At 48.9% G+C, this 288,358-nt stretch overlaps 6 protein-coding genes and 1 long non-coding RNA gene across 8 annotated transcripts; 3 read left to right on the top strand and 4 right to left on the bottom strand.

Moving 5' to 3' along the window:
• Positions 1–2,456: 2,456 nt before the first annotated feature.
• On the bottom strand, positions 2,457–7,532 carry LOC149325208 (uncharacterized). Its single transcript, XM_089564076.1, has 2 exons — positions 6,842–7,532; positions 2,457–4,468 (listed from the first exon to the last, which is right to left on the bottom strand). Exons 1-2 carry the CDS (start codon positions 7,130–7,132, stop codon positions 4,442–4,444), a joined length of 318 nt encoding a protein of 105 aa, XP_089420202.1. The 5' UTR covers positions 7,133–7,532; the 3' UTR covers positions 2,457–4,441.
• A 6,343-nt stretch (positions 7,533–13,875) lies between these two features.
• On the bottom strand, positions 13,876–15,755 carry LOC149325207 (uncharacterized). The gene has a single exon (XM_089563803.1). It carries the CDS (start codon positions 15,581–15,583, stop codon positions 14,225–14,227), a length of 1,359 nt encoding a protein of 452 aa, XP_089419929.1. The 5' UTR covers positions 15,584–15,755; the 3' UTR covers positions 13,876–14,224.
• Positions 15,756–49,646: 33,891 nt separating this feature from the next.
• Positions 49,647–52,782, top strand: LOC149325206 (uncharacterized). Its single transcript, XM_089562744.1, has 2 exons — positions 49,647–50,652; positions 50,747–52,782. The coding sequence occupies exon 2, from the start codon at positions 51,125–51,127 to the stop codon at positions 52,463–52,465; it is 1,341 nt and encodes a 446-aa protein (XP_089418870.1). The 5' UTR covers positions 49,647–50,652; positions 50,747–51,124; the 3' UTR covers positions 52,466–52,782.
• Positions 52,783–90,887: 38,105 nt separating this feature from the next.
• LOC149325205 (uncharacterized) lies at positions 90,888–98,252 on the top strand. Of its 2 annotated transcripts, XM_089562810.1 has the most exons (7): positions 90,888–91,204; positions 91,695–91,805; positions 91,923–91,976; positions 92,159–92,230; positions 92,488–92,559; positions 92,639–92,671; positions 94,174–98,252. In XM_089562810.1, the coding sequence occupies exons 1-7, from the start codon at positions 91,006–91,008 to the stop codon at positions 95,205–95,207; spliced, it is 1,575 nt and encodes a 524-aa protein (XP_089418936.1). In that variant the 5' UTR covers positions 90,888–91,005; the 3' UTR covers positions 95,208–98,252. The 2 variants fall into 2 exon arrangements, with proteins under 2 accessions (XP_089418936.1, XP_089418937.1); XM_089562811.1 differs by lacking the exon at positions 94,174–98,252 and having other exon boundaries at positions 92,639–92,814.
• A 59,290-nt stretch (positions 98,253–157,542) lies between these two features.
• Mitf (transcription factor Mitf) lies at positions 157,543–271,307 on the top strand. The gene is made up of 7 exons (XM_089563800.1): positions 157,543–157,893; positions 183,122–183,353; positions 191,402–191,605; positions 250,208–250,496; positions 252,550–252,625; positions 261,315–261,480; positions 264,351–271,307. The coding sequence occupies exons 1-7, from the start codon at positions 157,745–157,747 to the stop codon at positions 264,744–264,746; spliced, it is 1,512 nt and encodes a 503-aa protein (XP_089419926.1). The 5' UTR covers positions 157,543–157,744; the 3' UTR covers positions 264,747–271,307.
• Positions 180,686–205,875, bottom strand: LOC149325204 (uncharacterized). Its single transcript, XR_016286390.1, has 6 exons — positions 205,753–205,875; positions 205,458–205,601; positions 185,952–186,034; positions 183,198–183,347; positions 181,010–181,255; positions 180,686–180,937 (listed from the first exon to the last, which is right to left on the bottom strand). It is a non-coding gene; the product is annotated as an uncharacterized LOC149325204 (long non-coding RNA).
• LOC149325202 (uncharacterized) lies at positions 270,710–282,319 on the bottom strand. Its single transcript, XM_089563801.1, has 7 exons — positions 281,874–282,319; positions 274,783–274,853; positions 274,493–274,621; positions 273,379–273,465; positions 272,322–272,368; positions 271,976–272,067; positions 270,710–271,038 (listed from the first exon to the last, which is right to left on the bottom strand). Exons 1-6 carry the CDS (start codon positions 282,013–282,015, stop codon positions 272,031–272,033), a joined length of 513 nt encoding a protein of 170 aa, XP_089419927.1. The 5' UTR covers positions 282,016–282,319; the 3' UTR covers positions 270,710–271,038; positions 271,976–272,030.
• Positions 282,320–288,358: the final 6,039 nt, after the last annotated feature.

Raw genomic sequence — 288,358 nt, 5'->3', positions numbered from 1 at the left:
ACAGAAGAGAGGAAATAAATATTACACTACATTTAATCCCGCCAGATTCATCAATATGACGCTGCCAGCTTCCACGCCTCCTTTAGACATATGGAAGATGAAGGTGAAGAACGAAGCATAAAGTGGGTATGCGCCATTATAAAGAGGATGAAGAAGAAGAACAAAGAAGGATGTCTGCCTGTGACGGTCGTTGTGAACGTCCCCGATGGCCCAGCACCAAGGACTTCTGGCCTTGCACTGGTACTCCCTCCTGGAACTGCAGCGGGCCGCCACTCCGTCCGAGGTCTAAGAAGCGTACGACACGCTCGACTTACAGCGGCCACCAGAACAGAACGAGGTCAGCAGAAAGGCGGAGGGCATGGCCCGCTCCGTCTCAGAAGCCGTCGGGCAGCTCTAAGGCACCCACCTCCGGAGATCCTGAGCTCCGCGCTTCACGTCGTCCACTCTTAGAGGCCCATTGTTATGTCAGGCCCTCTCATTTCACGGAGAATGGCGAGCAGCCGTCGTCTCAGCGCACGCATTCCGGTAGCTACTCACCCGCAGCACTCCATGACGAACACCTACGGTCTGATGTCACGCACATGTCATCGGTTGTGTTGGCGAAGTCAAAATTCCGTGGCTACCTACCCTGACTACTCCATGACGGCCATATACCATAGGACCTGGGCCACCAGCCATCCGGCGTGCAGTTACAGCAGCTAACAACCATAGAGCTCAAGTCAGAACTACACCACGACGTTCTCTCGACCTATGTACCGAAACCAGCCATGCCTATGACAACCTGCCTGTCCACTGCCTCCGTGCACCACTATTCGCATTAACACTGTCTGACCATATGATATGAAACCCAAATATCTTCAGCGTACGCCACTTCGTGCCTCTTTGTAGGCTGCGCATGTTAATCCACACCATTCCAGCTAGTCCTCGATGTGTGTCTGCCCTTGGGGAACAGAACTCAAACTGGGGTGAAAGAATGTTTTCCACTGATTGCCCTCAACACAACACCATGGCCGACTGGGATGGTTATCTACAGTCGATGTTCCCCCAATGACTGTCCTAGAGATGTGCGCCCTTTTACATGGGAAATCCAGGCCGTACACTGCTGAAGAGTTTCTCCTCAGGCCACGCCAATATTTTATATAATTTTCCTATTTGTAATCCTTATAAAATGTCTGTTCTACCTTAATGCCACGTTCATATGCTGGTTTGTCGCTCAATTTAGCCAGTAAGTTTCAGTTCAACAATTTTTGTTCAGCAAAAAATCTGTCCAGGTCAAAAGGTTTGCACAAGGGGCCGTGATTAAGCGCGCTTAACATAAACAGCCTTGACCATTTCTTAGCCTGGATAATCGCAGAACATCCTAATACCTTCACTGATCTCGTCTCCAACAATGTTACATTCGATCACCTACTACATTCCCTGGCCAGCAGTTTTGCATTAACATGCACATTTGCACATTTTTCATGCCTAACCGATAAAACTGTTATCCTTTTGACAGCAAAGTTTTTAATCCGCCGACTGAGATTGTCGTATGAGCTGAAGCATATAAAACGGGCACGGCGTATGCTACGTCTCACAGCTTCTTCGGGGTGGAGAGGAAGCTACGAGTGAAAGGCCATTACGAACCATTTTCCAATGCAGTCCCCCCAGTGCCTGAGAATGACATATTTATGACAAACGCTGCCTGGAAGACATTGACATCGCAGTGAAGACAATGGGCGATGTCGGTCCAACATCGGATGAAAGAGGGCTATTGCCAACCACTACACTAGAAAAGACAAGACTAGAATTAAGGAATAACGTTAGCCGTGGACCACAGCCCATTCTGTGATTTTAACGGAGTCTTCCAAAATTCGTGTACAGTCGTGTATACGGCTTCGTATATTTTAGCATGAAGGATCCGAATGTTTTCAGCCGCCAGCGTCAAGCGCATTATAACTAAAGTATGAATATCATCGCCATCTCTCTTTCAAAGGGAGTGGCCATAATGCGAGTAGCTAGTAGTTTTGAGGATACAGCTAGTATCAGCTAGTATTTTTGAGGATTCACTTATACTGGTGAGAGTTTTTACAGCTAACATGAATATTTCTCGGAAAGTCAGGCGAAATCTTATATTAATTTTTTATGACCTGAAAAATAGAAATTTTTGCTATTGCAGTGGTGCACGTTGTGTGGAGCCAGGCAATGACAATGTGGATGTTGCCGAACAGCAACCGGAGTTAAGGAATAGTGAAAATAAATGAATCCTTGACCTTACGCTTTTATTTCTTTTTGTACCTCTCTCCCTCCTTCGGGCATCCGCAGTGAGCTGCAATAAGTGACTGGGGCATTCGCACTGCAACCCGCGCACCGCAGCTCGTGCAGCATGTGTGGCGCCCCCCCCCCCCCCCCCCTCGACGCCGAAAACAATGCAGATTGTTTGGCTACGTTTTCCTGAGAACACGTATGAGGTGCGCTCATAAGCAAGCTTTGCTTTCTCCCTGGCCGAGAGACACCCACGTCGGGTAGGACTATGGATGTGATTGAATTGCTTCTCGCCTGTACAGAAAAGCATTAGGTCAAGAAGCATAGTCTACTATTGTGAAAACATGATTTGGAGACAGGCGAGAGCAGGACACGTTGCGCCTTCTGTATGCTGAGCACTTATATGTGCAGGGCTCCGCGCAAAGCGTAACTAAAGCTCTCTATTAAGATCGACAGAAGGGGTGTTACGGATATGACGGAAGCCTTTACACTGTCCACAGTCGCCTTCCAGGAAGGTGATGCAGATATTCAACACGTGTTGTTAACGCGACGTATTACCAGCTGGTACGATCGCCTGTCCCCGACACGAGCAAGAAGAAATAATATGTAATGGAAGGCGGACACGAGAGAGCGGAATCTTTTGTGACAAAAGCAAGATCGGTCTATTTCATGCAAAGTAAAGAAAGCTACTTCACAGTTCTCCACACATCAAAAATAAGCTTTCTCATTTAATTCTGTGTTCTGAATTGTGACCCACACTGAAAAGATACATCAGAGTCCTCCACACTGCAAAATATTGTACTTTTTCTTTAACTTCTTACTTCTGAATTGCGATCAATAGTGAGTTATTTTTTAGTTTCGGGACACAAAAGCTAAACCTCATGGAAGCTATTGACATGCAGTATTAGCATTCAAAATTATTAATTTATTCTCTCTCATTGTTTTGCGATATTCCAAATATATTTTGCTGTACCATAGTCTAAGATACGAATGGAGAATATTGTTCCTGAAGGTTTCTTCTCCTTACTGACCCACACCGAACGATAGAATACTTCAAACAATGCCGCTTTTACTGCCGCTTGTTCATATACCACGCAGTTTTAAGAACTAAATGTTCTCCTCGAAAGTGCGTGTTTTTCAACCCGAGAAGTTCTACTAAAACAGCTTTCAAGCTAGTAAAAAACGCATAACACAATGCTCATAAAGGGAACAATGTTTTTAGGTCTTTAGACCTTATACCATGCGCAAGAACCTGGTTGTGAAATTTTTCAGTCAGTACCAGCATAAGCTTGGAACATCACCAGTGACCCCTACGTTAAAAAAACGTAGTTTACACTCGGCCGGAATGTTGAAACAGTTTATTTTTGCTAGAAGTGCGGATCTCCAATTCTAATTATCCTCCTTATATATCTTTAGGAGTGATTGACTGCTCTTCGGCTTCTTCGCTATTGCCGTGAATGGCTCTTTCTAAGCGCCTTGTTATCCCAAAAATAGCTCAATCGCAGATAAGGAAGAAAGTGAGGGAAGGTTTACCAGACATATGCCCGGTTGGGTTTATAAAGATAAAGGGAGCCAGACAGAATAAAGAGAGAATAAATATTACGTTGCATTTAATCCCGTCTAATCATCAATACGACTCTGCCAGCTTCCACGCCTCCTTTACCCACTGGAAGAAAATGGAGCAGATCCTCCCGCGTGGGTGTGTCATGTTTACTGGGAAGAAGAAGAAGAAAGAAAAATGTCTGCCTGTGGAGGTTAGGTCTCCCTTTGTCTCTACCCGTTCTGCTCTCGTTTGGTGCGAGCGCCACGGGTTTCTCGTTAAAGCTCCATTTGCGGCTACCTTCATGATTACATCATTGCAACTGGTCGTTTTCCCTGCTAAATCCATATAAAATTCCACCGAATGTCCAAAAAGCGTATTTTAATTGATTCCTGGAACATCTAATTCGTTTATTAATTAAATTTTTAACAATTCATACATATTTTCTAATTTCAAACATTCACTATTTTACTTCGTTTTTTTCCCGCTTTTTTTTTCTCCCCCCCTTGGCATTCACCACCGTATCTTGGCCAATTCCCCCGCGTGGGTATGTGCCATTTTTATATGGTGAAGAAGAAGAAGAAGTCTGCCTGTGACGGTCGTTGTGAACGTCGCCGATGTCCCAGCACCAAGGACTTCTGGCCTTGGACTCGTACTCTACCCTGGAACTGCGGTGGGCCGCCACTGCGTCCGAGGTCAAAAAGGGGTACAAAGCGCTCAACTTACAGCGGCCACCAGAACAGAACGAGGTCAGCAGAAAGGCGGAGGGCATGCCCCGCTCGTTCCCAGAAGCCGTCGGGCAGCGCTAAGGCACCCACCTCCGGAGATCCTCAGTTCCGCGCTTCCCGTCGACCACGCTTCGAAGCGTACTGTTACATCGTGCCCTCTCATCCCGAGGGGAATGGCGAGCAGCCGTCGCCTTCGCACACGCATTCAGGTAGCTACTCACCCGCAGCACTCCATGACGACCACGCACGGTCTGATGCCACACGCACGTCATCGGTTGTGTTGGCGAAGGCAAAGTTCCGTGGTTACCTACCCTCACTACTCCATGAATACCATATACCATAGGACGTGGGCCACCAGGCATCCGGGCATCCGGCGTAGTTATAGTATGTAACAACCATACAGCTCAAGTCAGAACTCCTGCATCACGCCGTTCTCTTCACCTATGTACCGAAACCAGCCATGTCTATGACAACCTGCCTGTCCACTGCCTCCGTGCACCACTTTCCGCATCAATACCGTCTGACCACATGATATAAAACCCGAATATCTTCAGCATACGCCACTTCGTGTCTCTTGTACTGACACCACTCCAGCTGTGTGTGCCCTTGGGGAACAGAACTGTCACCGGGCTGAAAGAGCGTTTTCCCTTGCTTGCCCTCAAGATCACATCGAGGCCGACTGGGACGGTTATCTATAGTTGATGCTCCCACAGCGAATGTTTAGAGAATCCAGGACGTACACCACTGAAGAGTTTGCGACCAACTTCCTCTCACTTTCATGTGGCCATAGCATTACTTTATACAAATTTGGTACCTCTAATCCATATAAAATGTGTGCTCTACCTTATTTCCATTGTTCTATGCTGTTTAGTCACTCAGTTTAGTTAGTAAGGTTTAGTTTTACAATTTTTGTTTAGCAAATAATCTATTCCGGTCAAAAAGTTTGCACAAGGAGTCGTGATTATGCGCGCTTTAAAGAAATACCCTTTAACATTTATTATCCTGCATAATCGTAGAACATCCGAATACCTTCACTGATCTTGTCTTCAAGAATGTTAGATTCAGCCCCCAAATAGAGTCTTTAGAGAGGCAGTTTTCGCATGAACATGCACATATTCCATTGTTAACGGATTAAGCTGAGAAGCTTGTGGAAGTAAAGCGTTCTTTTTCTGCCAACTGAAACTCTCCTGCTTGATGAACAATTTGAAAAAAAAAACACGGCGTATACTACGCCTCACTACGGCTACGTCTCACAGAGGAAGCTACGAGCGAAAGGCCACGGCGGACCACTGGCGGGCGATGGCCTGCGTGCTTCCAAGGAAGCACCATCTGTGGCCGTGCCATCCAGTTGCGGTTTCCTGTGAACGTTCCTTCCCATGGTGAATATGGCACCACAGTGATCGCTGAACGTAACCGGTTAGACGGTGTAGTTATCGCCAATTGCCGCCAGCTCAAGGGAAACGTAAGCTCTATCCAGCCTAGCATGACTACGCCCTTGAAAATGTGTATGATGATGCCTCATTCCTCCCTTTGCAAACTGGGCTACGTCTTGAATTGAATACTTTTCAATGTATTATTTCAAGAAAACAGCACTTTCGCTTTCGGTAACCGCTGAGCCTGATCGGTCATCTGCACTGAGAACACAATTGAAATCCCCCAAAAGAATGACAAGTCCGTTGTATTCGATGTACGCACAAAGTTCCTTTAAAAACAGAAGACGTTCACGCGGTTTTGTAGGCGCATACACACAGATAACTCTAATATTCCTCCCCGTACAACAACAGATCACAGAGTACAAACCTTCCCCTCGTGCAACATACCACTGCTTGTTCCTCGATACCAGCAGAGTTCTTAACAGAACACAGCCCGCTGATGTCCCCACTGCATGACTAGCACGCACGTTATATCGCGGCTTGAACTGCGCAACCAGAGCGTCTGTCGCGCTCTCACTCTCTACCTTTGTTTCTTGTACTGCAAGAATGTCAAGGTCTTTCTCATAGAGCAAACACCTCAGGTGGCATTGTTTATTCCTAGCTGCTAGTCCACGCACGTTTAACGTGCCGCATTTTAAATTTGACGGAAGACAAGCCATGTTGAGAATCTTGAGCACGAAAAGGTACAGGTCCCTTACCAGGCGTACGCCTTACCCCCTGAGAAGGGGCGATTAATCAGCGCTCCTTGCGCTGCGCACGGGAGACGCGGACGAAGACCAAGATTCAGGCACATACCATAGAGAAACATACTTACGTAAGTATGTTTCTCTATGCACATACTTCCCCTTGACCCCGGTGGCTCTGAGCCACTGGCGCTCAAGGCATTGCAACCTGACCTCGCTGGAAGGTCGTGAAGGGGATGATAACACCGTCTTGGCACGCTTAGCCGCACCGAAGGTGTCATCTTGTGATGCCCTTTCATCCTGGACTGGCTCCGCTTCGGCGTTCATGGCAAACGCCTGGTCACTCATCGGCGGCGTCCCAGTCGCGTTGCTCACAGGTCGTTGCCCGTTCGGCGTCTCGCTCGAAGTTTTCATGTTTCCGTCACAGACGCTTCCCTGTTCCCCAGACGCACTCTTCTTCCGACTGTCATCAGGGGCTGTCGTTTCAGCCTCCTCGATGTCCATGATGTCGTCTTTATCGTCACAGTCCTCTGAGGCCGTCCCTATCACATTGGCGTACGTATACGTATGCAGTCCTCACGGACCTGACCAAAGGCTCGGCACTTAGTGCAGCGAGGCGTCTGGCAGTCGCGGCGGATAAGCCCGCGTCTGCGACACCGGAGACAAACAGGCGCCCTACCCGGCACAACCACAAGGACCCCCTAGAATTTGAAAAGATGCGGTAGCTCCTCCACCGTGACTCTTTGTTTAAGCACCATTCGAGCGACACGTGTTGTCGACACCGCTGATTCAACAGTACATTCCTCATGCCGAATTTCCATCACTTCCCCACACTCGCTCAGGGCCTTCCGAAGGGTCTCACTGGGTATGTGAAATGGCACCCATTGAATATTCACCTGGATCTCCTTTCACAATCAGGCTCCCGGCCGCAGTACAGTGTCCTTCGTGATGAGGATTGCTGGTCACTGTCGAAAGTCAATAAAGATGGAAAGACGTTTCGGGAGCGCTACGGCTTTCTTGTTCACTATGAAGCAATCGGCGCACGGATCCGTCCTTTTGTAGCACTCAGTAGCGTTTTTAATGATTTAGCATGCTAAATCATTAAAAACGCTCATCTGGTAAGCGCCAATGCCGCTGACATCCTTAAGGACGCCGGCATCTTCTAATGGTTGACGAAAGTCCTCTATTCGATACGGATGCTTCGAGGTATCACCGTGCAAGAAACACAAACGCATACCTTCGTCAGCCGGCAGTGACGGTAGCAGAAAGCGATAACTAGAGGTCGTCCAGACACCCATTCATCCCGACCAACGAGGGCCATTGCGACACTTCGCCCGGAGAGAGCCATTTCTACGTCCGTCTAGCAGGGCAGCCAGAATCGATAGTTCGGAATGAACAAAGGCGCGTCTAGTGAATACGGTGTCCTCGTTCACTCCCATCTTCCTCCCTTCCCGTTACGGCAAGGTACAGGTGTCCACCGAGATATGCGAGACAGATACATTTCATTTCCTCAAGAAACAATTTGCCGACCAGCAAGGCGTACAGCCGAACGGGTAAATTGGCAAACTGGTTTTTGAGGGAAGGAAATGGCGCAGTATCTGTTTCTCATATCTCGGCGGATACCTCAACCGCTCCGTAAGGGAAAGGAGGAAGGTAGGAGTGAAAGAACAAAGAGAGAAAGACGTGCCGTAGTGGAGGTCTCCGGAATAATTTCGACCACCTGGAGATCTTTAGCGGGCACTGACATCGCACAGCACACGGGCGCCTCTTGCGTTTTGCCTCCATCGAAACGCGGCCGCCGCGGTCGGGTTCGAACCCGGGAACTCCGGCTTGGTGTACGAGTGCCTTACCACTGAGCCACCGCGGCGGGTCACAGCCGAACGGGCGATGGCGTTCTGTGGACTCCCTGGCAGCGTGGCGGAATGGTCACGTGACCAAATATGGCGGCGTCCATGCTCCCGCGCTGTTAAGCGTCTATAAATGCGCGCTTGTCTTATAGACGCGCACTGCATAGCAAAGCGTGAATGCTTTGCTATGCAGTCCTCTAAGGAGAAGTGGCGACGACAGGAAGAAGCGAGGAAGCGACAACGTGCACAAGAGACGCCACAACAGCGTGAAGAACGTCTTGCAAGGCGTCGTGCTAAGGATGCAGCTCGGCGGCAACGTTCTACCTCGCAGAGTGGTTCGTCAAAACCACAAAAAATAAACAAAAAAATTCTCTGTGCTCCTTGGTTTCTGTGGCTGTTGGCTTCTCTGATATTTATAACGAGCCCCTTAATCCCCTGCCCTTGTTTGCTTAATTGTTTAGCGAGGGCCTCGGTTCTGGCAGCCTTGACGCCATAGGAAGCATAAGAGAGTTCTCACACAGCTTCCACCCTCGCCGTTCGATGGCGTTCTACGTCTCACCAGCGGTAACTCAGGACGTTCCACGTCCGCCGCTTACGAACGTGGGTGGCGCTGATGAACACTCTCAAGGTTAGGTTATTTGTAAACATAAATACCCCTGAAAGCAGAACGTTTGACAGCCGTCGCCGTAGCTCAGAGGTAGAGCACCGGACGCGTAATTCGGAGGTCGTGGGTTCGGATCCCACCGGCGGCATGTGGTTGTTTTTTCTTCTGCTTTTCTAATCAATTAGCTTTAAGCGTAAACATATTCAGTAATATTCTTACTTGATCAACACCACAAAAAAATAAATAAAAAAAATCCCCGGTGCTCCTTGGTTTCTGTGGCTGTTGGCTTCTCTCATCCTTTAGTACTCGTTATACCTTTTTCTGTTTCTGTTTCGTCTGTACCTGTTTCTTCTTTTAATTGTAATTGTCGCCTATGTGATGCACCTTAAACCATCGTACACTGCTTTATCGGCTGCAAAGACGCGATATTATTTTGGGGCATTCCACAAAGGACACCGAAGAAAGACTGTTTTGAATTCTCACAGAGTGCATTGCCTAATGGCTTCCTAACGTGACCACAAACCCTTCTGACATAATTTTCTTGCTCGGACTGCACATCCTGTGGAAAAAGTGCACGTTGGACCGGCATGCTTTATCTGCGTCTCCTCCAGCACACATTTCGGCCAGATGGTGCTCCAGTTGAAAGACACTTACGAAGACAGTGACTATCATCCGGACTGGTTCCCATTATTGATGTGTTGTCTTTCCCCGCCACCGTTTTAGTTAAGTGGTGTTCAGAAGTGCATTTTAGTTGTTTGGTGTTGTGCTCCATTCAACTTCTTCGGCTAACCAGCGCTAAGCCACCGCCAATTTTTAAGCATGAAATGCTTTTAGCTCCCGTTGTCGGCAGTGTGGTGACGTCACGCCGAGACCGAGATCCACTCATCCGGGCACTGAATAAAAGGGAAGTTTATTCAACAGTGCAAACAAACAAAACATTGGAAACACACTCATGACCGAGGGCAAAACAAATGTATACAAAGTGGGTGGCCACCCAGAAACACCATGACCTTATTTTAACACACCGTACATATCACAAATTACAGCCTATAGTGCGTAGAACGAACACTGGACAAAGAAGAATCAGCCTCCCGTAGCAACGACGCACGGGGGGGGGGGGGGGGGCAAGGATCTTTCTCAGGGTGATTGGCCCTTTCAAAATTATACACCACCATCCTCGAACAAACCAGCATAGTCGGTAAAGAGAGGGGGGGGGGGGGGGGGGGGGGGTCGGCCCCGCTAATACCGCAGCGCCGGCATAACCAGCCGACCTTCGTGCACGACAAAGAAGCGTGTGTGCCACCGTCGCAGAAACCGCGCCTCCCCATCCGCTGCAAGCCTTTCAGACAGGTATTGCCAGATGAGGAGACGCAGGCTCTGCAACGCGGGGTACATAGCCGTCGCCGGTTGACGCCGGGCTTCGGCCAGACAGCGGCGACGCCACAAAACAAACATAGCGGACATAAACACTAGTTTGCCAAAATAATCCCGTGGTTGCCGGATGCCTGGCCCGGCACGAACTGAAAACATCCGATACACCTGCCACCACATTATACGGGCAACACGGCACTCAAAGAAAGTGTGTCGCGCTGTCTCTCGCGCTCCACATTGCGCGCACTGGGCGTTGGGCACAAGGCCCCATGATAAGAGGCGTTCGCGCGTGGGGAGGACTCTCCATCTCCTCCTCCACTCGCGAACCTGCGGAGGGAGACGACTTGTGCACCACGTGCGCCACTTGCGTACCGCGGTGCGCCGCTGGTCGTCGGCGCCAAGGCGCACGCACGCGATCATCTCGCTCAGCCGAGACGCGGGCGTCTCAGTCAGGTCGACTCCTGGCAAGTCAGTACAAACAGACTGCTTAAAACCAGCAGCCGTTCTATAGAAGCGCAGAGGCCTCTCGGCCTGTGGACCTATATGGCGCTCAGTGGTGAAGTAGCGCCGCACTGTGCTCATCCAATAAAACATGAGTTAACGCCCAAGGTATGCGTCGCTCTCCACCAGCGTGGTTACGAGCTTGGCGCTGAGCGCACGCGCCATGGTGGCTTCACAGGGCAGCCCGAGTCCTCCTCTAGAAGGCGGCAGCTGGCAAAGGCGTCGAGCGACCTGCGCCGGGCCACCGTCCCAGACAGAGGCGCCCACAAGGGACGCGAGCCGACCCGCCGTACGACGCGGCATCACTGCTATGCGGGCCACATAGTGGGCAAAGGCGCACGCGCGGCCCTTGATCACGCTCACCCTGGCCTCCATGGAGAGGCCGAACTGCGCTGCCATCCTTAGCGCGCTCGTCGTGCGCGCAACAACTTCATTCCATGTCCGGGACGACACACCGCTGTGCTCAAAAAGGACTCCTAGCACTCGGACCCCGTCCACGAAAGGAATGGGAACCGGGAGGGGATCGCTGAAGGTCCCAAAACGAAGCGCCCTGCTCTTGCTGGCGTTGAGCTCGGCACCAGACAGCGCCGCGTAAGTAGTAAATACGGCCAGGAAGGCCTCAAAACTCCGGGCGTCTCGGACGAAGATTGAAATATCGTCGGCATAGGCCGAGACGACGATTGTTTCCTGTCCTGTCAATGGAAAGCCGCGGATGCGTTCGTTGGAGGCGACGCTGCGCAGCAGAGGGTCCAAAGACAGGACGAACAGAGCTGGAGAAAGAGGGCATTCCTGGCGCACGCCACGTGTTACGGGGAAAGGAGCGGTGACTGACCCGTTCACCAAGAGTTCGGCCGTGAGGCCCGAGTACAACGATTTGATGCGCTCAATGAAGCTGGCAAACAGCCCAAAGCACCGCAAAACGGAGTATAAGTAGCGATGCTCTACTCTATCAAAGGCCTTAGCTTGGTCTAAGGAAACAAAAACCCCGCTAGTCCCTTTCGCGTGTGCGTATGCGAACCCATCGCGCGTGAGCGTGAGCGACGCAAAGAACGAACGGCCAGGAACAGCGCAAGCCTGGAAGGGGCTAACGAGGTTTGGCAAAAGAAGACGCAAGCGAGCGACGAGAATCGAGGCGACCAGTTTGTAGTCAGTATTGAGCAGGGTTATCGGCCGCCACGCCGCCGGGCATGACGACGTCGTTCCCTGCTTTGGTATCAACACGATTCGGCTCGCACCGAAAGACGGTGGCTTAACTCCTTCCTCGAGGAAGGCGTTCACCAAATGCGTGAGGAAGTCCCCGAGCACATCAAAGAAGGTGTAGTAAAACGCGGAGACTAGACCATCTGGTCCGACTGCGGAGGCGCGATTCATGCCGCTTAAGACTACGTAGACCTCCTCCCGCGTGGCGCGAGCGCAAAGAGCCGATTCCGCGTCGTCGGGCGCGTGGGGAAGGGCGGCGCAAAAGGCGTCTACAGCAGCGTCAAACCCATCCCACTCGCACAGGCCTTGCGACGCAAAGAGATGGGCAAAGTGATCACGGAAGACGTGCTCGATGTCTTGGACCTGCTCGGAAATCGTGCCATCTGGCATAGTTACGCTTCCAATACGGGCCGGTCGGTCGCTCTTGTGGCGGCAGCTGTTCGCGTGAAAGAGGTCAGCGCGTTCCTGCGACGGCATGCGGAGATTCGCTGCGGTACACGAGGCCTGAGACCCCTCTTCCAGGATTCGGTGGTACCGGACGCGAAGAGTGTCCAGGTACTCTCGCATCGCAAAGGTGAGCTCACCCCCTTGCTTCACGATACGCATGCGGCGTAGCACGTCGTTGAGCGCCGCAGTCTTCCGCGCGTGCTTTGCTCTGCCAGCCCGAATGAGAACTTCGCGCCATCGTGTTTTCAGGGCGTCCCAAATCAAGGGACTGAACTCAAAGAGGGCAACAGAGTCCACCAAATCCGCACGGATGTCGCGAATGCTCTGGTCGTCCACCAAGAGTGAGACGTCCATTCTCCAAGTAGAGAAGGTCGCAATTCGGCCCGAAGCGCACCTCAAGGATACCGCGACAGGTAAATGGTCGCTGAGTGCTCGGGCGCCTGGTGGAAATGGCACTACCTCGCAGGATACTAGTTGCGGCACGAGGGCTGGAGGTAGGTACATCCGGTCGATTCGACTGGCGCTACGGCCCCTAGCACGTGTGGCCACGAAAAGGTTCCCGTGCAGTTCGACCCACGCGTCCGTAAGGTGCAGCTGGCGAACCAGTTTGCCTAGCTCTTTGGCGTAATAATTGGACGCACCTTGACCGGGGCCCTGAATGTCACGCCACGAGTCTAGGACGCGATTAAAATCCCCCAGCAGGACATATGACCCGGATTCAAGCAGGTGGGATGTAAGAGAGCGGAAAAACTCGCCTGTCAGAGATGGCGTGACGGGCGCGTATAGGTTTACAAAGCGAGTCCTCCGCCCGTCGAGGAAAATGTCCACCACCAGTACTGGACCATCGTAACCAAAGGTACAATGCGCACCTGCGCGGAAAGCCGGCGTGAGGAAAACAACGCCCACACCGCAAGACCGTGAGTCCGTCAAGGAAAAGAAAGCATCGACATGAAAGCGTGAACGGAAAGAAATAACGTCTGCAGGGGTGCGAAAATTACACTCCTGCAAAAACAAAACATCAATTTGGTACGAACGCGCAAGGTGAAGCACCTCCCGTTGCTTATCGGGAGAGCGAAAACCCTGCGCGTTAAAGGAGGCGAAACGAAAAACAGCCATCATGAAAATAAAGGAAGCAATGTAACAAAAATAAACAACGAAACAAGTAAACATAACAAAACGCTGACGGACTCACAGTACAGTTCTGCGGATAGAGTCTGCGAGTGCGTTGATACACCGGCGCTGGGGGGGGGGGGGGGGGGGGGGGGGGGGGGGGGGGGGGGCGTCGAGGCGCTTGGGAGGCGTCCCGGGTCCCTGCTGGCGTCCTGGCTGGCGGCCCCGCGGTGGCGGGACGACGATGCCAAGCGGTGCTAATGGCTGCGCGGTGGAAAGGTCCAGCCGATGCGCGCGGCTGCGGCAGCAACACACAGTCACACACGCACCAACACCCTCCACCGCGCAAACACCGTCCATCGTTCGCCAAACGCGCCGACGGAGCCAGCGCGCCGAAAAGATAACGGCGCCGTAGAGCGTCGAAAGAACGGCGCTCGGGCGGCCGCCGGGCAGGGAGGGGAGGAGGAAAAGGCCCAGCAGGGCCTGAAGTCCGGCGAGGCGGCGCCATGGCGGAAGCTATTCGTTTCCCTCGACGTCCGTGTGGACGCCGTCGCCGTCGTCGTCTGCCGTCCTCGGTTTCTTCTTCGGCGCCTGGGTGGCCGAAGAGCAGGTCGCGCCGCCGTCCGACGACGGGGAGAGCTGGCGCTTGGGGTCGTCGAGCTCGAGAGCCTTGCGCGCCCCCCGCACCAACTTAGCTGCGCACGGGCCCTGCGGCGGCAGGGCGACCGGGATGTGCGGCGGCTTCGGTCGCGACTCGCTTGAGCCGTCGCTGCTCGGGGCGTCCTTCACGGGTGTCTGCAGGGCGTCACTGGGGGAGGGCGAGCCAGGCGACGCGGTGTCCGTGCCCGTGCCCTCGTGCTGCGCCGCCGTGGGCGCGTCAAACAGCGAAACCTCCAAACTCGGAGGTTCCACAAAAGAGAACTCGCTCTGCGAGTCGTCAGACTCGGACGAGGTCGATTCCGCGACGTCGGAGTTGCCCGTGGACAGCTCCGTCGCTGATTGGCCGGACGAGGTGCCCACCGTCTCCGTGCCCGCCTGGTCGTCATTGGGCTTGGTCGCGGCGTCGTCCCGCACGTCAGCCCCCTCGAAAGGGCTCGCCGCCGCCTCCTGTGCCGCGCCGCTCGAACCGGCGCCAGCCCCCTCAGGTGTCGCCTTCGGCCCGGGTTGCACACAAGGCTCCTGGGAAGGTCTGGCTGCCGCAGCAGCCGCGGCCGCCGCGTAGGACCGCGGCACGACGCAGTCGGAGGACGGGTGGTTGCCTCCGCACCTCTTGCATACCGGCTTGCAGTTGGCGCCGATGTGTCCGTACGCGCCGCACCGGCCGCAGCGCACCGCCTTACACGTAGCGCCGAAGTGGCCTTCGGCGCCGCACCGGGAACAGACGCGTTTCATGCCTCGGTATTCAATCATGGCTCGAACACCGGCCACCGTCAGGAAGTTCGGCGGAGCCCGGGTCATCTCGAGCTTCACCAGGCGCGTCCCGTTCCCGATGCGGTTCCTGGACTGGAAGGCGACCTCGGTGATGGCGCGCACCTTCCCGTACGGTTGGAACGCCGCGGCGAGGTCCTCGTCGCTGACGCACGGTGGGAGACGGAAAACCGTCACGTGCACCACTGGAACCCCCATCTGCTCCAGTGGCACCTCCTTTCCGGCGATGAGCAGCGAGCCCAACGCCACCATTTTCGCTGCCTGCGCCATGGAAGCCACGGCCGCCAGGAAACGTAAACCACCAAGGTGCTGCAAATATGCCAGCCCCCCAACTCCGAGCACCTCCTCGAGCAGGTCGATGAGGCGATCGGCCGGAACAGGTTCCGGCACAGTAAACAAAAAGCATTGCGCCTTTGTGGGGCGCACTGCAGGGCAGGGTCTCTCCATCGCGACGGGGCCCGGGTCACCACGGCAGGAGCGCGGCGCCGGGCAGCTGGACGGCAGGCAGGACCTCCGGGACGCTGGATCCGGGGGCCCGCCTGGACAGGAAAAGCTCGATGATCCGCTGGCTCGACGGGCAGCGTAACGGCATCCGGGCACCGTACGAGACTTAACGAGATTTAACGAGACTCTCTAGGCCCTCCTACGCGACCGGCATGGAAGCGCCGGTTGGTCTCCAAACGAGTCACAAAAATAACTGCTGCCAGTGCCTTCTCAATGTTTATCAAGATATCAGTCGAGCTGTCGTTTGATAATGCACGGAATTATAATTTTCGATTTCTAATAACGCGCGCAAAAAGCACATACATGCCACAATATTCAAGCATGAAATGCTTTACGGTGCGGTTCGGGTGTCCACCGCGATGACAGAGAATTACTGCTCCATTTCCTCTCCTCAAAAAACGTTGCGTTCAAAGGGCAAATAATAAATTGGTAAATTGGTTTTTGGGGAAAAGAAATGGCGCAGTATCTGTCTCAAATGGCAATGCATCGCGCCGAATGGGTGGTGGCGTTCCTACCTTCCTGTAAGGTGCGGCTCGGGTGTCCACCGAGATGGCAGAGAATTACTGCGTAATTTCCTTTCCTCAAAAAGCGTCGCGTTCAAAGGACGAGGCATCACGCCGAACGGATGGTGGCGTTCCGGGGACTGCCTGGTAGCGCTACAACACGCTGTCGCGTTCCACTCCTAAAGGCGAAGCTTAAGCGTCATTAATTAGCAGTTTATTAGTATTTAGTCATTAATCAGTCATTACACACTAATCAGTAATTTGTCATTACTTCGTCATGAATTATGTGTGACGTAATCCAGTGGTAACATCACCAGTGTCACATACGCAAAGTGGTGCTGAAAACGCTTTCACCTCTACGCACTTCGGACAGTTTCGAACGCGCTGCATATACATTCTTGTCAGGCCTGCATCTCGTCGTGTCTGTGCGCGCTTCGCATTATGCCCGTAAACATTTCATGCTTACTCTACTCTCGGTTACGGGAGAGGCAGAGTTTTTTTTTCTCTCTCTCTCTCACAACGCTGACAAGCATGCACACAGCCGTCAGTCGGGTGGCCATGAACGCTATCCATGAAGAGAAGTTTATTGGACTGATTAAAGGCAAAAATATCTCTGCCTCTCCCGTAACCGAGAGTAGAGTAAGCATGAAATGTTTACGGGCCTAATGTCATCTCGGTGGACACCCGAACCGCACTGTACAGGAAGGGAGGAACGCCACCACCCGTTCAGCGCGATGCCTTGCCATTTGAACGCAAGGTTTTTTGAGGAAAGGAAATGGCGCAGTAATTCTCTGCCATCTCGGTGGACACCCGAACCACACCGTAATGGAAGGGAGGAACGCCACCACCCGTTCGGCGCGATGCCTTGCCCTTTGAACGCAGCGCTTCTCCCCCGGGCCCCTGTGCGCCTGCGCGGCTTTGCTTCGATGCGCGAAGCCCCTAAGAGATCACGTATGACAACGAAGTGTATCGTGGCATTTATGTGCTTTTTGCACGCGTTATTAGAAATCGGAAATTATAATTCCGTGCATTATCAAACGCACAGCGACTGATATCTTGATAAACATTGAGAAGGCACTGGCAGCAGTTATTTTTTTTTACTCCTTTGGAGACCAACCAGCGCTTGCATGCCGGTCGCGTAGGAGGGCTTACAGAGTCTCGTTAAATCTCGCTAAGTCTCGTACGGTGCCCGGATGTTCTCGTTTCAGAGCCCGGATGACTGGAATTCAGTGCCCGGATGACCGGATTTCAGTACCCGGATGACCGGATTTCAGTGCCCGGATGACCGGATTTCAGTGCCCGGATGACTGGATTTCAGTGCCCGGATGAGTAGATTTCAGTGCCCGGATGATGGCTCTCGGTCTCGGCGTGACGTCACCACACTGCCGACAACGGGGGCTAAAAGCATTTCATGCTTAAAAACAACAAGGCAGCGACTAGTGTCGCTCGGTACAAACAAGCTATGAAACAAGAACACGACGGCGACTGCTGTCGCCGTTCACACAAAATCATTCACAGCACAGAATCTTCAAAGGGTCCATAATGTCCAGGCATCGCGGGGGCAAGCACGCTCACTAAATACGATGAACGCGCACCGACACCGCGCACCACACACTCAATACGGCAGGAGCCGCACCGTCACGCGGCCCCCGCTGGCGGCGATGAAGCGGGTGCTCCACCGCCGCAGGAACTCGTCTTCTGGGAGGGTCACATGATCGAAACACGCCTGTTGAAACAGGCGCACCCGAACCCTCTGCAGCATGGGGAACATGGCGCGTTGAGGCCGGCCCTGCAAGGAAGCGACGATTCTCTGGCGCCACAAAACAAAGGCCCCGACACACAGCAAGAGCCGCACAAATGCGTCGCGCGGCCTGGTGTGCGAGTCGAGGCTAACAAAAAACATGCGCGACATCAGCCTCCAAAAAGTGCGCGCTACGACGCACTCAAAAAGCGCGTGTTCGAGGGTCTCTGTCGCACCGCACTGGGGACACCGAGAAGAAAGAGCGATGCCCCACGCGGCGATGCGGACCCCCGTTGGGAGGACTCTCCAGCCTCGCAGCCAGCCGAAGTCGCGGACGTCTGGTGGTACCCAGTGCGACGTCAAGTCTCGCCACCGTACCCGCCTGCTCCGCTCTAGCTGTTCAGGTGTAGCCTCCTGGATGGCAAGGAGCTCGCAAACGCGGGAGGCCTGCGTCTGAGAGACGTCGACCTCGGACAGGGTGGTGGTGAGAGACTCGGCCGTCCGACAGACATACCGGAAGAACGCCGGCTGCCGTTCGGCTGAAGGACCTACGAGTTCACCAAAAAAGAGGCGCCGCGAAGTCCCGAGAAGGTAGGCGAGGAGCCCTCTTCCCGAGTAGTCGGTGGCGTCGACCAGGTCACGGACGCCTCGAACAGCAAGCACGCTGCACATTGTGCGCAGGTTGGGCAGGCTGAACCCGCCCATGCGCGTGGGAAGACGGAGGAGCGCGCGAGCGACGGTCTCCGTTTTTCCCGCCCAGAAAAAACTGCCACAGAGAGTGGCCAAGCGGCGCGTAAAGGTGCGCGGCGGACAAGCGACGCGAGCTATATAATAGAGCGGCGCGCACACCGATGACCTGATGATAAACGCGCGTTCCGACAGCGACAGGCGGAAACGCGCTGCTAATGTCAGGCGTCGCTCAGCGGTCGCTCTCAACTCGGTCCACGAGTCGCGGGCTACCTCCCCCGAGGAGAGGAACACGACTCTGTGGGCAATTCCTCTGCGCGGGGACGCACAGGCAGTCACTCGAGGCAGGACTTCGTACAAACGGTTTATTCTCACATGGCAGGGGGGCCGGTCGTCGTCGTGGCAGCTGGGTCAGGTGGTCCTTTTGGCAGGGCTGGTCCAGGAGCGAGAGACCGCGAGCCTCTCCGGTCTCGCCTTATAAAGGCTTTCTCCCAGCCTCTCTCCCCCCGCCCCACCACTCGGGAAGAAGGGGTCCGAGACTACTCGCGGTGAGCGGCGCGAGATTTGACTTGCCCGCGAGCAGACCCTACATCTCCCCCCCCTCAAACGTCCGTCCCGGGGTCCGCCAGTAGGCGTTCGACGACCTCCGGGTCCGGGTCCATAGAGTCGTCGCAGGGGGGAGGGGTGCTCGCTGGGGGGCCGCTCACCGCTGGCTGGACGGGCTCCTCACGAGCCGCCTGGGGGAGCGAGGCGCCTGGCTCCGCTGGGGGCCCTGCCGGCAGCGCCCTCCAAAGCTCCTCGGCCGCCGGGGACAGCAGGTCTGGGCGGCTGGACTGGAGGATGCGGAGGGCCGCCTCCTCCGGGCTGCCCCTCTGCAGTGGCGCAGCGGGGGAAGGCGCTGCAGCCGCCAAGAGCTTTTCCGCCGCGAAGGGGCTGCGCCTGGTCCCGCCACCTGGACCGCGCGCAGTAAGAGATGGCCGCTCCGTTGGCGACCGTGGTCCAGGTGGCCACGTGCCGCAGGACCCTGGGCCGCTTGGGTTGCGGCTGCTCGGCGGCCGAAGCGTCGGCTGGGTGCTGAGGGGGCCCTGCGCCTGGTCGTCACTGGCGCCCTTGCGTTGGCCTGCACCACTGGGAGGTGCTCTCCAGTGGTTAGGCACGTGGTTTGGCTGGCGGTGGGGGCCACCGCGGCCGTGGAACCTGCGCTACTCGCGCGGCTCCCGCCGCCAGCCGGGTGGCGCGCCTTGATGGCGGCCACCGTTCGACGGTGGTCTGCCTTGCCTTCTGGAGTCCGAGCCACGGGCGTCGGTCCGCTGGAACTTCCTAGAAGACATACTCAGAGGGCGAGAGCACTGCGAGTGATAATTGATCGAGAGACACGGGTGCTACCTGGTCCTCAAGTTGTAGCGTCGGTTGCGAACCGCACCGCTACCTGCTCGTCCTCCCGGGGGTGAGATCGCCGCATCGCGCTGATTTTCCACCGCTTCGCAGCCATCGTCCTTGCGAAGGTGGAAAGCCTTCAAATCAGCGACATGCACTGGGCCGGCGGTTTCGCCGTTTGTCAACAACCGCAACTGGTAGGTGAGCGGCGTAGTCCGTGCTGTAACTTCGTACGGCCCAGCCCACTTGTGCGCTAGCGACGCGGCGAAACCGCGCGCTGCGTTACTAAGTGGGTGCGTTCTCTTGAGTACTAAGTCGCCCGTGTTGAAAACGACGTGACGGCGACCTTTGTTGTACTGATCCGCCTGCTCCATGCGCGCCACATCGAGGTTTTCGCGGGCTGCTCGCTGCGCTGCCTCCAGGCGCTCCCGGAGCCTTGCCGCGTACTGCGAAAGCGGAGGGGGCGCAGGCCCCGCCGCGTCGAGTAGGGCATTCTCTAGCGGAAAAGCGATCTCTCTCCCAAAATTCAAGTAAGCGGGTGTAATACCCACTGACCTGTTCACGGTTGTCCTTGTAGCGAACGCCAGTTCGGACAGCCGCGCGTCCCAATCTATGTGCTGCTCGGTCGTCGCGACCAGCATGCTCTTCAGATTTCGATTCACCCGCTCGGTTATGTTGCTCTGAGCGTGGTAGGGACTCGTTCTCCTGTGGCGGATTTGAAGCGCCCGACAAGAGTCTACAAAGACTTTGCTTGTGAAATACGAAGCATTGTCTGTAATCAGGTCGGAAGGGAAACCGAAACGAGTGAAAGTCTCCAACAGTTTTTCCCAAATTCGTTCCGACACAAGCTTCCTAAGGGGGAAAACCTCAACCCACTTGGAATAGTGGTCCGTTATTACCAGGATGAATTGGTTTCCGCGTGCGGACCGAGGGAGGGGTCCCATGATATCGCACGCGACCACTTGCCACGGGTAGTTGCTAACTACCGCCTTCATCATGCCAGCGGGCTTGCCCGCCCGAGGCTTGGCTACCTGGCATACCGAGCAGGTACGGGCGTATCCCAGCACATCCTTTCTCATGCCTGGCCAGGTCGCGACACGGCATAACTTGTCGTAAGTCTTACTGCCGCTGCCATGGCCTGCCAGCGCTGAGTCATGGAAGTACTGCAGGAACCGCTTCCGCAACCTTCTCGGGACCACGACTCGGAAAGGGGATGCTATCGCCGCTTCCTCGTCAAGTTGGGGAATATAGCGGAGCAGCAAGCCATCATCGCCCAGCAGATACGCGTCGTACTTGCCCTCAGCGTTCCCGGTGCAAGCTGCGCTGCTCGCAAGCTCCTTCAGCACCCGCTGGCAAAGACCGTCTGCTTTCTGGGCCTCGATCAGCTCTTCTCTACTGACCGCTACTCCCCAAGACAGATTTCTTTCTGCCTCGCTCCTAGGCAGGCGAGCGGTCGCCGCCACGAGCTGCTGTGTTTTCCTTCCGTCACAGCACCGTGCGGGACCTTTGTCCGTCTCCTCTCTCTCCAAACAGGGCGCGACACTCCCGTCCGCCCTCTCTTCCTCTCCAACAGCGGTGACGCCGCTTTTTACAAAGCTGGGCTGCGCCTCTGAAGCGCTTCCGCCAGCATTCCATGGTGCGCGCGATAAAGCATCGGCCACCTTGTTCAAGCTGCCCCGGCGGTACTCGATGGCGTACGCGTAACGTTGCAACGTCAGCGCCCATCTCGCGAGTCTGCCTGCGGGGTTCTTGAGCCTCTTTAACCAAGACAATGCCTGATGATCTGTCTGCACGGTGAAGACCGCTCCGTCTAGGTAGATGTCGAACTTGGACAATGCGAACATGATCGCCAGGCATTCCTTTTCGGTCACGGAGTAATTCCGCTCCGCCGATGTGAGCGTGCGACTAGCGAACGCGACAGGGCGCAGTTTGCCCTCGTGTTCCTGCAACAAAACAGCTCCAACACCGTAGTCACTAGCGTCTGTCTGCAAGACAAACTGCTTGTTCAGGTCGGGGAGGCGCAGACTAGCGGTATTCGCTATCGCGCGAGCCAAGGCAACAAATGCGTCACTCTGTTCCTTGCCCCAGACCCACTTCGGGCCTTTACGCAACAGCAGGTTCAGCGGCCTTGCAAGCTCCGAACAGCGCGGGATGAATTGCCTGTAGAACGCAACCATCCCCAAAAATCTCTGCAAGCTTTTCACATCCATGGGGCAAGGGTAGTTCAGAATTGCCTGCAGTTTGTCATCATTCGGTCTCAGTGTGCCATCATCCACGACAAAGCCCAAGAGGTTCACTCTCTTCGATGCCAACTGCACTTTCTTTGATGATGGTTAGACCGGCACGTCTCATTCTATCGAGAACGGAATTCAGGTGAATGAGGTGCTCCTCGAACGACTGTGAGAATATCACAACGTCGTCGAGGTACGCCATGGCGTAGTTGAACCTTGCATCGCCCAGCACGATGTCCATCAGTCGCATGAACGTGCTCGGGGCGTTAGACAAACCAAACGGGAGTCGAGTAAATTCGAAGAGCCCGCGGTGGCAGGTGAATGCGGTTTTCTCAATGTCACCTTCGGCCACCTCAATCTGCAGGTACCCTCTGCTTGCATCTAGGACTGTGAAGAACCTCGCGTTCCCTAACGCGTACATCACAGCCTCGATCGACAGAAAAGGGTACGCAACCGTAGGCGTCAGTGAGTTGAGCTTACGATAATCAACACACAGCCTGACCGATCCATCTTTCTTCGGCGCTAGAACCACTGGGGACGCCCAGGGACTTTGTGAGGGTCTCACCGCACCGGTGTCAATCATCTCGTCAAGGGCACAGTCGAGAAGCTGCCTCTTATGCGCACTTAACGGCCTCGGGTTACACCTGAAAGGGCGCGTATCACCCGTCTGAATCTCGTGCTGAAGCAGGTCGGTTCTGCCCGGTTTCTCCGTGAAGCAATCCGAAAACGGGAGTAAAGTTTCCACGAGCCTTCGGCGCTGACTACTGGGTCCTGAGAAAGACGCAATAATCGCTTCTAACGGGCCACCGTCTCTCAGCGTCTCGAGGGAGCTCACCTGCCTTTCTGTCGCACAGGTGTGGACAACCACCTTTTGTGCAGGACAGCCGGGCAAGGATGCGCTTTCGAAGGGGATGAGGGGGGCGAGCTGGCTGTAACGATAGCCATTCTCCCCCATGTCGAGCACAATGCCTTCGCTCGAGAGAAAATCCCTTCCCAGAATTACTGGTATCGACAAGCCAGGCAGATAGACGAAGCGATGTCTCCGCTTTCTGCCGTCAAAGCGCATAGTAAGACGCACTGCTCCCTTTGCCTTTGCCGCCCCAGCTGCTAAGCTTAACGGGGTTTCGGCCGGTCTGACACGGATGTTACCTATCCGGCAGGCCTCGTACACCTCGTCACCGACCAGTGACAGCGTTGAGCCCGTGTCTACGAGTGCAGAGTAGCATCGACCCGCTAACTGCACTAGCATAAAAGGGCTTGAGCGCGGAACGACTCCCTGAGCTCTACAGGCGAGCGGGACAAAGGCCTCCCCGTCGCCGGCGCGGGAGTTCTTTTCCTGACTAGCGCCTTGACAACCATGAAATTCTCCCGCTGACGGTGAAAGGCCGCTGCCACCAGACATCACCGCCAGCGCCTGGCGTTTCCCTGCATACGCCTAGCTTGGCATTCGCGTGCCACGTGGCCGGGCTGGTTGCAATTCCAGCAAAGCCGGTCATTCACCCGCCGCGTAGACGGAGGACCCCTCGTTCCACGAAGCGGTTGGGGACGGCTCTCCCCTTTCTCCGCGCATTCCTGACGCTCGCTCCGCGCGTGGCCTGTGAGACCGGCACGACGCCGCTGCTCGAATGCGTACGGGTCAAGCGCACGAGGGACAACAGGGGGTTCTGCCTGATTTTCCACGGCCATTACCTCGGCGCGCCGAGCCCTCATCGCGCATTCTCGGCCTCCATCCCATGCGCATCCCGGTTCTAGCGATTCGGCCGGCCTGGGGGGCGGCCGGTAGCGCAGTTCGGCGAGTAAATCCGCCTGCACGGTCTTGGCCTCCTGCGCTAGGGCCTCGAGGTTTGTAAAACTGCGGCCCCGCAGATACGGCTTGAAGCGTGGATGGCACTGCCTGATCACACGCGCAACCTGATCTCGGTCGGTTGCCATCGGATCTGCCCTCTTGTACAGCTCCTGCATTGCGCGTACGTATTCGAGGAGGCTTTCCTCTGGGTGTTGGGTGCGCAACGCGAGCTCATCCAGCATCCGGCGCTCATAATCAGGCGGCAAGAACTCGGCGCGGAAACGATCTTTGAAGTCCGCCATCGACTGGAAAGTCGGCCGGCAGCGCCTCCATCTCGCCGCGCTCTCGACGAGTGCTACAGGCAGGACCTGCCCTAGCACTACGTCATCTGGGGCGCCCAGAGCCGTCTGGTAGTCCTCGAGTTGTTGTAAAAACTCGTGGACTGATTTCGCGTCCGTGTACCCGGAAAAGGAGGGGACCTCCATATTTATCCGCGGGCGCGATGCTGTCGCCGATGCTACCGATGCTGCGGCCTGGTTGACGCCAGCCACCGAACCGAGCTGACGGGCTAATGCGGCAAACATCTCAGTCACCTGCCCCATTACGGCCGCCGCGTCGGCCGTCTCACTACCGGCTGCCCCGCCATCCAAAGCCGTGGCTGAAACATCCTTTCTGGGAGGCATAGTTCGCGCTAACTGTCCGGCCGCACCGGCTAACTGCTCATGGCAACAAGAACATTCACATACACAACAATCTATCTACAAACACGCGGAAATACACAACACAAAACGCCCGAAAACTACATAAATAACACAAAACCCCTAACAAATTTACAACACTACACAAGTCGCTACCCCGCGAACATTCCGCCTGACCCGCTCCTTAACCCTATCGGTCCGGCGTGGCCCCGAACCAAGAGGGCCGGCCACGAGTCTGGCTGCACATCCCAAAATCGGCAGAGAAATCGTCCACAAGGTGTTAATTAAAGCCGCACGCTGGGCGCCATTGTTTGTGGGCAATTCCTCTGCGCGGGGACGCACAGGCAGTCACTCGAGGCAGGACTTCGTACAAACGGTTTATTCTCACATGGCAGGGGGGCCGGTCGTCGTCGTGGCAGCTGGGTCAGGTGGTCCTTTTGGCAGGGCTGGTCCAGGAGCGAGAGACCGCGAGCCTCTCCGGTCTCGCCTTATAAAGGCTTTCTCCCAGCCTCTCTCCCCCCGCCCCACCACTCGGGAAGAAGGGGTCCGAGACTACTCGCGGTGAGCGGCGCGAGATTTGACTTGCCCGCGAGCAGACCCTACAACTCCTAGCACCTTACAAGCCGGCACCCACTCCACCTCGCCCAGCAGGTCCGACGCGAAGGCCCCGAAACGCAGAGCCTTGCTCTTGCCCCTGTTGAGGAGGGCGCCGGACAGCTCGCTGCAACTGTAAAAAAGCCGTACAAACGCTACGAAGCTGTCCGCGTCCCTCAGAAACAAGGACGCGTCGTCAGCGTACGCTGACACCTTCACCTGGCCCTGGCCAGGCAAAGGGAAACCGCGAATCGATGGAGACTCTGCTACGCGACGCAAGAGCGGGTCTAAACATAACACGAAGAGCATAGGTGACAGGGGACAACCCTGGCGAATACCGAGCTCTATCCTGAAACGTGCGGTCAACGCCCCGTTGAAGAGCAAGCAAGCTGTAAGATCGGAGTACAGCCGCTCCAACCGCTCTACGAACTCCGGCGGAAAGCCGAAAGCCCCGAGAACTCCAAAAAGGTATCGGTGCTCGACCCGATCGAAGGCTTTAGCCTGATCGAGAGAGACAAAACAACCCGGAATTCCTGTTCTCGAGGTGAACGTGAACAAGTCACGTGTTAGTGCGAGAGACGAGAACACCGAGCGTCCAGGCACGCTGCAGATCTGCGCAGGGCTTACGAGCACCGATAAAACCTTACTCAACCTTTTAGCCAGCAGTGACGCCACGATCTTGTACTCTGCGTTTAGCAGAGTGATCGGGCGCCACGCCTGCGGGTCAGATCGACACCCGCCGGGCTTCAGGATGAGCACGACACGGCTCTCTCTAAAAGACTCCGGCCTCTCGCCGTCCCTGACGAAGGCGTTCACCATCCGGAGGAGGTGATCCTCCAGGACGGTGTAAAAGCTAGCATAAAAGCTGATGGGAATGCCGTCAGGGCCTGGAGCTGAGGCGGCGTTCATGCCCTTAACGGTGGCGAAGAGCTCTTCCGCGCCTACGGGAGCGCTCAGCTGCGCGCCGAGATCGCTCGGCACCTGCGGTAGCGTAGCGCAGAAACTACGGAGGGAGTCCGTGAAAGAGGCTTCGTCCCGCCTTTCGGCCTCGGAAGCAAACAGCTGCGAAAAGTGACGCGTAAATGCGTCAGAGATAGCCGCGCTGCTGCTCCTGGTACCGTCCGGCAAAACTACCTCCTCCACGCGGGCCTGTCGCTCCTCGTCAAGGCTACCTGCCCGTACTTGGCGTAATACGGTCGGATCGGAAACCGGTCGGCCCTGTACGAGCGCCCTACTTACTGTCCGCGATCACTGACGCAGGAGTGTGTGGTAGCGCGCCTTCAAGATGTTCAAGTAAACGCGCATGACGAAAATAAGCGGCGCGCCGCGCTGCACGGCGCGTATACGAGCGAGGGTGATGTTAATTTCGCCCGTTATTCGCCTACGGAGTTGGCGCCCTTCGGTGATAAGGAGCGCGCGCCATGCCGCTTTTCGCTCGTCCCAGGTAATGCGCGTCGCGTCGCGTCCACCCGGGTTTCCCAGCGCATGTTCAAGGGCTATCACGCTCGACCAATCTGTCAGCAGACATGGGTCCATACGCCACGCTTCCAAACGTGGGGCGCGCTCGCCTATGTCCAGTACTGCTGACAGTGGTCGATGGTCGCTAATGCGCGGTGTACCCGGGGGGAACGCGAGCACATTGCAGGCCACCAATAAACACTCGAGCTCTCGAGGGAACAAGAACTTGTCAATTCTGCTCGCTGAGCTGCCCCGCTCCCAAGTTCCACCAAAACAACCATCGTGAAGCTTAACCCAGGCGTCGGTCAAACCAAACTGAATACAAATATCCCGCAGAGACCGGGCCCCGGCGTAGGGTCGCACCTGGCCTCGACCGCGAACGTCTCGTACGGGATCCAGAACACAGTTAAAATCGCCAACGATAAAGCAAGGGTAACAATCTAACATAAAAGAATCTAGCGAATCAAAGAAGCTAGAAGAGTCGGAGTGGCGGGCTGGCGCGTAAACCATCCAACGCTCTGACGCGCATTCCACCGAAGAAGAAGTCGACCGCGAGGGTGTGGCAGTCCACGCCGTAGGTGCAATGCGCGCCAGAGCGAAGGGAACTATTGACAAAAACGACGCCAACACCGCACGAAACAGAACAGGTTAACGAAAGAAAAGCTTCAACACAAAAACGAGACTTAAAATCAGTGACCTCGCGTGGGCAGCGTAAGTTACACTCTTGCAAAAATAGGATGTCGACGCCCTGTGCGCGGGCGAAGTGCATCACCTCTCTCTGCTTGTCCGGCGATCGAAATCCCTGAACATTCAGGGAGAGGAGATGCACTAACGCCATGATAGTGAGACAGGGTGCCGACGTAGTGGTGACACGTCTAAGTAGCCCCGCCATGAGCGGAGCTGGGTGCGGACTTTTTTGCGTGGGGCGGGGCAGCGCCATCTAAGTTATCATCAGAGCTATCCTGCCTGGCGTGCTTCCGCGCGAGCTTACCCGTGTCCATATCCTCAACGGGGGGGGGGGGGGGGGGGGGGGGGGGCGCGCGCAGGTCAAGTGGCTGGCTCATCGACACTGAAGCGAGCGGTGTTCCGGATGCCGACTCCGACCCGTCGGGGGCGTGCGAGGCGGCCAGGCTGGTGGTTCGTCGCCCGTCCTCCTCCCCGCGCGGCGGTCGACGGGGCGTACGACGGGGCAGGCCCTGGTCGGTCGACGTGGTGAGGGCCGCGCGCTGCTCACAGGTGAGGTCCCCCGTGAGGCGCAGCACAGAGCCGCTGTCGATGGGCCCACCCTCCTCGGTCGAGGAGGTGGAGGACTCGGGGTCCCGGCTCACCTCGTCAGCCGAACCGAAAGGTGCGAGCGACTCGGGAGAGAACGCCCCCGTTGTGTCGGAGACGGTTGGGGACGAGGGCGAGCCGAACGCGAAGAGCTCCAGGGAGCCCTCCGCCTGCGCGCCGGCAGCCGAGGTGGTCGGGCTGCCTGCAGCAGGCACTGCGGCTGGGTCCTCCTCAGGGGTCTCGGCCAGATGGTGTTCGGCCTGGACCTCCTTGGGGGTCTCGACCGGGGTGGTCTCCACCCGGTTCACCTGGGGGCCGTCGGCAGGGCGGTGCGCAGCGGTGGGCTGCTGCTGGTCGTCGGCAGCTCCCTTGGGCAGCTCGGGCCGGGAGGTCGCTGGTTTCCTGGCGGCAGCCGCGTCTGCGTAGGAAAGCGGCCGCAGGCAATCCGCTGCTGCGTGGGGGCTGCCGCATCGCCGGCACGCCGCTTGGCATCCGGCCGTATCGTGGCCAAACGCCTCGCAGCGCGAGCACCGCGGCGTGCTGCACGTCGCGCCAACGTGGCCCTCCTGCCCGCAGCGCGAGCACACTTTCCGCACGCCACGATAATCACACATGGCGCGGTGGCCCAGCACCGAGATGAAGTTCGGCACGGGCTTGCGCATTTCCATGCGCACGAGGCGCTGGCCGTTGCCGACATGCCGCCGGCCCTTGAGAACTGGGTGGCTCACCTCGAGCACTTTCCCGTAGGGGCTGAGTGCCGAGGCGAGCGAGGCGTCACCCGCGAAGAGCGGCAGCCGGAAGACGGTGATGTTGACCACGGCTGGACCCACGCAGGCGACCGGGACAGGGGTGCCGTTGATGTGAAAGGCCCCCTCTGCAATCAGCTTCTGAGCCGCCGCAGCCGAGGCTACGGCGACGCAAAACTTGAAACCCCTTGGTGCTGGAGGGACTCCAGCCCCTTGGGGCCAACGACGGCCTCGATGCCGTCGACAATGTCGTCGGCCGAAGCCTCGGTTTTCACCTCGAAGGTGAAGCAGTGCGCCTTCGGGGGAGGCGCTCGAAAAGTCGGTCCTCCGGGGGGACCGGTTGACGCCATGCTGGAGCCGGGTACGGGACCGGGTTCGGTAGGCGGGACGCTGGTGGGGGGTGGGGAGCCGCGGACAGCACCTCCACCAGGCTCCTGGGACGGCAGGCGGGCGGCAGGAATTCCCGGGCAGCCAGCCGTTAGCCGGGCGCCCGGACGGCGGTCCTCTAGGGGGGCGACGCCTCCTGCTGGGGGCGGGCTGGCGGCGTCCAGGGGTCCGCTTCGCTTCGGGCTGGGTTGTGCGGCTTAACCTACAAGCACGCTACATGCCAGCGAGAACGCGTGCAGGAACGCGATAAACTATTCGCCGCAGCTACAAATGCATCGCATCTGTGAAGAAAATTGCTGCAAGCATTTTGCAAGCAAAACAGAAGGAACGTCCCCGATAGCCGCCCCACGACCGCACCTGTTTATTTCTTCTTGGAGTGTGAAACAGACACAATCAATACCGACGATTTTCTAAGACGTTCCTTAGCTAGGAAAGCATCAGGGCTTTCCTATAGGACCCCCATACATGTGCAAAATGTTGCTTCAGTGAGTAACAAAATTTGTTGCGTCCCAGTTATTCTAACGGCCCGTCCAAGTTATCTCCGAAGTCAGCTGTGCGAACAGCGCAGAAGTTTAATTTGTCACTTATAATAACGTTGGGAAGGCGGACAAACAGGGAACATGGATGCGCTTGCAGAGCTGGGAACGTCACCCAGAGGATAATCCCGGCACATTGAGAGCTTACCCAGTGACTCTAGTCAGAGCTGCCTCCCATCCCTCCTGCGCTTGCTGATTTTTTTTCTATTTTCGCATACTATTTGCCGCAGCCCGCAGTAATTGTCTAGATGACATCAGCGTTGTGCACAACATTGCTGCTGTTGTTATACAGGCGTAAACACAGGCTTCACCAGTGGCTAAGCAGTTGGACGTTGCTCCGCGCGGGATTAACAGCCCAGGGCAGGATGGCAGCATTGGGGGGTCGTGCATGCCATGTGTTTGAGAGCATCCGTCCGTCCGTCCGTCCGTCCGTCCGTCCGTCCGTCCGTCCGTCCGTCCGTCCGTCCGTCCGTCCATCCATCCATCCATCCATCCATCCATCCATCCATCCATCCATCCATCCATCCATCCATCCATCCATCCATCGGCCCTGTTCCGAATTCCTGGTAATGTGCCACCGATGTCTCAGTGGGTGTTGTCATCCCACCGCATGACAACACACAGATGAAATCCAGCAGTTAAAACGAAAAAAAGACTCGGTTAAAGTCGCGTTAATAAACGGAGTTTCCAAAGCTTTCAAACCCCCTGTCCGTCCGCTACGCCCGTGGGTGCCAGTGCAACTGTCCGAACCCCCTTTCGGTGGTGCCTCTGAGGTGTGCGCGCCGTGTTCACTTGCGGTGTCACACCTCCAGTGAGAGGGGGGCGGGGAGGGGGGCTCTACGTAACCGCGATAGAATCTTCGTGCGGCTATTCGTGCCGTCTCGTTGTCTTCAAAAGCGCGCAGCCAGCCGTCTCGCTTGGCCTAAGGACTGAGACCTTAGGCCGAGCAAGACGGCTCATTTGGTACTCCAGTTTTGAGCCGATGCGATAACCTATTCAGGCTCTGGCGGACTAGGTTTGACACATGTGTATGCTGATGATGATGATGATGTCCTCAGGCTGAATGGCACATACCCACCGCGGGGGATTGGCCAGGATGCACAGCGGATACAAACGCACCCATGTACAAGGAGCGGAGTATTTGGATAATTTTTGGATTTGAAGCTCGAATTTGTACAAAGTAAAAAATAAGGAAAAGGAAAAGTAGTGAATTCAAATTCTAGCAGAGTAATTTACCAGAAGAAATTATATAATCGTGAATATAATCGCACACTGGTTTCGGGGCATGTCCCTTGGCGCTTGCCTCTTTGGAGGGGAGAGGCGGAATAGATAGAGGAAGCCCGCGTCGGACGAGGGGAAAAACTTCTACATTAAATGTAGAAGTTTTTTGAACATTAGACGTCATGTGATAGAAAATATTCTTGCTCGAACGGTTTGTAGTTAACATTGCCTTGACTAGATAGCGTCACTGTTTTAGGTTTATTTGATTTTATTTCAATTAGCAGGTCATTTTGCAGGCGAAAATAAGCGCTGCTGTAATATTTGGCTTAAACGACTTGGGAATATTATACCTTGGAGAGTTAGCGGCAGTGGCTGCCATTTTAGAAGGACCTTTCGCCTCCATGTCAAGCAGGTCGCGTTCAACGTTTTCAGAACGCTATACTAAAACTCAATGTGAAAAGTTGCTTGTGGCACGCGAACATAATTTCCCTTCGGTCCGCTATCACGCTAACGCTATACTAAAATTGTCTAATGACTATCAACTGGACTGGTTCCCGTTACAAGGGTCTCCCATCCTCCCAGGTGGTTAGCCGCTCCGGGCCCTTAGGAAGAGGATCCGGCGGGCATTCAAGGAGATTATTAGTAAAAGTAGGCGGGGGTGAGCTGCCTTACTAAGGGGCTCCGGGTTAATTTCAATTAACTGTAGTTGTTTAACGACCACTGAAATCGTATAGCTCGCGAGGACCTTTTGCATTCCGTGGCCACTGAAATGCTCCCTCCGCGGCCGGGTCTCGATGCCGCATCCTCGTGCATAGAACACAAAAGCCATTGAGCCCCCGTGGCGGGCAGAGCGAGTTGCCGCACTCGCGCTAGCGGACGTGCCGTTTTCCGGCGCGAAAGATGATACGGCGCGCGTTCCTCACGCGCCCACACGCCCGCCGCAGCACAGCACTGCGCGGCCTTGCGATAGCGGCCCAGATGCAATCCGCAGCCCGGTCGCCTATCCTTTTCTGGGCCTCCTTCCTTCGGCTGATCAACTGAATCACCTCGCGAGCTTTTCCGCCGGTGATGTGGGGTCGAGCATTTGCGGATGCTGAGCTAATGTCTACGGGGCGAGCGGTGTGTCGATGATACGGTGTCGGAAACACTAGCCGCGCAGGAATTTTACCCCGAGTATTTTGGTGAAACAGCCTTTAGCCTCCTCTACGTGTCCTGATGATTTCAAGATGGAACTATACTTCGGGAAGAGGACTGTAGTTTGCGTACTGTGAAGCTAGAAGCCTACGGCGCCAGTAGCTCATTTCCCCCCTACCCAATAAACTAGTTTGGTTTGTCAAGAAGTTGGAACTGCTGCCTCAACCGGCAACGTGTCGCCGGACGAGTGGACGAAGCGGACGAAGTGCCCTTCGTACTGCTGACCGCATGCGATCATCAACCAACGTGCAATCGTTATTCGTCGTCATCGGGGGGCATCTGACAAGCCCTAACCGGCCATTCCGACGTTTACGAAAGAAACTTAACTCGTACTAATAAACACTGAGCGGGGTTTACTTGCTAAGATATATCTACGGCATCGTGTAAAACTTCGTTCGTTTTATAGTTGTAATAATTATACGGCTACACGACTGAATGAAGTTGGTCTAAGACGGATAAGCAGTGTGACAAAATTTGCCTTCAACATTAAAATTTAAAAAAAAAGAAGAAACTAGTACACGGGAACTGTCTCTGCACACACACCTTGCGATCAGCCAGACCCAAAATGCGCGGACATAGTTACAGCCTTCAATTTCCTGATTCACTAAAGCTTTTAGTGAACTTTTTATACGACTCAATTTACACGCATGTTTACATTGGAACCTGAGTGGCGGTAATATTCAGTCTCTTTTATTTGGTAGAAATCTCGAAGCGGGCCTGTTCCGAAATGCATATCGACCTCGAAATCTCCAACTCAGTTCGCATAAATGCGCACACGTGCAAGACGGTGACAATCGACGCTGAACTCCTCTAGACTCTACCTGTATCGTTTCAACTGCAGACGGTACGAAGCAACAGGTGAAGCTTGTACCTGTTGCTCTTTTGCTTTCGTGTTGCGAAATAAAAAACGCTGTACGCAGCTTCTGCGCCACACAATGGGGAGTTTTGCTGCGCGTATTATTCAGTTGGGTAGCATGCTGTCAAATGCAGATTACGGCCAAGTCTTAAACATTGCCAATGTCAACGGGGCGTAGGACGTGTTTCTTGGCATGCTAAATAAATCATATGATGCAGCATTTCCTGTTGAGAAATGTGCTTAAAATCCGCAAGGCTAGAAAACCTTGTATTACAAGGGAACCTTTGGGAAGAATCAAAGACCGAGACAGACTAATTCAGGAATTTATCAGGACAAAAGGTACCACTGAACTTCCACACTATAAGAAGATTAGAAACAAGCTTAGCACTGCACTAAAGAAAGCCTGCACACAGAACTATGTTAATAAATTCACAGCAGTTTACAGCTGCCTTTAAAAATCTTGGCCTCATGAAACTATCACTTTCGCAAAATGCGCATACTGCCCCAAAAAAACTCGCTATTGATAGTATTATCTATTTATGCTCCACCATAGCTGAAAAATTCAACAGCCATTTTTGACGTCGGGCGTTTCCCGCAGTTGTGAGAGTGTCCACTCTGGATCGTATTTTGATGTTTGGTTGGCAGATTCAATATTTCAGAACCCGACGGCGCCGTTTGAAGTTTAATCCCTCCTTAAATGCATCAAAGACAAGTGTACGAGCGGGTATGATGAAATTTGAGTTCAGACAGTGGAAGCGGTAGCTACCCTTTTAAACTTGCCTCTCTGACATACCTCTTACTGTATCCTGCGGGACAGTTTCTTTCCTGAAGAAATGAAAATTGCCCCCGTCGGCGCGGTGCACAAGGAAGGTGACAAAAATATTTTGGGAAACCCCCGTCCCATATTCGTACTTCCGGTGTTTTCAAAGCTAGCGGAGCACATAATCAACAACAAATTCAGTTATTCAGCAAGGGCGTCATCAAACCCCAGTAACACGGGTTCAAAAAATTCAAATCGGTTCGCTCTGCTTTTTTATCCGTAAAAGGAAAAAAATTTGTCATATTGAAAGCAGACTTTTCACAGTATAGGCATATTCTTAGGTTTCAGGAAGGCCTTCGACTCCGTAAAACGAAATTATTTTCCATAAACTGCAAAGATATGGCGTTCGTGGGCTAAACCAAGCTTGCAAGTGATAAAATATGATGCGCCAGAGGGTTCCGTTCTAGAGCCGTTACTGTTCCTTGAGTACATAATTGATGTTGTAATGATACCGCAGACACCTAACATCATCTTGTACTCATGACTAACCTGTCACGACTGATTAATGACTAGTTAGCCATGACTTGTGATTAGTAATGACTAGTTACGACTTTCATTCAGATGTCACGGACGGACGGACGGACGGACGGACGGACGGACAGAGTCATGGCCGCGAGTATAAGCGCTTAAAGGCTTTCGGCTTAAAAAACACATTCTTGTTTCGAAATAGAGGTAAATGCAGCTCAACCCGCCCCAGTAGGAGGCGTTGACCCGCCTTGTGCTCGTTCGCGGTTGTCGACTGTACTGCCGCTTCTTGCAACACAAAGGTAACAGAACCGCCCCGCCGCGGTGGCTCAGTGGTTACGGCGCTCGGCTGCTGACCCGAAAGACGCGGGTTCGATACCGGCCGCGGCGGCTGAATTTCGATGGAGGCCAAATTCTAGAGGCCCGTGTGCTGTGCGATGTCAGCGCACGCTAAAAGAACCCCAGGTGGTCAAATTTCCGGAGCCCTTCACTACGGCGTCCCTCATAGCCTGAGTCGCTTTGGGACGTTAAACCCCAATAAACCAAAGGTAACAGAACCAACCTATCGCTGTGCGCAACTAGGCAGGAAACGCTTGTGGCGCCCTTGCCCCCTTTATTGCATGCGGTACTGGAAAAATGCTCCCGATATCGGCATTTCTTTGAGTACGGAGTCAGAGTGTGCCGTGATGCCTTCGGCATCCGCTGCGCGGCACGGCTGCCTAAGCGGCTCGGGTTACCGGCGCAGTCGATGGACACACAGCCCCCGGCAAACCCGGCTGCCGCCTCCGCTCGACTTACAACGGCATCCCCGAGAACTGCATACCGACGACAAACGGGGCGTCTGCTTGCGCGCTGCATGGCAGGTGTGTGGTGATGCCCGGCGGCTGAGCGCGGAGGGCAGGCGAGAAAGCGCACATTAGCTGTATGGTAAGGAGTATCGAAATAAAATTTGCTGTACTGGCGCAACTGCCCCCCGGCCGCAGGCTCGTGGTCTCCGTCCTTAGGCCAAGCGAGACAGCTGGCTGCGCGCTTTTGAAGACAACGAGACGGCACGAATGGGCACACGAAGATTCTTTCGCAGTTACGCATACCCGGCGCCTGCTCGCCTCTAACCGCGGTGTCGCGACGAGGAGAGAGCCCCCTTCTCCCTGGAGGTGACACCGCAAGTGAACACGGCGCGCACACCTCCGGGGTACCACTGACGGGGTGTTACGAATATTTACATTGCCACCCTCCGGCGTAGCAGATGGACAGCGGGTTCGAAAGTTTTGGAAACTCCTCTTTATTAGCGCGATTTCAACCGCATTTTTGTTTTGTTGTTTACACTGCTGGATTTCATCTGTGTGTTGTCTTGCGGTGGAATGACAAACGGGAGTTACACATTACCGGGAATTCGGGACAGCGCTCAGTTAGTGCCGCTAAGCAGAGCGGCCTATATAACCTTATGTTATGAAGCTACTCGGCCATTCTTACATCACGGATAGCGTCAGCACGCTATTTTTCATAGATGGATGGATGGATGGACGGACGGACGGATAGATGGATGGATCGATGGATGGATGGATGGACGGACGGACGGACGGACGGACGGACGGACGGACGGATGGATGGATGGATGGATGGATGGATGGATGGATGGATGGATGGACGGACGGACGGATGGATGGATGGATGGACGGACGGACGGACGGACGGACGGACGGACGGACGGACGGACGGACGGACGGACGGATGGATGGATGGATGGATGGATGGATGGATGGATGGATGGATGGTTGGATGGACGGATGGATGGATGGACGGACGGACGGACGGACGGACGGACGGACGGACGGACGGACGGACGGATGGATGGATGGTTGGATGGATGGACGGACGGACGGACGGACGGACGGACGGACGGATGGATGGATGGATGGATGGATGGATGGATGGATGGATGGATGGATGGACGGACGGACGGACGGACGGACGGACGGACGGACGGACGGACGGACGGACGGACGGACGGACGGATGGGTAAGTGGGTGGGCAGGTGGAAGATAGAAGCGACCCCTTAGAAAAGAGTTGGGGGGGGGGGGGCACTTGCCACAGTGCTTGGCTTTTTTAAATTTATATTTTTAACGATCTTAACTGTGTAATAAACTGGTCTATACACCATTTTACGAGGAGCGGGCAAGAGAGGGAGAAATTCTGGGTGGGGGCACTTGACACAGTGCTTGCCTTTTTGTTTAATTCATATTTCTTTAACGATCTTAACTGGGTAGTAAACCTGTCTATACACGATTTTATTAGGAGCGGGCACGGGAGGGAGAAATACTCTCAAACACGTGCACGACGCGACACCCCAGTGCTGCCCTCCTCGTCCGGCTGCTTAGCGACTGGTCAAGCGTGTGTTTGCGCCAGCTTAAGAAAAGCTGCAATGTTTCATGCAACGCTAATGTCCTCTAGACATCAATGTTTTATTACGTGCTGCAGCAATTGTCGACGAAAATAGAAAGGAAGGGAAAACTTTATGCTACTCTAGTGCTTTTTCCTGCGGTTTGGGGGCATCTTCAGAGACGTTTTCTCCTTGGTTATATCCCCAGTGGTATCCTCTGTCGAAGTCGTCCGCCTCTAATCAATGGTCGGTTGCCCTCAGTCCAGGGCTCCGCTGGCCACTGCCGGCCGTTGAGCTCGCTGTACCAAACCTTGTTGGTCTAAAAAAACGCAGCCAGTATACACGCCCACCACGTTATGCGAAGTTAGGCACCCTAGCAAGGGACTCCGTGCGTCTGCGATGTCTCTTTCTTACCACGTTCCCGCCTGCGCCGCGTTACATTGGTAGTGGACGTAGTCGGTGAACAGATAATACTTAAGCAAACAACAATGTTCAGAGCACTTTGGGAATGATATGCATAAATAAACTTACTGTCTATGCTTACACTCGGGCGCGGAACGAAGCATAGTGACTGGGCTACCAAATGGTCTGTGCCTAATTTTCGGAGGCTGGGCTTCTGGATGGTTCAAAAATAACAGCTTTAATCAGTAGCACACGATGTAGAGACTTGTCAAATTTGGTCACAACTAAGCTGTTGTGACCCCCCCCCCCCCCTACGCACACACACACGTATGTTTACGAACATCGGGAGCATGTAGCCACGAGGCCACGTGGAAACGAACAAAAAAACACTTCTTCCTCAGCTGTCCCCTTCGCGTATCCCCCCCCCCGCTCTAAGGGTAACGGTGCGCGCGGAGAAGTATACTTCTCCGCGCGCACCGTTACCCTTAGAGCGGGGGGGGATCTTGGGTAGCGGTCCCCGCAGCACGCAGCGTGGCAAGCTCAGCCAGAAACCAGCTACCAAGTGACAAAGGGGGTGGTCTTTTGGTGCTCACCTTTCGCCGGTGACAAGACAGAATGGGTCGAAGCCAAAGGTTAACAAAGTTGATACAGCAAAGAGACGATACAGAGCAGTTTAAAATCATTAGTAAGAACATTAGGGTTTAAGGTCCCAAAGCGACTCGGGCTATGAGGGATGCCGTAGTGAAGGCCTCCGGAAATTTCGACCACGTGGGGTTCTTGAACGCGCACTGACATCGCACAGTACACGGGCCTCTAAAATTTCTGCTCCAAAGAAATTCAACCGCCGCGGCCGGGATCGAACCTGCGTCTTTCGGGTCAGCAGCCGAGCGCCGTAACCACTGAGCCACCGTGGCGGTAGATAAAATGTGATCTAGAAAACAACGCAACACATACAAAGTAATACGAGAGAGACGCTCCACTACGACGCAAAGCCTTGCATCTAAAGTGCACTAACACAAGAGACAGACAGACAACACAGAACACAATTTGTTCACCGGGCACTGCGACCGTCCGACGACCGGAAGACCACGACGGTGCCGTCCTGAAGACAGGCGCACGCTGCCTCGCTGCTCTGTGGCTTGGCGAGTGGTGCTGGCCCGTGAGTCATACGGGAGCGCTTCTCCGGAGCTTAAACTGCGCCACGGGCTGACAGACAGCGCTACACATACGGTTTCTTCGCGCCAAGACAGGCGTGCACATACACACAGTATCAGTTGTACCGTCTTTGTCAAAAGTAACCAGGCTGCATGGTTTCCTTCTATCTTGTATAGTGGAGCCCTTGCGGCTTTCCTAAACATCAAAAGATGTTGCAAGGTAAGAAGACCCCCAGTCCTTACCTTTAACGACCATTTCAGCTTCAGAGAAGCTGTAAGGGCTCCCCTGCACGAGCTAGAAGCAAACCATGCAGCCTGGTTACTTTTGACAAAGACTGTACAACTGCTCTCTCACCCTCGCGCCGGACGCGCATTGCTATTCGTCAGGTGTGGAGAGCGGCTTCCAGATAATTCGAGTCGCGTCCTTCCCTCCTGACGCCTCCAGCGCGGGAGCGAAGTGGAGAGGCCGCCACACAACACATAAGAGGCTACCCTTTCTTCTTGGACAACCGGGGTTCTGTTATCAAACTTTCTTGAATTGTCGGCGGTGCGCGTGGCCGTGATTCCTTTCGCGCCGCGCCAGCTAGCGAATGCGCGCCAATTTTTTGTGGCATTAGTCCAAAAATGCTAAATGCATTTGCACAGCATGACATGAATGGAAGCGGCGGAAAGAACTTTTTCCCCAGCTGCAAGTGATAAAAAATGCATCGAAGGCAACGAAAGAAGAAACAACACACAACATTCACGGCCCCCACCGCGGTGGCTCAGTGGTTACGGCGCTCGGCTGCTGACCAGAAAGACGCGGGCTCGATCCCGGCCGCGGCGGCCGAATTTCGATGGAGGCGAAATTCTAGAGGCCCGTGTGCTGTGCGATGTCAGTGCACGTTCAAGAACTTCAGGTGGTCGAAATTTCCGGAACCCTTCACTACGGCGTCCCTCATAGCCTGAGTTGTTTCGGGACATTAAACACCAATAAACCAAACAAACCAAACAACATTCACGGGACGCTAAACTCTGCTGGACTAAAAGCACGTCGAAAGCATTGTAATTATACGTTACTCAATCAGACGATGCATACTGTAAGCGTCCCTGACATGCAACAAATGTCTTAAGACTTGAATGGTACCCCTACCCAACTGAGGATGGAATTCTAACATCAGGCTCGGCGATCCGGCCCCTCAGTAAGCAATAATAGCGTTACATTAACCTCTCTGCACACATTTTTTGGTACTTGTGTCATTTTTGCGGTATTTATTTATTAACGACGTTGTAACCAAAGACCAAACGGCTCAAATTCATCATATATGCTGATGACTGCACTATTCTCCTAACAGGTTCTAAGGCAAATTGCTTAGCAAGAAGATGCAATCAAATGCTTGAAAAACGAGACCATTGGTTGAAACCAAACCAGCTTAAGATTAATCCCCAAATATCTGTGGTCATCCTTTTTCGAGCTCGCTGAAATCGAAAACACTTAATTCTGACTATCACAAACATCCTATGTAAAAAACTAGCAGTAGCCATGTACACTCAAATAAAACAGAATGCATCATCGTCCATAGAGAAATATGTTCATAAAGAACGCATGTATAATCTCCGGCATAACATTTACAAAAAAAAGGATTCGTACAAACTACGGAACACAAAAGTTAACATATCAGATTCCTGATATTTTTGAATAAGCACACCATGGTTATGAATATCATTACTGACAGTTCTTCAGCTCAAGCCTTTAAAAAAAAACATTAACACATTTTTTTTAGCACACAATTTTGGCTATTTCCTTTTTTTTCCGGGTTCCAAGTAGACACCAGATGGTTTTTGTCATGTATGCGTTTTATTGTTCCTGCTTGTTTTTTTTTCTCTGCCTATTACTACATGCCACTTGTTTTAGCTGTTTGTTTCCTCGCAGTATGACTTAGCCCTGTATGCTATGCTGTCTTAATGTGTTCCTTTTATGGCGGTGATTACTGATCGAAACTTTGTTCAATGACCTGACTGTAAGTGCTGTTGAGTGATGTATTTGGGAAGGGGGCCGACACTGAGTCAGGCATTAATTTGACTTTAGGGCACGCAATTAAATGCGGCGGATAGGAAACAGAAGTAATTGAGCACTCCACCATTCTTGGCGTTACATTCTCCTCATATTTAAAGTGGGATCTGCACGTTGAAAAAACATCGAAGAAACTTTCATCGGTAACTGGAGCAATATCGCGGACTCGTGCGTTTCTCCCCTCTAAAAAAAAAAACTTCAGATATATCTCACTTTGTTCGTTTCACAAATGAATTATTGCAGTTTTGTATGGCTGACAACAACGAAACAAAATTTCATCAAAATTCTAGTTTTACAGAGAAGGGCTACCCGTCACATATTTTGTCCAGCCTACTTACCTCCTACATTGCATTTGTATGAGATCCATAATATCCTAATTGTATACCACATGTACGAACACCGACTTTTACGCTTATATCACCTCTCTTCCACCAGCTTTCGGTCAATTATAGAAACAACCGGTCATTACAGCATAAACTAGCATCTTAAACACAAAGAAAGAAGGCTAATGTTTGTTTGCTTATTTCCGTACCGATTACAAGTTCCGGTCCTTGAGCCACAATCTCCCGTCCATTTTAAATAAGTATGCACACATCAACTGCCCAACACCGCTTAAACTACTACAGCTTTTCTCCAGTTTGTAATCTCAAAATTTTGATCCAAAATGTTTTCTTGATGTTTGTTTGGAATTCTCTCTTTGAGAAGCCTGTTCATCATTCCATGCAATTTGTGTCTTTCATAAAATTTCTGTCTTCCCTATTATACAGTGTTAATTTTGTTGCACAGCAACATATTTGCATTGTTCAGAGGCCTCGCTTGTACTGCCTTGCAAAGGTTGCCTGAGCCTCGTCAAGCTGTTTGATTTTAGCTTTTAGGCCAGGTAGCCCACGATAATGGCTGGTAAATAAAGTTCAACATCAATATCAGGGAGTACTGGCGGAAGCAGAGTAGGCGAGAATGCGTATTGCTTTGAGTGAACTGGTTTGTACCGCTCGTAGTATGAACAGCCCTATAAGCGAGCGGTAGTAGGTAATGAATTTCAGTTTCATTTTAGTCTGTTCGTGCTTTTCAATTATATCTGTCCTGCGCTTTCCCGTACCCCCAATTTTTGTATTCTGCCAGTATGGGTATTTCATGGTTTTACCTCCTAAGCACTTGATCAGTTTAAAATCATTCGTTAAGAATCTTCACACCTGACTTAATGGCGCTGAAGTGAAGCCTAGAGCGTCTCCTTCATTTCCACAAGAGTTAATCAAAGTTTGCAAATCTTCCTGGCTATCAGCTATAGTACATTATCGTTCGCATGCAATAAACCGGGGAGGCGCTGTTCTACATTTCCACCTCATCGGTACGACAGATTATAATCTATACATTAATTTTTTTTTCAGGTTTATTTCCGTATTTACCATCGAAACGCATGAACCACAGCGGTGATAGAGGACAACCCTGCCTTAATCCTTTGCAGACCTCGACAATCGTCGCACTTCTTATCTTTATTATCTCGGTATACTTCCTGCAGGAAATCAATTATCGAATGACCAATACCTTCATCTTTCAGTATGTTCCACACCCTGTTCACGTTGTCGTATGCACTACTTGTGCACAGGAAAGCTGAATACAGAGGTCTGTTTTCCGCCTTAGCTATTTCTATGCATTGGGTAAGCACTAACAGGCTATCACCGAAGCGCCTACCCCTTCTGAACCCATTCTGAAGTTCTCAGAGTATCCAATAACATTGTATCCATGACTGCATTTTTAATTTCACCGCCTGCATTGCCAGCATGTATATAACAGATGTTATTGTAATCGGTCGGAAGTATTTTATGTTCATCTCATCTTCCTTCCCTTTATAAATTAAATTCATTTTACTCTGTCTCCAGCTGTGCGGAATTTGCTTATTTGTAATGACTGTCTCAAATGCTTTGAAAGCATTACGCGTCCCGTTACGAGAAAATCTGGTGGCGTGTGTGTAAGTGTGTGTACTCCCGGATGGTACAGAAAATCTCAGCGATGGCAAGAAAAATACGGTGTCGTCACCAAGCGGCCATACGACTCACACTGAAAGCCGAGCACTGCCACTTCAGGCAATCATATATAGGTATATTGTATATATTATTGTATATATTATTTTTACTCGAGATATTTCTCATTAGGCACAATGAGAAAGGGAAAGAAAGTTAGAAGAAGGAGTGTCAACAAGCCTCGATTAAAAAGTGGCAAAAGTTCTCGATAAAGAGATTATCACGTGTCCACTTGCGATAGCCGCCTGCAACGTCCCATCGCAGGCCTACCTTTCTTAGGAAGCGTCGTCTCACGGAGGCTACAGCCGGGCAAGTCCACAGCAAGTGTTTCTGGTCACACTGGTCTGGCGCAGCACCACAATGGGGACACTTGTCAGACACTTCTAAATGTTTTTCACGCCACCGATAACCCTGCCAGAATACGACGCACAGATAGATCCACCTCCCGAGTGAGACTACGGGAGAGAGGGTACGAACACGTGGAATTAGAGCACGTGTTCAATGATGCAAAGCCTGTTTCTCGGAAACATGGGACAGGAACGGATCTGGGGGAAGAGGCGAAGATGGCGGGATGTCTGGTGCGTCAAAGGGTGTCATTGTGTCCACATGAATATTGTCACGTAGTGATGACTGAAGTCCGGCAAACAGGAACACAGCGAGAATGTCTTCGAAACAAAACTCTTTATTCGAGCTGACTTGCGCCCGCAAAGAACTGAATCACTCGGCGGCGGCGTAGCAACAAGCGTGCTCGGCGCTCATCGAACCGAATGACCGCCGCTGTCAGCCGTGCTCTTTTTAAAGCTGATAGCGAACCTTCGAGATAAAGCTTTAGAAGTTACTAGAACATTTTGGCGCAAACTAGAATCGGCTCCGTCCGGATGCGATCAATCGAGATAATTCTAGGCGCGTCTTGCGTCACAAACGAAGCGATAAAGCGGCGTGCCGGCAGCCTTGAAGCCTGACCAAATAAACACAACAAACAAACGCTACAAAGATTCGCGGCAATATTATCCGGATCGTGAGCATGGCCGCGAATCCAGTGTGGACAGGGGCATTTTGTGCAAGGTTGGTGAATGGATTGGGTAATTTGGAATGTGCGCCAGACAGCCTAAAGCTGCCTAAGGACGGCAAGGGAGTCAGTGTAAATATGAACAGTATGGAAAGTGGGTACGAGTGAAGGAAATCAATGGCATTGTGTATCGCTTGAAGCTCCAAGGCAAGGGGGGAGCAAGTATCTGCGCTATATGTAGCGTGGGAGTTGAGATGAGGTTGGGAGGGACTGTAAACTGCAGTAACTCCCTACTGTGCTGGGTGTGATGCATCGGAGTATATTATGCAGCCTGAAGGTAGATGCGCGGCTGATATCGGCGTCGATGCAGAGGAGCGATTGCCACTCACCGTTTCTGCTGTTCCAGGTGCTGGTGCTCACCGGCTATCACCTGCCTGTTTCACCGACTTGCCGACCGGTTCCGCAATCTTGCGGCGCTAGCTGGTTTCTGGACGGCTGCGGCTGCTCATCCGATCATCTGTGCGCATGCCTGCCGATTTTGGACACTTTCGACGGTCGGGCCTGGCAACATGCTACATTATCAGCTGACGAGGACACCTACATAAAGCACTCGGATTTCACCGCCCCCTTGGGCCACGGCACTGCTCACGAAATGCCTCGCCACTCACCGTTCCTGCTGTTCCAGGTGCTGGTGCTCACCGGCTATCACCTGCCTGTTTCACCGACTTGCCGACCGGTTCCGCAATCTTGCGGCGCTAGCTGGTTTCTGGACGGCTGCGGCTGCTCATCCGATCATCTGTGCGCACGCCTGCCGATTTTGGACACTTTCGACCGTCGGGCCTGGCAACATGCTACATTATCAGCTGACGAGGACACCTACATAAAGCACTCGGATTTCACCGCCCCCTTGGGCCACGGCACTGCTCACGAAATGCCTCGCCACTCACCGTTCCTGCTGTTCCAGGTTGGTTATTACGAGTGTTCTTGTTACCGTGATGATGATGTCTGTCTTGTAGCAGTGTCGTGGCCACCCCATATTCTGAAACGTTTCCGCTCGGCGGCAGTGTACATTTGGCGCATTTTGGTCCTGGGTGGGGACGTTGAAACAAACCCAGGCCCTATGACGAAGGGCCAAGAGGAAAAGCTCGAACTGGTATATGAAACTGTTCAAAGGCTTGAGATGAACCACACGAATATCCTCGAAAGTGTTAACAAGATTCTTACAATTCATATTGGCTTGCAAAATGAAATGAAGGCTTTAAACGATCGTGTGCATGAACTTGAACTTAAAATCGAGTCTATTCCAGTTCTTCAAAGTGACTTACAGTCTTTAGCTACCCGTGTGCAGGAACTGGAACTTAAAAAACAGTCAGTGCCTAGCACAGTATCTGCCACGAGTTGTACACACGATGTATCCAACATTCAAGTAAAACTTGACGACCTGGAAAATCGTTCCCGCCGGTCTAACATTCTTTTTTATGGTGTTCAGGACACTGATGAGTCTGAAACTTGGGAAGACTCTGAGCGTCTTGTGAACGAATTCTGTTCTAGCAAACTTGGTATCACGTTGTCTTCCTTAGCCCGTGCTCACCGCATAGGCCGTTTTTCTCAGGAAAAAAAGAGACCCATTATTGCAAAGCTGTTCAACGAAAAAGAAGTCGAAACGCTTATGAGTAAGGGCTATAAACTCAAAAATACCGATTTCAGCATTTCGCGAGATTACTCGAAAACGGTTCGTGAGAAACGCAGCCAACTGTGGAAGTACGCCAAATCAGTAAAAAAAGAAGGTGACAAGGTCCGTTTGTCTTTTGATAAACTGCTTATAAATGGTGTCTCGTATTTCTGGGATGATCAAACCAGTAGCGCAGTGCGCGTGTCCCTTGTCTGACGCATCCCTTCCAGTTCTAGTAAAGTGGCTGGCAAACCACCCGGGCGGCCAAACGCGCAGCGTTGCTCCAGTTACGATGTCAGTTTTCTGTACACTAACATAAGGAGTGTTCTTTCTAAAAACGTAGCTCTTTCTTCTTTAATTGATTCATGCTGCTCCTCGGTCATCGCGCTTACCGAGACTTGGTTAAATGACATGGTTCCTGATGATGTCATTTTTGCCTGTGACTCCGAATTCAACATATTTCGTTGTGACCGCATGGGCCGTAGAGGTGGCGGTGTTCTTCTGGCTGTCAATAAAGTGCTCACTGCTGTGCCTATCGAGGTCACGTCGTACATAGAATCGGTATGGGTTCGGTTGAGTTGTGGTCCCACGGTCGCCATCATTGGCGTCATTTACCGCCCTCCGGACATGAATTCTTCATTCGCAAGTCAGTTTTCTAATTTACTAAGCGATCTTACTTGTCGTTTCCCGAATTCAAGCTTACTTTTACTTGGTGACTTTAACTTTCCGGCTATTAACTGGTCGTCTTTAACAGCTCCTGCCAATGATCCCGAAGCTCAGGCTTTCCTCCAGTCCTGTCTCGATTTCTCTTTGCAACAACTTATTTCTGAACCTACGCGTCGTTCCGCCACTACAGCCAATATTCTCGATCTTATCTTGACAAGTGGTCCTTACCTTTGCTCCAACATTGCGCTCTTAGAAGGCCTTTCCGACCATTCCATAATCACGGGTAACCTGAATTTTGTGCCCCATAAAAAGGTAACTCGTACTAAACAAATAAGGTGCTACAACCGAGCAAACTTCGGCGAAATAAACGCTCAGTTGTCAGTCTTTGCTGATCATTTTCTTCACGATTTTTCGTCACGCTCCGTGGAAACGAACTGGAACCTGTTCAGCGTGAAACTTGCTACTCTCATTGACAGATTCATACCCGTCATCAGTATCCCTTGCACTAACACAGCGCCTTGGTTTAATAGGCATCTACGTCGCCTTAATAACAAGAAAAAGCGCCTTTACAGACAAGCCGACATGAACAGACACTCCGAATCTTGGCAACGGTACAAACTATGTGATAAGGAATATCAGTCTGAGTTGATATCTGCACGTAGGCACTTCTTCACACACGATCTACCGGCAATGCTAACAAACAATCCACGGAAGTTCTGGCAGATAATAAACCCCGCTAATCATCCTGACATTACTCTTACTAACGCGGAAGGCAGCAGTGTTCCAGTGGCCGAATGCGCCGAACTTTTCAATAACGCATTCACATCCGTTTTTACCCGTGAAGATCTCCCTCTACCTCCTATTTCTGTCAGCACTTCTAATACATCAATGTCCGAAATATTTATCAGTGAGAGCGGTATCTTATCCTTACTAGGGAAGCTTAAAACAACATCAGCATCAGATCACCTTGGCTTTAATAACAAAATACTCAAAAATTCATCTGATGGTATTCATCGCATCTTGTCCGCTATTTTTTCACAATCTCTATCATCAGGCGTGATTCCGCTGGACTGGCGCCTAGCTAAAGCTGTGCCAATTTTCAAGTCTGGCGATCGTTCCTCACCACTAAATTACCGACCCATTTCATTAACTAGCACAGTTTGCAAACTTCTTGAACACGTAATTCACTCGCAGGTAATTAACTATCTTGAAGAACATAACATTATCTTTAAATATCAACATGGGTTCCGTAAAGACTACTCTTGCGAAACGCAACTTGCCGGATTCATTCAAGACATACATTCATCGATTGATGCTGGCATTCAAGTAGACTCCATATTTCTTGATTTTTCTAAAGCTTTCGACAGAGTACCACACAACCGGTTATTAATGAAACTAGCACTGCTTAATATTAACCCTTTTGTCATTGCATGGGTTAAAGATTTTCTCTTTTCCAGGTCTCAATTTACAACTGTCAATAACCACAATTCGTCTTTCAGCCAAGTACACTCTGGCGTCCCAAAAGGAAGTGTGCTTGGCCCCTTACTTTTCCTAATATTTATCAACGATTTACCGGATTCCATTTCTTCCCATATCAGACTTTTTGCTGATGATTGTGTAATTTATCGCAAAATTTATTCTAACACCGATTGCCAATCCCTTCAATCTGACCTTGATTCAGTAACAGCATGGTGCTCAACCTGGCTTATGCAACTTAATCATTCAAAAACTAAATTGATGTCTTTTACTAACCGAATGTCTCGAATTCAAACAGCATACTCCTTAAATAATACCTCACTCGAGCTAGTCACCACGTATAAGTACTTAGGACTTCACCTTCATTCAGACTTAGCATGGAACCACCATATTAACCTTATGCTTGCATCTGCTAATCGGTCATTAGGTCTCTTAAAACATAACCTAAAGCATGCTCCTCCTCACCTCCGTGCTCATGCCTATATCACTCTAATTCGACCTAAAATTGAATATGCCTCGGCTATTTGGGACCCTTACCAATCTTACCTAATAAATAACATTGAATCATTGCAGAACCGCGCCGTTCGTTTTATTTACTCCGATTATTCACGTAACACCAGCGTCACAGCCTTAAAGAAACGCGCAGGTCTCCAGGATTTATGTCTCCGCCGTAAAATTGCACGACTGTCACTTTTTCATAAACTTTATCATCATCCATCACTTCATAACGACTTTTTTTCTTTGCCTACTTCGATTTTTGACCGCCGCGATCATCCCTTTAAAGTTAGACGTTTCACGTGCAGAAGATTTATCTATGCGCATTCATTCTTACCACGCACAATATCTGACTGGAACACTCTGCCTTCACATATCGCAACCACCACTGATCCTGATAAATATTTTAAACTTATATCTTCAATAACTACTGCTTAACTCTTCGCATACATTGTTATTTTATTTGTTCATGGCTTCCTTTTTTGCAGGGTTTGTTACTAAAAAGATTCATTGTATTAGTGTTCTGTCTGTATAATTTTAATAATGCAGTAATCTTCGTTCTTTGCGGCGCTGCCATTCTTTTGATTCTTTTGCTTACTTATATGTCATGTAAAGTGTCTTATTTGTGCTTTTGTTGTTTGTTTTATATTTGTGGTTTTTCTTTTATTCTGTTCAATTGCCTGTGCCCCCCCCCCCCCCCCTCCTATGTAATACCCTCTCGAGGGCCTTTAGGGGTATTCTGTATAAATAAATAAATAAATAAATAAATAAATAAAGGAAGAGTCTGCAAACGATGAAGTTGAAGAGACATCTTGTGTGCTCTGTTGCCCTCACGCTGGTCGGTGATTTCCCTAAATGTATTAAGTTGAGCGTACTCTGGCCGCAGCGGTTGAATTTCTTTGGAGGAGAAATTCGAGGCCCGTGTACTGTGCGATGTCAGTGCACGTTAGAGAACCCCAGGTGGTCGAAATTTCCGGAGCCCTCCACTACGGCGTCTCTCATAGCCTTAGTCGCTTTGGGACGTTAAACCCCATAAACCAACCAACCTTGCATAATGGGCACTGGGTGTGATACAAGGAAGATAAGTTATGGCACGCATGGCCTCCCGATTGATTCAAGGGAGTCCCACAGTCGACGGGTGAGGCGATGAAATTGGGCCTGCTGCACTATCAGCGGCTGGAGGATAGAGCGCGCGAGCTGACGGGCAGTATCAAAATGCGCTCCACCAGAGCGCATAGCTATGCGTCGAATCAGACCGAGAGTAGCGTGAGCCGATTTACGGGTCGCGTTCAGTCACGGAGTCCCAGTCCCAGATGTATGAAGTAGAATACCTAGAACACGCACACTTTTTTACTTGAGGAATTTGAGAATTATCTACCGTGAAGGTAAAAGGGGCTGCTTTCCGTAAGCCACATCTGCTTCCAATGCGAATGAAACATGATTTACTACACACGATAGGGTCAGACCCAAAGGGGGTAGTCGTGTTGTTAAGGCATCCAGCGCTTGCTGAAGCGCCGACTGCTGCACAGACGCATCTGGATGACAGGACCACAAGGTTATGTCATCAGTATACGCAAGGAAATGTACAGAAAGAATTTTCTGTACGGCTCGGAAAAGAGGTATAAAAGTTACGTTAAATAATGTGGGGGTGAGGACGGAGCCCTGGGGTACACCGCGGTTGGAGGTAAAGTGGCCAAAAGGCTTCCCATGGACACGTACACCGAAGGTTCTGTTTGTTGAAAATGAATGAATTCAGAAGAAAAAGCGATGCGGGAGACCGAGATCTTGAAGGGTGCCAAAACTCGCGGAGTGAAGGACGTTGTCATATGCGTTTGTGATGTCAGTAGCGATAACCGTACGAACAAGGTGGCTACGGGAGAATGGTTAACTACGTCCGCAGCCAAAACAGCAAGACCGTCTTCCGTTCCAGGCTTCCGCCACCAACGCCATCATGGAGGTGCAGGCGCAGGGAGAGGTTCTTAACCCGCACGACCACGACCCAAGGGACTGGACGCACATTCTTAGTGTGCCTGCCCGCTCCAAGGACGTCCCTTCAACAACCAGACGCCAGGAGGCCGCAGCCTCTGCTACCAGTACCCCCAAGTCTCCATGCCTTGAAAAGTCAGCGCACCTGCAAGCAACGCACACAGCTGCGCAGCGTTCGCGGCAGCAGCCACCGCTTCCTGCTGCAGATTACAAGATCGTTTTTAGATCACGAGGCGGGCTGCAGCTGGACCTGCTTCCACCCCGACAACTACGAGAGGCCATCCTCCAAGCGGCGTCCCAGCTTAAGGAGCCAGCGCGTACCCAAATCAGGGTACCCCCGGTCAACAACACCTGCACCGTAAGCACGCCCCTAAATGATGACGCGCTCGCTCTGGTTCGGGTGAACACCACCACACACCAAGGCAAGGAATTCGCCGTCGCACCTTACATAGCCCCGCCGGACGGAGCAGTACGCGGAGTCATCTCCAATGCCTATTGGAATGAGACCCCGTCAGAGCTCCTGCAAGACCTGCTCACCGGCAACCCAGACGCCCTCATCGTGGACGCTCGCCGAATGGGCTCCACGCGTTCCATCTTAATAACTTTCCGGGCTGGACCTGTCCCACGCGCAGTTCTTTATGGAGGAGCCCTCCACAGATGCACACCGTACCGAGGGCATATAGACGCCTGCACGAACTGCCGCGTCCCAGGTCAACGGGCGGATGTGTGCGTCCATCCAAGGTCTCATAAGTGCCCCCGCTGCGGGCAGTCCCATCCAAAAGAAGATGTGCCCTCATACACCCCCAGCTGCATTCTCTGCGGTGGCCCTCATTTGACCGGAACTGGCAACTGCAAGGCACGGGGCCGTAAACTAGCGTCCCCGAGGAACGCACTCTCTCCCCCATCTTCATCGCGGCTTTCCCGCTGCGATCAACGCAGCACAAGCAACGGACGCAGCTCGACGCCTTCCCGGTCATCGTCGAGAACCAGACGGAATGACAGCAACAACTCCTCGCGTCTCACCTGGGCAGACCGCGTTTCTGGCAAGGCTACCCGTCATCCCCCACCACCCCAGTCCTCCTAGGCAGATCCGAGAGACCAGGAACTCAAGGCCTTGCGTGAAGAGGTAAGCCGCCTTTCCTCCCTCCTAAGCACCCCCGCCCCCTCCATGCCCCCTAAACCCGCACCCGCTGTCATTAACTCGACCCCATCATCCACAGACACTTCGAGCACCCCTCCCGCAAAGAAACAACGCACCACAGACTCCACACCCCCTCCCGTGCCCTTAGAAATAGACGCTAAATTAGCAGCACTCGAAGCCAAATTTGACCACAGACTAAAAGAGCTAGACGCACGCCTTGAGGCCAGATTCAATCACCTTGCCGCCACCCTCACCGAAAAACTTGAGCAGCGCATGGACGCTATGCTTACCAAGATGATGGAGCTCTTGGAACATAATCTTAACCATCGCTTCACCCAACTTCAAACCCCCTCCACTCCTCCCATCCGTCCTCCGCAAGCACAAACCACCTTTCCTGAGCCACACATACCAATTGAAACCCGTCTTACTTCCATCATCAATCCCCCCACCATCCAATATGGCGGGGGGGAACACCAATTATCTACCCATTTTAACTTGGAAATGCCGCGGCTTCCGGGCAAAGCGCGCGCCTCTGCAACTTCTCCTTCCCACCATCACATCCATGCCCCACATACTACTTCTACAGGAGACTGCACACCTGGCAACCCTCCCCTGCTACACATCTACACACTCGGATACCACTAACACACCCAGGGCGTCCACACTCATCCACCGCAGCCTCACCTACAAAACTCATCACATCACGTCTGAGACGCCCTGCGTGATCACAGAACTTATACATCACACACATTCACTTCCTTCTATATTTATAGCAAACATATACCACCCCTCGTCCCTGCCGATGGCCCCGCTAGAATCACTTCTGCGAAAGCTACACCATGTAGCAGGGAAACATCCCCTACTCATCGGTGGGGACTTCAACAGTCAGCATACTGACTGGGGATACACAACCACGACACATCGAGGTCGCAGGCTCTGGCTGCTCTTGCAGAACCTCCAACTCACTGTGCACAACACGTTTCAGACGCCTACGCGGATCGGCAACAGTGTCAGCATGGACACCAGTCCTGACCTGACGCTGAGCCGCTGTATCCGCGGCGTTACCTGGAGCAGAACACAACATACACTGGGCAGTGATCATTACATTATACAAATCACTGTTCCGTACAAACCACCCCGTCACGCAAATACAATACACAAACTCATTAACTGGGATGCATTTCGCGCTGCACGCACCGCCCTCCCAGACACTCCCATCGCAGACATCGACGAATGGGTGCAGTCACTCAAGCATGACGTTCACCACAACACGCGAGACATTGAAACTACAACCGAAACACCTACCCTTGACACACGCCTAGCCCACCTCTGGGAGGCCTATCACAGCATCCTAGAACGCTGGAAAGGCAACAAACACAACCGAACGCTTAAGAAGCGGCTGGCCGCGCTGCAGACACAAATCCAACAGCACTCTGAGGAGCTCTGCCGATCCAACTGGGGACAGATATGTGACGGCATCGCCGGAAACCCGTCCAGCAAACGCGCATGGCAACTCCTCCGACACCTCATCGACCCCACGCGCACCAAATCAGCAACACAGCACCACGCGACACTCCTCACACATGAACACATTGACGATCCCGACACCCTTCTAGACACACTTCAAACCATGTACACATCTCCAGGCGGCCCCATTACCTCTACCGCACTACACAGGACAAGCAAATCCAACACTCGACACCGGCATCACGGAGACGGAAGTCAGAGCGGCCCTCCTGACTCTCCGCGCCAACTCCGCACCTGGTGCAGACCAAATCACAAACTCCATGCTCCGTAATCTGGATGACCAATCGATCACCCACATTACGAAATACTTCAACCAGTGCTGGAGGGAGGGTAACCTCCCGCAGTCCTGGCGCCACGCGAAGGTAATATTCATACCTAAACCCAACAAACCACTTACACTTCAAAACCTTCGCCCGATTTCGCTAACCTCATGCCTCGGGAAGCTCCTAGAGCATGTTGTGTTAGCGAGACTCACAAGTGACATGGCGGACAACAATCTTTACCCGCATAGCATGGTAGGATTTCGCCCCCATCTATCCGCACAGGACGCCATGCTGCAACTCTCACACGACATTTTGGACCCGCTTCTTCCGGGTCACACCAAGGCAGTCTTAGCTTTGGATCTCTCCAAAGCTTTTGATCGCATTGAACATCAAGCGATCATATCTCCCTTGGATGTGGGTGTGCGCACGTATGCCTACATTCAAGCATTCCTGACTGACCGCACGGCTGAGATACACTTCGGCCCTCTGTCTTCCCCCTCCTACACGCTTCAGAGTATCGGCACCCCTCAAGGGTCCGTCCTTTCCCCCTTTCTCTTTAACAGTACCCTCATCCCGCTCGCCCGAAAATTGGCCACTATTCCCCACCGGAAGCACACTCTTTATGCCGACGATATCACCCTGTGGACCACTCACGGCAGTGACGGAGACATAGAGAACAACTTACAGGAAGCAGCCATCCTCACCCAAAATTACGCACGGACCATCGGACTGTCTTGCTCCCCAGAGAAGTCCGAACTCTTCCTCATCCGGCCTAAGAACCACCGCTGCCCCCGCTCCCCCATTGCCATTGAACTGAATGGTGACCCGGTACCTGAGGTTGGAACCCTCCGTGTATTGGGCCTGCACATCCAGAACGATGGCAAAAACACCACCACCCTCAAGAAACTCAAGCAGGTTGTAGGCGCGATATCGCACCTCATCCGCAGGGTTTCGGGACGTCATAGAGGCATGAAGGAGCGCGACCTATGTCGCCTCATTCATGCCTTTGTCCTCAGCCGTGTGCTGTACACTACCCCATACTTACAACTATCCAAACATGACATAAACGCTTTGGATGCTTTGATTCGCAAGGCATTCAAGGTAGCACTTCACCTTCCCCTCAACACACCCACAGACAGATTACTAGGCCTGGGCCTCCACAACACGATCAGGGAACTGGTGGAGGCCCACCGACAGGCCCAATACATCAGGCTCACACAAACCTCCACAGGTCGGTATATCCTGGACACCCTCGGAATCAAAATACCGGCCAACGACCCAACCCTCCTCGCCATCCCACGATCCCTTCACCGAGAGCTCCTCATCAGGCCGCTCCCGAGGAATATGCACCCGTCCCACCATGAGCAGCGCCGCAGAGCCCGTGCGAAGGCACTCCATCGAGCGTACGGCCCCCAGCCGGACGCCGTATGGGTGGACGCTGCCTGCACGGGTGATGAAGCGACAGCAGCTGTGGTCGACTCCTCTTTTTCCGCCCTCCTCACACTACCTCTCCCTCCAGGCACCTCCCCAGAAGCTGCAGAGGAAGCCGCCATTGCACTTGCTATCACCCGCACGGAAGCCCGGTACATTTTAAGCGATTCTAAAACAGCGATTCTAAATGTTGCTCGAGGCCGAGTCCATGTCCCTGCTTTTGGCATACTGGGCTCGCCCGATGCACCCCCGCCCCGCGAAGTGGAGCTGATATGGGTGCCCGCGCACTCCGGGAATCCCGGAAACGAGGCCGCCAACCTTTTAGCACGAGGTTCTTTAAACCGGGCTCAGGTGGCCTCTGATCGAGGATTCACAAAGGAGCGCATGCACTCATTCAGTGAGCTGACCCAGGCGCACAGAGCCTTACGCCAGCTCTACCCCCGCCCCACCCCTCCCTAGATAACAAACACGCAACACTCTGGCGCAGACTACAGACACACACACTCCGTTCACCCGTTAACCTAGCCCATTATCATCCCTCCTTCCCCACTCCGGCATGCACTCTACGCCCCGAACCCTTCGCCTCTTCCCTCCACATCATTTCCCTTTGCCCGACGGACCCTCCCCCGCGGGACCTAGAGAACCTCAAGACCTGGGAGGACTGGGAGACCCTGCTGCGCTCGGAGGACCCGGCCGTGCAGACCATCGCCACCGGCCGTGCTGCCAGTGTTATGGACCTTCGGAACATAAACACTTGAGTGTAGTGGGGTCGTGCGGAGACCCTGGTGCGTGCCCCGAATTCCTGTGTAAATAAAGTTTTCTCTCTCTCTCTCTTCCGTTCCAATTGGGGGGTGGAACCCAATTTGAGATTCCGGATAATAATCATTCGATTCCAGCCACCATGAGAAGCTTGCTGATAGTAGGCGTAAATTAAATAGGACGGAGTGCCCAAAGAGAAACTGATGGCTGACCTGATGCACTGAGCATATTGTAGATACCCCCCCACATTCTGACCTCTATGTGGCGCCGGTGTTCCCACCGACATTCGTACCAAAATCGTGCGTAACCTTTTGCCGTACAGCGTTCCGGGTGCTGGCACACGATTTCTTGTTCAATATAGCTTACATGTACTGGTCAAGTTGGAGGCTAGCTTAAAAGAGGGATTTGAACCGACGACATATGCAGCTTCAGTTCTGTGCCTTCCCACACACCTCTAGACTAAAGACGCGGTTGTGTCGTCTGTTTACCGAGATGTGAGACTGTTTCTGCTCCATTTCCTTTCCTCAAAACCAATTTCCGTATCGAAATTCCATATCGCCTTCCTTTCCTTAAAATGATCAGAGTATGAAACTTGGTCAACGCCAACGTTAATGAACACAACGAACGCCGACGGCCTATGGTAAAATTGGTAAATTGGTTTTTGAGGAAAGGAAATGGAGCAGTATCTGTCTCACATATCTCGGCGGACACCTGAACCGCGCCGTAAGGGAACAGAGGAAGGTGGCAGTGAAAGGAGAGAGAGAGAAAGAGGTGCCGTAGTGGAGGTCTCCGGAATAATTTCGACCGCCTGGGGATGTTTAACGTGCACTGACATCGCACTGCACACGGGCGCCTCTTGCGTTTCGCCTCCATCGAAACGCGGCCGCCGCTGTCGGGTTCGATGGCTTCAGCGCCGCGCTTCTGGCACAACGTTGTCAATGCCAACGCATGCAGCGCACACCTGTCACTACCGCCACCTAGCTTAAAGCACGGTTGAGGTATCCACTGTTCCAAGAGGGCAGTTATGCACCTTCCCCCTGGTTCAAGTGTCCACCGTGATGTGGACACCTCGCCCTCACCTCACGCTCTAGAGGCCCGTGTACTGTGCAATGTCAGTGCACGTTAAAGAACCCCAGGTGGTCGAAATTCCTGAGCCCCCCCCCCCCCCTCCACTACGGCGTCTCTCATAGCCTTAGTCGCTTTGGGACGTTAAACCCCATAAACGAAACCAAGCCATCACGCTGCGTATATCCTGGCATAGCAGAGCTAAGCCACTGCCAATTTTATACACACCACGAACCACGCAGATGGCGATGCGCAATCGCTACTGCGCATGAGAGAGGGAGAGGGAGAGAGAGAGGGAGACTGTCCGCGAGGCGATGGACAGCGCGCGGCGGCGGCTCCGGAGGCGGCCCCGGCGCGCCAGCTGTGCGCCGTGTGACGACACCCGTTCCTCGCGCATGCGCAGCTTGGCCTTTCCAGAGCTCCGCGAAATGGCTCGGCGAGTAGCGTAGTGTTGCTTTTGCAACAAAACAATTCCCTGAAGCATAAATTCTCAGAGCTAAACACTTAGTCACGTCCAAGGATCCGTTACAAACGGCGAGCAAATGTTGCAGTGTGTCCATTCATGTAGCAGCTTTGAGGCCCTGTGTCTACATATGTGGGCGCAAAAAAAGTGTGCTCACATATGAGAATTATTGCGTAATTTTTTGCACATCACTTCTGCATGGTACATTGATCACGATTTATGCAAAGAAAATATTTTTTCTTTCAGCAGATTTAATTGGCGCCTGAAGGGGACATTGACAATGCCCAACACGACGGTGATCTCCAATTTTGGTCTCAGCCACCCTCAAAATTTGACCCCCTTACTCTTGAAACGGGAACAGAAAACTGGGCAAGTTGGAATGGATTCGTCTTCAAGCAGCGCGAAACACAGGACGTAGTGGAAGAAAGAAGAGGCGACTCGAGACGACTTGCGCTCGTGTCGTCTCTTTCTTCCACTCCGTCCTGTGTTTCGCGCTGCTTTAAGATACTCCTGAAATTTTTCCCTTGGTCGATTTAGACCAAAATCGATGTCCAGCCTATAATGACCGCGCACAGCACGATGGCGACCTCCAATTTTTGTCCAGACCACCTCCAAAATTTACGCCGGTAGCACATTTGATAAGCCGCATCTCCAACGGACGCGGGGGCTCAAGGAAAGTGACACCAAGCGAATCATGCAGGCGTTGCTACTCAGCCGTGTGACGTTCCACGCACCTTACCAACGACTTAGTCGAAGCGAGCTCAATCGCCTGAATGTCCTCCTGCGATCGGCGGTCAAGGCAGCCCTCAGACTGCCCCCGTACGCCTCACCACACCGCATGTTGAAGCTGGGCTTACACAACACGAATGAAGAGCTGGTGGAAGCCCAAAGGACCGGCCAGCTCACGCGTCTTCGAGACACGAGAATAGGCCGGACCGCTCAACGCCGACTAAGCTACCCGGATACGACCACTCCGTTGCAGCAGAGGTACCACGCCATTCCTCCAACATTCGCAGCTAAGGTCAGAGTCGTGCCCAGTCCCTAAGAACACGCACCCCGAGCTCCACGCCAGTCGTAGGACAGCCAGAGTCAAGGCACTCCTGCGCCATTATGGCTCTGACCACAACGTCCTATATGTAGACGCGACGAAGTACCCGTCCGACATGGACGCTATGGGATTAGTTACAAGCGCCACTGGCTCATTTCAGATCACTGGCTCCGTTCGGGGCATGAACTCGAGCACGATGGCTGAGGAGACCGCCATAACGGTAGCACCCATTTCTATGCGCCACATGACCACACATGACGAACACCTCGCTAGTCCGACATACACAAAAAACCGACTGCCAGGCTGTGCGCCGCGCCCTCGCGAGGAGTGCTTTGTGTTTGCAGGCTGCGCGCGCACTCTCACCAATCCACCCCGATATATTCCCCACCGTGCGCATCGTTTGGATCCCTGGTCACGCGTCCCTTCCCGGCAGCGCTATTCCGTTCTCTTGTAGATACGAGGGGGTACCCAAAAGAAACCGGACTTATTTTTGTTTGAACTTATTTGTTCACATTTTAAGCACAGACCTTTAATATCCTTCAAAGTACTCTCCACTTACAGTAATACGTTTGTCGAATCTTTCATTCTATTTTTCAAAACATTGTTTAAATTCATCTTTTGTGATGTTTGACAGTCCCTCCGTCGTTTTTTTCTTCACCTCAGCAACATCAGCGAAACGCTTTCCATTCACCTGTCTTTTCATTCTACGAAACAAAGAAAGTAGCACGTGGCAAGGTCGGGAGAGTATGAGGGTTGAGGAACAGAGGTCATGCCATTTTTGGTCCGAATTTGTCGTAGAGACAGGGCTGTGTGAGTAGGGGCATTGCCATGGTGGAAAAACCAGTCACCCGTCTGCCACAAATCAGGCCGCTTCCACCGAACACTGTTGCCCAATCTTTTCAAAACATCCAAGCAGAAAGCCTGGTTAACTGTCTGACCCTGCGGAACAAGTTCTGAATGGACGACTCCTCTCACGTTGAAAAAACAAATCAGCATTGTTTCGAGGTTTGGTTTCACCTGACGAGCTTTCTTGAGACGAGGTGAATTTGAAGTTTTCCATTGGCATGACTGTTGCTTTGTTCAGAATTTAATTCAGGAACACTTAAGTTGTCCCCATAGCATCGTCCTTGAACGTCTTTCTGAATATTTCAAGAGTTTCCGTTCCACTTTTTCCGAGAAAAAATCAGAATTTCACCGGCGCACGCTGTTCACGAACATCAGCCATTGCAAAAACGACGCTCACACAAAACAGTCGTCACTCTAAAACTCTGCCTCAACTAGTCTGACCTCCTTCAGCGACGGCACTCGGCTTACTGACTCTGAAATGTTCGTTCTATGCGCTCCTAGCGGCAAAACGCGGTACAACAGAAGCTTTGCCGATTCAAAAAATTATTCCGGTTTCTTTTGGGTACCCCCTCGTACAGAAGAGGGAAGGAAGCGCGATTGGCTGAAGGACCATCATTCCCGGCGCTTTGTCGCATTTGTCAAGAAAACTTGAGAATGTTGCGGATTGTTTTTATAAGTTATGTTTCTTACACGATAAATTTTTTTCTAACCAGTAGATGTTGGAATACAGTCCTCGTTGTCATGACAACGGAGGGACGCCACCGCGGGCGCCTGCTTGCAAATGGCGCCGCTCTGCCTCGAGCTGACGCGCGCCGCTCGGTTGCTTCCTTCTTTGTACTCGGTCTTTTTACTTCGTGAGCTACCAGTGACAAACGGTAAGTGGAGTTCCAGTCTACGCGCGCTCCTTTTCTTTCGCGAGGGGGCAACGGGGCATTGGAAAGGTGCTCAGTGAGATGCACACGACTGAACCTTCCGTTTCGCAGGTTGCTCGCTACCACCACAGGCCATATAAGGAGATAGGTTCGAGAACACAACCCAGCCTGCAGGCAGCACGGTCGCTCAGTGCGCCAAGAGAAGTTTTCAGCTGAGAACAAAAGGCCTGATCCAACAATTATGTAAAGCGCGCAGTACAGCAGCATAGTACTAAGATGAGTCAATTTATTTTATGTAACTTGTGCCATGCCTATGTATGCATCGTGCTGGTTTTGGAAGTAATGAATGAATGAAAAACTTTATTGTACTCCAAGGGTTATTTCTCGCAGCGTAGGTGGAGCCCTCAGTCCAGGGCCCCAGCGGCCTTTGCAGTCTTGCGAGCCCTGTCGATCAGCTTGAGCTGCTCTTCAGGCTTCGAGCTGGACAGCGCAACCTCCCACTGCTCCGGTGTTGGTGTGTTGTTTATCGGCGCTGCCTGCATTTCCTGACAGGCCCATGTAACGTGGTAAAGCGTTGGGTGTTCACCGCACAGCGGGCATTTGTTGTCATATGTGGAAGGATAGATTTTGCCGAGTAAACTCAGATCGGGGTATGTATTAGTCTGCAGTTGTCTCCAGGCAACCGACTGCTCTCTACTAAGGTCTTTGTGGGTAGGAGGGTAGGTCCTACGGAGGGCTCGTTGGTGTTCTGGACGCACGCTGGCTTCGGCAGTGTGATCACTTGGGTGCACAGCATAACCTTCTTGATTGTGCTATGCAAAATTTAGATAAATATAGCGAAATGCTGTAGCAGTTCTGGGCATAGCTAGAAAAAAGTGTGTGGGTAGGGAGGATATGCTAGACATGTATGACAATCAACCTGTATGTATATTGTGTGGCATCTTTCTTGCCGTGCTCTGTGTGGCGTTATAGGAAGTTGCCGCTTAGTCAGGCATGTTAATGTCTTTTTGTCACCTTCCTTGACAACTATTTTGTTGTGAAAATAAAAACGCAACTTTGGCTTGGCGTACGCCTTCTTCACGCGGCACCACTGCTGTATGGTGAAGCCACCCTACCAGGTTATGTCGGCATCATGTCGCAGCGCCCAGAAAATGATTCTGAAATTTTGCAAAAGGTCTCAAGTGCCCATTATTTGTCGCGGCTGCATGTGCGGTGTGGGTGCGCCAGACCCACGACTACCATTGTCCCCACCGGTTCGTAAACATAGGCCCTGACGTTCAATCATAGCTTCAAAAACAAAAATCTGAGTGGGTTGGAAAGATTGCATCCACACCTTTTCAGACTGATATGCTAAAGTTTAATTTATTAGCCCCAAATAAATATGCGCCTGCATGTAGTCGGGCATAACTTAAGAACGCAGCGGCTTTTCCTTGTCAAAGGATCCCCTTCCAGCCAATAGCGTGGGCCCATTCTCATCAATCAATCAATCATTCATTTTATTTCCTTAGAAAAGGAGGAGTACGGGACTAAAAGCTCGAGCAGCTTGACGAGGTCCCGACCCCTTGTTAGTTGACATGACAGCAGGATGACGGCCAGTCTTACACAAAAAAATATCACAAAGCAACGGGTAATACAGAATGAAACAAGACGGCAATCAATCGGAGAAGCAACAAAATGTAATACAGATAAATCAACACACATAAGCAACAGTGGTGAACAAAATTAGGCGAATAGGAAGGCATGGTTTAGCCTTGCAAATGAATAAGTTGACAAAAATGTTTAATGCGACAGTTTCGGTTTGTTGAGGGATCAAAATTTTGTCGGTCTAGTAAGTTTAACAGCGAAGGTAATGTATAAGACAGAGATTGTTCATCATAGGAGGTTCTCGGGGTGTGTACAAACCACATTTCTTTATGTCGGGTCTGACGAATATTTGTGTTTTTTTGGAGTTTTGCCAGATGAATTATGTAATCAATGCCAAACTTTAGAAAACCTTTATAGCACAACATCAACCTGTAATTATAAAAACAAAACACCCTGCATTGTTACCCTGCTAGTGTGACAATGCATGGAGTGGTAGATGACAGATGAGAGAATCCCTTCCCTCCATGGTCGGAGATAGACCCCTCTCTCTATTGTGGCGAGGGGCCATATGAATCAGCCAACACCATTGTCCGGAAGACGGTCCTTTGACGGGGAAAAGCCGCTGCCTTCTTAAGTTGTATCCGACCATATTAACATCCACCTTCATGCAATATGCAGGTGCTTCATCCAAAAGAGAACCTCAGGCAAACCTTTGTGTGTGTTCACATAGGTAAATACTCATCACTTAGGCCGAGTAGTTGTGTCCAAGCGATGTTACGTCTTTTGTGTGCTATTTTGTGCATTCAGTGGTAATATTTGATAGAATTTGAGAAAAGTAGACGTACTGAACTCGGAAAGCGTACTGGATTTCGAAAGGGATACTCAGGAATGAAGCATATGCATGCCATAAGTGAACTTAATGCCACAGAGTGATTGTTTCTTACTTTAACATGCTTGCTTCCTAACCGGGCCTCTTGAGTCACTGACAATTCAAAACATACATGGAACATTTTTTTGGATACCGGAGGACAGTGAACTTTAATCATGCCTATTTGGAACCTGCATGCTCCTTTCACACACTGCATACTGCAAATGCTTTCCTTTGCACAAAAATGCGTGGCAAAATTCTGTGAGTATTCATAATTCAGCATTGCTAAGATTCATTTCTGGACAAGAGAAAATCAGTCATGGAGCTGAAATCTGTGTGAGAAATTTCTCTGAAGCTCTTTTGTGACAAAATTTAAGTGGCTTTCAATTTGGGGATGTGGAGCAGCAGTGATTAAAACATCGCAGGAGAAAACTTTGTTCAAGTAATCACTAGTTGCCATTGTCTTGCACTTGCCAGGCTGTCCCAGAAAATTACTCAACCTTGTCATTCCACTTATCCTTAGGTAACGTTTTCCCTATGCCTTGCCTCTTGCTTAGTCACTCTAATAAAGTACTGGTTAACTAGGGTATCATCTGCGAGGTAGTTTGATTGTCTAGAAGAGCTTGTGATAAGCAAATATTATGAAAAACCGACAAATATATACATATAATGTAACACATGACTAGCACTGACACACAGCTTTAAAACTTTGCAACATGTCCAGAGAAGACCATAGCGGTCGTCGCCAGGCGCGCGCGGAAGCGTTGGCGCGATACTATGGTAACCAACAACATGTGTATTACGTGGACGTTGCCGGCCCACACCACAGGGTGTGGTACACGGCCGCAGTCGTACACAACACAAACACAGTCAACGGGCTCAGTTTCAAAGCCTACAGCGCAACACACGCGGAGGAGATTGCCATTGCTCTGGCTCTCACAAATCCCAAGTCGAAACCCATCATCACCGACTCGTGAGAGGCCTGTCGGAACTACGAGTTGGGCTGGGCTCCCCCGCTTGCCTGGCGCATACTGGAATATAGCTGTCGATCTGAAGATCCAACTCCACGCAACCTGATTTGGGCCCCCGGTCACCAGGGACTCGAGAGAAACGAACAGGCCGATCAGGCCGCCCGCGCACTCTCTCCCCGGGCTATCTCCCTGTCCTTGGAAGGGTACTCCCAATCAGACAATCTGGCCATTACATTCAAACAAATCACCGATTACTACAAGGAGGAGCACCGGCGCTACCCGGCCCCTTGTAAGGGTCTGGATCGCGCTGACGAGCGCCTCCTCATCAAAATTCTTACTAACACTGTACTGTGCCCGGCGGTGCTTAAACATTTCAATACATCCTTTGATGGCGCGTGCCAGTTCTGTGGGGAGGTGGCTGACACCTTCCACATGGTTTGGGCGTGTCAGTCAAACCCATCTATCCCCCCCAACCCCAACCCCACCAGAGAGGACTGGGAGGCGGCCCTGCTCGGCTGTCAGGACCTAAATACCCAAAAGGCCTTGGTTCACCGGACGCGGGCGGCGTTGCTTGCCAATGGGGCCCCGGAATAGGGGCTCCACCTAGTATTGTTAGGGGAAAGGGCCAATAGGGCCTACCCCAATCACCTCTCTGTAAATATTTATTGTATTATAAATGTTTTTCACCACCACCATTGCAGAAAAGAGCTGTCTATACACAGGAATCGTATGAAATATAACGAAAAACCAAAAACGGTGGCTAAAAATTCAGGGGGCACTGTAACTGCCTAAAGTGCGTAGAGGCGAAAGCGTTTTCCGCACCACTCCGACTGCCTCTGTGGCACTGGTGACGTCACTACTGGATGACGTCACACCTAATTAATGATTAATTACTGAATAATGAGATAATACTACTAATGTCTAATTACTGATTTATGACTTCATGCTAATTAACGCCGTGGTGGCTCAGTGGCTATGGTGCTCGGCTGCTGACCCGAAAGACGCGGGTTCGATCCCGGCTGCGGCGGTTCAATTTCTTTGGAGGAGAAATTCGAGGCCCGTGTACTGTGCGATGTCAGTGCACGTTAAAGAACCCCAGGTGGTCGAAATTTCCGGAGCCCTTCACTACGGCGTCTCTCATAGCCTCAGTCGCTTTGGGACGTTAAACCCCATAAACCAACCAACCAACTTCTAATTAACGACGCTTAAGCTTCGCCTTTAGGGGTCGAACGCGACAGCGTGTTGTAGCGCTTCCGTGGAGTCCACGGAACGCCACCATCCGTTCGGCGCGATGCGTTGCCCTTTGAACGCAACGTTTTTTGGGGAAAGGAAATGGCGCAGTAATCCTCTGTCATCTCGGTGGACACCCGCACTGCAGAGAAAAGGAGGAAGTGGGAGTGAAAGAAGCAAAAGAAATAGGGGCCGTAATGACGAAAATGAAAATTGTAATTGAGGAAAGTAAATTACGCAGTAACTGCCTCACATATCTCGGTGGACACCCGAACCGCACCGTAGAGGAAGGGAGGTAGTTGGAGTGAAAGAAGAAAGAGAAAGAGGGGCCGTAATCAAGAAAATGAAAATTGTATTTGAGGAAAGTAAATTCCGCTGTAACTGTCTCCCATATCTCGGTGGACACCCGTCATCCAGGTGCTGGATATTGTGTGTCATCTCGGACACCCAAACCGCACCGTGGAGGAAGGGAGGAAGTGGGAGTGAAAGAACAAAGGGAAAGAGAGTCCGTAATGAAGAAAACGAAAATTGTGTTTGAGGAAAGTAATTTACGCAGTAACTGTTTCACATATCTCGGTGGACACCCGAACCGCACCGTTGGGGATTGATCTTCTTGGGCTATCCGAGTGCGCGCCCGCTTCTGCAGTTTCGTAGAGACTAACCTCTGACACCTCCTCCACTGTCACTGTCTGTCTAGGACGTGAGTCAAAAAACCAGTGAGGTGTACGTCTCCAAAAACAATTTTTACTACAACCATCAACAACTACAAAATTAAAAGAAGCAAAGGTTACATAACATAGATGAACATGCAACAATCAGGCAGAGTTCCCACACGCAGGTGGTTTCTAAGTACAACGTCAAATAGTTCTAATTAGAGTCTTTTGAGTCCATGTAGCAATCGAATGGAGGATAATGAAAACAGTCCAATCGGTACTTAAGGTGGATGAGGAATGTCGCTAGAGGAGACCTCTCCGGGGCCTGCGGTGCGTAGCCGAAGGAGCGTCTCGACTGTCCGGATCGTTGCCGGGATGCGTCGGCCTGGGAGGGCAGCCTCAGAGCGTGTTTCCTTCACCGGCGTCAAAACTCGAGTCCCTTTGTCTCCCCTCGGGGCGGCCGCACGGAGGGGACGCCGTGGCATACCGACCTCCTCGCCCCGCGGGTGCGTTGCGCCCATGCATCTTCGCGGCCGTGGTTTCACACGCACTTGCGGTCCCCAAAGCCGCGCGCCCACGCCGTCTGGTTTTCTTCGGTCTCCGTGTAAACGATTATTGCTTCCGCGCAAACGCGCGCACTTTGCTCCGTCTGCTTCGCTCCTTCCCCGTGGCTACGCCGGTTTCGTCCGCTGCGTGCCACAGTTTCTATCTCCGTTTCCTTTCTTGGCGGGGCGTCTCGCACTCAGCCGTGACAAGTACCCCCCCCCCCCCCCCCACTTAAGAGCTTTCCTACGAAGGAATATTGCTCACTCGCGTAATATGCACAAACACGCTCACACAAAAGTCACAAGAAACCGCACAGTTCACACTGTATGCACACAAAGAACAGCAAAGCACGAACATATATAGATACTTCTTTCCTGCGGATATATATGCATGCTAAACACGCTGAAAGCCAGCCTTAGTTCAGCCTACTAAGGAAGTCTGCTCCCAAGTTTTCCCTCCCTTTTATGTATTCGATATGGAACTCGTACTCCTGAAGTCTTAAGCTCCATCTCATCAATCTTCCGTTCGACCATTTGGTTTTTGTCAAACACTGTAGGGGCTGGTGGTCTGTTTGCACCCTAAAATGCGTTCCATACAGGTACAAATGAAACTTCTTTATTGCCCACACAAGTGCTAAACACTCCTTTTCTACAGTCGAGCAGTTTTGTTCGCATGCACTGAGCTTCTTGCTAGCATAGGCCACAGGGTGAAGTATGCCGTCTTCCTCCTGCATCAGCACTGCGCCTAGGGCTGTCCCTGATGCGTCTGTGCGTAAAACAAATTCTTTGTTTATATTAGGGGCCAGCAAGACGGGCGGTTGCGCCAATGTTTCTTTAAGCTTGTGGAATGCTTCCTGCTGTCGGTAACTCCAGTTTACTGTATTTGGCGCCCCTTTCATTGTCGTCTCCACATGTGGGAGAGCTATGTCTGCATAATGTGGAATGAATTCTCTGTAGAATCCAGTTAATCCCAAAAAGGACTGCACCTGTTTTTTGGTGGTTGGCCTTGGTGCCACCTGGATTTTTTTTCTACGATATCTGGCTTCGTCGCTATCCGCCCCATCCCAATCTTGTGTCCGAGAAAGGATACAGATTCAAATCCGACCTTGCACTTTGTGGGCTTCACCGTCAGGTTCGCCTCACGAAGTCTCTCAAACAGGGTTTCAAGCGTCATCAAATGTTCCTCCCAAGTGTCGCTTTCCCGACTTTTCCTTTGGGTATCGTCCTTTGGAATATGTCACAAGATTTGACATATCGCTTCACGTCGCTTTGGACGCCTGGCCAGTAGAATTCTTCAGTGATTCTGTTTACCATGTTCTTCGCTCCTTGGTGGCCAGCCATAATTGAACCGTGGCCTAGACACATGACAGCTGGTCGCAATTCTTTGGGTATCACTAGCTGCAGCGCTTCTCTTCCTGAGGTGAAATGACAGTTTCTGTACAAAAGGCCGTCTCGTAGGAGAAACTGAAATGTCGTTCGGCATTTCTTTCTTTTTAGAATTTCTCCAACCTTTTTGAAACAGTCCGCCAGTGACGAGTCGTCTCTTTGCCCCTGCGCTACACTCTCGGGAGTCAACTTCGGAATTTCTGCGGCAGGTACCTTCAATTTAGATGTCTTTCCCTGCGCTGCTTTTCCTGCTCTGGTCTGTACAGCTGACGAAATCATCGGTGTTTCGTCCCTTTTTCCTTCCGCGGTCTCCAAGCTGCCATTTCCCTCGTGCGAAACTTCGTTCGCGTGGGTCTTTACAAGTGTTTCCTCTTCACTTCTCTCCCTCAGGCCTGGGTCTTGTTCCTCACTGGGGGTCCAGTCGGCATCTGGGTCGTCAACCTTTCTTACGCCCTTGATATTCCCTAGCACTAAGTCGTACAGCGGTTCGTCTAAGCATTTTGCTACCACAGGTCCCGAATAGTATGGAGTAGAAATGCAAATAATTGCCTCCGGAAGGTAGCGAACCGTGCTGTCCACCAGTAGGACTGACACCAACTGACCGGTAAGCTCCTCCTCTTCAACTAGGCTCCTTCTCACCAGGACAGTATTTGTGCCACTGTCTCTCAAAACGGTGATGCGCTGTCCATGAATTTCGCCCTCGACTACTGGCATCGGCAACTCTCTGACAGCTTTGTGCTTAGCTGTTTTAGTTTCCGGCATCTCCCGCTCGGCCTTTGCGTCCGTCTTACGGGCTTCCTCGGCGCCTGTGTCATCTTGTCTCGGATGCACGATACATGCGGCCTTCTCTTGAGTTCGCAATCTGCATTCTTCTGCTCGATGGCCTATTTTGTTGCAATTTTGGCAGATTAACTGTGTCTGCCCTCTTTTTCCTCCAGACCTACAGTCCACGGCGCGGTGTCCAATACGATTGCACAGGAAACACCTCGGGGGATTCTTGAATGTGCCACTTTGCACTCCTCGCTTTACTGCGTCTGCATCGGAACTTCTGCCGACGTCTTCTTTAACCTTGCTTAGGTTTCTGTGGCCTTGGGCTTCCATGAACTGATCTGCGTACTCTGTCAATTCTTCCACTTTCTTCAACTTCCTCTCTTTCAGAAATACGGCCAACCTTGGGTGACAGCAGGACAAAAGCTGCTCTGCCACCATGAGGTCTTTCACCCCTTCGTACGATTTTTCTACCTCGGCCATTTCCAGCCATCGTTCAAAGTAGTTCGACAATCGATGCGAACTGCTTAGCTGTCTCCGCATCGTTAGGTTTGCTACCTCGAAACCTTTCATGAAAGCCTTCTGCGGTTAAGCGGAACCTCTGCAGAAGTGTCTTCTTCACCTTATCACAGTCTGTCGACTCTGATGCGGGCATTCTCCCAAAAACTGTTAAGGCCTCTCCTACCAAACAAAGGCTCAAGGCTGTTGCCCACTCGCTCTTATCCCATCCTTGTCCGACTGCTATTCTCTCAAAGCGATGCAAATAGGCATCCAAATCGTCACGCTTATCGTCAAAAGGAGCCATAAGCTTTCTCGGACAAACAGCTGTTCGTCGCGGTGCCACAACACCTGACGAAACTCCCGTCGCCTCTGACACAGCTTCCACGCTAGTGTTAGCAAGGCGTAACTTGAGCTCAAGCACTTCTTTCTCCTGTGCCATTCTTTTTTCTTCTAGTTCTGCCATCCGCTTAGCTCTCTCTTCTGCTTCAAGTGCCTGCTTTTGCGCCGACTCCCTTTCCTCTTTGTATCTCGTTTTCTACTCCTCATAAAGAGCCATCGTTTCCTCTTTCGTGAACCCGAGCTTTTCGGCTCTCAACATGAGCTTGTGGAGGTCCATCTCTCTGGTTTTAGCACGAACACAAGCGTGTTGACATTAACGTTACGACAGCATGACAAAAGTGGATCCTGGCAGGCTCGCCATTAATTTTATGTCACTGTCTGTCTGGGACGTGAGTCAAAAAGCCAGTGAGGTGTACTTCTCCAAAAACAATTTTTACTACAACCATCAACAACTACAAAATTAAAAGAAGCAAAGGTTACATAACATAGATGAACATGCAACAATCAGGCAGAGTTCCCACACGCAGGTGGTTTCTAAGTACAACGTCAAATAGTTCTAATTAGAGTCTTTTGAGTCCATGTAGCAATCGAATGGAGGATAATGAAAACAGTCCAATCAGTACTTAAGGTGGATGAGGAATGTCGCTAGAGGAGACCTCTCCGGGGCCTGCGGTGCGTAGCCGAAGGAGCGTCTCGACTGCCCGGATCGTTGCCGGGATGCGTCGGCCTGGGAGGGCAGCCTCAGAGCGTGTTTCCTTCACCGGCGTCAAAACTCGAGTCCCTTTGTCTCCCCTCGGGGCGGCCGCACGGAGGGGACGCCGTGGCATACCGACCTCCTCGCCCCGCGGGTGCGTTGCGCCCATGCATCTTCGCGGCCGTGGTTTCACACGCACTTGCGGTCCCCAAAGCCGCGCGCCCACGCCGTCTGGTTTTCTTCGGTCCCCGTGTAAACGATTATTGCTTCCGCGCAAACGCGCGCACTTTGCTCCGTCTGCTTCGCTCCTTCCCCGTGGCTACGCCGGTTTCGTCCGCTGCGTGCCACAGTTTCTATCTCCGTTTCCTTTCTTGGCGGGGCGTCTCGCACTCAGCCGTGACATCCACCTCCTCCAAATACATAATCACCGACTCACGAGGGGCTTGTCGAAACGTCACGCAAGGGTGGGTTACTCCCCTAGCTTATCGCATTTACCAAAATTGTAGCCGAGACTCGGATCCCGCGCACCGATCTATCGTTTGGGCTCCAGGTCACCAAGGCGTCCACGGAAATGAGGCAGCCGACTCCGCCGCCCGCGCGCTCTCTCTCCGGGCATTTCCCACGGGACCCGACGCCGACCAGGACTTCCATTTCAATCCGATTTACACTTTTAAGGAAATATGCGATTATTACAAATCCACGCAGCAAACTCTTCCCACCCCATGCAAAGGGCTGGGGAAGGTCAACGAGCGGGTACTCGTGCGCCTGCTCACCAACACGATGTTGTGCCCGGCAATTCTACAGCATTTCGATCCTAAATTCGACGGGCGGTGCTCACACTGTGGGGAGGTGTCTGACACCTACCACATGGTGTGGGCCTGCCAGCAGAACCCATCCCTACTCCCTATCCCGAACCCCACCCGAGAGGACTGGGAGGCGACCCTGTCCGGTTGCTGCACCCTCGAGGCCCAAAGGGCCTTAACGCAGCGCGCCCGGGCTGCGGCAAACGCCAATGGTGTGCCTGACTAGGCATCCCACCTAGTGGTTGTAAGGGCGTGACCCTTCAGATCACGACTCCCAACACCTCTCTCTATGATTAAATAAATGTTTTCACCACCACCCACCGCCCGGGCGCGCCCGACTAAGGCTTGTCGGGCCTGTAAGTCGTGGCAGCCGAGCAAGGTCGCCTCCCAGTCCTCCCGGGTTGGGTTGGGGATGGGGGGAATAGCGGGGTTGGAGGGGCAGGCCCACACCATGTGATTGGTGTCAGAAGACACTGCACTACAGTGTGGGCAGCTGCCGCTAAAGGAGGGGTCAAAATGTTTTAGTGCTGCCGGGCAGAGCAATGTATTGGTGAAGAGGCGGAGAAGGAGCCGCTCATCCGCCTTCTTGAGGCCTTCACATGGGCTAGGGTAAAAGTGATGGCTAGTTTTATAGTAGGTTGTGATATCTTTGAATGTATAGACCGGATTAAAATGCGGGCGGCCGCGCTGCTTGTCCTCCCTTGGAAGGGAAGCTCTTTGGAGTACCGCAGTAAATCACCCTCTCTTCCGTTCTTCCCGCTTCGACCTCGCTTCCCCATTGGGTCATTCCGAGTGACGGTTGGGGGGCGTTGTTTCGGCGAGAGGCCCCGAGCGGGAAATGAACGGGGAGATCGCCACCGACTCGGGCAGCAGAAAGGTGCGTAGAGTTTGGCTCCCGGGTGCCTCGGCCTTTGCCGGGGAACCAAGAGCGCGGGTGCTTTGACGTGCGCACCTAGTATGTATGCTTGAGTCCAGGCCCAAACCTCCGGAGTCGTTTAGCCCGCCTGTGCGGCGCCGACGCGCTCCAGATTCGGGAGGGTCTGTTCTGGCTGGTTCTCCGTCATCGCCGCCCACTGCCGGTGACGGCGCGCGATGAGCCACCGACTTGCGACCGGCGTCGTCAAGATGCGCTCCGTGTATACCCCATCCTCCCTCGTGTTGCGTTGCGCGCGATTTAACTCTTTTTTTTGTCTCACTGTCTTACATATCTCTGTGGACACCCATCGAAAGCGTGGCACCTCTGCTGACAGCCTTCTTTCGACAACGATGAGGCATTAAAGGCTTTCGCCTTAATAACAGCGATTATTGGCAGAGCCGACGTGGCGTGCGACCACTCCTGCTGCAGACCCCGGGTGGTCCCTGGGCAGCAGGGTGGACACGCTGCCTATGCAGAGTTCGAAAAAAATTGGCAGAGGCTTAGCTTGGTTAAGCCTAGTGGATTGCGAAAGCAAGACTGCCTGGAGCTGCAGCACATCGTTGCAGCTTCACCTTATACACATCATCCGACATATCGTGGAGTATTCGCTGGGACGACTGCGACGAGCCGAGCCGGAGGGCCGCTTTTCAACAGCTGGCATGACGTCACGTAGAGCGAGCGCCTCCCCCACGGCAGCGGCGCGTATGACGTCACACATAGGTCACGCTAAAGGTCAATGGTGGATTCTACGGGACGACGGCCAAGAGCGGAAACCTCGAGCAGTATTGCTTTCGCAATAATAAAGGGAAACTACCTGAGCAAATGGAAGACGGCCAAGATCATCCTCATACCGAAGCCGGGCAAACCCCCGCCGCGAGACACCCTAAGGCCAATTTTCCTTACGTCGTGCGTAGGCAAATTGATGGACCACGTTGTTCAAACAAAGCTGACTGGCTTCATGAGCAAAAGAACCTGTGGCCACACGAGATGGTCGGTTGCTGGCCAAACCACGCAGGACGGGATGCTGGGACTCAAGCAAGACATCATAGACTGGTGCCCCAAAGACGCAAAAGTAATTTTGGTCCTAGACCTCACCAAAAAGCTTTCGACAATCTTAAACATGAGGCGATCGTCAGGGGGCTGAACGAGCTTGGAGTGGGGAAGAGAAATTACGAATATATAAAGGATTTTCTATCGGGAAGGGATGCCTGTCTGTGATTCAAAAGCTTAGAATCACCCGCGGTTGAGCTAGGAAGCAGGGGCACGCCACAGGGCTCGGTATAATCACCGTTTGTTTTCAACGTGGTAATGACTGGCCTCCCGGGCAGATGAAACGAGGTAGAGGGGATATATTTCAGCATTTACGCGGACGATATTAATCTCTGGGTCAACCGAGGGAGTGATGCACACACGGAAGAGGGGCTACTGGCCGCAACCAACATCAATGTCGAGTATGCAGCCGAAAGGGGACTCGTGTGTTCGCCGCAAAAGTCGGAACTTTTTTTATATAAACTGTAACGCGTCCAGTGTAAAGAACACGGAGATATTAAAATAAAGGTGGCGGACATGCAGGTGTCAAAGGTAAATAAAGTAAGGAATTTGGGTTTAATCATCCAATCCCATGGATACAAGGGGCAGTTCATACCAAGTTAGAGCATTAGGCGATGCAAACTCTATAAGATGAATCGCGGTTAAAGGTAGGGGCCTGAAAGAGAGGAACTTTCTGAGGCTAATACAGGCGTACGTAATTAGTAGAATTGGTTGCGCGACGCCCTACTTAGATATCAAAGCCGGAAAAGGAAGAAAATAGATGTCCGCATTCTGCAATGAATTAAAAAGGCACTAGGGCTACCCATGCGTACCTCGACAAAGCCACTGCTTGGGTTAAGGGTACATAACACGTGGATAGAACTAGTGGAGGCCGTGCGCGCCTCTCTAATCGAGAGACTCAGCACAACGGAAACAGCAGGGTAATCCTATCAAAAGTTGGAAGAAATCCTTCAAGAGGAATCAAAATGAATGTTGCAATCGACAGGGAACGAAGGAACGCTATAGTGGACTTCCCTTTCCCGAAGAATATGCACCCAGAGTGCAACGTAGAACGCAGGGCCAAGAGAGCCGAGGCTCTAGAGCTGAGGTACGGTAACATGGAGACAACGGACGTAGCGCATGTGACGCGGCGGGCGGCTGGACAGGAGCGGCAGTAGCTTCGGTCGTGAACGGCCGAGGGACGCCAGTCTTCGTGGCAGCAACCCGGGGGCGCAACAGACACAGAAGAGCCTGCTGTCGGGCAAGATGGTTTTGCATGATATAAATGAAGTGGGCGGAAAACTTTGACACGGACCGAGAAGGAACACATGCGACGACTGACAATTAAGCGCTACTACCAACTATTTAATAGGGTGTGACACACGGAATATGAAGCAAAAATACGAGCATGCGCAAAGACAGTGGAGGCACACACGTCATACAACCGCGTTTCGATTATGGCAAAAATATGACGTCACACATAGGTCACGCTAAAGGTCAATGGTGGATTCTCCGGGACGACGGCCAAGAGCGGAAACCTCGTGCAGTATTGCTTTCGCAATAAAAGAATTAAGATAAGCACATTCAGCGGTATAAATCTGCAAAGAAGCATCACTCGCGCAGCGATCAGATAGCCTATGTGCTTATCTTTCACATCCAGCGGCAGGAGCGCTGAAAGCAAGGCATGTCATGAACACAAATTTTTCAAGTTTAGCTCCGTCTGCCATTCCTCGCAGCATTTCACCATTTTTTGAACGTTAGAATCTAATTCATTCTGATCTTGATTCGAATTTATTTTACTGTCGCAGTCGTCAGCGTAGAGTCTCAATAGAACAGATATTTTTTTTTTTGTATGTCATTAATAAAGATCAAAAATAAAAGCGGACCTAGAACCCTACCTTGGGATACCCCTAATACGACGGGCAGAATGATAGACTTGTAACCCCCCAAAATTTACATACTGGCCACGGAAAGAAAAAACCGAGGAGAACCATTGTTCTAAAAATTTAGATTTTTAAAAATAAGATTAGGTTATGTAGCAGTTTCGGGTGCGAGACTTTATGAAATGCTTTTGCGAAGTCTAGGTATATAAGGTCCATCTGACCACGTGAATTTATTGTTTCAGCAAGATCGTGAACTGTTTCTATAAGCTGCGTAAAGTACAGAGACCATTCGAAAGACATGTTGAGGACAGTAAAGAAGATTATGCTGGTCCAGGTAGTGCAAGAGAGGTTTGGATATGATGTGTTCAAGTAACTTGGGAGTTCTACTGGTGAAGGAAATTGGTCTCTATAGTAGGATACAACTTAAAAAAAACAACAGCTGCTAACACTGGGCCGCGGTCCGCGGCGTCCTGTATTACTCCGCTGGCTAATCGCAACAGTAAACAAAGTCAGGCTTTTAATCTAGAAGAGTGCGGTGAGGGGCTAGTTGGTACGACACTATGAGAACAAAAAGTAACTGCGCAAAAGGACTTTGGGACGGAGTTGTCAGTCTGCGTTTGTCCCGTGTGGTTCTCTTTCTCTTGTCCCGTCCTTTTGCGCAGTTACTTTTTGTTCTCATAAAGGCTTTTAATGTCTGACTATATCAAACAATCCACGTGTCAGAATTCTAGAACTCGTAATTTTTCTATTGTGATAAGCTTCTTGTTTACGTAACAAGAAATGTTTAAGCAGTGGACTACTTTTTCCGTCGTGGAAGAATTCTGTGCGCGGAGGCTGAATGTGGGCGGAGCTTCACTGCAGACTTAAGTTGTATCCGACTATAGCTGTTAACAGGATTTTTTTCCGCTTTTGTGAACAGGTATGCCTTTCGCTCGCTTCCATGCTGCAGGAAAACAACCGGTACTTATGGATGGCTGAAATATTTTCGTCATATTTAGAAATCCATTTAGCCTACCTGTATAAAAACTAATTTGGGATTCCGTCCTGGCTCGGGCTCTTTTTGATGTCAACATGGAGTAAAGGGTTCAGAACGCCCTGTTCATCAATTTCGAAGTCAGGGATAGGTGGTCTTGGATTTCATCAACAGAAGATGGTAATACACCATTACAATGTGTGAGCACAGATGAGAAATAAGAGATGAAATTTTCAACACGTTCCATGGTCATTCTCTTTCAATGCAGCAAGGTGCGTACTAGATGAAGGATTAACGTAACGCCAAAATTTACCACTGTACTCACGGAGAAACTTCATTAGTGTCACGTTATAAAACCTTTCTCTATAAAGCAGGAACTTCTATTCACTGCTCATGCAGGAAATGAATTCTCTATTTAGGGTCAGCGTTGGTCAAATGTTTTAGGAGAATCCCCCATGGTGGAGTAGATTTGTAATAAGGGAGTAATTACTCACTGACATCCACCCAAGTGCAGCCATACGGCTACAAAGGAAAGCTATACAGCTTTCCGAGAGACTTTGTAGTTAAAGAAAAACTCCTCCTGGTACCGGCTTCGAACCCGGGACCACCACTTCACCGGAGCAGTCGCTCTACCAAGTGAGCTAACCAGGACGGCAAGCTTATGGTAGGGCTAGAGCGAATTGATCAATAACTCGAAGTGGGAACTGTGTTGGTCAAATGTTTTAGGAATGAAGCCGCCTGGCTTTTACGTTTTAGTCTCCGTTTAACATGAGGTGTATCTGTATTGATCCTGAGGACGTCTTTTATTAGTGCGTTTTATTTGTTTCGAAATAAACTGGTTACCGCAAAGTGCTGTAAGTTCAGGAAAGAATTTCCGTAATGGTCTGTACCGGTACCTCAGTCATAACACAGCATGAAATCAGAAAGCGAATATTCAAGACAGTCTATTACTCCAACGTCATCGGCGGCTCTAAATTTAAGGAACGTGGTGAGGGAATGAGTATGCATCATCTAAAGTGACGCGTTTAACGACAAGAGCGCCGTCATGGGATCCGATAATCCGTCGAGTCCTCGTGGACGGATAACCTTAGGCACTCAGACAAAAAGATCAAATGAAGTATGGATGATGTCGTAGGGCATACAGTTAAGAAGTAGGTTATGGATGGCAGCAGCGGCAGCGGGCACAGCACTTGCGCTGTATACCTGACCCATTCACTCTGCACATCGCAGGTTGTTCGTATTCCTGATAGCGAAGCAATACCGTATCACGGAACTATCCGACGGAACGGCGACTGCTTCTGCCCGTGGCCAGCGGTAGCTCTCAACCGTCCTGAGCCGCTGCCACCCGGCAGCTGAAACGCCCATTGGTCCTTGCAGTGGGTGGCATCTTGGACCACCGCTATATAACCGGAAAATCTACCGTCACCGCTTCTTGGCAGCAGCGGCAGCAGGCACAGCACTTGCGCTGTATACCTGACCCATTCACTCTGCACATCGCAGGTTGTTCGTATTCCTGATAGCGAAGCATCACCGTATCACGGAACTATCCGACGGAACGCCGACTGCTTCTGCCCGTGGCCAGCGGTAGCTCTCAACCGTCCTGCGGCGCTGCCACCCGGCAGCTGCAATGCCCATTGGTCCTTGCAGCGGGTGGCATCTTGGACCACCGCTATATAACCGGAAAATCTACCGTCACCGCTTCTTGGCAGCAGCGGCAGCGGGCACAGCACTTGCGCTGTATACCTGACCCATTCACTCTGCACATCGCAGGTTTGTGACCTACTATTTACTCTGTTTTAGTGCACCTTCGCCACTGCTGCTTCTGCCTGATTGTGCTTCCCTGTTACTTTCTGTGCATAGTCTTTAGCAGCTTCCACGCACCACGAACTGTTGACAGTGTTGTGTAAAACTTTCTCACCTGGAATCGAAAGAAACCGAGATCTACCGCCGGTAGAGGCGGAGGAGATTGCAATAGCCATTGCCATTGCACGACCAGACGTGAAACACGTCGTCAGCGATAGCAAAGCGGCGGTTAGGAATTTTAGCAAGGGTAGGGTCAGCAATCGTGCTGCCAAAATTCTGAACGAGTCGTCTCTCGCCGAAAGCGTGACTATAATCTGGACGCCAGCACACGCCGTTCTCGCCGGCAACGAGGCTGCCCACATGCTCGCCCGCTCCTCATTACCTCGGGGTGCTGCGGTCGCCTCCACAACATCATCTAAAAGCAAAGAAAGTATTGGTACGTTTAGGGATGTAATCGAATCAGAAGATGTAATCGGGGATGTAATCGAAGGCAGAAGCAGTCGGCGTTCCGTCGGATAGTTCCGTGATACGGTGATGCTTCGCTATCAGGAATACGAACAACCTGCGATGTGCAGAGTGAATGGGTCCGGCATATCTTCGTCCATTCGTCTATTCGCTGACGACTGTGTGTTATATCGTCGCATTTCCTCTCACGACGACCAGATTATCCTACAAAATGACCTACAAAAAATAGACAATTGGTGTTCCGAATGGTTGATGGAGCTGAACATCACTAAATGCAAATTTATGCAAATTTCACGCAAGCATTCCAATATTACGTATCCTTATTCTCTTCAATCAACTATCCTTTCGCAGGTTGAATCATATAAGTACTTAGGTGTCACAATCAGCAGCAAACTGACGTGGGAAAAACACATCACTCAACTCGTTGCTGATACATCAAAAACACTGGGTTTTTTTAGAAGGTCACTTTCACTGTCTCCGCAATCAATCCGTAAACTAGCATACGAGACTTTCATTCGCACTAAACTTGAGTACGCATCAGCAATTTGGTCTCCTCACCAGGCTTACTTAATTAACACCATTGAATCCATTCAGAATCGTGCGGCACGCTTCATTACTTCAGATTACAATTTTCACCACAGCATTACCGCTATCAAGTCATCCATCGCTATCAGCCCACTAGCCCTTAGACGCAAAGTTTCTCGCTTATGTTTATTACACAAATTATATCACAATTTTCCTAACCTACGCGAGTCCCTTCTAGTCCCTCCTGTGCGCACGTCATCCCGTTTATTCAACTCCATGAGCATCCAACGTTTACACGGATCAACTAATGCCTTTAACAAATCTTTTTTGCCAGCCGCTATTCAAGACTGGAATCGGCTTCCAGAATCGGTTGTCATTGAAAGCGATCCAGAAAGGTTTAAAGAACGTCTGATGTGTTATCTTGCTGTATAAATGGTTTCATTTCCCTTTCGTGACTTTATTTCTCTTTACGCTTTTGTTGTGTGTTTGTTTTCTTGTTTGTTCTTTTTTTAAATTCTTTTTTTCTCCACCAATGTGAGTCATGATGAATGTACTACTCCCCCCCCCCTTATGTAATACCCCCTCCCAGGGGCCTTTAAGGGTCTAATAAATGATGATGATGATGATGATGATGATGATGATGATAATCTAAAGAAAGACCGGAGGATATATCTGCCACCGGATAGATCCCTGAGTAAAAAGGAGTCGTACGACTGGAGAAGACTCCAAGCTCGAAATTTCTGCTCGCCCCTGTGGAGGAGTTGGACGGGTGCCAGAGGGCGGAAGAGGGACGGTGCAGAAACCGAAATTTGTAAATTCTGCGGCCACGTGGCAACATTATATCACATAATTTGGAGATGCGTTCGTGCCCCAGGGCACAACGCGATTAAAACTAGTGATGAATGGGAGACCACGCTGAGAAGCTCCGACTAAAAAACTCAGTGCTTCGCCGTCCGCCTGGCGGTCGAGGCTGAAGACCTCTTCTCCTAGACGGAATCGGATGTCCTCCGGCCGCGATGCGACAGACTGCCTCCCCGGACGCCTGCGTGCGGACCCGGAGGTGGCTGCCGCGCCATATTCGGCGGAAATAAATGTTCTTCCTCCTCCTCTAATATGTCGAAGGCTGCTATTGCAGAGTTAAGGCTTGAATTCGAGGAAAACCTTGCACAGTGCAAACAGGAAATGGAAGATAAAATAGCGGAGCTTAAAGCAACAGTGGAATTCCTCAGTGAAAAGTACGAGGAAAGTAAAACATTGCTGGAGTCTACGCAAGCAGAAAACGAAAAACTGCGAGAATAAAATCAATCCCTGAACGCAAAGCATGAGTGAGGCCTTCGAAACGAAACTGGAAACTGATGAGGACAGGCTGACTCAGTGTGAGCAATACTCCCGAAATTGCAACTTATAGATCAAAGGTGTCCCTGTGCGACAAAGCGAAAATCTTGCAGACATTCTCGGCAAGATTGGCGAAAAGGCCGGAGAGCCAATCGATGCATCAGACATTGAAATTGTGCATCGTGTGCCAGTTGCCAAAAAGTATAGCCATGAAAACATTGTTGTCCAGTTTGTACACCGCAAGAGACGTGACGCAGTCTTGGAAAAGGCTCCTAAAGCAAACATTGTGGGAACTGACCTTGGTCTAGACACTTTTGACACCGTCTGTGTCAACGAGCATCTGTGTCCTCAGCTGAAAAGGCTCCTCGGAAGCGCGGTGGCGCGAAAACGGGAGGTTGGGTGGAAATTTGTTTGGGTTCGAAACGGCCTCATTTTTGCACGAAAAGCTGAAAACTCGTCATTGCTTAAAATTTTCCGTATGTCTGACCTGTCCAAGATCATTTAAACAACTTCCATATGCCACAAAGCGATTTCAGAGTTCAGTCTTATCAGTCATGGAAACATTTCTGCGCGATTATGCTGCCGTGTTTTTGGAATTTTCTTGTTACCCTTGTTATCATGGTCTTATGACGGGAAGGCCACTTCTTGTCCGAAGAGCAGATACAGTTATTACTCCCAAAGTTACATGAGCAAGCTTGTCCGGCAACATCACTCTTTTGCTTCATGAATACCATTCAGCCCATCCTAATCATTCAGGCTTTTACTCAATAAAAGCCATTTTTGGCAACCTGAATACGCCCCCCAAAATTAAACAGAGGATGAAAAGTGTTCGTGTGCCCGATATTCCTGCCACCGCATATCTGTTCTTTCTCGCGGCAACAAAACGTGCATTATTCCTAAGCCCGTCATGATTGAACCACATGACGTTGTGCGTCCCCAGGTAGGGGGGAACTTTCGTTTTTTCCATTGTAATGTACAGTCAGCAAGGAATAAGCACGATGACATATCGCAATTTCTTAATGAATTCTCTTTTAAATTTCAAATTGTAATGTTAACTGAAACTTGGTTTACAACTGAATATGATGTCTTGACCCTACCTGGGTACACTAGCTATTATTTAAATAGGCAAAGCAAACGCGGTGGAGGAGTACTACAACTAGTGGAAGCCGGCTTGCCCGCAAGCTTACTATCAGATTTTTCGATCTCAAATGAAAATTATGAGGCACTGTCTGTCGTTTGTGGCTGCAATATGTTTACAGTTATATACCGCCCACCTTCTGGAAATCTAGATGCCTTTTACCAGTTCCTGGAAAACATTTTCTTTTTTGTCCATAGCAACCAATTGAAACTAGTTATAGGTGGGGACCTAAATATTAATCTCCTTAAACATAGTACGGCATCACAGGATTTCACATTACTCCTTGAGTCACACGACTTCAATAACGTCATTACAGACCCAACACGCATCACAGCAGAATCAGAATCCCTAATAGATATGTTAATCACCCAACGTTACATAGACGATATAAAGGCTGGTGTTATTGCGACAAGTATGTTTCGGACTGCTAATCCTCAGAATAAAAGAAAAGCTATTCTAGAAACGTACACAGTTGAGGACATATCTCCTAATGCGCTTGATGATTTTCGGAATCAAATTTCTTTAACAAACTCGGACGCCATGTTCGAATCTCTCCAAGCAAATGAGGCATATATTTTCCTCGATATTTTCAAACGCGTTTACAGGTATTGCTTCAAAGTTAAAAATGTTAAAAAACCTAAAAAAAGTACGGAAGCCTTGGATTACGGCCGAATGCCTTGCTATGATCCGTAAGAAGACGTCCATGTATGCACAATTCATAAAAAATAGGAACCCAGCAGACCTCGCTAATTTTAAGAAGTACAGAAATTTCGTGACGCGCTTTCTTGGAAATGCAAAACAGGCTTATTTTAACAGCTTACTTGGCAGGGCAAATAATCGCACCGATGAGCTATGGCGCGCTCTAAATACCATCATGAACCGCAGTAAATCAAGAAATGACGATATTCAAGTAACACAAAACGGCAAAACTCTCGAGGGCCTTCAACTCGCAGACGCATTTAACTCCTATTTTTTTAACTTAGTAAAAAGTGGTCATGGTGAACGTGTGACGAGCTACTTGCGCAATCGTAACGAACATACCGCTTTTTTTTATCCAACATCTCAGAATTAAATACGTTCGGTCCTTACATCACTAAGCAATAGCAACACAAGAGATATTGATGGTCTTAGAATTACGCCGATCAAGTTTGTCTTAGACTACATTTTGCCTGTGCTCAATCACATATACAACTTAAGTTTGTCATCAGGTGTATTTCTCGATAGCATGAAACGTGCTAAAGTGACCGTTATTTATAAATCAGGTGATAAAAACGCATTTTCAAACTATCGCCCCATATCGGTCCTTCCCGTTCTCTCAAAACCGCTTGAGAAGTTAGTATTGCTGAGGCTGGACTCATTGTGCAATAAGCATTCAGTAATTTCCCCTTTCCAGTTTGGCTTCCGAAAAGGTATGTCCACAGAGTTAGCCTTACTAATACAAAAAGAAATCATCCTTAAGTCATTTTTTGGATAAGAAATTAATAATGGGCATTTTCATAGATTTCACAAAAGTATTCGACAGCTTAAATCACCAAACGCTGATAGCAAAATTAGAATTTTATGGGTTTCGGGGCATTGCCTTGGAATTTCTCAAATCATATCTTTCAAACAGAAAACAATGCGTTGCTATAAATAACAATTTTTCTTCTCTAATGAACTCGAATGCAGGCGTACGTTCCTCAGGGCAGCATATTGGGCCACAGCTTTTAAACTTGTACATAAATGATATAGAGAATATAACCGAGGAATCATAACTTTTTGTTTATGCCGATGACACAAGTATTTTTGTTCAGTCAGATAATCCCAGTGATTTGTGCAATAACGTAAATTATACACTTCAAAACTTATGCGAATGGAGCAATAGAAATTCTGTGCAGATCAACAGTGCAAAAACCAAAGCTGTGCTATTTACACCCCATCGAAAGCCAATTATCTACAACTTTAACATTCATATCGGCAATAATTCTATTGAAATGGTTTCAGAAGCAAAGACACTTGGAGTGACATTTCATCAGCACTTATCATGGAACTCACAGGTGCAGCATATATTAACCAATATTGCCAAAATATCAGGAGTACTCTGGAGGCTTGGCTATATTTTACCGCTGAAGTTTAATTTATTAATATATAACGCACTGTTCTATGCCCAACTAAATTACTGCGGTCTTGTATTGGGCACAACGTGAAAAGAAAACATAAATAAGATTTTTTCTCTGGAGAAGAAAGCCCTTCGTCACGTAGTCAACGTTCCAAGTAAAAGCCCATTACACAATACCTATTATGAACACAAAATTATATCCTTTCCAACATTATTTCACTATAACCTGTCGATGAGATATAAACATAGCTTAAAAACAAATAACAATGCATTTTTGTCTTTATGTAGTTTAAAAAGCCTTCTTGACAGTGAAAGCGCTCAAAAGGACAAGGACGACAGAAAAGGAAAGACATACAAAGCGCTTACTTTCAACTGATTCTATTTCATGCGAAAAACAACTTTATACTCATAGTTACAAGAACATTACCAACGAGTGATAGCTGGCACGTTCTTTCAGATAACCGGCATGCCCGATGTAAGATAGGAAATCTCTTTATCCGACAACAAAATTGACGGAGCGCTTACGCAATCATCGCCCGCTCGTGCTATCTCAAGAGCCTCCACAAACTCTCTCGTTATTTGACATCTACTTTTAAAAAGTACCTTACACCTGTGAAAATCGGGACGGCAGCCTTCCTTGCTTTTCTTGCTTTTCCATTTGCACTTCAGACAATGGATACTCAAGTGCCCACCTCTTTTGTTTTCCACGTTGTAACTATGCTCTCCTAACCTCTCATTTATGCATCTTCCCGTCTGTCCTATATAACATTTGCCACATGTCAAGGGCACCCTGTACACGACGCCTTCTACGCATCTGACAAATGGCTTTTGGTGCCTGAGTGTGCAAGCAGCCTTTCCCTGGTTTCCAGAAGTGCTTTTCTTGCATAGGGCGCTCAACTTATTCGGGGCTGAAAACAAAACGTTTACATTTACCCTGTTGCCAATTTTTCTCAGGTTATGTGATAGCCTATGCTTATATGGAATAAGAGCCAATTTTCTTTTTTCAGTTGTCTTATCCTGCTCTTGCTGGGTCGTAGTTTTCCTTTTTTTTCTCCTCCTGACCAGTCCTTCGGCCACTGATGCCAGCAAATGAAGCGGATAACCCGCGTCTTGCAACCTTTTTGATTGCAGAAACAGGCTCTCCTCAGTCACATGAGGGCATGACTTTTTATACAGTTTAGAAACCCTAAACGAGCTATGTTTGTTTTGTCTTTGTGAGGGACTATGGTCCCTTTGTATGAATAATCAGTCCAATAAACTTCTCTTCAAAGCTATGTTTCGTTTTATGAGCTTAGAATGCGCAAAAGTGAAAGGCAAAGGCATTTTTCCTTCCCTAGGATGATAACTCCAGCAAGTGTGATTTTCTAAAAACTTTAACCTGATGTCAAGAAATCGTATGCTATTGTTTTCAGGCAGCTCATGTGTGACGACCAGTGGAGATAAACAATCTGAAAAATGATCTAAAATACGTCCCACGGCCTCATCGAGGGGGATATACAAGTGGTGTCTAAAAATATTAAAAAATCGTCAACAAAACGAAAGACCTTTCCATATAAGCATAGGCTATCACATAACCTGAGAAAACTTGGCAACAGGGTAAATGTAAACGTTTTGTTTTCAGCCCCGAATAAGTTGAGCGCCCTATGCAAGAAAAGCACTTCTGGAAACCAGGGAAAGGCTGCTTGCACAATCAGGCACCAAAAGCCATTTGTCAGATGCGTAGAAGGCGTCGTGTACAGGGTGCCCTTGACATGTGGCAAATGTTATATAGGACAGACGGGAAGATGCATAAATGAGAGGTTAGGAGAGCATAGTTACAACGTGGAAAACAAAAGAGGTGGGCACTTGAGTATCCATTGTCTGAAGTGCAAATGGAAAAGCAAGAAAAGCAAGGAAGGCTGCCGTCCCGATTTTCACAGGTGTAAGGTACTTTTTAAAAGTAGATGTCAAATAACGAGAGAGATTGTGGAGGCTCTTGAGATAGCACGAGCGGGCGATGATTGCGTAAGCGCTCCGTCAATTTTGTTGTCGGATAAAGAGATTTCCTATCTTACATCGGGCATGCCGGTTATCTGAAAGAACGTGCCAGCTATCACTCGTTGGTAATGTTCTTGCAACTATGAGTATAAAATTGTTTCTCGCATGAAATAAAATCAGTTGAAAGTAAGCGCTTTGTATGTCTTTCCTTTTCTGTCGTCCTTGTCCTTTTGAGCGCTTTCACTGTCAAGATGGAAAACCAACTCGCCCACTCAATTCCATTATTAAAAAGCCCTCCTGATAGGGGGTATGTATTTAGGAATAAAGGAACATGGCACGTGCCATTCACCAGGCTAACACACGGGCTAGATAGAGTCGACAATCGCCTTCCGAGATTATTGAACAAATTATTAATAAAGGAAATCGACTTGCAAACAGCCACTAAATGCAATATAAAACTTCATTTCATCAACCAGTTTCATGGCGTTTAACAGTGTCAACCATCTTCATAACTAAAACCAGAGCTTTTGTAATGCGTCATTTCATCCCAGAGTACTGTAGTTGTGTCCATTTGTCTTTACTATTTCTTTTTCCCTTATATTCAGGCGAGTTTGGTTATTAACATTGTTATTTTTCAGGTCTGCTATCACGCGAGTGTTTGTTGCATTTTATTGTATTTTTTTATATTGTAACAAGACTGTACTTGAAACATTATTCATCTCCTGCGCGAAAATTACATGTGTTGTAAATTGTTCTCTTTTAAACATTCAACATTTCAGGCATAACTGCTGCACAAACTGCCATGTAAACGGGGTGGGGACCCAGTCACGCTTGCCTCAGAGCAGCTTTTTGTCCCCACTCCCTGCATTTTTACTTGTACTAAAAATGCAAAGTAAAGATTGATTGATTAACCTGAGCTAAATTATGTCAGAAGGCAAGGTCCAGCAACTGTTCCCAGGTAGGCATTTCTCGTGTGCCAGCCATTTTTGAAGGCCAGTCAATCCCGGGTAGACTAAAATCCCCAAGCAACAGAATCTTTCTGTCATGAGGTACATGTAAATTCCTAAAATATCGTAATTTTGCCAGTACATCAACTGCGGAATTTGGGCTCTGTAACAGCCCTTATGAAAACTGTGCGGCTGTCTGCCTTTGTTTTAATCGACAACGCTTCGACGCCATTTATGTCTGGCTGAATAGAAAATGCTGTCATTATTTATTATAATTGCAACTCCCCCACCTCTATCTTCTCGATCTTTTCTTACTATATTATAGTTGGGAGGAGCAACTTCGGCACTGAAATATCCTTATGAAGCCATGTTTTAGTGACTATCAATATTTCAGCTTTGTGTTCTAAGATTGTGGTTTCTAATTCGACCTATTTATTTAGTACATTTCTGGAACTCGGTTTTATTGTTTTAATAATCCTCTGAAATGCTGATGTCCTGTCTTTTCAGTTTGAACCAATTTTTGAAACATTCATTTTCTCATAATGACTACTGGACCATCTTATAGAGAGTCTTCTTACCTAGGCGGTGTATTCACTCAATCGTAGCTATATTCTGTCCCAGCACTGCCTCAAAATTATCATCTTACCTTTCTTAATAATAGTTCAATTCCACTTTCTTCTTCCTGTATTCCTCGTAGAATCAAGTAGTTAGGCCGGAACAGATTTTCCAAGTTATCAGGTTCTTTAAGCAGTGCAGAAATTTCGGTCTCGCAGTCGCTCACAGAAGTTTCAATCCTTCTAAGCCTTATCTGAGCTCCAGCTAATACCGGGAATTTCGTTTCAACGGCTGCCAACCTGATCTGCTCTTGCAACATACCAGCCTCAGATGATGTTTGTTTTTTCTATATTAGACTAATTTTTTCAAAGAAACCTTTTTGAGTTTGAAGAATTTCGTTTAGCATTGTTTCTGTAATGGGTCATGGGTTTTCTTCGGCATCTCCTGAAAGCTCCAGTAATAGGCATGCCATTGAAAAGCAGCCGGTTATATACTTCAGCAGTATGTGTGGACACGGCAGCACAACAATACAAAGGTAGTGACTATAAAATCCGTATCTTTTGTCCCTAACCTGCACATAAGGAGGTACAGTCTTTGTCAAAAGTATACAGCCCAAGGGGTCTGCTCCTGAGCCTTGCAGCGCGGCTTCTCTTGCGCACTGAGGGTCCCTAATCTCCCGAAGGCGGGAGGAACTTAAGTCCTCAATCCTCTCAAGCTTATGGCTGTCAAATGTGCTTAAGAGCCGCGTTACAAGAGTTGGAATCAAACCCATTGGGCTGTATATTTTGACAAAGACTGTACAGGAGGTGTCATAGTCACGAAAAGTTTGCCGTGTCCCCTGAAGTTCGACGATATTGGTCACTGATTTGTACCCGGCGGGCTTGATGACAGGTGGCGGTAACGTGACGCCACTGCGCCCGAGGAAGGTTGCGTACAAGATGTTTTCCACGAGGCGCTGATCAGTCATGCAAGGGGCGTAGTCGGCAGCGTAGATAGTTAATCCAAGATGTTGCCGCTGAATCATCGCTATCATCGAACGAGAATGGTAGCGTCTGTCGTTTTACATAGCCGGTCGTGTGCCCGACACAAGAAGCAGGAACGTTGCGCACACCTGCACATACAGAGGTACACCTGACCAAATCTTTAACTGGCTCGGGTGTTGCATTGCTAAATGCACCTTGTAAAAAGGTTTTTTTCGGCTAGACCGCCGGCATATTCATGCTGTAACTTGACGTGCGAGACGGCGTTTCGTGGTTCCTTTTTGTTCATATAATGTTTGAGTGGAGTACTTGCGTGTTTAAATCAAAGTTATCAGAAATATTCATCGTCTGCCACTACGAAGAGCCGAAACAAGCGGAATACGCAGCAATGGTTCTGGTGGCGCATTTGCGCCTACTCTAGGTAAGCGACTTGTCCGCTACGAAAGGAGTGGTAATTTAGCCAGAGGAGGAGGCCATATGTACCAGAACCATTGCTGCGTATTCTGCTTGTTTCGGCTCTTCGTAGATGCGGACGATTCGGATTTCTAATAATTTTATCTAAGCAGGCAAGTACTGCACTCGAATACCACGTGACACGTGAAAAAAAAACACATCCGGTGGCACCTCACGGGTCAAATTACAGCATGAATATGCTTACGGTTTAGCCAAAAACAACCTTTTACAAGGTTCATTTATCAATGCCACCCTCTAGCCAGTTAAAGATTTGGCCGGGTGTCCATAAGGCGTTATAGTCACGGCAGGGCTGTCATGTCCACTGAAGGAAAAAATTAAGGGAAAAAGTGCTTTCCTCGGGGTTTGTGCAAAAAACGATTGGGTTTCAGTCGACTTAGGAACTCCAGCTTTCACTGTACAAAACTAGACCGCCGAAAATTCAATGCAGTATCCGTTTAAGCGTCTATAAGTGCCACTTTCTTGGTAATGCTGTTCAATTACTCTGCGTTGTTACCTATATCCTTATTGATCAGGAATCCCACACCTAGTTCTAGTCTGTCCACTAATCCACGATAGCATAGTTCCCGCCCACCCTTTAGCACTGTACGCACATGCTTAAAGGGGCTGCGAAACACTGCCTGGGGGAATACCGGCTATACTTCAGGTGGGTTCTTTATGTCACACAGATGCTGACTTAAAAAGAATTACAGGAATCGATGCACAGGAACGGGAGTTATCCAGTGAAGAAATTTCAAAATACAAGCAAACAAAATGCTGCCCTCAACTCGATTTTGGCGGGGCTTCCCACTCCCTATTTCGCTCTCCCAATGACGGCACCTGGCGCAACCAATCAAAACAGCCAGCCAGAGCACGTCGCGGAAGTTTGCACTCCATGGTTGCCTGCTCTCTGTGTGACTGGCAGCGTTGTTTCCATGCCAGAGCGCCCCTGGTGGTGTATTTTTATTTTACTTGCTTTGCAGGGCTTTTATCTAAGACAAACAAATTGTTTTTGTTGATCTAATATAAAACGCAGACAGGTGACAAAATGTGTCTCTATTTATTCACACAATTTGCAGTATATTTACTGTTTGTCCGGTCATCAAGCTCGCGCCAGGTGATGTCATATCCGTTGCTAAAAACCCGCCACTGTTTGGCGACACCATCAGAGCCATGAAGTTGTTTTTGGGAGGACATTAAAATATTAAAAAACGGAATGTACGCGGTATTACCGACGCTAATAGCACCATTATAACTCACTGTATGCAATCAACAGGCAAAGCAGTTAACTAAGATTGTGTTTCTGGACCCCTTTAACACCTGTCCTCCTAGCCCCACTATGCACCATGACATCCCATTGAATACCCGCTAGCTCTTCGAACAGGGCCGCTAGGCTAGCTTCACTGGATAAGGTTCCAGCGTTAAACATTGCCAGGTTCATTTCCAGTGGCGGCTTGTCCGCAGCAAGACATTCTTAGGACGCTGCGCTGTGTCAGAGGTCTGACCGCCAGCCTTGATCAGTTGCTACGTGGCTGTTGGGGACTGACAGCAACAGTTTAAGTTGTGTGTGAGTTCATACAGAAGGTTGTGGATGAGTAATACGCCTTAGGGTGGAAGTATCCTGATCTGGTGAGAGGGCGCGTTGTTGGCTGTGGTCACCGGGATCAGGCTGCACCTCAGGCCTGGTCATTCTATTCCATCACATTTTTGCTTTTTTTTATAAACCACGGTGGCTCAGTGGTCATGGCGCTCGGCTGCTGACCCAAAAGACGCGGGTTCGATCCCGGCCGCTGCGGTCGAATTTTGATGGCGGCGAAATTCTAGAGGTCCGTTTGGTGTGCAATGTCAGTGCATGTTAAAGAACCAGAGGTGGGCGACATTTCCGGAGCCCTTCACTTCGGTGACCCTCATAGCCTGAATCGCTTTGCAACGTTAAACCCCCATGAACCATTCTATTCCTTTCTATCCAGTGGAGAATTGCGGTGGTACTGGGAGTCGAACAGTGACCATCTTGCACTCAAGGCGGATGTTCTACCTCTACGCCATAGCAGCATCACATTCCATTCAGTGTTCCGTGCCAGGTTTCTTTCAGCAGCTTGCTGTCTCGAACCGTCGACGGCTTGTCTTCGCCCGGCTCCTTCAGCCCCTCGCTGACTTGAGCCTCCGACGTCCTCTCGAACCCGACAAGTGATCTTGAAGCTTCTCGACGCAGCACCCCCCCCCCCCCCCCCTTCCCGGAAAACAAAAGGCTCCTACTTGTGCTTTCCCCAGGTGTGAAATGTCCCTTCGGTAGCTTCGCCAACATCAGCTCCCAAGGCTAGAAAAAAACGCATAGTTTTCGGTTACTGGTAACAACGCCCCGTAATTCCAATCAGTTGCAGTAAGCGCCTTGTCCGTCCTCGTTCTTTGTTCGCGCTCTCCACTCTTGCGCCTTGTATCATCGAGTCATGCACCAACTCGCCAAACAGTCGATTCTTCCGAGAAAGAAAAAAATCTCATCCTCTCCCGTAACCGAGAGTAGAGTAAGCATGAAATGTTTACTGGTATAACACATTAGTTGTAGACGGTACTAGTCAAAATCTTGAAATGGGTCCAGTATTCAACACACCACACCACACATACTGTGCACTGGTCCATGTGGACGCAATCGTTTCCTGTGAGTGTCTGGGGAATCTCTTCCGCCCTGCCTCGTCAGCTGTATCCGGTTTCTCTCAGGCTCCATTGCTCGGCTTAAAGGGAAGCTGAAACGGTTTTTTGAGAATTCGAGATTATTCAAGAATTCGAATCTATCAAGATTCTAGATAAAGCCGGCGAAGTATTTTTGCAACAGCATTTAAAATGGTGACATAATCGTCGATTAAAACCGTGACGATGTTTAGGCTTCTCCTCACTACGCTGGAGGAGTGCGGGGAAACTCGGCAGTGACGTCATTGTTGCCGAAATTTCAGATGTCCGCTGGATTCGCCTGCATGCTGCTGTGCGTCGTCAGATGGTGCCAGACAAAGCATCGTGAGCTTCACCCTCGATGGTGTCGGTTTTCTTCCATAGAATAACCGTTTCTTCGCTGGAAACGTAGTACCGTCATACGTGACGTCATTATCGAGGCCTCTGCCCGTCGCTGCCCACTTCAGAGAAGCTTGAACACCGACGGCAACTTTATTCGACAATTACGTCACCATTTCAAATGCTAGAGCAAAATGATTTCGCAGGCTTTACCAGCACGTTTCGCACATTCGGCAGCATTAATCTCATCGAATTCTAAAACCGCTCCAGTTGCCCTTTAAGCAGCTGTGACGGTGGCGGCATTGAAATGCAGGACGATGCAGAAGCGTACGCGGACGCGACGAGACGCAGGCCTGACAAGAATGTATATGCAGCGCGTTCGAATACTTCGCGAGCGTGTATACATCTGCCTGCCAAAGGCGGAAACGTCATGAGCTGAAGGCCCAGCGGCCGGTCTTTTACATGCGTGAGTGTGGGACCGCGGCGCCATCCTTGGGGACGGCGCGGAAGCAGTTTTTTCGCCCAAAGCCCTTCTCGCCCTGGAGCTCCCCTCTTGCTCTAAGCGGCCCTCTCACTTAGAGAGTCTCGTTAAAACTCGTACGGTGCCCGGATGCTCTGTTTCAGCTCCCGGATGAGTGGAATTCAGTGCCCGGATATTGGCTCTCGGTCTCGGCGTGACGTCACCACACTGCCGACAACGAGAGCTAAAAGCATTTCATGCTTAAAAAGGCATTCATTCAACGATCCCTGTAAAAGGCTTGAGGAAGTTCTTAACCTCAGCTTTGGCAAGATTTGCCAGCCTTCAAAGATAGGCACTTCCGTTCAAGGAACAGCCTTTTGGATCACGAAAGGGATGGTGAGAAGGACGCACCAGTCTGCAGATATCGCGACAGCGAAACCGTGCTTGTTTGCAGACAGATACGTGTTTCCAGCAGTGGCTCATGCTGCTGGACGCTGGCGAGCGAAGGTCGGAAAATACACTCTGTGCGACAAGATGTTTTGTTCTCATCACTCTTGATAAACGCCGCAAATCGCATCTGTCTACAGATGCATGCGAGGATAAGAAGCATAAGTGACATACTTGCTGCTGGTTTTCGGAGATGGGTGGATACAGCGTGTATTTTAATTACGAAAACATTAATTTTGGTAAACAGTCTTCATCATCATCATCATCCTTACTACACCCACTGCAGTACTCTCACAGGTAACCAGTCTCGTTGATTAGCGTACTTTGCAAAATTTCTTGGAGTGCGTGTTCCCTTGTAAATGTTGCGATTAATTTTATCCCCACTGATGTGTTCATGCGAAGGGAGGCCCATTCGGCGCAACTATGTTCATGAAAGGAAGTATTAACAGATAACGACAGCCGAAGTGACAGGGCACAGAGAACGCACTGTGTTCGACTGCTGCTTGTTCTGTGCGTCTTTGTTAGCGATTCACATGTTTCTCTAAACAAATGCCCTCAAGTCGCAAATTTAACCTCGATGTCTATTCCAAATGGGCCTTTTTCCAGTCGAGATTACTAGCCTCGCTCCCAGCAGTCCCTAGGCCGCGTCCACCATTTTGGAGGGCAGAGCGTACGCGCGGACGGATAGCACTGCGTTGATCCGTGTGAGCACTGCGTTCCTCAGTCTCCGGCCGAACAATGCCCAACACTTGTGCGGCTGTAGGCTGCACTAACCGTCGCGGGAAGGAAGGTGTGAGGTTTTTTCGCTTTCCTTCGGAGCGCTACTACTCGCAGCGCAGGAAAAGATGGGTCGTCGCTGTGCGTCGGGTTTCCCCCGATGGCTCACCATGGGAGCCGTCAGAACATGACCGCATCTGCAGCGATCATTTCTATACAGGTGCGTAAAAACTTCTTCAGAATGGGTTGCTGCTTTCTAACGCTTCTCGTATTTCCGCGCAGCCAGTTAAAATATCACAGACTGCGTCTGAGTTAGGCTAGGCTACGATATTTTCTCGGCACATACAGGGTGGTCCAAAATATGTGCGAACACGGCTCAGCGTGGCCGCGCTCCGAGGTGAGCATCGAAGCTACGCGGCGCAGGCGCACACAGGGCCCGGAGGCGGTGCTTCGTGTCATCGTCTGCTGCGCGTCGCCGTCTGCGACCACACCAGAAGCACTGACGCGCCGCGGAGCGCGGGCACGCTGAGCCGTGATCGCACATATTTTGGACCACCCTGTACATGACGGCGCTCAAGCGTTGCACTTCGCGCCGAGAAAACGGCGTTTGACGATCCACGCCGATGCTGTATTAGGCTTTTTTGACATTATTCTAGTTTTTGCTTTTCGCGTGTTCTGGACATGTAGCCATAAATGCTGCTTATTTTCAGGGAAGCCAGTGCGATCACTTTCCCACCCAGACTACGTGCCATCCATCTTCACGCATCGGCCTGCTCGTGAAGGCATCCTGCGCAGGCACCAGCGTGCCGCGGAAAGGCGAGGTATTTACACCGTCTGTCCTCAACCGTTTATTACATGCATGCCGGTGCTGTGCACGGTAGCCTGTTTATTGCAGTTGGATAAATTCCCGTCAATCTGACTGCTATCTTATTTGCCAGGCGCTCCTCGACGAGACGAACCAGCGGCGGGTATGATCGCGCACGACGCAGCAGGTAATGAGCTTTTGCTGAATAATATGCACCTCATCAGAAATTGAAAATCACTGTCACATCAAGCCATTTTACTACATATGAACTTATTATAATAAGTCTCCAAACCTTTAGATACTATAGGCACATAAGAAACTAGTTTTGCATTTGTTTTGTACAAATTAATTATGAGCACTGCTTTACAGGTTCCAACAGCACACCACTTGTGAACGGCCAAGGTTCTGATGACGAGTGTGGTATTGATTTGCCACTTCCAGGTAAAAAATTTAGTACAAATGTCACTTTACTGTGATGTAATCATGACCACTTCATACCTGAAAAGCCTAAGAAACATTCTGTAGTTTACATTATTCACTAGTGCTGCAAAATACCCCTAATAGTCAAAACCACATATTTTGAACTAATGTGCACACTTCTGTGTTTCGAACATTAGTGTGCACTTATTCTTTTTGTGGAAACAGCTGGTTCGCATTCTATTCTAGAGCTAACATTGTCTGCACTGTGGACTTTTCAGAAACCTTGGACGTTGCAAATGTCGGGGCAGCACCTGCTTCAGGAGATCATGCTGCCGGGGCTGCAGACCCTTGTAAGACACACTGCGAATGAAGTGGTGCCATGTGATCATCATTTTCAACACCTAATGATTCTTCCTTTTTTCTCTCCAGGCACACATGGCATGCGCTCCGCTGCAGAAATAGGTGAGTTGTTTGTCTTTTCTAGTGGTAAACTTGCAACTCAATATTACACCATGAAACAGTTAGACCTGGTGCAAGACTTCAACTTTTTGGTCATCAGCGGTACCAACTTAACACTGGATGAGATCACAAAAGCAGACTAGGGCCACCTCATAACTATGGACTGTAAATTTCGGCATTTGACTAAAAATCATGACAAATGCCTAAATGTGGCATTATGGAACTTCCTTGCCTTTTTTCGGGTTCTGTGCAGCATACTGCCATTTTGGCTCATTACTGGAAAAAAATCCTGTTGCAAAGTATGAAAAACCATGTTTTCATTTGATGGATCGACCTCTAGTTCAGCTCTGTGTTACAAGATGTGGTTGTGCAGATTGTATTGTACTGATGGAGGTATTCTGGAAGAAGGCTTGTGCAACGGCAGCTGCTAGCAAGAAACAGTTGGGCCGGTAATGTAATTAATATCCGATAGTGTACTCTTTGTAGACTATAAGGACGGCGTATGTCTTTAGCGGAGAAGTTGTTCATAACTGCAGCAATGCCTTACCTGGGCTCACTCATTGCAACTCATGACCTGCTTGGACTCAACTCATTTCGACTCATGACTCCATCTGTGCTCACTCATTCGGGCTCAGTTGCACATTTAAACTAATGGCTCACCCAGGCTCACCTTCACTCATACTCCTATAAGCCCACACATCGGAGAGCTCGGGCGTTTTTACGCCGAACGGCCTGAGTTATGCGCCTAAAATGGCAAAAAAAAGGGGTTAAAAACGCAGTTATGCGATGAGCTCTCAACTGCAGCTAGCCAGTAGGCACGCCCTCCTCAGAGGCCTGCAGTCGCTCGCGGGATGTAAAGATCTAAGGCTGCTGCATGTGTTCGCCAACCAATTAAAAAAACAAGCAAGGGAGAACTAGAGGAACCACTATATAGCAAGCCACAGCTAATATCTGACGAGACCAAGCATGGAGACTAATCACTCATCTTTTAGTAATGTTCTAGGGTGCAGCTGTCACAAAAAATAAATACCATCAAACAGTGAAGTTGCTCTACATCATCTCAACCAAAAGTGCAGTCAGTATTATGAGTGCACAGGAAACTCGTGTTCTACCGGACTGAACAGGACTCGGATCACGATTTGAATGTGAGCCCGAGTGAGTTTGCCGACCTATGCATGTCAATGCATTCATTGTTACTAGTAAGGTTGATTCATTGTTTTTGTTAAAACTATCACAAATAGCTTTTATTATTAGACAATTTATGTGCACAGGTGGCAAAATTAAGCAGTGCTAGCCTGTGCCTCAGTCAGCTTTCATAATATGCCTTGTTTTTTGTCACAGGAAAACTTTACTTCATCATGTGAGCAGAGTACAGCCTTCAATTGTGCACTTACTCTGCACGACTTTTGATATTTATGACATGTGATCTCTCTCCACGAAGGGTTTGTAAGCTGTGGTGTGTTCTCATTGCTAGACGGTGCCTGTTTTCTTTCTTTTTTCCCCAGAGGCTTCGGTGACATTGGTTCACCTTCCCGCAGCTATCGAGGCTGCAGATGTACGCAAAGAACTGGCAGCCACAAAAGCAGCCCTTGCCAAGTCGCAAGGCATGGCTGCATTTTGGGAGCAACAATACAAGTGTGTGAAAGAAAGGCTGCTGACCACTAGTAGACTTCAGCAGCCTAGTGAATGTAAATATTATACAGGGCTGCCTTCATATGAAGTGTTCAAAGGTCTGTACACTGCTCTGAACAGTGCCATGCCTCAGTCATCCAAAGGGCCATCACGCGCACTTGGTAGCATTGATGATTTTTTCATGGTGCTGGTAAGGCTTCGAACAGGGATGCCCGTTAAGGAACTTGCACGTAATTTTGGCATGACCCAGTCTTACGTGAGCAAGACCTTTTCTAAGTGGGTGCTGTTTATGCACAAAGCTTTGCGTGCCATTACCCGTGTGCCATCGCTAGCTGAAGTGCAGCAAAATCTTCCGAAACAATTTTTAAACTTTCGGGACACGCGCATGGTTATTGATGGCACCGAGATCAGGTTGCAGACACCGTCATCAGTGGATGCACAGCGCCAAACTTTCTCGCCCTATAAGCATGGCAACACAGTTAAAGTGCTTGTAGGTGCCACACCAGACGGCTATGTCTGCTTTGTCTCAGATGCTTGGGGGGGGTCAATTTCTGACAGGGATTTAGTTCTAAAAAGCAAACTGCTTGATATTTTCAAACCCGGTGATGCCATTATGATGGACAAAGGATTCAAAATTTTTGACCTTCTGCCTCCCGGGGTAACGGCACATATGCCGCCATTTAATAGGCCCTCATTAGGTCAGATGAACACTGGTGATGTTTCGAAGACCAGAAGCATTGCCAGCGCTCGCGTACACATCGAGCGTGTCATCAGACGCATCAAAGAATTTCATATTTTGGATGGTGGATACCCCATCACAATGACTGACATTATAAATCCAGTACTACAGACATGTGCTTACCTCAGCAATTTCCAATATCCACTAGTGCAGGAACAGGACAGCTGAAGTAGCAGGTGCTATACGAGCGGGTGGTATGAAAGGTTTAATGTATTGACACATGGGCTGTAAGGGACACCGTAGTACAGTGCTTGGAATTTAGGCCACTGGGGGTTCTCTAATATCCACTGACATCGCACAACAGTTGTGGTTTATCATCTAAGCTGTAAGGGGCTCCACAAACCTCATAATCTCATCCACCCGCCTCACTCTGTCACCAACTGCTAAGTGGTGGTGGTGATGGATTTCTACGGCACAAGGTAGTTTTCATTGCACAAGGTGGGGTCAAAGACCCATTTCCCAAGCATTTCATCCCAAAGAAGCCGAGCACCAGGCAGGGGAAAGCTTGTACCCACTGCATCACTAGTGGATAGCTGGCGGCTCGGGGGATCAAACCCTGCACCTCTCGCATGCGAGGCGGATGCTCAAACGACTAGGCCACCGCAGCGGTGCTAAGTCAAACTTCTCTGGAAATCCCATCTGTTACCTTGAGGGACCATCAGCGGTCTTCCCTCGCATAACTGTCCTGATATGACCATTTCTCCATGTGTGTGTTGATCACATTTCACACAGTCAAGAAATTCCAGCCCCCATTGTACATAAATGTAGCATTCGGGTTGGTTTATCAGGTTTAACGTCCCAAAGCGAGTCAGGCTTACCGGTATTGTACAAACAGCATTCAGTGGTAACAACTGCATGAGCACATAGTGTACTGAACCAAAGCATTTCAGATGTGCTTCCTGTACATAGCCAGCACAGGTTGTTTTTCTCTCTACACGTATTATGTACTATAAGGGACATATGTCCCTGTGAAAAAAAGAGTAAGGAAACCAAAGCGGACATCCCTGTTCTTAGCCGGGGGTCAGAGACCTCATTTGGGAAGTTGAAAGTTTCACTCGTATGCCCTTGTGTGTCACAGTGAAATGAGACTGTCAGCAGGCATGGCGCAAGTGTGTCGGTTGCCTTTCATACGGCCGAGAGATTCTTGGGCACATAGATGTTGCATTCAGTGTCATTGCACTATGCGAGAGCACCTTGACAGGCTACAAGTGTTGTGTAAGCAGCATTTAGTGGTTGGCAACTGCTTCAGAGCAGTGTACTGAACTGCAGCACTGGAGACTGGTATATGTACATTGCCAAATCAGGTTATGCTTTTCTGTGTGCGATCCCAGTCAAGCTGTGCATGTTAAAACTGCAGCGCAATTTTTTATGTTGCAACTATGAAAAAGAGCAGTAACATCTCCTTTGCTGCGACAAGGATTAGTATAGTGCAGCCATGTTGGTTTTTGTGAGCACACGCACCATGACCATGCTGCAGGTGGTAGGTCGCAAGGTATTTAGCACAGAGATAAGAAAGGACTGTTGTGGGGCAGGGGCTACCTCGAACCCGGGCTCTATGGGTAGTGTGTTTGAGCCAAGGAAAGAGGGAACTTGAAGTTTGGGAAAATGATAACAAGTGGGTTTAGTGGCACCTTTGGTGAAACTTATTTACATAATTTACAAACAGTCAAAAACTCAGGAGTCCATGCGTCAAGCGACTGAATGAGCCTTGTCACCAGGGCCCAGAGTGTTTATTCTCACTCTGCACGCTCCTTAAATCCCCTAAGGTCTGCCCCTTCACCAGGCGGTGGCCAATGCAATACATGGCACATTTCTTCAAGATGAGAAAAGTTGCAAAGCATGTAGCAAGCAGAGGCACTCGTGCGAATGGGAGAGGAGAAATCACAAGTCCGCAGCTATTTCTTACTGAGGTGCAACAGTCTTGCAAGCAGCACACCGGTGATTCATGCGGGGCCGTGGGCCACAACTGTGGCAAGCTCTGATTCGAGCCGGCTCCTGTTGGACATGGCTAATTGCTTGAAGGCACCGTTCCCTTCTTCCTCTGTCGTTTGTCCATCGTCGGTTGCTGCCCCAGATGTCCTTCTAGCTGGGAACCTGTCAAAGGGAACCCCCCCGCAAAGAGTGGGAAAATCTCCGCAGGCACTTTCAGAGCCAGGCATCCTTTCTTTTTTTCAACGGGGGTCAACTGATGGTCAAACGTGTCGCCAGCAGGGTTGTAACAGGACATAAACTTGTCTTGCTGCCATTTTCTATTGCACACAAATGCAATGATTGTGAGACAGCACTCTGAGCAAGATTACATACCACTACCTGGCAGTAGCATATTGCACTATGAACTCTTCCCTTGATGGCCTGCCAGCACAGTCTTTCTTGGTGTCCTAATTTCCACAATACTTGAGCCTCTACCCCATTAAGAGTCTAGGCGAAGAAGTCCGCTAAAGATGCAGGTTTGATAACTGCTGCTGCGGTCATCGCTTTTTTCCTTTTGCACACTTGACACAGTACAGTGAGATTCTCGTTCTCATTGCTGCAGACTAGTAACGGCCTTCTCAGAAAGTCTCTGCTCCTTGGCTTCAAACAGTGGAGTATGATGGTAGCAGTGAAGCAGCAGCTTCTTGAAGGCATCAGTGGTTCTGCTGTGAGCACGGATGCATTTATTCTACCGTCGAACAACAGTTACAAACAAAGGGCTTGAAATACAGACGGCGGCATCTCCGCTCGCGGCTGAAGGCTCTCTCCCCGACTCGGCACTCCGAGAGGGAACGCACGGAGACAGTCAGGGTTGCCAGGCCACTTATGAGTTTGGCTGTTCCAGGCGGCGAGTGGCTTGCACCTCACATCCCACCCCGCCTGCAAGTCCAAGTCCTCTTGGACAGGAACATTAGTCTACTTTGGCAAAGTCATAGTCAAGCAGTCGCCTGGGTGGTGCACGGTGACGCTGAGGTCGCTGACTCGCTGAACCAGTTGGCTGATCCGGCTCATTGGTCATAAATGGCATTTGCTCGGCATTGTCTTCATCAGGACTCGGGATAGGTTGCACGGCTTCGCATGTGGGTTCCACTAGCACTGGGTCAAAGTACGGAGGGTGGTACAGTTTCATTTGACTTATGTGCACTGTACGCGCATCTGGTGAGGGTGTGGCGGAGTTCGTTATGCGCCGAACGTCGTAGGTGACGGGCGTCCTTTTCCGTGTCACCTGGTAGAGTCCCTTGAACTTTGGCCCGAGCTTTTCAGTTCCGCCAAGTACTGGCTCTTGTCTTCGCACCCAGACAAAGTCTCCGACGTCAAATGAGGCGCTGCGGTGGGTGCGGTCGTAGATTCTCTTGCGGTTCCTTTGAGCTTCCTGAGAGTTACTCGCAGCCTCGCTGCGAAGGTCTGGCAAGTTCATAAGCCTGTCACGAATGTCGGCTGCTTGCGTTGTGCGGACTTTCTGATATGGGAGTTTCGGCAAAAATCCAAACAGAAGCTCGAATGGCGAAAATCCTGTACTTCTGTGGCGGGTTACATTGACAGCGAAAGCTGCTTCATCGAGTTTGGAGACCCACAGTGCCTGATCATTGTTGCACAGTTTTCGGAGGACGGTCACAAGTGTGGCATTGGCACGTTCCACCAGTCCGTTGCTAGCTGCTCTGTAAGCTACTGAGAAGTGTATGTTCACACCATGCATATGCATGAAGTTCTTGAACAGGTGTGATTCAAATGACTTGGCATGGTCACACAAACAATGGTCAGGAGCACCGAACCTGTAAAACACTGAGTGGAGATGTTTCAAGGCATCTTTTGTAGAGGTTGTAGGCACAGCAGTTTCACTGTGGAAGTGTCCCAGTATAGGTGCTGTTGTAAGTGCGGCACGAAGGGCTTCAAAGGCTTGTTGACACTCAACTGTCCACTCGAAGTCAGCCTTTCGGATGACAGCTTGCAGAGGTGCGGCAACTTTCGAGAAGTTCGGGATGAAGCGGCTCTTTTTGTCTTTCTGCGTCACGACAATGGCAGGAAATCCCCAAGGTCTAGATGAAGAACGGATGATGTCATTTTGAAGAAGAGATGCTGTTTGGGCTTCGAGGAACTTGCAATCACTGGCTGTGTAGCGGTATGGTTGCCGTCCATAAGGCTTTGCATCCGGCAGTAAGTTGATCTCGTGCTCGATGCCTTCATACTGGCCAATGTCATCAGGGCTGGTAGCAAGGAGACGTGAGTGGCGGTGCACTATTTTCTTCACTGCTTGCTGCTCTTCGGGCTTGAGTTGGGTCCCGATGATGATATCAGGGAAACTGTTGGGCGTGGATGAACATGGCTCAGAAGGAAATATGCTGCATGAGGCTGGCTTGGCTGGGCTCTTGTAGTCTGCTGGCTTAGTTTGAGACTGGGCTGCCTTATTGAGCTTGCTCCACACTGGCTCGTGTTCGTCTGGTTCAAAATCCACTTGTAGGGGTTCGCTGGTGGTATGCGGTGGGTCAAAGCGAGACAAAGTTGATGTTTTAAGTATCACTGCATTGGACATACGCGGTAACAGTTCCTCTTTGCACAGCACGACAGTGTTTGTAGAGTGTTTGTAGAGTTCCGCTTGAGCAGCATAAAACCAGTCCTCTCCCAGAATAAGGGGAAGGGCATTTCTCTGAAGGACTGCGGCATCTACAATTGCAGAGAGGGGGCCTACGCTGATTCGCAAGAAGACAGATCCCTGAGGCACGACGGAGGCTCCTCCTACGACGAGAAGGGGTGGCTTTGTCCACGGCTCTATGCTGAGGTTTTCAGCTAGGCTGGCAGCGAGGATAGTGACGTTCGAACCACTGTCTGGGAAGGCATTGATCTCTCCAAGGCCCTTGACGTGAGCAGTGATAACCGCACACCTAAGCATGGATCCAAGCAAAGGGTCCTCAGTGCGGCCAACACAAGCTGTTGGCGTTTTAGGGATTGTTTGCGTCTTGTCTCGGGAGGGCTGTCCTTTCTCAGTGCAGTTGCTAGCCAGATGGCCCTTTTCCTTGCAGCTATAACATACTGCTTCGCTTAGGTCTTGCCCTCGTCTGTAGGCAGGTGCACCATACTTGGAAGAGATTGCCTCGTACCGATGTTCTTGGTTAGCAGGTGGCAGGTTGGATATTCTTGAGGGCGGCAGCCTTCCACGGTTTGGTTGCTGGTAGGTGCTATTTATAGGTCGGGAAGGCTGGCGGATGTCTGCAGTGCTCTCGGTCGTAGCTGTAGCACTGGAGGTGATAGGATGCGGCTGTCGACTTGAAATTGGCGCGGATGGCTTTGACAGTCTAGTCATGCGGGAGTGGTCCATGGCATGATCAACTTCTGAAGCGATGCTGACGAAATCCTGGACAGTCTTCGGGCGTTGAACGACGATCGCTGTAGCCACTTGCTCATCACGGATGCCCTGAATTAAATATTCGATGTGTTCTTTGTCACTCAATGAAAGTGGGCACCTTCCAATTATCTTGAGCTTGGCGAGAGTATAGGTAACCAGGCTCTCACCGGGGCTTTGCTCACGCGCACCGACAAGTTCCTGCCACTGTATAAGCGACAGTCGCTCGCCGAACTGCGCTATAAGCGCTTCCTTCCACTCTGACCAAGTTTTTAGCTGGTGGCCAGTGATTTCCTTCCAGTCAGCGGCTGGGCCACGAAGTTTTGAGAGGGCGATGGCTAGCAGGGTAGCGGGTTCCCAAGAGGCAAGCTGTTGGGTGCGCTCGAGATCGTCTATCCATCGGGTTACGGATAACCCTCCGTCGCCACTGAACGTCGGAAGCGTTGATGACAAGTCCGGCAAAGTTGTTACGTGCACTGCTCTCGTAGAGGCTTGTGACAGTGTCAAAGCTAGTTGATTTTGAAGGTAGGCGGTCAAAATCTGCATATTCTGTACGGGGTCGGCGCTGAACACTGGCATAGGTTGGAAAAACTGGTCACCTTGAGTTGGAGCGGGCTGCGTCTCGGTGACTGATACAGTTGTTTCCGGTAGCAGGACTCGTTTTGCGGCAGTGTCAGCAAGGATGCGAGAAATAAGTTCGTCCTTGGAACCAGTATTGTCCAAATTGCGTTGTGATAGTTCATCTCGCAAGAATTGCGCTGTAAAACCAGCGAGGTCCGAGGCGGTGGGTTCCTCCCAGTTTATGAGCGGCACGGCGGCGGCGGCGGTGAGACGGGCGTTGGGCTTTGGCTGCTGGTGCTCGACACACGTTGACTCTGGCTTTCGGTGAAGTGGCTTGCGGCTTCGAATGGGCGGGCTACACCGAGGTTCGGGACGTCGACTGCGCCATATGTGAGCACGGATGCATTTATTCTACCGTCGAACAACAGTTACAAACAAAGGGCTTGAAATACAGACGGCGGCGTCTCCGCTCGCGGCTGAAGGCTCTCTCCCCGACTCGGCACTCCGAGAGGGAACGCACGGAGACAGTCAGGGTTGCCAGGCCACTTATGAGTTTGGCTGTTCCAGGCGGCGAGTGGCTTGCACCTCACACTGCCTTCTTGACTACGTCTCTGGCACTTCCATTTTTCGGCTGCCACGGTGGTTCAGTGGTCATAGCACTCGGCTACTGACCCAAAAAGATGCGAATTCGATCCCGTCCGCTGCGGTCACATTTCGATGGAGACGAAACGCTAGAGTCCTGTGTATTGTGGTCGAAATCCCCGGGTGGCCAAAATTATCCGCAGGCCTCCACTACGGCGCCCCTCATAGCCAGAGTCACTTCAGGACGTTGTTGAGGATTTGCGGGGTCGCAGCAGAGCACCAGAGAGAGATGACCAGCGTGGCAGGCTTCTAGTTCCGAACAGCCCGTGCCAGGCAGAGATGGAGTAGCCACGGCAGGCAAGCAGGCAGCTAGAGGAACAGTGTCCCCACGGGGTCGCTACAAGGTCTGGTAAGTTCAGGTCAGGGGCCGGGAAGAGCCGTCGGCTGGAGTGCGCCGGCTCAGGTGGACGAGCCTGGCTGCTGCGCAAGGAGCGAATGATGCAGGGTGCAGAGCTGACAAAGGATATTAGGGCAATGGAGACCATGGTCGGGCCGACACCAACTGTAGTGCTGCCCGCTGACACAAGTGTCATCGATGTTGGAAAGTTGCAGCTGATGTCGATGGGGATCTGACGCGCCGTGTACACGGTCACAAGCACAGGAGCGGCCGAAACGGCTCCATGGACTGACAGCAGCTGTGGTGGGACCGTCGACACAACGATGACAGCTGTGACGATGCCGGAGGAAATTGCTGGGCTCAATGCCAGGCGCTTGGGTGAAGCGAGAGTGGCAGTCCGGAGCAACTGGCCAGTGCTGATGTGCGTGTGGGCATGGTCTTCTGTGGGTGGCTGTAAGAAGGTTGTGGCAGTGACAGGCCGTGGAGCTGAGACGGCTACATCAGACGGCTGGCTGACAGCAACAGACACAGCTGGTGGATGGACAGTTGCTGCACTACTCGGTGTGGGTAGCTCTGCCATTCGTTGGTGAAGGTGGCTCAAGGCAGGCACCAAAGCAGACGCTTGCTGCGACAGTGTCGAGCTGCCAGGGTCAGACTCCAAGAAGTGGTTGACAGTACTAAGGGCTTGGGGTGGGGCCTCTTGGGCAGGCGGTGTGGCCGCCGGGGTAGTGGGGCTGGTAAGTGGCATATGCTGCGGTAGCGGCAATGTCACTTCGCCTTTAGCACAATTGCTCAGGTCAGTGTCTGACGGCTTTGGCGGAATGAGCGATGAGGCGGCAGGTGAGCTTTTGACTGGCAGCGATGCTACGCAGTAGGTTACAGAAGTTGGCGGAATGGGGCACTCGTCGAGGAAGAGCTCGACTGACGGCGGCACTATTGCAGATGAGAGAAGTTGCTGACCGGGCTGTGTCGTAGACGCTGTATCGTCCTTATGGGAGGCAGTACGGCTGGAGGCACTGAACAGGGTGGCGCAAGGCGCATCTGTCGCTGAGTTCGCTGACGTGGCAAAACACGGTGGGCCAGGCACCTCACCGAGCTGCTGAGGGAATGACTGCGGATTTGGGGCCGTGGAGTCGTCGCACAGTGCTGCTAGCGTGTCCGGAGTAGCAGGATGTGCTGTCGGAAGCGATGCGGCAGCGTCTGGTGCGGTCGGTGCTAAAGAAGCTGGGCCGGAGACGCTGGACTGGAGTGGCGGCGAGGCGCTGCTGAGGCGGGCCGGGTTCTGATGAGGGCTGCGTGGGCGCGAGCGAGGCCGGTCCAGGGACAGAGGCTGGCGGCAGCGAAAACGGGTCAGCTGCTTCGTAGAGCGGCGGCGGAACGTAGTAGGCGCTGAAGTCCGCCAAGACGGCCGCACGCAGCTCATTGTATGGCAGGCAGCCGAAGGCAGAGTAGGTGAGCCGACGCAGGAGGTCGGGCGGGAGGATGTCGCAAAGGACTGCGTGTTTAAACGGCTGGATGGTGATGCCGTTCAGGTACATCGCAGCCTCCAGTTGGGCGAACCACCCGCCGACGCCTGCGGGCCGGAACACTGGGAGCGGCGGGTTGAAACTTGGGTCCTGCCAGTACGCCTTGCTAGGATGCCGCTGGGATAGAAGGCACGGTTCGCCGGGTCACCACTGTTGAGGATTTGCGGGGTCGCAGCGGAGCACCAGAGCAAGATGACCAACGTGGCAGGCTTATAGTTCCGAACAGCCCGTGCCGGGTGTGCGCTCCGAGCATGCGCTGTCATTCATTTTCTTCTATCGCGGGAACACCGATCTCAGCGCATGCGCTTTATAGCGTCGCCGGGCGCTATAACGTTAACCCCATAAACCAAACTTCATTTCTTGGCAGCCGCTGTAGTGGCTTTGGCATTCTGTTGCTGATGTCAAGGTTGGCCCCTGGCTTTGGTGGCTGCATTTCCATGGAGGCGAACTGCAATAATGCCTATCTACCCTGTGATATAAGCGCACAATAAAGAACCCGAGGTGGTCAAGATCTGTAGCACTCCACTACGGCGTCCTTCATTTCCACAATTTGCTTGCCCCGCCATGGTGGATCAGTGGTTACGGCACTCGGCTGCTGTCCCGAAAGACGAGGGTTCGAGCCCAGCCGCAGCAGCTGAATTTCGATGGAGGCGAAATTCCAGAGGCCCGTGTACTGTGCGATGTCGATGCACGTTAGAGGAAGAAGGGCAAAACACCGAGAGGCATTGATTCAGTTTCTCCTGTGAATATTGATTCGGAATCTCTCACCGCCCACCTCCAAGCCCATGAGCCTGATTTGTTGGGGGTATACGTTATGCACAGCCATCAGATGCGCACAATACTCACTGGCAAGCTGCTCAAGACGAAAACTCTATTCATCCCTGCAGTTGCAGAAACAGAAAAACCCCAGGTGGTCGAAATTTCCGGAGCCCTTCACTACGGCGTTCCTCATAGCCTGAGTTGCTTTGGGACCTTAAACCCCAATAAACTATTTCCACAATTTGCAATGTACAGTCGGGGACAAAAGTCTCCGGACCACGTGTTCCTCTAACGAAGCCGGTAGCTCTGCTATCGGACAGCGGCTGGAGACCGCACTTGTGGAGATGAAAGAACAAAAATTTAAGTTTTACCTACACAAGTGTGGTCTCCAGCCGCTGTCCGATAGCAGAGCTATAAGCTTCGTTTGAGGAGCACGTGGTCCGGAGACTTTTGTCCCCGGCTGTATCTTGCTCGGCCTTAGTGAAAAAAGTTTAAGTCACCCTGCGAATGACCATCTTTAACCCCCCACAAAGTTCACTCCTGAAGAACCCTTGCTGGTGCTGACAAAATGGGATGTGACCCACACCAGTTGTGTGCAGTTTGCCTAGGCGCTTCACTCTGCATGTAAGTAGTTCGGGAAGGATGGCCCTCTCATAAAAATAGAGGAGACCTGGCAGCATGTTGTTGCGCCAGAACTCTTCATCAAAGTAAATGCGCTGAATATGAATGTCATGCCCTGGCAGTTTGTGGGCTGTGTATACGACAAAATCGCACCATTCATACTCTGTGATGGCAAGTTGGCCCTGCACCTGGTAGTAGTAGGTGTGGTTTTTCTTAAGTGCTGGTTCACCATTCAGCATCTCGCAAAAGAACTTTCTGTCCTCGCATGCGCCTTCTGCTGTTAGCCCCCTCTTAGAATAGGGGCACTTAACCTCAAGAAGCCCTTCTCCTGTTGGCTCCTTCACTATACCATCCGGTGATGCTGCCAGAAAGGGATGGCACTTGTGCACATGCAGGCCTGTCTGTTGAACATCTACCGTAATGTCCAGCAGCCTGCGTGTTTCGATGTACCTCTGTATAGCCACTGCCTCCATTTCCCTGCCATACCGACGGGGGTCATTTTGGGCCAGAGGCCGTTGTGCAGTATATTGGAAGATATCTTTCAAAATACTGTCCACCTTTCTGCAGTGGATTGCCCGCTTGAAAAATGAGGCTGTAATGCGCCCTTGCCTCTCCTCAAACCACCTGGAGTTCTCTGCCTGCCCAAGTGTCTGACAACAAATGTTGTCTCTGTCCTGAGCAGAGATCGGCGAAATTTTTTTCACTTCTATTCGGAACAGCTCTCTGTTCTCGTCGAGGAGCAGGTCTTCTGTGTCTGCAACTGCAGGGATGAATGGAGAGTTTTCATCTTGAGCAGCTTGGCAGTCAGTATTGTTTGCATCTGATGGCTGTGCATAACGTAGCCACAGCAAATCAGGCTCATGGGTTTGGAGGTGGGCGATGAGAGCTTCTGAATCAATATTCACAGGAGAAACTGAATCAACGCCTCTCGGTGTTTTGCCCTTCTTCCTCTTACCAGTGCGCACCTTCCAAAACGGGATTTCTTGTAGTGGCATGGCTGGTGGGCGGCTGTTTCCTGCACAAAATACGTTTAGGAGAGATTGAGCAACATATGAAATCTTCAATAAATGAATGAGTTACTTCAATTATGGTAGCCTATTATGGTGCCTATATTAAGCTGAACTTTTGATTTCGGTGTGTTCAAAGCATAAAAATGACGTGCTACCAATGTATGTGCAATGCAGCTGAGAAATCTTATCTGTATTACTTATGCTACAGCTTCAATGTTTCACACTGAAGCTAACTGCTCAACTACGGAGGAAGGTTTAAACTATTTGTTACATTGAAATATTGTGCAACTTTCTCATCAGCATTCAGCATCAAGAGGCTGGTCGGGCTGAGATATACTACAGCTATGCTGCCTCAGTGCTTGTTTGTGCGCTGTAATACGGAGAGCAGAACAGTGAAACATAGTCAGTTTTTTGTTTGGTTGTGCAGTGCGGACACAACTGTTCGCTGTTCAGGCTGCCGTACTGAAGAAACAAATGTCACGACATGTTTTCTGTCACTTGGCAATAAAAATCTCACACCTCATTCATTTTGTGATTTCTTGGCTGAAATTCACTCATTGCCATCAATATGAGCATGAAAGACACTTACCTGCATATGGCACAATCCATGCACACTGCTGGTCTGTAGTTGATGGTGTTTTTAAATCCACAACCGCAAACAGCAATGCAGCTATGTGCTGACATGTCTCGCTCAACCTGATTGAGAAGGGAAAGTAACAAAAAAATTGCGTACAATACATGACCCGAAAGTGGCAACTGCACTCGCTGGAGGGAACGTCTTTGCCTGAATATGGATCGGTAAACAGCTTAGAAAATGGGCCAACATAACTGCTCTATTGAGAGATTATTAAATTACACAAGCACGGCGCACACGAGAGTGAAAGCAGAACAAGTTTTATAAGCCGAAGTGATGCATTAAATAGGATTTTGTTTTAGGAGCAGCATGTTCCCTCGCTACGGTGCAAAAGCCAGCTGCTCGCCGGTTGTCGCGCGGCCGGGTGGTATCCCCTTGCGAACATGTTCACATGCGTGCGGGCAGAACAGCTTCAATGTAAAAAGGTGCTCATTTGCGCCTGTACTCGCCAGTTTTCCGCGAGGAGTGAGAGCGTAACGCAGTGGCCTAGCGCAAGCATCGTCGTGCACTGTTACAGTAGTTGAAGGAAAGTACTTACCCTGCGGTACACTCGCAAAAAGCTTGCACGACTTGCAGTGGCTCTCGGCTCAGCATGACCAGCTGCTTGTAGTGCCCGCTCTTCATGGAAGGGAGACAAGTACTTCTGAGGTACACAGCCTCTTCCGCACTCAGCCACTGCACGTGCCTCAGATACTTGTCCTGGAGGAAATTCCAGCCACGGCGCATTTGCCGCTCGCACAACCCGGCGTCCGCAGCCTTGAAATGACGTTGTACGTCTTCTTGGCTGAGCGCGGGCGCATCTCTGAAGTTTGAACTCCAGTTGTTCTCGCTGAAAAGGCTGAAGAAAGTCCTGCACGTAGGTGCCTCCATGCTGCCAGCACGACCACACACGACCACACACGACGCAGCAAAAACTAGTTGGGAAAACGGCGAAGTGGTGTTGGTGTGCAAAGAGTATCGCGCATTTGCAGTGCGGCTTCGTCTATGACGAAAAAAAAATATGCGGAACGCGGCGCGAACTCAAAAACTATTTCGCTAGCTGACAACACACACGCTTGCTTCGTACGCTCAACACACAGAAAGGAAAGGCGTTTCTAGGCTTGCCCCCCAACTCGGTTTGCCAGTGGCGGCCGCTAGAGGGACACCCCACTGGAAAAAGGCCCATTTTTCCCGTGCTCAGCCTCACTTCCAGATCACAGCCGCCGCGGTGGCCCAGTGGTTATGGTTATGGAAGCGAAATTCCAGAGGCCCGTGTATTGTGCGATGCCAGTCCACGATAAAGAACCCCAGGCGGTCGAAATTTCCGGAGCCCTTCACTACGGCGTCCCTCGCAGCTTGAGTCGCTTTGGGACGTTAAACCCCATATCAACAGAACCAAATTTTGAAGTAATGACGCCCGGTTTGGTTCGGATTCAGCTCCGGAGCGACATCCTGTTCCGGTTCAAATCAGTTCAAACGGCTTCAAACGAGTTTAGGAAAAATGAAAAGAAGAATGCGGAGCGTTTCTGGAATCAAATATGTTGATGTCTTGTTTCTTATCTGTGATGCACCAGTATGCAAAAGAATGAAGACCAAATTTATTATGTTATCCAGCAGACACGCACATGTGCATGCACGTTGTCAACGTGTGAAGCGCGATGCGAGCGAGCGCTCTTCCATGTTTTCTGCGTAACGGAAAGGCGAATATTATTTAAAATATGATCAAAAATATCTGAGAAGAACCACATGCATGCACCAGGATAGCTAAGCGGGCGAGTTGGTGATACATTATGCAAAAAACAGCGCGAACAAACGGGCACGAAAGGAAGAATACACAGGAACAAGCGCTGACTCTCAACTAAAGTTTAATCCCAGGAAACACGCTTATAAAAGGAAACAGAAAACAAAAAACACCAAAACCAGAACGCACGTGCTACGAAGTGATATCCAGATATGCAACCTCACAGTCACGCAGGAGCAGGGATGGTTGCTGACACACAGTCTTGCTTTGATTCATTGCAACAGCGCAAAAGACAGGGACACAGATAGAAAAGACACACACAGCGCTGACTTACAACTGAATTTATTCATGGGAAATACATGTATATATACATAAGGCAAGATGCGCGAAGGTGGCAAACTGGTAAAATGCGCCAAAAAAATTGAAAAAAACCTAATGACGTGTCGTGCGCTTTGCCAAGTACGCCCGTTCTTTTTCAGATAGCGCAAGAGAAGGGGTGCTGACGCAAAGGTCACCCAGAGCTGATATCCTCTGGGCCTCAATTATTTCCCTCGTGGTTCGGTCCTTGCTTCTTCTGAAAGTTCGGCACCTATGAAACATGGGTTTACACACTTCCTGATTTTCTTTTGTGCATTCAGAGCAGTGAAGCGGCAGTTTGTGGTCTTTGGAGGTAGCCAAATCATTTTTATGTTCCCTTAATCTGTCGTTGAGGCAACGCCCTGTTTGTCCGACGTATATTTTTCCACAAGATAGCGGAACTTCATAAACTATCCCTTCAGTACAGTCTACATACCTGTTTTGATGGTTTTTCTTGCATGCAACCATTGGCTTTGTCACGGGACAACTCATGCGACTAAGGATGGAGAGCTTACACGGGTCGGAAAAGGCTACGCGAACGTCTGAACGCTGCGCTAGCTTCTTTAAGTTGTGCAAGAATGTATGAGTAAAGGGTGGTTTTTTTTCTTCTTCTCTTGATGTACGGAGAGGTTGTTCCTCCGTTCTTCTTTTTTCCAACGAAGTACTGAGCCAGTAGGAAGACAGGGGACTCTTGTCGAGCACTGATATAGGTTTTATGTACACAGACGACTATTTACAAGGAGTATGCACATGACAGCATCATGTCTCACCAGCCGCCCCGTGGACCCACTCCACGGCTACTCGAGAGCATGGTCTGCGTGCCTGGCTCCGGTCGAGACCAAAATCTCTGTGTCGCGATGGCGGCAGAGCATCGCGCGCCCCCGCGCTCTCTCCCCACGCGAAAAGAAAAAAAGCAAGAAGTTGAATTATTCTTAAGCCGCGAGCAGGAGGAGCCTCGTCACTACATGTGTTTTCGCTCTCTCCCTAAAAGCCCCGGTCTCGGCGCCATACACAGCTTGCAAACGCGGCGACGAACGCCCTCCCGCAACAGGGACCGCGACACCCCCTCGGGGCAGGTAAGATGCCGCTAACCGTTCCCAGATGAGGCTAGCAAATGGGCGCGCAGCCACCGGGCATTGTCCGTACCGCGCCGCGCCGTGTGGCACCGGCCCTGTCAGAGAAGGGATGCCTTCGATAACCGCAAGCGCGCCCTCCGCGAGCCTAACCCTTTGAAGAAAGCCGCGAGGCGCGCGTGCTGCCCTTCCCTCTCCCCACAACAGACCTGTGGGCGATCCGCACTCGGCCACGGAGGATGCTTTCTTCCCGCAGGCCGCGACCGGGTGGAGACCTCTCGTTTACTTTGGTAAAAAAAGAACACGGAAACGGGCTTCCAGTGAAACAGCGAACGCCGTCCAGGCTAACGACCGCGATGCTGTCGCCGCGCCGCGTAGAGCGGCTTTTTCAGTCGTTATTACGGCGCCGGTTAAAATGGAAAGAGGCGATTGAATGGCGCCAACCTTACAGTATGCATATAGGGAATTACTGCCGTTTTTCTTTTCTGCTTCCTTAATGACACTGTGTCGGGGCTATGTTCGCCTTTTTGTTCGTGCTTGAGCAAGGCCTCTGCGACAGATATCTGTAGATGCTTCGGGTAGCCTGCTGACGTTAGCCTGTCAGCGCTGTGTGTGTCTTTTCTATCTGTGTCCCTGTCTTTTGCGGTGTTTTAAAGAATCATGGTTCACCAACTAGCCTGCACGTCCACCCTTGTAGTCTTGCTTTCTTTGCCATATTATACGCCTCGATGATTTCCTTGGTCCTGTTTCCTGTGATTAAACTTTAGTTGAGAATCAGCGCTTGTTCCTGTGTATTGTTCCTTTCGTCCCGGTTTGTTCGCTCTGTGTTTTGCATAATACATGCACCGTCGTTTCCATTTGGCTCATTAAGCAATTAAGCAACAAAGTTTCACAGCGTGGCTCATCATGCACGCAGTACGTTAAAAGAGTTAGACGTGGGGCTAGTTGGATTTGTGACAAATTATATATTTGTAGCGCGACCAGGGCACAAACACACAGAAAGACAAACACGAGCGCTTGTGTTTGTCCTTCTTTCTTTGTGTTTCTGTCCTGGTTGCGCTACAAATATGTATAATTTGACGCAGTACGTGAGGCGCCGACACGCAATGCCGGATTTTAGCGCCTTTCATTCGACTGCTCCCTCCGGCGAAGTCGTAGCATACAAATGCAATATGCAGGTAAACTGTTATCACCGGTACACGCGCTTCCAGGAGAAAAATGTTCAACCAGATGACATGCGTTCGTCAGTATTATGCGTGATGCCCTGCCGACAGCTATCGCCGACCGGAGGTAGGTCAAAATTGCACGGAACATGCCCTGATCGTTTCCACTAGCAATTCACAAGAAGCTATTAACCGACTGAAAATCACGAGTGTCCTGGCCGGAGCAACGTTACTAGACAAGTAATCTAGTAACGCTGGAACGGAGTGCATCGATGCGCACCATTTCTGCCGGCGGGAAGGACGGAAAAATACGCGTGCATCGATCACCCCTGCAACGAAGCTTGGAAATAATGGTTCGTATTTATTCTTGTTGCATCCGCAATTACAGAAGAAAAAAAATGGCTAGTAAATGCGCCAGAATAGAAGTTGAAAGTAGCCAAGAAGTATTCGGAGAGCCCACCTGAAATATGTTCTCAAGTCTGGCTCATAAAATAGTCAGTTTGGAGAAAAGCAGCAGTTTGGCGCAATGGCGAAAAGTAGAGAGGGCACGGCGGGACTATGACGAACGCACCGGTGAGCCCTTTCCTGCTGTTTACACAGGTCACGCTGTGGACAACTATCCTAACTGCGTCAGCGCCCGTCATCCTCAGCAATCAAGATACCTGGATTCTTCATGACAATCGCGGCACCGTGAAAAGTCCGAGCTCTTCCCACGCAACTTCAGCGCCACCACTGACGGCACATAGTGAGCCCCCCAGCGAGCTGAGCTTCAGAGGGCGCGGGAAATCAATGTGTCTTGTACAGTGTTATAGACAGTGCTTCTTTACAAACTGTGTACAATGAAAACCTTTGTAAACTTGAGGACTGGCGTCAAGAGAGTGGCATGCAGATCAATTTTGCGAAAACCGTGTCTATGTAAATAACAAGAAATAAAAAACCCCGTGGTTACAACTATAACATACGGGAACGGTTTATTAATTCTGTTTCAGCTCTTAAATATATAGGGATAACTATTACAGACAGCCTCAAATGGGACACCCCCATTGACAACATTAGCACGAAGGCATTTAATAAGCCTCGTTTTCTTCGCCGAAAATTAAAAGGCGCAACTCCTAGCGTCAAGCTTGACGCATACCACTCTCGTCAGACCAGTTCTCAGAATGGCTCGATAGTATGGGACTCGTACTATAATAAGGACATTGCTAAATTAGAGCGCATTCAGCGTCTTTCTGCCAGGTTTATTATTTCTGATTACCGTGAAACATCTTCGGTCAATTATGCGCTGAGTCAGCTCAACTTGGAACTCCTTAGAGTACGCTGCCAGATCTCCAGGTTGAATTTTTTCGTAAACTGCATAACAATAAATCTGGTTCGTCACGTGGCACCTATATTTTAGCTGCCCCTCAGAGATCCAGTAGACAGAACCTCTCCAGAGCAGTACGCCCATATTTAGCCAGGACAAAACTTTACCACAATTCACACTTTCCTCTCAAAACACATCAGTGCAACTGTCTGCCTCCATTAATTGTGGAATATTAGAATAAAAATATATTGCTGAAATGTTACTGTAACACAAGTATCCCTCTCCTGCTTGGGCATCGCTGCTGCCAGCAGCATTTGTAAATAGATATATAAATAAAAAAATGCAACCCTGAATTCCCTGTTGTTTATTAGATCATGCGTAGGGCTCCTTTCTTCCACGTTTTTTTTTTTCTCGAAGTTCGTGATTCAGAAGACGGGAGCTGTTTCCGAGTTTGAAAACCAGCATAAATCTTACCGGCGCCAACCTATAGGGCAGAAACATGGAGGAGGTTAGCGAAAAAGGGTTCAGTTTAAGGTGAGGACAACTCGGCAGGATAAAGAAAGAAAACTGATAGGTGCAATGCTCCACCTCTGCCGCAAGGCCACCTGAGGACCGGAAATCAGCTGCTTCCTCTAGCCAGCCTTGGTACACTGGAAGAGTGTTCCCCCTCGGGTACGCCCGGTCAGCAGAGGACGAGGCGGCGAGACGCGCTCGTGCGAGTGAAGCAGCAGCGGCGATCGTGGGCAGTGACAGGCCATCTGCACCTGGTGGCGGCAAGTGCCCAGTGGCGAGTCGTCGCCGGAGTCTAAAAGGATTTAAGCTGGTGTCGCGCAGTTCGGTAACCCCCCCTCTGGTGGCGGCTCGGGTCGGAGCTTCATGCGTAAAGGCCGCTGGCTTTATGGTTGTGCTATGGTTGTGCTTTGTGGGTGGCGCCGTGAAGCGGGCTCAGCGAAGTCAAAAAGACTGATGTCTTTGTTCGCACCCAACCTTGGTGGAGACAGCAACAGGGTCGACGGCGCTGATGAGAGCTGCGACGACAAGAGGCGTTGGTTTAACCAGTGACAGTGTGTGTGCGATAGTGATTCCCGACCGTCTCCGAGGCAAAGAAGGAATATTGCCAGGGGGTGCCGCTCCGGGGCTGAACCTCGGAGCCGATTCGTGTCCTTTGTTCTGCAATATTATTTAATCGTGTGTTTTGGGGGCCTTGGGGATCGGACTTTTGGTTCGGATGATGTGAACGAATGAATTTCAACCTGCAACGCTTGTCTGGAAAGCTGCCACGTGCCGACAGATAAAAAGTAACGTATGGACGTATAGCTATAGGTGTAACATTAAGAGAGCGGAAGCGGGCAAAGTGGGTGAGAGAACAAACGCGGGTTAATGACATCCTAGTTGAAATCAAGAGGAAGAAGTGGGCTTGGCCAGGGCATGTAATGCGAAGGCAAGATAACCGCTGGTCCTTTTAAGGGTAACGGACTGGATTCCAAGAGAGGGCAAGCGTGAGCGTGGCAGAAAATTAGGTTGGCAGATAAGATTGGGTTACGAAGGCCGCAGCTGGCAAAGGGCACCGTTAATTTTAAATGCATGAGAGAGGCCTTCGTCCTGCACTGGGCGTAGTCAGGCTGATGATGACGATGATGATGATAAATCTTTTTTCATGGAAACATTTCATAATTCTTTCCTTTTTCAAGGGCGGTGGGGCCGATGGAGGTAACAACTATAGAACTCGTATTCCTAAAAGACATGAACTACTCGTATAATGTTGGGGAGGAGGAATAACCGCAAACTTGACAGGACTGAAGATCGAGAAGAGGACAGGACGAGCGGTATAATAATCCCCTTTCTTGGTATCCTTCTCCTCTATACTTCTCCTCACTATCCTCTCCCTTTCACTTCCGCCCGCTGCAGCTCGGGTGCTTAAGATATATTAGACAGCAGGAGACTCCGCTGCGTGTCTTTTTTTTTTTTTCAAACAAAGGCTTCACGCTGCGAAAATGCCCTTTCCATATATCACAGCTATCGTTTTGGACGCACAGCATTGTTCGAGCAGGTTGTCGACCATGGTATGCGGCTTGAAGCGTTGACGCCTAGAAGACCCGTTTTCAGTGCCCGTGTTCTGCCTGTTCGCTTTAAATAGATACTTTGTCGATATCGATTTATTTCTCTCTGATAGCATAAGGCTCACAGACAGAACGCGAGAGGAAAAGCTGCCAGTCGCAGCTGAAGGGTCCACCTGGCGGTAAAAAAAAAAAAAAAAAACTGGATGGGACACTTAAGCTCTGCCTTAAGGGTATGATGCGATTGAGTAATGGGTTAAATGCCATGCATGCAGAAGGTCATTCTCTACTTTACATGCATAGATCCCTGGGAGTACTCATACCACCTCCTGGTCCAGTGGTGCAGATTTATTTATTTATTTATTTATTTATTTATTTATTTATTTATTTATTTATTTATTTATTTATTTATTTATTTATTTATTTATTTATTTATTTCAGATACTGTCAATCCCATTGGGATTTTTACAGGATGGGCACATAGTAAGGTACAAATAGAATACAAATGGAATGGTATATAATAAAAACACTGTTATTTGCAAGTAATTACATGGGTGTGGAAAAAAAACACATATAACATTAAATAAAACACATAACGAAAGAGCATTTTTCACAGAAAAGGGTGCAATTTTATACATTGTAAGTAATGTGTTCATACAGATGCTGTTATATGCAGTGATACAAGTGGTCTGTTGTACTTGTATAATTATGATTTAATTATCTATTTAATTATCGCGCAACTGTTCTTCTAACAGAGTTACGAATTTCTGCAAAGATGTATTAGTAGTGATAGAGGGGTTCAAACTATTCCATTCTTCTATGGCAAGCGGGAAAAATGAATATCTGAAACAGTCGGTTCGGAATGCGTACTCTCTAAGGGTTAATGGGTGCTTATGCCGTGATGGTCTGGATTCATCTACAGATATATATAACGAAGTATCTATGTTTAATGTGTTATGAACTAATTGGAACAATAATTTTAGTCGTGCTAGTCTGGCGCGTTTCTGTAAAGTAAGAATACATGCTTAATTTAGTAGTTGGGATGGTGAATCACTGGTCCTGTATTTGTTAAAGATAAATCTAATTGCCTTTCTCTGCACTCCTTCTAGTTTGTTAATGAGCTGTTGTGTGTAGGGAAACCAAATCGTGTTTCCATATTCGAGAACTGATCGTATAAATGTGTTATATGCTAACAGTTTAGTCTCCGGTGGCGCTTCTCGAAGCCGTCTTCTAAGGAAGAACAATCGTTTTAAAGCAGATGATACTATACTGTTAATATGTGATTCCCATCTTAGATCATCTGAAATGATTAATCCACGATATTTGTATTCGTGAACTCGGGTGAGCGGTATGTTAATGATGCTGTACACATATTCGGACCTTTGTTTTTTACGGGTTACAGATAAGAAGGCTGTTTTTTTAATGTTCAATTCCATTTGCCATTTGTGACACCATATTACCACTCCATGAAGGGCGCTCTTTAAATCATCGTGGTCATTTATAGAGTTAATTTCGTTGTAAAGGATGCAGTCATCGGCAAAAGGTTTAATTTTAACTTGTATGTTATAGGGCAGATCATTAATGAAGATAAGAAATAAAAGTGGAGCAAGGACGCATCCTTGGGGTACTCCCGACGTAACGAGCGCAGTAGAAGAAATTTCATTGTTAACTACAACATACTGAGATCGGTTAGTTAAGTAGTCCTCGATCCAGTTGATAATAGGGCCGTTACCTAAAGTTGATCTAAGTTTGCTAATTAGTTTTTTATGGCTTACTCTGTCAAACGCCTTAGAGAAATCAAGTGCAATCAAGTCAATTTGCTTTTGGTTATCAATTCTCTGGAATAAATCATGTGTTAGTTCGAGTAATTGGGTGATAGTTGAAAGTCCCCTTCGAAATCCATGTTGAACAGGTGATAAAATGTTCTCTTGCTCAACATAATTGGTGATATGCTTTAGTATAATGTGTTCCAATATTTTTCCTACCGTGCACGTTAGTGATATTGGTCTGTAATTTGAAAGGTCATCTTTGCGTCCTGTTTTGTGTATAGGAATAACTTTCGCTATTTTCCATTCATTAGCTAGACTAGAGGTTGATAAAGATTTATTGAACATTAAATGCAAATATTTCGCGTTGACTTCGTCATATCTTTGCAAAAAAGTGTTTGGAATATTATCAGGACCATTTGCTTTTTTTGTATCTATTGATAAAAGTAGGATGAGCACGCCTGTCTCAGTTATTGTTGGCATGTCTAGCGGTGTTTGATTGCGGTGAATACTCTCCAGTGTGCAGCCATCGTCATCTGGGAACACAGATGTTAAGTGATGCGCCACTGCCCTAGGACGGCAGGTGCTCCCAGCGGTGGGCCTTGTGAGACCCAGGTGGCTCTTCCCAAGCGGCCAGTCATTAATTGAACTGCCACCTGCCACGGTGGGCAGTTTGCTCACTACCCGGTGGGCAGGCTGTGAGGACGCCGCAGGGTCACGTGACCTGGGTGGCCCACCTGCCTCCTAGATTGCTCTCTGGGGACCATTTGCCAGAGCCATTCTCACGATTTATCGCTCGCATCACCGACGCCGACAACGCCGACATCGGATTTTCTGGTGGATGGGGCCTTTAACGAAATCGGATTTCCAACTGGGCCCAGTTTCACTCGTATATAATATCATTGGTTCCAACTGGAACGGTGTTTCAACCGATAATTCAAACGGACTTTCAGTTGCAAAAAGTGCTTTCGAACTAGTTCCAAAGTGGCTCAAATGGAAGACAATTGGTTCCATTTGGAAGGGTTATTCCAAATTGCCAGTCCAAATAATTGGTTTGGTTTGGATTACTGGGGTGTAACGTCCCAAAGCAACTCAGGCTATGGGAGACGGCGTAGTGAAGGGCTCCGGAAATTTCGACCACCTGGGGTTCTTTAACATGCACTGACATCGCACAGTACACGGGCCTCCAGAATTTCTCCTCCATCGAAGTTCAGCTGCCGCGGCCGGGATCGAACCCGCGTCTTTCGTGTCAGCAGCCGAGCGCCGTAACCGCTGAGCCACCGCGGCGGGGCGCCAGTCCAAATGACCTGGCGTTGGACGCACTGGTAGTCCAATTGGTAGGTCACATTCCAGTTGGAGACTCAGTTGTATTACCTTTTGTTTAGGGAGAGCCGAATAGACGATATGCGAAATAGTATCTTGGTTCCGAGTCGTTTGCTGAGCCACATGACCAAAGTTATCGGACAAAAATATTGAAAATTATAAGATACATTTACGGAAATATTGAGGTTGATTGTTCTTCTGGTGTGTAGCAAGACTTTCTTTTAAAGTGTTTTCATCTATCGCACCTAACAGTTAACACTGGCATGGAAAAGAAATGAAGAATAATTTTGATGGCAGCAAAACCATTAATACAAAAAAAAATGCAAGACTGCCGTCGGGTGACCTGCGAATTTATTGATTGTTACAGTTAAACTGCCATTATAGGGGAAAAAAATGCGTTCATGAACAGTTTCCCGCACAAAAATTCTTCTGCCCAGTATTGTTGGGTAATTTTCTATGTGTGCTTTCTTGATACCGGTGAATCTGTCATGAATCTCGAATGCCGAATTCCAAAGGTCAAGTTTCAGCCATGGCGCTGCTTGTACTGCTCATCTTTTGCAACGTGTAGGTCCGCTTTTGTCGCTTAGACAGCGCCAGGATGGTTCTACCGCGTCCACCACTTCGCTCGAAGTTTTCGGCGCAGAAGATGGCAAGAATCGGCTTTGGGAAGTGCGTCGAAAAGTCGAACTTGTTGCCATTGTCGTTTTAATGCACGCATTTAGGCATCGTATATAAGTGAAATGCGCAACAACTTAGACAGGACACAGAAGGAAACACATACAACAGTTCACGAGCGCAACTACCAACTGTTTAATGGGGCGAAACAACAACAGCATATATACAGAAAAGCAGCGCATGCGTAAAGGTAGAGCAGGCACACACATCACAAAGACCGCAATTTTATAAAAACGAATCAAGATATGAAACTTCAGCATCAGAGATCTGCAAGGAAGCATCACTTACGCAGCGATCAGATAGTTTTTTTTAACATGGAAGGCCTCTAAGACAAGCCGGGCTTTTACATTGGTACTCCTGCCTAGAATCTTTGTCATCTCAAATCTTGCCCTACACTTGCAGGAAGAAATGTGCCTTACAAGATTTGAATATTTATCATTATTGTCAACGTTTTTTGCATCCTCCCGTAGCCGGTCATTAATGCAACGGCCAGTTTGGCCTACATAGGAAGAGCCACAAGAAAGGGGCAAGCTGTATACCACTCCTGTGGCGCACTTAACATGGGAAGTGCCATGCCTTTTTCTGCAACCCCTTTCACAAACGCCAGAAATGCGGCAGCAAAGCTTTGATAGCTTGTTGGGGGCTGAGAACACCAAAGGTACATGGTGTCTACCGGCCACTTTCTTCAGGTTATGAGACACCTGGTGCACATAGGGGACCACAACCGGCTTTGAAGCCGAGTAGTGAGGTCTTTTTTGGGCGCCTTTTTGTTTCTGCAGGAGGGTTTCAGCGACGGCAGATATGACCGGACCAGGGAAGCCTACCGCCAAGAAGAGGGAAACCTGATAGTCGAGACTTTCCTGAATACTATGAGGGCACGACTTGTGAAGCGCCGACTCCAAACAAAGAGACGCAATGGCTCTTTTTTACAACCTTAGAGTGTGACGAGTCGTATCTCAGTAGCTCCTGTAAAAACAGCCATTGCGTCTCTCTGTTTGGAGTCGGCGCTTCACAAGTCGTGCCCTCATAGCATTCAGGAAAGTTTCGACTATCAGGTTTCCCTCTTCTTGGCGGTAGGCTTCCCTGGTCCGGTCATATCTGCCGTCGCTGAAACCCTCCTGCAGAAACAAAAAGGCGCCCAAAAAAGACCTCACTACTCGGCTTCAAAGCCGGTTGTGGTACCCTATGTGCACCAGGTGTCTCATAGCCTGAAGAAAGTGGCCGATAGACACCATGTACCTTTGGTGTTCTCAGCCCCCAACAAGCTATCAAAGCTTTGCTGCCGCATTTCTGGCGTTTGTGAAAGGGGTTGCAAAAAAAAAGGCATGGCACTTCCCATGTTAAGTGCGCCACAGGAGTGGTATACAGCTTGCCCCTTCCTTGTGGTTCTTCCTATGTAGGCCAAACTGGCCGTTGCATTAATGACCGGCTACGGGAGCATGCAAAAAACGTTGACAATAATGATAAATATTCAAACCTTGTAAGGCACATTTCTTCCTGCAAGTGTAGGGCAAGATTTGAGATGACAAAGATTCTAGGCAGGAGTACCAATGTAAAAGCCCGGCTTGTCTTAGAGGCCTTCCATGTTAAAAAAAACTATCTGATCGCTGCGTAAGTGATGCTTCCTTGCAGATCTCTGATGCTGAAGTTTCATATCTTGATTCGTTTTTATAAAATTGCGGTCTTTGTGATGTGTGTGCTTTCTCTACCTTTACGCATGCGCTGCTTTTCTGTATATATGCTGTTGTTGTTTCGCCCCATTAAACAGTTGGTAGTCGCGCTCGTGAACTGTTGTATGTGTTTCTTTCTGTGTCCTGTCTAAGTTGTTGCGCATTTCACTTATATACTATGCAGAACCAACTAGCCCGACAACACGCTTTTCTGATTTAGGAATCGGTTCGAGCGTCACTCGCTTTCATGGATCTTTTATGTTCAAGTGGACGATAATTCGCCTGGTAGGATACTGAGCGGTCACTTTGTGCTTGTTGTGCACACATGCGTTGGCGTGGAGCAACTTCTCAGACACTGAAAACTTTTGCGACGCCTGTCTTAGCAGCTGCATGCGCTGCAACATAATAGGACACGATGCCCGGCCAGCTGCGTAATGCACATGCACACAACGTCACGTTTCAGAGTCCGGCGCAGCTGCAGGTTTTTATTTTCGCTAGCTTATTGCGCCATATATTAAACGATGCGGAAAACGATCATGTAGAAGATATTGCACTGCTGGCAGTCGATATTTGCAAGCAAAAAGCAGGCGTATATTTAAGAAGTTACAAGTGAAGACGGAGTTTTTTTCTTTAGATTTCATACTTGTGGTTCCGTACCGACCTTTTCTGTTGCCACAAACATCACTTTGGTCTAGAGAAAGAGCCTGCAGCAGTTTCTGTATGGGCGCTGGCCAATCCCTGTGCGCAATGGTGAAATTCGCATGCTTTGGTGGATTCTCTCTGTTCAAGAGAATCTTTTGTATCCCGATAACATTCCAAATTTACACACCTTTCTTACAGACTGCTGCAAGCTTATCATCACAGAGCTACTACATCTGTTGCATACATTTTGGTGGTCCGAGCAAGCGATGTTATACTACTATGCGCTGAAACAGTTGGGGCGCCATTTATGTTTTAAGTTCGAGCAAAACCGTGTTTGGTGAATACATTTTGAGTTTATATGTTATACAGCCTGAGTATAGTGTTCCTGGTGTGTGATGCGTGGTTGCTTGTTTGGCTTGATTTTCATAAAACTCTGTACAATTAAAATTTCAGTGCCATTGTAAAAACGCTGGCGCAAGGCAGACCACCTCCCTGCATTTCTCACAAGTCAGTTTCTTTTTGTACAAATATCTATCACATTCTTATTGTACACAATTTAATTGAGAGATACATTTAGTGAAGTATTAATTGATGTTAAACAAAACCTTTTTGTCTTTTCTTATTGATATTGCCTGCGAACTGGAAATCATATGAGCGGCAGTAACATCCCGTCCGGGTAACACCGTCGTGGGCGTCTACTGCTGGTCCCTAGACTTCCATGTTTGTTGCTGATCTACTCGGCAGTATCCCGGATATTCGAACTAGATTCCCTAAATCTGACATTTTCTTGTTCGGAGACTCTAATTGCCCTGATTTCGATAGGTCGAACTTACCTTCTCATACCTCTGCCGCCAGTGAGTTCACGCAGTTAACACTACAATTTTCCGGAGCCCTTCACTACGGCGTCTCTCATAGCCTGAGTCGCTTTGGGACGTTAAACCCCAATAAACCAATAAACCAACCAACACTCCAATTTTGTGGTGTCTAACTTGCCGTCACTCCAACACGCGATGATGATGTCAAACTTAATTCTAGCATCTGCTCCAGAGAGGGTCAGCGGTCTATTTTATAATAACGGGTTCAGCGATCATCAGTTTCTTCAGTTATCTAATAATGCCCCTTTTTATTCACTCCACGCTCAATCAAAACAGATCCTATAATCCAGCAAGGCTAACGAAAACTGGACTATGTGTAAAGAAACTATAACGAACCTTATGCGCAATCCCAGTAAGCGATTAACCTTTAGGGTCAACATATCTAAACTTCGGCATAATAATTCACAACGAGCATTAAGAAACAAGGAAAAACGACTTTTCAGAGCCGCGAAGTGATTGCGCACAGATTCTTCGCATGTTGAACATAAAATGCGTGAAATATCACACTGCCACGCCATCCGAAAGACCAAATGAATTTGCATCCCAAGATATTCAACCGCTCATAAAAAATAATCCTGCAATATTCTGGAAAATAATCTCCCCGTCATGCTCGTCTGGCGATATTTAATTGCTTGATCAAAACAGACGTCCAAAATTTTACGAGAGCTTTCTAGCCACGTTTAATGACAAATTTGCATCTGCACTTACTACGGAAGACTATTCCAGCCCGCCTCAACCATAACAACTAAATTACCATTTCATGAGTACAATAGATATACCAATAAAAGCCACAGCATATCTATTTAATTGCCTTAAATTCAACTTCCTGAGGGGCAGACGGAATAAATATGAAAACTCTCAAGCCCACCCTACATCCCTCTTGCATCATTCTCTGCCGTATTTTCAAACAATATTTACCAGATGGCGAAATTTCGTATGATTGGAATATTGTTAAAATAATCCCTGCCTATAAATCTGGTGATAAAAACGCAGTTACTAACTACCGCCCCATATCACTAACAAGTATCCATATCGCGTTCCATCTGGAGAACAACGGTTTCTTTTTCACACGCCAACACAAATTCAGGAATGGGTTTTCCTGCGACACATGACTAATTGGACTTATTAGCAATCCATTCAAGAACAGGGACGAAAACCACCAGACTTACTGCATATTGACTGATTTTTCTACAGCGTTTGATCGTGTCGCCCATTGTCGCCTTATAGCTAAATTATCATCGATTAATTCAGACTTACTATCTCCTGGATTCGAAACTTTATATCATTTCGGAAGCACTTCACGGTGTACAAAAGCTTATTGCTCCTTAGTGACGTCACATCTGGCATTCTTCAGGGAATTGTTTTCGGTCCTTTATTATTTTAAGTCTACAGTAATGAGCTGCCGTTTCATATTATATCACAAGTTCAACTGTTCGCCGATGAATGCATAATTCGTCGTGAATTCCGCTCAACCACTCACCATGTTATGCTTCAGTGGGACCTTGAATGCGTAACTAACTGGTACCCATCACGGCAAATGATCATAATACTGACAAACGTAAAATCACGGCAGTTAACTAGAAGCATTCATATTCGCTATTCAATTATTCCCATATCAGCATTAGACTAATCGGCTGCCGCGGTGGCTCAGTGGTTACGGCGCTCGGCTGCTGACCCGAAAGACGCGGGTTCGATCCCGGGTTCGACGGAGACGCGGAGACTCGGGTTCGACGGAGGCGAAATTCTAGTGGTCCGTGTAGTGTGCGATGTCAGTGCACGTTAGAGAACCCCAGGTAATCGAAACCTCCGGAGCCCTTTATTACGGCGTCCCTCATAGCCTGAGTCGCTTTGAGACTTTAAAACCCCATAAACAATGAACAAACCATTAGGTTAACCCGCACATCTTCTTATAAATGTTTTTGCCTTCATCTGACTTCAGATCTTTCTTCTGGTATTTTCTTCTATCTTCTTGCTTTTGTTATCTGGTCACCGCATCAAGCTTATCTAATTCATTCCCTCGAAGCAATTCGGAACCAAACAGCGCGTTTTATTTCTCACGACTACGACCACCATTCCAATGTAACGAACATCAAGTTATCTTTATCGCTAACAAGTCTACAAACACGCAGGGATATCGCACTTTTTTGCTTACTACAGAAACTAGTATACAGTCATCATGCGTCAACGCTGCCACTTACATGCTCAATGCGCACTTCACGTCGCCTGCATAATAATCTGAGCTTCCAACGTCTATTCGGCCGAACACCCCGCTTTAATTCTTCTACTTTTCCATGTGATATTGGGTAAGTGGTGGAATAGTCTGACGGAGGGCATTGCTACCATACGTGAAACACTAATAGTCAAGAACGAATTGTCCACCTTCCTGCAGTGACCACCTTGACCACCTTCATAGAATGCGTAATGGTCACAGAGTGCTGCAAATTGAGTCCGCGCAGTGTCGCTAACTATTGTATACCGTTTCTTGACGTATCAGTGGGAGATGTTTTTCTTTTAAGTTTTAAAATTACTCGCAATTCCAAAGTGTATAACACTGTCTCAGTTTTGTGCTTTTACCACTTGTACCATATCTTCTCTGCAGAATACTCTAACCCCTCCCCTCACAAAATGTTCCAAATGTGGAGCCTGTGTGGTACTTGAATGAATGAATGAATGAATGAATGAATGAATGAATTAATGAATGAATGAATGAATGAATGAATGAATGAATGAATGAATGAATGAATGAATGAATGAATGAATGAATGAATGAATGAATGAATAAATAAATACCCTCAAGATGCAATTGCTAACTGGTACCTAATAGGTCTAATTTAGTTGGTGAATTCGGGTCCAGTTGGTCAGCCCCAGTTGTAGGGCTAAAAACAATGAAAATAAAAAATTGGCCATGGTTTAGCTGTTTTTCATTTTTTAACAGCGCGAATAGACGACGACGTTTACACACACAACAACACGAGCGCTGACTTTAGCTGTCTTTAGCTGACTTTAGCTGACTGTTTAGCTCTGGTTAAACCTGGTAGAGTAGCGAGAGTCTAGCTTCTTTCAGAGGCGCAGAACTCGATTCATCGTCATCTGTCGTCGTGGATGCACTGTCGTCGGCTAAGCGGGCCCGTCGTCCTTACATCGCTTAGAGAGACGCTTGCGCGCTCTTCCTCGGTCTCCTCGGCTCGGCGCCTCCTCTTGCCTTCGTTCCTACGACGAGCCCTAGCTTCCTCCGAGCAGCTGACCATTTCTACCACAGGCTCCGTATCGTTGTGTATGTCTGACTACACTCCGCGCATGCGCAAAACTGACGAGGCGGGCGGCTAGAATTTCGATGGAGGCTAAATTCTAGAGGCCCTTTGCGATCTGAGTGCACGTTGAAGAACCCCAGGTAGTCGAATTTTCCGGAGCCCTTCTCAACGACGTCCCTCATACTCCGAGTTGCTTTGGGACGTTAAATCCTCATAAGCAAAAAATTCAGGGGGGCACTTTGTTGACCTAAAGTGCGGTGCGGCGGAAGCCTTAGGCGCGGTGTTGCTGCTTGTGTCACTGAATTGTGGTTAAGATATTAATTGAGTACACGAATGTTTGTAACTCTTAAATGCTGGAGACACTGGAGGGAGTTTGGGAGGCATCCGTTTGATTCGACGCTTTTCTGTAAACACTCTCCAGCGTCCTATAGACAAGGAGAACTGCATATGCGTTGGCAGGATGTAGCGTAGTCATTTAATTTCCACATTTCCCACGAAAAGCAGGACGAATTTTATAACCGAACTGTAAAAGAAGAAATATCAAAAATAGAACCCAGTAGAAACATGAGGATTTGGCAGCAGTGGGAGCTCACTAAAGAAACTTTAAAATTAAAAGCAATAGAAAGAGCCACCTGCATACATCATCAGGCGAAACAACAGAAAACGGAGCTGAAGGCACTGCTTCAGAAGATGCTAAAACTGGAATGCCGAGCGCCTGGGAAATGGATAGAAGACATGAGAAAAACCAAACAAAAGCTAGGGCTAATCGAAGAAAAACGTTATCGGGGAGCGCTGGCGAGGGCAAGCGCAGAAGACACAGCTGCAGGGGAAGCGCCAACTAAACGAGCTCTTGGTTTAGGAAAAGCTCGTGCCGAAAGAAACCACACTAAAGCCGGAAACAACTGACCACGTGTTTTTACACGGGTTTATTTTTGGGATGCATTGCAGCGAACCCTAAAGAAAGAATTACCACTTGGCCCGTATGGCAGCCGGTACTTGTCTGTAGAAAATGAGGCTGGGGTACCGTTTGACTTAATAATGCTGATAGGCCTCCACTGTATATGGCGCTCCAGAATGGCAGGCTACCATTGTGACGAAGACACAAGACCTGCCCGGACTTACTTTCGGGAAAGCATGGACTGGTTTCTACTTTCTAGCCATCCAGAGAGCCGCTGCGGAGCCTCCGCAGTGGCTCTCGAGACTAGAGCCGCCGTGCAATTTGCGTGAATTTTAATCTGACGAAGCCAGATTCATGCTGGATTCACGCCCAGACTGCGCATTCCTTCGCACGCGTCTAATAATCTCCTCAGCCACTAGGCCTACCCATGGCCTCCCACGCTTTCTCTATCTCTCTCTCTCCCTCTTGCACGTTCCCTCTTCCTCCTCTCCCCTAAACGTGGAGAGGGAAATTTCCCTCCCTCCTATCAGCTGTCATGCTTGGCAGGTGGATACTGAATTGATTGAAATTAAGCGAAGTCCTCTCCCCTAAACGTGGAGAGGGAAATTTCCCTCCCTCCTATCAGCTGCCATGCTTGGCAGGTGGATACTGAATTGATTGAAATTAAGCGAAATCCTCTCCCCTAAACGTGGAGAGGGAAATTTCCCTCCCTCCTATCAGCTGCCATGCTTGGCAGGTGGATACTGAATTGATTGAAATTAAGCGAAGTCCTCTCCCCTAAACGTGGAGAGGGAAATTTCCCTCCCTCCTATCAGCTGTCATGCTTGGCAGGTGGATACTGAATTGATTGAAATTAAGCGAAGTCCTCTCCCCTAAACGTGGAGAGGGAAATTTCCCTCCCTCCTATCAGCTGCCATGCTTGGCAGGTGGATACGGAATTGATTGAAATTAAGCGAAGTCCTCTCCCCTAAACGTGGAGAGGGAAATTTCCCTCCCTCCTATCAGCTGCCATGCTTGGCAGGTGGATACTGAATTGATTGAAATTAAGCGAAGTCCTCTCCCCTAAACGTGGAGAGGGAAATTTCCCTCCCTCCTATCAGCTGTCATGCTTGGCAGGTGGATACTGAATTGATTGAAATTAAGCGAAGTCCTCTCCCCTAAACGTGGAGAGGGAAACTTCCCTCCCTCCTATCAGCTGCCATGCTTGGCAGGTGGATACTGAATTGATTGAAATTAAGCGAAGTCCTCTCCCCTAAACGTGGAGAGGGAAATTTCCCTCCCTTCTATCAGCTGCCATGCTTGGCAGGTGGATACTGAATTGATTGAAATTAAGCGAAGTAAAAGAAATGAAGTTAACTCTCGAAGTAATTAGAGTCTTACGGCTGACGCTGTACACTCCACTCTGGAATGCAGGGCTATAATGACTAAACCAAAGCTTTCGTTGTAATACTTAGCCCACAAGTCGTTCGCACATCCTCACAAGTATATAAGCTATCACAAAACACTATCGCACAATCTGAACACTCAAAAGTGATCACAAATCTTGGCCGCGCATTGATCAGTGATCTCTGAAAGCGGATACCCACACACCCGCATGCTGCGCGATATCAATGCACGTTAAAGTTATTCCGGCGCAAATGCGTCGCTGGGCCCAGCGGCAACCGCTCTAAACACGCGTATACGCCTATATGGGAGTAAAAAGACATTAGGTTGTCCTCAAGCGCACTCCCTTTTATAAACGGGATTGCGCTAAAGGCCCGTTTACTCCTTTTTTTACACTTCTCTGTTTAGAGTACCTGGTACTTTTCCCCAGAACGTCACGCAGCCCCATTTACATGCACCACCTCCGTCCCAGTGGGGCGTACAGCGCCCCCCCCCCCGCCCCCCTCCCCTCCCTGGTACCACTGTAACGCTTCTGCCGAGCAGCTCGAAATTAATCAGGCGCCTTTTACTATGGTGCCCCGCAGCCCATCTGCAGCATCGGAATGAGTTACACATTCCATAATGCAATAATTACCCGGCACATAACATCATATTGCATGCATGCTGATTGTCTATACGACCTGGTATAAAGAATTCGGTGCGTGGTAATTTGTTTGACACAGTAGATCAGGTCAGACAATTTGTTTAATGTGGTTTCCGCTCATATTGTTACGTGGCGGCCAGCCAAAGAATGAGGCCAAATGACTGACGGCATTGAGATGATTTAATGGCCGCTGGCCTAGCACGCGCGCCACTGCCAGCTTCGTCGTCTTCGTCACACTACCCGGGGCCACCGAGTGATCGTCCCGATCGTTGACAGACGCGCGAAATGGTGATGGTCTTGAGCGGAGGGTTGAACAGTAAGTGGGAAACGATGCAGTGCTGGCCGCCACGATGAGATAGATGAGAGAATGAGTCCCGGTCCATGAAGCTTCCGGGCCGCAGGTTGCCAGGAGCCGATGGCTAAGGCCCGAGGACGCGCCGAACGGCCGGGGCAGGGGAACGGTGTCTTCATGTGTGGGCAGCGTCTCGGGTCTGTGTGGTCGGTAGGTCGGGTCGGTCAGGGCGTCGATCGCTTCCAGTTCGTCGTGTCGGGTGGTCAGGGTGGAGGACGGGGCGGGGGAGCAACGGCGAGGTCATTTCGGGTCTGAAAGGCTGGGGCAAGCCGGACGACTCTGGCTAAGGACTCACGGCCGACGCCCACGGCTGACACTGGACGCCGAAGCCAGGACCAGGATGCCGATGATTACCACCCATTTGTTACATGGCGGCCAGCCGAAGAATGAGGCGCGATGAACGATGAGCAAGAGATGATTTTAATGACCGCTGGCCTAGCGCGAGCGCTCCGTCCCGCGCCACTGCCAGCTTCGTCTTCTTCGTAACAATATTATAAGATTGAATTAATATTTAGGCGACGCGGTGCGGTGATGGCTTTTACCAATAACTATATATTGCGTCGTAACGACTTCCTTTGCAAGGTGACTTTATAACAGTGGAAAAAAATCGTTTGTAGCATAATTTTGGTACTATATTTAATAGCTGCACTGTGTAGATACAGAGTAATTTTAAATGCGACGAGTAGATGAACTTCATGATGTAAAACTGTCCAAAAATATCACCAATGGGCGTATGCCATGGCGAGTACAATTGTAATGAGACGAATCACCATCATTTATTATACCCTTAACTCTTTCCCTGCCGCTCCCAATGACCATCCTCAGCCCGCTAACGATGGATGCGAGCGCCAGTTTCAAAAGCTACCGCGCCGTTCTTGACCATTTTGCGCCGTTTGTCTTGAAGCTAGAAAGCTACAGCTTAATTTTCTCTCGAGGCAGTGGTTTTTATCCGCGTAGCGGCGATTTTTGAACCGCTTATGAAAAAAGCGGAACGTAAAAGTTGAGAATGGCCGCTTCAACCAGCGTGGCTCGCGCCCTGAAACGCGGCAGTTTTCGAGATTCAGCTGCATCCGCGGTTCATTTTGTCGACGAACTAAGTAGCAGTGACCCTGAAGACGTAGCCACATCACCCTAAGCGAATTCTGTTCTTCTAGGTTATTTGAAGAAGTAGCAACTTGCACCGGAGGTGCGCCCCGTCCAAATCGCTGATGAAGGACGACGAATTATGATTAGCGATACTTTATCAGAACACAGAGAGATTAACTGAAGTTTATATACATAACGTACAATATTTACAGCAAGGTAGGGCAATAATGAAACTTGGGTCTGGCTAGCTAGGCATAGCCGAAGATGTATATATAGACCTCAAGGCATAGCTCAGAACAACCGACTGGGCTCCCGCGCTCAGTTTCAAAGGGCAACTGTCCAGGGGTGTGGACATTTTTGAAAAGCAAGCCCACTGCATAGATGAGGCATCGCAGATAACCTCTGCAAGATACTAGAGGCATGCGCGCCCCGAAAAGCTGTAAAAATTGAAACCAAATCCCGTTCGTTCTTTTCTTCGAGAAACAAACGTCCTCATTCTCTGCAGCCTTCGGGTTGACGTCATACTGAAAACTTTCACTAAAGGCACCATTGGTGCGTCGTTCTGATTGACGGGTGAAGGGTGGGCGTAGCCGGTTCAACGCGTGGTCTGCTCGTTGCGCGCAAGCTTTCCGCAGCGCCTTCCGTTTTCGCACACGCCTGCAAGCCAGCATGCAGGGGGAAAAAAAAACTGAGGAGGGAGCGTCCGGCGAAAGCCTTGAAGCCTAGTCATAAAAAGTAAAAATATACTAAAACAGAGAGAGTCGGTTACTTTACTTATACTTTACTCTACTTATACTAATAGCCCTCTTCCAAGACATACCAGCTTCCTTCGCCACTTCTACTATTCCGCCACTTAAAAACATGAACTTAAGCCGCCGCGGTGGCTCAGTGGTTATGGTGCTCGGCTGCTGACCCGAAAGACGCGGGTTCGATCCCGGCCGCGGCGGTTGAATTTCTTTGGAGAAATTCTAGAGGCCCGTATACTGTGCGGTGTCAGTGCACGTTGAAGAACCCCAGGTGGTCGAAATTTCCGGAGCCCTCCACTACGGCGTCTCTCATAGCCTTAGTCGCTTTGGGACGTTAAACCCCATAAACCAAACCAAACCAAAAACGAATACGGCGGATATGCTTATATGCAAGCAAAGAGAGCGTCACTTTAGTTACAGCCCCCCCCCCCCCCCCCCTGAACCTTCGCAGCGTAAGCGGAGCCCTCTATTAGGGAGAAAGGGAAAGAAACAGCAGAGCACGATACTTCCCTTTCGCCACGTGTCGCCTACGCGCTGCCATCGCAGCCGACCTTCTCGTCGTTTCCGTTTTCGTCGTTTCCATGCGTCCTTCCTGGTGGAGGTCCCTCTGCCTACCGCGATAAGCCGCCGCCATCTCGGGCCTCCGTTTTCCCAAAAACCTGCCGTGTCGGTGACCTCTGCCCCGAGGGCGCGGCGGCTGGGAACGGGGTTGCCTCGTTTGTTTCGTTGACAAAACGACCCAAACATCGAACCCCGTCCCCGCGAGTCCACCTCCTTTGTCCTACTCTGGCCTGGCCATTACCTGCTAGAGGCCTGGCCGGCCCAGCCCCGACGCATTCTCTTGGGACCCAAGGACGCCGCCATTCTGCAAGCGAAGCTTGCGCTGAAGCTAAACTGCCGCCGGTGTCCTCGAAGCGACGTCGTCACGTTCGGGAGTTGTTCTGCAGGCCTGCACAAAGGCAATCCATCCGCTATGCTTGTCATTTCAACGGCCATCGCAAATGCTTCCCTGCCGACGGGCTCCCTAGCACCAAAGGGAATTACTGCGACCGTACGCTGGTGCCTGGACAGTCTGTCTGACTAGATGCTGCGTGAGTGCAGTGACCTTTACACCCAACTTTAGTTCAGGGGTGAACTCTCGGGGAGCCAGCCCAGAACATCGGCGGCAGCGCCTCGATAAGTTTCTTATTTGGGCTCGTTTTACTCAAGTCAGCCGTCTTTTGAAAATGGTATGGACGTTACCGACGTTATTTATCGCACTTGTAGGGCTTCCAGATCATTGGGGCCGGACCTAATACCGCCTACGATGCGAACGGTGGTACTAGACCGTAGTGCAATGGCGTGCCCAAATATACGGCCTAAAGTGATTGTTTGTTGGCCGGAAAACTGCACGAGCTAGAAATGTGATTTCTAGGGCCACATTTTTTTACACTCCGAACTTTTTCTAAAGTGTTTTCTTCTTGAAACGAGCATATGTTTCTACATTTTGTTCAAATTTAACTTAGCTTCAAATAAAAGTTGGTAATATGACACAAGAAACTTTAACGAACCACATATTATTCGAAAGGATGTTTAGTTGGCTTCATTTTGAGGTTAAATTTTAAGCTTCATAGTTCTTGGTCCAAAATGAATTAGTGGAAATTCCGAAAATACGGCCATCTTTCCAACAGTAGGAGAAGAGTTAAAGGCCGAAGGAGTGTGTCCCTCGTTACAGGGAAATAATAATATTTGCCTAAATAATCAATGCTTCCCGTACGGTATATGAAAGTGAGAGCGGGCCTGTTGGGGCAGTGCATCAAAACTAATTCCAGCTTTAGCTCATTTACTTCAAGCATTCAGTCCCAAACCGTTACCGGATAAAAGGGCAAAGGCAGATGTTCTCTGCGCTGTCCCCCCATGCGCTGCTCAACAAATACAACATCATTATATTTACACCTTTTGCACAAGACGACGAATAGAAAATGCACATTACGTCGTGACAGCAAGCAACATTTCAACATCCACGATGTGTGAGTGAAAGTTTGGGAAGATATTTGCACCTTTTACATAAGAAGACGAATAGAAAATGCACATTGCATTGAACGTGACAGTAAGCAACATTTCAAGACATTTTTTACAGCTTATTGGAGATCTATCTTACTAAAATATAAATGTCGGAGTTCTGTAGCTTGTTCTTACCAAAGGTGGTCTGAAAAAGTCATTCCTGATTGTTTATTTATTTCTTTCTTTACTTACTGATGCTGTTACTTGTACTTACTGATACTTACTGGTCCGCCTATGCCGGGTTCTAACAGGAGCGGAAACAAACAAGAGAAGAAAAAGCTAGCATAGCGCACTATTGCGCTCCAACATTTTTCAGGCTTTGGCCTAATTGAAACTGGCACCTTTTGTATATGCAGGCTGGTAGAGGACGCAAGTGCGATTTCTCATGAACAAACATAATTCCTGCATATCGGCTATAGCGAAGGCGTATTGCCCTTACAACGGTACAGCACGCTCCGTTTACTTATGTCCTCACCTGTACTTATAAAAAGAAAGCAATACATGCCACTATCAAAGCTCTAGTGAAATCGAATAATGGCGGTAGTCGGTGCACAATGAATTATAAGAATTATCTAACAGACAGACAACGCTGGATACTGTGAAAACAAAACAGGCTTAGAAGTTGTAAAAAACGCGAATATTGTCACGTTGAGTGAGGGCAGTTCAGCGCTCAGGAAGACAGCAGCAAGACCTGCAAAAGAAGCTCTTTATTTGGGCTGACTTGCGCCCGCAAAAGAACTAAACAGCACGGCGGCGGCGTAAGCAACAAACGTGCTCGTCAGTCGTCGAACTAAGAATGCCCGCCGCTCGCGGCATCGCTCAATTTTATTCAGAAGCATGGTGTGTGCATCGGTTCATGTATTGCCCCATTGTTAAGTGACATTTTTTTGTCATATTGTGACAAGCGAATCGCTGCAAGCCTCGACACAGCCCACTCGGCTAAGATTTTTAGATATGTTGACGATTATGCCATTTTCTTAAAAGGAGTATCTCCAGAAGGGGCCATTACAGTAGTGAACGGAATCCTTAAAATCTTCAGTGAGTGTGCCTTTGGGTTGAAATTCACCTATGAGTTGCCATCGCAGGGATGCTTGCAGTTTTTGGACATATGTATTGTCACGAGTGCTAGTGGAACCCAGGTGTGTTGGAGGTACCAGCCTCGCTCAAAAAAAAAAGGTATTTTAAACCACCAGTCAGCTCATTCAAAGCTTATTTAAAGGGGAATAGCAAAAAACTGCCTGCAAAAATGCAGGATAGCTTGCGATTTCAGTTACAACGACTGAGTAGTGCTGGTTTTCCTCGAGAGATGGTCACCTCGGTGATAGAAGCCCTTGCCAAGGAAGCTCGTTGCCCACCGAAGCACAGCCCAAGTGAACAACCGCAACGCCAGAGACTCGTGGCGATGCCATACTTCCACCAGATCTCCCATCGCCTCAAAAAAGTGGCCATGAAATGTGTTGTCCCGGTGGTCTTCACGGCGCCCAAAAAGCTTTCGGGCATGTACAATATGGTGCAGGGAAGGGAAAAAAAGAACGAGTGCCGCACTAAGCACGTAGACAGGTTCATTCCCTGCAAAACGGGGGTGGTGTACAAAATACCCCTCACATGTGGGAATTGCTACATAGGGCAAACTGGACGATGCCTGAATGTCAGACTTCAGGAGCATCGCGCCGCTGTTGAATCATTGGTGGGGGGCGGGGAACTTGCAAAACATTGTCGCCATTGTAGTAATTGCACACCCAGGTTCCGCGACACAATTGTCATAAAAAAATTGACGATCCAGCTTAGCAGGGAAATCTTCGAAGCCTGCTGCATAAAAAAAGAAAATGACCGGTGCATCAGCTCCACTTCAGTCTCTTTATCTAAGAAAGAGCTAAACTATCTAGATGCTAACTTGTGCCACACGCGCCCACGTGCCTGTGTTTGATGGTTTCGGCTGTTTATCAGGTGTGATTACGTTTCCTGTATAAATGTGGTTTTCCTGTAGTAAACTTTAGTTGTAGTTCCGCGTCTTGTCCTATGCTTTCCTCTCTTCGTCCTGCGTCGTTTTGCGCGGTTGCAATATGCACTCCATTGCTCAATTTAAAGCCGGCAACGAAACTTCGAGATAACAGGTCAAGATCATCTACAGTAATCTGGAAACATTTAAATGCAGCTCGGCATGGCTGCGATCAATCGAGATTAGTCCGGTCGCTTCTCGCGTCACGAACAAAAATGATAACGCCCCGTTCCTGCGGCCTTGAGCGCGAACGAACGGACACTACAATAATGCGTGGCAAGACCTTTGATACTTTTTACGGAGGATTGAACGGACTTAATTTGTACAGTAGCTTTAGTGCGGAATTCCGCTAATCAATCGCTCTTGAAAAAGCTATACTTGGAACCATCAATGCGAACAGACGGCGCTGGGATTAACAGAGTGACGTTGGCGTGATGTGTCGTTAGACAAAATTTCGAAGTCGAACATTCGATATTAACCTGATTATGTATAATCAAAAATAGCAGATTGTTGAGCGTATTGGTGCACGGTGCAAGAGAATAGCGGCGCAACAACGGCAGCAGAAGGTAGAGTGTCGTTGTCTTTTTTGTGCTCTCTCAGTTGCTCCGCCGTCCTCTTGCATGTACAGGGGTACTGTTGTAGCCTTTCGTGTTTTGTTCGCGACTCTCGCGTTCGCGCCCCAGTGAACAGAGATAGAAAGCGCAGATATATAGCCGATATTTATTGAATATAGACCTAGCTAGCATCAAGTCGCTGCACCTTCACAATTTTTGATCAATTCTAATGGATTCGCATTAGAAGCCCCGCCAGGAAGAAAAAGGGTCAGGCGTCCGGCGACGTAATGTAGTGCACATTTTCATTTTCCAACTGGCAGGTAGCAAGAGCCGCCTGCCCCGGTTGACAGGTGGGAAAGTGGAGAGCGAAAAATCCCCTTCTGCACTTTTAGGGGAGGGGAGAGATAGAGGCCGGGAGGTGGCTGCTACGGAACGAACTGCGAATGACTCAGTGAATGCGCACGCAACGAATAACTCAGTAGTTGTGTACACTTGTCAACTCTCACGATTGGCAGGTGACGTGCAGTCCAGGAAATCCGCCTCTCCACTTGTAGGGGAGAGGGAGCAGGGGCCGGAAGGTGGCGGTCAATGGAAGAACTACGAATGACTCAGCAAAGACCACAGCTAAGTTGCTGAGCAGTGCGCGGACAAAGTTGAGTAGGGAGCTTTTAATAAGCGAAGAACTGCACAGAAAAGTAAATAAGAATGTATGAAGGTAAGATAAGAAGTAGCAGAGAGGCAGAGCAAAGCAAGGAGAACTAATGCTAATGCATTGTCATCAAATAAAGTTAAATAAATGCCTTTGTAATTTCCTCGTTTATGGGCCCCATAAAATTTTTTTTCCTATTCAATGACCGATTCAAATAATGTTTTGCATGCCAGACATTTTATTTTAGGGATTTCATGATATATATTCAGCCTGAGGATAATGCCTTTCGAGCTTTAGAGCACACAAAATTTATACGGGTGTTCCAGCGAAGGTCCGGGGTGAATATGAGGTCGCAGTACTAAGCTGCTTTGAATTACTTGATTATCAATGCTACAGGAATAACTCATGGTACTTTTTTCTCAGCTATTGACATAAAGACGGTCATTGTCGGGGTTAGGACCATTTGCCACTCATCGCACAATTATTTTTCTTTGCGTAATTTGTGTTTAATCTTACCTGGTCGGGCTGTTTGTTGCTAATGCTATAAATTGTGCAGTCATCGGCGAAAAGTCTGATTTGCATGTCAGTGTTTCGGGAAGATCTTTAATACAAATAAGGAATAAGAGAGGGCCAGCAATACTGCAATGAGGAACCCTTGAGGCTGCGCACGAGAGGATAGATTTGTCTTCCCCCACCCAACATGCTGCGCACCATGGAAATTTGAGATGAACCATACTGTGAGAATCTCGTCCCGAAACGTACGCATAATTTTCGTCAATAATTTTGAATGCGATACTTTATGAAATACTTTGGCAAAGACTGCAAAAATTATCCGTCTGGCCACATGAAGTCTGTTTTTGAATAAAGCATGTACTAATTCAATTAGCGGAGAAGTTGTGGATAACGCTCTCTGGAAACAATGCTCTATTCCAAATAAGAAATATAGTTCTGTAGCTAAGACTGCAGGTGCATTAAAGGCATGCGCTGGAGCTACGTCAACTTCACTGGCATTTTTAAAAATAGATATAAATTTTGCACGCTTACATGCGGCAGGGAAAGAACTTCTACCGATTGATGGGTGTAAAGTGAGAGTAAAGTATTTTGAATTCCATGCTGCATATCGATGTAAAAACCAATTTCGTATGCCATCGGGTCCTGGGCTTTTATTATCCTAATGTTATTTAAGAGCTTCATTACGCCTCGTTCGGTGATTACTACATTAGTTATCGCTGGTATAGCTGGAGAGGACGCGAAATTCGGCGAACAACCCACATCATCACTGGGGTAGACTGAAGAAAATATGTATTAAAGATTTGAGCCGATAACTGGTTGTCCCATCCTTTGACTGATCGGGATTTAACCTACGGGTTAACAACGTCCAAAATTTTTCTGGCTCTTCGTTTTAAAGTCTGCTAGAGTAACATAAAAAACTTCTTTTGAGTCTTTCAATAGATATTAAGGTCTCTGCTCATAAAGGGAATGGTTTCGCTTGATTCAATACTAGGAAAAAACGACAAAGCCTGGAGCTTTCGCTTGAGATTTCTTTTCAGTTCTGTAGTTTCCCTCGTAATACAGAGATTCGCTTTGTTAGTTTAATTATCGAGAGTGAGAACGTACCACTCACTACTTGATGCAACTATTTGGGAGATATAATTCCAGTGCACATCAGGACCACGATTAGCTTCATACAGGTATTTGACTTTATCTAAAAAACATTCGAGCGAGTCTAGAATACCACCATCACCATCAGCAACAATTTTCAAAATCATTTACCGCTTAAGACAATTGAAGGATGTTATTACTATTTTATGGTCAGAAAAACCATTGCAAAGCCGCCGCGGTAGCTCAGTGGTTATGGCGCTCGGCTGCTGACCCGAAAGACGCGGGTTCGATCCCGGCCGTGGCGGTCGAATTTCGATGGAGGCGAAATCCTAGAGGCCCGTGTACTGTGCGATGTCAGTGCACGTTAAAGAACCCCAGGTGGTCGAAATTTCCGGAGCCCTTCACTACGGCGTCCCTCATAGCCTGAGTCACTTTGGGACGTTAAACCCCATGAAATACAAACCAGTGCACCTTTCACATTCCCGCAGGAAGGTCGCCAAGTGAGAGGAAATAAAAGTAAAGTCAAGGACAGGAAGTCTTAGCCTAAATTCTAGTACAGACATTCACAGCTTGTGTTAAATTGGCCCATGAAAGTTCTAGTAGTTGTCCGGCACTAACAATTTTTCTTATACGACGTGAATGCGAAGTCCAGTCGATTCCTGGATGATTGAAGTCTGATAGTAAACTTATGGTGCAATCTGGGTGCAGTTTTAAATTCATTAATGTTTTGAGATATGCGAGCACATGAGAAGAACTGGGAGCCCTGTAAACACCACCAATGTAGACAGAGCAATTATTCAGCATATCCTAATCCACAGTTACAGTATCATTCGGAATGACACGAATAGAGAAGGGTATGCTAATATAAATTAAAGCGGTACACCTTCCCCCTCTAGTGTTTTTATCTTCCCTTACTCTGGTGTAAGCAGGCGGCGTAACGTCAATGTCTGGCGTATCTCAGTGTAAGCAGGTCTCGTTTATAACCATAATACCTTGTTCATGTTCATGCTCTAGAATAATACCTTCTATGTCTGCAGCCTTACTTGTAATGCTTCTCGCATTGATATTTTTCTAATTTAAAACCTGAAGGATCAAAAGGTGATGCATAGTCACTTTTAGTAGAATTAATAAGCTTGTAACTTCCGTTAGTAGCCTCACTGAAAACAACCAGGTTTTTATCAACTTTCAGTTTGTAGAAAATTAACTTCTCTTGAGCCCCTTTCCTTCTTTCCTCTTCCGAAGGATCCCACAAGTTCTTGCAGATTGTGGTAACTATTTTTGAGCAGTCGTCGCTAATAGTAAAATATGTGTCTTTGAGCTTGATATATGCTCAATATCTTTCTTTTATCTCTGTTGTAAGATTATAGGATGGTGTCTACCGGAGCAATTTGTTCCTTGTCTATATTTCAATAGAATTAAGTTTTTATTTTAGTACTTCAGTCAGTCAGTAAATTTTTATTCGCAGCAACTAACTTCCTGCGGGTGGCAGAGACAAAAATCATTTTTGCATGAAGAGTTCCAGCACTTCCAGCAGTTCCAGCACCGCGCTACCAACTGCGAACTGCTGTTCCCTTGCGAGACTGTTGAACATTACTTTTGGTCTTCTGCATATTAATTTTAAGACCCACCGTTCTGCTCTGCCTATCTAACTCATTGATCACGCATTGCAGTTCATCTCCTGAGTGACTTAGCAAGGCAATGTCATCAGCGAATCGCAAATTACGTAAGTATTCTCCATTGACTCTTATCCCCAACTGTTCCCATTTCAGGCCCCGGAATACCTCCTGTAAACAGGCAGTGAATAGCATTGGCGAGATCGTGCCGCCCTGTCAAACACCTTTCCTTATTGGAATTTGATTGCTCACTTTATGGAGGACTATGGTAGCTGCGCTGTTGCTAGATACCTTCCAGTATATACACATAAGGCTCTTCTATAGCCTGATTCCGCAATGCCTGCATGACTGCTGAGGCTTCCACTGAGTCAAATGTTTTGTCGTAATCAATGAAGGCTATATATAGGGGTTGCTTATAGTCTGCGCATTTCTCTATCACCTAGTTGATAGCACGAACATGGTATATTATGGAATATCCTTCACGAAAGTCTGCCTGATTATTGATGATTCTTGATCTGACTCTATTAGCGATTACCTTAGTAAATACCTTGTAGACAATGGACAGTAAATTGATAAATCTGTAATTTTTCAAGTCATTTGCCTCTTTTCTTATGACATAATGCATAGAGCTTACATGTTTTAGTCAAGTTGGAGGCTAGCTTGCGAGAGGATTCGGGCCGATGACATGTGCCTCTTCAGTTGCATGCATGCTTTGAGGCGCGGTTTAGGGGTCCACCGAGATGTCGAGATGTGAGAGCTACTGCGCCCTTTCCTTTCCTCAAAACACATGCTTTCGCATTCCTCCAATTTTTTTCGACCTCGAAGGCCCGGCTAGAACGTTGTATGAAAATCATGAAGCTTCCCTGGCCGCGTGGGATTCGCTTAAACGGGAGGTGCTGAAGGCGTTTACTAGCGTCGTCCACAAGGTAAGAGAGCAGTTCCTTCTTAGGTCGCGCATCCAGCGCCATAATGAGACGGTGCGTGCATACGTCGAAGAAATGAAGCGCCTCTTTCGCTGCGACGACCCTCGCATGCGCGAAGAAAAGCAGGTAGAAATTTTAATGAGGCGCTTTTCGCCGGCCTTGTCCGCAATCTACCACAAACAATCGGGGAGTTTGCCAGTGAGGCATCCACGATTGAGAAAACATTGGAATCGTGAGCCCGTCGGTTGCAACTACTACTCCCAGCCCACACTCCAAGCCACCCAGAAAGCATGATTTCAATAAATCATGTTCGCTTTACCTCGATGATCCATATCGTACGTCTAAACGATTGCACAATCAGCTCAGTTTCATACGGATCTAGAGACACATTATCTTTCAATTTATTGGCATTTCTTCCAGCCATCGAGTTATGGAACGATCTACGAGACAGCATCGCTTCTCTGGCTCATCCAGATTCATTCCATCAGCAGCTCATTACGCATTTCTCGGAAGCCTTCCCTTAACATGTTAACTTGGAACCCAGAGACAGCTTAAGACGGTCCCCGCTGTCAGGTCCCGGGGGCGTCTGCGTGTCGCTAACGTGGCTAAAGATTAGCATATCAAGGGGTGGGAGGGCGCCCGGCGAGGGTCGACGCGCCAGCTCGGAGCGTCAACCTCGGATGTGGGTGACCCGAGCGGTCCCAGTCCATATGCGCAGCGGGCTCACTGCCCTTGTGATTTAAATATTTGCATTGTATAGTATATATTTTGCCGCTACGAAAATATATACGTGCAAGGCAAGCCCTTCGTCGTCATGGGCGCGAACTGCACCTTGCTGAGATGTCAGAGAAGCAACAACCTGAAATACATTCACACAACCTTGGCAGCATTCATGCTATTAGGAAAATTTGGTTTTATGGTTTTATGGAATTTAACGTCGCTATGAGGGACGCCGTAGTGAAGGGCTCCGGAAATTTCGACCACCTGGGGTTCTTTAACGTGCACTCACATCGCACAGTACACGGGCCTCTAGAATTTCGCCCCCATTGAAATTCAGCCGCTGCGGCCGTAATCGAACCCGCGTCTTTCGGGTCAGCAGACGAGCGCCATAACCACTGAGCCACCGCGGCGGCTATCAGGAAAATTGCCGCTTATTAAAGCATTAATACAAATATGCTGCAATGGGGCACATTAAATATGGCGACAGATATGTATGGCTGAACTTTGAGATGATCATCCCCGTCTGTACGGCTTTTATTTAATGACTTAGAGAAATACAATATTCCAATTTCAGCTGAATAGTTGAGAAAAATAGAGCTCGGCCACTCAGCACAAGTGCATTTTTCCCAATTCCTGTCTAGTGCCTCAAGAACAGGATGGTGATCCAGTATTCAAAAAATGATAAATGGTCCTTGAATTTTCCTGCTAGAGAAGCATTACTGTACTCATTACTATTGAATATCGGAGTGCTAGGAATCGTGCTGTTGGGATTTCCTATGAGACTTCTGACTGCACTCCAGATTTTCTTGACGTTATTAATGATTGTATGGTTATGTAGGCGGTTTCGACGTGGACTAGATAATCTCGGTCCTATAACGAATGTACTAGTGGTTTATCGGAAAAAGAATGGTATCCTCGGATAGAGCACCGAAAGAGGATGGGCAAGTGGAAAAATGGTTAAGGTGGGTTAATTAGGCAATTAATTACAGCCAAAAATGTTCAGAAAGTGGGCGGGGCCGGAGCAAAAGTGCCCCAATATTTGAAAACGCCGGAAGTGTGGCACCACGTGACCGGAATTGTGGGCTGAGCAATGCATGGCGACTAGTTTGAAAACGAAGCGTGGCGTGAAGTTTGAAAACTCCGATGGGCAATTGATGGAACTTAATTAAGTAAGATAATTAATTGTGGTATCGATAAGGTATCGATAGGCGATCGATAAGTGATCGATAACTCTTCGACAAGTGATCAACTTCCGGTTTGAGGGTCTACACTTCCGGTCACGAGTCTCAGGTGATGTGAAAAGTGTGGAAGTGTTACGTCGACGTCTTGGTGTGACGTCGTAAGGTGTGACGCCATACTTACGCTTCTTTCCAATGCGAGTGCCGCAGTGATCTCTAACGTTTTGGATATTACAACAAATTTTCTATCATAAAAATCTGTCGCATTTTTTAAAGAAAGGAGTTCAGCATAGCTCAATATTTTTTGTACTCAGATAATTTGCTTTATTCTCTCTAGTGAATGAACGTGTTATATAATTCATACCTTTCCTTGATTGTGATCTTGATGTACAGCTCATGAGTCAACGCTTCCTGAAAGATATTGTTTTGTGAGAGGCTAAAAAGAAAAGGCTTTATCACAGCAGTATTTGATTGTGCAAAAAGATGAAATACAACCAAGTAGGATTTTTTCGTTACAAACATTGTTCTACTGTACAGCTTCTATCACTGCCCTAAAAGCGGTTATAGTGTTTGAATTAAATTTGATAAAAAACAGGACGCTTATGCATGATTACGCTCGTTTTTCTTTTATGCCCGTATAAAAACAAAATATAGGTTAGAAACGTAAAAATACCTGAGAAAACACTGTTTCGGTCATATCTGGAGATATAATATATAGCCACCAGCGTTTTTCTCCGGGCCGTTATTCTCGTTGCTAACTAGATAACATTGGTAGAATTGAATGCTTGACTGACATCAAGCAAATGTGGGCTCTGTGGGCTTGGTACTGTCACATTAATATTGAAGCCACCAACTAGAATTCTAGGCATACATAGAACAGACGCATATTCTAGCTCATTGCTAATGAACTGAAAAAAGCCATTAATGCTTCGCAATGCATTAAACTATAGCGGTTATCTATGCACAACTTTTGCCAATCTATAATTTATGAGAATCGCTTATCTGAGATAATTCATGTACAGCCACACACCAATGATTCTTTTGTAAGATAATGTGAAATTCCCCGTCCTCTCCGGCCGATTAGGTTAACACGTTCAGTCTAATATCCATTAATGTTGACTTATCTGAGATAATTCATGTGCAGCCACACACCAATGATTCTTTTGTAAGATAATGTGAAATTCCCCGTCCTCTCCGGCTGATTAGGTTAACACGTTCAGTCTAATATCCATTAATGTTGACTTATCTGAGATAATTCATGTACAGCCACACACCAATGATTCTTTTGTAAGATAATGTGAAATTCCCCGTCCTCTCCGGCCGATTAGGTTAACACGTTCAGTCTAATATCCATTAATGTTGACTTATCTGAGATAATTCATGTACAGCCACACACCAATGATTCTTTTGTAAGATAATGTGAAATTCCCCGTCCTCTCCGGCCGATTAGGTTAACACGTTCAGTCTAATATCCATTAATGTTGACAATACCATGATCACTTGATAATCACGTCTCCATAAGAGCAATCAGGTTAAATCTTTGACCCAGAGAATCTAAAGCTGAACAATGTTTATTTTTTTCTCCAAGCTTCTAAACTCTAATACTGACTTGAAAAAGAACAATCAGATTAAACTTGTGACCCAGAGAATTTAAAGCTGAATGATGTCTGTTTGTTTTTTTCTCCAAGCTTCTAAATTCTAATACTGACCTGAAAAAATGGACACACTGCATACATGCCCGACAGTTCTGGACGAAAGCCTTTTTTAACGAGAATTACTTTATGAACGCAATTTTTTGTACGATTTCAATATGACAATCAATATATCTACGCTTCTCCCGTCGACGGGCTGGTATATTTTTTTGTTATTACGTTTTTACTATCGCCAGAAGCGTTCCCCATTGATTTTCTATGGAAGTCTTAACTGCTCGTTGTTAGCTATGGAAAAAAATTGTAAGAACGATCTTCTAAAATGGCGGTGCCATTTTGTCAACTGTGTTTTTTACCTGCAATAGTATTCTACACTGCTTCAACACCGCAGATTTCCGTGATCATGCGATTTATTTCGCCAGCACCTTTTCAAAACCTAATACTTCGTCCTGTTTCTAATTACTGCACCATTGGCACTTCTAGCTGTCGAAATGAAACAGGTTTCACACTTCCATTTATTTTTTCTCATCGTCCTTTCCTTTAAATGCAGATTTGGTAACTACCGATCAAGACCCAAAGGATCTTCATACCCAAGGGACAAAAATTCCTGGCATAAAGTCAGGCCAACGTCACATCCCCACCAAAAAATGCCCGGCCCGATCTAGGCAAAAGTTGTCGGACCGAGATATGGGATTGGCATGCACCATACACGGGCCAACGTCGGTACTCCTGCTCTGTCCAAACATTTTGAGGGCACTTAAGCCGGAGTACCCGGGTTCGAACCCGACCGCGGTGGTGGTGGTGAAAATTTTTTAATAAACAAAAGGAGAGTTTGCAGACCAAAAATGGCCCTTTACATAGGTGGAGTCTTTAGTCCGGGACCCCGCTGGTCAAGGCCGCTACTCGCGCCCGTTGGAGCCCTTTGAGACTCCAGCCCCGAGCAGTTGAGCATGGCTGCCTCCCATGCCTCTCGGGAAGGTGAAGGATTGGGGGGAAGGGAAGGATTCTTTTGACAGGCCCAAACCATGTGGAAGGTATCGGATACTTCCCCACAGTGAGGGCAGCGCCCATCAATTTTGGGGTCGAAATGTTTCACTATTGCAGGACACAACAGAGTGTTGGTCTGCAAGCGCCTCAGAGTTCGCTCATCAGCTTTACGTAGGCCCTTAGCCGGGACCGGGAAAAGCCGATGGCGTTCGCAATAGCAGTCCAGAATTTCTCTGAACCGCAGAAGCGGTTGCACAATCTCCGAGCCGGAACAGCTTGGATGAGGTGCCCGGTAGGTAAGCGCTCGGGCAGCCGCGTCCGCAGCCTCATTACCTCTAACGCCCTGATGGCCTGGAGTCCAAACTATGCGTTTGGGCGAAGGGTCCGATTCCCTCACTGCGCGCTTTAATATACTGTAGGCTAAAGGTGAAATCTCGCCAGCCAGGTAGTGTTGACAGGCTCGACGCGAATCTGTCACGATTACCTTCGAATTCAAGTCCGAGGCGGCAAGCGCAATGGCTACTTCCTCGGCCTGTGCTGAATTTCGAGCTCGAAAGGTGAGCCCGTTAACCCGACCGCGGCGGTCGCGTTTCGATGGAGGCGGAATGCTAAAGGCGCCCGTTTTCTGTGCGATGTCAGTGCACGTTAAAGATCCCCGGTGGTCGAAAGTTATTGCGGAGACCTCCTCTACGGCACCTCTGCCTCTCTCTTTCTTCTTTCACTCCCAACCTCCTCCCTTCCCTTACGGCGCGGTTCAGGTGTCCGCCGATATATGTGAGACAGCTATACTGCGCCATTTCCTTTCCTCAAAAGCCAATTTGACCATTTACCTTACGTGGAGAATTGCGAAAGCATGCGTTTTGAGGAAAGGAAAGGGCGCACTAGCTCTCAAATCCTGACATCTCGGTGGACCCCTCAACCGCGCATTAAAGTCCGCAATTAAAGGTGCATGTCAAGTCAAGTTTACTGAATAAAAATAATACAAGCAAAATTATTATTTGAAGTTGGTACTCTATGAGGTCCGATGGTTAAAAAACCGTCAGAGCGACCTCCTAACACAAAATAGGTAGTTTAAACAAATACTAAGACAGAGGTTACTAGTTGCGAAAAACGATAAAAGACAATCATAAAATCGCGTATGTACAAACAAAAGCAAGAAGCATAAACAATAAAAGTGGATCAAAAAACGGAAAAAAAATACATCAGGGTGCACAGATCAGGGTGCTTCAGGGTCCATAATGAGCAACTGAAAAAAGTGTTTAATACGATGCAAAAAAAAAAAAATGAAACTGTTGCGTGATGATTTAACTTCGTGTGGTAAAGCGTTCCATATATACCAGCGAATAATGCAGACAATTTTCCATAATTAGTTTGAACTTTCGGAAGGAGAAGGTTAAGACGCTCAGAAAAGTTAGCTTCATTAGCACTGCAAAAATAGTTGTTGGGGAAAACTTGAAGTCGTAAGTCACGATGGATAATTCGATAAACAATAACTGATAATTTTAATTTATGTAATTTGCTAAGTGGTAGAATACGTAGACAGGAGTAAAGTGGTAAGATTTGGTTTGGTTTATTGCGGTTTAACGTCCCAAAGCGACTCAGGCTATGAGGGACGCCGTAGTGAAGGGATCCGGAAATTTCGACTACCTGGGATTCTTTCATGTGCACTGGCATCGCACAGTACCCGAGCCCCTAGAATTTCGCCTCCATCGAAATTCAGCCGCCGTGGCCGGGATCGAAATTCTCGTCTTTCGGGTCAGCAGCCGAGCGCCATCACCTCTGAGCCGCCGCGGCGGGAAAGTGGTAAGGAATGGCAGCAAAATGGGCTATATGTCATTGATCGAAGTGCTTGATTTTGGAGACGGTTGTTGAAAGGCAAAACTTTGTAATCATGTTCTAACCAGACAGGTTCACAGAGAATGTTGTGAAATGATAGGCCATGACGGCGCTTGTATGGTAATGACGAGCTTACAAGTATTGCAGAGTTACCACTGTTTGCCCGACACTGCTATCGTGTACTGGGAAATGTAGTTTGCAAACCCGCAAAGATCACCGTACTCATTCGATAACCAGGTTTCGGATAAACATATGAAAGAAAACTGATATCCCAACATGAAAAGCAGAGCGACTAGATCGTCATGATGTTTATGAAGGCTACGAATGTTGATTTGAATTAAGGATAATGCATGGGAGAGGTCTTTTAGTAGCATGCTCGTTTTATGGCACGTGTAAGTGTCAGTAGCCATGATGAACGGAAAGACCGTCCAACAAAAGAAAAAAAAAGAACGGTAGCGAAAGCTGCTAGTTGAACTCGTCAAGATCTTCCACGCCGGAAATGCGACAGACAAGGCCCCTCTGCCCCTCAAGCTTTGATGATGCAGCTATCAGTCTGTCGTGTCCGGTCGCTGTGTTGAATGCAGCGAAAGACGCACACGGTACTTTAAGACTTCGTTTATTTAAAGCCGATGAGGGTGCGACCAGCGTCGACCGAGGCAGGAGCCGAACTGGCCGCCCGAAGAAAGGAGGGAGCGGAGAAGCGTCCACGGGAGGGAGTGGCTTCCCAAAACAGGAGGAGGATGCGGGGGCGCACCATGGGGGGGCATCCGGCGACAGCGTGCGACGAGGGGCAAGCGGTCGTTAGGAGGAGGATTGAGTGGTCGTTAGGAGGAGGATGCGAACTGTCGTTAGGAGGAGGACGCGGGGGCGCACACACACAAAAGCAATAAGGGGACACAACACTTCCTTCCCCCTTAGAAAGTTGCCTGGTATCGTGCAGGGGGTCGGCGCTCACGCGTGGAGGCGCGCTGGCTTTGTGCGCTCGGGGGAGAAACACTTGTAGGCTGGCTGTTGTTCGCTGTGTCTCCTGGGTCTGTCCTGGGCGAAGTCTCTTCTTCCGGGAAGAGGTGCCAGGCTATGTGGGAAAATGGTGCACGTGTTCTCTCCGCTGGCGGACAGCTCTCAGACGGCGTCGTAAATCTACGCAGCTGGTTGAGATGTCGGCGTGCTACTGTGCCATGTATGTTGACGAGCCAAGAGCGCAGGCCTATGCGTCTGACAATTGTAGCTTCCTCCCAGCGTGGCTTTTTCAGAAACTGTCGGGCGAGGACGCGCTGCCCCTCATTAAGCGTGCCGCAGCGCGGAATTGCTTTTTCTTCCCGGAACGTCTCTGCCTTTGGCTCGGGGAGGATGGCTGTGAGCTGGGTTCGCATTTCACGCTCGAACATCATTTTCGAGGGGGTCTCGCCTGTTGTGCTCTGAACCGTCGTGTGCTGCTTGAAGAGAAAGCGCGCAAGGCGGCGCTGCAGCGAGCCTGTCTGATCTCTTTCAAGGGCGCGTTTTAGCTCGGCTACGTAGCGCTCGGCTTGTCCGTTTGTCGCTGGGTGGTAGGGGGCCGATGTAACTGATGAGATCCCGTTGTCGCGATAAAACTTGAGGATCTCCGCAGACACAAACGGTGTTCCGTTGTCCGACACTACCTTGCGCGGCAGGCCGAACGTTGCAAATAGTGATCGGAGGTTGTCAATGACTGCTGCCGAAGTCGTCTGTCCCATTTGCCTTATCTCAAGCCACTTTGTGTAGGCATCTACGACCACAAGGAAAGTGCAGCCCTCAATTGGTCCTGCAAAATCAATGTGCAGTGTGTGCCATGGTGTGTCTGGCTTTTCCCATTCTGGGACAGGAGCTTTCGGCGGGGCGCTCCGGCTGCTCTGGCAAGGCTTGCATTCTCGCACCACTGTTTCGATGTCGTTGTCAATGCCAGGCCACCACATGTAGCTTCTGGCACACTTTTTCATTGCAACGATGCCCCGATGTCCGGCGTGGATGAGAGACATAGCTTGTGCGCGTAGTTCTCTCGGCATCACAACTCGGGACCCAAATATGATGCAGCCGCGATGGGTGCTCAACTCGGTAGCTCGCCTGCGGTAAGCGTCGAAGTTGTCCCCTTTGAGTTTATGCACGTTGCCTTGTTGAACAGCTGTGTAAACTAGCCGGAGAGCTGCGCACTTCTGCGTAGATGCTGCAACTGTGCCTGCTGTAAGCGGAGGTTCTGGCAGTGCTTCGAACATCAGAACGTCTCCTGGTGGAAATGGTTCGTCAACAGTTGCGTCTAGTGGCAGACGGCTTAGCGCATCGGCGTTTTGATGTTTACTCCCATTGCGGTAGACCAGAGCGTAGTCGTACGCTGAGAGTTTGATGCACCAACGTGTCATTCGCGGAGACAAAGTTGGTGGCATAGGCCTTTGTGGTCCCAGAATGCCCAATAGCGGTCGGTGATCGGTTATAAAGGTCACCTTCCGGCCGGCAATGTACTGGTGAAAATGTGTCGCCGCGTAGACGATGGCTAGCCCTTCTTTGTCAAGTTGCGCGTAGTTGCGTTCTGCTTGGACAACGTACGTGAGGCGAAGGCGATGGGAGCTTCCCTTCCTTGCTCGTCAGTTTGCGATAGAACCGCGCCGACTCCGTACGGTGATGCGTCGCAAGCCAAAAGCAGAGGCTTCCTTTCGTCGTAGTGGCGGAGGACTGTACATCTTCGAATCAGGTCTTTCAGGGCATCGAATGACTGCTGATGGCGTGGCGACCATGTCCATGTCACATCTTTCCGAAGGAGTTGGTATAAGTCGTTGGCCACGGTAGCTCTTCGTTCCAAGAACCGGTCGTAGAACGTCAAGAGTCCGAGAAAAGCCTGTAGCTCCTGCTTGTTTGTTGGAGCTCGTGCTTCTGTGATCGCTCGCACTTTGTCCTCGGTAGGGTGAATGCCTTCCGCATCAATTCGGTGTCCCAGAAATTGCACCTCTGGCACCGCAAAACAGCACTTCGATTTGCTTATGCACAAATTAGCGTTTGCTAGCCTTTCGAGAACGAGCTCTAGGCGCACTGCATGCTCTTCAGTGGAAGTGCCACTGATGATGACATCGTCAAGGTAGACACAAACTCCTGGGATGCCCTGAAGCACTGTCTCCATGAATTTTTGAAATATGGCCGGGGCTGCAGCTACGCCAAAAGGCAGTCGCTTGACTTTGTACAAGCCTTTCAGTGTGTTAATTGCCAATAATTCAGCAGTTGACTCGCTCACCTTCAGCTGCTGATACGCCTGGGTGAGGTCCAATGTGCTGAAGACTCTTGCGCCACGCAGTACACTGAATACTTCTTCAGGTGTCGGTAGCGGGTAAGAGGACGCTTTAGTCGCAAGATTGACGGTGCTCCGGTAGTCTCCGCAGAGGCGTATGGTTCCGTTCTTCTTGCGAACTACGACAAGTGGTGTGGCCCATTCTGAATGCTGCGTCGGCTCGATGACACCTTGCTGCTCCAGCTTGTCCAACTCTTTTTCAACTGAATCTCGGAGAGCAAACGGCACCGGCCTGGCCTTCAGAAATTTGGGTTGCGCGTTGTCCAACAACTCCAGTGTGACCGGGGGCCCTTCGTTTCCTGGAATCTCTTCCGAGAATACTCTTTCGTATTTCTCTTGCAGTTGCTCAACCATGTTCTGGCTCGGCGTCTGGTGTATGCCGCATATCATCACGCCTAGTGGAGAAAACCAGTTTCTCCCTAGAAGGCTTGATCCTGTGCCCTTCACAACAAGCAGAGGTAGCGTATGGGTCTGGCCGTTGTAGTTAACCTGCACGTTGGCAGAGCCCAATAGTGGCAGATTCTGTCCTGACCACGTTCGCAGGTGCGTGTCGTCTTGTTGCAGGGCGGGTGCGTCAGATGGCCATGAAGTTCGGAACGTGTCCTCACTGATCAGAGTACAGGCTGCGCCGGAGTCCACCTCGAACTTAATCAGCTGGTGATGTACGCTTACTTCTGTAAAAATCTTCGGTCGCGTGCGGAGATTCATGGTGTTCAGGTCGTACAACACAGATGGTGTTGCTGATGTTGTTCCATGGAGATCAGATAGCGGCGTATTCTCTGAGGCGTTGACGCTGTGATTAGGCTGGGAAGGTGACTTTATCTTGGCAAGTCTCCGTTTCGTAATGCATGCTCTTTCGATATGCCCTCGCTTGTGGCAAAAATTACACGTGGCTGACTGGAATCGACATCCCTGGGGGTTGTGTTGGTCGTCACACCGCCAGCAGCGTTGTGCCTTTTTGACCGATTTTACAACAACAGAAGGCTTGCGCACCTGGTTGCTTGTCTGGTGTACCGGCTCGGTGTTCCGGCGAATCCCTCTCTGCTGGTGACCGGCGCTCTCCGCTCGAACGGCGATGTCGTAAGCTTTGCTGAATGTGAGGTCCTTCTCAGCGAACAGGCGCTGCTGCAGTGACTCGTCACTCAGTCCGCACACAAATCTGTCGCGTAACATCACGTCCAAGGGAAGCATGGTGGTGTTAGCAGAAGAAGCTGCGTCTCCCTCCTGCCCGGTAGCTGTTGTCGACAGCGTTCCAAAATTGCAGTCGGCAGCGAGCTTCTTGAGCGCGGCTACGTAGGCGCTCACAGTTTCTCCTCCCAGTTGATCTCGTCGTTGGAAGCGAGCCCGGCTGTAGACCTCGGATGGCCTTGGGTCGTAGTGCTTTTGCAGCGCTTTTACGATGTCGTCGTAAGACACTGCCGCTGGTGTGCTTGGCTGAATAAGGGCGCAGACAGTATCGTAGGTCTGCTCCCCGCACAGCGTCAGCAGGTTGGCCCTCTTCAAGGCTGGGTCTGTGATGTTGTTAGCTTCAAAGTAGAACTGAAGGCGTCCAACCCACGATGACCACGATGAGCCGTTGAATTCTGGTATCTGATTGGGAAACCCTCGCGTAGCCATGGCTTAAGTTGTCAATAGCGTTGCGTAGCGCGGGTCGAATCCACTTTCTCGTCGCCACTGTCGTGTCCGGTCGCTGTGTTGAATGCAGCGAAAGACGCACACGGTACTTTTAGACTTCGTTTATTTAAAGCCGATGAGGGTGCGACCAGCGTCGACCGAGGCAGGAGCCGAACTGGCCGCCCGAAGAAAGGAGGGAGTGGAGAAGCGTCCACGGCAGGGAGTGGCTTCCCAGAACAGGAGGAGGGTGCAGGGGCGCACCGTGGGGGGGCATCCGGCGACAGCGTGCGACGAGGGGCAAGCGGTCGTTAGGAGGAGGATTGAGTGGTCGTTAGGAGGAGGATGCGAACTGTCGTTAGGAGGAGGACGCGGGGGCGCACACACACAAAAGCAATAAGGGGACACAACACAGTCCAAAGAAACTTCCAGCCTATTCCTTTTCCAGGGCGAGTGCCTTCGCAAACAATCGCTTCCTTTCCGGCGTGAGATTATGATTGACGTACACATTGTAGCGGTTTTCCTGTTTGAACCCCAGTGTTTCCGTTGTCAGACTCACTTTTTTTGTGTGGCTTGTGAACTCGGCTTTTCTTTTCATCTGCAGCAGAAGTGCGCGACTATGTTCGTGTCCGTCTTTGCCGGAACTCGGCGCACAACATCAACAACATCCGTACACTTTCCCATTCTTCCTTCCTACAGTCGCAACAACACCTGCTATATCTGTTTCTAAAACCAGCGTCGTCGCTTCGGCGGACTCGGTTTTGCGCCGCGCGTTTTGCGCCTGCTTCCTTCAATCGGTTTCATGATTGTTAATATCTTGGAGGTAGTTCTTATCCTTATTCATAATCGTTCAACCTGTGCTATCATTCACGCTCGCATGAGTTATCAACATGCCTTTTGTAATAGCGACCTCCCTATGACTTGTTGTGCTGTGTTGTAGTGTTGTTATCACTCGTCCACCACCGCATTTGTTTTTTAGTTCACGCACCCTCATGCAGCTCAGCGGCTATAAAAGAGCGCCTGGTTTCCTTTCCTGTTATTAAAGTTGGAAGTTGCGCCTCTTTCCTGTTCTGTGTTTTTTTCCTTCCTGTTTCGTCCTTTTTGGCGTACGACATTCTTTCAAGACAATGTACCAACTAACCCGACAAAAAGTTCTACTACAGCGTCTCCATCATTTCTCCTCTTTGCTGATTGCACGTGGTACCGATTGTGAATCAGCTCGGGTGTGATCCCCATCTAGAGTCCAGTTTTCTTTTCTTATTAAGGCGGAAGCCTTTAATGCCTCATCGTTGTAAGCAGGAGTTCTCGACAGAAATGTCACGCTTTTCAATTGATCGAAATGGTCGCGACGTCACAGTGCGCGAATTTCAAGGGGGCAATTGTACTTTGGCTAGTAACCATGCAACCAATTAAAGGGAGGGTTTGGTGATGCTCAAAGTAAAGTAAATAAATAAATAAAACCGAATAGCAAATTGGTTGAGTTCAGGAATCAAACCAGGGTCTCCGGACTGCGAGACGAGCACGCTAACCCTCCGCCATGCCAGCTCGATGGTTTGGAATGAACAAATGCGCGTATAGTGAATGCGGTGTCTTCGTTCACTCCCATCTTCCTCCCTTCCCGCTATGGCGAGGTTCAGGTGTGCACTGAGATATGCGAGACAGATTGTTGGGCTCGACGCGCCGTCTGCAGCGACGACAGTTGGCGCCAGTGGGACTGGGTTACGTGAATAACGGCCGGTTTCAGCACGCCGAGTGTTTGTGTATTTGTGTACGCGTTTGCTTGCGGTGTCCCGTTCTGGGAAGTGTTTTGGTCGAGCACACGTGCGCCCGCCGGTGGCTCCTTGCCCTCTCCTTCGAGGTCGAGAAACGGCCGTCGCCCCCTCCTTCACGGCCGAGAGAGACCCCTGATAACCTGCTATGTAAATAAAATCGTCTATCTTGTCTGGCAGTAACCGGCTGCATCTTATTCCGCACGTTGCGGTGGCCCTGAGATCTTGTACGGTCCAAACTCACTTGCTTAATAAAGTTTTCCATCCATCCATCCATCTAGAGAAAGGAACAACTTCGGAGACCATCCCGAGGTACGAACCACATTGCACTAACCTATCTCAGATACATTTACTTTCCTCAAAAACTAATTTACCGAAGAGCAAGGCGTAGAGCTGAACGGGCGATGGCGTTCTGTGGACTCCCTGGCAGCGTTGCAAGACGCTGTCACGTTGCGCTCTTAGAGGCGAAGCTTAACGTCTTAACCACACATTAGCATGGGCGTCCGGAAGGGGGGGGGGGGGGGCAAGGGGGGGCGGTTGCCCCCCCTTGGAATTACGGATATTATTTGTGCACTAGTAGAAAACAACTACACAGCTGCCGCCTCCCTCATAACCGGCCATCGGGTGCACCCCCCTGGAAAAAGTTCTGCGGACGCCCTTGCACATCAGTGACACAAGCAGAAACACCGCGCTAAGGCTTCTGCCTCACTGCACTTTAGGTCAACAAAGCGCCCCCCTGAATTTTTTTTGTTCAATTTTCTTTTGATTCTAATGTCTTATGACCGATGATGTCACAGGGGACCAACTTCCGGCGACACATTTTGCGGACACTTCCGTCGTGAGCATAGCCTTCTAATGATTTCGCATTAATTATGATTGCTGAACTTAGTGACTGCCAACCTGCAATCGAATATGGGCTCCAGTCAGCCGCCGCTGGCCCGGCCTTGGGTTTAGGCTTACCTTCATTGTAACAGACATCTGCCCAAAACATCTCATGCAAAATGAGACATCACTGAAGAGTTTACTTTAAAAGAGCTTCGAAAGGGGCTCTAATAAAGATGCTGCATGCCTGGGATTTTGAATGACGCTGGTTCAAGAATATTATCCAGCAAGAATTTTTTCAATGCGCTTTGTAGAAGATGAGTTATATGTAGTTGAAATTTGAATTTCGGTGTCTTCCCGCCTTTCCCTCCCCTCTCGCCACTTTTTGCACGCTGGCAGGTAGGCGCTACTGCTTCGGCCCCACCCCCGGAGGCGGAGCTTCTTGACACGCCCGAATACGCGGCTTATTGGCCTCGGCCATGGCAGCTGCCTGACGTCTGAAAGAATCTAACCAATAGCGATCTCAACTGGTACACGCAGGTGCGAGGGACGGAGGAAGGCGCAAGCATGAAAAGTCGCCGGAAAGGGGTCGTCAACTTTCGCGCGTGATGGGGGTTCTCTGCTGCGTAAGTACACTGTTTGGCTCAGATGTTCATGACAGCACAATGCAGTGATTGAGCGTGTTCATTTGCTCTCCTCGGAAGGTGTTTCACAGCTCCTTTAAGGCGCGAACCTTTAGGTACAGATTTACTTACAGGATATTCAGGATCGTAAAATGCGTTGTCAGACCTGCTGACATGCCTATTTTGTGCCTGCCACGCATGCAAAGATTCGGGGTGGATGTCGCTGATAACAGCTTTATTCTGTGTCCAAAGTTAAATATCTCGGGCACATTTTTGCTCAAAACAGAAAATTCATTCCTGCGTTATATATTGGGCATTCTTCCCTTCGTTTCTGCCGCCCTGACTATCCTGGGCACCCACCGGCCAGTGCTCGATGGCAGCGCTGGCATCTTTGAACGTTCTGATTGGTTTCCATGCAGCCTGCAGATAAGGAGGCAAATGACACTTGTTAGACAGGCACATAGCCATATTCCTAACGCTGATGCCGACTGCAGTGAAAGCCCAACAAAGTGGACGTCACAAGGCCACATTTCTAACAAAACGTCACATTTCTAACAAAATAATAAGTATGGCATAAGTTGAAATCCGGTTGAAATCCTCTCTTAAATCTCGTAGAGGGAAATTGCTGTTGAAGATGATTGTTGTAGGATTCTTGACGTCTTGCAGATTCGTATTGCTCACTCACATTGCAAGAGGACACTTCTGGAGAGGTTAACTTTTTATAACAATCAAAAGCACAAAGGAAGATACAAGCAAGGAGAGAACATATTTACACTTGACTGGCTCACAAGTGACGAAACCAGCCCTTGATCCTGCCGAAACAGCGGGTTTTAAACCCTATGTCCCCGCCCTCGGTGGGAGGAATAACCAATCAGGTACTGTACAAACATCCACCCAATAACTTATTGGGGAAAGGAAAACACAACCAATCAATGATTGGGGAAAGAAGGTAGCTCATCGCGACACCGTACACATATCATATGTACACTTTCCACCATCACGATTTTGCTTTCCTGCTGCGAGCTTCGCGAACACACTCACTTTCCCATGATGCAGATTACTTCAACGTCCGGTTGACCCAAGTTCCAGGAAAGCCACTTCAACTCATCTGTTAAGCATCGTCGCTCCTCATGCCTGCAGCTAGCGTGACAATATGTCAAAGCACGCCGCTGCAGACATGCGACCTAACGTCTCCGTCCATGAGGGGAGTTTGACGTCTCCCGTAATTCCCCGCCATTCGGCGCCCCCCCCCCCCCCCCCCCCCCCCCGTTCTCCCGCTGGGTTGACTGACCCCTTTCTGTGCGGTTGTGCGGAGGGCCCAAGAGAGAACGTAATGGGCATTCCAATATCGCGACCGGATGTGGCAAACAAAATACAGCACCGCGAACTTCACTCTAGGCATAGGTAAAAGCCAGATGTATACGTGAAGAGACAAGGGGGGCACTTTCATTAGCAATATGGATAAGATAATGTTGCCGAAAAGCTCTACACAAATCTGTATAATAGCCAATGTAATCAGAACATTAATTAGACAGTAGCGCACAGCAATGCGGCATCCCGTCAGTAACGAATGAGCAAGTAAAGAAAGCCCTGGAACAATGCAAAGGGGAAAAGCAGCTGGTGAGGATCAGATAACAGCAGATTTGTTGAAGGACGGAGGGGAGATTGTGCTACCAAAACTAGCTACCCTGTATACGCAACGCCTTACCACCTCGAAAGTACGAAAAGATTGGAAGAGCGCTAAAATTATCTTAATTCATAATAAAGGGGACGCCAAGGACTTGAAAAATTGGAGACCGATCAGCTTCCGGTCCGTTGCCTACAGGGTATTTACGAAGATAATCTCTAATAGAGTCAGGGCAACCTTAGGCTTCAATCAATCAAATGATCAGGCAGGCTTTCGTTAAGGATATTCCACAATATTCGCACTACGAATCAGAGAAATGCGCAGAATAGAACCAACCCGTATATATCCTTCATTGATTGCAAGAAAGCATTTGGCTCAGTGGAAACCTCGATCAGCAGTCATGCAAGCATTGGGGTGTAGAAGAGTGTTGTGTGCAAATACTGGAAGATATCTACTGTAACGACTGCACAGCTACCATAGTCATCCATAAAGTCAGCAATAAAATTCCAGCAAGGAAGGGTGTCAGGCAGGAAGGAACGATCTCGCCAATCCTATTCACGGACTGTTTGCAGGAGGTATTCCGAGGCCTGAATTGGGAACACTTGGGGATAAGAGTTAATGGAGAATACCTACGTATACTCAGCGATTACGCGATATTTTCCTAGAGAACGCAGAAAAAATATTCCCTCAGCAATGAGCTGGTAGAGCGTCCGTCATCGTCTTGCTGACACGTTTTGTCACCAGTTGTAATGTATTTTTTTTTTCTGGCTTTCTTGTGTCATAAGCATCTTAGATACACAGAATGCTTTCACGATCCCTATAGGGGGTTAATTCCATAAATACTTGTGCTCTAATGTTCCAGTTTTCCACCATTTTAAGTTTGTACGAAATTTTCAGTGTACATATAAAAAAAATCGCCCTTGCTGTTTCCCGGTGGAAAACTAATGAATTTGCTTTCTAGAGAGCTTGAGCCCTGGCAATATTATTTTGGCCGAAAATATTTGTTTTCAGTCGATGTGATAAATGGCGCCCGAAAGGATTAGGATTAAATTGGGCATACTATCGACTTTGCTCGGGTCAGGTTCCGATTTTAGATGAAAGCCCATGATCTGCTATGATTTGTTTGCGGGACGTATTTCATGTATGAGGCCATTAAATTTCAGCTGACGCATAATGGCTATATTTATATCTTAGGAGTTTTCAACTAGGTGCATCAAATGCACTTTATAAAAATTCGATTCATTCCAGAATATATTTTTTATATCATTAGCGGAAATCGGCATAATTGGAATGGTTCTGCACTTTAGTAATAGGAATATCTGCATTAAGTACAAATTGCAATCAATTTTGATATTTGTGTTTGCGCTGGAAAAGCTTGAAACGGAGAGATTGCAGACATACGTTAATACTGATGCTAATGTATCTTAAAGAGGCATCAGCTGCGTTTCACCGGCACACATACAACGCGCTGTACTGATTAGCACAACGGCATACAATGGCTTGATGAAATTCTCACGTTCCTTCAGGCGTGTATTTCGGTACGTCACACAAATAGAAGCCAGGATCGATCCTGACTTGAAGACTGGAGCCTTGTGAGATTACGCGCAAAAAAACAAGCACTCAAGAGGATCGACAGAAACAAAGGGCTACTATTGAGACCTTTACCTAAAATAACAAATACAGCAAGCGCGTTTACTGCATTTCTTTTCTTCTATAAGTTGCTCCATGCGCTGTAAGGCTGCACGGAATTAAGCTTTAGTTCCCCTCAGGACAAAGACCTTTTCCGTTATATTCATTTATACATCTTGCATCCACCCCCTGCGTACGTAAGAATAAAGTGAAAACCTGCGGGTAACATAGCGCTAGGCTAACGAATGCATAGCGGCTTTAAGTTGACCCTCTGTTGTATTTAAACGTCGTTCGTCAGTACTACCGGAGGACAACAGCTGGAACGAATGTCAACAAGCTGTCTTCGCGAGCTGTTTACACGAGCTCGCAGTGCCTGCAAAGTACGTCGCCACTTGACGTGAGTCAAATTTACTGCCCCGCTCTCTGCGGAATTCGAAGAAATAAAGACAGCCAACGCTGCGACTGGCCGCGTAGTAGTGAGCGTTCTAAAATTAAGATCTTTGCGGAACGGAGCACGCACTCCGCGACGGGGCATCGGCCGCGAAAGCGAAAACGAAATCGCCGCACGCGTGGCGAACCAGCGCTTCCGCACGAACCTGCGTCACAGCTGGCGCCAAGCCGTCGGCGACCGATGGGCTGCTAATATATGGACTAAGAAATAACTAGGGAAGAAACTGCTGCTTGTGCAGCAAGTTTGCCGCGCGATCTGATTGGCTCGTCGCTTTGACTTGAAAGCGACTGGCCTGTCATCTTGCGAGTGACATCGCTACTGTTTCCAAAAATAGTGGGCTTTGTTATATTTTGATGCCAAGTGTTGTTGCTAGAAATGTAAAACTTACTCTAGAATTTGTCGCAAAGTTTTCTGAACAATTTTTTTTCGCAGTCAGTGTTCAATTTATTTGGTTGGTTCTGGTTGTTTCACGCAAGGGTTCGCGTAAAGAGCTACACGCATTGTTCGTTAGATGGCAGCACTAGCAGTTTAATTCCTTGTTTGTCTTGCATCAGACCTTCAATGGAAGGCTCCCCTGCTGTCGCACTAAGCGTTTCAGTGCGCTCAATGCCTCGAGGGGCCGTCCGAAGAAACGTCGCAACAGATGAAGTCCGCCTAGGCGATTAGATTGAACGGTTTCCAGTGGGACCCCGCTTTCGCTTCGATCACTCTTTGGATGGTGGTGCGTTGACTACGAGTGCGTCGCTCATGTCTCAGCTCTCCAAGGAGTCGGGTGTCGACCTGGACTTCGACGAAATAATGGCCTCGTCGCTGACGCTTCGGGACACCCCGCCGTACAGTTTCTACGAGGTGAAGGATCACACCGTCGTGCCTTCGCTGCCTCCTCAGTGCGCGAGGTAAGCACGATAAGCCTAACACACGCGCGCGCGCGCGCATGCTGCCTCGTATTGCAAGCGGGTCCGTCAATCGCGCGGCCGCCAGCCCGGAAAAAGCACGGCGCCGATCGGGGCGCCCGGAGACAGCGGGGCGAACCCTCGGTTGTGCGTGTCACGCTGCGCTTGCTTTTCTCTTTGCGCCCGGGGCAGGGAGAAACCCCGCGACGTCGTCGCCCGCACGTTGCGCAAGCTGCGGCTACGCGTCGTCGCCGCTGGTCTTGTTTTGTTTACGACGCGACTGCCCCGCGCCACTGTTCCGAATGAGCCCGGACACTTCACAGCTGGCCACTGAGCGATCGCTCGCCTGCGGACGCTGCTGCACCGCGCGGTTTCACTTGGGCCGCTCATGCACGGGCGCAGTAGCGGCGGCGGCGCTTTCCGAGTCCGATGAAATGACTCATCCCGTGTTGTGCTGGGAACGTCGCGGCGGCGGCGGCTCACGGTGCGCCATCCCGTTGCGTCCTGTGTTTCAGGCAGGCGCCGCGAGATTGCCGGGTGCAAAACCAAGATAGGGCGTGCGGCGGACGGGGACGGCATGGTTCCGCGTTGCGGTGCCCGCTTTCGTGGGAAATACCCTCCTAGCGGAACATGCCTCATCATGTCGGTTCTAGTTTCGGCTGAAAGCCCGCAGGCGCTTCCTTCGGCGCGTCGCGCGTTCACCAAGGTGGAAGTCTGAGCCCGACGATAAGCGGGCGTCAAGCCCTGCGACAAAGACCATGTTGCCATGCTTCGCACGACCTAGTTTTTTTTTCGACCTTTTGCCAGGAACCACGAAGAACGCGGGGGCAGTGATCTGTCGCTGGCGCGGGCCTTTGCGCCGTCGGCCAGTGACAGGGCACGCACACCGAAGTGACCTCGGTGATTGATGGCATCGAGCTTTTCGTTGTGGGTGTTCGGTGGTCTGTACCATGACATCGTGCTAAGCTTCTGCCGACGACGAAAAACGCACTTGTCGTTGAGTTTCTGGCTTGCAGCAGCACATAGTAGTGCCGTGTCCGCATTAAGCTAAATAGCAGTGAGCGGCGTTTCAGGTTTCAAATAAGCATCAGTCAGACTGGAAAAGTTAACAGGATTTTAACATTGAGTGAATTGAATTTCAAGAGGTATTTCTCATAGGCTTGGTGACTGAAAAAAAGAAAGTCACACTGAGGCTGTGAATTAACATTTCTGTTCTGTCACTGTTATGTGTGGTCATCTTCATATTCGGCATATTTATAAGGAAAACCCTCTGGAGCTCGTTAATAGATGTCCAGTATAGTCTCGGATGCGGTATCTATGGTACATTTGGGGCCTTCCTCTTATCAGTCTGATTCTTTCATCGCACCCCTAGGGAGCATATATGTGCTTTTGTACAAGCAACTACTACTCTGACTAGAGTTACCACAAAATGACCATTGCACAATTTGTTGCAAGGTTAAGAAAGAACCAGTGCTTGTTTGCTGAACGGCACTGGTGTGTCAGCTGGTACCAGAGTCAAAATGGCCCAGACAGCAGTCCCTCAATTCACATGTTACAGTTTCCCTTATAGATTAAGAGGGTTAACTGCTGAGCTAGTGCGTTTTCAGACATAATAAATAATTTTTAGTGCAACTGGGACACAACACAAGAAAGCGCCCGTGTTGTCGTCTTTCTTGTGTTGTATCCCCATTGCGCTAAAAATCATTTATTATGTCCCTTATAGGTGTACTTCACAGAGGTACCAAAAGTGCCCACCACTTCTTAAAACTTATTTGGAAGATGCCATACAGAGCTAGTTCATTTATTTAATGTTTGTTAAGCGAGTTCTGTCAGTTTTATCGGTTAATCTCGATCGTTTGATGCGCAAAGGCTTTTACTTGGCTTGCTGGAGAGGTATTTCTGGAAAACATGTCTGGTCACTGTAGTATCTATCTCTAAAAAGTAATGTCTTGAACTGATGGATTTTGCATGCCTAGTTCGCGCGCACGTGCGTGCGCGCGCACACACACGAAAAGCTTGTTGAGAAGCTTGAGTAGAATTTTTATGTTTGAATGGATATGGAAAAAGTAGGGACAGTGAAGGTGCTGGTGTAAGTCGAGGTGTCAGTATCAACCTTGGATAATAGCATTTGCGTTGAGGCAAACCACTATTGTCAGCCTGCTTTACTTGTGTTTTTAGGTGCCGTGCCATTCTGTTTTGGGAAAGCCATTTACTATGCACATACAAACAGCATCATGTAAAGGAGTAGTCTGTGTTAATGATAGTGTAGTCAGTCCACATAGTTGTAGGGAGCAGTCACTGTAGTGAATAATTTCGTCATGATCACATTGAATATGGCAATTCTAGCCTTTTGTTTTAAACACCAGGAACAAAAAAAAAATGCAGTTTTGGAGAGGCTAAACCCCATAAACCAAACCAAACCTAAAAAATGTGTTTGGCTGCCCACGCTGTAATGGAAGAAAATAATGTGCCACATGATGCAGACGTGAAGTTCCGATTGAACAGGCTGTAGCATCATCCAGTTGAGCAATCACCGTTCTGTCTTTTATAGAACATGTATCTGCTACTCACTGTAACACAAAGTTGAGTGCTTTAAAGGAAGTCTAGCATCTCCACATCGTAACAGCTGTTTCTCTGTTTTCTGCCTCGTAAAATGTCACGCTGGCTTTATACTTTTTAGGTTTGTTGCTTTATGTTGTTTTGTTTTTGTGTAAATACACCACAAAGCTTGTGTAGGACTTTGTATCCTTATTATTATTGTTTCAAAATACTGCAGGCCAGCTTTGGCCCAAGCAGGAGAGGCATGAAAAAACACAAAATCACAACACCATGTGAAAACATTTCATGTGACACACAGCAAAAGAAACTTAAAAGATGAACATAGCAACAACGATGAGAGATACATGCTGAAAAATTGAATGTAGGAGAGTCACTTCCTTTTTAGTGAGTCAAAAATGTTTTTAGCGCCTGTTCCACGTTAGGAGAGTTAAAGATCGATTCAGGGAGTGCGTTTCATTCCGCTGTTGTTTGAGGGAAGAAACTGTGCTTAAATGAGTTTGTTTTAGCAAAATGAGGCTGTAAGGAGTGCTCCGGAGTATGGCGGGTCCTTCGAGCAGTGGAGTGCTTGATGAATGAAGGGGGAGAAATGCTAAGCTTGCCTGAGATAATTTTATGAAGGAAAGAAATGCGGTTAAGTTTTCTGCGCGTACGAAGCAACAGAATGGTATTGTCTTTCATGAGCTGTGAAGCTTAAATGTTGAAAGAAAGGGGAAGACTACTGGTAATAGAGAAGCAGAAAATGTGTAACAAATGTGAATGGCAGATGGATGCAGTTTAGTGAATCTGTATGTCTGTCACTTGTTAGCGACCGTTCCTATGGAGCCTTTTAATTCAGTGGCCGAAATCACCTGTTGAGCTACAACATGCGCAGCACAATAAATACAAGGCACCAGTTGCCTGCCTTCACTTAGTTCACATATTAGTTTATTTATTTATTTATTTATTTTCTCAAAGGTCTCGGTTGAGACATTATATGAGGGAGTGGACGGTATCTGGAAAACAATGGTAAAAAATGTTAAGATGAAAGGTTGGCGATGTTCCGCTTGAATTGTAGTGGGTTGATGATTATGGCAACTTCGGTGGGCAGTTCATTCCAGTCTCGTGCAGTACGCTGAAAAAATGACTGCTGAAATGTCACAGTATGGGCTTGTAGGGGATACACTGCGTTACTGTGGCTGAACCGGGCGATGCGGTGGACTCTTTTTATGTAGGGGTTATCAAGAGGCAAAGAATGGAAAAATTTATGAAAAAGGTTAAGACGTGCTATCTTACGGCGCGACGCTAGGGGGGGGGCAAGTTGATTCGAGCTTTTAATGCTGAGATGCTTGAGTGGTAGGAATAATTTGATAGAATGAATCGTGTTGCGCGGTTCTGAACCAATTCGAGGGCGTTAGTAAGATTATTGTGGTGCGGATCAAAAATAGCGTTAGCATACTCAAGCTTGGGACGCACAAAGGTTTGAAAAGCAAGCTGTTTAATAGGGGGAGGAGCGAGTGAAAGGTTACGGCGTAAATAACCTAGAGCACAATTAGCAGAATTTATTATGTGATTAACATGACAGGCCCAAGTTAGGTCACGCGAGATATGCACACCAAGATATTTGAATGATTCGGATGTTCCAATCTGCAGGTTATTAATATTATAATTAGGCGCTACGTAATTACGACGACGGTGAATGGACATTAACACGGTTTTAGAAATATTTAATGACATGAGCCATGTTTTACACCAGTCCTGTATGCGAATAAGGTCAGTTTGTAATGCGAAATGGTCGGTGGAGTTAGTAATTCCTCAGTAAACGACACAGTCATCGGCAAAGAGTCGGATATGAGAAGAAATGTTACACGGTAGGTCATTAATATATATCAAGAAAAGGAGGAGCCCGAGTACCGTTCCTTGCGGTACCCCCGAGAGCACAGGTGTTAAGGATGAAGAGTGTGAATTGGCATATACGAACTGCTGACGGTTAGATAAAAACCCTCGAATCCAGTTCAGAACACATGGATGAATATTAAGGCGCGATAACTTTAGGTCCCGTGGGGGACCTTATCGAACGCTTTTTCGAAGTCTAAAAACACTGCATCAGTCGGGATATTATGATCAAGGTTTAAATGTAAGTCGTGCAGGAAGAGTGCCAGTTGGGTGTCACAGGAATGATTCTTGCGAAAACCATGCTGGCTTGAGTGAAAAAAATGAACGGACGATAGGAAGTTAGCAATATGCGAGTATAAAACATGCTCCATTATTTTGCAAGAAACGCTTGTTATGGAAATCGGGCGGTAGTTACTCGGCGATGATCGGCTTCCTTTCTTGAAGACTGGGATGACCTTGCCCACCTGCCAGTCACGTGGAATCGAACCGGTGTTCAGGGATTCCTGGAATATGAGCGAATATTCCTGTGAACTATGTTTTACCTCAACGCCATGATAGATTTGTTTACGAATGCAATGCCATGGTAGCAGTTATTCAGTTTATCGGTGTAACTAAAGGTCAAAAACTAAAAAATAGTGAGGGGGTGTAGTTAACAGAGAAAGCCAGCAATGCCAAAGTACAGCGAGCAGGGCTATGAATAGACTTTGCTTTTTTTTTTTTGTGACCATGCTTTATTATAAGTGAGCCATTACTGCTTTAATGTACAATATTCCAGGCGCAAGTGTTCACAGGTCGTACCCGTGATTACAGTTATGCTCAAGTGCTTCTTGGTTGCAGTATGATGAAAAAACTTATCGTTGCCACTCTAGCCACGTTTGTCTACACATTGAAGTGAATTGCAGCAGTCATTCAGGATGGGGTAGTGCGCATTGATATTCTGATAAAAAGAACTGCTCATTGTTTTCAGGATAAGAGCATTACACTCGATGCAGTTTCCGGTGACCGTGCTGTACGAGCACTAAGCGAAATGTGCGGTTCTCATGTGGTCACAAGTAAAGTTTTAGAAAGCTAGCAGCAAATGCGTAGCTTCTGCTGCACAGCCACAGATTGTTTGCCCACATGCCCTTGTCATTTTTCTGCTTGTCTGAGTCATGGTTAATCTTGTTTGAGACAGACTGGCATGGACAGACAGCCTGGTTATCTTGGTTGCAGTTATCAATTTGTGCTGCTTCTGGGCTGCCTCAGTTCAGTTCATTTAGCTGGAGCACTTGGGCTTCACTACTGCAGCCGTCTGTTGTTCTCACTGCCTTAGGCTTCATCATCTTATCCTAGTTGATAAGTGATAAGATGAGTGCCATCTGTTTTGCTGCTTTTTTTTCCTTGCCTGACAGCAGGTGTAAGGCCCGTGTGGAAGTTTAGGGGGCAATGTTTACATGTTAGACGAAAGTTTTGTTCAAGCTTGGAATGTTGATTAGGAAATCTTGAAAATATTTTTCAATACATTTATCTGTGTAAGGGGGAAGAAGGTACGCTTTTCTGCACAATCCTGGCCTTCAAGGTGTTGAAGGAATATTGGCACCACATTTTTGCTTGTATGTTTTCTTCTTTCAAATGGTGCGTTAGGCATCCGTATACGTGGATCACCCGCGATATTTGCTGACGACCGCTAAATAATTTATAATTGAATTTCTTCTTGATGCTGTTTTGGTTTCGATTTCATCACCCCAACAATGGCTGTGATGTGTAGTTTGTCTTTAGGTCAGGTGAGACACGAAAAAAACAGAAATATAACTTCTGATACTTCGTTTATCATTCAAGTTCTTGAAGCAGGCTGCTTTAAGTGTTGTAGTTAATCAAAGCTGCGTATCGGTGTGTATTTCAGTTTTTTTCATGACTCACGTGATATAATTGCAAACTACACATCACAGCCATCGTTCGGCTGATTAAACTGAAACGGCTTGAGAGAAGAAATTCAATTATAAGTTATTTATCGGTCGTAGTCAGACAGCAGGTGGGGATACATTTATTCTAATGTCCAACGCATCATTTGAAAGAAAACACGCATCTAAAATTAGGTACCTATCATTCCTCAACATGCCAGACATACCGCAACTTTATCGGCAGCCCCCTTGAAAGCCCCTTTAATATGCAAGCTAGCTACAAATGGGAAAAGAAGAAGTATTACTACATATTTGGTGATGCAAGACTTGTCATATGATTGTCTTCACACAGCTGACACTAATACCCACCCATTAAGAAAAGCGCCGTCATCATATAACTGTTCGTAACCTGTCATATAGATGCTCAACTAAAAACTTATTGTCCAAGCACAAGATTATTAACGTTTTTAACCTGTGTGCATATAAACTATTGTGCACCTATAAAATAGAACAAATAAGATGCATTACAAACATATCTGACTTGGCCCCAATTCAGTTATTTCAGTGCACATACCCACGCCGTCGCAAACCACACTGTGTAGTACCTGTAGTGAGAGCAAACTATGGATGCCAAATGGTGACATTCCAACTTCCCTCACTCCTCAATAGATTAACTGCCGCAAACATTGACATAGGAAACATTAGCTGCTCTGACCTCCTCGACTACTTTATTTCAGAAGCCACATTTTTCTAGTATTCATACTTTAAACTTGTGTTCATGTATTGGTTGCTCTTGTTGTTAAAATCTTTATAACATCTTTTTTTTATTGTTGCTTTTGTTGTTATTTCTTCAACCCTTATTGATTTTCTACACACGCTGGTCATTGTGTATTTGTCTGTTGTCATTTTTTTCTCTATTTTTTTTCCCTCAGAAGTGCCGTCGCATGCCACTGCCTACTTGCTGTGCAGGGGGGTGGGAACCTTGTCAAGCGATAACCGCTTTTATTCCCATCCCCTCCTACACTTTATGATGATGGAAATAATCATTATTATTATACTTCACGAGCGTTAGAATGCTCCTCACCATTCATGCAAAACTTATAGCTTTGCCACCTTTCATTTGGGAGGCTTGTTGGCGTGTTTTCTTACGTGCATAAAACATGTCAGGGCCTTCAAGTGAAGCTAAAAGCCAGAGGAAGGGTTTTTGCTGTCCGCAGAGAGATGCTAAGCACGGCCTGGCACAGATAGGCAGCGGCACAAACAGCAGCGTGCCGCTATCAGTGGTTGCCCCATGCTGGACTGGTCTGGCACATTGCAAAACCACGAGTGTCGCGCAAACCCTCTTCTTTCTGCTGCTCTTTCTTTTCTTTTTCCTTCTTGCATTCTCAGCTTTGTCTGACTGCATAACCAGCCGCTCGAGCATCAGCTCGATTTGAAAGGTAACTTGTCTGCCGCTGTGGCAGCAAAGTTTAAATAAGTCTGATGTTGGCAGAAAATTGGATGGGACACTTGAGCTATGCCTTAAGGTTATGATGCGTTAGCGTTAGTGGGCTAATGTCCAATATATGCGAACAAGTCACTCTATACTTTACATTCATAGATCCCCTGGGAGTGCTCATTCCACTCCTGGCTCAGTGGTGCAGCAGTTAAGTGATGCACCACTGCACTGCAATGGCAGGTTCTGCCACCTGGTGGGGCTTGTTGAACCCAGGTTGTTCTTCTGAAGCAACCTCTCGCAACCAATCATTAAACTTCCACCTGTCACGATGAGCACTGTGCTTACAATCTGATGGGCAGGTTGTGATGGCCTCACAAGGTCACGCGACTTAGTTAGGCAACCTAGGTTGCTCCTCTGGGGATTCTTTTGTGGATTTTTAAGTCGTGGCCAGTGATAACGCCTGCTTTTCGGCGACACAGGACTCATTGTTATCACATTAAAGCTTGGTGATTGGCTTTTAATAATTAGAAGAAGATTAACACGAGCCATTATCCACACGTTACGTGCAGACCTTTGAGAATTGTCATGGCAACAAATCATAGGTGTCATAGTAAGGACACAGGGCGTGGAACTGCCTTTGGGGTCACTGTGTCACCGCCTAGCCACTCTTTTCTTCTTGCTGTTCAACTTTGTCTTTCTCTCTGGACGTTGCATTATAGTACTGCAATTTCAGAAGACTGTCTCAAGCAGTTTGACAGCGTGAAAACCAAGCATATTGCTTGGTCCCTTCCCTCAAGGGCAATGCAAAAGGCTATAGCAGGGGGGACCCAGAGGAGGAACCATGAAGCCACGTGTTCCGAGATTCCAGCCAACAATACCTCATGGCTGATAGACATATACAGATGAAATTGTCTGCTAGACCTTTATCAACAGATGAAGTTGTCTACTAGACCTTTATCACAATAGGCACACTTACCTGCTAAATTAGTCTCTGAAGCAGGAAAGTTACGAAAAAATAGGATTTCTGTGTAGAGGTATGTGGCCGAGACTGAGTGTTTGTACTTGGAGCACATGTTTATAACTCATGCGCAAGAAGATAGCCTTATTAAAAGTTAAAATTTTTGGTTATTTTTGTTGTTTTTATTGAAATTTTCTGTGCTAGTAAAATTGTAATAATAGCAGATGGGAAATAATAACTTGCACCCATAGCCCTGTTAGCAAATAGGGATCTTATTCCTAATGGATGAATTCTCAAGTCACCCATACCCTAGTTATTGGGTTGCTAGGTTTATGTAGTTCATTAGTTCAGTCTAGTTTTTCCTTTTGTGAGTTGTTCCTGTGTGTTCAACTGACTGTTAAAGTCCGTCGTCCGTGTTGTCTCCTCTACCTTCGTCCATGTCTTTTTTAGCCGCTGGAATGTCTCACAGTTGTACTAGGAACCAACTAGCCCAGCTTTCTACGCTTAATAACATAGTTTTTCCCGATAGTCCGGGTTCTGATGACATAGTTTTTCTTGATAGCCCAGGTTCTGTAGTGGGCCTTTACATGCTGTTGTTGTGCCTTAGGTTACAGCTTTTCTCATTCTGTAGATGTCCAGCACTGGTGCTCTGTTTGTAGCGACGGAGCAAAATCACATGAGAGTATGTATATGATATGCTTTACGAATTGGAAAAACAGCTCAATCAAAGACGAGACACAAGAGAAGGACAAGACACCAGCGCTGTTCCAGAAGAGGGAAAATACGGGCTGGTTGGTACATGTATTACGAATTGGAAAAACAGCGCAATCAAAGACGAGACACAAGCGCTAGTGTCTTGTCTTTCTCTTGTGTCTCGTCTTTGATTGCGCTGTTTTTTCTAATTCGTAAAACATGTACCAACCAGCCCGTATTTGCCCTCTTCTGGAATATGATATGCCATTGCTCAGTGGCTGCTCAAAGCACTTTACTCTGCTGAACTTGGCTTTGCATTTGGTGCCAGAATTTTCTTACTGCGACAGCTCTCTAAACTCTGCATTTATGCATTTAGTGGGATGCCTGTGTTACACCATTCCGCGGTCTCAGTTATAGCTCCTGCTTTATTTGATTTCTTGGTCGCATACCCACGTTCCTGAAAAAGGCAGCAACTCACTGAATATTGATTTTGAGGAAAGGAAATGGGGGTATAATGTCTCTCTACTCGGTGGACACTTCAACCTCGCCGTGAGGGAAGGGAAGACGGGAAGAGCTGCCATAGTGGATTGTTGCGGAATAATTTCGACCGCCTGGAAATCTTTTAGTGTGCATTGACATCGTGGAGCACATGGGTGCCTTTCGCGTTTCACCTCCATTGAAGTGTGGCTGCCGAGCAACTGGCCTTTTCTCGCCGAGCATGCTTGCACAGATCTGTTCCAACTCACTTGCGCAAGGGGTCTGTGCATTCCATTGGTGCAATACGAGGGAAGCTTGCTCTCGGTTGTTATCATATCTTCATTCTTGAACAGCATTCATTCAGCACTGATAAACTCTTTCCCCTTCTTTCTGGTGGATGGATTTCCCGGTAAGACCCCATTGAGGCTGGCCTGGCCTTTTTGGAGGTGGGGCTAAGCGTCATGTACTAGTGCCACGTGCCGGCTTGAAAGGTCTCGTCTGGAGGGAGGCTGGGTGGGTGGGTAAGAGCGCTGGGGGCACTTTATCAGCAGTTCCTGCGAACACCGCTGTCTGAGTGACGTCTGGCTAGTAGGGTTGTCCAGAGTGGGATGGCAAAGCGTTTTGCAATTATATGCAATTATAGAATCTCTTCAGACGAGGCGCACTGAAGCAAGGTTGAAATTTTTGTACCTAATATATAATAATCTGATTAGAATAAACACCCATGATTATATTACTCCTGTCTCACAAGCAAGTACGCGTTATAACTATGGAAAAATGCTGCAAGAATTTCATGCATACTCTGATACAGTTGAACACTTATTTTTTTTGTCAAATCGATTACAGAGTGGAATGAGTTGCTGAAGTGTGTAGTGAACAGCCCGAATGTAGAAACATTTGTTGATAATTTGAAAGCCTTTTGTATGCGAGACCCTTGTCTTTTTGTCTTCTTTTTTCACATCATCTGTTTGCTCTTGCATGACGCTCATGCATATGTTGTTTTTTATTTGTATCTGTGCTTACTCCTGCTTCGAGTCAAGCGACTCCGTAGTATTAAATAAATAAATAAATATGTTGAAGGTAGGGGTGGATTCGAGTAGAGCTGGAGTCTCTTTCTTCGAGGTACTATGGTAATTGCGTGCGGTTGGGAGTCGGATATTTAGCTTGTAAAGCGCACAACTATTTCTTGGTTGATTTATTTCAGACGTCGAGATCTTGTGCAGTTAACATAAAGTAGATTTCAGAGAAGTCTTGCTGCTGAAGCCCATTACAGATGTGTTTATAACCTAGGATTCAGAAAAACATGGATTGCTGTGAAGTTTGCGAAATGTGTCACATAGATTTATTTTTGTTTGTGCATTGAAGCAGAGTACGGAAACCTGGGAGTAGATTGTAAAGGCTTGTGATAGGATGAGATTAAAATAGTTTTCCCTCTCGTGCAGATGTTCTTATCGCTGGCACTGTTGAGCACTATTCTCTTGCTTCTGCTTGAATTTTTCACTAAATTAGTGCAGTGGTTTCACTTTATGTACTTCTTGAACAAGTTTCCAATATTGCAGTACTGTATTTTTCGCTGCCTAGGCGATTTTTTTTTAGAATTTTTTGTTTGTGCAGTGGTGCGAGTTATATACAGACAGAAATGTATGCCATCATGCATTGTCTTTTGCTGTGCGCAGTAACTATGTTTTAAAATAAAAGTAATGCATGAAAGCGGAAAAAATTGAGTCATTTTTAAAATGAACCTGTGTGTAGAATCACATAATCTCGCCATGGCCGGACTGAATGTGGTCCACTCACCCTAGTTCGGTCTAGCCATCTTCTCAAAAGTTTGTTTTGGCTCAAGTTCCCTTGATTTCCATCAGTGCCACTTGCGAGTGAAGAAGCTACGATGCCAAACTCGAGTTGCCTGCCATTGAATATGTCCTGGAGAACTGGAACCAGGCTGCAGTTTGATACGAGCCCAAAATTATCTGGGACAGACACAAAGCCACAAGAACACTCTGGTCAATGAACCAACAAAAATTGTCCTCGAGAGTGCACGCTAGCCAGAGCTCAAGCGTCGTCTGCACACTGGAGCTGCATCAAACGTATATTTTTGTCGCACTTTACGTTATACACCTGTGTATCTTATGTGGGCTTTTTTGTCTTTTTTTTCAATAGAACTGCCATTTATCGGGGGAGGGAAGGGAGGGGAGGGGGGGGGGTGCGATTTTTAAAGCGGAAATATGGTAGTTTTCCTGTGCCAGCATTCCTCAATGTGTTTTCACCTAATTCTTCGCTTGGCTTCCACTGTAATAAGGATTAGGGTGAATTAGCTGCAGTGTGGTGGTGTAGTTGTTGTCTAGTAAGAGTGATAAGATGTGCTGAAGTTGTTGCAGTATATATCGAAATGACCGCTGTAATCACGTGCTTGTAGCGTCATGGCACTGAGTGGAACCCCTGGACAGTGTGAATTGTTTGGCAAATTCATCAGCGATGTGTCGCCTTTCTTCTCTTCTGTGTGCGTGTGTGCCGTTGAGCTGTTTCAGCGTCACAAAACCAGCAGCTGTTAGCGGCACCATATCAGCATGGCTGATACAATCTGTGCTCTGTTTCCCATATTTATGCAACACTTGTGCAACTGTTAAAGAAAAGAAAAGGCTGTGAACAGACAGTGTTCACACACTGTTCCTCGGAATCTCTTTCAGCAAAGCTGGCCAAAGGGTTAGGAGAAAAAATGGCTATAGCGCTCAGTACATTGCCTTTTTGTTGCATACTGATTGCAGTAGCACCTGCAGGAACTGCGCATTGCAAGAGCGAGCATGAGGACATATCTCTAAAGCTGTGCGGTTCAGTTGTGCACTGCCCAGTTTTCACAAGTGTTGCAGGAATAGAATCAGAGAAAAGGTTTTCTTGTTTTCTCGCTAGAATTGCCATGGAAGTAGATGAGAAGAAAAAAAAAACCTTCCAACACTGCATGTTTTTTACTGCATGGAGAGCCTCTTGAAATGTTTGTGAGACATGCAACAATCACTTTCTGGCGTGAATTTTCAGTTTATTCGCTAGTTTTCAACAAAATAACTCGAGAGTACGCATGCAAGATACAAATTCCCTGTGGCATGGGCTGTGTAGACGTGTGCCACTTAATTAACACTTCTTTTTGGGCAAGTTGGTTCATATTTGAAAACTTTAAAAGGGCGCAAACACACACGACCACAAAGTACAAGAGACGAGACACAAGCGCCTTGTGTCTCGTCTCTTGTACTTTGTGGTCGTGTGTGTTTGCGCCCTTTTAAAGTTTTCAAGTGTGCCACTTAAGGGGGGATGAGGGGATCGAAGGCAACTTTTCTATTTTTAGACTTAAAGTGATGAAATTTGGCAGACTGGCTTAAAACAGCATCAAACAATCAGATATAAAGTTTCACAATGACACCTGTAGTAGGTTCCCTTTTGTCATTGTTTATATGTTGTCCCCATGTTGCTTGCTTGTGGAAAGCCTAGTACGACAAAAAAACAGGCTACAGGTCTGTAAATGCTTTTAATATTTACTAAGAAATGTGCTGTAAATCAAGACTCTCTTAATTTTTTTTTTTGAAATTTATCTGCTCTTTTTTTTTTAAAGGGCACAGTATGCACCTTCTTTTATGTCTAGAATGTATCATGCTCTAATTACCACATAATAAAAACATGTGAGCTTAAATGGTAAATCTGAGAATGTCTCAACGCAGACCACATTACAGTGGTCGCAACAAAACAAACGGGGTAAAAATCCATGCACCCATTGCTTCCTTGGAGCAAGGTATTAAACTCAAAACAAACTTTTGAGAAAACAAGCCTGAAAGTTCTATTCTAGCACACACTGTCTAAGTGTAACGCTGACAAATATGTTTATTTGGAGCATGCAAAATTTATTTTTGAGTGAAATATTTCAGTACAACATAGAGACAGTGTTGGAGATGCCAAAAGTGTACCGTATTTTCCGGTGTATAAGACGCACCTGCCATATATGCAAGCTGTCACTGAAAAAGTTTGTATATAAGACGCACCCGTGTATAAGACGCACCCCTGTTTACCCAGTTAGGCTAGTGAGGCTTAATTAAACAGGCTTGCGCGACTATCGCGAAATGCACCGTACCTGTGAGCAATTTTTAAGCAACGCTAAGTGATCAAAAAAGGCAACACTCACGCCATACCCATCCACGTTCTAGCAAAAAAGAAAGAAAAAACGATACAGCTCCCCATATGTCCATAACAACATTTTATTTCTACTTGAAACCTTCGAAGTCTTCATCTTCAGATGCGCTATCAAAAGGTTCGCCCATTTCTGGAAGCAACTCGGCTGAAACATGCACTACGTACACGGAGCAAAAAAAGTTGCAAAAGGTGACTAAAAAAGAACGCCGGCTTGTCTTGACAATGGCGAGAAGCGCGATTGTCACCATCTTTTGGCGCTTCTCATTACTTTCGCTTGGGGCCTCCGAAACAGCCGCGCGTTTGTCATCCCGGAAGTCATCATCCCCGCCGTTTCTTGATAAAGATCATCTAGAATGTCGCGCACGGCGGTCCCGGTATTGAAGTATTAACCGTGTTACAATCGCCTTATTGGTAGTGATATTTTTTAGGTGAAGAAAGCTTGAGCATGAACCGGAGTAATCGATGTGAACTTGCAAAAAAAAGATGAAAAATTCGCATATAAGACGCACCCTTGTATAGGATGCACCAGCAAGATTTTCGAAAAAAAGCCGCGTCTTATACACCGGAAAATACGGTACTTTTCAAAAATCGACTTTTTTCGAGATTTTTGCAATCTGATCCCCACGTCCCCCCTTAATTGGCGTGCTGATCGGTGTTGCACTGTGCTTTGTAAACTTAAAAACTGTTGGCAGACAAGAACTTTGAGCATAATGGCTTAGATTATCTACGGGTAGCTGAATATTCAAAGAAATGTGCTTCTTTTTTATTTTTACATGACTGTAAAATTTCTTGGCCGGTCGCTACACTGAATACTGTGCTTAAAATGGACACAGGCTCCGTGCAGAGTACTGGGCAGTGGTGCTGCTGTTTAAAGTAGTTGCTTATAGTGTATTATTTATTGATTAAGCCATGTGCCAGGCATTTTTTATTTTGTCCTGTGGTGGTGGGCATGAAGCGACCACTGTGTTGAGAAATCGATGCATGGAGACACCGTGGGTGACGCAGATCGTGGGAGCATTCGTTGCTTGCGGGCTGGAACCCCCCACTGTGAGCCGGCCTGCTTTGTTCTATTGTTTTCCGGGTTGCTACCTCCGCGCGATGCGGAAGATGTCTGTGGGGCTGACGTTGCACTCTCGACCTTGAAGGGGGGAAAGCTTGGCACCGTACCAGCTTGGCCACTTTTGGTAGCAGTTGCCGCCCGTGCTGTTTCTTCGTCTTTTCATCACTGCACTCTCCTTCTCGTTTAGTGTAGACCAGGTCTGTAAAAGTCTGTTAGAACTATTCCATCTCTTTGTGCTGTTGCTTTGTGTGAACTACGTTCTGAAGAGATGAGGCACCACAGGTTAAAGGAACGCATTTCACCAGGCAAAGCTCCACTATTGGCTGATTTATTTATTTATTTATTTATTATTTATTTATTTAATACTGCGATGTCGCTTGACTCCTAGCAGGAGTGAGCACAGATGCAAATAAAAAACAAGATATGCACGAGCGTCATGCAAGAGCAAACAGATGATGCGAAAAAAGAAGCCAGACAGACAAGGGTTTCACATACAAAAGGCTCTCAAATTATCAAGAAACGTTTCTACATTCGGGCTGTTTACTACATACTTTGGCAAATTCATTCCACTCTGTAATCGATTTGACAAAAAATGAGTGTTTAACTGTATTAGAGTATGCACGAAATTCTTGCAGCATTTTTCCATGGTTATAACACGTACTTGCTCGTGAAACAGGAGTAATATGATCATGGGTGTTTATTCTAATCAGATTATTATATAATATATTATTATTTATTATATATCTTGGCTTTAATTTCATGGCTTGTGATTCAAAGGGATTTGTTTTCATGGAAGTGTCTTTTTTTTTTTTTATTTGCTCAGGTTAGTTGATTAGATTAATGCTGTCCTGACCATCAGTTACATCGCTTATGAGCAGTGAGAAAAAGTTAAAATTGTTACCAATTCTTTGTCCTTGTTTCTTAAATTTTTGTGCAATGTGTGGAAATGCAGTGGTTTGTGAACTTAGCTAGCTATGTGTTATTTGTGTATATTAGCAAAACCAAGTTTGGGTGTTCAAATTGAGCCCCGCTTGTTTAAGTCCATTTGAATTACCAATATGGCAAGAGTAGAGAGTAGAGATGAATGGTGGCGCAGAACACAGCAGTGTGTGCCAGATCTTGTGAAATGCAGATCTCGAAGGTGTTACTCAGCAAAACTTTCCAAATTATTCATTGTGAACACTTTCAATGCATGTGGAGTTCTTTACTGTACAAAGCGTGGCAACCAGCAGAAGAGTATATTTGAAGCTTACTGGGAGTCACTGTACTCAAATCGTTAGCATAGTCGCAAGAAGAAAATGAAATATAGTCAGCCATGGCTATCAACAAAATAAGGTGGTTTTCAACCTCTTATGTACTCTGGCATTTGAGAAATACATGGTGGAAACTTGCTTTATAACCACACTGCAGTTACTTAAAACTTGTAATTTTTAAAGCAACTCGGGAGAAGTGCATTATTATAGCAAATGTCGCTTATTGTTTGACACAAAATATGAATGCAAAAATCACGCATTTACCGAAGCATAAAGCATTTTCTTTCTAAATTGCATTGCAAGTCACTTAAATGGATTGTAGTTTTATGGCCATAACTTGGGTGTATTAGATTTCCTTGATGAGCGCTCGGCTTGTGTGAAACGCAGGTAATCCATCAAGAGTGTATTGAAGAATCCATACTGGTTGAAAACACTTCTTACTTTGACCACATTGGTGAGGCAGGTTTCAGAGTTGAGAAAGGCCAACTTGTTACTGTGCCTGACTGCAATGATAAATGTTTGCAAACTTGATTACAGAGTTGTGCTATCCAACAATTGCTATAAGAATGTTTTGATGTGGGCTCAAAGCCTGCCTGTGCTGGTTTTGAAGTTGTTAGGCTTCACTGGTGAGTGTAGCTGGGTGGAGTGTAAACTCAGAGCTTGATTAAAGGGAAAAAGAAAAAGGGGGGTGGGGGTGCATTGCTAGAGAACTGCTAGCGACATGCAGTTGCAGCCTTAACCCTTTAACTTTCAAATTAATTCCTGAAAAACATACTGATTCGCCAAATTCTTTGGTGATTTTTGGCAAAAATGACTTGTCAGGCTTAAAATGCGGCAGAACCCCAAAGCACGTTTCATAGACAACTAGTGCCCTCTGGTGTTGAGAATTGTAACCAGCACAGATAATAACCGTAATACCCATGCCACACACACATAAGAAAAATGCAGGAAATGCTTAATAGCTTAAGTATGTTAATGTCATATTTTTGGAGTTGTTGGTATATGTCCACATTTAATATATAATAATAATTTATAATAATTTGTTTATTTCCATCAGTGATGGGTGAGACTGCGGATAAAAGCTGCTTGACAACAAGCGACTTGACTGAGGCCTGCAGCCCCACTACAAAGCAGGCAGCGATAGAACAACAACAAAAAAAAAACTCACAGAAAGCACAATATTCAAAATTAATGCACGCACACTTGATAGTCACAAGAGGTAATTAACAAAAAGCAAGATAACATTTTTAGTTGTTATTGTAAGCAAGGATTGTTAATGAAATGTTTGCGTAGGGTTCGTACAGAAATTGTATGCAAATCTATGCCTGATTTATGGAATGAATTTAAAAGGGTTGGCAGTGTGTATGACACTTTTTGCCTGGAATAATTTACCCGCGCAGTGACCACCTTCCACGGTTCTGTGTAACGGGTGGTGTAGGAATGTGTGTTTTTATCGAGATCTGATAATTCATGAAAGAACTTCAGATTTTCTTTCACCTCCCGTTTGAAAGCCAGACTTAACTTATAGTTGTAAAGATTAAACGCGCGTATTATGTTTGCTTTCGAAAATAGCTCTGAAGTGTGGGAATGATATGATACATTAAAAAGTGCTCGAACAATTTTTCTTTGCAGTGTATGTATTCTTTCAAGATTTGTACGTGTTGTGGTACCCCATACCAATACACAATAATACAAAGAAGAAAAAAAGGGAGTATTGTAAATAAGAAGCTTTATATTGAAAGGTGACATAGCTCTGTGTCGCGCCGTCATACCAACAACACGAGATAGCTTCCCTGAAACAGATTCAATGTGCGCATCCCAAAGCATATTCTGTGTGAAGATAACTCCAAGTATTTTAACACTACCATCTATTTCGATTTTTTCGTTCTCGTAAAGAAGGATGATTAGACTGCTGTTTGTTTGCTTCGATTTCGGCCTGAAAATTACGGCTTTTGTCTTTTTTGTATATCATTTTATGAAAGTCACGATGAAAATAACGCTCGCATGGTAGTGAGAAATTTCATCTGAATAAAAACAGCACTACTGAGCACAATAAATATCTCAGGAGTGTTGTTCAAATATAATAAAAAAAATTATTTTGCCGAAAATATCGCTGTTCTTATTTGACAAGTAAAAAAAAGTAGTCATAAACTCGCATCTCGGCCCACAAGTCGAAAGTATGTGTCAGAAGTGCTGGTAAAAATGGCGCTCTTCGCATAAAAAATGCAGTGCAGATGTCTCATCTGACTGAAAGTTATGAAAAGACCATTTGCTACTGGATAGCAAATTGTTACTGACAAAGTTGCATACTTTTGTGCGTGTGTAATGGGGACGACGGTACGCATTGCTAGGGTGAATGAGTTGTGGCGAACTCAGTAGGCTGCAGTGGCAGTAAGGGTAATGGCATTAAATTTCTGCATGTGGCACCACGCAAGTGCCATTAAAACTTGAGGCAGTAAGCACTTAATGGCCTTAAATTTGTGCGTGCGACACGGGTATTACTCATCTTTGGCAGTGCAAACAATGCAGCATAGGGTCAGATGAGTGTGACTAATCATTGGTGCAATCTCCCATGACGAGCACAGTTCGTGGTTGGTGGTTAAACGGTTAAATAGTGTCAGTACGGCATTGTCCAGGTCACCCTAGGTCATTGCACTGTCTTGCTATTCCGCAGTGCAATATGAGCAGGATGTGAGACATTTCCTGGCCGCGGGTCAGTGTATACTTTGTGCCGCATGCCTCTGTCATATCAGGTGCTTGGCCATTGTCTTGGTCAGCGAAGAGGGGAGCTAAGAAAATGTGGCTGAAATATGGTTCAACACTCTTTACATTCCTACCCATCATCATCATCAGCCTGAATACGCCCACTACAGGGCAAAGGCCTCTCCCATGTCTCTCCAATTAACCCTGTCCTTCGCCAGTTGCGGCCACCGTATTCTTAATATCATCCGCCCACCTAACTTTCTGCCGCCCCCTGCTACGTTTGCCCTCTCTTGGAATCCACTCCGTTACCCTTAAGGACCAGCAGTTATCTTGCCTTCGCATTACATGCCCTGCCCAAGCCCACTTCTTCCTCTTGATTTCCACCAGGATGTCATTAACCCGTATTTGTTCCCTCACCCACTCCGCCTGCTTCCGATTTCTTAACGTTACACCTGTCATTTTTTCTTTGCAAATCAACGTTCTTGGAAGCTTTTTTTTTTTTCGCTAAGTAGAAACTTTGATTGGGAATTTTTACGATGCAGACTGCGTTGACAGATCTAGAGTGAATAAAATTTTTATACAAGAAATTTTAAATTCACAAATTTGAAAAACAAGGACTGTGTTGACCTTCACTATGGTCTTAGGAGTGCTACAAAACAAGCAGGGTCAAAACAGGTGAAACCGTTTCGAAGAAATTTGCTCTACAAAGTGAGTATGTAGGTAGAAAACTGTTAACAAAGGAAAACTCCAATTGTTCAAGTCTTTTCCTGAAATCCACAGCACCGCAGTTCACAAATCAATTTTCTTTAAAGTGCTTCCCTATTGATTTCAGCAATGAATCTTTGGGACAGGATACAAAACAAGGCATACAAGCGGATTCATCAATTATCAAAAAATGAGTTTTTTTGCCCATTTTTGGGGAATTTCAAAGCCGCGTCCCCCCTTAAATGGTTGGCTCTGTGAATGGTGGAGAGCTTCTTCTGGAGCAACTATGGCACAAACTATCATTCTTATTTTTTTCCCACAAAGGTTGAGCTGCTTTGTTCATTGGGAAACATTATATTGCATGGCATTTAGGGCCTAAAACACTTAATTATTCCTTTTGGTTCTTAGTGATGTTACTAAATGGAGACTGCTGATTATACAGGGTGTTTTACCTAAGACTTTCTGCAATTTTTAAAAATGAGCTATTTGAATTAGATGCGCGCTTTTTCTGGCATAGCATTGTCAGTGGTGTAGTACATCATAATGCAGCTAAGACGTGCTAACTAGCAGGCTTGTTAACCAATATTTAATAGTTAACTTTTAAACTATTACTGTTGGGCTCCTTAATTATTGAGAGGCATGTAGCCCACAGTAAGTAATGTCCATATCCGTTTTTAGAATTTTGAGAACGCGATTTTTCTCGGCGCTGTGGCCCAACAAATTTTGGCTATCTCGATGAGTTACGTTCACTGGAGAGGTTGCTTTGCCTGCAAGCTTCTCAAAACGCATGTATTTTGGCGTGATGTAGGCGAAATTTGTTGGGCCACAGCGCCGAGGATAATCGCGTTCTCGAAATTCTAAAAACGGATACGGATTTTACTTACGGTGGGCTACATGCCTCTCAATAATTAAGGAGTCCAACGGTGATAGTTTAAAAGTTAACTATTAAATATTGGTTAACAAGCCTGCTAGTTAACACGTCTTAGCTGCATTATGATGTACTACACCACTGACAATGCTATGCCAGAAAAAGCGCGCATCTAATTCTAATAGCTTATTTTTAAATATTGCAGAAAGTCTTAGGTGAAACACCCTGTAGTATGTTTACTGGTGTGGTACAAGTTTACATTTGCAGTTCCATTTTTCTTGGGAACGGCTTCGAAAGTGCCTTACAGGTCCACTATTCAAAATAATCAAGGATTGTGGTTCCTGATGTGAATCTCTAATTGCCTGAGCTTGAGTCACTATAACTCGAATTACAGTAATGACTGCGTGTTCAGAAACTTGAGAATGAAAAACTCGAAATACCAAGTATGGATGTCCCTATTTTCGAGGCCGTTTTTAACACCTTTTTTTCTGCTTGCGTCGCCAAGAATGGGAAACTAACCATTCAGAGAACGTCACCTCTGCAAAAATTTATGCAGCAACATGAGGACTAAGCTGAGAAAAAACAAGGGCTAATTTTTTTCGGTATACATATCAACCAACTAGCCCAACTTTCTGTTCTCCTAGACATCACCACTTCCCAGCGCTTCCTTGCTTTTTTGCGTGCACTATGTTTTGACGGGTTTTTAGACTCTCCATCTGTGTGCGATCAAATGCAATGCTTCAGACCTGTCACGACACAGCTGCAGTCAATGGCGGCTGGGTGTTTATACGGAAGCAAAATAGCTACGAACAAGTACAGACACGTTTTTTTTGGCAAGTGATAGGTCAAGTCTATTTTCATCGTGGCTGATAAGTTGAAGGCACCCAAAGTGTAAAAAGTCATGTGCACGAAATGCTGGAAAAAGAAACAGCCTTGGTGACTACGCAGCTGTTTTGGACTACAAAGTGCTTAAATGTAAGCATTCATTGTGCAGGGCTAACTGCTACAAGCAAGCTTGAGTCAAGTTGCTTTTGTAAACAGTGGCACTTCATTATACAGCTTGGATTGCTGAAGTGTTTACAGTTAGGTGTTTTTCTAGAAAGTAATGCAAATTGATGCTTCAGTGCTTCTTTTTTTAAGAGCGTATAAAGACTGTGGGGTATCATTTGGTGTATCAGTAAATTCACCTGTAACAAGGAGTGTTCTTATTCATTCTAATTCCACTGTACTGCAGTGAGGATTATGTGGCAGCCCGTGGGTTTAATGACTGCCTGATGATTCTATTGTGCTTATTTCGTCTGTTCCCATGACACTGGTTTGCCAGCATTGTAGTGTATGCATACATGTAGGATAAGTGTACGCCTGCGTGGCATGCGCTTATTTTATTACTTATTTCTTCACCACTCTTGTTTGCAAAACAGCAGAGAGATAAGTTGCAAGTGTGGGGGCTGCGCAAAGGCAGATGAGGCAGTAAGAAGGTTCTTTTTATGGTTCCTGAAACAGTCTTCCCGGTTGATTATGCTCACTGTCTCCGAATGACCCGAGGGGAAATGCGGCATAAAAATGCTGCTGTGCTCTCTGCTGCTTCGTCTGTATTCGGCAGTGTTTTCATTTAGTTTCTCATTGCCCAAAATCTCTGATGTCAACATCCAACTTCACGGCATTTCATTTTCATTTGAGCTAAGTTGCCCATCATGTCAGCTACTCAGTTCCTTATCATCTGAATCAAAGCAAAAGGAGCATGAATAAAGCACTATACTCGGACGCACAACTCGAGAATGAAGGGCTTTTCCCCATCGAAGAGCCCCTTCCAGCCAATGGCTTCGGCTGATTCTCATTACCCTACTAGGGTGACAATGCAAGGAGAGTACTACCCCCTTTCACCTGCCATTCCGTGCATTCTCACGCCAGCAGGTTCGTGAGAATCGGCAGACGCCACTGGCTGGAAGGGGCTCTTCGATGGGGAAAAGCCCTTCATTCTTGAGTTGTGCGTCCGAGTATAGTGCTTTATTCATGCTCCTTTCGCTTTGATTCAGATGATAAGGCACTGAGTAGCTGATATGAATAGCTGATATCAGTAGCCAACGTCATCAGCTGGAAGGGGCTGCTCTGACGGGGAAAAGACACTGCTTTCGCGAGTTGTATCCTGCTATAGACAGAGCAGCTCTGCCCAGGGGGTGGCACCATTGATGAAGTTACTCATATTGAGCTCTAGATTGTCTGAAAGTTGAAGGCCCTTTCAGATCATCTTTAGGTTTTATTTATCACTGTTCTTGTTTTTTTTTTTGCTGTGATGTGATTGGGCGTGTTCTTGCCTGTCGGATGGTGCATAGCGGCCAGGCACACTTCTGGTGGCAGCGTAGTAGGTGTGCTCTGCTGTTGCTGACTTTATGCCGTCTCAAGTTTACCTATTGTAAGTGAACAAGATGAGGCAACGCAGGTCATACTTGTCAGCTCTGGGGAAACGTGACGTTACTTACTTTGCTTGTCTTCTGGGTGCTGGTTTGTTATCCTGCTCGATCAAGGTGCACCGGCCAGCTAAAAGACTACTAGCACCTTATCCGATAATATGCTTGCACGTGCACGTGCGGGGATCTCCAAAAATGGAGGGGAGGCGATGATAGGGAGCACTCCAGCAGTGCTGCTTCCGTGTCTTGTTGTGTTTGGGCTCTTGTTTTCACTTACTTTACAAGTTGGCCCAGTGAGAGGGGGGGTTTACCCTGGCCCTGTTAGTCATAAAGCACAAACATACAGATTCAGCTTGGCAGTATTCGCAGTCACATTCCACATAGTGCATTTAAATGAAAGCCTTTGTTCTTCTCCATTTTTGTTGCATGCTTTCCATGGTTGTGGTCGCATAAAGTGCCAAGTATCATTAGCAGCAGTAGTCCAGCTGCATCCTTTGCATCTCTAGGGATTCTCCCGTTAACCTTGAAATCTTGAATTAAAGGGACACTGAGGAGAAATTGAAGTTGACTTGCATTGACAGAATACCAGCTCCTGATTACAAAAACGCCATTCATACTGACAACAAAGCTCTTGTAACGTAGAAAAGAGCAAGAACCAAAATACAGGTATCGCCGCCACAGGCCAAACTCGCAAGTACAAGCTTCATGACGTCACAGGACAAAACAGTGTTGCTAGAACCAATAGTTCTAGCAACAGTATTGCTAGACAGTGTTGCTAGAACCAATAGTTCTAGCAACACTAGGACACGAGAAGCCACGAATCACTGAGGCGCAGCAAATGCATGCGCAAATCTTCTTGATGTCGCCAGATGGCGCCACGTACCCGACAGCTACGCGCGCTCTCCTGCAGCGCTGGGACCAATCAGCGCCTGCATGCTCACAGCGGTATGCGGGCTCCCGGTATGCCGCTAACGGTAACAAGGTACACGGTATGCTAAAGGTGTCTATTTGCGAGAACTTCGTTGGCGGCTTCGAGAACGGGATCCATTGTAACGCTGGCAAAACGCCGGTGCAAACGTAAATGAAGCGATGGCCGCAATATCCGATAGATGCCTTCAACGTGCGGCCGGCGGTAGCTTTCTTTTTGGCTTCTGCTGGGCCGCACTGCTGGCCGCCAGAAATCACGGAGTCTGCGTTACGTCATGTGCACGTCATGTTTCACGTCACTTAGTCCTGTGTCGTCATAGGAGAATCCCAAGTTTGAATCAGAGCGGCGGGAAAAACTTTTTCAACTTCGAACAAAGCCATGAAATGCCAACTATCGGATTTTGCTATAAAAAAAATATTAATAGAGCTCTCCTCAGTGTCCCTTTAACCCATTCCCTGTGCCAGCTTCCACCGCCTTACCCCCGCAAACCTCTTAATATCATCCGCCCACCTAACTTTCTGCCGCCCCCTGCTACGCTTGCCTTCTCTTGGAATCCATTCCGTTGCTTCAAGTGACCATCAATTATCGGTTCTGTGCATTACATGCCCTGCCCATGCCCATTTCGTCTCCGAGGTGTGTGTGGTGGAAAGTAAAGGATGGCATTAAAGAAACGTGGTACACTGCTTGCAGTTGTGACATCGCAGTTTGTCACGAGGAGCTCACTGCAATGTCATGAGCAGAGAAGGTATAGTGAGTAATAAGGGAGTAACTACTCAGTGACATCCACCCAAGCGCAGCCATACGGCTACAAAGGAAAGCTATGCAGCTTTCTCAGAAACTTCGTAGTTAAAGCAAAATTCGTCCTGGTCTGGGGTTCGAACGTGGGACCACCGCTTCATCGGAGCAGTCGCTCTACCAATTGAGCTAAGCGGGTCGGCAAGCTTATGGTAGTGCGAGAACGAATTGATCAATAACTTGAAGTGGGAACTGTATTGGTAGAGGGACTGCTCCGGTGAAGTGGTGGTCCCAGGTTCGAACCCCGGACCAGGACGAATTTTTCTTGAACTATGAAGTTTCTGAGAAAGGTGTATAGCTTTTTTTTGTAGCCGTATGGCTGTGCTCGGGTGGATGTCAGTGAGTAATCACTCCCTTATTACAAATCTACTCCACCTTGGGGGATTCCCCTAAACATGTGACCAAGGTATAGTGAGATGTGTTGCTAACTGCTTCGGTTCCCTCTCTCTGCGTGTTCCCAGTGGAGCCGGCCGAGGCATGGGCGGAGGTGTGGGCATGGGCAGCCTGCATCCGCGAACGCCCGTCAGCCGCACCAACCTGAAGCAGCAGCTGCAGCGGCACCAGGCGGAACAGGAGGAGCGCCGCATCCGTGAGCTTGTGGGCACCCCGCCACAGCCGTCGTCGGCCATCTGTGTTCCCGGGATCCCCGACACCATTCCGGACAACATCCAGGTGCCGACGCAGGTGCTGCAGGTGAGTGACACAAAGCCAGTCGGCATTCTGCGTGGAACCACTTTGTTCCGGTCACTGTGCATGCTAAGTCAGCTGGCAACCATGGTCGTGAATGGCCTAGCCTGTCATCTCGATCTTTCTTCCACGTACCAAAGGGCAGGTCCTTCTTTTCTTTTCACTGCTTTAGCAGTACAATCCTTTTTGATGATAAAGCTGTGGTCTGTGGGTGTACGCTCTAAACACGAATACACCTATATGGGAGTAAGAAGGGAATAAGTTGTCCTCTAGTGCACACCCTTTAAAGAAGGGTGTGCACTAGAGGACAACTTTACTCCTGTTTCAGTCCTTTTCTGTTTAGATATGAAGCCTTCTGCATGTCCTGCCTAGCGGGGGTGTAGCCAGGGTGGGTGCTTATGGGGCTTCAGCCCTCCCCCCTCCGAATTTTTTGCGAACTGTCACGCACTACTGACCAAAACAACCACCGGCACCGGAAGTCATTCTGGATTTTGTCATCCACGATGTCTTTTTCAGACTAGAAAAGACATTTTGGTGGAACATTGCTAGATTGGGTTGGATTTCGTGGCAACGCCCATGCACCTGGAGTCACGTAACGCAAGGAGCCCCATCCTAGCACAAGCTTTCAAGTGCCTATCGATGGCAAGCGGGCTCGCCGCGGCATCTCGCGGCGGCCGCGGGGTCTGCGGAGCCACGCATTTCAATTCGGAACATAGATTCGGAAACTTAGAGGGGACAAAGTTCCCATAAACTTTTGACGCGAAAGCTGTACTGAGATTTCAAAAGTCATGCTTTAGATTTTCAAATCGGGAACTTCAATTAATTAATTTATTTATTTATTTATTCAAGATACCCCCAAAGGCCCTTCATTTGAGGGTATTACATGGAGGGGGGGGGGGGGGGGAGTAAGTACAAAGCATTATATTTTACATATTTTTGCATATTTTGCAGAACTACTCGTTTATACATGTGCTCGCTGTTGCGACTAAAATTTCGGTGCAATTACTCGGCAATACATGACCGGTGACAGCGGCTGCTGTGCAGTACACTGAACGAAGCACAGCATCATTGAGATTTTTCGCTGGACGTTGCATATGTACAAAAATGTAAAGGTTCTTGAACAACAAAGACTCTTTAAAATATTTGTCCTCTACTTGCTCATTTCATGGCCTTTACGTTTTTCATATCAGCGGCATGCACTGTTTTGCTCATATCGGACTGATATAGTTGTAGACTTCGTGTGATATTATCTTTACTTAGTAAATACGCAAAAACATGGAAGCATTAGTATCAGTTATGCCTGCCACGATTTTTAAACATACGAATACATTCTTTTATTTTGTCTAGACAGTGCGTTGCGTTATCTAATACACAGTGGCATTGTCAGTGGCAATGCACCTGTTATTCTTGCGTTTGACCCCTCCACAAATTCCATGAGGAGGCAATGCTGCAACATGAGCCCCCCCCTTCCCGAACAAAATTTCTGGCTACGCCACTGCCGCCTATGGGCTGCCACCCACGCACCCACATCCTCCCCCCAGAATCCTCCGCCGACCAAATGCTTGCAGCAGTTGATTGAAAATGCTAGGGCAAAATCCGATTCAGAGACACAATGGGGAAGCGATTAATGTCAAAGTTAAGTGTACTGCGAATGCAGATTTGTTGCATCACTTCGTGTGATCACCCTGTGCATTTTTTTATGTTGACGTTAGCTTGACGAACTTAGTTTTGGGGTTTATGAGATCGCTACCTACTCTCACATTTCCTTTTTTGTGGTGATTGAAAACTCGCTGTCACGTGCTGCTATGTGAGAATCAGACCGAGGTGGTCCTGAGTACTTCTGTGAGAAGGCACAGTACAGCTGTGACACTGCCATTCCTTAACCCTGGGGAGTGCAAGTAGTTTGGCTATCTTTCTTTTTTTTTTCCCCAACTCAGTTATCTCTGTGGAGGACTTGCTTTACCTCTTGAATGCATTGGTGCACTCTCTTACTACTCCCGTTTCCTTTGTGCTTATCTCTCATATTTCTTTCTTTTCTTTTCTACTTTATCTTTTGTAGTGCAAGTAGCGAGCACCTCATCATTTATTTTATGATCACAGCAGCTGGGTGGACCTTGTTCAAGGTTAACAGCATTGCCATAGCCATTGTATTCCATTACCGCAGAGTAAGATAGCTAGAGCGCTAGCTCAAGCATGTCATTATGTTGTCAAATTGAGTGTCTAACTGGAAGCAACTGAAAGCACTTCGTGGCAGAAGCTTTTAACGTTACTTGCTCGGTAAGGTTACCGCTGGTCCTTGAGGGTAACGGAGTGGATTCCAAGAGAAGGCAAGCGTAGGAGGGGGGCGGCAGAAAGTTAGGTGGGCGGATGAGATCAAGAAGTTTGCGGGGATGGTGGTGGCCGCAGCTGGCAGAGGACAGGATTAACTGGAGAGACATGGGAGAGGCACTTGCCCTGCAGTGGGCGTAGTCAGGCTGATGGTGATGATGATGCTCGGAATTTCATCTTTAATTTTAAGCGATGCTTATGCTTTCTTTTTTTTATTAAAGCAAGTGTGTTTTGATCTGCTTTCACACGTCCAAAAAAGGAAGCCTTTGCACTCACCAGAGACATAAGTGGGAGCACCTACACTGCAGTTGCTGTTAGTCCGTGGGAAATTCTCGGCATGTTTTTTGAAGTTCCAGCCACTGAAAGAGGACGTTCTATTTTAGTGCTCGGTAAAAACCAATTCTGGGGCTTTTTCTGTCTGGGTTGATGTTTGTGCAGCAGCAAAAGAGGAATATTTCTAATAAATAGGATTTTATAAAAAAAAAAGGAACTTTCTTTTCTTCACCACCCAATTCAAACTTGTCGCATTGAGACCAAAGTGGACTTCGTGATTAGTGTTTTAAATTGAATGGCAAGGTGTCCTAGCCGCAGAGATCCTGGCATAAGAAACTTTGTTGTGGTCACTGCACTTTGCTTGCAAAAATGGGCGGTGCTGGTGTTACCTGCGTTTCAGTTTTCAGTGAGATTAGCCTCTTTCTTTAGAATGCAGGCTTCTGTCAGTACAGGAGAGCTTGTCCTGTGTGTTCGTTTTAAGCTTATTTAGATATAAGTGGTTATGTAATGCGAAGGCAAGATAACTGCTGGTCCTTAAGGGTAACGGAGTGGATTCCAAGAGAAGGCAAGCGTAGCAGGGGGCGGCAGAAAGTTAGGTGGGCGGATGAGATTAAGGAGTTTGCGGGGATACGGTAGCCGCAGCTGGCACAGGACAGGGTTAATTGGAGAGACATGGGAGAGGCCTTTGCCATGCAGAGGGCGTAGTCAGGCTGATGATGATGATGCTGATGAGATATAAGTGAACGCCAGCATGTGCTGCCCTCTTGCAGACACTTCTTGCATCTTTGAAGTGTTCAGTTTCTTTGAGGCGAACCCCTCCCTTACTCCCAAGGCCGACGAAAAAAATTCCAAGGCTGTGTGAACAGAAGTCGGCATAGATTTTCGTGGTTCCTGTTACAATCTCAAGTCGGAAGTCCGCTTGTGTAGCAACTATCTGTGCTAAAACAGAATCTGAGGAGCAACCACCAAGGCCTGGCAGAAGGTGGCTTTTCTTGTGTTAAGAATGGTAACATTTCTTCACCAGGGTGGTTGAGAAATAGGCCTCATATATATCCTAGCCGTCTTAGCTGTGTCCTCGAAGCCTTCCTGGTTAGCCAACAAGTTCTGGCAGCTGCGAAGGACGCCAGTTTCGCAAGCACTTTTTTTTTTATTTTCTGTTCATGTGCTTCTATGACCTCTGCAGCTTGCAGTGTTTGCATCTCACTATTCACAAAGTCTGGGAAGCTTAAAGGAGAAGTGCCGAAATTAAGCTAGCAATTGTTTATCTTACTTCCTATAGTTCTTAATTTTTTCTGCCATTAGAAACCTTTTGCCAACCTTAATGTGTGCACAGTACCTGTTAAGAACTGTCTCTATGCTATAATATAGAGATGAAGGCAAGGGAGTATTTCTGCAAATTACATTAATATTTTTTCAAATAATTTGTAGTTCAAGGTAACTTTTGTTCACAGTAACTTATCCTAGTCATGTCCACAAAGATGAAATGATTAGCTGATCTGCAATTATTCTTGGACTCGGCTTATAGTGTTTGTAGCGTTCTCCCTCTTTGAAGGCATTCTTGTACCTGTCATCCACACTCCATTTTAAAGCAAAAAAAAAAAAAAATTGAAAGTACAGGGCTTTTGAAGAAGTGAGCAGCCTTGGCATGTTTGTTCTGTTCGCGCTAACCTCAGCATTCTTTTTTGCGATTCCCTAGTTGTAATCTTGTGTGAGCAAACTGGAGGGTAAAGAACCTTTGTGCTGACTTGTGCGCATATAAAAAAAAAAAGCCTCTGCCTTGAAAATGCTCAAGGATAAAAATGTGTTGTCTCTAGTCAGAGACATATCTGGCAAAGTGCGTGTCAGAAATTGCAAGCTTAAATGTCTGAGTCGGTGTAGTATTAAGCGCCAGGCATTCGGCATTCTGTAAGCTGCTCTTCTGTGGTGGTATAGGTGTTCTTTTTGAGATTGGGCTGCAGGATATTTGAAGTGGTTTGTGCAAAGCCAGCTAATGTGAAATGGGGTCTGTTTTCACCTTTAGCTGTATGGCTGCTGGAAGTAAAGAATTTTGTTATCGCCTGCTAACTGCACATTCAGCTCCTTCCTTACCATGAGGAGAAAGCAAAGATTGCTACCTGGTCTTGATAATTGGTTCGTTATTTTTTCTGTATGCAAGAACTGCTTTCTGTAATAGAGCGATGTATTGAGATACTCAGTAATTGAAATCAAAATAATTAGCCTGTGACAGTAAGCAATAAAAATGTTGGTAACATTTATTTTTCCACTATTAGGGCTGTGGTAAGCTCTACTGCAGCGTATAAAACTGATATCTGACATGGTCACTGCTGGGGTCTTGTTAAGTTAGACAAAACAGGAAAAGGCATTATTATCTATTTTCCAGACGAGGGCAACTGAACTTGATTTTGCTAACTGAAAACCTGTGGTGGGAAAGGGTGGTATGGTTGGTTGGTTTATGGGGTTTAACGTTCCGTAGCGTTCGGGCTATAAGGGACGCCGTAATCGGAGGGCTGCGAATAATTTCGACCACCTGTGGTTCTTAGTGTGTACTGACGTCACACTGTATGTCGGCCTCTTGCATTTCCTCTCCATCGTAGTGCGACCAACACAGCCGTGATCAAGCCCGCTTCTTTTAGCAGCCGAGCAGCATAACCACTGAGCCACTGTGTCAGGGTTCTTTTAGAATCCTGACACCCAAGCTAACTCTGCAAATATTTGTAGAAGTTGATTCAGCTGAAGTTTTTTCGTGTGCATTGTGGCTTAGTGATGTAAGCGTGGTTCAAACGGATGATTTATCTGGAGGCTTTCTTATTGTGAATGCAGACTGTTCCCACAGCGGCTAACAAAGAAAGCAGAATGCACGTAGGCTTGAAAAAATACGGTATGGGAAAGTGAATTCATCACTGCCAGTGACTGACGCATTCATTCATTGATGTAGCTTTTTGTTATCTATACCACACAATAATGGATGCATGTGATAAAGAAGGGCAAGAATACTGCAGTGGGAAGGAAATGCAACAAATTGCAAAAAGAGAACAAGTGAAGTAATGTTGCACAGCTTCCACTGCTGCAGTCTCTCTCTCTGCAGCTCTGGTGACTAATTTTCCTTCAAGCTGTAATTGTTACACAGCATAAGCAGTATTTCTTGCAGATATGTTTCACTAAATGAAGCGGTGGCTCAGTGGTTATAGCGCTCGGCTGCTGACCCGAAAGATGCGGGTTTGATCCCGTCCGCGGCAGCTGAATTTCGATGTAGGCGAAATTCTAGAGGCCCGTGTACTGTGTGATGCAAGTGCATGTTAAAGAACCCCAGGTGGTCAAAATTTCCAGAGCCCTTCACTACGGCGTCCCTCATAGCCTGAGTCGCTTTGGGACGTTAAACCCCATAAACCAAACCAAACCAACCATCATCTCAATGCAGCAGCAGGATTTAGGGCGCTTGCATCCTTGCCCAGCTTTTCACATTTGCTGAGGTGGCATACTCGCAGTGCACAGTAATGTAGGGACCCGTGCGAGGGCAGTCACAAGTTGTGAGATAAGGTGAACCGTCTGCGGCCCCGTAATGTTTGTGTACATAGCTGCCTGTAATGCCAACACGTTGCTGGAATGTTTAGTGTTACGGCCGCGGGACCCTCGAGCGGAAAGTATGTGGCACCGCTTGCACGCATGGAGGTTGTAAAGTGTAGCGTGCAGATGTCCTTCACTGAACGACGTGCCACTTGTAATGGGCCCAACGGAAACGTCTTTTTTCGCTGCCTTCTGGCGGCTGGCTTGAGCTTCTTGCTCTAGATGGTGGTGCCTCTGTGTTTTGTGTTGTGAAATGTTGCTTGTTTGGTCTGGCATTGATTGCTACAGATGACGATGTACTTAGGTTCCTTTTGGACGAAACAGGCGAGTACCACGAACAAGCATGGTGTTGCGTGTGACTGACCGTGCCACTTTTTGTGCCTAGTGTAAATCAGCCAGCCATTTAGCCGGAATGAGTGCACATATCCATCTTCAGGACTAGCGTACCACCTGATAGCTTCTATTTTTTGCCGCTTGAATGGGTTGTTTGCTGATGTTTTATCTTACTCGTGCAATGGCACCTTTCACCACACCTCTGAATGCTGGGAATGAGGTTGGGAATGCCATCCATGTTGTGGCAGATCTTCATGACATACCAAATCAGTTTCAGACTGCAGGCAACTTCTCTGTGACAGTGAGTCTAGGAGTCGTATTGTATTCTGTATGACTACCAGTTGTCCGGTTGGTTATCGCTGAGTCACCGAATTGCTGTTTGGCTCATCAGGATATCATGTTATCCATGTTTGTATTGACGCAGAGAGCCTTGGGCTTGTTGTTAGCTCACTCTGAAACTGGGACAATGGCTTTGAAAGGTGCATCTGAAATGAAGAAATGTATGATGTTCTTATTGGCCTATAGGATATTGTGAAAGTTTATGGTCACAACTTGCTACAATGTTTACATTATTTACTTTATTCAGTCTTGTATTGCACTATTACTGCAAGGAAAAAAAAGTGTATTTTTCAAGCAACACCTGTCGAATGAAATGCTATAGTGAGTCAGTTGTTAGTGGGCACGGCATGTAATGCGAAGGCAAGATAACCGCTGGTCCTTAAGGGTAACGGAGTGGATTCCAAGAGAAGGCAAGCGTAGCAGGGGGCGGCAGAAAGTTGGGTGGTTGGATAAGATTAAGAAATTTGCGGGAATACGGTGTCCACGGCTGGCGAAAAGCAGGGTTAGTTGGAGAGACATGGAAGAGGCCTTTGCCCTGCAGTGGGTGTAGTCAGGCTGATGATGATGATGAACGCGTCAAGAGAGACAACAGAGAGGATGGGAACTGTAGTCTCTCTTCATGGCTAATCATCCTTTTTTGCACTGTTGATTTACCATTAAAGAGCATGAACAGACTATACTTCACTTCACAAGTTGTTTGCAGCACTGCACAAGGTACAGCTCTCTTCAATGAGAACCAAGGGAGACAAAAAATAATCCCTGAAATATTTTAGCAGTGTTGCGACTATTTTTTAAACAGTCATTGCAGTAATTGAAAAGGTAATTCAGGGAGGTGTTTTAAAAGTACGCCGAGTGTTTCGTTCACTGGTTTAAATTGTCAAAGAAAGTCCAGACAAGCACAGCACCGCGGAGGCCTGCCGTGAAGTGGTGCAACCACCGTTCGTAAACATGGTGTCCGTTGAATCGGCCGAGTCTCCTGTGCGCAGAAACTGGACACTGGTGCTCCTTCCTTCTCAGTGATGGCGCCACCGGTCATGGGGTGAGGGGCGCGGAGGAACACGTTTTTCAGTGCACGCCGTTCTGATTGGCTCAGATTGCCGCAACCTTCACAGTGCTGCACACAACTCGTATAAGATGAAATGTAGGCCAGCAGCATGCTGTACCAAGAGTGAAATCTCTCGCTGAGTCGTCTTTGTGGCTGCCCTTCTTCTGTGCAGGTGCAGTCTCGGTTGGAGAACCCGACGCGCTACCACGTCGAGCAGAGCAAGCGGCGGCAGGTGAAGCAGTACCTGACCGGCAGTCAGTTGCTGGCCCGGCCCCAGCTGCAGCACATGGCCACATCCGCACCGGGGGAAGCATTCAGCCCCGACAGCCCTGCCTCGCTGCCACACAGTGGCTCAGCCGCCACCAGCAACTCCGAGGTAAGGCTTTCCACCTCCCAGAGGGCGCTGCGACAGGGTCCGGGCTGCAACACTTTATGTTGGCTTTTATATCAGCTTTACATTGACTTTAGAATCTGTTAAGAGGATGTCATTATACGTTCATTTATACAAAGAGGGTTCAGCTTAAGTTAAGGACAACGCAGAGAGCTATGGAATGAAAAATGATAGGTGTAATGGGAAGAGACCGGAAGCGGGCGGAGGGGGTGAGGGAACAAACACGGGTTAATGACGTCCTAGTCGAAATCAGGAGGAAGAAATGGGCTTGGACAGGGCATGTAATGCGAAGGCAAGATAAGCGCTGGTCCTTAAGGGTAATGGAGTGGATTCCAAGAGAAGGCAAGCATAGCAGGGGGTGGCAGAAAGTTAGGTGGGCGGATGAGATTAAGAAGTTTGCGGGGATACGGTGGCGGCAGCTGGCAAAGAAGGACAGGGTTAATTGGAGAGACGTGGGAGAGGCCTTTGTCCTGCAGTTGGCGTAATCAGGCTGATGATGATGTGGATGGTACAAAGTAAGACGGTACAGTAAAAACTTGTTAATCAGACTCTTGTTAATTTGGAAATCAGGATTTAGTTCGAATTGCCGGCTCAATCCCAGCTGACAGCTATGCAAGCCTGTGGCGTCGTATGCTCGCTAATTGGGACACTACGGGTAGCGCACCTGTTAATTCGAACAGGCTGTTTGAAGGGAAGCCGGGTCCAGGTATGACCGGTGTGGCAAGAGATCTTCAAAATAGCCCTACTCAAAATCTGAGTTCCATGCTGCAGAGTCACTTGCACACCTCTGACAACAGCGTGCAATGGCAGACGGTACGACGAATGGATGGGTCCGCCTCTGAGAACAGTGTGGCCACTTATTTCTCGTTTGACTTTTCTGAGCTTCACACCACTCCGCAGCAATGGCAGCTCGAGCAGCCAGCTGACATTTCAGACGCAGACAGGCGCGTTGCTGGTGCTTTAGTGCGATAGTTCTAAGGGTCCCATTTCAGTGGAAAACCCGCCGCTGCCGTTAGTGTGCTGAGAAAATCGGAATTGGTTGAGAGAGTTGGGATATCATCACACATGACCTTGCATGAGTAATTCAAACACCCCACAACAATCACACAGTACAAGTGATAGCATGTATACACAATTCGTCACTGGTCTGCACGGTCGTGAAGTCATTCCACCCCCATTACAAAGTGCCCCTGAAGAAAGAAAGGCAACTGCACTGAAAAGAGAAATGGCCAAGCTGGGACTCGAATTGCGCCCCCTTGGGTCATGAGTCGGGCGCGCTAAACCAGGGACATTCGTTTGACTTTGTTAAAGGGAGGCCTTGTGTGTCCTGTGGTAAATTTTGTATGTGAAAAATAAATAAAAATAGAAATTTAAGTAAAAATAACAAAAGTAATAAAATGAAAGAAAGAACGGTGTGCCTGTCTGTGAAGTGACAAACAAAGAGGAGAGCAGGCCACTGAAGGGACCTATTCACACTATTGCGTCATAGTCATACCCTCGAAGCCGAACTAAAATGTCCCCCAACTTTTCTTCCCCCCAACCCCTCGCTCCCTTTTTCATCTCTTCGCTTTGATGCCGCTGAGCATTTCTTTCACTTCGCGTGGTTCCGTTCTTCCAGCATGCTGAAAATGTATGCTCGCTCAGTGCCATTTGCTGTTCGTGAAGGTGACAGGGTAGGGTAGCAGTGGAGCTCCACTGCAGAACACCATGAAAGATGCTGGGAAGGCTGTTATGATTTTGGAAAAGTTCTGCTTCTGCACTCGCAACAGTAGACATGCAATAAAGCATTGAAGTACGCGGGAAAAATAGTCTTTACCTTGCTGACTTATCTTTGATCAACAGCAGTCACCCATTGGCCAGTCGTGTATCGGATAAATTTACCATGATGCAAGCAGTTCTTGTTAGTTTTTTCGAGGTCGTTCGATTCTTCAAACTTCCAGATAATTCTAATGTTTTATCCAGTTCCTTGAATTTTGAATGGACGATCTCTTACTTTGTCATCCCAAGTCCATGATGGGCCGTTTTGTGCACATCGCGTGGCACAAGCAGCGAGTCCGTGCAGACGACGCTTTGTCGGTGGTGGCACTGGTGGCTGGCAGAGCCATAACAATGGAGACTTGTTGTGCGAGATAGCACTTCTCTGTGCCTTCGCTGTTGTCGATGTTCGACCACATGCCCTTGCGGTATCCGTGCCAAAGAAACATGAACCCGACGATGGTAGCCGTGTTTTAGAGCACAGCTCTGGGGCCCCCATTCCTGGGTTTAGCAGCGTGCCTCGCTGTCATTGGCATAGCTGAGCGCGGAGCGCAGTGAGGATCAAATACAATGGTGGTGAAGAGAGCACGAGGAGTGAAGCGGAGCAGGAGGGTATGATGCTAGCGTTGAGGGCCAATGACGTCATCTGAAAGGTACGTGTTGCTCGCCAGAGATGCATGCAGTGCGTTGCAGCAGCACGCACTGGAAGCTTGCTCGTCATTCCCCCGTGGCGAGGCTCATCAGCGGCAGAGCACTGTGTGCACCACCCAAGTTGAAACCCAGAGCAGTCTCTGTTTGGCAGTGCGTGGTCCATATGCGGTTGCCTATGGTTTGTGAGTGCCGCAGCAGCTGCGCTCAAAAATGGCATTACTGAGAAGTGTAATCTCGGATAATTTTTTCTGTGTTCGATGAGAACAGCGACGTGTCGATAAGTGCAATGATGTCACGCATTGATTTAAGTGCATCGTAAGTGACGTAAGATAACTTCATTGACGTGCATTGGAGTACACAAGCCTGGAAGCTTGCTGTCCACCAAAATAATGCGGTATTTTTTAAATAAAATACAGTTGAACCTTGTTATAGCAAAGTTGAAGGGGCCCGGCAATTGCTTCGTTATAGCCGTAGCTTCGTTATAGTCCGTGTTGACCGAGCCTCGAGTGGCAATCGTCATTTGTTTGTTTTGACCATTATTTCTTTATAAACTGTTTTTTATAACAAGATTCAACTGTAGTTCTCCTTAGCTACCGTCTGAGTGGACTCTCGTCATATTAGTGGCCCACGGTCTATGTGTACATTAGTATGGTGCATGCATGCTCAAGGTGCGTACGGTAAAATTTTGTCAGTTTTTTCCATTACATCAGAAGTCTGAATAATGTAGAGAGCCAGCACAGTCTTATCCACCACCAATGCATATCTGTGGTGTAAGGCTCTTGCTAAATTAAACACTGTGCTAGCATTGGTTAATTCAGATAGGCACCTGAAGCGGCCCTTGTCATGGTGTAACCTGCATGGCAAGTAGTCGTCTAAATATTTCTCCTTAACTCTTTCCTTACCACGGGAAAAAGGACTGTTTTTCATAGATCTCAGACAAGCATTTTTGCCAGAAAAAGTGTGAGTAAAAATATACAAAATGCCTAATAGTGAGTGAAATAGAATGCACTTTCTAATCAAATTTATTTCAACATATATACTTGTTTTAAATATTGTGAAAAAATTTAAAAGGACATGACAATAACTCGAAAATAATTATTAAAATAATTCTAGAAATTAGAAAATGATTCAAATTATTTTTACAACTTGGCACTATAGCATACTGCTATAACTCAAATACTTTTTGCGGTAGAAATTTTTGTCTTTACGCTCTTTGAGAAAGCTGATATCAGTGTGCCCTTGATATGATTTTTAGTCTGACAGAAAAAAAATTGGAAGTATTATGTTATGTGCCAAAATAAAGCTTAACAAGCATGGTTTTTAAAAATACATATTGTAACCAATATCATGAAAAATTATACAAACACAAGTATGATACAAATACAAGTATAGCCGCCATAATATACCGTATTGTGCGAAGCATATTGCTAGAGCTACCACTCATGCCGTCGGCGTGGGACCCCTAGACGTCACACCACGTGACACCGTGACGTCACACCACGTGACACCGTTACGTCACACCACGTGACGCCGTGACGTCACAGAACGTGACACTGTGACGTCACACCGCGTGACACCGTGACGTGACGCCGTGACGTCACACCACGTGACATCGGATGAGAGAGGCGGCCTCCACCTTGTGCCGTCGCCGTGGGACCCCTAGCCGTCACGCCACGTGACACCGTGACGTCGTCGTGACGATGCCATCGCACAGACGCCGGAATGTCCTCGAGCGGCATTCCCGCGCATTTCGAACGTGCGTTCACACTCGGTGTAGGTGAAACGCTCGCTCCACCGGGCAGGCAGACGCGGCTTCCGTGGCAATCCAGGCACTCACCCAACGCGTGTCTCGGGGTTAGTCGGCGTTCCGCTGTAGCCATGCCGTTGTCTTCCCCCACGACGAAGGCTTCTAGTGGTTGTATTAAAATGACCAAGTATGCAACCAAGGAAAGCCATGTATTACCAAGTCTAGCCACCAATATGCTTCGCATCTGACTAGGCTTAACCTTAGCTAAGCCTCAGCCATAATTTTTTACTCGCATAATAGGCGCACTTTTTTTCCAGAAAATCCGGCTCAAAGTTCGGGGTGCACCTATTACGTGGGGTAAAATTTCCGGAAATTTTTCGACTCGCAAAATTGAACACACCGCGTAAACCCACTCGTGTACGGGCCGCACCCCGTTCTCACGAAGAAAATATAAAAAAAAAAGATCCGTGTAAGGGCCGCACCGAAACTTCCCACGACACACGCGGGAATAGCCTTCGGAATGCACGCACCGAGGCCTCCGCGATCGGCTCCGGCTGCGCGCAACGGGCACTTGATCGTGGTGGCCACACATGCGCACAGGAGCTTCCAGACGGCGCCCACGGAGGGCGCCCAAGGCCATGCTCATCATCATCATCATCGTTTTCCTCCGCCGCGAGCTTTCGCTATCTATATCGCCATCAGCACCTCCAGCTCGTTTTTTTTTTTGTTGTTGTTGTTGCTGTCAAGTGCCGGGATTAGCGATAGCGCTATAGTTCATCGTGGTTTATGGCTTTGCCGCGGAGCGTTGCTGTTTTAGCTCCACGGGCAAGCACCTTAATAGCTACATGGCTGGGAGTTTGCTCTCGAACACGGCAAGCGTGCGGCAGGTCGGAAAATACGACGTGGCCGAGAAGTGTGGCAGGTGCGACTGTGGCGTCCCTAAATTTTCGTACGCGACTCCAAGCGCCGAAGTTTTCGTGGGCCTAAGTCGGGAACGTTTCCGGCTGGAGATGAAGGTTTCCAAACAGACGTTTAAAGTGAGCATCCTTGAAAACTGTGTGCGGCTGTTCTACGCGATGTCATTGTACGTGCTGTGGGTCCGCAGCAGCTGCGACGGCAGCAGCACTAGTAGGGACTAGTAGTCAGTTCAGCAAAAACTTTGTTAAAATAAAGATTGGAAAGCGAGGGGTGGCGAGGCGTCGGCTTGCAATCGTGTAAATACAGTATTGATCACAGTGCCAAGTTCGGGGTGCGCCTATTATGCGCGGAAATAAAAAAATCTGATTTTTCGCGCCCTAACTAGGGGTGCGCCTATTACGCGAGTAAATACGGTATGGCATGATCTCGACATTAAAATAAAAAAAGGCAATGAAATGCTGTAAAACATGCAAACTCTTTTCGCTTTAGAAGAGCTTGTTCACTCAAAACAAACTGTATAATCAAGAGCGCCTTTAAATAAATAGAATTAATTGGCTTGACCTGCATGCCATGAGGTGAAACTGTTCCACGCTCAAAGCCATGCTTGGAGCAGCCTACACCGTAACCTCCGCTTCCAGTGTACTTAAAAAATTCATGCTTCGTGGGGAAATCGCAGTGTACCCAAAAAATGAAACTGTAGATCCTGAACAACAAACCAGGTGGCACCGCGTCATCATAAAGATTTCATAGCAGCGCTTTGCTCGCACAAGCGTACCGGGAACTAAAAGCGAAACTAACAGCTGGTTTCCGCAGTATTGAGCGTCCGAACCAAAATCTGACTGCAGTATCGTTGTGAGGGACCGTGCTACTTGATTCATGGAAAATAACTATTGCCTATGCGGTAGAATCGTGTGCAGTGGGGTTTTTGCGAGTGCGCGCCGTCGCCGTGCTGGGAGTGCCCTACGCCGTACCCTCCTTCTCAAGGGCATTTCAAAAATTCATGCCTCATGAGAAAATTGCAATCTACACAGAAAACGAAACTGTAGTTTCTGAAGAACAAACTAGATGGCGCACCATCACCATAGCGGCTCCATAGGAGCACTTGGGTTCGCACAATCCCACCAGGAACAAGAAAATAAACAAACAGGCCAACGCTCTGGGCTCTGGTTGCACAGTTTCAGCTTCGGAAACAAAATCTGATGATGCAACATCGTCATGGGAGTCCTTGCTACTCGATGCTTCAATAATATATGCTGCAGACGTAGCAGAATTGCATGCTATGGGGTTGTTTCAAGTGCGCATCGTTCCCGGCATTGACGCCTTGCTCGGAGTGTTCGACGCCGCATCCTCAACTTCAAGCGCGTTTCAAAAATTACCACCTTGCGGAAAAATACAAGTTACACATCAAATGAAAGTTCGGTGTGTGAACAACAAGCCAGATGACTCAGTGAGTCCGTAGATCCCGCAGTCGCGCTGTTGTAGCAGTTTGGATTTTGTGATCACCGGAGATCGAAGCCTAGTAGCGTGGTAACGTAAGAGTTAGGCCTGAACTGCAAGCTCCATTGTTGTCTGTGTGATGTAGACAGTGTGGAGCAACGAAGATGAGACTATCACCGGAGCGGCAGCATTAATGAGTAGAGGGCTCCCTCAGGAGAGCGCCCGCAATGCTTGCGGTACAGCCAAAAAAATATATACATACGCCACGTCTGATATTCTGCATTGGTTTCTGCCAAATCATGTTGTTTCACTGATCTGCTATTGTTCTTTGTAATGGGTAGTGGTGGAAAAATGACTGAACGAGCAAGATGGGCCTTTTTTTCTTATTTTGCGCAATGGAGTAGCGGTTAACACTTATGCAGAGAAGTGTGATCGACTTCAAGCATGGTTGCCGTACATTGAAAGCGGGGTTCGGAAGTTTTTTTTTTTTCCGGTATCGTGATGCAAATGAACAGCGATAACAGCCATCCTGCAGCGGCACAATTCATAGTGTCAGTGAATGCTTGAACATTTTAAAATATAGTAAAGCCCAAAAAGGGAGGGAATTGTAGCCCCAAGGTTATCAATTCATCACTTGGGGTACACAAGCGACAAACCCAGACAAATTTACTGGAGTCCTATTGGCTTTTTATGGTTTATGGGGTGTTAATGTCCCAAAGCAACTCGGGCTATGAGAGACGCCGTAGTGAAGGTCTCCGGAAATTTTGACCACCTGGGGTGCTTTAACATGAACTGACATCGCACAGTACACGGCCCTCTAGAATTTCGCCTCCATCGAAATTCGACCGCTGCAGCCAGGATTGAACCCGTGTCTTTCGGGTCAGCAGCTGAGCACCATAACCACTGAGCCATCGCGGCAACCTTTGGAGTCCCATTGGTGCATGTGACTAAATTAATTAAGGGTCTAAATTAATTTTGTTTACCTTGGGTTCTTTGGCATACTCGCACATCAAGGTGGGTTTTTTTTTTGCATTTTAGCCCCATCGAAACACAACTTCGAACTCGGAAGCTGACACCGTTGAGCTACCTCATTGAAAGTTAGACGACTGTGGAAATCCTTTTTGCCCATCTTTCAAGTTTGCAATGCTTCTGAGCATGCTAGAGCAGTCAGTAACTATCTTCTTTTTTTAGCTTTAAGGAAATGAAGGCAGCTATCATGCCTGACTTTGCGATATTTTTGTGAAGCACCAAAGCTCCTAGACTTAGGTGCTGTGCCTATGACGGAGACATCGAACTTCGTGCAGCAAAGTTTTCGGCAATCCAGCTGTGCTCCCACCTTGAATGTAAAATTCTTGAATCAGAGCAGAGCTCTAAGACATAACAGGTCAGTCAGTCAGAAGGTGAGGTGTAAATTATTGTTACTCATGGCACATTGTTGCGTACCTGCTTTGGGTTCATTTCCATCCGGTTTCGTATGCACTTTGCAAATGCTTTCGCTTACATGCTTGGCCAGTGTTTGTTTTCAAATGTTTGCTGCACTCTTAATGCATGTACTCTTTTTGCTTTCATATATGTTTGCTTCTCTGGCCATCTTCACTTGTTCCTCGAAAAGGTTTGTCAGCGTGAAATGTGCAGAAAAAATTTCACAGTGCATTCTAGGTGAAAGAGCCCAATTAACTAAGTTAAGCTCAGTTGAGGGGTGACAGCAGTAGTGCTTTATATTACTCGTGCTGCTCGTTAATGTCTGAGCAGTGTTGTGTACCACAGCGCACTCTGCAAAGTATTCGGTATCATTTGCTACCGCATTCAGTATTGTGACTGTGCCGGTCGTAGCACTCTGCCTCTAGACAGTTAGGAGAAGCAAGACCTGTGCTTTGAGCGAAACTTTCTGTAGTTAAGAAAGCAAAATTCACTCACTAGCATCGTGTACAACCACACAAATATTTTCATCATGACAGTTGGTTCCTTAACCTTTTCAGGCACCGTTTTTTTGTATCAATGTTAGACAAGTAATCTTACGCTTAATAGGTGTATTTAGGCCTTAAGAAAGATAATTTGTTAGTTCTCCAAAATAGCAGTGGTTAATTTTTTTGCAGGGATGTGAAAAATTTTGTTAAACTGTCATACTTGATGAAGATAGAGACATCAGAATGCCAGGACTCCTCAATTGAACCTGCAAAGATCTCCAAAGATCCTGCAGTGAATTTCAGTCTTGAGGACGCACATTGCTCTCAAAATGGCGAAAAAATGATCATGTTATTACTGGTGGCAAAATCAGTCTGCACTGAAATGGCAAACGACGTGCTACCCTGGTCCTTGTTTTGCGAAATCTTCTTTACTGCATTCGTTACGTGCCATAAAAAACATCATGTTTGCGTAGTGCAAGGTGACATGTTCACCTCAACGTAATCAGTGCCAGGCAGAGCACAGTTGTGTACAAGGCAATTGTGTACAAAGCTCCTTAAAGGGTTAAAAATAGGTGTGATAGCGGCAGCTCAGAATGTCTGGGCCATGCTTGTAGCATTCTCTTTACATGCGTCGTCCTCTTGTGCTATCTGAAGCTGTCATTGCTATAGCAGCTCATTCTCCAGAAGTGCATGCCGCACTTTCCAATATTCTACCTTATAGTGCAGTGGCAGGTGCGGTGGTGCCAGTTGATCCTAGCTGCGCCGTAGCCCAGCTGTGTACCATTTCGGATGCAGGTTGGCAGATTGCTGGACTTTTCTTCTTTTTTTTTTTGCTTTTCTCAGTGTTCTGGCACAATTGCACGTTTTCCTCGTTTTGGGCTGCGGGGCTCATCCATTATTCCAGTGCGCTGAACTTGTGCATGCGTCATGCGCTGTTCCCCCTCTGTGCGACGAGGCCCTCTCTCATGCAATGGCACTGCTTCTGAGGAGACTACCCTTGAAAATGACTGCACAGAACCTTACCATTATGGAACAGTGCGGCTTCAACAGTGCCAGAATCGTTTGCCGGTCCCATAGAAAATTGTGTTCACCGTGTTTTCATCTCACGAATAGGAAACCATCACCCAGTTTTTCATCGGATAGATTTAGTGTGATGTGAACAGTTTTGGGCAGCTTTTTTGGAGCCATTCAGTAATTCAAGCTTCAGAGAAATCATTCACTGTAAATGCCAATCGCGAAACTGATTGAGGTTCTGCATCCTCATGTCGGCCTTACATTAGTTATGTTTCCATTTTCTAAGTGTATGTGAACCAATCAGCGTCCATGGTGTGTAATGATGAAGGCCAATAATCAGTACCTGCAGATTGAACTTGCTTTCATTTTCATTTCATTTTATATTATTCCTACTCTTGCCATACAACTTATCAAAACACTGACTAAACCCATAGCCAGAGTGTAGTGTAGGGTTCAGAAACAAAATATATGATGGCAATGGCACAGCACTTGTGTGAAATGAAAAGCTCAAAACCACGACGAAAGACCAAAATACAGCATACAGTGAGGAGAAAATAAAATAATGGGCATTTTACACATTATTACCTACATTATTACCTAGACAGTTACATGCTTAGAATGAGAGGCGCATTGATTGAAGGAGGCCTGCAAGTACACTCTTCAGAATCTTATTGCAACATCATTTGTTCGTGAAAATGTCTCTATTGTCTTTGATCTATGTTGAGTTCGCCAGTGGTGACGGGCCAGATTTCTAGACTGCATTGAAAGGGACTGAACACTGAATTTTAAATATCCAATTTTTTCCAGCGTAACAGAAAGCTTGCTGCCTAAGGTGCTAGATTCAGCATCAGTTTTGTTGGAAACGCTGTAGATTTTTACCAGGAATTTTTTATATCGGTGCATGCACCTGTTTTTATGTATCCTGATGCTGGAAACCATGATCTGCAAGTGTGATGGCGATTGCACGTTGGCAAAAGTGCTGTACCTAGGCCACCTGGGTGGCTCAGTGGTTATGGCGCTCAGCTGCTGACCCAAAAGGCACGGGTTCAATCCCGGCCATTGCAGCCGAATTTCGATGGAGGCGAAATTGTAGAGGCCCGTGTACTGTGCGAGGTCACTGCATGTTAAAGAACCACAGATGGTCGCAATTTCCGGAGCCTTTCACTACGGCATCCCTCATAGCCGGAGCCGCTTTGTTAAGTTAAAGCCCCGATAAACCAATCGAAAAGTGGTGTACAAAAAATTGATATAAATCTCACCCACCAGACGTTAAGATATATTTAGTATAGAGTAGCGTAATTTCAGTTTCCACACTCAAAGCAGAGTGATGCACGGCTCATCAATGAAAGTTTTAGTGGACCATGGTTGCCACTCCATCCAAGAAATTCAAAGCACTCTGGCACAATCTAGTGACAAAAGCTAAAAGTACATGGTCGACAATATGAAGGGAGTGTTGTTTTTCATTAAAGGGCGCACTGGAGAGAGTGTAAACTGTAACAAAACATGACAAACATTCCTGAAAGAAAAGAGCACTGTGCACTCAAAAAACAGCTAAGTGATATTTTACCGAGATGTAGTCACATGGTGGGCTACACTGATAGTGATGTGTTTCTCCGTCAGGTTACTTTTTACACGATTTTCCATGTCAAATTAAAATTATAAATCCTCGTTTCTTTGATATTGCAGTGCTCTGTTCTTACAATATGGGGCACAATCTTTTCGTTTACGCCATAATCTCTTTACATGTTTACATGTCAGTGGCCAGTCTCTTTAAGAACGCAGAAGTTTAGAGTGTTGGTGGTTGCAATCTTAGATCTAGTTTTCACATGGTCAGATTGGGCTCGTTTGCACTGTTTGAAAAGTTTGTTTTCCTGTCGTCGTCAACATTTCGGACACTTCATATGGATTCTGAGTGAGTGCGTGCTACATTGCAGAAGCAGCTTTCTACACACCTAGCTATTGAGAGTTTTCTGTTCCGCTCGAAGAGCACCATCACTTGAGTGCATGCCCGAGTATGTGTGTTTGTCATCGTTTGCTGCATGCTCTGCTGAGGTCTAACTTCATTGGACTGTCTCATAGGAGCACGCTCACATGACAGCACTACACTAGCTTTTTTGATTTGGGAGATTTTCATGATGATGAACTGACCTGCATAAGATGGCACTCGCCAACGAGCTTGTAAACAGCCCCTGATCATCATGATTTCTTTGTATTAGCTCAAAATTTCAAGTACTTTTAGGAACAATCCTAGACATCTAATGACAAAATGTGCTCAAATGGAGAGTTGTTTGCAGTTGTTTGTTTGTTCGCTTGTTTGTTTGAGGCATGCATAGACATTAAGGTTCGTTGGTTCAGTTACGAGGCAGAGAGAAGCTGCTTTTGCCCTCCTGGAAATGTATACAGCAGTTCTGTAGGTGAGTGAACAAACGCGGGTTAATGACGTCCAAGTCGAAACCAAGAGGAAGAAATGGGCTTGGGCCGGGCATATGATGGGAAGGCAAGATAACCGCTGGTCCTTAAGGGCAACGGAGTGGATTCCAAGAAAAGGCAAGCGTAGCAGGAGGCACCAGAAAGCTAGGTGGGCAGATGAGATTAAGAAGTTTGCGGGGATACGGTGGCCGCAACTGGCGAAGGACAGGGCTAATTGGAGAGACATGGGAGAGGCCTTTGTCCTGCAGTGGGCGTAGCCAGGCTGATGATGATGAGTTCTACGGGGTTCAGGTGTCACCCTGAAGTGGAGGTTGAAACATTGGGATCAGTCTGGGTGGCACGTGTGATTGCGGTGTGTGTCGTATAAATGTACGAGCAGAGTGACCGCAGCAACGCTGCATCATTTCTCAGCAAGAAATCTGCGCAGCTGGTGGGGACAGCGACATTTTTTTTACCATCTTGCGAAATTTGTACTGGCCATGTCATGAAATTTGGTGGGCAAAAAAATTCGTCATAGGAAGTTTATTGTTTTGGAATTTCATCATGTATAACGGTCACAATAAATCAAGCGCTGGAAAAATGCCCTTGAGGGTATTAAGTTTCCCTCTCAGCATTAGGTCAAGGAAGCATCATGATGAAATGGAGAAAATCCATCTTCAATCTCTTACCAAGAAATTACTGAGATATGCTTGGTTTGTTTTCAACATACATCATATTTTTGTGCATATTGCTCACCACTACACATAACCTGCACCGCTAATTTCAGCCCTCAGAATAAAACTAAAACTTCACCTCGTATTACCCACACGCTTATCTGCAAGAAGCACAGCCATGCCATTTTATAACTGCGAACAGTGCTCAGTTTATTGCCACAGCAAGTATGAGATACTCACCACGGTGCTCTGTCCACAATTGTATTCAATCGCTGCTGTTGCAGCGGCTTACCAGAGCTTCATCTTTGCTGTCAAGCATTTCGGCATCATCGCATTTATTAAGCTTACTTCTAATGGAACATTTCTTTATACTTTTGTTTAAGATATCCACTGGGAATGAATTCCACGCTTCGGTGATCTATTCGCACGGATTGCTGGCACAACAGTCCATTGATGATGGGAGGGTTGGGGATGCTTCAGGTGATGTCGTGCACTCCTGTGAAGCCAGCCGTTTCTCCCGAAATCTGCATATTACCTGTAACCATACTTTTCAACCTTATTTTTCTTTTTGATGCAGATAATACACATGAAAATATGTGATCAGAATTAAAAAGAGCAGTGTATGAGTCGCTGCTGTATGTGCTTTAGAAATGGCTACAGCAATTGGATAACAATGTAGCAGTGTAGTTGATAACAGTCAGTGGCAGAAGGCCTTTCATGGTTGCACAAAACTATTCTCTTTGCTGCGGTTTATCTGGGAGTGGGTTTTCCAAGCTTAATTTGAGTTGGCCTGACTGATAGTACTATTTCTGTGAATCATCCATATCAGTGTTCTGCGAGTCAGTCACGCTGGCTATTCAACAGACTCAGCACCATGGTCCCCATCTAGTTGGTTTGTGCTGGTGTGAATTGGTGGAATGAAGGACTTGCTAAGGACCTATGAATCTATAACAACTCGCCCAAATTTGTTCACTGATTACCCTAATTGCCTTCAAAAGTCATCCATACCGTCGTTCGAGCAGGCTTTACCAGTGCTAGGACGCGTCATGATGTTGGCACGCGTTCGGTATGTTGGAAACTACAGACCGGCTCAGAGCAGTGAAATTGCAGCGAGAATGGTTCACACTATTGCTCCGAAGGCCAAGCTCCTGGGAGCAGCGCATGAGGCGGAACGCCGGTGCCGTTCCGGCCGCGTCCATTACAGCGGCTTTAAACGCGGTGACGTCAAGCTGGACGGGCCGGCCGGCGCGCGTAAATTGTTAGCGATAAGCGCTGAAAAGCACTCGAGTGGCAACTGGCGCGACAATAGCGGTCGCAGAGATTACTTTGTGGGATGGCTCTGCTGTGGTGCGGTTCCGGTTTGTCTCGCGGTTGGGAAAGGTGATGCCGCCGCGGCAGCTTCTGTCCGCTTCTGTCAGGAAAGAAACGCTGTCCCCCTCCCCTCTCCTCATGGTCCGTGGCTGATACACCTGTGGTGAAACAGAAGCGGAATGCGGGAGGACGCATCACCGGATTTTGTTTGTTTGTTTGTTTGCATTTCGTAATCGTCGCCCGTTATTCCTCAAAAGGAAAACGAGTGTTTACCGCCTCAGGCTGAGGCACATAAAGGCGGTTTCTAACCATCCACCGGTGTCTTCGCTGACGCCCGTTTCACTGTGGCTATCTGACGAGTGGTCCCGGCTGGAAAGGATTCACTTGATGTTTCCGTTAAGGCCACTGTTCGTTTCGTTTTCTGGCGTGCCAAGGATGAGCTTATTCCACTCTGGATACGAGTGCGCGAAAAGTGCGTGCCGTAAAATCGTACGAAAAATCGCCGCTTCCGGGGCGCGCGCATCGCCTCCTGGCGGCCGTTGCGCTTTGTGTCTTCGGCAGAACATTTTACTCATCGCCGCCGTTTCCCTTTCAGCCTTGTTCTTTCGCTCTGCCGCTGTTTGCGCAGTGTCTGCCCGCGTCGTCTGTGCGAGGCAACGAAGCGAAACCGCGCGCACAGGTGGACGTTCGGTCGGTCCCTTCACCTGGGCACCAGACCGCGCTTCCTCGTCGTACAGATAGCGGTGGTCTCCCGAATCGCGGCAAATAACGGCGCGTTGGGGGATAACGGTGACACGGGTGACGGCAACGCGATAACGGCGTCCGCTGGAATGTCCGAGCGTGGTCGCCCGTTTTGCGGCTTTTTTGGAGTCCTCTGGCAGGTGCAGGCGGATATAGTGGAGCCTCCTCGCATCTTGCGACACACGTAACCTGGGGCATACGGCATTCGCCCTAGCTCCTTCCTAACGCGACATGCGTGACCTCGGCGCGCGGCAGTTTTCACCCGTCGATAAGGCTTTGTGCCGATAGCGGTTGCGTGGATATTCATCCTGCTCGGGCGCTCTCTATCTGGCGTCCTTGCCGCCTCATCCTCCATGCGCGCTGCCTTTTGTTCGGGCCGTGTTTGCCAACCGCGGTGCTTCGCCGGCGCGAAGTGCGTCACGCGCGATACCAAACTCCGCGGAGGAGTGTCGGGGGAGGGATGTTCGGGGGGACAGACGTATCTTTCGCACCATCTCCGATAGCCGCGTCGCCGTAGGAACGCGTCGCTGGGGGCGATCTGGGTAACTGCATGGCGGCTGCGGTGTCGTCTGGCGCTCGTGTCTCTCCGGGTTTGTTTGTTTTGCGGACGAAACGGACTTCGGTTTGCGAGTACGCTTTCCCGAGGCCGTTCTCGCTGGCCCCGCCCACTGGTGGACCAGTTGAACGGTTTTATGGGTGGTTGCAAGCTGCGAGAGGTCGTGGGCGGGTTCGTGGCCTACGAGAACCTCAGTCCGAAATCCCCTGTAATCAGCACTCCTTCAAGCGGTGCCGGTTATGCAGGGTGAACTCTTTATGTCATATGTTTTCGGGTGCACACGTTTAAGTTATTTAATATTGTTGTCATTAAGTGGACTCTTGGTTACGCGTACTAATCGGGGCAGTGCGGCGGTACACGCCGCGGCTGCTTCGGCTGGTATTTTAAAAGTGACATATAAATTGCGTGTTCCAGCCATAAACCCCAGTTGCGAGTTAGCCCTTGTCTACGCCGTTTCCTTTCCGTCCGTCGTGTTCCACGTGCGCTATTGTTACATCATGACTCCCTTAGTGGCCTGGTCAGAGCAGTGTGACGCGACTGACGAGCAAGCCAACATTAAAGACTTCGTCTAACCCCCCCCCCCCCCCCCCCCTGTGGTTGTGCGCTTTTCTTACCTAATAAAGGACTTTCAGCTCAATTCTGTTGTTTATTTTGGTTTATGCACTACAAAACTCCAAGACGTACAGGCTAAAGGTTTTAAAAGAAACACGAAAAAAAACTTTTTTGATTTGGTTCAGAAAATCTAAAAAGGCGAGCAAACAAAATGCCGCTATGAGCTTCGTTTTTGCTTCTTTTCAGTTTTCATGTCAGTCTGCCCTCCCATTGGTGTTGGCTAACCACACGTAGTGAAAATTGGCACGCTACGGTTGCGTTTCCCCTGTAACTCTATTCGTGCGCAAATTGGCGGCGTCGTTTCTGCGATTACGACCCTCCCCCCCCCCCCCCCCCCCCCATAAGCTTTCGTTGAACGGTGAAACTTTGAGCGCGACATTTTGACGTGAGAGCAACTCCATGCAGGCGTCCACTCGATTTCTTTCAAAGGTTGGATGAGCATAGTGCGCCACGAAAGGTCAAAGCCGCGTCCGTCCGGTCTATGTAAGTGGTCTTGGCAGGTGCTAACGGTGCAGCCCGTTGACACTTCCGTCTCATCGAAGCTAGATGTCTTTAAAGGCCAGTCGCAAATGCCGTCTGCTAAGTCGCAGAATATTCGAGGCAGTACACAAGGCTTGTTAGCAGTGCACAGTAAAAGAAATCGGGATGGTTCTCGAAGGAGAGGGAGAAGCTTCTCGCCCGGCGTGTTGACTTGTCTTCCTTTGAGTAATAAGTTCTTTTTGTCGAAATTTAAGTCAGCACACACAGACTGCAGACACGTAGTTTGGGCCCTATATTATACGGATTGGTGATTGTTAACCCAGTATAAACTATTATAACAGCTTAACTTAGAGTAATTGAGAAAATTAGAGGTAACGGCGGTTCGTCGATCAGAGGAAAACGAAAAAAATTCTCAGGGCCGAACCGCCTGCTTCTTCGGGCTCAAATTTAGCACAGAGGTAGCATTTGACGGTCAGTTTTGTTTTATATGCGTTTAGGTTTAGTACTTGCCTGATTCGGTCAAAATTAATCGGAAATCTCCATCGTCTGCGGTGGCAGCGAAACCAAAACCGCGAGCTTTCGCAACAGTGACGCCAGTAGAGCCATCACGCGTCGTACAGACGAATGAGCACTCCGCCGGCAAGGAAGGCTGCGGAGAAGCCACGGAAGAAAAGCAATCTGCGGGGTGCAGGGCAGTCGCGTGTAAACAGTGTTTTCAGCGTCAAATTGTGGTGCGGTAGTCGAGAAAGCACTTTCAAATCAACCGCTTTCTCCACATTGCGTTTCGCCGCAGCCTCAGCGGTAGCTAACGAGAAGAGCGCTCGTTCCTGCGGTAGGGCGCAGATGGCGCTACCGGTACCACTGCTGTGAAATTCTTGCCGTTTTGGTCCGCAGACGACAAAGATTTTCGATTAAATTTTACCCGAATCGGGCAAGTACTCCACCCAAATGTAATATAAAACAAAACTGACCACCAAATGTCATCTTTGTGCGAAATTTGAGCCCGAACAAACGGAAGGTTAGGCCGAGGGATTTTTTTTTTCGACTTTCTATGGTCGACGTAGAAGTCGGTGCATTCGGAATTTACGCAGTCATCAGGTCGCCCCTCCCTGTTGGACACCGTTCGTGTTGGGAGGTCGGCCAGTTGAACTGATTTGATTTTCTGGGGTTTAACGTCCCAAAGCGACTTGGGCTATTAGGGACTCCGTAGTGAAGGGCTCCGGAAATTTCGACCACCTGGGGTTCTTTAACGTGCACTGACATCGCACAGTACACGGGCCTCTAGAATTTCGCCTCCATCGAAATTCGAAAAATCGATTGGTGGCCGAGTTGGTACATGACTAGAAGATACAAAGCGCAAAAGGGACAGGACGAACGAAGAAACAACAGTAAGAAACAGTAAGCGCCTTGTCCGTGTTGTTTCTTCGTTCGTCCTGTCCCTTTTGCGCTTTGTATCTTCTAATCGAAATTCGGCCGCCGCGGCCGCTGACTGAAATACAAATACCTAACGTCATCATTGGGATCGACGCAAGCAGGATGACTACAACCCACTGTACTTCACTGAGAAACAAACCAGACCTTCTGGGTTTAAAAATTGAATTGAAGTGTTAGCGATTCCAGCACTGGCTGCACTGGAATCGCGGATCTCGGTGGTCAGCGCCGTCGGCTCCTCGCGCCATCGCCGAGCGATGGAGCCACGATACCGTCTCGCTCCGCGGCAGCGTTCGCCGCCGTTGTGCGAGCGCTTTCTCTACGCCTGCGAACGCTTTCGCTACGCTTGTGTAGATGACGCCACCAGCGTGGCCGCCATTTTCGAGCGTGTGTCTGCGTGCGCACCGACGGCGCTGAGCACATGCAGACTGTTGGCGCGGCGTCGTCTGCAGCGCGCGTAGTTTCGGTCCTCGCCCGCGTGGTCGCCCCCTTGGCGTTCTGCACCCCCGGCGGCGAGCCCGATGTCGTGAAACGTTTCACCGGTACCACTTGTGGGCCTTCCCGACCGAGGAGCTCGACTTTCCGTGCGGTGTGTGATGTGTGGTGAAGTGTCGGCACCATGACACGGCGCCGCTCACAGCCTGCTTCGCCGACCAGCGTGCTGTTGGATTACAACGGCAAGTCGTCCGGTCGCCGCGGTGGCAGTAGGGGCGGCCGCGACCAGCCCGCCAAATCTTTCTCCACCAAAACGCGTCGGACTCGCAAGGCGACTGCGAAGAAGCCGCCCGTGGTCGTCGACGTCGCTCCGCCGTCGCCGGTCTCGAGTCTGGTGAGTTTAGGCCGCATCCGCAAAACGAAGCTGCCTCTGGCTGACGCGTTTTTTTGGGGTGTTCTGTGTTCGACGGTGGTATCGAGCCGCCTCCGGCACCTATCTTCCACCGCCGCAGCGCAGTGAATGAATGGCTCTCGGCTGTTTTCCTGTTCGCTCCTGCCCTGCCGGCGACGTTCGGCTGAGTAGGGCAACAGGTGCAGGTATCCCTCATTAAACGCGTCCTCTGCCGTTCCGAGAGCTATGCTCATTGTGAATGAAATTGAAAGCTTTATTCCATACGACACTTTCCGTTGTCCCGTGTTGTTTAGGAGAAGAAAAAAAAAGGGGGGGGGGGGGGCACTTATGTTCGTGCCATGTGTCTCGTTGTAATCGCGTTAGAAGCGTTCGTGCCTGGTTGGTGGTCCGGCAGTTATCGACACCGGACAAACCATACATGGTTTTTGCGGGCGCGCTATTCAGCGTCACCCTTGATTCGCCTTCGGCCTGCGCCGTCATCCGCCTGTGCAGTTTGACCGTTGCCGGGCGAAATTCCGCCGACGGGTGTCATAAACCAGATCGTCGTCGTGCGTACCAAGCGCATCGTTGCCCGACGGAACAGGGGCGAGGGGACGGCGACGATAATCACGCTTAGTGCCTTTTCCTCTGGGTTGCGGCGGCTTATTTCTCCGATAAGACAAGGTGATCCGGGAATCTGGCGCGCGGTCAAACGCCGCGCGATAAGTCAGTACCCGTTAAAGAACCCCAAGCGGCGGAAATTAATCCGGGGCCCGTCTCTACGGCTGCTTTTAGGATTCTTCCTTCTTCCGCTCCCCTCACTGCGTGGTTGAGGTGTCCGCCGAGCGTGAGGCAGTTACTGCGCCTTTCCTTTCCTCGTAACAGATGTTTTTTTTTTTTTTTTTTAGCATGGTCGCCCCGTTTCAGATGCGTCTGCGTTGATCACTGCTGACTCTTCAGCCTGTTGTTTCGCATGCAAGCGAAAACGGTCGCGATTTCTTCCGTCACGGCGCAAAAACCTGTTCCCGGCCGTGGTAGCGGCTCGAGCGGCCAGAGTGACGAGGTTCCATCGAGGTGGAAATTTTTGGCCGCGCCGCTCAGTCGCTTGGATGTAAACCGGCCTTTATTGCAACGGCGATCGATATAATAGCTATGGGGAATTAAGGTGCGGAGCCTGCTGTTGTCGTTTTCAAGAAGAGCAGCGCGAAATAGACAAGGACTAAAGGAGCATACACACACACAGGCGCTGTGTCCTTTAGTCCTTGTCTATTTCGCGCTGTTCTGCTTGAAAATGGCGTACCAGCTCGCCCAAGCATCAGTCCTAACGAGGTCCACCGTTGGTCCTTCGGACGGACGGCAGCGCGCGCTCGTTGACTGCATGCCTCTGCTGTCGGTGCGTTCGCTGCTTTGTGCTTTTTGTCTTCTGGTTGGGCGTAGGGCAGCGCTCCAAGGGTTACCCACTGCAGCTGCGACGATGTGTGTCGTGGCGGCGGCAGCAGCCTGTCGAAATGGCATTGACTCCAGTGTACGCTCTAAACGGCAGAAAGGTAGAAAAAAAAGAGCTTGTCCTCCGCGTAGACAGCAACGTAAAATGGAGCAGGTCGTTCGTCGGTTGCAGCTGGGATCCCTCGGGGGCCCCGAACGCGGGAACTGTCGTTGCGTTGCTGGCGTCACCGGCACACGATGCAGACAGGTGAACCGTCTTCTGAACTGGCTGTAATTTTTTTTTATTATTATTATTATTATTGGTGATCTCGACCCCGCCGTGGTGGCTCAGTGGTTACGGCGCTCGGCTGCTGGCCCGAAAGACGCGGGCTCGATCCCGGCCGCGGCGGTTGAATTTCGATGGATGCGAAACGCAAGAGGCGCCCGTGTACTGTGCGATGTCAGTGCACGTTAAAGAACCCCAGGTGGTCGAAATTTCCGGAGCCCTTCACTACGGCGTCCCTCATAGCCTGAGTCGCTTTGGGACTTTAAACCCCAATAAACCAATAAACCAACTATTGGTACGAACTGATGGGAGAGTTGGTTATGCATTGTATGAATGAAACAGCGCAAGGCCGAAGACCAAAGAAGAGAGCAGAGAAAGGAGGACATCAGCGCTGTGTTGTCCGTTTCCTTCTTTTTCTGCTCTCTTCTTTGGCCTTCGGCCTTGCGCTGTTTCAATCATACAACTATTGGTGATCTCGGTCCCGGTGAATACCCGGGCCCCAGCTTCGCCCGTCCGCAGACAGGTTTCCTTTTGTCAGCCCAAGTTGCGCGATCTCGAATAGCCACTGCGGAGTTGGAGTTGTTGAGGGCGTTGGATAGAGTGGGCTTCCCGAAATAGGTCAAAATAAAATCGAGAGCCGTCTTGACATCCCCGGGCATCACTGGGTGCAGCTCCAGCTAGTCACGCCGATGGAAAAAGGGTGCATGGACCGGTTAGCTACCTCTTAGCAGCGGGTTTTCCCCTGTGTGCATTCTGCTATGGTATATGGTATATGCACCAGTAAAATTTGTCAGTGCATTTGGAGGAACCCCCCTGGTGATGAAATTCATTCGGAGCCCTCCACTGGGGCGCCTCGCATTGAACACGTGCGTCTTCGGATCGTTGAGCCCCCTCGTGCTACCGTCGCAACGCCACTTGGATTTGCATAGCAAAGGTGACAGAGGCTCACCAAGCAGTTGGTGTCGTGGAATTTCCATCCATTTTTTTTTTTTGGTTGGGGGAGGAGGGGGGCAGCTTATGTGCCCGTTCCTTGCTTCGTGTTAATTCGTGGGGGAAAAAAATGACCTGTAGCTGCAGCGCCAACAGGTAGTTGTTCCTTTGCTCTATGGCAGTTCTTTACACGTTCGCGAGACGCTGTGGTTCGTCCCCGAGCCACCAAGTTACGAATCCTCAGTTACCGCCATGGAAAAAGGATGGCGAACTTGCTCCCACACTGTAGGCGAAGGTAGAACACGCACTAGTGCCGTGATCCCCCTGTCGATCGAGAGTCCTGGAAGAGCCTGGACTGAGCGGGGACCCGTGGAGACATCCTCGAGTGTCCGCCTGGAGAGCTTCCGACTGACGAACCAGACGCGTGGGATGGAGGGGACAAAAGGCTGCGGTTGCGCTTCTTCGATTGGATTGGATTGGAATAAACTTTATTTGTGCCTGCAGTTGGACGCTCGCGCGCCCCGACGAGGGCCTACGTCGTCTACGAGGCTGCCGTTACTCGGCGCGGGTCTCCGCTCGCCGTTGCCGGCTCGCTGGATCCCTGCCTTTCGAGCGCCCCGAGGACCTGCTGGACGGCCCATAGCTGTTGGTCATGGTCGTTGCTCTTCGCGGCTGCCTCCAGCCGCGGCGGGATTGTTCCTGATCTTGCTTCCTTTGGATTTTTGATGCAGTCCCACAGGATGTGCGTGTGATTTGCCGGCTCCCTCCGGCAGACTCTACACGTATCGGTCGGGTAGGTCTCGGGGTACATGCGATGCATCAGTCTCGGGCTCGGTAGCGATCCGGTCTTCGAGAGGTGACTCCTTTGGAGCGTTCTGTGTGGTGGGGGCAGAGCGCCATGCATCGCTTGCAACCGCCAGCAAGCTGCGTGACCCCACGACGCAGTGGTCGAATTTTGATGTTTCGCACCATGCCTCCAGACGGGAGCCAAGGATTCCTCCGAGTTAGCGATGGAGGGGTTTCCCGGTCAAAACTTTTATCGTGATACGGCTTTTTTTTTTCTTTTCTGAAACGACAGGCGACCACGGAAGGTGACGCTTAGGCGCAGGAACGACATCATTGGCTTCCTCGGGATAGCTATCGTAAGGCATGAAGTTGGGCTAGTCGGTTCTTGGAATCAGTCATAATAAAACTACGCGAAGAAGAGAGGACAGCTAGAAGTGGCACGAACAGGAATACACAAAGCGCAGTCTTCCAACTAGTTTTATTGCTTGTAAGGGTCTTGAACATCTATCGGGCTTAATACATAGTGGCGTTATTACTATATGGTATTATTTTGTGTCACTGCCTCGTGCTAAGTTCACTTGGGTTTTTTTTTTGTCTTGTTTAAGGTCCTTATAAGTGCGCTTCTTTCACGGAATAAAACTAGTTGCAAGTCTGCGCTTTGTGTGTTCCTGTTCGTGCCTCTTCTAGCTGTCCTGTCTTCTTCGCGCAATTTTATTATGACTGATAGCTGTAGTGTTTTTAGCGTCTCGATTAGACCGTGTCCTTTAGCGGACTGCTTCCAAGCGACGCGGTCAAATCGGATGCTGTGAAGTCTTGGTTATACGCGACTGTTTTTGACAGTGTCCCTGCTCTTCGTGCAGACATTAGTTTCTTATTCCATAGTTTCTCTATCTCAAGATGCTGCCGAGCGTGAGAATCGTTGCAGGATTCGTGCGCGTGGTCTCTCCTTCCGGCCGAGACCGGGAGCGCACTATGCGTCGCCCGAGAAAGATCTCCGACGCGGTCGCCAGGCCCGCTCCCATATCGCCTCGTCTCCGTTCCGTCCCCCCTCGCCTGGCTTGTTTAGAAGTGAAGCGGAACGGCGGAAATGATCTCAAAACGACATAGTCCCGCGTGTCGGTGATACCGGCCGTTTCTCGTATCCTGGGCTCTCTTGATTTCGACATGCTGCGGCGCAAAATGCGTCCAACTTCGCCGTCCGTGTCGTTGCAGTCGCGTACTCGGAAATGCGGGAAACCCGGACTATAGTCGCATACAACTTAAGTCTGCAGTGAAGCTCCGCCCACATTCAACCTCCGCGCACAGAATTCCTCCACGACAAAAAAAAAGTAGTCCGCTGCTTAAATGCTTCTTTTTACGTAAACAAAAAGCTTAACACAAGAAGAAGAATTACGAGCTCTAGGATTTTGACGCGTTGATTGTTTGAGACAGTCAAGCATTAAAAAGTTGATTTCGTTTATATTTGCGATTGGCCAGCGGAGTAATACAGGACGCCGCGGACCGCGGCCCAGTTGCTGTTTTTTTTTAAGCTGTATCCTACTATAGCATCGTGTAGTTTATTTATTTATTCATTCATAATTACAGCCTTCTTAAGCTAGTACAGGAGGAGGTCAAAGAAAGTATGAAACAGCATAAGCAAAAGCAGCGCAATGAACAAAATGGAACTAGCGGTAAATGTCTCATATTATTGAAGCAACATCAGTTATGTGGGCTAGAAAACGATAGCTTTTCGACAAAAACATCAGCATTTGAAGAAATCGCAGTGTCACTTGGTAAAGCAGCAATTGTGTGGTCCGAAACCCGAAGGGTCGCAGGCGTGCGAACAGCGCTACGTGATGGACGTGGGTGCTCGTCAAGGGATACGGCGAAATTTGACGCACGCCTTCTTGGAAGGAAGCGGAACGCCTTCAGTCGGCGTGGACATGCCCATTGCTTGTTTCGAGGCGCTTACACGAGCAGTGCGGGGGCGAAGTGTGCCAAGTGAGCGAATTTGTATTCGAGGGTGGTTGAGGCAGCCGTAATTGCAGAGCTGTGCAACAGTTTCTCAAAATCACGCATACCGGGCAAGCTGGCGCCACCGTCGATGCGGCTTCGTCGGCTCCAGACGCGAGCCTTCTTTAGCCCGTCGAGACTAGCACACATGTATCCAACACAATACAACGCTACTTGCAAACAATGCGGCGAGATAGCCGGATATGACCACATTTTATGGAGCTGCAAAAAGGCGCCGCCACCGGCGCACCTACTACCAGTCCCTTCTCTAGAGCGGTGGGAGGCTATACTGGCCAGCTCAGACCCGTTGACGCAAGTCCGGGCCACTGAGTGGGCTCACAAGGTCGCCAAGAGCCATGGGCTCGAAGCCACCTAGTATAATGCCCACTAGGGCTCAGTGCTGACAATAAACGTTTTCCAATCAAAATTCTCAAACAGCACCTCATCCGCCGCGGGAATGCTGGGAAGGCGAGGTTTCTTGCTTGCCTTGGCTAGCGTTGGGCCGAAAACGGGGAATTTTGCCCCTGATCGGCAGCTGCGCCTCGAGGCTGTCGTCTGCGCGCAGGTGAAATGATTTCAGTCGTGCGTTTTTCGCTTCTTCAGTAAATTAGACGTAAGTGTTAGGCCGGTGTGGAGAAAATTGCGAGGACACTTTGGGAACTAAAGTGGTGAGAGGCGAAAGCCGAGGACACTATTGCGTGATGACTTCCGGTGGATATGACGTCACATCGTTCCCGTGCTTATATCGATACCCAAGTCATACATTTTTCGGGGATCTTCAGTGTTAATTACGCTTACACATTTTTCCGTCTAATTTGACACAAATCCGACGTTTTCCCGACCATGCTGTGGCAGTTCTCACTATGCCATGACGACTTCCGGTGGAGGTGACGTAACACCGTTCCCGTGGCTATATCGACGTCCGGGCTATTTCGACGCAATAGGGGATATTCAAAATTCCGCAAGTGCGCTTTCCCGCATAACAATGTTGTCCAAAACAAGATGGCTGACCATGCATTTCCAGCTGAAACAAAGCAAGGAAGACTGGTTTTTTTTTTTTATTCTTCCAAAATACGTTTCTTACATTCTATCCACACCTTTAGCGCCTGTCCTGTAGCCCACGTAGTTACTTTATAGCGAAGTCGGCCATCTTGTTCGGGGCAACACAGTTATGTGGGAAAGCGCACTTGCGGAATTCTGAATATCCCCTATTGTGACATTTTTTTTACTATAATTAATTAACTAATTACACTACAGTCATCAAACGTGGCTTCTAGGTTAATTTGTTCCTCCTCTATCTGAAGCAAGCATCGGTTTTCTCCCATCTTTTTTAGTTCCCGAGTTAACGCGCTGCCCAAGGTGTGACACCCTCTGCTAACGGACGACAGTATGAGCTTTTTCGCCTTAAAATTTCGCAGCGTCACTTCGAGTCTTGCCGCGAGAAGAGGGGTATCGTATACGGCTTAATCCGCGTTTCGTGCCCAGCAGCAGCCGAGCCAAATACGAAACCTAATCTTCCCTCTCCACGTTGGATGCAAGCATGGAGGAAAAAAAAAAACCGAGGGAGCGTGACGTCACGCGGCCAGCGTTCGCAAGCCGAGTGTTTTGAAGTCGTTTTCTCCCTCAGTTTTTCGCTCTCCGAGGCAGTCCTCTTTGTTTTGATTCTGGTATGTTTTAGTGCGCGTATGCGCGACCCGCGGCGCGGGCATCTACAGCAAGGAGGTTGATCTACAGATAGTCTGCCGCGCTAATCCGCGCATGAGCGAGCACAGCGGGGCTAGACTTTACCGCACGCCATCACATGACGTGATCACTGGTAGACAAACTCTTTTTTTACTATATCTTTACTTGTTAAGACTAGGCTTCATGGTTGTCGCCGGCCGCTCCCTCCTCAGTGTTTTTTTCTCCATGGATGCAAGTGCCGATCCGCCAGCTTTCCCACAGGGTAATATAGTGAGTGACTCCAAGGTCCACACAACGTTCCCTTCGCCCTGCAGCGTAGTGTTTCGTGGACCTGTCGCGGACTCGGCCTCATGTTCTGTGTACACCCTGCGCCCGACTCGAGTTTTCGTCCGACCGTCGCTTTCCCGCAGTGCGGATCACCTTGCTTTGCTCTCCGCGGGCTCAAGCATCGCCGCGCTGCGACGGAGGGCGGCTGGTAGCGTCTGTTCGCCGGGCGAATCTCGGCAGCCCTGCGCGCAGTAATCGCGCGCACTGCAGCCGGGGCGTCTCGTTTCCGAAGCCTGGGGAGCTCGCCTCGTGGGAGAATGCTCCCCCGTGCGCGCTGGTTGTTCAGCGTGGCGGTGCTCTCGCCTTTTGAGGAGAGAGCCTGTCTCGTATTTGAAGTCGTACGGGGCGATCCCCAGCGGTTCGGCGAGGTGAACGGACCCGATGCTCTGTGTGTGCGTGGGATCGACCGTCGTATACGCGCTCGTGTGAAGTGTGAGCTCCGGATGTTCCGTGGGAAGGAGGGCCCTGGGCAAGAGTCGGCGGGACCCGAAATGCTAGGGTGCGCCGCTTCCTGACTGCGGCTGGGACAGAGATATATAGTACTTTTATGCTTTTAATATTGGACGAGTCAGGTGGGCGGACTCCTTAGTTAAGGACTCCGGTGGCTTGCGCTGTTGTCTGGACCCCGTCGCATGGTCTGTTGCTGGTCAGAGTTGCCTCGCATTGCTCGTATCGTGTCTGCGATGTTAGGTGGGATGCTTTTCTCACGCAACTCCACGAAATGTGGAACGGCGTGGGCTTGTACCGCCGCACCAGGGACAGGGGGGGGGGGGGGGGTTGTATATGAATGGGCGGAAGAAACGGACATCGCGAGCGGCGTTGGAATGCTTTTGCGCGATTTCGGAGATGGGCGCGCATGTTGTTTGCGTTCGTATCGAAATTTAGATACAGCGATCCGGGACGCCTTCGGGTATTGCGGGATTTTTTTTTTTTTTTTAGCACCGTTGTTGGGCGAACTGTGGTCGGCGGACAACAGCAAAACGAGGCGTTTGTTTACCTTTTAAGATCGCTGCGAAGAATGCACACTCCTGTCCTTCTCAAGGTGTTATTGCGGTTCACTTAACCCTTGTGATAAAAGCAACGGGGACGACGCTTAAGTCAGCCTATGAGGAGAATGCGATAACATTAGATTTCACATTTGTCACAGCTTGCGTTGCGCCTTGTGTTTGCGTCAGTTTCTTCGCAATTGCCGCTCCATAACCGCCATATTCGGACAGAGCTAGCCGCAGTAGCAGATATCTGCTATGCTGTGACGGTGCCGAGATTTGTATACATCAAATTTTTTATCTCATTTTTGATTTTGATTCTCTATCTAGGTTGCTCACAACCCGCAAGGCAGCAAGTGATCACGTTGTAAGGTGCACGTCACCTCTCTCGACGAATCAGTAATTTAATTTCCACCGTTGCCACTTTCCACGTTGAGCAGGTCGTGGTGACATCGCAATCAGCGAATTTCGTGACACCGGACATCGGCGAGGTTTTGGTGCGAGAACTTAATGCTACCAAGTTTCTAACCTTGGCAGCGCTCTTCCGCGTTTCCGCGCTGTTCGTGTTCTTGGGGGTAAATCCTGACCGTCCCGCCTGCCTTTGCGTCGTCGGTATATATGTTGGAGGACAGCGTCCGTCGACCTCCGCTGAACCGGTCCATTCTTCACTTGCAGCGTTCGTGTGGGTGACCGTTTAATTATCGTAAGCACGGGCTATGTACGACAGCGGCACACGCGCCCATATTTCCAGCTGGCCATCCCTGTATCTGCTGTCACTGCGCCTGCAGCCTCTTCCCGTCGCCACAAATCCATTAGGGCCGGCCTTCGGATGTCCCGAGCGCGTTGCTCCAGTGTCTAGTCTCGTCTCTCTTTCGCCTTCATTCACCGGGACACGCGGTCGTCCCCGTTCCTGCGCACGCGCTACACGACGGCCTCGGGTCGCACGGCCGTGCAGCCTGCGCTGCACCCTTGTTTAACTTCGCTTCTCATGTTTAGGGTGATCAGAATTGCTCCGTTTTGTTTACCGTAGTCTACAACAGCTCTATCTCACCGATACTCACCTATGGGTCAGAAACGCGGAGGCTAACGAAGAGTGTTCAGCGTAAGTTAAGGACAGCGCGGTGAGATATGAGAAAAAAAATTATAGGTGTAATGTTAAGAGATCGGAAGCGGGTGGAGTGGATCAGGGAACAAACGCTGGTTAATGACATCCTAGTCGAAATCAAGAGGGAGAAATGGGCTTGGGCAGGGCATGTAATGCGAAGGCAAGATAACCGCTGGTCCTTAAGGGTAACGGAGTGGATTCCAAGAGAAGGCAAGCGTAGCACGGGGCGGCAGAAAGTTAGGTGGGCAGATGAGATTAAGAAGTTTGCGGGGATACAGTGGCCGCAACTGGCGAAGGACAGGGTTAATTGGAGAGACATGGGAGAGGCCTTTGCCCTGCAGTGGGCGTAGTCAGGCTGATGATGATGTTTCTTGTAGTGAGGCGGATAAATAAGAGGCCTTTGGAATCGCGCGATCCGCTGTCGGGATCCGCCTACGCAGTGGCAGGTGCGTGGGTGAACTGGCGCCGTTGCGTAGCGAACAGAACAACGCTGCAAATTTCGAGGTGCAAGATTTGTGGTTGTCTGTATACCCGCCAAGGAACTTGTGCCGCTTGTCGGAAAGGACGCGGGGTCGAATCCCGCCCGCGGCAGCGTTTCGATATGGAGGCCGAATGCGAAAACGCCCGTGTCCTGTGCGATGTCGGCGCCCATTAAAGAACCCCAGGTTGTCAAGATTAATCCGAGCCCCTGCACTACGGCGTCCCTCACCGCCCAAACGCGGCTACAGGATGTAAACCCCGCATACCGCCAGTTCCTGTTGTCTGCAGCTTGTAACACGCGTGTTCGAGGTGAAGTAAAGCAGGAGGAAAAGAAAACGCCTCCCGACGGCCATGCTTGTCGGGCATCAGCGTGCACCGCGAGCACCGCAAAGGGAAGTCCCGTCTTCCATGTGGTTGGTGGCCCGAAGCTGCCTCTCTCGTGCACGTGGCCGAGCGAGTTTCCCGCGCGCCGGACCTCCGCCGGGTGGTTCGTCGTCGCTTCCGCACCAGCGTGGCGCCGCTGCCACAGCTGTGTGTGGCTGACGCGTGGCGCAGCTGTAGCCGTAGAGCAGCAGCTGCACATTCCATCCCATCTCTGCTGCTGCGCGTGGGCGAGAGTGGCGCGGTTGACGCCGCCGACCTGGCGAGGGGGGGCGTTGTCGGAGGGGGGCGGAACCTTATCGGCGCCGCGTTGCCTATCGCCGATCGCGTGCACGTTGCGCGATCACTTTCACGCTCGCCGGGGTCGCCCGACAGAGGGGCACGCGCTGGGCCTCCTCCTCCCGCTGACCAGGGACGAACATACTTATTTTTGTTGTGTAAGGCGAAAGCCTTTAATGGCTCATACTGTCGTCCGTTTGCAGAGGGTGTCACAACTTGGGCAGCGTGTTAGCTCGTATCGGAACTGAAAAGAGATTGAAAACGAGTGATTGCTTCAGATAGAGGAGGTTGGTTTATTGGTTTATTGGGGTTTAACGTCCCGAAGCGACTCAGGCTATGAGGGAGGCCGTAGCGAAGGGCTCCGGAGATTTCGACCCCCTGGGGTTCTTTAATGCGCACTGACATCGCACAGCACACGGGCCTCTAGAATTTCGCCTCCATCGGAATTCGGCCGCCGCGGCCGGGATCGAACCCGCGTCTTTCGGGTCAGCAGCCGAGTGCCGTAACCACTGAGCCATCGCGGCGGGGTAAATCGAGGAGGAAGAGAAAAAAATAAGAAGCCATGTTTGATGACTGCAGATTAATTAGTTAATTAATTACAATAAGAAAATGTCAGAATTGCGTCGAAATAAGGCGGACGCCGATACCACGGGACCGGTGTGACGTCACATCCACCGGAAGTCGTCACGGCATAGTGTAGTAGTATTTAGTAGTAGTATTTATTTATCCTCGGTGTCCTCGGCTTTCGCCTCTCAACACTTTAGTTGCCAAAGTGTCTTTCTTTCTTTTTTGTGAGGCACTCGCACTGGGACCACCACCGATTATTGGACGAAGAGAAATCAATTCCAGGGGTGAATGCTCCCCCTCCTGTAGAGTTCCCATCAATCCGTGCTGCTGTAGCGAAGTTCACTCTTGCTCACCGCAGCTCAACTATAGCAGGATACAACTTAAAAAAACAGCAGTTGCTAACACTGGGCAGCGGTCCCCGGCGTCCTGCATATACTTCTAGAGCTCACAATTTTTTTTCTTGTGTTAAGCTTTTTGTTTAGGTAACAAGAAATGATTAAGCAGCGGACTACTTTTCCGTCGTGGAGGGATTCTGTGCGCGGAGGCTGAATGTGGGCGGAGCTTCACTGCAGACTTAAGCTGTATCCGACCATAGTGCGCCTTCCGCGCTTGGATCGTGCTTGGAACTTCCAGGGGCAGCACCCGGGTTAATATTTTGATCTGCCAGAAAGTGAGCCCATTCCTCTTGTGCGGCGACCTACGGCGCCGTTTACTCCCGGTAGACTCCCGCTGGGACCCCGAACTGGCCCATTGGGGGTTGAATTTTTAGACAGTCCATTGACTGCCCACAGACTTCTGTCTATAAAGTCTATATAAAATTCTATAGACTAGTCTATAGGCAATACAAATGCTGTGGACAGTTTATAGACAGTCTATAGACAGCGCGGCGAATTTAGTGCTGCTATATATATATATATATATATATATATATATATATATATATATATATATATATATATATATATATATATATATATATATATATATATATATATATAGTGAAATCTGTATGCGATGGCGTCGAACATGTGGTAGAAGCTCATAGCGCGGCGATATTTCCCGAGACTATAGAGCTCCATGGAGGCACTTAATCCGCGCTCAGTTCCACCTGCTCCTCCGCGGATCGACGTCCCGCTCGTTGTGTAATGATGTGCACGGTTCTCTTTTCGGGTGTCCCGTCCGATTTTGTGATTGGTGGGGCAAAAAATTGACGCGCAGGTTCGTCGCAATTCTGCCGAACCTTGGAAGTAGAGCGACAGCCGATTTTCTGCTGTTATTTATGTGATTCTTCTGACATTTCTTTATGCAGTTGTTTACTTTTAGTGAAGTTATTTATATTTTTATTAGCTTGAAATAGTTTTTATTTTTGTTTTATATTTTAATTTTAATGTTTCCACTTTTATTTTGTTATTTTTCTCTCCGCTGCCTCCCGGGGTCGTTTTGCATACCGACATGAGCTTGAAGAACGGGAGCTTTCGGTCTAAAAATTTTGAATGGGTTTGCGAAGCTTATCCTACCAGTGGACGCATCCGAGATGGTTATACATGGCTCGATGGCTGCGTCGTTCGGCTGCTGATCCCAAGGTCGCAGGGTCGAATCCCGGCCGCGCGGCAGCCTCATTTTGATGGATGCGAGATGCAAAAACGTCCGTGCTCTGTGGCGTGTCAGCACGCCTTAAAGAACCCCAGGCTGTGTAAATTAATCCGGAGTCGTCCACTACAGCTTCCTCCATAGTACATGAGCCACTTCAGGTCGTTAGACGGACACTGTGAACAAATAGAAGTTCGCCTGCATCGATAGGGTACCGCGTTCATATCGCAGGGAAACCACTCTTACCGAAAGCCGAGCTTTTACGAGCCAAGACCAAGAAACGGAAGTGCAGATGTCGCCATCACCGGCCCATTTCGCAACTAAAACGCGTGTATCGAAGTCACGGATCTCAGAGTCTACGTTACACCACCATTCAGTTCAAAACGGTGGCAACCCGTCCTTTTCGGTAAGGGCGTCACGAGTTCGAATCGTCTGCCTGGAAGATTTCTAAATCCAATTTTCCCGGCGATAGATGGGTCTCTTGCTGCTCAGAGTGCATCAACATAGCCAGAAAGAGGCAGGTAATCCATTTTTACCGCCCATTCCATACCGTTCTAAGAGAAGGCTCAAGGGAAAACATGTCACATTTTCACGCCACGTCCGGGATGGTGTAGTCACTTGGCCTTGTGCGCGAGGCCTTTGTGACAGCTTTTGCCCGCGCGCCGTCAGTTCCTCCCAAGACTTGCGGTGCGGTCTTCGGCGCCTTACGTAGATGGAAATCCTGAATCGGTCGAGGGCACAGGTCTGCGTGCTAACGACGGCAAACTAGGAGAGAGTGCAAGAATATATGTGCCTATTTCTTCGCACACCAGTTATATTGCACGCCGTAACCGAAAATATACTCAAAGAGACCAGAAGATCCCCATTTCAGGTCGTTTTTCTTTGCAGTAGCTCTCAAACTCCGGCAATTTTGGAGGAAGACATCTTCGGTCCTTGAAAAATTCCTCGACACTCCGTGAAAAATTTCGTTTCGCCAAATTTTACTTCCCGAATTTCCCCAAAACGGAAAAAAATTCCCCGCATGTGACATCGCTATCGCCCATTGACGTGCACCTGTGTTGCGATGTCGCGGGCGCAACCGGTGTGGATTGTGTGCTTGTAAAAGAACGCCCACCCGTCAGCGGCATGCGTATCCGCGTGTGCGTGGGCACCTCTGCACACGTCGTGGGAAACGCAGGGAACAATCGGAATTCGCCGCCGGTGATTCAGGTGCCCCCCGCTGAGGGAATCAAGGAACGGGATCGCAGCACGCTCGGAAATGGGCGGCCTGGTCGGTGCTGTCGGTTGGCGACTGCGACAAGGCCAAAGACCGTCTGTTGAAGGGGTTTGCACGCCTGTCACATTTCGTGGCAGCTCGTCCTAATCCCGAGACGACCTCGGCGCACATGACACGTCGTTCCTCGCAACTGTCGAGCGGAGATGCTATCGCCGCATGTGCGCGCTGTCCGGCTCGACTGATGCCGCTTCCCTCTTCGGTGCAGACCTGGCAGTCGGAAAAGGAGGTCACGGAACTAGTCACATCAGTCCGAAGAGCCTTGTGAACAGCAGCAGCCGTCCCTGCGCCACGTGCCAGGACACAACGCGTCAACTCCGACTCCCTGCCGCTCATATGTGACGCTCGACAAAAGATGGTCGTGTTTGCCGAGCTCTTCTTAGTCCGCGTTTTCCGCCGAGCTGTGTTGGCTCTTCGCATTTCCATATGTTTGCACTGCGTTCGCTGGCGTATGTGCGGTAGCACACCGTTTTTGTGTAAACTGGGCTCCCTTTCGTGCGCTTGTGCCGGCCGGAGCGCATTTTCCGATTATTTCCACAGTAGCTTTGATGTTGACGCGAAGGAAAGCCGTCGTTGCCTCGGGTTCGCTCGATACGGCGTGGCCTCGTTGCGTAAATGCACTTCCGCGCTCGTGTGCCGCGCTAGTCTGTAGCCCGTGGCGCGCACCCACATTCGAAAGGATGCTAGCTATTCTTTCTTTCTCGGGATCCCCGCCTTTCCGTGGCACATTTGCGCCGTAATTTTGGATGAGTCCGATGGAGGTGTGTATAGACGGGGGCTTCCCCTTACGCTTCCCAATCTCTTCCACCCTGGGCTGTCCGAGAGTCCGGGTAGTCAAACAGGAGGCATTCTTTGCAGTTTTCGTGGCTAATGCATTAATTCTAACAAAATTGTATCGCTATCCTAGTTCTGTATACTGATAGACCAGTACACCGCCACTGAGTTTGACTCGGCTGATAACTCTCCTCAAGGCATCTTCGAATAAACTTCAGTTGTTAGCGCCTGATAAATCTGTCAGACTTAAAGGCAGCATTTGAAAAATTCAGTTCTCCTTTTGTAAAGACAAGTTCCGTTGATTTCAGCGCTTACCAGTTTTTGAATTGAACTGGATGGATGGATAGGAGCGTCGCCTTTGAAACGGGGTGGTGGCAATTGCCACCATGCTCAGCGTTTCATTATTATTTTTTTGTTTACTGTGTTGGCAATTCTCATTAAGATTCGCCATCATCTTTACCTACGGTTTCCTACAATTCTAACCTTATGCCACATATCTGCTTTTCAGCCACCAATCCTCTAATCGCTTTGAAGCAGTGAACTTAGGTGGACGGTCAGCGCCATCTCCCGGTGCTCTGTGTTGCCACTCGCAGGGAGCAGCGACAGTGGCGGGGAAAGCACTTGCGCAACGTCTCTGACTCGTGCTTTCGCGGGGAAGTGATAATGGGCATTGTGCGGCCACACTTTCGCATAGGCCGATGATACCATGTGCGGCCAAGTATTATTCACGAGGTCGAAGGCGCCGCTAAACATTGTCGACGTCATTACACGGTGCTTTACTGTCAGTCAGTAATTTTGCAGCTATTACCGAGCACTTCGCCTGTGCCCCGTGTCTTCAAGTGGAGTCGCTGCCATTGTGCTCGGAGCGCCGTTTTGCGCTGCAGTCGCATTTTGAAGCAGTGAATTCGCAGGTGCAGGGAGAACAGTTACCGTGCGCCAGCGCTGCTTCCCGCGCTCATAACACGGCGGCAGTGGACACGCGAGCGTTAATAGCCTTCTTTTCTGTTTTCTTCCACCTCGTTTCTATTCGCAAGTTGGTCGCTGGGGGCGACAGCGCCGCTCGTGACAGTTGGGAGCCATAATGCTCTGTTATCAGTGGTAGCCGCAAGGGGCGCTGTAGCAGGTGAAACGAGTGACGCTCCTTGGCACGCTGCCAGCTGCCCCGCGTTGGAGGACTGCCAACACGGGCCATCCATTCGTGTTCGGAAACGTGGCGACGGCACGGAAAGCGTCCATTCTAGCGCGCGCGCTCTCGAGTATAGGGTTACCATGCCGTGCGTGTACGTATAAGGCCCTGCGTGCTGCGCAGATTTCGGAAGGCGTCCCGTTTGAAGCGAACGACTGCGATTTTTGTCCCAGTAAAGGGCCGCGATACGATCACTTGCGTAGCATGATGTTGTGGGAGAGCCTAAAATGATGCTTCCCTGCCCTTGTCCGTCTGCGTATAACAGGCTGCTGTATGGTATGGCGAATACTATGAATGAAAAATAAGTGTCGCAGTCCATGCCACCAAGTACTAAAGCGAGCACATTCGTCTGGGGGGTAAAGTAAAAGCATAGGATGGCATATATTTGTTGGAGAGGGCTACAAGAATGCTGGCTACAAGATGCTGTAACAGTACAGGGCCGCACCGCCTGTACTACAGCATGAGAGCGCGAGCGGGTCGAGTTCGGACAACGTCAGTCCCACTGGGCGATTTATCCCAACCTCGATGCCTCCAAGTCGGGCGAGAGTACCCATGGTGTCCAAGGACAGGCGACCGGGTTCTTGCAAACGGGGTCTTGGGATCGCGACGTGTCGGCGTGTGCGGCGCACAAACTGCGCGACCTGAGTGCACAAATCGGTGCAGATCGCAGGCTGAGTCAGTCGGTTCCGACCGGCTTCAACCCGATGAGCCGGCTCTCGATTTTTTTGCCAACGCGCGCTTAGCGGCGGTTGCAGCTGGGTGTTACGTGCTGACACCATCGTCAGCGCACGCTTGTAGGGCGCAGTACTCGCGCGGTGCTGCTGCTGCTGCTGCTGCTGAAAAACAAGGCGCAAAAGCAGTTCGTCAGGACTCCTCCCGGTTTTTAACGCGTAGTCGAGCCCTCGATCTGGGAACTCCCGATTAGCGCTTTTCGCCCGAACGCCTACGGCCTTACCCCGAAAGCGAGAGCAAATTAGCGGGGGACTGTAGTCACGGACTGATCGCAGCGAGCGGCTGCTGTATATACGTCAGCGCGTTCCGCCCTGCAGCGTGTACGTGGGTGCGACGTCCTTTTTTTCGTGTGACGTCCGTTTCACGCGTCCGGGCAACAACGTGTTTTCGTAAAGCGCGACCTTCCGGGTCGCAGCGCCAGGTGCGCGCGCTCTCGTCGCCTCTGCTCTCGCGCTGATCCTGCGAAACTGGGCCGGGGTTTTTGACTGGAAGTTGATAAAGGGACGTGGCCGCCTGCCTGTTTAGACTCCGTCGTCCGCGCGTTAGCTGTCGCTACAAGGTGGGTTTTTAAGGTGAAAGCCTTTAATGGCGCATACTGTCGTCCATTAACAAAACGTATCACACGCACTTAACTCTGGAACCAAAAAAGATAGAAGAAAACCAAGGGTTTCTTCAGATAGGAGAGTAAAAAATAAACCCAGAAACCAAGTTTGAATCCGCCGCGGTGGCTCAGTGGTTACGGCGTTCGGCTGCTGACCCGAAAGACGCGGGCTCGATCCCGGCCGCGGCGGCCGAATTTCGATGAAGACGCGAAATTCTAGAGGCCCGTGTGCTGTGCGATGACAGTGCACGTTAGAGAACCCCAGGTGGTCGAAATTTCCAGAGCCCTTCACTACGGCGTCTCTCATAGCCTGAGTTGCTTTGGGACGTTAAACCTCAGTAAACGGAACCAAACCAAGTTTGATGACTAGATTAATAAGTTAATTAATTACAGCCAAAAATGTCAAAATTGCGTCGAAGTAGCGCGGCCGTCGATATAGCCACGGGGTGTGACGTCACTTCCACCGGAAGTCGTCACGGCCTTGTGAAGATTATCACAGAATGGTCGGAAAAACGTCGGATTTGTGTCAAATTAGATAAAAAATGTCTGTTATTCAGTGTATTTAACACTTAAGATTCCCGAAAGATGTATAATTTGGGTATCCGTATAGCCACGGGAACGGTGTGACGTCACATCCACCGGAAGTCGTCACGGCATAGCGTCCTCGTCTTTCGCCTCTCAAAACTTTAGTTGCCAAAGTGCCCTCGGTGGACGAACCGAGCCGGAATTCCGCCCAAACGCCGACAGTGACTTGTGCGCGGCTTACTTACACGCCTAGAGGGAAAACTAACCACGCTGCACTGCATCCACACCAAGGGCATGTCGGGAAGATTCGTGTTCGACTTGGCTGTTGTTGGGCTGAAAATGCGGATTGAATCGTAACTGTGCAACTTTTACCGATGCAAATCTCAAAGGAATGCTTCGCTAGTTATACTATACTAGCCTGGTTCCGAACAAACGCTCATATTTTTTTTTTTGATAAATATACGCTCTGTTGAAACTATTCTGCTCAGGGTGTAAGCATCGCTGCTGTGGTGGCTGTAGATGTAGCCACTGTATATCGCGGCGCAGGAATAATTCCGCGTCAGAATCTAGGTTTCCGGCCCGAACGCTAGCCAAGCCAAATACGAAACCTCGTATTCTCGGCGTGCCTTTGTTGGGAGAAGCGCTCTTTAGGAAACTCGCATAGGTCGTGGCGCCACATTTCCCTCAATGCGATATTGAGAAACTACGCGCCAAGCGGCCTCATGAAGGGAGCACGTTGTCTCGGAGGCTGCTAGGCCAAGTATCTCGGGAGTGGCGGATACTGCACTTGGTGTACTGGAAGCTACATGAGCGTAAAGCTAAGGTTCCCAAGAGTCCGTGGTTTGTAGTGGCACACCAATCAATCAATCAGTCAATCAATCAATCAATCAATCAATCAATCAATCAATCAATCCATTTTATTTCCTTAAAGACCCCTTTTTCACTGCGAACGAGCTGCGATGCAGTTTTGTGCTATAACTTCGTTTCATGCATAGCAGGCAACGCTGCCAAAGCTAGCGTTCCTTTTCGCGCAGGCTAAGTCCGCACGAAAAAAGTAGTTCGCCATACAACCAAAGCGAACACAAACATATTTCGTAGAGACAAATCTTAAGTGCCGTGACTGGCACCTCCTGGACTTCGTTTTACCTCTTGCAACGTTTTCGTCCTGCTACTCGTCTAGATTTCGAGAAGCAAACAGTACACGTGGCGATATGATACGCTGTTGGCAGGCCGAATCGCTCCTTCTAAATCCGCGCCCAAAAAGTAGTTCACACTCCGTGAAAATTATGGCCAGAGTGCCCGAACACTGAGCGCCTCACAGCTTCGACCGTCATTTTCAATGGTACCACATCTTTTTATACCGCTCTTTGTATTCGTCCAAACAATGACCGGAGTTTCGAGAACGAATGATACGTGGCAGAGTAATATAGTTTCGCGGACGCTCCACTTCAGCAACCTCCGCAGCGTTGCCTGCTATGTATGAAACGGAGTATAGAGCACGCATACGAGGGGGTCGTTTGCGTAAAGGCCTGAACTCTGGGCAATCATAAAAATGCATGGGGTATCAGTGCGGCGTGAGAGCAAACGCATTGAGTTTGGCCAGTGGTAAAGCGGACTTGGCCAGGCCCTGCATTGTTCGCTCACTCAACAGTCTCTGGCCTCCCCTACTCTCCTCCTCCTCCTCCCCCTTTTACGGCGCGCACATCGACAATGGACACAGGAATGTGATACCGTGCAAGGCTGCGAACAAAGGCTACAGTTTCTGCTTGTTTACGGAAGGTTTATCCCGACTCCGACAACCGGACGGAAGGGCCATACAACGGAAGCATGTTATTGTAGGGTTTGCAGTTCCCCCGTGGACAACGCCTCGGTGATAGGGAACCAATAACGCTTATCGCATCAGGTGGCAAAAACCCAAAATCCCCTCACGATTTGTTTTGCTGTCGGGTACATTTATACATAGAAGAGGCACTACTTCAGGGGCCCTTTTGGCGTAGTCTCTGCCTTAAGGGTGAGCTGGCATCACGGTGTGAATACAGGAGTGACTCGTTACGGTCGTGAAGGGGCTTCTATGGAAATTGGCACTTGTGAGAATATTTCTGGAGCGTGAACATGAAACACGTAGCGCGAAGAAGGCGCCCAAATGTCTGTTCGTGTCCCTTCCTTTACGTTTACTTTCCGTCCCGTGTGTTCCCTGTGCGCTATTTTTTACATCATGAACGAGGCAGCGTCTTTTCTCGCGCGCGCTCCGTTTCTCACTGCTCGTTACGCGGTACTGCCGTCCTTGGCCCGAGTTCGAGGCGCGTGCGGCGACCATTTTCGCGTTCCTGCCCCGTGTCGCAAGGCGCGCGGTATGCGGGCGCGCTTTCGGCCTGTCCATTATCGGCCGCAGTTACCCGCACGGATCGGACCCATTGTGCGCGCCCGTGCTGCTCGCGCCTGCGGCGGAACTGGCCGGTTGAGGTCAGTTGCTGCTGCTGCTGCTGTGTCGTGGCTGGTTGCGGCCTTCTGCCCATCCGGGAGCCGGTGTTACGTCTCCGGAGTACGTGACTTCCGTGACGCAAGGCTCTCGAGATCCGTGTGTCCATGCACTTGGCGTGTAGATTCCCCGCAGGCTCGTTTCACGCGCGCCGAGCACGGTCTTCACACTCGTCGCCTGTGGTCGTGCATTCGACGAAATTTCGTTCAGGCATGGAAGTGTAAAAATTTTACAGTCACCGACCAAGTCAAACAGTGATGAAATACGTTTTCGGAACCCGCACGATCACAGTAAGGCGGACAAGACGAGCAGGCGGAATTTTTGAAGGCAGAGTTTGTTGCGCAATCACTGGCTGTAGATTGGTGGCATGCTTTCTGCCGTACGACTCATGGTCCTGGTCGTCGATTTGGTGGAGGATCATTAGGTCTCAAACTTCGCTCTTTAAACTGTACGCGCTGCCTTGTTCGCCGCATTGTGATCAAATAACCTGTACCGGTTTCGAGACGCCTTTCATCATTGTATGTATTGGTCAGTGACTATATATGCTTTTCACGCTTCGCCTCCGAACTCCGCCGTACCGGAGCATGCCAACGCGGACGCTGAGCGAACGGCCGCGGATGGACAGCTCTCTCTCGCGGTCTGCAGTTCCGGGATGCGTGCGGAAAAGCGCCCACCTCTCGGCCGCGGACGTCGCCGCGGTGGCTCAGTGTTTACGGCGCTCGGCTTCCTGACCCGAAAGACGCGGGTGCGATACCGGCCGCGGCGGCCGAGTTTCGATGAAGCCGAAATTCTAGAGGCCCGTGTACTGTGCGGTGTGAGTGCACGTTAAAGAACCCCAGGTGGTCGAAATTTCCTGAGCCCCTCACTACGGCGTCCCCCATAGCCGTAGTCGCTTTGCGACGTTAAACCTCAGTAAACCAATGTTGCTACCGCGTTGCCTCGCGCGTGCTCACTGGTTCGGTGGGCGCCGTGCCAGCCGTCTTTTCCCGCTTTCCCTACTCAAAACAAACAAAAAACAACTCATCGAAAGAGCCCGGACAGCAGCCTACGCCAATGGGGTTCCGGACTGAGAGCTCCAACCGCCGCTACAACCTCCTAAACTATTTCATTAAAATTCGCTGTGGCTTAGCTTGGTTAAGCCCGGTAATTGCGAAAGCAGTATCCGTACGTACGCCATGGTACAGCTGGTAGTGTAGCTGGTGGTGGTGCTTGTGGTGAGACTTGTGGTGATGCATCGGTTATATAATCCAAACAAATCCAATCCAATCCCATGCAATCCATTCCAATCCACTCCACTGCAATCCACTGTAATGTAATCTAATCTAATGCAATCAAGGTCAAATGAAGGTGAATGGTGGTCACCGCCGCGGCACGATGGTGGTCACCGGCCGCGGAACGGCAAAGGCGTGAAAGTGCAAGTAGTATTGCTTTCGCAATAAAAAAAACTGACTCCTGAGACCGCATATCGTAACGAGATTTTTTCGCGGTTCACGGTTCACCAATAAGGAGGAAGTAAAAACTTCCTCGTCATTGGTCGGTCCTGTCTTCGATATCGCCGTTTGCAAACGATACTGCTCGTTTAGCTGTCAATCAGCGGACCTGTCAGTCATCCTGCGCTCGCGCAGTGATAGGGTTGCGGCCAGGCCGGGCCTCAGCGCGAGTTTAGGAGGCGTCCGGTAAATAACCTGTTAGGTCTACGCTAGTACGTCTGCGCTATGCTAAAAGCCTCCCTTATGTATACCAGTGTGTAGCCCTCAATTTCGCAAGGTCATAGGATGAGCTGGGAAAAGAAATAACCGTCACAAAATAGGACCCCCCCGGTTTCTGCGCGGTTCGGCGTATACGACCCTGCGTCCTATCTGGCCCGACGGATGCAATCTGGGGGGAAACCGTAAACTCGGGGCCCGTTTATCCGGATAGGATGCGATCGTCGTGTTGTGGCCGCAAACAACGCGGCGTCCTTGTATCGCGGCTAAACTGGATCTCGCCGGCGACGCCTACTACGTGCCGTGGCTGGCGTCGCGCGATCTTCGAAAGCCTCGGAGGAAGATGCCGTCACTATCTCCGCGCTGTCCGGTCTTGGTAGCTGTGGTGACGTAACCTTAGGGCCACCGTTCGACGTATACGCGGTTACATCGGCTAAAGAACGGCACAGCTCTGAACCGCTTGTCGCGCTCGTTAGTGCTCGCCGAAGGAGTGCTTCGCTTTGAGTCGCGACAGGCGCTGGCAGTGGCCGCTTTGTTTTATTGCGAAAGGCTCATGAACGGCCTTTCGCATAGCGGCGGCCGGTAGCCACGTTTGACCTTTGGAATGACCTCTGACGTCATACCAGGGTGAGAGATGGGCTACCCCAGTCGAGTCGTCGCGCATTGGCAGCCGGTAGCCACGCGTGACCCGTAGACGCGGCGCACTGCGTTCCTTCAGTTGGAGGCGCTGCGCTTTTGCTTTCGCAACCTACCAGGCTTAACCAAAGCTAAGGCCCCGCCAATTTTTTTTTTTTTTTTTAATTTCTGGATGCCACGTAAAGGGAAGCTTCTGCGGTCTGCATGTCGTCGCTGGCGCGAAGCCGCTCCAGAAGCCCGCTGTCATCGTCGATGCTCGTGGAAGCGGCGGACGCTGCCAAGGGGCTCTACTGTGCGAGGTGCTGCATCTGTGCAGCCCGGGATGACGCCTTGAGCTTCTGCACTACCGCAGCTTATATACATGCACTTGCGTGTTCCGGCTTGGCGCTGGCTCACGGGTGAGCGTTCGTTGCTTCGCAGTTGGCTTGTTAGGGCGGTTTCATTCCGCCTGCTGCAGCTAGACCGCTGCGGTGTGAAACTGCCGAGTTTACAAGAACGTCTTGCTCTGGGATTTCGGTGATCTTTTATTAACAGGAACCCCGGATATTCGAATTCATGCGGCACCCCCAAGACTACAGCGTGCTATGGTTGTAGTATGTTCGCTTCTTTCCCGAACGGTGGCGTTGGGCGTCGAGACACGCTGCAGGTCCAGGTGGCGCGCCGCTCGCAGTCGGCCGTCTCAACAGCCTCGGCAGCCGAGCCGAGCGCTCGGATCCGGGCCTCTTATTTTAGGACACGTACTACGGGGATTACACCGGGGTCACAGCCGGATCTTGGCGACATTTTGTGGCGCCTAATGCTCTGATGGCACCCCGTGCGGCTGTGTATCCGAAACAGCGATATTTACGACCAGTTTATGTGAGTGGCCTTTGGTTCATAGCCAAGGTCCGCTGAAATGACAGCTGTGTATGAGCGTGTCTCCCTCTGAAAGATCGTCGAGATTCCGGCCGCGGCGACCGAATTTCCTTGCAGGAGAAATTCTAGAGGCCCGTGTACTGTGCGATGTCAGTGAACGGTAAAGAACCCCAGGAGGTCGAAAAAATGGGGGGTACCTTGTGTAAAGTGCGTAGAGGCGAAAGCGTTTTCCGCACCACTTTGACTGCCTATGTGGCTCTGGTGGAGTCACACATAATTGAGTACTAATTACAAAGTGATGACAAATTACTGATTAATGGTTGATTACTTATGAATGTCTACGTACTAATTAGATGGTAGTTAATGACGCTTAAGCTTCTCCTTTAGGAGTGGAACGCGACAGCATGTTGTAGCGCTGCCAGGGAGTCCAGGGAACGCCACCACCCGTTCGGCGCGATGCCTTGCCCTTTGAACGCAAACGCTTTTTGAGGAAAGGAAATGGCGCAGTAATTCTCTGTCATCTCGGTGGACACCTTAACCGCACCGTAGAGGAAGGGAGGAAGTGGGAGTGAAAGAAGACAAAGAGGGCGCGTAATGAAGAAAATGAAAATTGTATTTGAAAGGAAATTACGCAGTAACTGACTCGCATATCTCGGTGGACACCCGTCAAAAGCCTGACACCTCTGCTGATAAGCTTCTGCTGACAGCCTTCTCTCGACAACGATGAGGCATTAAAGGCTTTCGCCTTAATTTCCGAAGCTCTTCACTAGTGCGTCCCTCATAGCCCCAATAGACCAACCAAGAAGGATTGCCCTTTCAAAGCGGCGTTGTTCTGCTCGGCGAAAGCCGGGTCGCAAACTGGGCGCTCCAAGGAGAAGCTCCTCGCCGGTAAAGAGGAGGTGTGAGCGGGTTAATGGCCCGATGCTAACGAGCCGCGTGGCCGTGTCGGGTCGCGGGCGCATATCGAGGCTTCCGGCGGTGATGCTCGCCGCGTGTCGGCAGCGTCGCGCTTGGGTGGCCGCGTGCTCGATCCGCCACGCCGATATATGCTATATGCGGCGAACAAAGCAGCGGGCTTTGACGAGCGGCACCGGCGCGTCACCGGTCGGCGTGCGCACGCTGCCTCTCACTGCAGGCTCATTGAGTTGGACGTTCGTTTAGGCAGCAAAATAGCTGCCGTGAAAGTTGACGTAAAGGCGGTGACGCACCTCAGCTAACGTCAACTTCCCTTGACAGAACTCGCACAGCGTGATAGAAAACAAAGTTTCTAGTACACACTCAGAAGTGGTCATTTTGGGATTTATGGTGCACATGTGGCTCTCGTGCGCCGGCTCAGGTGTTAGGTTCTCGGCTGCTGACCCGAAGGACGCGGGTTCGATTCCGTCCGCGGCGGCCGCATTTCGATGGAGGCCCGTGTGCTGTGCGATGTCAGTGCACGTTAAAGAACCCCAGGTGGTGGAAATTTCCGGAGCCCTTCACTACGGCGTCCCTCATAGCCTTAGTCGCTTTGGGACGTTAAACCTTACAAACCAAACCAAGCATGTGGCTCTCGTGCGCCGAACATTTCAAGTTACAGTGTCTGTGTACTGCGTTTAAAAGAAGTAAGGGTTTTGGAGGTTCAGGTTTGCATAAGCATTTCATTCTTGTAAACGACGTGGTTTGTAATCAAGGCGATTGGTCACCTCCTTTAGACCGCGGCCGCTCGAGTTGCAGCCGGTGTCGGCGCTTGAGGGCTCCTTCTCCGGCCGGCCTGTCTCTGCTGCAGTGCGGTTTCCTTCGTTGCGGGTCCCCTTACGACGGGGGCGCCGAAACGTAAAACGCTGTTGGCGTAGCGCCGCCGACGCCATTGTTCGCCAGCGTAGTTCTGGCATTCCCCGCGTGCCGTTTTAGAATAATGGCCGAGGCTGGCTGTAGTGTATGTGTAATCAGTTACGGGGAAGAGAACGGTAGCGGTCTCACTCGGGTGTGCACCTCATCTGCGCCGTGAGTGAGGAAATGGAGGAGGGAGAGAGAGAGCAAGAGGCGCCACATTGGGCTGTGGGCTCCAGAATAATTCGGTCACCTGATGTTCCTTATTGTGCACAGAACTCGCACAGCACGGATACACGAACGTGTCATAGGTTCCCTTCGAAAAGCGCTGTGTGCTTTTGGGAAAGAGGGCATCAAGTACTCTCATTGGATGGAATGTAACGTCTTTCAATTTCTTCAGTTCGTAATGAAAAGTAGGCGGTACTTTCAACGTCTCGTAGTCACTTTCCTTCAACGGTTGTGTGCAGCTGTCTCCAAAAGCCAAACGGTCACGCGGAGAACGGACGGGTCTTCTTGATAAATGCCGTGCGTATCGCGGTTGCGCGACTTTTCTGAGGGGTGGCGGTGTCCGTGCACAAGGCCCCTTGCTCGATTAGATCGCCATCATGTCTCGACCGGAGGAGTATTGGGATTGTATCGTGTTCGATGCGGCGGCGAGGGATTCGTTGTCTTTCACCGCTTTCGTTTCCAGTTACCCTCAAGGAAGCACGTAATGGAAATCATGTGGAGGTGTAAAGTGTAGGTCGTGACAGTCAATCCATCGTATTAAAAACCGGCGCTGACAAACACAGACGGAGGACGAGACGACACAAACTGAAGGCGCTCCGGCGTGTCAGGAAGCTCCGCTCCCGGAGGTGGCGCCAACGGAGAACCTTCCAGCGTGCAAAAAGTGACGAGAGAAGAGGGAAAGGCGCGAAGAGGCTGAAATTCAAATTTTACTTACAGATACCTCACCTCCTATAAAATTCTTCCTGGACAGTGTTCGTGAAGCGCGACGCTTTAACATCCCAGGCATACCGCAACCTTATTAGAGGCCCTTACGGAGCCCCTTTAAGTGTATCCTCCATATTATTTTTTTCTTTTGAGTCGGCGTTTGCTGCGGAAAGTCAGTTTTGGTCTCCGACTTTACCGGTGTCGTCACTCGACATAAACGTGATGATTTCTTCCACGAGTCCTGGCAGAGTGGTCCCACTTCGGTTAACGTCGCCAATCGGCCGAACTGTCGAGAACAGCGGATGCATGATATGCGACGTAACACGTCGATTGTCTGGGAGCACTTTCAGGTATTTGCGGAGCAGTTTGCCAGTGAGACTTCCTACGCACAGTGTCCCCTTCGTGGACGCTTTTATTGGCGCGCGTGTGTGTGTCGGCCTCTGCAGGGACGAGTGGAACGGCGTGCCGTGTGCGCGCATTGCAAATTCCCCCGCGCCGTGCCCGCCGAACGGGCCTGTTTGCTCAGGAGGACACGCGTCCGCCTTTACTGCCGCTTTAGTGGCGTGCACGCCATATACTTTCCGGCTCCGGGGCGCTTAATAAGGTTCTCTCCCTGTCCGCCAATGGCGCGCTTGGCCGCCTGTACGCTGTCCTTGAGGCTGTTTCATTCCTTGGTTGCATGGTTAATTTGCTGGCCCGAAAGACGCGGGTTCGATCCCGGCCCTAGCGGTCGAATTTCTATATGGAGGCGAAATTCTAGAGGCCCGTGTACTGTGCGATGTCAGTGCACGTTAAAGAACCCCAGGTGGTCGATATTTCCGGAGCCCTCCACTACGGCATCCCTCATAGCCTGGGTTGCTTTGGGACGTTAAACACCAATAAACCAACTAGTAAACCAAGCATGGTTAATCTATGCGTAGTCGACTGGCGTTTCTACGTACTGTTTTGCCGCCGCTTTGTGGAATTTGAACTTTGTGGCGCTCTCTGAGGGTGTACCGCGGAGGAATGAACGAATCGAGCCTAAGGGGGGGTGTCTGCCGCGTGTGGTTCGAGCCTTTCGTCCCCGGGTAACTCGGGGAGACGCCTGGCAGAGAAGTGCCTCGCTTGGACTTCCTTTTTTTTTTTTCACGTCAGTGCACGTGTCCTTACGTAACAGCGAGGCTGCTCGGCTTCCCACCTGCCCCTCATGAAATGTTGCGCCCCCCAAAGTCTCTCCGATTGGGCGGCCGAGTGGAGGCGCCTCGGCGCAAAGAGCAAAGATTAGTCCTCAGTAACACGGAAAGCCGAGCTAGTCGGTAGGACACTATGTGCAGACAGCGCGAAACACAGCGGACAAGAAGAGGGGAGGCGGGAGTCAGCGCTCGTCCCGTCTTCTTTCTTCTTATGCACTGTGTTTCGCGCTGTTTCCACGCAATAGTCCGCAGTGCTGTGATATTGATGTACCCGATCCGTCTGTGCCCCGTCGGCAGGCTTGACTGCAGAACAAAGGGCGCTTCTGTGCCCCGAGCGACCTTCACTCCGGCTGGAATCCGTGGATCAGTTCCTCCTCTTGCGCCTTTTACGACACTTGAAAGACCTTTTACATTGAACCTCATTTTGGGGGTGGCGGCCGCCGTTGTTCGCAGATGCCCCGCCCAACCCGTGTTGGGCTCCGTGCGCTCCCGCGCCGGAGGGCCGGAGGCAGCTTCGGGCAGCTGAGGGGGAGGGAAGCGTCGCTGGCCGTTTGCGATGGACTGGTAGTGGGATTTGTCCAACGCACGCGCAAACGGTGCTGCTGAACGTTCACCGTGTCTAAACCGCGTGTCAGTTTCTCGGCCTTTGTTTGACCTTCTCGGGAGATGTACCAAGCGCGTCAAACGCGTCTCGTGAAGCACTGTATTTGAACGAAAAACGTTAACGAGCAGTGAAGGTTGCTTTCATGACTTGCGTGAACCTCCTTCTGTATTGCTCGCCATTTGCTGCGCTCGTTCGGGCTCGTTTTCCAGTAGAAAAGCGCCTTCACAGTGAGGCCGTTTGTGTTTGCAGCGCTTCGGCGCGACCAGCGGCGTCATCGGTGGCGTTGTTCGAACGCCGATGACCGGATAGCGGCTTGCGTGGTATCCCACAAGGCCGTGTGCCTGGATCTGCTCGGGCTCTTTTCCACTTCGCACATTTTGCAGAGCTGTGAGCATTCTTGAAAGCGCAATGTGGAACTGTGAGAGCGACAGGCGGCAGAGAGATTACTTTTTACATCATGGCGTGCAACTACCACCCCAGGCGCTTTTAGTCCTCTTGACGGCAGACCACTCTCTTTCAATGATTACGACGAAAGTAATGACCTTGTTCCATAGAAAACCACTTGCGCATATCGAGAGTTACTGAGCATGTTGGAGGGAAGGCGTTCACCCAAGCCTACCGTGTGTGAGGAAAATGCTAAATTCTGTCAAGAAGCGAAGGTCACGCAGGTTCAAGAGACGCGGGACTGGGAGGGAAAGGAGGAGGGGTTAAGTCGAGACCTCTGTCGGGGAAGATTCTTCCCTAGTCGAGTGGGTTTTTTAGTGCTGCCGTATGTCTGTAGCGGAAAGCGCTCCATTTTTCTCAGCTCTTCGCAGTAGGAGAAATTTATCCTGATTCGGAATTCGATTCCGGTACCCCTAGAACACTCGCTGTGCCCGTTAAGCTCGCAGTAGGCCCGAGTCGATTGGACAGCGCGTCCCTCCGGCCGACATGCAGACGCCGCCGGCGCGCGAGTGCCGTGGAGCGCCTAGGGCGGAATTTCCCCGCCTGGGCGTTCCTGCTCAGCAAAAGCGTGTGTGTGGGCGGGCCAACTCCTGCCGCTGTGTGTGCAGGTGAAGTGCGCAGCTGCGTAGCCCCGTTAGGCACACGCGGGGGAAACCTTTCCGCTGCCCCCGTTGCGGGCGCGCTTTTTCCACCACGGTTGCCAGCGAAGGGCTGCCGCGATGCCCCGCTTTTTCGGCCGTGTTTCTGGCGGCGGCATTAAGGACGGAAATGTGCGCGCGCCACCCCGTTCTCTTGGCCTTCCCGGGTGGTGCCTCCCGCGAGGTCGCCCGCGCTACTCCCGACAGGAAAGCCTCCGCGCGCAACTCCCGCACCGCCGCGATGCGGCTGAACGGCTGGATGTGCGACTGATAGGTTGGGTTGTGCGCCGGACACACGACGGGGGACCCTCGCGTGTTCGTGGCCGCAGTTTAGAAGGCCGAGCAAGCGAATGTATGGGAGAATGCCGATTGCGCAATACCATCTGTCGAGGCACTGAGGGCCGCGTTACGGTGTGTGGCGCAGTTAGGCGAAAGTGCATCGTTGTGCAAAGCCACGAAGTCACTCTGCCCCCTGTGGAGTCCTGTGCCCATCTATGTGCCAAGCACTGGACGCAGAAGGTGTTCGGCCCCTCCCTCCTTCACTGCTGCTGCTGCTGACTGCATACCACCCTGCAGAACTCGCGGACGAATGCTTCATCTTCGAATGCCACATGCACTGCATTAGATGCTTTTTGTTGCCAGATACTGTCAAATGTAGCCATCTGTAGCCAAGCTAAAAATGTTGACCTGGGTCCGTATGCTCTTGGTAGGGGCAGCTTTTAGCTAATGGTTTAAATGACTTACCACTTGATAAACTGTGCTTGGCATACTTAAGTTTTAAGCTATTTTACAATGGGTTAATGCCTCAGTGTCAGCAGATGTGTCTGCATTTGGCGGGTGTCCACCTAGATATGTGAGACAGTTACTGCATAACTTCCCCCTTTCTCTTTCTTCTTTCACTCCCACTGCCTCCCTTCCTGTGTGTGCTGTTCAGGGGTCCATGGAGATGACAGAGAATTACTGCCCCATTTCCTTTCCTCAAAAAGCGTTGTGTTCAAAGGGAAAGCCATCGCAGGGAACAGTGGTGGAATTCTGTGGACTCCCTGGCAGCGCTACAACACGCTGTCGCGTTCCTCTCCTAAAGGCGAAGCTTACGCATCGTCATTTAGCAGTTAATTAGTATTAATCATTAATCAGTAATTATTCATTGATTAGCTATTTGTCATTAGTTTGTCATCAATTATGTGTGACGTCATCCAGTCGTGACATCACCAGTGCCACATACTCAAAGTGGTGCGGAAAACGCTTTCGCCTCTATGCACTTTAGACAGTCAAAATGCCCCCTGAATTTTTTTAATAATTGCTCAATTTCTGGAGGCATGGAAGAGGCGATCCTTAAAGGTGCGCTGAAGAGGATTCTGAACTTGTCTTTTTGCCGCGGGAACTCGATCTACACGTTCCTAGCATTCTTAGAAACAGTGACTTATTGCCCTGTGTGGCCGATTTCCCCAATTAAATCGAATTAACGTCCGGCTCCCGCCTTTTTTTTTTAATTCTGCCTCGTACGGTGGGCGGAGTCGACCAACGCGTGGAGCGCCTTTCACCCAGTCCCGTGGCGGCTTGCCGCTCTGCCAGCGGCGGAGTAATACGTAGTAGTCCGTAGTAGCAAATAGTCCGCGCGTATTTTTATTTCTTCGGGCTTATTTTGCGGCTATATTATCTGCAAATGAAACTATTTATTCATGGAAACCTAAAAAACAAAATAAAGCGAAAGCAAAGCCACCACGGGACTGGGTGAAAGGCGCTCCACGCGTTGGTTGACTCCGCCCACCGTACGAGGCAGAATTTAAAAAAAAAGGCGGGAGCCGGACGTTAATTCGATTTAATTGGGGAAATCGGCCACACAGGGCTATAAGTCCTTGTTTCTAAGAATGCTAGGAACGTGTAGATTGAGTTCCCGCGGCAAAAAGACAGGTTCAGAATCCTCTTCAGTGCACCTTTAAGTTAACCTTGCTTCAGCTAGCCAAAGACAACCACTTATACATGCTATTTAAATAAGCAGAATTATAACACCCGGCTACTCTACAGTGCAGTGCTGCAGTGTAACAAACCTTTGCCTTTGCCTCGGTTGCTGCCACCGGAAACGAGCACTTCTGCGGTGATGTGTCTGTCACTGGGGCCGCTATATCGCAGCAGCCATCTTATCACTTATTGTTTGTTGGAGATAAGTACACACTAGAGGTGCAATTTAGCGCTAAACTCTGGGGCCTGTGTGGTGCATGCACATTCTGGGAAAACTTCATCAATTCATGTTTTATGGAGCCGTGCATACGCAGTTTCCTCCTCAGCTCTTTCAGTCATATGCTTATCTGGCAAGAGTGATTGTGGAGATGGTATGTCTGCCTTTCACGTATCACCGATTGTCACTCACATTCAGTTTCTACGCCATTACACACGCTGCAAATCTCTCTTTTCACTTGAGCGTTCATGTGCAGTCACGTCTCTAAAGTGGCCTTTATTGGCCACGGTGAAGCGAATGCAGAAAATAACTGCAAGAAATGCATAGTTTTGCTGAGTTATAACTTTGTATTTGGGTAGGCAGTGAGATATCCCGACTTCGTGGGGCATGCACGAAAAGCCAGAAACTTTCATGGCACAGATTGGAAAGTAGTTTATCCAACATTGCCCATCTGTGATGTAACAATTTGCAGAAATTTTTAATTGCAGATTGACTTTTTTTTTGTTCATAGTGGTACATGAATCCAGTTAGTTCATTTGCATTTTACAAAATGTCTGTGCACTGCAGCAGCCACTGAGGTGTGTGCAAATTTCAGAGCTTGCTATTGCCACAGATAGTTCGTTCGTTCATTCATTCATTCAGTCGAGAACCTCTGAAGGCCTTTTAGAAGAGGGTATTACAAAGGGGGCAGCTGATGTTGCCTGAAAAACATACATACAGTATTTTGCTGTAACTAAAACTGGCTTTTTGCTTTGGAGCCAGAATATGCCAAATTGCACACACTTGTAATGAAGAGGATCATTCTTAAATTAAGCGTCAGTGATATACTTGGATATCTGTGCATTTTTTTCCTCTTTTTTATTATTAGCAGGCTCTATGGTCTACTTGCAACACACTACAAAATATAAAGGTATAGGCATTTTATCACGGTTTAAAGGGACCATCAAGTCAATGATTTGAGAAAGTGTACACATCAATGAAATGAGTGATGCAGATATGCTGCTTAGCCTAATGTGCTGCACTTGAGGCTAATGACCCCATATAGATGCCAGAATTTGATCGCCACTGCCTGTGTTATTTTGCATTCCACAAAAGCCAGAGAATGGCTTAGGCATGCCCGCATGTGTATATTTCTGACTAACTTAAATAAAATCTATTAAATCTATTATTGCGCTGTATTACTCTCTCAGGTCTTTCCCTTTATATTCCCTCTTCCTTTTCCCCATTAGAGGGTAGAAAACTTGCATGGCGGGGCTCTGCTGGCACCATTGACTGTCACGTGCGTCATTTCATGTGCGGTGTTTTCTTGGCAACTTTCGTACCTTATGGTCATCAAGCAATACGCTGCCTTCATCTCAAGCTGACTACAATGCTCATTATCTCAAAGTTCATTCCCCATATTACAGCTGCCTTTTCTTACATCTTCACATGTTTGCTCAAACGGGTATTTTTGTTGCCTGTAGATTCAATGAGTTTGTGTGCAGACATGTGGGAGAGTAGCAGTGGATTTCCCTACCCTTCCTGGTATCAGCTATCAGCGTCATTCACAGCTGTTCTACTCTTCTAACCTCCCCTATGTGCCAGTGCAAGCTGTAGTCTTGTTGTGAAGCAGTTTTCTTTTTTGCTGCCTCTTTGGTTTTATCCAACCCAGGGCATGGCTCAATGCTGTGTCCTTTATGACCCAGCTGCAGACAGTGTTCGGAATGACGGCATAAAACAGCGCTCGGCTCGTGTGGAGAGAAAGGCGATGAGTTTGTACACTGGCTCACATCGCACAGTTGCCGTCTTGCCGTCTGAAGCCCGCACGTGAAAGCTATGGGTTTTTGACTGCTCTTCCTCTACAGTGCACTCAAGTGGTTTTGTGAGGTTGCTCTGCAGTCACTTTCATTTGTGTGATGACGTCACAAGGTCACGTGACCTAGCTGGCAGGTCACGTGACTGCTTTTCCGCTCATAATGCCATCACGGTGTGTTCCGCTGAATGGGAGCCTTAACACCATTGCATTACAATTAAATATGGTTATCACTACCACTGGCTGTTATTGCAATCAACCTGCTGTGTGTCAAGCCAGTTTTTAAGCTCTGATCCCGGAGGGCAGGCTGCATAGCCATCCATTTCGGAACGGTGATCACTGAATCCTTTTCGGCCTTTTCATCAGGAGTTTGAAGCGAGCGACAGAAAAAAATTTGTTTATCCAATTTTCTCAGCAATAAATCCATCTTTCGCTGCCAGTCAAACATCAGCTTCAGCAGAAAGAGCAGTAGAATGAACTTGTACTGATAACGAAAATGGGATAGAGTCATCATCATCATCACCAACCTGACTACGCCCACTGCAGGGCAAAGGCCTCTCCCATGTCTTTCCAATTAATCTTGTCCTTCGCCAGTTACAACAGCCCTATTCCCGTAAATTTCTTAATCTCATCCGCCCACCTAACTTTCTGATGCCCCCTGCTACGCTTGCCTTCTCTTGGAATCCACTCCATTACCCTTAAAGACCAACGTTTATCTTGCCTTCGCATGACAGCCTTGTTGAAATCAAGAGGAAGAAGTGGGCTTGGGCAGGAATGGAGTGTGCACTTTTACAAAAAAAAATAAAACGAGAAAATGACACACAGGACCAGATGAAGGCGCAGTCTCACATGCTTCACCAGACTTATGGCAGCCAATTTATTTTTGGCTCATCCACATACTTAAAAACACTTTCTTGTGCAAATGAGAGAAAATATTCAGCCTATGCTTGTCGTTCAATCTGTGATGCCGCTTTTTATCCGCTCAAATGCCTAGTGGCTAAACACGGAAGGTTTTTGGACAGAAGCAGGCCTCTGGGAAGGAGGCAGCAATAATGAAGCGGACAACAACTGTAATGCAAGAAGCTCTTGCCATCTGGCAGAGAACACGCTTCAGTGTACACGTGCTCGGTTATCTTGCACAATGACCTCATTGTCTGCTCTTATCTTTGCTTGGACAACTTTGGGGGGCTCACAATGGCCTCATTTTTATCAATGAGGCTAATCTGCGAATGGCTGGAGAATGATGTGTGATAGCGCTTGATTGTTACTCTGGTATCGGTTGTCTTTCATCTTTCAGAGACATGGTACGCAGCTAATGAATGTGGGTGGCATCTTCGTGGGATTCTGTAGAAATGCACTTCATGATATGATGTGTGATATTATTCTACTAGAACAAGTGCGCGCAGTGAGCTGTACATGTAATTGCATAAGTGCCTTTAAAACTAGAGGAGCAAGTAACCCTTATTGCAGCTTGATAAGCGCACTACACGCGGTGTGTGGAGGTCGCAATTTCAGTTCTCAGTGACGGCGTTCACTGTTTCCTGTACTGTATGTCAGCCTGTCTGCCGTTCATTGTAATTATCAAAGACCTGCTTCCTGCTGTAGTTAAGAAGAAAAAAAGGGGGTCTCATTTTTTTTATGTTTCAAAGGCTGCGGGCGTGTTTCGTTTACTTATCTGTGCCGAGAGGTATGTATGCCTTCATTGAGCAGTAGTATGGAGAAGCTGTGCAGTTATAATTAAGCATAGTTTTTTTAATCTTTTATTTTATGACATACTGCAGGCCATGAGTCCCAAGCAGGAGTGGATACAGAAACAGATGACAGATTGAGCAATGACACCAAAATGCAAACAGAACACGAGCAGCGGGAAATGACATGGAAGAGAAAAAAAAAACTAACAAAACAAGCTAAAAAAAGAACGTGCTAACAATGGTCACTTATCAGGTCAAGAGACCGTACACACGAAGGTGGTAAGCTGTTGCAGTCATTGATGGTTTGCGGAAAGAAAGAGTGCTGAAATAAGTTACTTTTTGCAGAGTATGGGGTCAGAGAAAGGGGATGGGAGTGTCTGGTTTGTCTGCTGCTCTGTAGGTTAAGGTACGGAAAAGAATTTATTCCAAGTTTATGGTAGTTATAGTAATTCTATATGGACACTTTTGTTGTGTTGGCATTTTCTGCGGCACATTTTTTTTTTGTTTCGTTTCTTCGCACTATCGTTCCTCTCCTCGCATAGATTTATCAGCGAAGCTTTTTTCCACCCCGTTTTTTTGGGTTTCCAGCCCGTTTATTTGCTACTGTGGGGTTTCCCAGCTGGTCTTACCACTTTGGTTTGTGTGCAAGGTTACGCGGTCATGCCCTGCTGCGTGGCTTCTCTGGGTTTTACTGCTGCCCGAGAAGATTAGCGGGCGGCGAGCGTTGCATGCCATCCTTGCTCGGAGTAAGCGCAGACACCTCGAACGGCGCCTTTTGAGCTGATAAAACCACGAGAGTAGCGGAGTCACAGTTCGAGAGAGGCGGCCATGTTTGTCATAAAAGCGAGAGGAATGCAAGTGATAGGTGCGCTGGTAGAAACTCGAAGCAGCGACAGAGTGCAGCCTGCGCACAGCTGTCATCATTGGTAGCTGGAATGAAACCTCTCGAGTCTGCGAGAGCTGCACTTGGTGGTCGGTAGAAGCGAACTGCTTGTGAGAAAAGCTATCGAGCTCAAATTGTAAATATGGGCGCATGCACACACACACACGGAACTGTGTCGAGATAGAATACACACAGTAGCTTATGCTGCCTGTGGGTGCAGTGTTTGTATGCCATGGCTTGCTTCAGTTGCGCACAAATTCGAGAACCATGAAAATAACGCAGGGTTTTAGTGGCGCACACAGCCGTACCTTGTGCAAGCGCAGCGTTAGTTCTATTGCTGACGCCTATTTGATGAACAAGCTTAAAGCAGGTTGTCGTAGGAGCATTTGGCTTCTTGAAACTCAGAAGTGCAAGATGCCGGGCTAGTTGGTAATCCATGATGAAAAAACAGCGCAAGGAACGGGACGAAAACACAAAGGAAGAAGACACAGACACGGGCGCTGACTAACAACTGAAATTTTATTTCGATGCAGGACACATATATAAAGTACGCTGTTTTTTTGCCTCTTCATCGTTTTCATCGCTTTCACTTTCCGTCCTGGCCTCTTACACCGTGGTTTTATCGCTTTTTGTCTTTCTTTCGGCCTTTTCACCTTTTTATCGTTTTTGCCCTTGGACGTGACTACACTGTTTCGGTGATTGTGCAGGATCGCCTTGGACACACCCCCCCTCTTTGTACCTTACATATGTGTCCTGCATCGAAATAAAATTTCAGTTGTTAGTCAGCGCCCGTGTCTGTGTCTTCTTCCTTCGTGTTTTCGTCCCGTTCCTTGCGCTGTTTTTTCATCATCTTCTTGAAACTGAGAGAAGTGAAATTCGATTTTTTGATTTGAAGGTCTAATAATCAAGGGAACTGCAGTCAGGAGTCAGCCCATGGTACCTGTTTTTGCTCAGTTATTGGTTCCCCCCCTTTTTTTTTATGCAGCTTTGCCTCAAACATGGTAGAATACAGCTGCACATCATCTTACACACTTACTTGGCATTCATCAGAGTGAAATTTTCAGACTTTAGCACTGGGCCGGGTTAAGGCGTGGATCCCCTCAACGGTTACCCACCTTCCCACTGCGGAGCTTTGAGACACATTAATTTCATTAGGCCGGTCGACCTGCGCGTAAATGTGGATCAAAAGAAGGAGTTCAAGGTACGGCAGCTTGCACATATAGAAGGAAGCTGAATATTTATACAAGGCGAAAATTTACAGTTTCAGAATAACAGAATAGTGCATCATAAACGAGTAGCACTGAACACACAGGATTAATTACAAATAACTATGCAAGAATGCAGGAGGATGCAAATACTGTTAAAATATACTGGGGAACGCAGGAAAACAACAACAAAAAAAGAAGGGAGCGAAAAAATTATAGTTCAGGAATAGTTCAAGGCAGAAAAAGTTCTCTCATGACACGGAGGCGATTGGAGGCAAATGGGGTTTACAGCAAGGCAGTTAGCAGGGTCACAAAGGAAGAACTGCGGACGATCAGTTCTGCGGGAAGCACCCGAGAGACTGGATCCTCGCAAAGTGCACTGCCTCGATGTGACCGAGCCCACCTTCTTAACTCTTTCGCTACCGCGGAAAAATGCACGATTTGGAGTGTACTGAAAGGAAATTTTTTTTCGCAAGAACTAATACACCCAGCACAGATTGCAATGCATGAAATTGTAGCTTATTAGTTACACTTCTGAATGAAACAAACAGAAGAGTTGTGTGTGCAAAAGTAAATGAACATTTATTTGTGAAATTTGCTAAAAAAACAAAAAAAGTATATAGCAAAAACAGAAATTACCGGCTGCACTAAGCCCGAACTTGATTAGAGGAAAACTGGAATATACAAACTGTTGCACATGTTTATAGCTGTCATTATTCACAGTTTCAGCTATGAGAAAAATTTACTGCACTTTCCATGGCTTGTCAAGTCAGGGGTCATGACTGTGGTGCCACTGTGAACAGCAATCAGGGGTGAAGATGTGAAGCAGAGGTAGACTGACAAGTGCTTCACATAAGGTTTTATCTTTGTTCCTCCCTTGTTCTCTGATAGCCGAGCTTCCAGTTTCTTCTTTTTTTCATTATTTTCGGTTGGTGTTGAATGGATTCTATGAGAGGATTGGGGGCGTGGACTTCTTTTCCCTCATCATACCCGAAGATTTCTTGAATGAGCTGCTCCCTGAAAGCCAGCTGATAAAATTTGGCATTTTAGGCAAGCTCTAAAACATCAAGATTGATGAAATAAGTTTTATTGATGTGGTTCAAAAGCCAGGACACTTTCCAAGTGTTGCCAATAGAAGCTGCCGCCACTGAATCATCCGGGTTCGTTACGTGCAAAAAAAAAACAAAAAAAGCGAAAAACCAATTTTGAGAAATGATTTTTGATGGCAGAGGGCCAGAATAGATTATTCTGGTATTTCGGTAGAGATACAGTCGTGGCAGGTCAACAATTCCAATGTATATGATGATTCCAATAAACATCAGAGTCTCCAACAGATTCACGTCTTCCCATGAGTCGTCACGCCGAATTTGCTGAAAATCTTCATCCATGCATACTTATTAGTGTTTCCGCACACGGTCTTTATCATTTCCGCCGTGAAGAGCATCAAAAAAAAAGTCAAGCGAATCTCCGAGCGCCGCTCCGCAGCGATGTGCCGATATGGACACCTAGCTGTCGTCTTGGTTGAAAAACGCGACGTGACCTTGAGCATTTGGCAAACTGTCTTCGCTATACGTTGTCAAGACCCTGAAGCACAAAAATAAACCACTATCATCAATTACAAACCATATGCACCGCAGTAAACACACAGCGAAAGAAAACAGAACTTATATGCAAGTACGTGCTGACGTTCCAGGCTCCCGAGGCGAAGTCTCGCTGTCGAACCCGAAATCTGACGTTTGTACATTGTTGCCCGACTAATAACCGCTGCTTTTGTCGCAAAAAACGAAACCGAAACCGGCCGACGTGCTCGGTGTCAGCTTTCGCTTTCGAGGAGCGCACGGCGACGCGGACGCCATTTTCTCCGGCTGACGCTGCTGCGGCCGTTCAAAGTTTTATTTTTCACGGCGCCCCCTCATGTCAAAACACTGAAACCAAGGCTGCAATCGAAAGAGCAGTTGTTGAACTCGCTAACTAGATGGCGGAGCACGTCCACAACGCTCCAAAATGAGCTTTTTTTGCGCGGGCGATTTGAATCGATCATATGCGAACGATGGCCTATGGCGCGGTAGCGAAAGAGTTAAACTCGTCAGGGTTTCACGGCATGCCCATCAAGGCAACAAGCCTCCGGGTTAGTGCTCCGAGGAGCCTTTGAGAACATGTCTGAACGTCCGGGTGGCCTGCCCGTATTTTCTCCCATTTAGGAGGCGGCTTGGGACAGATGTGTTGCAGTTCTAGCTGCCTAGCTGCGTAAAATTGCATTGCCCATCGACTGGGGTTGCAGACCCTGGTCACGCAACTTGAGACAGTAAGCAGGACTGCCGGTTCCAAGGAGTGTCCAAAAAGCGCCAGACTTCTTGCTTTACCCTGGGTCAAGAAAAGCAGCCGGGATGGCTGCACTTTCCTCCCCCTCACCCCACAAGTGCTGCTATTCTCCTATGCCGGTCCAGATTACATGCATCCACAGATGGTATCTTCTTGACAGCATGCCCACTCCTGTGTCACTTATGCAGACACCGAAGTCCGAGGGAAGGTGGCCGTCCTGTATCAGTAGATAACCGTATCCTAGTGACAGAGGCAAGCCTGTTCACAGAGGTGGGCCTGTTGGGAAAGCATGTTCACAGCGGTTTTTGCCTGCCAAAAAAAGGTGCACACACAACAGAGAAATGCACAGGACTTGGTGCTGGCGACACGGGGGCTACATTTTCTGAAAGTGGAGCTTTTATATAAAAGCTATAAAAGCACAAAGAATGAAATGAGACACTGCTGTAGGCTAGTGTCAATACCCTTTTTTGCTGTGTGTTGATCACAGAGTCCATTTCAATGTAGGCTTACTGAGCCACTTGTGACACTGTTTCCCTTGTACTATCGGGGACAAAAGTGGTATACACCACGCGGCGGGAGCCAGAACAACGGAGAACTGTGGCATTTTGGTGAGCTAAAGCACCAAACATTGAAACGAGCCAAGTGACACGCCTGCTGATAATAAAGTTCACACATTGGCTGTCGCGATCCCAGATGCCGCCTGTAGATGGCGTTGCAAAGCAGTTTTCTGTTGCTCCGGCTCCCGCTGCGTGGAGTATACCACTTTTGTCCCCGATAGTACAGATGCAAAGTGTGGTCTGTCTCTGGGATGTGAAAGAAGAGCTAAGGCCCTCCTCTGTTTCTCCCTCCCTGGTGCGTGCAGTTTGAGGATGCCTTTGACGACCTCTCGCACTTTGATGGCGAGGACTTCCTGAGCAGCCTGGGCTGCCACGCTGGGGGTGGCGGGGGCCATGCCACGGTTCCCAGCTCCCTGGTGGAGTTTGAGGAGGTGTGGCCAGGGGGGGCAGGCCCCAAGGGAGGCGCCCCGGGGGTCGTGTCCTCCTCATGTCCCCCCGACCTGGCCCTGGTCAAGGAGGAGGAGATGCCTCTGATGGAGGGTGATTTGCGGGCACTCGCCAAGGACCGCCAGAAGAAGGACAACCACAACATGAGTACGTTGGGCCTTGTTTCTGCACACAGCTAGGCTGAACAGGACTGAGTGCTGAGGAGGGAAGGATACAGTTAGGAATGTGTGGTAGGGAAGCCATCTGCTACAACAGACCTAATTTCGGGCAGTGCCACTGGAGGGCGCTAGTGTACTTTGCAGTTGCGCAAATGAACACAAGAGGGCAGTAGGTGCGTGACAGCATGGGGAAGGACGAATGGAATGGAAGGGGAGAGGAATAAAGTTTGTCGGCATGGGAGTTCTGTCGCCGCCAAAGCGTGACAGTGCTAACTTCAACCCTGTTTTAGCTCAAGCACACAATTAGCACACTGAAGAGGAATCTGAACTCGTCTTTTTACCACGGGAACTCGATCTACACATTCCCAGCATTCTTAGAAACTTCGATTTATTGCCCCGTGCGGCCGATTTCCCTAATTAAATGGGATTAACATCCGGCTCCCGCCTTTTTTCTTTAATTCCCCGCATACGGTGGGAGGAGTCGACCAACGTATGGAGTGCCTTTCAGGCAGTCGCCTGGTGGCTTTGCTTCCACTTTTATTTTGTTTGTTAGGTTGCCATGAATAAATAGATCTAGTCAGAGACTACATACCTACAAATTAGTGCCACAAAAATAAAAATACGCTTGGAATCTTTGCTTTCACCGATCACTACATATCACTCCCCCGATGGCAGAGCGGTAAGCCACCACGGGACTGGCTGAAAGGTTGGTCGACTCCTCCCACCGTATGTGGGGAATTCCAAAAAAAAGGCGGGAGCCGGATGTTTAATCGCATTTAAATTAGAGGAATCGGCCACACAGGGCAGTAATTCGAAGTTTCCAAGAACACTGGAACATGTAGATAGAGTCCCAGCATTAAAATTACAAGTTCAGATTCCTCTTCAGTGCACCTTTAATGTTCCTTAGGATGCTTATAGATTTAGAACAGCTACGCATGTATATGGATTCCAACTAAGTGCAAGCATGGTGTTTTGAAAAGGCTGTGCTCTAACATGGAGCTTAACTTGTTGTTGAGCATACGCATTCTGGCACCACCTCGCTTGAGAAGGAGGTTGCACTAGATTACCAAATGCGAATCCCTGTTAGCTGTGTGGTAGAGCACAATGTTTGGCAGGGGTAATGAATGGTTGCGTTCTTCTTTAAGTCATGACATCTGAGAAAAAAGAAAAGCACATTTGGTTTAGCGTTTTTTGTGTTTCAGTGAGTCTCGCAGCTTTAAAAACGCAAAAGTTTATTTTATAACTTGTGGATGTGTTATCTTTTAGGTTATTCAAAGATAATCAGTAACAATCTCCATGATACTACGATGGAGCAGTTTGAAATAGTGATCAGGTAAATAGCGGTCAATTTCTTGATGTTCTCAAGTGATAAATAGGTATAGGATAAAGTTGTATGCTCTTGTCTATAAAATATTCCTATGCTTAAATTTTTATTGAATTTCAATTTAACCCCTTATGCGAGCTATTTTAAAGTGTTAAAGTGCCTGTCGCCGATTCTTTGGCGCAGATTCTAAAAGGGCATTTTTCGCTAAACTATCCAATTAAATGGCATGTATCTTCAGTCAAGAGTTTTTGAAATGTTGTCAGGAAGAGTGGTGAAACATATTTTCTGAGTCATAAAAAACTTGTTCTCAAGGGCTTGAAAAAGTTGGGTTTTCACAAAGCTTGTCTTTAGGTTAGATGATATATATGTTAGACAGTTGACCGATAAATGGAAAGATAATGCATTCTAGACATTGATCAGTGATTATGGTGCTCGGCTGCTGACCCAAAAGACGCGGGTTCGATCCCGGCCGCGGCGGCTGATTTTCTTTGGAGGAGAAATTCTAGAGGCCCGTGTACTGTGCGATGTCAGTGCACGTTAAAGAACCCCAGGTGGTCGAAATTTCCGGAGCCCTCCACTACGGCGTCTCTCATAGCCTTAGTCGCTTTGGGACGTTAAACCCCATAAACCAACCAACCAAACAAAGACAGTTTTTCTGTTGCCTGTTCGAAATGTTGCGTGCTGCATTCTTCTGCTGCATTATGCTTTTTTTGTGCAGTTGAAAGGCGGCGGAGGTTCAACATTAATGACCGCATCAAAGAACTGGGAACTCTGCTTCCAAGGACAAACGACAGGTAAGAGTGGGTCGCTCTCAACCGCACGCTGCTTTTTGGAAATGAGCTCTACAGAAATACTATGTGCCCAGCTGCAGTGAGGACGCTCAGCATTTAAAAAAAAAAAAAAAATCGAGTATCTGGCTTAAAATCGAGCATTCCCCCAGCTCGATGGCTTCCAGAAGTGTCAGCGCACCTGAATGAATTGTGCAGTGTGGTAACTTGGGCCAGTTAGGTTGACAGCGCACAGCATGGAACAAAGCACATTAAATATGTGGTCATACTGAACAGGTAGCAAAACCTACCTCCTCTTGTTGCTGCCTCTTCACTTGGAACCTGATTGGGTGACACTTTATTGAACATTCGATCCCAGGATGCATCGGATTTGAAGGGTACTGTGCTTGGACTAGTTTGCAGTGAAACATAGTAACAGTCGCACAGTGCACGAGATTGGTACCCTATACTATGCAACCCTTACTTTGAAGAAGTGCACAGAATAATTCATTGTGTGAAAATGTACCTACGTGAGATGGGCAGTGGAATCTCGCTGATGCGAACCTCATACTATTGCAAGAATACAGTCAAGCCCACTTATAACAATATTCAAGTGCCATGGAAATACCATTGTTATAACCAATAATTGTTATAATAGGGTTGTGCCGAAAAAAAGAAAAGATGACAAACTTCAGAGCATTTATTGGCAGTAAATACCCGGAGGGGTTTGATTGTTCTAATGCCTGTAAAAGCTCGTTAAATCGAACTTCAGGGAACCGGAACAATGTTCACCGTTCATCGATGACCAAAGCACCGCCATCACTGCGCCACCGGGAGCTTTGCGCACCTCCACGTCACAGGAATCAAGCCGGCTTTTTGGAAGCTATTCTTATGGGAGATTCAAGAAGTATGCAGAACTAAGGGTGCGGTGACAGCTGACAAGAGAAAAACTGCGCTGGCTGCACGCACGCGCACTGCACCAACTGATTGGGGGTATGCGTGGCGTGCGTAGCCAATGCAGCAATGCAGCAGCTCTCCTGACGCGATGACGCCTGCCTCTTTTGCTTTCGTGGCATTGCTGCGCCAGCTTAGTCCATTGGTCGGCCCCACACATGCGCACTTTTGTGTTGTAAGCATGGTTTTGCTGGCGTGGTTGTAGCATTTCCTTGTTTTTTTCTGTAATGGTTGACACTAAATTACCGGATTTAATTGTTATAACCAATAATGTGCCTTGACAGCATTGCTATAAGCAGTTTATTTTACCATAGAATACATGGCAAAGCTGATGGTGCCACGACTGAGCATTGTTATATCCGATATATTGTTATAACCAGTATTGTTATAAGTGGGCTTGACTGTTATTTGTATCACCCGAAAATTCGTAATGTCAAGAATCAACCAAGCACAGAAAATGCCCTTGCGGAAATCTATTTACTCACAGCCTTTATCTGTGGTGGCACACTACTGCTCGCTGCTGAGTGGTGCACACTGCAACTGCTGTTAACGGTGTTGGCGATCTGTGGTCCGCATGCCTATGCCTAGTGCTCACGGTAAGCTCTACACATCTGGTGATGACAATGTCGTGGCCATGCATCTCGAGGGTACGGCCGTGGCTGCCATGTACGTACCATCTGTAGGGACGCAGGACAGTGTTCGGAACACCTGATATTTTGCACATTAACAGTGCTCTTCAACCAGGGAAGCTTTCAGATTTGTATCATCCCAAAGTTCATATCAGCCTGGTTCATATCACCGAGGTTCGACTGTAATTCAAGCATTAGTTTTATAAGAGCAGCCAGAACCTGCGAAGTTATGCCGACCTAATATGAAACTAGGACTGTGTAAACATTGCATGGGCATTCCTTGCTGTGGCCAGTGTGGATTTCAGCCTGGATATCTGTGTATCAAATGGGGCAACTATGCATATTGTGGTAGTGTATCAACCATGCTACAACATAACAACATACTCTGCTACAGTGCTATTATTTCCCCTCTCAACAAACAATTTTTGGAGCGTGGTTCTGCTTTTGCGAAGCTTACGCAAGTAAGCAGCCGATTTTTTTTTTGCTTTGCGTATCCAAATGCACCAACCGACGGAGTTCAATATCTTGTGTGGTTTCACCAATAATGCCTCCTGAAGTTATTTAGCACTTCCAGAGGCGCACAGACAGTCTCAGCGGAATCAGAGTTAATGCACATATGTATGTGCATACAGTAGCTGACCGATTTTTCAGACTCCAATAATTCGGACTTGTGCAATGTTTCGGACTTCGCTGAAGAACCGTCGCGCACCTCATAGGAATGTGTACATGTTCACGACCGATATTTCATGGAGTTCGCGGATAGTTTACGGATTTTCAAGACTGTTCGATTACCGTATTTACTTGCATAATTGGCGCAGCCCCAGTTTGTTCGCGAAAAATCAGATTTTTTTATTTCCGCACATGAAAGGTGTGTCCTTGAACGTGACACTGTGATCAATACTGTAATCGCACGATTGCAAGCCGACACTTCCCGCTCCCCTATCTCATGTGAAAAAAAAAAGAAAAAACGCACATATTCCAGAACCGAAGCTTATTTTAACAAAATATTTGCTGAACTGACTACTAGTCCTCACTACTGTAGCTGCCGTCACAGCTGCTGCGGACTCACAGCACGTACAGCAACATCGCTCGGAACAGCTGCACATGACAAATTCAGCTCACAGTTTCAGGGATGGTCGCTTTACACGTCTGTTTGGAAAGCTTCATCGCCAGCCGGAAACCTTCCCGACTTTGGCCCACGAAAACCTCAGCGCTTGGAGTCACATACGAATATTTTTTCACGCTGCAGTCTTAACTGCTGCACGAAGCGGTCAGAGGCAAACACCTGCACGTCTTGTTCCCTCGGCGTGGAGAATAGCAGTCCTCTTGAACACTGCTTGAATGAACACGGAAAGTTTGGGCCCGAAACAATCATACAACCACATGTAGCTGTCAAAAAAAAGAAAACGCAGCAACAGGCGAAAAACAGTTCTTCCGTCAACTATCTATGCCCCCTGAACTGCCGCACGGAGAATTTACGATTTTCACTACCTTCACTGTGGCAGCTCGGAAAGCAGTGAGGCTCTCGGAGGCCACGTATGGGTACAAAGCTGGAGGCGACTCGACGCAAGCAACAGTGCCATCGCCATCTGGCGCGATGCAGCTGCTGTGATATAAATCTTTTAGCAAGGTGCTGTGGACTGGCAGCTGTTTCTGTCTATCTTGTTTTTTTTTTTTTTTTTTTGCTTTGTTTCCGTTATCCGCACAGTAAGCCCCGCCGCCTACCTCTTATCACCATCAGGAAAAGAAAGAATGCCACAGTGCCACTAGCACCACATTTCGCCATTTTACAAGCAGCATACCGTTGGTGGGGTCATGTTTTCCACGATGAGGAAGTACGCGAGCTACACGGCTGCATTCAAACTGAAAGCTGTGCAGTATGCACTGGAGCGTGGCAATCGTGCTGCAAGCAGACATTTCAGTGCCACAGAAACCAGCATTCACTGCTGGCGAGATGAGCGGGAAAAGCTTCAGGCTGCCAGCAAGTCGCAACAGGCCTTCCGCGGTTGCATAGTCTGGAAACTATCCACAAGCGGAGCAGCAACTCATTCAGCACACAAGGGAATCCCCACGTGACCGTTGTGCTGTGTCCCTCGACATAGCACAGATTGAGGCGCGCAGAATTGCCCCAGCGCAGGGCATCGAAGCGAAGGACTTCAAAGTCCTTCGAAGAAATCGAGAGCACAGAAAAACCAAAAGAAAAACGAGCTGCTGTCCCATACGCAGCGGGAATTAGCGAAGCGCTTGCACGTATTTTCTGCAAGCATGGTGTCAACATCGCGGACGTCCCCGCTGGCAAGGTACGAACAGAACTGGTGAATGTGAAGGACAGGCTCCCTCGTGAAAGGTTTCCAGGCGTAGTGTATGAAATTGACGGCGCCGATTGCTCATCAATATATGTTGGTGAGACAAAGGACTTTAGGAGACGCCTGAGAGAGCACCAGAACGACGTCCGAAACCAGAAAGTAACATCTAATGCCATCGCCGAGCATGTGCAAGAATCCGGCCACGAGGTTAACTGGGATCAAGTAAAGATATTGACAACAGAAAAGAACACATCCGCACGGCAGAATCTTGAGTCGCTTATCATACAGACATCGTCTAACACACTAAACAGGAATGACGGTACTCTACATCCTATCTATGCTAAATCATTAAAAACGCTACTGAGTGCTACAAAAGGACGAATCCGTGCGCCGATTGCTTCATAGTGAACAAGGGAGCCGTAGCGCTCCCGAAACGTCTTTCTTTATTGACTTTGGCCAGTGACCAGCAATCCTCATCACCATGATTCCTGACCAGACGGTATGCCGTCAAACCCTCGACGACTTCAAAGCAGCTCCGGATAGACAATGCGCTTCATGCGACACCACGGACTCGCTCTGAAGACGGACAATGTTGTGCCAGTTTGCCCCTGGCATATGAGGACAAGGTAGTGGAATTTCGCCGTTTTGTTACACGGCTCCGGCAGCAAAAGAACTTGATTTTGTTGCAGATTGGAGGTGCAGACCAGACCCCCCCTCCCTCTGCTTCGAAACTCTGAGAAACACCACGGTAGAGGAAAAAGGTGCATGAAGTGTGCTCATTGGAATATCTGGCACGGAAAAGCTGAGGTGTACTGTGATGTTGGCAGTGACTGCGGATTGGCGCAAACTGCCGCCTTATGTTACTTTTTAAACATGAGACACTTCCAAAGGGAACTTTCCCTCGAGACATCTGCGTAAGGGTCCAGGAAAAAGGCTGGATGAACGAAGAGTTGATGCTGGATTGGATTAAGACAGTCTGGGGCTGTCAGCCAGGCGGTTTGTTGTATCCGGCCATGTTCTTCTTGGACAGTTTTCGCGGGCACCTCGTGGAAGGTATGCAAGAGAAGTTGAAAGAGCTGCGCACGGATATTGTTGCGATTCTGAGCGGCTTCATGTCAGTACTGCAGCCTTTGGACGCATCCTTTCATAAGCCTTTTAAGGACAACGTTCGAAGTCTGTACTCTAACTGGATGGCTGGAAGATAGCATCAACTAACTCCAGGTGGCAAAATTAAGAGGCTGTCTCTGGAAATGTTGTGTGGATGGATCGAGGAAGCCCGGCGAGCGATCTCTGATGACGTTATCAGGAAAAGCTTCAAGATTACTGGGATCTCAAATGCACTAGATGTGAGCAAAGACAACATGTTGTGGGATTCAGACAAAGAAATTGAGTCCCCACTCAGCAGTGGTGAGTGTGTGCTCTCGTACTCCGAATAGGGGAAGGAGAGGAGCATCAATGACATGTTTGTAAATAAATTTTGTGTGTGCAGTCGATGTCTCTCGCCTGTTCAATGAAAGGTAAGAAGGTAGCTTTCAGTTTTACTTTTATGCTAGATTTATTGGTAAATGAGAGAGGAGCCATGTTCTTAATATATGATAAATTTTAAAGCGCGAAAATGCGAGTCAAAATATTTTTGGAAATTTTACTCCATGTAATTGGTGCAACCCGAACTATTAAGCCGGATTGTCTTTAAAAAAAATATAGTGCACCTGTTGTGCTAGTGAATACAGTATTTGGACCATTTTCCGGGTCCCACTGAATCCAAAAAATTGGTCGGCGACTGTAATGCGTTGCATTCCAGCACATCTTTCATAATGGCTTGATCCTCACACATGCAACCCGCGGCCGTTGGTATGAGGAGTCTTTTGGGTGGCCCGCTTTTCCCCTCGATTCACTGTTGGAGTGACGAAAATCATTGTTAAGCCGCCGCGGTGGCTCAGCGGTTATGGTGCTCGGCTGCTGACCCGAAAGACGTGGGTTCGATCCCGGCCGCGGCGGTTGAATTTCTTTGGAGGAGAAATTCAAGAGGCCCGTGTACTGTGCGATGTTAGTGCACGTTAAAGAACCCCAGGTGGTCGAAATTTCCGGAGCCCTTCACTACGGCGTCCCTCATAGCCTGAGTTGCTTTGGGACGTTAAACCCCATAAACCACCAACCAGTCATTGTTCGTTTCATTTTGAAGTTGCAGTGTCAGCTGTGAAAGGTACCTACCACCTTTGACCCTTCTGAGCGCTAGCTAGTTCCGGTTCAAACCAAACCAACCAGCTAGTTCCAAAGTGCTTTCACCGTTGCTGCAGTGTAGAGCACGTTAGGCCTAGCAACACCATATCAAGTGGTGCGTAACCAGTCCGCTGCCGCCTAGCATGCCGGTAGTTGCCACATCCTTGCAGCTTATGTGCTGCCCCTCTGCCCTGTACCTTCAGCCAAGCTCCTGGAAAATTGGATTACATGCATGACAGCCATCAGAAGTAGGATTCTGTGGCAGTCCTTCTGGTTCTGTGTCCCACAATGACAGAAGATCAGAACAAGATTTCAGCTTTCACCTCCAAAAGTGTGGTCTCCAGCTGAAGGCTAATAATAGAGCTACCTTGTCCGGAGCACACAGTCCAGAAACTTTTGCCCTGACTCTAGCTTTTCTTTTGTTATAAGTCTATGCCACAGTTTGATCTGCCATAAAAACCTGTGTATACCACAAGGTCTTTTCGTTTTTTTAGAAATTTTATTGTTCAGATTTCCACCTTGTTATTTGCGGATTTAGAGAGTTTTCATCCGAAATACACATTTCCGGCTTCAATATTATACACTGTCACCATCAGGCTTCCAGTGAGAGGAGGCGCTACCTACTAGTGGCGTTGGTTGGCTGACATTTAACCGTGGTGACATCGCTATGCCCGCACTATCAGAAGCACGACAAGCACACCTCGCAAGATGTCGAGACCGTAAAAATAGGACTGCTGCCTTTCGAAGGAAAGTAAGCATCGCTGCCAAAAGCATCAGCACCACATCGCTGCTACATGGACCAGATGAGGTAGGGAGAGCCTACAGTTACTGCCGCCGAATGGCTAAAGCAAGCCTCTCCAGCTGCACTCTGCATTTGGATCGTGGATGCTTGAGCCAGCATTCTCGATTAGCTTGTTGGTCACACTTTCAAGAATTGTGGAATGTCGAATGCATTAACTGTATTGGAAGCGAATTTCTGTGGAAAGATATCTCCTACTAGAGACTCTCAAAAGACGGCGCGCGCCGCCTGACAATGACGATCACTAAAAGCCCAGACCCAAAAGACTCTTCCACAGGCATGTGCGCATGTGCACATGCCAAAGCCGATCTGCGCATGCACGCATTGCGAGATGTGAGCAGGCAAAAGCGTTGTGCCCAGTTTTGTACATGCGAGATATCGGATATCGGCACCCACACTGCCGTCTCAAGCACATGCGCATACCACGCCTTGTTCTCGTCATATATTAATTATTGCAATTTAGTATGGCTAACAACTACTAAAGGGAACATTAAAAAGATCCACATGTTACAAAAAAAGATTGTGCGCAACATAGCTAACATTGACTACTTTTCTTCTACTCAACAGTATTTCCGTCAGTACAATATCATCCCGATACAAAATATGTATGAATTTCGCATGTTGCGCTCATTTTATGTTTCATCACGCCCTTTCAGACAATTTATTTCTACAATCGCATCCCTTCAACATAACAGCAATAATGCATTTACACGTAGCACTGATTTGTGGAAAATTCCCCGTTTCCGCACCAATTACAAACTACAGTCCCTTAAGCACAACCTCCCGTTAATTCTAAATAAACACTCGCAATTTACCAAACCCAGCCTTAACCAGTTGCGGCAGTACTTTTTATCCGTATAGATGTTCTGGTGAATAACTGTTTTCCATTGTCCCAAATATCTTTCTTTATATTTTTGTTTCACATCATACAATCATTGTAACCACATTATATAACTGTTTGTTATTTTCTTGTGCTCTGTTTTTCTCTCTTGTGTTCGACTGATGTTATTTATTTTGATTTTGAATGTGTTGAAATCATTCATATGTATGTTTTTTCCAGTTTTTACATTACTTCAAAACTGTACACACGTTTCTACTTGTTACCGCATTTTACACGTCTTTTTGTGCTGTGTGTTTAAGTGTTGATATTTTTATGTTCCTTTATTTTGCTGTTTTTCAATGTCTGTATGACTTGCCCTGCCTTGTATGCTGGGCCCTGGGCCTCGTCAAGCTGACAAAAGCAGCTTTTAGCCCAGGTGTCCCACCAGAATTTTTTTTCTGGAAATAAACTGAAACTGAACTGAACTGAAACTGAAACCATAAGCAGCACGCCGATTTGCAGTTAACAATTGGAAGACCGGGTGACTCCCGCGAGCGCCGGGGTGAGTCTGAGCTACTCCCGTGAAAATCTTTCATGAAACGTTTCGATGCAAGAGGTCCCGGGAGCAAGCCATCACAAGCATCAGACACATGGAGATGCGTGCGCCTTTTCGACGCCTGTCACAGGGGGGGGGGCGCTGGTCGTGCAAGCACGCGGCACCTCTGCCTCGCATGTGTTCGAGTCCAGCTCAGAATGTTGCACAAAGGAATTCTTCGAAGACAAAAACTTTTTTCCTATTTTTGCTGTTCCCAAACTCCACCTTGTATTATATGCAGGTCTGTGTAATATGCAGGTCTTTATGGTACATCGCGCATGCACCTTTTTCCTTTGCTCTCTGTCCACTCTTGCTTTGGCCGCTAAAAGATGGCTGGCTGTGTTGTAAAATAAAACCAAGATAGAATAAGTGCGGTTCCTCCACCCTGTGCAGGCACTATGAGCTGGTGCGGGACATCCGTCAGAACAAGGGCACCATCCTGAAGGCGACGGTGGACTACGTGCGCACCCTGAAGAAGGAGAACGACCGCATCCCCATGGTCGAGGAGAAGCAGCGCACGCTGGAGCAGCAGAACCGACAGCTCCTGCTCAGGATACAGGTGGGACACCTTCCTGGCTAGCGACGCTCTGGGATCTTTACAAGGGTCGTCCACAGACGAGATCTCCAATGTTTTCAGAAGTAGAAAGAAATTTCTAATTATTGGTACAGTAGGCTTTTCCTGTGTTGGGGCGTGAAGTAATGGCAGGATGCCTCTTTCTTTTTGAAACAACTGTTTATTAATAAGGTTACGTTGAGAGTGATTGCATGGGTGCGTACGGTCCAGTGTCCATCTTGCCTCTGGCCCCTTCATCTTCCTCCCGAGGGCTGTTGGTCGCTTCATCACTCATGGTTGCCGGACGACTGTGCGCATGGGGAGGTTCGCTAAAAATACGTCGTTTGAAGGGTTGTGATTGTTCCTCTATTTGTCCACATAATCACGATTCCAGTCAATGCATCATTGTAGGCACTGTGGCAGTTTTTGTGTGCCCATTTCATGCCAGCTCATCGGCATGTTGCTGAGAAAGCGTTTGACTTCATCTTTCACTTCGTCATCATTGGTCGAGTACCTTTCCAATAGATGTTTTTTTAACTTTGTTGTAAACGAGTGGTAGTCACTAGTTACCAATTCCGGAGTATAGGGTGGGGTGAGTGACGATGTCCCATCCAAACTGTTGCTGTAGAGTGACGGGTTGATATGCGATGTGCGGGGGAGCATTGCCGTAAAGAAGACTTGTGTCCTTGCTCACCATTCCTCTTCTGCCCGTCTGAGTTGTCGAAGTGTCTCTCAATGCCTCTCAATGTTTATCGTGGTCCTAGGAGCCATGAAGTCGACCAACGATACCCCCTTTGGATCCCAAAACATAGTTGCTGTGACATCGCTAGGAGATTGAGTTTTCTTGAATTATTGTGGCTTCGGCAAAGAGGAATGCCGCCGCTTGCGTGATTCCTGTTTGGTCTCAGGTGTGATGTGGAACACCCAGGTTTTGTCACTCATATCATCATCATCATCAGCCTGACTACGCCCACTGCAGGGCAAAGGCCTCTCCCATATCTCTCCAATTAGCCCTGTCCTTTGCCAGTTGTGGCCACCGTATTCCCGCTAACTTCTTAAAGGGACTATGAAGTAAATTTATCGAGATTAAATAAATATAGGCAATCCATCACTCGTCACCCCAGCGCAAGAATTTTTGAGCTAGCATCAATAACAACGAAGTTATAGACTATTAAAAATCACGCTCCTCCTCTCCCCCCTCAACTCGTACGCGCGGGGCACCATAAAAAAATAAACAAAACAGCTCCGGGAGTGGGCACCGCCCATGAATACGTCATTCGCTGACGTTCGGTTTACGACTTCCGGTTGTCGCACTCTCGAGGAGCAGCGTACGTCGGCAGCGTCTCTCCGGTCTCTGCGCTTTCTTGGCTCCCGAACTCGCGACTGAAAGAGGTGGCAGAGGTAAATTGAAAACATATGCGCGAAGGCAATGCCCTGGCTCGCGCTTGCCCATGAGGGTCGCGCGGCGGCTCGAGCAGACGATTTTCACCGCTACCAGAAGTGTGCCCGTGACGTCGTAGCTGCCGCGGCTCGAGCAAATGACAGCGTGCGGTGGCCTGCCGACGTCATGGGACTAGTGACGTCTGTTTTCCCGATTTTGGTTCCAAAATGGCTCCCTACGAAGACACCGAGCGGCCCGCGAATTTCAAAAAACACGATTTTTAAAAATTCATAATAAATTGCGGGCTCAGTTCAGAAGACTCATACTTGGTGTCGATGCTTCTGAGCATCACTTCTAACATTTACAAGCGTCTTTCAATTCTTTGCATGGTCCCTTTAATCTCATCCGCGCACCTAACTTTTCTGCCACTCCCTGCTACGTTTGCCTTCTCTTGGAATCCGCTCCGTTACCCTTAAGGACCACCGGTTATCTTGCCTTTGCATTACATACCCATACTAGTGGATTCCAAAGAGTTGTTCTTTTCATCTGCATAGCGCCAAAGAAATTTTCGGGAGGAGTCAACGCGCTGCTATTGGTAGTCTACTGTGAGCATTTGCAGGGACCTTTCTTGCTTGTGCACACGGTCTGATATTCCAGCTTTTCTGTCAAAATCCTATGGATGGTGCTTCGAGAAACCTCCGAAACCAAAATGCAGAGATCATCAAGTGCGATCCTCTGATTTTGCTGCATCATTTCTTCAACGTTCATGACTGTCTTGTCAGTGCAACCAGCTGGAAACTTCGTACACCGCTTGCAGATGTTTTTGGTGTCCATGTGTGACTCTGCATACACACTCCATCAATTGGCGATGAATTTCGGTAGGTTGAACGCTGGTAAGTTGTTGGTGCACAAAGGCGTGCGCTTCGCCTTTGTGCACCAATGTTGTACGGAGAAGCCACCACGGCGGATGAGTGCCGCTTCATTTCGGCTCTTCATGTCGTGTGCCCTGATGTTCGGCCCGCATTCAGTTAGTCGCCAAATGTATTGTACAATGACCAGAATTTTTCGAAGTTTTTAACATAGTGGTCAGGAAATCTATTATCATTGAACACATTAGTTGGGAGAAAAATGGTGTAGCTGTGTGGAAAATATTTAATGCCCACGATTTCCAGCCTGCGAACCTGGAACATATCAATCTAGGTTTTGCTGTCATTACTGTTCAGCTGAAATTACTCCTCCTTGGGAGTTTTTCTTAAATACATTGGATTAGTATCGTTACTTATTAGGTGCAGAGAAGGGGGCTTGCTATTTCTTTTTGTCCGTGGCTTGGGTATCCTTTCACTTGTGGTATGGTTGACTGTGCGCCTAAACACCAATTGCATCTAAGAGCTGCTTTTGTATGCGGTCACTTTCAGAGGCGAGCACCACCAGTGCATGTTTTGGCGATGTTGGTGAGCTTCTACCGACTGTGGTCTGTCTTCCGTCTTCTCTGCAGGAACTGGAGCAGACGATGCAGATGCACGGCATTGCGCTGTCGAACCAAACATGGCAGCCCACATCCGAGTCGCAGCTGAGTGCCCTCATCAATGAGGGGCCTGCCACACTGTCCTTCAACGACCTCTACGACCTCAAGGGCAACGGCGACGACCTTAAGCCAGATGAATTCCGGGCCGACGAGTTCCGCCACGACGCGTACGACGTCAAGCACGAGGCACCAAGCCCAAGTCCGAGCTCGGGGCTGAGCTCGGCACCTAGTCCGGGACACACGCTCGGCCATTACGAAGACATCATGGACGACGACCCCATGGGCGGCGGGGACCCTCTGTTGTCAGCGTCGCACCTCCCACATGACAAGCTCAACTCGCCCGGCACGATGGACTATCACGGGTAAACGTGGGGTAGCCCCAGTGGGTGACCACTGTTAAGGACTGAGTGGTGGGGACGTTCGTTTGTTTCCGCTCTTGGATGGCCAGCAGCGGTGTCCGATCTCTGCGGCCTTCCAGGTGTGACAAGCTCAACCTCAACTTGGTGCATGTTGCAGGTTCCACATTTGGCTTGATGGGGCCACCGTGAAAAGCTTCGCGGGGTCTTCCTCACAAGCTTTTGTAAATCACAGCTGAATGAGCCCATCTCTGGTCCGGGGTGTAGCACAGTGTTCATGCGAATGGAGGCCACACGGTGTACACAGGAGCCGCGGCAACCCTGTCTGCGATCTCAGATCGGACTAACCGTCACAGATGTGCCATTTCATCTGAGCAGATATATATATATAGAAAAGAAAAAAAAAATGAACACAAGGTAGGGTCCCCTTTTTGTTTCTGTGCATCGGTTACCATAGATTAATAATGTGGCAGTCAGTTTAGAAGTATTTATGAATCGTAGCAACTTTGCATCATTGTACTTTTTATTGTTTTTGTTGCTCAGGATGTTGAAGCTGGCTGCGTTGTTGAAGAATAATGAGATCACATATTGCGACTATAGCACGTGTCTTGTGATAAAGGCATGAGAGGCTTGGCATGACGCTAATATTAGTGCATTAACGAGCAACAGACTGGAGATCGTTGCCCTCGCCAGTCATGAGTCTCCCGCGTTCTTTTAATGTCTGACCGACTGAATTACAGGATGCATTGTTGCATTGTTGGCTGAGTGAACACCGGGAGGTTTTGTGTAGAAGTGTGCGCCACACGCGTGGCTTGGTGGAGATAGAACCATTCTGATAAGTTCCGAGAACTCTGTGTCGTCTTGCTCCTAATCGACTTAATGGAAAGAAGGTTGAGGAAGCTCAAAACGGTTCACGAGTGTCCGAGCATCCCCACAGAGGAACATTCAGTTTTTGCTGCATTGCAAGCTCCTGTTCATCAGCCCTCGGAAGATGCGACTCCATGCGATTGTGTGTCTGTGTGTGGGTGCCGATACGAGTGAGAGACGTTTTGAGTGTTCCGCGCCCACATTGCGACATCATGTTCAAGAACTGCACATCTTCAAATTCGTTGCAAGACTCTTTCGAACTAGCCAAGTCAGTGCAAGATGGGCTGTAAACAGGAATGCTTGTCTCCCTTCTGTGCTCTTTTTTTTTTTTTTTTCACCTATCATGCACACTGTGACAGCTACCTTCCTCTTCACCACTGGTGTGAAGCGCTGCATCTTTCCTTACAATGTTGCCTGACTTGCATTAGGACACTGTGTTTACCTGGAGTCGCTCATTTGATTTGCACTGCTGTTTATTCCCCATCAGTATCGTGCCTGAATTCATTTGTACAGATGCATCATTCATTTAACCTTTGTGGCGATTGTCAGAGCTCTCACAAGCAAACCTAGAAGTCTCTTGTGATGGTCTGTGCCTTGGGTGGCTTAGTGACCTCAAGATCAGGTTTTGAGCGGACATATGTTATCATGCCAGATGACACCTGCAAGTTCAAGAAGGTTTGTTTCCTTTTTTTTTTTTTCGGAGGAGATGATTCGGCGGTGATGAAGCAGGAGTCAGTGGTGCAGGTGAGGAAGAAGTATACTTGCAGAATTTACAAAAGTGCAAACTGCAAGTTACAGAAGCTAAGTCACACCGACAGTTACACAAACTAACTGTAAAGAAATGTTCTCAAGCAGAGGAGCAACTCTACAGGACCTTACTTTTCGACTAAAGGTTTTAGTTACAGTCTAGCTTTCATGCTTAGCACATAATTTTACGGCACCTAAGACTAAAACCTTATTCGAAAAGTGAGGTCTTGTAGCGTTGGTTCTCTGCTTGAGAACATTTCGCTTAAGTTACACCTTGTGTAGTTGGCTGTATGACTTTTGTTTTGTATGTTGTTTTGTTTGTTGTTTTGTTGCATGTTGTTTTGTGTTTGTAACTTGCAGTTTACGCTTTTGTGAATTCTGTAAATGTTGTGGCGAGAAAGAATACATTTACAGTTATTTACACAAGCGAAGGGAATCACTGCAAGCTGCACCGAGAACACAGCGAGAACTTTGTTGTCTTCTTCATCTGCCTTCGATTGCTCATTGACGTTGTCTACCCGCTGCAATATACTTCATCGCCTGCATCATTCACTACGTTTGGAAAGGCCTGAACTTCCTCCAAAAAAAGGGGAACGAGCCTTCTGAATTTACTGCACCATATGCATTGCTGGAATGCTGGCACAGCACGACTGCATCATCGAAAAAGAAAAATTGTTGTAGCCTATGCTGCCATGCCTTTAGGCTGTCGTTCTCAGCCATTGCCTTCATTGTGTGAACATGCCAAGCTTGCTAGGTACCCGATTGGCTGGTAGGTCAATGATGTATCTCGTGAGGTGCACATTAGCATGAAAAGAGTACGGGACAGGATAGCTTGCACAGGTTCTTACAGTCTCCACTCAAAGCATATGGTAACATCTGCCAATTATACATCGCATTGTCAGTTCAGAGGTTCTTTGAACCTGAGCTCGGCATTGGTGATAGGGTTTATCTGGCTTTACTGGTTGGAGGGATTCAGAAGTCGTTAATTTTTTTGTAACAGGTAATTAGGCTGGTGGATTTTTAGCAATATTCGGCAGCAGAGACTAGGTATGCTCAACTTTCTGGCAGAGAGTGGTATAAAGGATGTGGCTTAAATTACTACAAACACTGCAGTTAAAAGCTGGCATGTGAACAGCCACAGCTCTGTTGTGAGCTGATCTTGGTTAGCAACAATAGTTATTGTGCTCGTAGGTTGAATTGCAGCTGAAAACTACTTGGTTTAGTTTGTCAACTGCCTGCTTGTGGACTTTAGTTTCTTTCACACGAGAGTCGACTTTAACACGATGCCAACATGCAGCATTTACTGCATTCTATAAGCGCTGCCTTTATGAAGTGAGAAGGGCTGTTCGGTTTTCCTCCTGTATTTTTGCTGTTTTTCTGTTTCATCTCCTTCCTACCAACTTGCTCAACAAGTCTTCTCCTTGATTCCAGACTATACGCTTCACTTCTGGGCACTGATCTGCATTCTTCAGAGAAGCGCATTCCCAATTTTGGGAACTTATCCAGCTCGTGACTTAACTGTCAGGAATTCTGACTTAACCCATTCTACTGTTTATGGAGACCTCACTTTCTCCCAGTTCCTTAGACTTCATTGACTTCTGAGAGATGGGCTGTTAAAGGTTGCATGATCAGCAGATCATAAGTTCGATTTGTTTTCAATTCTGCTTGGAAATGGCCTGTAAGTTTTCAATCTTAGATGAACTGAATTCTCTGGAAAGCCACAGATTCTGGACTATTTTAGGTAGAATGCAGTATGTTCATTAAGATCAACAGTGCCCATGTTTAGTGGTAGAAATATGCGCCTCTGTGCTTTTGTGCTGGTAAATTAATTTCATAACAGTGTCAACTGACAAACGTGACCAACAGAATGTCATACTTGGCGGTTGTTTAGCGGTCACTCTTTTGTAGCATGCAGTCATTCGAATGGTTAGCGTGTAGTGCATCAGCTGAAGAAGGGTAACTTCGTGACAGTCACTTGTCAGGTGCTTGTGTGAAGGGCATTAACTTAATAGCGGTATTCAAGAGCATAAACGTGAGGTTGCAAGCCTGCAGTGGATGTCTGCAATTACTCGCGAGAACAGCACTGTGGATAATTTAAACTTTGAGGATGTATTTGTGTGACAAATTCTAGCATAATGCATGCTTTCCACTCTTGAGGGATATCTCTGAATATGTTAGTTTAGTGAACATTTTCTGTGAGCAGTTAAGAATGTGCACCCAGTAAGCTCAAGAGATGGATGCACTCTAATAGAAATGATTGCATAGATATTCAAGCGCTTGCGACAAACCGTAATGTGTTGTTTTTTTTGTGTGTGAGTTTTGTACTTTCGCTTCATGAGCTTCTCAAGTGTAGCTTTCAGCAGGTGCGTGCTGTGCTATCTATTGGGATACCTCATTGGCACGCCGGTGTCGCAAGGTTATGATACCGGAGCCTTTTAAGAGATGTTACTGTTTCATTAGTGTCTGTCCTGGTACAAGTTGCTGCTGCCAGGGTTGTTGTGTCAGTCATACATCGTGCTGTTTATTGTTGGCATTGTTTTGTTGATAGCTCGCACCTGTTTATATTGCGCATCAGAGCACATTGCAAAGTCAGTAGCTTCTTTGATCCATTGAATGGTTAGAGAAGGTTTTGTTACTTTCGAGCTCTCCCCGATTTGTATTCTGCACCTGCATGCGAATTGTTTTGTTTCTGGAAGAGGTAGCTTCCAAGTTGTTCATCATCCCTGCCCATTTCGCCTTCATAAGTGGAAAACTGTAGTGTTTGTTTGTTTTGCTTTTGCATGTAGGGCTTTTTGCATGTTCTATTCAATGCAGCCGTGTGGAGATGGTCATTGACAGCAGTACAGTACCTGCGTGCCATAGTGCATTGCCTTAAGAGTGCCGTGAACAGAGGTCATGCACACGTTTTGTGACCATGTGATAAATGCTTCTTGTGGGCACCTAGGGTTTTGGCACTAGTCGAGAGCGGATGTCGATAGCTGTCTCGGATGTTCTTTTGGGCCGTTGACAGCGGATGGCCCGCATTATGTTTTGGTTTCTCTATGTACATAGGTTACGCTGTCTTGATGTAAATAGCAACCCCATTCCTGTTGTGCTCATTTTGTTTTGTTGTACATACTGAGATAGTGTTATCAGTGAGTAGAATCTGATGATGGTTTAGTGGTCTCCCTGTCATGAGGCAGGATTGAGAGCTAGAGGTGTTTGTATAAGTTTTTATGAAATATATATATTTTTGCATAAATGGCTTCAGAGAGATGAGGCATGGCACAAGCCTTTGTGCTGGATGTGTGGCATTGTACTGGACCCTTTGCTCTGTGAAAGTCTTCTGGAGGGAATGCAGCCAAACAATGTGGGGAGGTGTAATGTGCTGAATTGTATGAGCTGCCAAGGCCTTTCTTTCTCTTTTTTCTTTTGCTAGTTGCTGAACAGGCTTCATTAAGGCACCTGCTCTGCACACATGGTTCTTGCTGAAACAAGACTCGAGTGAAATTTGAAGTCTGCCAGTCAGTGGCCACACAGCAGATGCTGAGGACCACTGTTACTACATGCAAATAATGGCATTGTAATTCTGAATTCACATACCTGCTCATGATCAGCGCGCAGGCATTGTGCACTGAAAGCAGTTCCTGATCTGCTCATGTTAATGTCTGAACACTTGTGATCAGTTTGCACTTTCAGTTTGGGACATACTGTACGATTGTCATCAACTTGCAGGCTCCTTGTGTGCAATGTAACATCAACAAGACGTCTCTATGAGTGGCATTAAAAAGAAATGAGTCTGTAGTGCTTGTGCTAAATGCGACTAGTGTTACCTGAATGCATCTGTCTGTCCTAGTTAGTGACTCCGTGCCTTACTGTCTACTGCTCACTGCAAACTATGGACACATGTTAGCCTTATCTTACTTCCAACGTTTGGAGGACAAAGAAATGTGGCCAGAATATGTCTTGCAGATGGATCAGTCACAGGGAAATGGTCGCAGTGGTCTACAGCGGAGTCCTGAGATGCACCTGTCGAAACTCTTTGTCAGGTTCTGATTGTTGAAATAATGACTGGTCAGCTTGCATGTCAGGCATTGCACTGTTTGTGCCAAATGTATGCTGGTGAAAATTGTTTAAGACCACTGTTTTCTACTGAGGGTGGCACCCAATGGACACTGGTATTCTCTTGGACACCCATAGATGTCTTGTAGACGTCGAAAGGACATCCAAGGGAGTTTCAGTGCCCATTGGGTAGCTTGGTGCACAGGAACACTTTTTATATGGCAGTAGTGCGCTATTGCTGCTGAAACGCAGAAGTTTGCGAGTCCTGGAATGAATTTGCAGGGCTTTGGAAGCATGCAGAGAGGCAGGAGGGTTCCGTTCACTTCCGCAGTATTCTTTAATATTCACAACAAAAAAAAAAAAGGACAGCACACTGGTGAGACACAAAGAGGTCTAACATAGAAGCTTTGGCTTCCAAGCAGTTGGGCCCAGTCTAGAGCCCAGAACTGCAGTGGTGACTATTCAAAGCGACTTAACAAGCTATACAGATGCGGCTTAAATATTAAATTAACGACTCGATGGCTCGATGACTGTATGTACATTCGATGTGGTGACATCCTGCTCTCTTTTTGGCATGGTTCTTGGTAGCTGTTGGCCCCCTGCCAACAGAAGCCTGGTCCCCTGCTGTTCACGCTTTTGTCCGGGACCTGCACAGTGAGAGTGAAAAAACGGGATATTACTATGGTGCTAGTCTTTGTTGCCTTGTCAAACGAAAAAAAGTTTTGCCGGCCTCACACAGTCCGGCCATATATTTCATGCTAGCAGCCTTGTTTTGATGCAAGAGTGTTGCAGTTGCAATAAAAGTTCCTCCCCCTGAATGTACTGTTAAGATCCAATGAATTTTATAGACCAGGCTGGCTGTGTTGCATCATGAGACCTTCGCAGGCAGTGAATAAAAAAAGTTTCAACATTGTCACATTTGCTTCTTCACTTGAGGCTTACTGCTGGGCAAACAAAACCTGTGTCAGCAGTGTGGCTTTTCTAGCCATGAAAGTATTGCCGTCAACTCTGCCAACAAGCACTGATGACCGTTTTCTATTTCCCAAAAGTTACTTTGTGACCTGAAACCCAAGCAGGTCCCACGTTTTTGCCCATAAAGCGATCGTTAATTAGGAGTTTTAGAATAGAGAGCCCCTATTGATTGCGGCAATACGGAATAGCACGCCGGTAATACTCCGCATGTGCTTAACACCCCTCGGATTATTGTCCTGCTTATGCAGACTGGAGCCTCTCTATTCACCTATCCCGCATTGATAGGCTTCCATTTTTCTAAAACCCCGTAGTGTCGGGGAAAAAAAAACTACTTCCGAAGGTACTGTAGAAGCCTGGGTAAGTTGGTGTGAAATTATTTTTCGCAGCGCAAGGGACAAGGGACGAGACAGGTTCACAGTTCTGAAGGCCTCGTGAAAATTCGTTAATCATCCCCACGGGGAAATCCCTGGGCTTGACTGTTAGACTCTGTGATAGAACAGCTTCCTCCTATTCCAAAAACGTTTCTGCTAGTAATTTTATGCTTGCCTTCGGTTACTCCTCATGGGGTCTGCTTTGTGTGCACGCGCAACAACCGAAGGTGAGTAAACGTACCGTGTCGGTTTCTTCAGGAACTTTGACTCGTAGGGTGCTGGAGACTCTCGCTCATTCACTGTTTCGACAGCAGGTATCTCGCAATGAACCACCTGGAAGGAAGAAAAAAAGGAGGCTTAACTTATGAAGCATGCAGCTAATATGGCCTTTGAAATGCCTCTCTCTTGCAACAGGCAAAGCCTTGTTTAGGGGTTGCTATGCACAGTAAACCTCTCAGTCATCTCGCCTAATAAGATCTTGTATTCTACCGTTCTACTGGCCAAGCCATGGTAACGTTTGTGGCCAGTCAGTTATTTTAGGTGAGTTGCAAAGAGAACGAGAGAGTGGGTTTAAAAGTAATACGTACAGTGCTTTCTGTGACGCCAGCCAGTCTTCCTCCTTCGGGAAGCATTTCTGGAAGACAAAAAGCATCGGCAGGCTCTAATTATCCGCTCAACAGATATTGCAGACTGCAATTCTCTAAAATTTTAAGTGCAAAAGAGAGCTCTGCAGGTGACGGGGGTGTACACAAGTACGGAAACGTCAAAATAGAGCTGATACAGTTCAAACTTTCCATAAGCAAACTGCAGAGCATTAAAAAACATTGCCCTGCCTTTTGTCCAGAAGTATTTCTCGCCCTCTGAAAAAAGCGCGCGAAATTCGAAACGTTACAGACTGCTCTCTCTTCAAAAATGACCTCATTTGCACGACTCCAGTAGTTCAGTCAGTCTAACTATGGGGTGAATGTCCAGCGGTAACATCTACGTTACGTCAGCTCTGCGTTATTTGGCGATCGGATGGACGCTTCGCATTTTCAGTGAGCAACGGATGTCCCTTTTAAAGAGGTCCTAAAGCACTTTTCACACGTGATAAATAGCCCTTAGTTATATCAATGCAGCGCGGACAGCAGGGCCGACATTCTTGTTCTAAAAATTGCTTTTCGTTTTCTGCTCCTGTTTGAAAATCTTGCATCATTCGACTGAACGAATGTCGTGCTGTCGCCTCACTGTGAAAAGAGGGCAGTTTGGTTTACGTGGTCGTCACCAACTACATATTCCAATCGCGGACGATCAGAAGGGAAAGCAGCCTAAACACATGAGGCGCCGTTACTGGCGGCAATGAACGTTCGAACGCGAGGAAACGAAACGAAGTGAGGTCGTTGCGAGCTTCTCGTCTCCTTCGAGCGTCCGCGCTGATATGCAACGCATGCGCACTAGTAGGAATCACAACAACTTCACAAGTGGAGAAAGCGCTGAAAGCAAATGTTCGATCATTGATGGCACGCACATTACTATCGCCTGCAGGTGATTCCAGAAGCGAAGCTGCTGCGTACTGAACAGATGTTCATGCCGAGTGCTTTAGGTCGACCTCTGAAGGGTAGACTAGTGACATGCACGGTACACACGGCATATAGGTGTACTCACCGAGAAACCCGACTGCCACCTGGGGAGGTTGGCCTTGCTCTCGCCCATGATGCACATCATCTTCGTGAGACCGGAGAGGCTGATAATCTGCGAGTATACCACAAGGCATGCGTCATTCTCATGGTTTCCGCGTATTCGTGCACAAATCATTGCTGTGACATATATGTGGCAGGTCTTTCATTTTACTATAACGTGACATGTATGCAAAACTGAACGTTCGTCCATTTTGTACAGGTGCCCGCAAAACTTTTCGGAACAGATCTCATGAAAAACGTTGATTTGCTCGCTGATCACACGTGCTTGTGCAGGCCGCGGCGGGAATGACAAAGCGCAGACTTCATTCAGTTCGTGGCTGCATGTGTAGCTTGCTCAGTAGTTAGGCTTCGTTGTAATTTTCATGTTCCGAAAACTTTTGTGGGCACCTGTACGTTGTTCTTGCATCAGTGCTGGATTTAAAGCGGACATGCACAGGTCTAATATGCATGCAGCGCGGGCATATATGTCGCAGTACGTCTGAACACTCCTGCCTGACAGGTCAGCGCATTATGATTGTTAGTATTATAAGGCCGGCATAATATAGCAATTCTATTCCGGTCTCTCGTTTTCTCGGTCTATGTGGCTGGCTCAAGCAAAGGCCAATTCTCTGCCATATCGCTGGGCTCGACAACGCAAAGACAAATAGGGAGCTAGGAGAGTGGAGTCGCGTCGAAAAGAGCGGGAAATAGAATGGAATAAAAAATTGCGAGGACACTATGGAAACTAAAGTGTTGAGATGTGAAAGCCGAGAACACTATGCCGTGACGACTTCCGGTGGATGTGACGTTGCGCCGTTCCAGTGGCTATATCGACGTCCGCGCTATTTCGACGCAATTTCGACATTTTTGCCTATGATTAATTAACTAATTAATCTACAGTCATAAAACGTGGCGTCTAAGTTCATGTTTTCCTCCTCTATCTGAAGCAACCATTCGTTTTCTCCTACCTCTCTTAGTTCCCGAGTTAACACGAGTTGAATGCTGCCAAAGGTGTGGCACCCTCTGTTAACGGACAGTATGAGCCATTAAAGGCTTTCGCCTTAAAATTAGTGTAGCAGCCCACTATAAAGAACACTCACCCCCGTGAGGGACGGCGGTGGCAGGGCGTTTTTGGCTTTCCAGGCGCCAACTTCGGTGTGCTGCGAGCAGAGGTCGGTCAGCGGGGACTCCTTGGCAGACGACAGACACTTGCGGGCGGCCGCTACCGTCTGCAAGGAGGGACGCAGTGTGGTTAGCACCGCGAATGCTCCGAAGCACTGTCGCGCTTGGTGTACGTCGAATTTGCTATAGAAATGTGCTCGATTTTATGGCGAATAAGTTTTTGAAAAAGATTTCATGCGCAGATAGCGTAAACAATGTGAGCACTCACCTCGCCGCCTGTGCCGCCTAAGTAGTGGTCCATGCACTTGATGCCCACCTCCAGGTCAGCCGGTGCGGCAGCTGCGTAAGCAAAAATGAAAGAATCGAAAATAAATAACCGCCCTCAACGTCAGTTGGTCAGAGAAGCAGTCCTGACCTGAACAACACAACAAACATGTTGGTCAAGCTCGAGCGCTCTGAAAATAACTGGTTAGCGTTGTTCCCCATGAAGTACAAAAAAATTGTTCGCAGCTGGCGTAGAACACGTGCTGCTTGCCGCTGTGCAGTGTGTCGACAGGCGAGTGCAGATACATGAGAATTTTGGATCCGGAGATGAATTAGTGTGTTTTAATTCAGCCCGACGTTTGCACCACTGGACTAAAAACAGCGTGCTCAGCCGATTAGAAGTCAATTTTTACGGGCAGGAACGTTTAAGCTGCATTTCGACGGCCAGCCCAGCCTTTTCGGAGTTCGCTGGTCACGGCCCACAGGCACGACAGGCACCCACCGGGCGAGAACAGCCGTAATTCGCTTACAGAAAAACACCGGCCTGTGCTGCAGAGGCAGTACAGGTGGCCATGGATATTCGCTTCGCCTTTCCAAAAACGCTTTTACTGGTCAACATGCGCCAGTTGACCTCACGCAAAGAAAGCGCCCAGTCATCCGGCGTTTTATTCCCGCTCAAAGGCGCAAACGAGTGACAGAGCGTGTGCTGTAGACACGCACTGCTTAGACCGCGTGCAAGTTAGCGCATCGACCGGTTATGAATGGTCAGTGCTGCCATAAAGAAATGGTTGCCGCAGAATAGAGCAATGAAAACGCAGGGAAACGAAAGACAGGTAGATAATTGGCTAAGCGTTGACTTACAACTAAATTTTGTTGAGGAGCGTGTCGGAATAAATACGCAATATAACAACAACAAACACAGTAACAAATGTGATCTGAACAAGGCTGCTTTTGGTTTACGGGGGTTTGACGTCCCAAAGCGATTCAGGCAACGAGGGACGCCGTTGTGAAAGGCTCTGGAAATTTCGACCGCCTGGGGTTCTTCAACCTCGCACAGTACACGGGCCACTAAAATTTCGCCTCCATCGAAATTCGACCGCCGCGGCCGGGATCGAAACCGGGTCTTTCGGGTCAGTAGCCAAGCGTTGTAACCACTGAGCCACCGCGGCGATATGAACGAGGTGAGCTCGGGGGGTTCATATATCACATATTTTGCTCTTGTGTGTGTTTTATTCCGTTTTTGTGCCGGCGCGCTCGGGAATAAAGTTTAATTGTAAAGCGAGTGCTCCGCAGTGGGTGTAGTCAGGCTGATCATGATGAGCGCTTATCCTCGTCTATACCTGCCATTCGTGTCCCTGGTTTTTCGGTGCGCTGTTCTTCATCAACAAATGGCCAGCCAACTAGCACAAACTGCCGCATTGCTGCTCAAGCGAGAAATGTTGTTTGACCTTTCTACTCACTCTAATCGACTACGAAGGCCCTGGCAAAGAGCCGCGCTCCTTGAAGCGTGTCTTCGCGTCCCATCACAGTTGTGCAAGGCACGGCCACATTTTCCCGCCTCTTATACTGGTTTCTCTTTTTCACCTGGCGCCGGAACTGGCGACGCGTCGAAGAAAGAGAAATGTGGGTCGTTGACTTGATGCATCGCTGTCGTCTCCGCTTGGCGGCTCGCGAGAAACAAGCGAGCTTTCGGCAGTTCCTCTTTCGACACTCAGCCACGATGCATCCCAGCGGTGGCACCGTTATCCGCTTCCGCATGCTCCTCGCGTCTCCTTAACGTTCCACCTCTTTGTGGCTTCAATCACGACGCGTCCTTCCGTCACCGCCGCTCAAGCGCCACGTGCCGCGACAGACCCAAGACGGAGCCTTCCTGGCGCGCGTTTTCCGTTGTTTGCGCGACACCCCCCCGCTCTCTCCCCCTTCTTTGCTTCGTTCCGCAGCGCTGCTGTAGGTCGCGCCGGATAGCAGCCTCGATTCCGACAAACCGAAAAGCATACGCGAGAAAATGCACACTCGAAGCGCGTATTCTTAGCAGCGACGAACGCGAGGCGCAAGAATACGTTGTCGCGTGCAGCGCTATATTTAGCGCCGAGGTAGTTCCGTGGTTGCTCGACAGATCTGGAAGTCGAGAAAACGTCCGCGGGCAAACACAGGGAGGCTTCCCGATTCGAATTCCGCCGGCACAGAGCCGAGAAAAGGTCGCGGATGACCGGCGGATCGAACCAGGAAGGAAGTCCTTGAACCCAATCTGCGGTAGACGCCTCTGGTCAAGGTTCCGCCATCCCCTGATCGAGGGCATCCTGTTTGAGCGGCGCCGTGGGACCGCCCGAGGCAGTGTGCGCGGGCCGTCGGCAATGCGCTCTGCTCGCTGGCGACTCGCGTTCCTCAGCCTTTTTCCTTCAGCGACGCACTGAAGTGGTGTTGCGAAATATCGTGGCGCACCAGCAGCTAGCTGTTCAGGGGCACGTGAACCCTGTTCTGCATCCGAGACTGCATTCGCGCGCATGCGCGAAAAGAGCCACTTCTCTCGTTGTGTCGCGCTGCTCAATTAGATTAGGCCTTGTTAGGCCTGATGAGGCGCCGACGAATTCAATGCCGGTTGGAGATTGCCGGCTCGGCCTGAGCATGTGTCTGACGGCGGTGGGGAACGGCGCATGACGGTTTCTCCAGCACGCACAAGTTGCTGTTCCTCTCCAAGAGACAGTGATTGTGCAACAGCCCTAGTCGCAGTTAAACAATCATTGCTCAACTACCAACAATATACGAGCTCGACGGCGAGCAAGCTTCACCATGCTGTGACGTTGTTTGCTCAGCACTTGACGGGCTGAATGCGCTCAAGGTTATGACGGACTTGCGCAACGTATGCCGGTGCCGATCGGCCTTCGCGTGACTGCGGTGGACAAATGACGTTGACTGATTTAAAGAAAACTGCAGCGGATCAGCCTGACTTCTCCGTGTGCACGACGCCACTATTACTCAACTTTACAACCGCTATCAGAGGCGCCTTCACCGAAATGCGAGCTGGCAGGAAAGGGAGTCCATCGTATAAGAAATTTGAAGGACCGTGATTGGCTTTCGTGACTTCATGTAATAAGTCAAGGAGACTGTGGTGACCCTGGGATCTCGCGACCTCGTGACGTCGAGGCCAGGTGCTTGGTGTTCAGCCAAGAGCAGTGCGCATAATCAAACACTATCTATTTCCGCGCTCGATTAAGTTATGCATCTCGCACATATACCTCGCACTGGTCAGATACGGCAACTCAACACGCTTCAGGCGCAGAAAACGCGAAAAGCTGGATGTCGGCAACTTTACGCCAGCTTGTCCGTCTTTTCTTTCTACACAAGATTTTCCTTCTATAGCTCTCGTTGCAGGCATTTTTCTTTTATTGTTACGCCGAAATTTGAGCCAATGTAGTGCCGAACTATTCCTCGAGCTTGCATGGCGTCGAAACCACGGTAAACATCTGTCCTTCATGGGCAAGCTGGCACAACTCGTCATAGTAGAGGGTCAATTCTCAGCAGTGGCTTGGTGCAACTAATTAGGCTGTAGCTAACTCAGGTTCGCAAAGCCGATGTTTATTACGTCGACAAGGCCGCCCGTTCTGCGCACTCGTCAGACCGTCTCCTTCCTTAATGCACTCGCCAGTGCATGGTACATGGGGTGAGGACTCGGTTCTCTCTTCACCAGCCACGCTCTAAGTTTTTTTTCTTTCTCCTTGATCGAAAGAAGCGAAATGGGGAGAGGGGAGCATATGTGCTATGTGGTTACTTACTGAACAAAACAAAAAGGAAGGACCTTGAGCCGCGCTTGCCGGGGTCGATCGGTTTTGACAGCAGTAGTTTCGCGATCTGTAGCGTCTCTCTTATTGGTGGACCAGGAGTTTAGCATCAGGTAAACGATCATGAAAGCAAAAAACGTTGCGCTAAACGGAAGTGCCGAAGTCACAGCAATAAATAAATAAACAAAAATAACGCTTTCTTCATCACCAGTGACGACGGTGGACGTAAATCCTGGAAACGGAGCTAGTCTGGTCACGGTGCGTTCTTCGTCCCCTCGTACCCGTGCCGACATTTACGGGCGGCTGCATCGTGAGGCTACCTGTTACGCTTTCGCTGTCCTCCTGATTAGTCTGGGACACGTTTTCAACCGGGAAAGCGAGAGGCAAGTAGCGGAGCAGAAACAGCTCCTTTTCGCTGCAATTTTACTGTTTCTTGCGCTTTCATTTTGACGTCAGAGCGAGCTCATAACGCTGCCTGCATGGCACGCGCTATTCCACGTGGCCGTATCGTCGCAGGCCAGACGATAACCAGTCATCAGTTAAGGTCGTCTGACGCGGGTGGTTATGCGCTCTCGTAACGTGTCGTACCGGCTGCAACGGCCTTTGGAATGGCGCCCAAGGACGCCTCGGAGTCAAAACAGGAGACTGCCCAGCTACCACGTAATATTCTCGGTCGCCGCCGGCCTTTTGCGCAAGAGATGGTTACAGGTGCCGCATCGGCTCCTCTGCATGCATGGTCACCGGACGGGGTGCAAAAAGTTTTAGACAGTCTGTAGAGTGTCTATAGACAAAAGTCTATAGGCAATACAAATGCTATAAACAGTCTATAGACAATCTATAGATTTATGGCCATACACTTTTAGTAGACTTCTGTCTATAGACTATGAATAGACAAAAAGCAATACCTATAGGAAGTCAATAGAGTCAATAAGAAGTCTATAGACTGTCTATAACCATTTTTATAAAGGGCAGCTCCCCGCCTTCGCCGTCAGTGCCTCTATACGTGTCATGCATATCTGCAGGGCCAGTCTCAGTCTCCCGTCGTCCTGTCGGACCTGACACTCAGAGGGAAGAAGACCCCCAGTAGGCGAAACTAGTCATCGCGCAAGGCCTCTTTATTTTTCTTCGCGGTGTCCTTAGAGCAGGCTCGGCTGCTCCTCTTCAGAGCGACAACGTTACAGAGAAGCAATAACACGCCCATTCAGCGAGCACTACCTTCTTCGCCCGAAGAAGAGTTCAAGGTCGGTAACTGCGAGCGAAGGAATGTTCCGAGGGTAAAAACGGAGATTCAAGCTGCCCGATGCTGGAGCCACGTGTATCGTCAATCCAGTTAGTCAACATGGTGTACACTGCACACGTAGCAGGTGCACGCCGAGAACGTTAAGAATGCCGTGGAGGAGCTCGCTGCCTGGACAGTGAGTGGCATTAGAGGTTCGTTGGCGCAAGAGCCATTGCCAAAGAGCGCGGGCTGTCTGGGAGTGCAAACAACGCGAAAGACAAAAAACTTCCTTAGCCTACACACAGCGGTTGCTCAGCAAGTATGCGTGAGAACCACTTTTATTTTCCCCGGTTGTTTTCCTATAGACGGCATCCAGTTGATAAAGGTCTTCAAGTTTAGCGCTGAAATAAAATTAAATTTCGTCTTTCAATGTGAAGTAAGCGCTCGTACCTATACCGCCGCTAGAGATATTTCGGTTTTCTAAAGGGAAGGGCACTGCTTCACTCTCCTCGGGATAAGTACGTACTCCGGGGAGGAGGTGTCAATATTTATTCCTTTCCCCGGTGGAAAAGCGCGACTTGAGTCTGGCTTTTCGTCTTAGCTCTTCGTGCATGAAAAACACCTAAAGCAACGGAGTTCAGTTATGGCTTACACAGCTACCTTTTTTCCCATACGAGGAACGCGAACAACCTGCTATATCTTTATGCACTTCCAGATAGCGAGGCGAGCACGCGCAGAACACTACACGAAGGCTCGGCCGCGTTTCGATGGATGAGAAACACAAAAGGCGCCCGTGTCCTGTGCGATGTCAACGCACGTTAGAGATCCTCAGGTGGTCGAAATTATCCGGGAGACCTCCACTACGACTCCACTTTCTTCTTTCGCTCCCTCCTTTATCCCTTCCTTACGGCGCGGTTGAGGTGTCCACCGAGATATGTGAGACAATTACTGCGTCTTTTCATTTCATCAAAAACAATTTTCAATTTTTTTCAGTAGACTTCCGTTAGTTTGTCTTCACATAACCTATCACTTAATACGCTGCGCTAATCCTAGGCAGCTAGAAGAAAGAACGAAAACTTTGCTGCTTCATACTGAGCTTCATGTTCCTGAACATGATCCTGAAACATGTTCCTGAAACATGCGCGGCTTTGTTCCGTAACGGACAAGGAGTGTCCTGCTCTTCTTGCGTTTCGGCTGTCACACGCGCGCTGTCATTACGGTCAGTTTTAACAACATCTTGTCCGACAGAAGCAGGCTCAGATACAGTTAAAACAGATCTGGCTGTTTGACTGCTAAATCTCCAATACGCTGCATCAAACCTTCGCACGCTTTCGGAGGCCTCAAGCCGGCTTCAAATGTCATCTTTTGTAAAGGTCGGCGCCAAACAGAAACCTACCGCTGCTCCCTGCTGTGCACTTTCGTTCGACTAAGCACCGCAGGGAAAGTGATATCGGCTCCGATCCAGCAAGCGGGTCGCTGCGAACCGCACCGACACAGATCGAGTCTTGCGCTCCACCGGCTCTGCGTTGTCCCCCGACCATCGCAATCGGTGCGCATAGTTTCACCGAAGCGCCCCAGTTTCACTCCATCAGCCACACGCGTGGGGGCTACTGCGTTCACCCCAGCCGTTGGGAAAGAACAGCAGACGCCCCTGGGCACGTTGCAGATCACTTGTTCCAGTGCGCGCAGTAGTGGGGTAGGTGTGCAATATCCTTTGGGGCCACTGGTGTTTTCGTGTTGATAGAAGAGTATGCCGTAGGAATTGGTCTCTTCATGACATGGTGCACTGTGCCCAGCATGTCATCAACGCTATAGATGGATGCGCAGAGGTGCAAAACTGATCCGTGAATCGAACTCATCGGCACTCAGCGACGCGAAACAAAGCGAAGCTGCTTGCATATGATGCTAATGCAGTTGACAACGAGGATATTGCCATTTCGTACGTACAGAAAGGAGGCTCTGGGATTTAGTAAACATGTGGATTTTAGGAACATATGTCTTTGTGGAAGGAGCTGGTACGTTATTCACACAAACATTGCAGCGCATAATTGAGCGTTAAGAAAGAGGGTTAACTCGGAGTAGGGTGCCGGTACTCACAGCACATGGTGTAGATGAGCCGGAGCACGTCGTACAGATTGGTGTCGGTGGCGGCGCGGACAACGCCGGCCGAAGAGCAGCTCAGCACGAGCGCTGTCAGGACGGCGGCGCGCAGGTAGCGGGACACCTCGGAAGAAGCCATCGGTGTTGTATTGTCCGGCGAGGGTGCTAAGATTCCTCGAGCGGTGGCACTGCGGAACTACGGGTCGTACCCGAACACACGACGGCCGAATCCGGAGAAGCACACGTGAACGTCCGGGGCTGGCCGCAGACGACAACCGAGGGTGGTGCACGATGTGATGAGGACGCCGGATGAACGGGTCCTTATATACCGGCGCAAGCTCACGTGCGCCCTTTCGCGGGCCCTCCTTTCCGCACAGCTCTCATCACCGCGTGGGAAGTGACGCACGGGCGTCGCCGACGTCCGCTGCTGGTTGGCCGGTCAGCCGCCGGTCGCGCCAGCGTCACTTGGCAACGCGAGCGTCGTCGTACACTCAGAGGTCTCTTCCCTCCCCCGACGCTCGCAGGGGTTACCCCGCCGGCGCGAAGACGACGGACAGGAAAGACGCGCGCTAGGGCGGGAAAACACTGCCGCCGCGGACGATTACGTAAAACGGCCAGGAAAAGTGGCGCGTGCGGTCGCACGTACGCGACGCCATCGAGGACGTGCGCACCTGGCGGGCACGTCCTTTCGGGAGGAGTCTCGCCAACACCGCTGACCGCTAGCGATGCGTCGCGCGCTGACGGAGGCCACTTAACGCCGGGGCGCGCACGTCATCGCGAGACGACGCTGCCAGCTGCATGCTCACGTGATGGCCGGCACCCTGCTGTGCGTTGACCTCCGCTGATGCCACAACGGCGCGCACCTTCTTCGACAAGCTCCAGTGGGCATGTTGCACGCACTCCAGGGTCCGTACGTTCGTGCTTCGAGTGGTGTTGTGGATGGTCCCCGCCACGCTTTCCGTCAGAGCTTGGGCGGCGGAGCATGCCGGCATACCTGCCACTAGTAACGTATTTTGACTGCAAATTCATGGGGAGCATAAGTGCCGGCACCCCACAGAACCCTGTGCCCACCTACGATACATTTGTGGTGCGGGAGAGTCCCAACCTAGGGTCTCGTTCTACTCTGACCTTGTGCCGTCTTCGTGACCATGACTGGTCATAGCATTTTACATAAAGCGCATTATGCCAGATCTTCGCTCAAAAAGAGCAAATTGTCCGATATCCAAATACCTCAATGCTTTCCTAATGCCTTTTGTCATATTGCGCGTCTCGTTAGAGATCATTTATGCTAGGTGATCGCTTCCGACCATATGCACCTAGCTGCTGCTCATCTGCACTGTGGAGAAACGAAACTGATGATGCGTCTCGATGGTTACCTAACGAGTGCTCTGCATTCGGTCCAAGGAGCGTTCCGAGCCGCCAGTATGCTGCGTGACACTGCGATGGATTGCATTAAGCGTTCACAATTCGTTAGCATTAGAAGCCTTTTACACTATGTAGCGATTTGTGTAGCGGCACAGTTTATGGTTAATTGGTTTGTTCATAGAAAGTTGCAGCCAAGTGAGGCTGCACCCACAGCTACTGTGGTTGCAGTAGCAGACATATACCCTAGCAACCCTCCTCTTATTTCCTTGCCAGATTTCTACTGCTATCATATGTGCGACGGGTTCACCGTCCTAAATGAAGACGGATGACTCTTAGCTTCGGCTGTTGGCAATGAGCAGCAGCGCTCGAGCCTGCAACGAGAAGACTATCTCATCTGTGGGCTCCCGGAGGCATCTACCGTCTCCGGTGCACAAGACATGGAGGACGATGCTGGAGTCGTGAGCATACGCCCAAAAAGGAAGCTCCGCAGGGTTCCTGCAGCGCGCGGGCCTGAAGTCACTGAGCGCCCCAGCGGGGCCAGCCGCAGTGGGCAATCAGATTCCTACACGGTACACTATGGACCTGTCACGGCCATAGAAGATTTTAATTCTCCATACAGGCGAAGTCTACAGCACCTCTTGAGCAGATCGTTCCTGGGCAAGTCAAGGAGATTCGCATCAACGCCCTGCAGGAGGAGTATCCTAGAGCTCTCTGTTGATCTGTCCAACCAGACAACCTTGGACACCTTGAAGGCCGTGTCGAATTTCGGCAGTATTCGGATGCGCTCATTTCTCGCCGACAGAATTACAACGCCAGGTGTGATTTCACACGTCGACGCAGACGTTAAAAACGGCGGCTTACTGAAGCTTCTGTCATCCAGGGGCCGTACATAACTGACAATGGACAGTCCAGGTGTGCGGAGGTCGTGTTTGAATACGAAATGTTGCCGCCGCATATAAACGTAGGCCTTGCCAGCCGCTCCCTGTAGACATGCATGCCTGCCCAGTGGAGGCGCCGAAGCACGCGAACTGGGTTGGAACACGTGATGCGACCACCAGGGAGAGGAAAATATTCTCCACGCACAAGCAGGCGGCTGAGGCGGTACGTCGCCGCAGAAGTCGGCCACCGTAATCGTTCAAAGCGACACCTGCTGAAGAATGGCTCCTATACCCTGCTATGCAGAAGCCATCGCCTCCGCCGAGCCCGTCTCTGGTAAACACTCATCTGTGGCGTGGCGGCCCAGTGTTTCCACTTCCGCGGATATACGCCTGCGGAACCCTGAGTGCGGAACCAGTCGAGTGCGTCTTTCCATCAGCCATGCATGGCACTCAATAAGGAGGACCCAGTGGCGTGACCTTCTCTACCGTCGCGTACTCCTGATGCTGGTCAGCGTCGGCCAGAACAGCAAACGGGCAAATCAGAAGAACGGTCATGCAGCTGGTTGGCGCCCTGCGGTGGCTGTTGATGGGCCGGATGCCAGGGCCGCCATGATAATCTTACACGCGGCTGACGTAGCGGCCACATGATATGTCTTCGCGGCCACTGTCAGTATACAGAAGGTCGCATAGAGTGTGCAGCTGACTACCTCACATCTCATCTTCGCGTATACCTCCATTTATGTCTTTTTCTCTTCCCCAGCATAGAGTAGCAGGTCACATACTGTTACTTCGGGCGACCTCTCCGCCCTTCCGCACACAGCAGATGTCGCTCCCTCTCATCGAGGGTCGTATTTATCTTCTTCCAAAGTCATATCTATAAACTACTACCTTACCTACGCGGGAAAGCATGCAGTGTACGCTATGCTTGACTTTATGAAAAGATTACGGGATAAGACATCTGATGTGAGAATTATGGGCAAGCAGTTCGACTTACCTTGATGATTGCTTTGATGCTTTTCTCTAATGGATTTTTTTGCCCTAGCCGACGCTTCACAGAAGCAATAGAATTTATCTGGAGGGCGAAAGTGGGCGGCGGTGTATAGTGGTGGATCGAGGTTGGCCGTCCTCAGCTCTGGGGCCCACAGAGGTCAGGTGGGAGGTCAGGACGGTTCGCTTTTCCGTGTAGTCCATTGCCATCACTGCCCACCTCTTTCGGCTCCTTTCCCACTCTCCATTTTTTACCCCTAGCTTCCTTCCCCCGCCGTTTGTTATTTTGTTGTTCGCGTGGTTTGAAGTGATACTGCTTGTTTACAACGTATCCTGTCTTCTCATTTTCTTTGTAGGCTCATGACGCTCTATTTTACCGGATTATTTTTTCCCTTCTTCTTAGCATGGCACCTGCCGCCTGGCTTTCTTATTTTCGCGTCAGCCAATATCTTGCGCGCGTCTCCCGGACATCGGCTTGTCTATCTACTGAAGGCGTACCGCGCGTCTTTACTTTTCGAATTGGCGTTTGATTTAAAATTGCATTTTAGGTTTCCTTTCTCGCCACTCTTCATTTCCTTTGATTCCTGTGACGCTGGGGCAGGCATTGCCTAACCTTTTCTGCCATTCTATTCTTTGGGCTTCTGACCATCAGAGGGGCTCCAAAATGAGGAACTGAGTGTGTGCGGTGGGAGACGGATGTTGGGCAATCCTTCTGGGAGGGGCGCAGACTCCTCGCTTGGTCTGGGGGCTTCACTTCAACGGACATCGGATTCCCTAGGGGCGACGCTAGCACCGTTATCGCAGTAAAATGATACGTAGATGCGTAAGGAGACACATGCGAGCTCTTAACTGTTATTCGGGTGAGCTTCGACTAGCGTTTTTAAATCCAGGCGATCTCTACAGTACCGAAGCGAAATGGGGTTCCCTTGTGCAACTGTGGTGCCGCAGCCTGGCGTGCGACTAAAAAAAAAAAAAAAACGCGTGTCTGCAATAAAAAACGTATCGCCTTCAAAATATAACTGTACTGCTGGTACGAAAAGCGCTTTTTGATCTCCTTTCAGCACAAGACCTGGGGTTGAATGCGGTTCGTGGGTGCCTCTGAGAAAAACAGCGAGAACTGGGAATCCGGCAGTCATTGAAACCGAGGAAAGCATAAGGGAATGTTTTAATTTTTTTTTGTAGTCTAGGTCGATGGGAAATTAGTTGCGTAATAATCTTTTTTTACCTCAGTGGTAATTGATTAGAAAGTATAAGAAACCAGAATCATATGCTGCCGGTGGGATCCGAACCTATGAGCCGCCCTCATCGTTCGATCACGTGTCCCGTGGCACTTGCGGTATCATAGGTCGTTCTACGTCCTCCGATATGGTCTACAGTGGCGATGGTGAACACCTTCGAGGATAGGCTACACTTTATGAATACAGCAGAAAGCAGAAGTCTGGACGGTCGCCGCCATACCTTAGGTGATAGAGCCCCGTACGCGAAATTCGGAGGAGGTGGGCTCGAATCCCACCAGCGGCATGTGGTTGTCTTTTCCTATACCATCTGATCGATCATTGTCGTGTCCGGTCGCTGTGTTGAATGCAGCGAAAGACGCACACGGTACTTTTAGACTTCGTTTATTTAGAGCCGATGAGGGTGCGACCAGCGTCGACCGAGGCAGGAGCCGAACTGGCCGCCCGAAGAAAGGAGGCAGCTGAGAAGCGTCCACGGGAGGGAGTGGCTTCCCAGAACAGGAGGAGGGTGCGGGGGAGCACCGTGGGGGGGCATCGGGTGACAGCGTGCGACGAGGGGCAAGTGTCGTTAGGAGGAGGATTGAGTGGTCGTTAGGAGGAGGATGCGAACTGTCGTTAGGAGGGGAATGCGAGTGGTCGTTAGGAGGGGGCGCACACACACAAAAGCGATAAGGGGACACAACACTTCCTTCCCCCTTAGAAAGTTGCCTGGTATCGTGCAGGGGGTCGGCGCTCACGCGTGGAGGCGCGCTGGCTTTGTGCGCTCGGGGGAGAAACACTTGTAGGCTGGCTGTTGTTCGCTGTGTCTCCTAGGTCTGTCCTGGGCGAAGTCTCTTCTTCCGGGAAGAGGTGCCAGGCTATGTGGGAAAATGGTGCACGTGTTCTCTCCGCTGGCGGACAGCTCTCAGACGGCGTCGTAAATCTACGCAGCTGGTTGAGATGTCGGCGTGCTACTGTGCCATGTATGTTGACGAGCCAAGACCGCAGGCCTATGCGTCTGACAATTGTAGCTTCCTCCCAGCGTGGCTTTTTCAGAAACTGTCGGGCGAGGACGCGCTGCCCCTCATTAAGCGTGCCGCAGCGCGGAATTGCTTTTTCTTCCCGGAACGTCTCTGCCTTTGGCTCGGGGAGGATGGCTGTGAGCTGGGTTCGCATTTCACGCTCGAACATCATTTTCGAGGGGGTCTCGCCTGTTGTGCTCTGAACCGTCGTGTGCTGCTTGAAGAGAAAGCGCGCTAGGCGGCGCTGCAGCGAGCCTGTCTGATCTCTTTCAAGGGCGCGTTTTAGCTCGGCTACGTAGCGCTCGGCTTGTCCGTTTGTCGCTGGGTGGCAGGGGGCCGATGTAACTGATGAGATCCCGTTGTCGCGATAAAACTTGAGGATCTCCGCAGACACAAACGGTGTTCCGTTGTCCGACACTACCTTGCGCGGCAGGCCGAACGTTGCAAATAGTGATCGGAGGTTGTCAATGACTGCTGCCGAAGTCGTCTGTCCCATTTGCCTTATCTCAAGCCACTTTGTGTAGGCATCTACGACCACAAGGAAAGTGCAGCCCTCAATTGGTCCTGCAAAATCAATGTGCAGTGTGTGCCATGGTGTGTCTGGCTTTTCCCATTCTGGGACAGGAGCTTTCGGCGGGGCGCTCCGGCTGCTCTGGCAAGGCTTGCATTCTCGCACCACTGTTTCGATGTCGTTGTCAATGCCAGGCCACCACATGTAGCTTCTGGCACACTTTTTCATTGCAACGATGCCCCGATGTCCGGCGTGGATGAGAGACATAGCTTGTGCGCGTAGTTCTCTCGGCATCACAACTCGGGACCCAAATATGATGCAGCCGCGATGGGTGCTCAACTCTGTAGCTCGCCTGCGGTAAGCGTCGAAGTTGTCCCCTTTGAGTTTATGCACGTTGCCTTGTTGAACAGCTGTGTAAACTAGCCGGAGAGCTGCGCACTTCTGCGTAGATGCTGCAACTGTGCCTGCTGTAAGCGGAGGTTCTGGCAGTGCTTCGAACATCAGA

This window comes from Amblyomma mixtum, chromosome 10 (assembly GCF_055824585.1).
Source record: "Amblyomma mixtum isolate Tamu chromosome 10, ASM5582458v1, whole genome shotgun sequence".
Classification (NCBI taxonomy): domain Eukaryota; kingdom Metazoa; phylum Arthropoda; class Arachnida; order Ixodida; family Ixodidae; genus Amblyomma; species Amblyomma mixtum.
Note: the sequence above shows the minus strand (reverse complement) of the source record. Positions and strands in the feature narration are given on the sequence as shown.

What these genes read in the sequence shown, in the direction of transcription:
- LOC149325208 (XM_089564076.1), bottom strand. Translation starts at nt 7,132, where the DNA reads ATGGACATCGAGGAGGCTGAAACGACAGCCCCTGATGACAGTCGGAAG. An exon ending in CTTCACGACCTTCCAGCGAG is followed by an intron (nt 4,469 to 6,841) that starts GTCAGGTTGCAA and finishes CCTCGGACGCAG; the next exon opens with TGGCGGCCCACCGCAGTTCC.
- LOC149325207 (XM_089563803.1), bottom strand. Translation starts at nt 15,583, where the DNA reads ATGGAGAGACCCTGCCCTGCAGTGCGCCCCACAAAGGCGCAATGCTTT.
- LOC149325206 (XM_089562744.1), top strand. Translation starts at nt 51,125, where the DNA reads ATGGCGGGGGGGAACACCAATTATCTACCCATTTTAACTTGGAAATGC.
- LOC149325205 (XM_089562810.1), top strand. Translation starts at nt 91,006, where the DNA reads ATGCCCAACACTTGTGCGGCTGTAGGCTGCACTAACCGTCGCGGGAAG. An exon ending in GCGTGCCGCGGAAAGGCGAG is followed by an intron (nt 91,806 to 91,922) that starts GTATTTACACCG and finishes CTTATTTGCCAG; the next exon opens with GCGCTCCTCGACGAGACGAA. An exon ending in GATCGCGCACGACGCAGCAG is followed by an intron (nt 91,977 to 92,158) that starts GTAATGAGCTTT and finishes ACTGCTTTACAG; the next exon opens with GTTCCAACAGCACACCACTT.
- Mitf (XM_089563800.1), top strand. Translation starts at nt 157,745, where the DNA reads ATGTCTCAGCTCTCCAAGGAGTCGGGTGTCGACCTGGACTTCGACGAA. An exon ending in CTGCCTCCTCAGTGCGCGAG is followed by an intron (nt 157,894 to 183,121) that starts GTAAGCACGATA and finishes GCGTGTTCCCAG; the next exon opens with TGGAGCCGGCCGAGGCATGG. An exon ending in CTTCCAAGGACAAACGACAG is followed by an intron (nt 252,626 to 261,314) that starts GTAAGAGTGGGT and finishes CACCCTGTGCAG; the next exon opens with GCACTATGAGCTGGTGCGGG.
- LOC149325202 (XM_089563801.1), bottom strand. Translation starts at nt 282,015, where the DNA reads ATGGCTTCTTCCGAGGTGTCCCGCTACCTGCGCGCCGCCGTCCTGACA. An exon ending in CACCGCCGTCCCTCACGGGG is followed by an intron (nt 273,466 to 274,492) that starts GTGAGTGTTCTT and finishes GTATACTCGCAG; the next exon opens with ATTATCAGCCTCTCCGGTCT. An exon ending in GGTGGCAGTCGGGTTTCTCG is followed by an intron (nt 272,369 to 273,378) that starts GTGAGTACACCT and finishes TTTGTCTTCCAG; the next exon opens with AAATGCTTCCCGAAGGAGGA.